Raw genomic sequence first — 260,078 nt, 5'->3', positions numbered from 1 at the left:
AGAATAATTGGGATTCCAGAAGAAGAGGAAACAGAGAGGGGAGCAGAAGGTATATTGGAGAGAATTATTGGAGAGAATTTCCCCAATATGGCAAAGGGAACAAGCATCAAAATCCAGGAGGTTCAGAGAATCCCCCTCAAAATCAATAAGAATAGGTCCATACCCCATCACCTAATAGTAAAATTTACAAGTCTTAGTGACAAAGAGAAGATCCTGAAAGCAGCCCGGGAAAAGAAGTCTGTAACGTACAATGGTAAAAATATTAGATTGGCAGCAGACTTATCCACAGAGACCTGGCAGGCCAGAAAGAGCTGGCATGATATATTCAGAGTACTAAACGAGAAACATATGCAGCCAAGAATACTATATCCAGCTAGGCTATCATTGAAAATAGAAGGAGAGATTAAAAGCTTCCAGGACAAACAAAAACTGAAAGAATTTGCAAACACCAAACCAGCTCTACAGGAAATATTGAAAGGGGTCCTCTAAGCAAAGAGAGACCCTAAAAGGAGTAGATCAGAAAGAAACAGAGACAATATACAATAACAGTCACCTTACAGGCAATACAATGGCACTAAATTCATATCTCTCAATAGTTACCCTGAATGTTAATGGGCTAAATGCCCCAATCAAAAGACACAGGGTATCAGAATGGATAAAAAAACAAAACCCATCTTTATGTTGCCTACAAGAAACTCATCTAAAACCTGAAGACACCTCGAGATTTAAAGTATGAGGGTGGAAAAGAATTTACCATGCTAATGGACATCAGAAGAAAGCAGGAGTGGCAATCCTTATATCAGATCAATTAGATTTTAAGCCAAAGACTATAATAAGAGATGAGGAAGGACACTATATCATACTCAAAGGAACTGTCCAACAAGAAGATCTAACAATTTTAAATATCTATGTCCCTAACGTGGGAGCAGCCAACTATATAAACCAATTAATAACAAAATCAAAGAAATAAATCGACAATAATACAATAATAGTAGGGGACTTTAACACTCCCCTCACTGAAGTGGACAGATCATCCAAGCAAAAGATCAACAAGGAAATAAAGGCCTTAAGTGACACACTGGACCAGATGGACATCACAGATATATTCAGAACATTTCATCTCAAAGCAACAGAATACACATTCTTCTCTAGTGCACATGGAACATTCTCCAGAATAGATCACATTCTCGGTCCTAAATCAGGTCTCAACCGTTATCAAAAGATTGGAATCATTCCCTGCATATTTTCAGACCACAATGCTCTGAAGCTAGAACTCAATCACAAGAGGAAATTCGGAAAGAACCCAAATACATGGAGACTAAACAGCATCCTTCTAATGAATGAATGGGTCAACCAGGAAATTAAAGAAGAATTGAAAAAATTCATGGAAACAAATGATAATGAAAACACAACAGTTCAGAATCTGTGGGACACAACAAAGGCTGTCCTGAGAGGAAAATATATAGCGGTACAAGCCTTTCTCAAGAATCAAGAAAGGTCTCAGGTACAACACCTAACCCTACACCTAAAGGAGCTGGAGAAAGAACAAGAAAGAAACCCTAAACCCAGCAGGAGAAGAGAAATCATAAAGACCAGAGCAGAAATCAATGAAATAGAAACCAAAAAATCAATAGAACAAATCAACGAAACTAGGAGCTGTTTCTTTGAAAGAAATAATAAGATCGATAAACCCCTGGCCAGACTTATCAAAAAGAAAAGAGAAAGGACCCAAATAAATAAAATCATAAATGAAAGAGGAGAGATCACAACTAACACCAAAGAAATACAGACAATTATAAGAACATACTATGAGCAACTCTATGCCCACAAATTTGACAATCTGGAAGAAATGGATGCATTCCTAGAGACATATAAACTACCACAACTGAACCAGGAAGAAATAGAAAGCCTCAACAGACCCATAACCAGTAAGGAGATTGAAACAGTCATCAAAAATCTCCAAACAAACAAAAGCCCAGGGCCAGACGGCTTCCCAGGGGAATTCTACCAAACATTTAAAGAAGAACTAATTCCTATTCTCCTGAAACTGTTCCAAAAAAAATAGAAATGGAAGGAAAACTTCCAACTCATTTTATGAGGTCAGCATCACCTTGATCCCAAAACCAGGCAAGGATCCCATCAAAAAGGAGAACTACAGACCAATATCCTTGATGAACACAGATGCGAAAATTCTCACCAAAATACTAGCCAATAGGATTCAACAGTACATTAAAAGGATTATTCACCACGACCAAGTGGGATTTATTCCAGGGCTGCAAGGTTGGTTCAACATCCACAAATCAATCAATGTGATACAACACATTAATAAAAGAAAGAACAAGAACCATATGATACTCTCCATAGATGCTGAAAAAGCATTTGACAAAGTACAGCATCCCTTCCTGATCAAAACTCTTCAAAGTGTAGGGATAGAGGGCACATACCTCAATATTATCAAAGCCATCTATGAAAAACCCACCGCAAATATCATTCTCAATGGAGAAAAACTGAAAGCTTTTCCGCTAAGGTCAGGAACACGGCAGGGATGTCCGTTATCACCACTGCTATTCAACACAGTACTAGAAGTCCTAGCCTCAGCAATCAGACAACAAAAGGAAATTAAAGGCATCCAAATCAGCAAAGAAGAAGTCAAACTATCACTCTTTGCAGATGATATGATACTATATGTCGAAAACCCAAAAGACTCCACTCCAAAACTGCTAGAACTTGTCCAGGAATTCAGTAAAGTGTCAGGATATAAAATCAATGCACAGAAATCAGCTGCATTTCTCTGCACCAACAACAAGACAGAAGAAAGAGAAATTAAGGAGTCAATCCCATTTACAATTGCAACCAAAACTATAAGATACCTAGGAATAAACCTAACCAAAGAGGCTAAGAATCTATACTCAGAAAACTATAAAGTACTCATGAAAGAAATTGAGGAAGACACAAAGAAATGGAAAAATGTTCCATGCTCCTGGATTGGAAGAATAAGTATTGTGAAAATGTCTATGCTACCTACAGCAATCTACACATTTAATGCACTTCCCATCAAAGTACCATCCATTTTTTTCAAAGAAATGGAACAAATAATCCTAAAATTTATATGGAACCAGAAAAGACCTCGAATAGCCAAAGCAATATTGAAAAAGAAAGCCAAAGTTGGTGGCATCACAATTCCAGACTTCAAGCTTTATTACAAAGCTGTCATCATCAAGACAGCATGGTACTGGCACAAAAACAGACACATAGATCAATGGAACAGAATAGAGGACCCAGAAATAGACCCTCAACTCTATGGTCAACTCATCTTCGACAAAACAGGAAAGAATGTCCAATGGAACAAAGACAGCCTCTTCAATAAATGGTGTTGGAAAAATTGGACAGCCACATGCAGAAAAATGAAATTGGACCATTTCCTTACAACACACACGAAAATAGACTCAAAATGGATGAAGGACCTCAATGTGAGAAAGGAATCCATCAAAATCCTTGAGGAGAACACAGGCAGTGTTCGACCTCTTCGACCTCAGCCGCAGCAACATCTTCCTAGGAACATCGCCAAAGGCAAGGGAAGCAAGGGCAAAAATGAACTATTGGGATTTCCTCAAGATCAAAAGCTTTTGCATAGCAAAGGAAACAGTTAACAAAACCAAAAGACAACTGACAGAATGGGAGAAGATATTTGCAAATGACATATCAGATAAAGGGCTGGTGTCCAAAACCTATAAAGAACTTAGCAAACTCAACACCCAAAGAACAAATAATCCAATCAAGAAATGGGCAGAGGACATGAACAGACATTTCTGCAAAGAAGACATCCAGATGGCCAACAGACACATGAAAAAGTGCTCCATATCACTCGGCATCAGGGAAATACAAATCAAAACCACCACAATGAGATATCACCTCACACCAGTCAGAATGGCTAAAATTAACAAGTCAGGAAATGACAGATGCTGGCGAGGATGCGGAGAAAGGGGAACCCTCCTACACTGTTGGTGGGAATGCAAGCTGGTGCAACCACTCTGGAAAACAGCATGGAGGTTCCTCAAAATGTTGAAAATAGAACTACCCTATGACCCAGCAATTGCACTGCTGGGTATTTACCCTAAAGATACGAACGTAGTGATCCGAAGGGGCACGTGCACCCAAATGTTTATAGCAGCAATGTCTACAATAGCCAAACTATGGAAAGAACCTAGATATCCATCAACAGACGAATGGATAAAGAAGATGTGGTATATATACACAATGGAATACTATGCAGCCATCAAAAGAAATGAAATCTTGCCATTTGCGACAACGTGGATGGAACTAGAGGGTATCATGCTTAGCCAAATCAGTCAATCGGAGAAAGACAACTATCATATGATCTCCCTGATATGAGGGAGAGGAGATGCAACATGGGGGGTTGAGGGGGTAGGAGAAGAGTAAATGAAACAAGATGGGATTGGGAGGGAGACAAACCATAAGTGACTCTTAATCTCACAAAACAAACTGAGGGTTTCTGGGGGGACGGGGGTTGGGAGAAGGGGGGTGGGGTTATGGATATTGGGGAGGGTATGTGCTATGGTGAGTGCTGTGAAGTGTGTAAACCTGGCGATTCGCAGACCTGTACCCCTGGGGATAAAAATATATGTTTATAAAGCTGTAAAAAAAAAAAAAAAGAAAAAAGAAAGGATGAATACCCAAGTTTTGTAGCAACATGGATGGGACTGGAAGAGATTATGCTGAGTGAAATAAGTCAAGCAGAGAGAGTCAATCATCATATGGTTTCACTTATTTGTGGAGCATAACAAATAGCATGGAGGACAAGGGGAGATGGAGAGGAGAAGGGAGTTGAGGGAAATTGGAAGGGGAGGTGAACCATGAGAGACTATGGACTCTGAAAAACGATCTGAGAATTTTGAAGGGGTGGGGGGTGGGAGGTTGGGGGCACCAGGTGGTGGGTATTGTAGAGGGCACGGATTGCATGGAGCACTGGGTGTGGTGCCAAAATAATGAATACTGTTATGCTGAAAAAATAAAAAAATTAAAAAAAAAAAAGCTGCACAGCAGAGGAAACAGTGGACGAAACCAAAAGACAGTTGACAGAATGGGAGAAGATATTTTCAAATGACATATCAGATAAAGGGTTAGTATCCAAAATCTATAAAAAACTTACTGATCTCAGTACCCAAAGAACAAACAATCCAATCAAGAAATGGGTAGAAAATATTTCATATTTTTTATTTAGCTTACCTTTGGTTGCTCCCCTCCCCTTTCTCCCTGCCCTTGTCCTCCCCCTTTCCCCTCAACTTGTTTTAATGTTTGATATTCTCATTATATTCTGTAAAGTTTAAATTTTTTGTTCCTTGTAATTAGTGTATATTTTTCTAACAGTGTCTAAGCTTAATTAGTAACTCTACTGTTCAACTGGATAAGAAAGTGGGTGCATTTAAAAATCTCTCTGCTCTCTTCCTACACCTCCCTATGTACTTTATTATTATCACATGGAAGTTTCTGTTTAGCAAATTAATATATGTTTACAATAAGTTTTAGTAATTTCTTTGGTTATCATTGCTTCTTGAATTCCACACTTTCTCCTAGGAATGATCTTTTCCTCAATGATATACTTAAGAAATTCTTATAATAAAAGTTTTGGTCATAATTATTGTGATTTCTTCCATGTATAAAATATTTTAATTTCATCTTCAATTAATATTTGATTTCAATCTTGGCTAAGATTGGAATTCTAGGCTCAAATTTACCTTCTTGAAACTTTGAAGATTTTTTTCATGATCATATTGCCCCCAGTGTTATTACTTAGAAGACTGATATCAATTAATTTTTGCCTACTTATAAATAATTTTTTGTTTTTTTCTTGTGGAAGCTTTTAGGGTTTTCCACCTAATTTTTAGTGTTCTGGAATTGCACAATAAGTGATGTAGTCTTTTCTCTTTCTTGAGAGGCCTTTGGTAGGACTTTTGATCTTAGGACTCATGTGTTTCTCAGTTTAAATTAATAATCCTCTATCATTTGTTTAAATATCGTCTCTCCTCCATTTGTTCTAGCCTTACTCTTGGGAACTACTATGAAATGGTTATTTAAATTCTGGATCTAGGGGCTCCTGGGTGTCTCAGTGGGTTAAAGCCTCTGCCTTCGGCTCAGGTCATGATCCCAGGGTCCTGGGATCGGTCCCGCATCGGGCTCTCTGCTCAGCGGGGAGCCTACTTCCTCCTCTCTCTCTCTCTGCCTTCCTCTCTGCCTACTTGTGATCTCTGTCTGTCAAATAAATAAATAAAATCTTTTAAAAAAAATTCTGGATCTATTCTTTAGATGTGTGTGCTCTACTCTTCAGACCACCTCTTGAAGCTTTCATTTCAACAACCACATTTTTAATTTTCAAGACTTGTAATTTGCTATTTTTTTTACTGTAATAGCTGTTTTCATCTCTCTTGAGTTTTGTTATTTTTTTCAAAGTTTTATTTAGCTTGCTCTATTAACTATTTCTCCATTGGAGTTTCTTCCATTCATTGAGCTTGCTCTCTCTTTTGTGTTGGCTTCCTCAAATATCTCATTATTCTGGATTATGCACTCTTCTTTGTAGTGGAGATTTTATTTTTGATTATCTGCTTACAAGTGTTTGTGCATCCTGCCAGAACACTGTCACACTGGAAGTGTGGGGAAAGACCAGCATGCTGACAGCATGGCACCTCAGTGCCAAATCTTTGAATGTGGATGCTCGCCACTCCTCCTAGGCACTGCAGTCACATGCACATTGTCCATTGTCCTTTGTCCATTTTCTCTAACCTAATCTCTCTCACTCCTTCCCGTTATAAATAATCCCTCCCATTGTGTGACCAGCCAGCAGGGCAGGGCTGACCAGAACTGTGAGAGTATAAAATAGAAGTTTGTTCCATTGCCCTTTGCTTTACTGGGCCTCATAGATACTGCATTTTTTTATAAGTCTCCCTCCCCTTGGGCCTCCCTATTCTCTGAGACACACCATGTTGAAATTAGGCCTATTAACAATGGCCTCTAAGTGTTCAAGTAAAGGAGTCGCATGTCTCTCACTTTAAGTCAAAAGCTAGAAATGATTAAACTTCATGAGGAAGGCATAATGAAAGCCATGATGGGCTAAAAGCTAAGCTTTTAGTACCAACAGCCACATTGTGAATAAAGAAGATGCATTCTTGAAGGGGACTAGAGTGCTACTACTGTAAAAGCACAAATGTTAAGAAAATGAACCGTCTTGTTGTTGATATGGATAGAAGATCAAACCAGCCATAACATTCCCTTAAGCCACAAACTAATCCAGAGCCTTCTGTGAAGGCTGAGGGGGTGAGGTGGCTGCTGAAGAAAAGTATGAAGTTAGTAGAGGTTCGTTCATGAAGTTTAAGGTAAGAAGGGATTGCCATGACATAAAAGGGCAAGGGGAAGAAGCAGATGCTGGTGAGAAAGCTGCAGCAAGTTATCCAGAAAATCTAGCTCAGATCATTAATAAATATGGCTATACTACAATAGTTTTTCAATGTGGCTGAACCAACCTTCTATGAGAAGATGTCATCTGAGATTTTCATATCTAGAGAGAAGTCAATGCCCAGCTTCAAAATTTCAAAGGACAAACTGACTCTCTTGTTAATGTATCTGGTGACTTGAGTTTGAAACCAGTGCTCATTTACCATTCCGAAAATTCTTTTATTATTATTATTTTTTAAATTTTATTTATTTGAGAAAGAGAGAGATTATGAACTATGGGAGGGGTAGAGGGAGTAACAGACTCCCCGCTGAGGAAAGATTCCAGTTCAGGGCTCAATCCCAGAACCCCAGAATCATGACCTGAGCCACAGGCAGATGCTTAACCGACTGAACCACCCAGGTATCCCCATTCTGAAAACTAGAAGGCCTTTAAGAATTAATGCTAAATCTATTCTGCCTGTGCTCTAGTAGTAGTTGAGACTAACTGCTCACAGAAAAAGTTTCCTTTCAAAATATTAGTACTCACTGACAATGCACCTGATCCTCCAAGAGCTCTGATGGAGACATACAATGAGATTAATATTATTTTCATGCCTGCTAGCACAACACCCATTCTGTAGCCCATGGATCAAGGAGTCATTTTGACTTTCTACTCTCATTACTTAATAAATACATTTCATAAGGCTGTAGCTGCCATAGATAGTGATTCCTCTTATGGAACTGGGCACAGTAAGTTGAAAACCTTCTGGGAATGATTCACCATTCTAGATGCCATTAAGAACATTTGTTATTAATGAGAAAAGGTCAAAATATCAACATTAACAGGAATTTGAAAGTAGTTCGTTCTAACCCTCATAAATGACTTTGAGGGATTCAAGACTCCAGTGGAGAAAGAAACTGTAGATGTGGGGGAAATAACAAGAGAAGGAGAATTAGGAGTGGAGCCTGAAGGTGCAGCTGAATTGCTGTAAACTCGTGATACAGCTTTGATTTGCTTCTTATAAATGAGCAAAGAAAGTGGTTTCTTTAGATAGTATGTACTCCTGGTGAAGATGCTGTGATGATTGTTGAAATGCCAACAAAGGACTTAAAATATTGCATAAACTATTTGCCAAAGTAGTGGCAGGTTTGAGAGGAAGCTCTAAGGTGGGTAAAAGGCTATCAAATAGCATTGCATGCTACAGAGAAATCATTCATGAGAAAAAGAGTCAGTTGATATGGCAAACTTCACTGTCACCCTGTTTTAAGAAGTTGCTACAGCTACCCCAACCTTCAGCAGTCACCACCCTGATCAGTCAGCTGCCATCAACATCAACGCAAGACCCCCACTAGCAAAAGGATTATGGTTAGCATTTCTAAGCAATAAAGTATTTTTTTAAAGATTTAGGAGAGAGAGGGAGAGAGAGCACAAGTGGCAGAGGGAGGGGGAGAGAGAATCTTAAGCAAACTCTGCCCTGAGCTTGGAGCCTGACATGGGGCTCAACGGGGGGCTCAACTGGGGACTAGATCTCATGATTCTGAGATCACAACCTGAGCTGAAACCAAGAGACAGATATTTAACCAACTGCACCACCCACGCACCCCAGCAATGAAGTATTTTTTAATCAAGATATGTACATTGTTTTTAGATATAATGCTATTTCACACTTGGTAGACTACAGTATCATGTCAACAGAACTTTTCTATGCATGTTTATATGACTCAATTTACTGCAGTATTTGCTTTATTGTGGTGGTCTGGAACTGAACACATAATATATCTCAAGATGTGCCTCTGTGTGTGTGTGTGTGTGTGTGTGTGTGTGTGTTTATGAATTTAATGGTCTTTTAGATTCATAGTTGATTTATAATCCCAACTGAAAGCAACTGAGGAAAAAGTGGCTGGTGAAGTTTAGGCCATCAGTGTTTATTTTTCATAATAGAGAAAGAGGGTGAGAGAGGGTTTTATTTTGCTTTGCTATACACCATAACACTCTCAAAGATAAAGAGTGCCCTGTTCTTTGTTTTAGTGATAGTACTTAGCACAGGCTCTGTGAACCCAACAAAGTCAATGAACATTTGTTGGAGGGATAAATCAAGTGAATGAACAAAGCTCCAAGGAGATTCACATGGGGCCCTTTTGGGCAGGAATTGCATCTGTTTTATCTCAGTATTTCTAGTTTCTACCACAGTATATTCTCAAAAGGTGGTCGTAGACATGGATTAAATGTAATTGAGTAGGTCAGTTATTCTTTATCATGGGACATGGGGCTGCTTACAAGAGAGATTCTCTTGTGACAGCTTTCAAGTTGAATCCAATTGTGTGTATGTTTTGTCTTCCCCACAGCTGGACCACACTCATAATGCGTGGAAACCAATATATCTGTAGTGTCTGGCAGTTGTGTTTTTATACATATGGTCTCATTGGATTGTTACATTCACCACGTGAAACAGGAATCCTGGTCTCCATCTTATAGTTGAGTAAGCAGAAGCTCAGAGGAGACTGGTAAGAGAGCATATTCTGGAAAGCAGCCAATGGACATAGTCTTTAGGGATAAGTTGAGTGCCACACCTTTTATAAGAAGCTAGTTCTTAAAACACCAGTCTATAGCAGATAGTCAGCAGTGATTTGTTAAAAATTAAAAGCCAAATATTCTTAATTTTAGAATGAGAGTCAGAGAAAAGGAGAGAAATAAGAAAATAAAAATGAACAAAATCAAGTATGATATATAGAGACAAATTTAGATTTATTTTGTTTTTTTAAAATTTTTATTTATTTATTTATTTTTATTATATTTTGTTAGTCACCATACAGTGCTTCATTAGTTTTTGATGTAGTGTTCCATGATTCATTGTTTGCATGTAACACCTGTGCTCACTGCAATACGTGCCCTCCCTAATACCCATGACTGGGCTAATCCATCCCCCACCCTCTTCCTCTCTGAAACCCTCAGCTTGCTTCTCATAGTCTAGTCTCTCATGGTTCATCTCTCCCTCTGATTTCCCCCCCTTCATTTTTCCTTTCCTTCTTGTAATGTCCTCCATGCTATTCCTTATGTTCCACATATAAGTGAACCCATATGATAATTGTCTTTCTCTGCTTGACTTATTTTTTTTAAGATTTATTTCTCTTAGAGAGAGGGAGAAAGAGAGTGGGGGGAGGGGCAGAGGGAGAGAATCCTCAAGCAGACTCCCTGCTAAACACAGAGTCTGACTTTGACCTCAATCCCCGACCCACGAGCTAATGACCTGAGCCAAAACCAAGAATCAGACGCTCAACAGACTGAGCCACCCTGGCATCCTTATTTTCTTCTGGTTTTATGTATAAATCTGATTACATGTACTTCATGGCAAAATCGCTCCAAAATGTTCCTTTGTTACTGACTAGAAATTTTTTTTTATTTAAAATTTCCTGTGGAAAATGGTTTTATTGTTACTATAATAACTTAATTATGTCCTTGCTTACCAGCCCCAGGTGTCGAGGGAAAATATTACTAAAGGGAGCAAAAGTTCTTCTCAGTTTGGTTGAGTTTCCATGACCATCCAATGTAGTGTTTTCCCTCTTTTAGAAATGGCGTACTGAATATGTTGGAGCCACTTCTAGTCTTAACACTGTATCAGAAGTCGAGGAGGTCATTAGGAGTTGAACTACACATCAGAGTAACTTCTCTCACATATGTTTAAATACTCAAAATTTGTATGCAGTCATTTCATGACCTAGTCTATTCTAACCATGCACTAAGTTTAGCCTGGTTGAATGACTAATTTTCACCTTATGAACTACTAGGTTACAAATAATATTTGTTAACACTCCCTATCCTCTAGTTGTTTTCTTTGCATGTTCATCAGTTAATTCAGCAAAAATTGAGTATTTACTACGTGAGGATACAGTGCTTGAACTAGGGACACAGAAGTGAACAAAACAGAGGCCCTTCTTTTAACGGTTTTGTTGGCTACATGGGAAGAGAGTAGGAATGCCAGATTTAGTAAATAAAAATGCAGGACACCCAGTTAAACTGGAATTTCAAGGAAGTAACTAAACACTTAGTATGAATGTTTGTGTAGTATTTGGAACATACTAAAAACTTTTCTGCTGTTGATTGGAAATTCAAGTTTACCCAACAGTTCTATTTTTATCTGACAACCCTAGAAAAGAGATCTGGAAAAAGATAATCGTGTTACGAAAGAGTATGTGCTAGAACGTGGCTAAGTCCAGAGGGTGATAGAAATATGTAGCTCCCTGTTAATTAGGGGTTTTACTTTTAGGTTTTCCATACGTGTTGGGAGAATATGTGACCCTTTTCTGCAATTCGACCAGATCAGTAGATGAACATCCCGGCAAGAAAGTAGACTTTGAGATAAAAATAATGCATTTATGATATAAATATGTGGGGGAAATTTTGCAACCATATTGAGATTGATTGCATTGCAAAGTATCAAAAACAGTTCACAGCCATAGAAGAAGTGATTTTCGAGGATGAAGCTTGTTACAAATGTTCCCTTACTGTGTTTCTACATGGCAAGCATGGAGAACAGGCTTACCTACCATGCGGGAGCAAACTGCTATGGCAGAAACCTGGCCCTTGACCTTTTAGGGATTGTATTCAGAGAAGAGGTGTTAAAGCAGGAAGACCAAGTGGACTTACCTAGTCAACGCTTCTCATGCTACAGACATGAGAGTGGAGGCCAGCCGGTTAAGAGGCACAGTGACCACAGAAACAGGTACTTCTATATCATTTCCATGCTACCTTTTTTTTTCCCCAGCAGACAATTCATTAATATGACTAAGAATCACAAAGAGACTCTGAATGACTTTTGCAAAGTAGCAAGAGAAATGGATAAAAGAAAATATAGAGGAGGAGAAGGATGAAAAACTGAGAGCAGGAAAATGAACCTCCTCTGTTTCAAATTAATGAACATTTAAAAAGACAAAAATTGTGTAGTAGTTCTTCTTAGCCTATCTCTTGTCTTTATTTTTAGACACTTAAAATTATGAGGGTTTAGTGAAAAAGTTAACCTTAACTGCTTTTCATTTATTGGAAGGTTTGTCAGGGAACAGAAGAGACCAACTTAGGAACATCGGCAAATATTTTCTTTAAAAGGGGGTAATTTAAAATAAGTGTGTTATTTATATTTTAGACTAATATTTAAAAAAATTAGGAATTACTGTTATCAACTCTATGGAAATTTTGTATGGCTTATTTCTGTATTTAATTTTCTTTTTTTCTCATTTCCTTCAGCTGCAACTGCTTATGTTCTGAACTCCAGAACTATCTTGACTTTGAAGTGCTTAAGGAATCCTGGGGATCTATGAGAACTCTGATGCCCTCTGATTTTTGTTCATTCTTAGGAAATTTGGTTTTATTTTTGCCTCTCTCTCTGGTGTTCTGAGCCTCCAGAGATAATGTGGATTTTCATTTCATTTATTGACCTTGGCATTCAGTGGTACTTTCCAGTGTTATCATTCACCTGTGGGAGTTATGTTCTCTCTCTCTATTTTTTATGATTTCCTTCTGTGATAATTTCTGTCAAGTTACCATTTAAAAAATTCCTTTTAGTCTCTTGTTGGACATCCAGAATTGATTCTCTATTTCTTTCATCTTTCCCTCAGACTTTGTCTTTTTTTTTTTTTTTTTACTTCTTCTTTCCATAGATTTCCTAGGTTTTATCTTTCAACCTTTTCACTGATTCTTTAGTTTGTTTTGTTGGTCAGTCATACCTGTGATTTCCAAAAGGTCTTTCAAGATAACTGGTTTTCTGTTTTTGCAGGCTCCTATGCTTGTTTTATATAAATAACCTCTCAAACATCCCTAGACACTAACTTGAATGTTACCTGTTCTTAAGTTTCTTTTTGTTTTGTAAGTCACTTCTCTTTGTTCTAACTTAAATAATTAGGGTTTTAGTTTTGTTTTTAAGTTGATCTATTTTTTCATGATCCAAACTTCCTCAAAGAGCTGGAGATGATTTATGGCTCTTGGTTGCTTCTAGAATGTAGGTGGGGCTTATTAACTGATAGTTTTCATACTGTGAAAACAAGATAGCAGGCCAGTTATGTTTCAGGACCCCCCAATGCCCACATGTAGAGATCTTTGCTCTGGAGGAACTGATATCCAAATACTCTATGTTAGGTAATCTCAGAAAATGTATTTAATTTCCTTGTGGAAGTATCCTTTGTTTTTTGTTTGTTTTTTTTTTGTTTTTGTTTTTAATGAGGTGGAGTGCAAATAACTGGCTTACCAGGTGGCTGCATGTGGTTGGGTAAATTAGAGAATGTAGAATGAGCTCACCTGGCCTGGATTTAGAGTTTTAGTCAGACAACTCTGGGTCTGAATTGTGAGGCTCTCCAGAGTTCTGCCTCAGGCTTCATGTTACTTTCCTCTCTTCTAGATCCTTCTCTGCTCTATGCCACCCTTTCTCCCTACTGCTTCAACATGCACTCCTATCTTTATTTTTCATCTTTCATTATTTTGTTAAAACTCCATGGTTTTTAACATATGCTCACCTTTTCTCCTTTTTTATTGCGTATTTATAATGTTTCAAGCCACTTTATTATCATTTCAGTGGGACTTCCAGAAGGTAGGAGAGATAAGCCTGCATGGTAAGTCTTCCATCTTGATACAGAAATTATAATTAAAGTTCCCTTAGTCTGTAATGTTTGGAAAATACCAGTACTGTAGTACATGAATACTACATGAATCTATCAGTGACGTCAAAAGATGGGTAGGGTATCATGGTTTGAGACACCTGCTTAATGCAAAGATATTTCAGAGGCATTAACTTACCATGAAGATATAAATTTTTGAAACTATAGTATGTCAGTATAAAAAAGGGTTTTCTGTCCTGCTTAGCATTGTGAATCTGCAAGTTGTTTCCCTGCCCAGCTGTGTCATCAGACACTCACTCTGTTTTCTCTGTCTTGTTTGCTATGCCTTAATGTTAGGTAGGAAATTATGTTCATGGGATGGTAGCCTCTAAGTACACTTCCAGGGAAGCTATCCTAGGCCAGAAAGACTTGCAGTGCAGCTTTGTTTGTTTTTTGTTTTTTTTTTTTAAGATTTAATTTATTTGAGAGAGAGAGTGAGAGAGAGCATGAGCGAGGAGAGGGTGAGAGGGAGAAGCAGGCTTCCCGCAGAGCTGGGAGTCCGAGGCGGGACTCGATTCTTGGACTCCAGGATCATGACCAGAGCTGAAGGCAGTTGCTTAACCAAATGAGCCACCCAGGTGCCCTGCAGTGAAGCTTTAAATGCATGAATTAGGGGCGCCTGGGTGGCTCAGTGGGTTAAGCCACTGCCTTCAGCTCAGGTCATGATCCCAGGTCCTGGGTTCAAGCCCCACATCGGGCTTTCTGCTCAGCAGGGAGCCTGCTTCCTCCTCTCTCTCTGCCTGCCTCTCTGCCTACTTGTGATTTCTCTCTGTCAAATAAATAAATAAAATCTTTAAAAAAATAAAAAAAATAAATGCATGAATTACATAGTTTATGAAAGCAAATTTAAAACTTGCAGTGAGCAGCAAGGGGAAATATTGGATCGAGTTAATGTATTTAAACTAGGGAAGTCCAAAAGAATGGTTACAAAAAGAAGTAGGTTATTTCCATGCCATTTAATGTAAGAGAAAATGATGTGAGGTACCATGAGAGAGCCTTAGGATAGCATTATATTATGGCTTAAGCCAATCATTAATATTCACAAGAAGGACCATGAATTAAAATGATTTTAATAATGACAAAATATCTTGTAATATAAACTACCAAAGCTATCTCAGTTGAGTACTGGGAGAGTTTTGGGGGTGTTTATGTTTTACAGAAATTGAAAAGCTGAATTTGAAATTTATGTGGAAACACAAGGGCTTAGAAATGGCCAAGGCAATCCTGAAGAAGAAAAAAATCTGGAGGTAGTAGTAATCAAAATCTGTTCAAAACAATTAATTAATTATATCTTAGTCTACATAATTAACTCTATGTATAATGTATGATATGATCCAATTATATCATATAATTAATTATAACACAAGACATTGTGGTCTTGTCTCAAACATAGGTAAATGAGTAGTGGCACAGAAAAGAGTTCAGAAACAGACTTGCTGGATTTATGAAAAAATGCAGTACTGCAGTGTAGTGAGAAATAATGGGTCACTTGATATTCACACAACTCCTGCACAAAATAAATTTCAGAATTATTAGATATCTTAATGTGAGACGTAAAGCAACAGGCTTTTAGAGATAAATATAGGAGAACATCTCTGTGACCGCGGAATAGAAATTTTTGTATAAAGACTCATACGTAAAGAGCTAGCTATCAAAAGAGGAATTAATAGATTTGGTTATATTAAGATTGGGATTCAAAAGAAACCACTAAAAGAGGAATTAATAGATTTGGTTATACTTAGATTGGGATTGAAAAGAAACCACTAAAAGAGTAAAATGGCAATATGCAAATGGGCAAATTGACAACAATTCAATCTGCTATTAATTGTCAATGTTATGCATGTGAATGTGACTTTTTTTTTTTTCTTGAGAGTAGATTTTGCTAGAAAAAGAGTAGAACACCACCACGCAAATGCTGTGCAGGAAGCTGAAGGGGGAAGTTGTCAGAGATGGGAAACCTGGATGAGCCTTCAGGACAAGGACATGGCAAGGATGAAGGTGATTCTGCGTGTCACAAATGATGGGAGAGAGAATTACTCGTTCTTTTATTCATTCTCTCACATAACAAATGCTGAGTGAAAACTATGTTCCAGGCATTGTTCTAGGCACTGAGGATATAGTACTGAAAAAGACAAAGATCCTCCTTCATGGCTCATTTATGGGGTCAGGTAAGGAGGTGGCAGGAGAGGCATACATTAAAAATAAATAAATAAATGAAAGGAAGAAAAATAACCAGTAGTGAAACTGAGAAGATGAATCAGTACATCGGGCAAAGGGACAGAGAATAACCAGAGAGCTCCTGTAGATGAGGGGACAGGGATAAGCTTTCTGGAGGGATAGGAATTCTAGCTGTCATCTGAATGAAACTCTCTTCAGAGCCGGGGAGGAAGAGCATTTCTAGCAAAGGGATTAGTCTATGCAAAGGCCCAAGGGTGGAAAAGAGCCTAGCAGTCCTGGATCCAGAGAGACCCGTGTGACAAGGAGATGAGTGGTACTAGCTGACATCAAAAAGGTAACTAGGGGCCTGTTCATATAGATTCTTGAATGTGACAGTCAGAAGTTTATATTTTATTATAAAGGCAACAAGAAAGCATTAGAGTGGAACACTATTCTCACTTTTTTTTTTTTCCACAGAAGAAGGAAATTTCCACTTTATTGCCCCAGAGGAAAGAGGATTGGAATAAAAATTCCAGTTTCTCTGACTGAGGCTTATCTAATTGAAGAATTCTAGAGAAGAAATTGAGATCACAATATTGGTTTTCAAAATTCTAGTGGACTTTGTTAAATTTAGGTGCTAAGACACTGATATTCTTTTGGTGTAACACTGAGATTTAAAAAAAAAAAAAAAAAACATAAACCAGGGGCGCCTGGGTGGCTCAGTGGGTTAACCTCTGCATTCGGCTCAGGTCATGATCTCAGAGTCCTGGATCAAGCCTGGCACAGGCATCTGGTCATGATCTCAGAGTCCTGCGATGGGCTCTCTGCTCAGCAGGAAGCCTGCTTTCCCCTCCCCCTCTGCCTGCCTCTCTGCCTACTTGTGATCTCTCTCTCTCTGTGTCAAATAAATGAATAAAATCTTTAAAAAAAAACATAAACCATCAACACCTTTATATACTTATATACTACACTTAAAGTGCTTAAGCAGATGTATTTCATTAATTAAAAAGCATTCTTCTATACTTCCAAAAATTCTCATAAACAAAAGCAACAAAAGTCAATTGACAACACAAACTTTATTGCAGACACAATTCTTATTCTAGTTCACAGATTTTTCAAACAAGTGGAATATAAACATGACAAAATTGAAATTGATACAGATACTGAAGAAGAAAAAACCTGAATACACTTTCTTTCAAAACAACAACAAACACTGTAACTTGTTCTTAATGCCATCCTTAAAAAAAAAAAAAAAAAGATTAAAGCTTTCAAAAAGGTTTCAAATTTGCAAGCAAGAGGTAGAATTATTTAAAGATGAATGAGCCAGAGAAAAATATTTGGGGCTAGCTTATAAATATCACTTCATCATTCCCCCCAAAGTAGTTCAGAAGCAAAAAGAATTTTAATAGTTGGAAACGTTTTCACAAAAAATTGCTGCATGTAGTTGGTATGAGATCATTGACATGGGATCAACCCTTTTTGTAGATGATCAAATAATATTTAAATACGATGTTTCCATAAATAAATTTTTATATAGTGTTTAGTGTTTCAAATAATTGCTTTATTATATTTTATCTGATATTAGTTTATATAGAATTAAATATATTTAACATTTATATTTTTTATAAAAAAATGTAATTTACAGGGGTGCCTGAGCAGCTCAGTTTGTTGAGCATCTGGGTCTTGATTTCAGCTTAAGGTCCTGGTCTCTTGGGTTGTGGGATCAATCCCCTGGGGTCCACGCTCAGTGCAGTCTGCCTGGTGATTCTCTTCCTCTGTCCCTCCTCTCTTTCACTCACTCCCCCTCTCTCTCTTTCTCTCATAAATATGTAAATTTTTTAAAATGTATTTACTTATAACATTGTGTAAGATTACAACCTGTTGACCTGATACATTTGTACATGGCAATGTGACTATCACTTTAGTTTTAGTATCCTCTCTATCAGGTCACACCATTATCATTGTGTGTGTGTGTGTGGTAAGAACTTTTAAGATCTAGTCTCTTAGCAAGTTTGAAGTATATAATACAGTATTGTTGACCATAATCGCTTGGCTGTGCATTAGCTCTCCAGCATTTATTCATCTGCTAGTTGCAAGTTTGTACCCTTAAACAAAATGACCCCAATTCCTCCAGCCCTGAAGCCCCTAGAAACCTCCATTTTCTACTCTGTTTCTATGGATTTGGGTTTTTTGGATACCACATAGAAAAGATACTGTATATTGTTTGTCTTTGTCTGGGTCATCTCACTAAGCATAATGTCTCTCCAGTCCATCAATGTTGTCACAAGTAGCAAGGTTTCCCTTTTTCTCATGGCTGAGTAATATTCCATTGTATGAATATATATATATATAAAACATCTTCTATCCATTCATCCATTGACAGACACTTAGGTTGTTTTCATATCTTGGCTATTGTGAATAATGATATAATAAACATGAGAGTGCAGATGCATTTTCAATATACTGTTTTCATTTCCTTTGGGTATACACCCAGAAGTTGCTGGGTCATATGGTATATATATATATATATATATATACACACATATGTGTGTGTCTGTGTGTGTGTGTGTATACACATTTTTTTAGGAGTCTCTATACTGTTTTCCACAGTGCCTGCACCAATTTACATTCCAACCAGGTGTGCACAATGGGTACCTTTTCTCCACATCCTTTCTAGCACTTGTTAACCTCTTTTCTTTGTGATGATGACCATTCTAACAGGTGCGAGGTAATATCTCATTGTGGTTTTGATATGCCTTGCACTGATAATTAGTGATGTTGAGCATCTTTTCATATATCTGTTGGCCATTTGGGTATCTTCTTTGGATAAATATCTATTCCGTTCCTCTTCCCATTTCACAATTGGATTTTTTGTTTGTTATCAGTTTGCATGAATTAGTTATGTTGGATATTAAACTCTTTTCCAATATGCAAATATTATGCAATATTTGCAAATATTTTTCTCATTCTATAGGTGGCCTTTTCTTTTTGTTGGTTGTTCCTTTTGCTGTGCAGAAGCTCTTTGGCTTGATGCAGTCCCGCTTATTGATCTTTGCTTTTGGTGTTCTATCTAAAAAATCATGGCCAGGACTAATATCAAGGATCTTTTTCCATGTTTTGTTTTGGTTTTATTGTATAAGGCCTTATGTTTAAGTCTTTAATCTGTTTCAGGTTAATTTTTGTGAGTTGTGAAAGATAAAAGGTCCAATTTCACTTTTCTGTATGTGGTTACCCAGTTTTCCCAACATCACTCATCAAAAAGACAATCCTTTCCCCTTGAGTGTTCTTGGCTGCCTTGTCAAATATTAGTTGACCATAGATGCAAGGTTTATTTCTGGGCTCAAGATTCTTTCCATTTGTGTATGTGTCCATTCTTAATGTCAGTATCCAACTGGTTTAATTACTGCAGCTTTGCAGTATAGTTCGAAGTCAGAAAGTGTGATCCTTCTAGATTGTTATTTCTCAAGATTGCTTTGACTATTTGGAGTCTGTTGTGGTCTGTCAGGGTTGCTTTCTATTTCTGTCAAAATTTTCATTGGAATTTTGATAAGGATTGCATTTTATCTCTAGATGGCTTTGGGTAGTGTGCACATCTTATCAATAATAATTCTTTCTACTCAAAATCACAAGCTATCCTTTCAATTGTTTATGTCCTCTTCAATTCCTTTCATCAAAGTCTTATAGTTTTCATTGCACAGATCTTTCACTTCCTTTATTAAATTCATTTCTCTTAAGTATTTTATTGTTTTCGATGCTATTGTGAATATGGAATAGCTTTTTTTCTTTTTCAGGTTTATGTTGTCAGTGTATAGAAACACAACTAATTTCTGTATGTTGATTTTATATCTGCAGCCTTGCTGAATTCATTGATTAGTTCTAGAAGTATTTTGGTTATCTTTAGAATTTTCTCTATATAAGATTATATCACTTGCAGGAGCACCTGGGTGGTTCAGTCTAACCATCTGCCCTAGGCGCAGATTATGATCCCGGGGTCCTGCAACTGAGCCCTGAGTCAAGCTCACTCTCTTTCTGTTCCTCCCTCTGCTCATGCTCTCTCTCTCTCTCACTTGATTTTTCTCTCAAAAAATAAAATGTTTTTTTAAAAGATTATATCAGGCACAAATAACAACAATTTTACTTCTTTCTTTCTGATCTGGACAGCTTTTATTTCTTTGTCTTGCCGAATTGCTCTTACTAGGACTTCTAGTACTATGTTGAATAAGAGTAGTGAGAGTGGGTACTCTTGTTCTTGATCTTAGTGGAAAATTTTCCATCCTTCCCTGTTGAGTATGATATTTGCAATGGGCTTTTGGTATATGGAATTTACTATTTTAAGGTATATTGTTTCTATACCCAATGTGTCTAAGGTTTGTACTATGAAAGGATGTTGTATTTTGTCAAATGTTTTTCCTGCATCTATTGAGATGATCACATGAGTTTTATCTCTCATTTTATTAATTTGATGTATCACATTTATTGATTTGCATATGTTGAATCATCCTTGTATCCCAGGGATAAATTCTATTTGGTCATGGTATATGATTCTTTAAACATGTTGAATTTGGTTTACTAACATTTTGCTGAGAATTTTTGCATCTATATTCATCAAGAATATTGACCTCTTATTTTCTTTTCTTGTGGTATCTTTATTTGGTTTTGTTATCAGAGTAATGTTGGCTCTGTAAATGCTCCCTTCTCTCTAAGTTCTTGGAAGTTTGAGAAAGATTGGCATTAATTCTTCTTTTAATGTTTGGTGGAATTTACCAGAGAAGCCAACTGGCTCTGGGCTTTTCTGTGTTGGGAGGTTTTTAATTACTACTTCAATCTCTTTACTCATTATCAGTCTGTTCAGATTTTCTACCTCTTCATTATTCATCTTGGCAGATATCATTTCTTCTAGGTTGTCCAATTTGTTGACATATAATTGTTCAAAGCAGTTTCTTATGAACCTATGTATTTCTCTAGTATCATTTGTAATGTCTTTTCTTTCATTTCTGATTTCATTTGAGTCTTTTCTCTCTTTTTTATGTCTAGCTAAACATTTTTAATCAATTTTATTATTAATTATAACATTAAGACTTCTTCAATTATGTTTACCATTTTTAAAAAATCTCTTATTTTTGTCAATCATTTCTATTGTGTTTCTGGCTTCTATTTCATTTATTTCCACTCTGATCTTTGTTTTTTTTGTTTGTTTGTTTGTTTGGCTAACTTTCTAGTTTCCTAAGGTGTACAGTTAGGTTATTTATTTAAGATCATTCTATTTTCTCAATCGACGCACTTATTGCTATAAATTTCTCTCTTTTGCAGCATCCCATAGTTTTTGGAGTATTGTGTTTCCATCTTCACTTGTTTCAAGATTTTTTTTTATTCCTCTTTTTATTTCTTCTTTGACTGATTTGTTGTTTAGGAGTGTGTGGTTTATTTTCCACATGCTTATAAATTTTCCAGCTTTCCTATTGTTGTTGATTTCCATTCATTCATTGTTGGGCTGCCTGGGTGGTTCAGTAGGTTAGGCTTCTGCCTTCAGCTTAGGTCGTGATCTCAGGGTCCTGGGATCAAGCCCTGCAATCGGGGGCCTGCTTCCCCCCCACCCTCTCTCTGTCTGCCTCTCTGCCTCCTTGTGATCTCTCTGTCAAGTAAATAAATAAAATCTTAAAAAAAAATTGTTTTGTGACATATCATATGATTCATCCTGGAAGATGTTCCATGTGCACTTGAGAAGAATGTGTATTCTTCTGCTGTTGGATAAAATGTTCATAAATGCCTGTTAGGTTCATTTGGTATAATGTATGTTTCAAGTCTAGATTTTCACTCTGGATGATCTATCCAATGCCAAAAGGGTTATTGAAGTTCTCTACTGTTACTGTGCTGTTGTTTGTTTCTCCCTTAGATCCGTTAGTGTTTGCTTAATACATTTAGGAGATCCAGCATTGGGTGTGTATATATTGATCATTAGATCTTCCTGATGAGTTGACCCCTTTTTGATTACATAATGACCTTCTTTATCTCCTGTTACTGTTTTTGACTTAAAGGTTATTTTGTTTGATTTGTTCTGATTTGTTTGTTATAGTTTTTTATATTTGTTTGATATAAATATAGCTTATAATATAGCTATATAAATACAGCGAACTTATCTTCCTTTTGGTTTTGGTTTTGGTTTCTACTTCCCTGGAATATATTTTTCTATTTCTTCACTTTTACCTTTAGAGTAATTATTGATAGGTAGGGATTTACTAATGCCATCTTGTTGCTCTCCGACTGTTTGATAGTTCCACTGCTTCTTTTTCCTCTCTTTCTGCCTACTTTCTGTAATGATATGCTTTTTTTATCCTTTAAAAATTATTCTGTTAATATCATCAAGTTTTTGCATTGTGATTATCATGAGGTTCACATAAAACATAGATAAAACTGTTGATTTTTAAGCTGATAGCAACTTAACTCTAATGGTACATGAGAGCTCCGCCCTTTTACTCCCACCTTGTTTATATTTTTTATCACAAAATTTACCTCTTTTTATATTGTGTATTTATTAACATAGTATAGTAGCTATGGTTAGTTTTAATACTCTTAACTTTCATACTTTAATTAAGTGGTTAACACACCATCCTGTTACAGAACACAGTTTTCTAAATCTGAGTATACATCTATCTTTACCTGTGTGTTGTATACTTTCTCATGTTTTCATATTACTAGTTAGTATCTTTTCATTTTAGCTTGAAGAACTTCTTTCCGCATTTCTTGCAAGGCAGGTATACGGTGATGAACTCCCTCATCTTTTGTTTGTCTGTGGAAGCTTTTATTTCTCCTTCATACCTGAATGATGACTTTGCAAGATACACTACTCTCGGCTGGTAATTTTCTTCTTTCAGCACTTTGAACGTCTAATTCCACTCCCTTTTGGCCTATGGGTTTCTGCTGAGAAATCTGCTTATAGCCTAAGGGGGTGGTTCATTTGCAGGTTTTTTTCCTCTAGCTGCTTTTAGGATTTTCTCGTTGTCTTTGATTTTTGACAGCTTCATTATAATGGGACATAGAGAAGGTCTTTTTGCATTAAGATAATAGGGTATCTATTAGCTGCATGAATTGAATGTTCATGACTTACCCCAGGTTTGGGAAGTTCTTAGTTTTTATTTCTTTAAATAAACTTTCTACCTACTTCTCCCTCTCTTGTCCTTCTGGGACCCCAATTATTCTAATATTGGATAGAGTCTCAAAGATTTCATAGATTTTCTTTGCTCTTTTTCAGTATTTTTTCTTTGTTCTCCTCCAGTTTTATTTCAAAGTCCTTATCCTCTAGATCATTGATTCTGTCTCCCATTTTGTCTATTCTGCTACAGATGCTACTGCATTTTTCGTTCTGTTCATTGAATTTTTTAACTCCAGAATCTCTGTTTGGTTCTTTTTTATGATTGCTGTCCTTTTGTTAAATTTCTCATTTTATTTATGTATTGTTCTCCTTATTTCATTGAATTGTCTGTATGTCTTATAGCTTGTTGAATTTCCTCAAAAAAGGAAAAACTATTTTGAGTTATCAGCTAAATCATAAAATTTCATACTTTTGAGTTCGTTTATTGGAGGAATATTGTTATCTTTTGGTGACAATATGTTCTCTTGATTCTTCATGTTTCTTGGAATTTTGCATTGCAGCTTTCACAATTGAAGTAGCAGACACCTTCTCCTATCTTTACCAGTTGCCTTCAGTTGGGATGTACTGCTCTTTGGTCCTGTTGTATCTAAACCTGGAGTTTTCCACAATTTTGTATGGATACGCCTGCTCCACATTTCTTGATTTTTCTCATGACAAAATTCTTAAGCTTTTAGGTCTTCTGTGGTTATTACCAAAAACAAAAACAAAATGAAACAAAAACAAAACAAAACAAAACAAAAACCCTCTCTTTTGTTTTCCAGCAGGTGGTGCTACAGTTCAAGTTTGTGGTTCCCCCTTGTCCAAAGACCCCGGTCTGGTTTCCTGAAAGCATTCTGTTTACTGGGGCTCACCACCATATTTGGGAGTGTGCAGAGGAGCTGGTTACAGAGTGGGGAGATATATGGGTTTGACACTTGGAGTGTTGAGTCGACTGCAAGCTGCCAGAGGACCTTTGGGTGAGGTTCTCTCAAAAACTTGGTCCTGGGAGAAGTCCCTTTAATGTGCCCTTTGATATTCTTATATGCTTCTTTCCCAATCTCCTCCCTCCCCCCAGTCACAGAGGTCCTGCATCAGTACTATGAGTGCTGCTGGAGAGAAATGGGTTTCTCCAATGTCCCACACAGCCAGGCACCTACTCTTCTATCTTTTTCCCTTGTGAGAAGTTACCACTGACTAGTGGTTCAGTCCTATCCTGTGTAGCCTTTGTGAGAGGGGTGGCACTGGCAAGAGTTTCTCTTAGTCTCTTTAATGCATCCAAACACATATTTTTCTTTTGCTCCATTGTGCTGTAATCTTTGCTTGGGAAGACTGTACTTCTCCAATCTCTTTCTTGTCCATGGAGTTCAAGAAATATTTAATAAGTAGAACTTTTTAGACTTAACAGATTGGACTGGGGGACCAAGTAAGAAGGAGGTATCAATGGTAATATCCAGGATTTGAATGGCTGCAAAGGAATTCCTTTTATTGAAGATTCTGATGGAGTGGAAGTATTTGGGGTATTACTTCAGGTTTAGACATGTTGAATAAATAAGCACAATACTGGAGAAAAAAATATAAGGTCAGTATTAAGGGATTTGTTCCAGTATTTCCAAATTTCAGAGTTTTATTTCAAAACCTGATCAGAATTCACAAAATTTTTTAAAAAGCTTAATATATAATGCATTTCAAATGCAAAAATGTATACACATTACACAATATCAAATAAAATGTGAACTTGTCTTAAATATGCCTTATCATTCTAATATAAATTATTAGTCTTGAAAGTTCTTCCACTTCCTTCAACACCAATCCTTTAGCCCAGCATTTTTTGAAATTTGCCTCTGATGAAGGGGATCCCCTTGTGCATCAGTATTGTCTTGTGCCTACCTCTTAGAGCTCTTTTCTCTGATCTTATATTGCAAGAATTTTACTTGTCTTCTTTCAGCTCAAAATCTAAAATTCTTCCTTAGGGGAGTGATTCTCCCACATCAGATGACCCTCTCAGTCTTTACTCCGTATTTTTTCTTTAGTGGGGATGGGGTAGGGAGAGCAAAAGGAGGGTAGAGGAGTAAGGGGATATTGGAACTGTGTACTCAAGAGGGCCTGGTAGGATTTGTTGTAGAGATGTTCAAGATAAGGGCAAGAGGAAGGAAGTAGAGGATTTGTCTGAAAAAAATCCACCCTCTTCTTCAGCCTTCTATTAGTTTTCACTGTTTGAGACTTTTGGTATTCCTATTGGGTCTTTGGATCACAGTTTCTAAATTAACATTTCTTTTTTCTGTTTCAATGGAAATCTGAATCTAGTGTCAATGGACTTCTTTCAGTAAAGGAACAAAAATAGGTTCTGAGCAATCTCTCTTAGTAAGAATTCCGGGTCAATATGTGAACTAGAGTGGAACAGAAATAAGTTACCCTTCATTGATATCAATAGCATCATTATTCATTGGGTTTTCCATGAGCCTTTGTAGCATTTTTCTTTTGAGAAGTAATTAAATGAATTAAATGAAAGAACTATACAGAATCAATGAAGACACAGAGATTACAAAATATTTCTTGGATACAGAGATAACATTTTAATGTGAGATCCAAAGGAAGATTGAAAAAAAAAAAGCTGTCCAAACATGGAGAAAACACAGATCAGTGAAAGAGAAAGAGAAAAAAAGAAGAAGACAGGCAGACAGAATGTGACCTTATACTAATCACATGTATTTTCCAGACACCTTACTTGATATCCAGAGATTGCCCTGGCATAAGAATGGATTTTCTTCAAAATGTTCCTTTGTGTTCTTTTGCTTAGGTGTTAGAACAGTGTTGTTAGGCTAGTAGTGACCTCAAGCATCAATAATAACCAGTTTCTCCATGGAAACACCCATGGGGGAATGCTGTCAACACGCATGCTACACCACCCTGCCATGACACCTGAGTTGGCACATCTTTAGTCTTTCACTTAATAAAGCATATTAAAATGCAGGTTAATGAGAATGACATAACACAGAACAGTGGTTCTCAGCCAAGGGTGGATTCATCTTCTGGGGACATTTGTCAATGTCTGAAGACATTTTTGATTGTCACAACTGCAGGGAGTGGGAGTATTACTGACATTTAGTGGGAAGAGGCCAGGGGTATTGCTAAGCATTCTATAATACTGAGGACAGCCCCCACAATAAAGAATTATCCATTCTGAAATGTCAGTGGTGGTGAGGTTGAGAAAGCATGGCACAGAATGTCACCTGGGTATTTGTTAGAGTTAAAAATCACTCAGACTTAATGAAGCAAGAAACTGAAGGTGGGCCCCAGCAATTATGGCTTAAGAAGTCTTCCAGATGATTCTTAGTGATTCTCAAGTCTGAGAACTATTGGTAGAGTGGTAACCTTGAATGGACTCTATTTTTAAGTGAAGTTTGCCAACCTCACTGCTTTGTTATATTCAATTTAACTGTATAATTATTTTTTAAATACTTCACAATTTAAAGGGATCGTGATTGAAAGTAGCTGCTCAGCCTTACTTTTCAGAGAGGAGTGGTCCAGCTCATAGCTTCAGGTAATAGCAATAAACTGAAAAAAATGAGAAGGGGAATTTTCTGATGACTGGACATCCTGTTGATGATGCTATGCTTAGTGTAAGGCAATCAGTCATACTAGGTGTGATGCCAACAATTTCCTAAAGTGCTTAATTTGAATTTTTCAATAATGAAAAATGTCATAAAAGTAAGATTGGTTAATCAGAGTATGTCACATAGACAGACTGATGCGGTGACATCAATATAACCTATAGAGGAAGAATAGAGGATCAGTCTGAAGATTAAACCTTAAGGGACTTTGCAGACCTTTATGTTGGACATTGAGTATATATTAATGATGAAATGGTAAGACTTTCAGTTAAGATAAAGGAAAATATGGGAATCCCTTCCAAAAGTAAACAAAACACACACTACTTGAAATGTGACCTATGGATCAACAGTTTGCACTCATTTGGGAACTGTTAGCAGTGCAGAATCTCAGGCCCCAGTGCAGACTTATTGAATCATAACCTGTAAGCTCCACATTCTGGTAAGTTCTCCAGGTGATTTATGGGCACATTAGTTTGAGAAGCTCCATACTCAAATAACTCAAGAAAAATGTCTGTAAGAAGTAATTCGTCTCCTTACAGTTTTTACTTTCGATATGTGATAGAAATGTCATTATGAGTTCCATTGTTAATAACACTTGAATGGACAAGGAAACTACATTCAGTAACTTCAATCTTTGACTTCCTTGGAAAAAAAGCATCCATTTCTAAAAGACCAGAAAATTTCCCAACCAGGTTTCCCCTGTTGCCAATATTGGGTAACATTTTGTTGCCATTGTCCAGGCAGAAAATAGAATGAAGGCCACATTGGTGACATGATTTTCCTTACTTTCTTTCATTATTCCTCTCAGCCTCCCATCACCAATGCATAGTTCATTCATTCATTCATTCTTTCATTCATTCAACAAACATTTATTAAGTATCGAATATGGGCCAGGCTCTTTTCTTCGTGCTGGGGATCCTAGAATTAAAAATACAGCTTGTGTTCATATTTGAGGGCATAATTTCCAACATTTAAACTATAGAGAAGAGAGAAATGACAAGTCCTTACTTGTTTTCAAGCGTCAAATGAATTTGACACAAGTTTAGACATTAAATAGATGAAGCAAGGGACAGATTTGTAGTCTGATGTTGCTTGATCAGCTTGGGCGCGTGTTATAAAAATAGTTCCTTCTCTATAATTCTTAATTTAGCACTTCTTTTCCTTTTCTTAATCTTTGGAAAGGAAGACAAATAAAAGAGCAAGGACAAAACAATAGAAAGAGGCCTAAAATGAAGGATTTTTCTGTTTGGGTTCCACAATCAAGTCTGTTTGCCCTGGATTAAATCACTTTTTTTTTTTTTTTATCATTCAGTCACTGAGTTAGGATGTCTCTCCCCACACTAAAGTGAAAGAAAAGGTAGTTTAATTTGGTCATCTATCTGATGGTCACACTGGAAAGAGCACTGTCCTGACTTTGCTACTAACTAGTTTTGAGACACTGAGTCAGTCCAGTCTCATCTGTGAACATCTGTGTCTTAATACGTAAAGTGATCATTAATGTAATAAAATTCATGAAAGCACTTTGACATGGAAAAAAATAACTATTGCCTTTCTTGGCCTTGCATTATAACAGAATTAACGCTTGCTCTGGGTTACCATTACGGAATGAGAAAGTGAGCTGTAGGAGAGGGGATTCTAAATCAGAATGGTTTCTGTGAAACACACACACTGCATTTGTGTACAGTAGTCCCACCCTCCAAACACTCAGTCTTACTTCTGCCTAATCCTAGCTAGAATTCCCAACACCGTTTTACCAATCTCTTGAAAATATTTGCTCATCTGACTTTATCATCAGATGACTAACAGGTAGTTGTTACTTGTAAGTCCAGTTTTGAGGTATTGCCAAACAAAGGAGGCTACTTACACTCAACCTGTTAAATTCTCTTGTAAAAATCATCTATTAATATATCAGTGAATGTGGATGATCCACTAGGATGAAAAAGCAAAATTTAGAAGTAGACGTTCTCTTTTAGGTATGCAAAATAAAGCCTCTTTATTTATGATATTTATTGATTAGAACTGCCTCATAATGCATATATAAATAAGCAAAATGAATTATTTTTACAGGGGTGATCAAAAGTGCACATATGAAATAAGACATTCTTCTATCTTTATCACTAAAACTCAAGTTTTTATTTGTTTTTCTCCCTGAATGTGTTTAATGTGGGAAACAAAGGCAAAAGAAAAATGAAATTCCCTTACTACTTACAGCCCTTTGACGAGTCCTTGAAACAGGCAGAGTGACATTCCCCTAAGCAGTCAACTGCCTTGAGGTAGATACTAAGTAAGGGCAAAAGGCAATCTTCGCCCAACCACCAGGATCCTGTAAGTCTACTTGAACACATAAAAATTCCTTTGGAAACTCTTTTTCTCTAGTCCCCAAGATACATGTTGGCAATCATGCCCTAAGCGTATGTTCCCCTGATATATATCTGAAGGCTCTCATGACTAAGGTTTTATTAGACAGTACTAAATGACCTTTTCCTCACAATAGCTAGCTCCCTCAAGGTCCTGCAAAACTTACTTCCAAAATTCCTTAGAGACTTTTGATATTCCTAACCCCCTCCCAACTTGAAAGTATATAATCAGTCACTCTTCATGATCCCAGTATAGCTCTTTCTGCCCACAGTTCCTGTCCCTGGGCTTTATAAAACCATCTTTTTGCACCAAAGACATCTCAAGAATTCTTTCTTGGCCATCAGCTCCGAACACCAACATCTTTCCTAGATCATCCTCTTACTCTTACGCTAAGATTTGATTGATTGGCCCTTTAGGAGAGATTGTTCATAGAATTTACCTCCCGTTTTTGCCCCAATTTTTTTTTCCTATCACAAAAAATATCATACATAACACAGCAGTTTCTGTGTCCTCAACTTCTCTTTCTTCATTCCTGGCCTGTCAGAACTGCTCAGTTACTGATTCTTATCTATGCCTGGAAGAGCTGCCCTCTCCACTATTTTAAAATTCTCTTTCTCTAAAGAAACTCTATTTTAATCCCATTTATTACCTTCTAGAGTAACAAATCTCATTTATTACCTTCTATAGTAACAAATGCAAGTATAATGAGATACATAGCAGTAACAGTAATTAACAAACTTCATTTAAATATTACATATATAATGCTATATATTAAATATTATATATATAATACTTGTTTGTACACATTGGACTTTCCTATTATTTTTCATAATAAAACCAAAAAAACTGTAGTTTGGTACTAAATTTGTTTGTATTTATTCATTCATTCATTTGTTCATTCATCCTATGAATAATAATTAGAAAACCGCTATATACAAGTCACTGGGCTTCAGCAGTTCAAAATGGGGAAAAGCCTGAAGTGGCAAGTCTATATTACTTGCTGAAGTATTCATGGTGCACCATGATATAAAAGAAAATGGAATTGCTTCAAAATGATTTTTCCCCCAAGAAATTTGTGCTTGCTACGTCTCTCAAAATAGTAGTTAGACACAGATCTGTACCCTTGGGGCTAATAATACATTATATGTTAATAAGAAAAATGTAAAAATTAAAAAAAAATAGTGGTTAGAAATAACTCTCTGAGTTAATTTTTAAAATTACTTTCTGAAGTATTGGTTCTTATGTCACTGATTATTCCTATCAGGAATCTTTCATCTTTCTTCATACAGATATGATATTTAACTTATAAATCTCCATCCCTTGTGATTCATTATTTCTGCTCAATAACTTGAGTGACTCTGATACAATTACATTGCTTTAATAATGGCCTCAATCAAGAATGTTACTATTAAACTGTTAGGAACAGAGTCTCATGGATGCGTGTTCTTTATCTCCAAAATATGGCAAGCTCTGGTTTTTTTCTTTTTTAAGAGGTACTAAAACATACTTGAGACGACTCTTAACTGCTGAATTGATGACATCAATTTCCCTACTTTTTTATTTTGTTGTCATTGTATCCTTCACAGTATTTGTTTTTCTTGTAGGTTTTGGCAATTTTCTTACCATGTTACGCTACTAATAAAATAAAAATAAATTTTGAGTTGCTCAAGTAGTATGATTATTTTTTAAAAAGTCAGTTGCTCATCTTGGATATGTCCTTCAATATTATTATTAAAGTTAATAGGTAGAATGACAAAAATAACTACAATTTAGCATATGTATGGTGTTTTATTTCTTTGCAGAATTATAATAATATTTTCTTAGAGTTCAAGAAGATCTAAGTTCAATATTCTCTCCAAAGCAGACTTTTTTTCTGTGTGAAATAAAATAATTTTTTATTTGGAAGCTAGGGAGAAAGCAGGATAAGTTGATTTTTCTTAAATAAAAGAAATGAGGTATCTTTACATCTGAGCTTTTAGTTTGAGATTCATTTCACTATATTCTTAATCACACATGGTATGGTAAGTAAGGTCATGTTTTATTATTCAAATCAAAACCAGAGTAAGCCATCATGTAGATCTGCCCTTCATGATAATAAGCTTCTCTTCTCTTTTGTAGTCATCTTCTTTATGGCAATCCCAAATGCCCAGAGGCATTTACACATATTCATCATATTCACATAAAGAAGCACTTCACCTTTAAGCTGGAGTGTGTCAAACCTGCTTCCATAAACTCCCTCTGTTGGGTCATGCTTTATAGCTTAAAGTGAAGGTCATTTCCAAAGAAAGTATTCTCTCACTCATGCTGCCCCAGCTACAATGCAATGATGGCCTTGTATAGGAGATACTTGGATTGGTTCTCTTTTCCTACTGGTACTGATATTCCTCTGAGAAATTTTTAGATGAAAGATCTATGACTCTGAGGAACACTGGGCTGTTGCTATCACTGCTGTTCTTTAAGCAGTTTGTTTCCATTCATTTCCATGTGGCCACGCTATGCCAAGATCATCTTGAGGCAGAAGTGTGACACTCTACCTACTGCTCCCACAGAGCCAGAAAGTTGCACTCATTGTTTCTTGCCAACCGGTTTGTCCTGCAGTAGTTTCTCAAGGTAGGCATTAGAAGAAAACAAAACAAAACAAAACAAAACAAAACAAAACAACTCACCCTTCCCTGGGAGTTATATCCAGTGACTTTTATATGGCAAGATTGGCCTGGGTTTCAAGGAATTTGTTCTTTCAACACACTTGTGTGAATTAGAAACATGCTAGGTTCTGCCTTCCCAGGCATTCTCCCATGACATTGTGTTTTAAATACTGTAGTACACATTTGTATTTGTTGGGCAAATATGGCATTACTTGAATTTCTCAGCTTACTTTATCATTGATGGAAGCTTAACTATTCATACCACAGACTCACAGATAAGGTATAAATAAACACAAATAAGACAACCAGTTGATCTGATAATAAATTCTTGAAATTGTAGAGCATGTGTTCAGGATGTACAACTTTTTAAGTGTCAGCTCAGGGATAATAAACCTTTAAAATAACAGTGACAGTCAAGGACACATAATTTTCCTATGTAGCCCTGCATCCTTCTTCATAATGACAACTGCATGCTACCAAGTCAATCTAGCAGCACCCAAAACTTGTTTAAAGTAAGTATTAAAGGTTTATGAGAGTACAAATGATACCCAACTACAACCACAATGCAGAAGCTGAATCTGGTACTGTCTGCCATCCATGAAAGATTTATTCTCTCCCTGGCTCCTGGATATTCCCATGCCAGTATCTCTTGCTTGGATCCACTAAGGTAACTTTCCTTTTTTCAGGTTTTAATAAACTTGAGAGACTAGAAGGCTTGTCAAGAAGTAGAAAGAAAAGAGAGTCCAAGATAGCAGAGGAGTAGGAGACCTAAATTTTTTCTGGTCTCAGGAATTGAGCTAAATATCTATCAAACACCTGCAAACTCAACTGGAGATCAAAGAAAAGAATACCTGCAACTCTATGAAGAGAAAAGTGACCACTTTCTGCAAAGTAGGAGGTGCAGAGGGAAGTGAATCTGAGGTGATATATGGAAGAAAGACCGCAGGAGGAGGCAGCCTTTGTCAGTCAGCTATCTACAAGTGATAGAGCAGTGGAACACAAAATCAGAATTTTTAGAAGTCTGCTCCACTGAAGGATGTCCCTCTGGTGGCTATGTGGGGGGTGGAGCCCTCACTGGCACAGTGTGGTCTCAGAATCCTCAGGGTCACAGGAAGACTGGGGGTACCTGAGTGTGGCAGAGTTCCCAGGTATTAGAGCAGAGAAGCCAGCTGCAAAGAGTGAGTGGAGGAGTGGGCTCTCAGCTAGGGGTTGCCATAAACTGTCATCTGTGGCCAGTAGGGCCACTGCTCTTTGAGCAGGGAAAGACAAGCGACAGAGCAGGGGAGACTCCCCTTCCTCCACCAGGAGAAGCAGTGCAGGAGTGCACTGCAGGAATCTGCTGGGTCTGGAGACCCCAAACAGGACTGTGTGCCAGAGATAGAAATGCTCAGTTACAGGCCAGGTGATCATGGAGTGTGGCTGGAGAGGGGGGAGGCAGAAGTGATTGACTGCTTTTCTGTGAGGCTGCACTGAGGAGTGGGACCCTGGCTCTGAGACCAGAGATTGGGAGGCTGCCATTTTCATTCTCATCCTCTAAAGCTGCCTGAAAGCCTTCAGGGAAAAAAAGCTACAGAGCAAACTGGAGCAGATTATTTAGTTTGGCTGCAAGCAAGGTGGGGCACTTCTGCCTCGGGCAAAGACATTTGAGAAACAATTCAACAGACCCTTCCCCCAGAAGATCAGCAAGAACATCCAGCCAAGACCAAGTTTACTGATCAATGAGAACCACGGAACTCCAGAGATAGGGGAATGCAGCACATAGAATTTATGACTTTTTTCCTATGATTCTTTAGTCTGTCAACTTTAATTTTTTAATTTTATTTTCTCTCTTTTTTTAATCTTTTCTTCTTTCCTTTTCAACCAACCCCTTACCTTATCAATTCCCTTTTTAAAATCTTTTTTTAATTTTCATTTTCTCAGTCATATTCTATCACTTCATTGATTTAACTTTATTTTTTGTATGTACATGTTTTTATTCCTTTAAAATTTTGGGATGCAGTTTCTTCTAACAGACCAAAATACACCCAAGAACTAGTGTGTGTCTCTGTTCTATTCACCTGCCTGATCATATTCTCTCTTTTTTTCTTTAATTTTTCTTCTTTCCTTTTTCAACCAACTTCTTATCAATTCCTTTTTAAAACCTTTTTTAATTTTCATTTTTACAGTCATAGTCTATCCCTTCAATTTATTTAACCTCATTTTTGTGTCAACTAATCTTCAACAAAGCCAGAAAGGATGTCCAATGTAAAAAAGACAGTCCCTTGGTGTTGGGAAAATTGGACAGCCTTATGCAGAAAAATGAGACTGGACAATTTCCTTACACTATACACAAAAATAAACTCAAAATGGATGAAAAAATGTGGGACAGGAATCCATCAAAATCCTTGAGGAGAACACAGGCAGCAATCTCCTTCACCTCAGCCACAGCAACTTCTTGCTAGACATGTCACCAAAGGTAAGGGAAACAAAAGCAAAAAATGACTATTGGGACTTCATCAAGATAAAAAACTTTTGCACAACAAGGAAAACAGTCAATGAAACCAAAAACAACTGACAGACTGGGAGAAGATATTTGCAAATGACATATCAGATAAAGAACTAGTATCCAAAATTTATAAAGAACTAATCAAACTCAACACCCAAAGAACAAATAATCCAATCAAGAAATGGGCAGAAGACCTGAACAGACATTTTGGTAAAAAAGACATCCAAATGGCCAACCAACATATAGAAACATGCTCAACATCACTTGGCATCAGGGAAACACAAATGAAAACCACAGTGAGATACCACCTCCTCACACCAGTCAGAATGGCTTAAATTAACAAGTCAGGTAATGACAGATGTTGGTGAGGATGCAGAGAAAGGGAAAACCTCCTACACTCTTGGTGGGAATGCAAACTGGTGCAGTCACTCTGGAAAACAGTATGGCAGTTCCTCAAATTTGAAAAATGAGCTACCCTATGACCCAACAATTGCACTACTGGGTATTTACCCCAAAGATAAAAATGTAGTGATCTGAAGGGGCATGTGCACCCAACTGTTTATAGCAGCAATCTCCACAATAGCCAAACTGTGGAAAGAGCCAGATGTCCACCAACAGATGAATGGATAAAGAAGATGTGGGATATATATACAATGGAATATTTTGCAGCCATCAAAAATTGAAATCTTGCCATTTACAATGACATGGATGGAACTAGAAGGTATTATGTTAAATGAAATAAGTCAGAGAAAGACAATTATATGATCTCAATGATATGTGGAATTTGAGAAACAAGGCAGAGGATCATAGGAGAAGAGAGGAAAAAATGAAACAAGACAAAACCAGAGAGGGAGACAGACCATAAAAGACTCCTAATCTCAGGAAACAAACTGAGGGTTTCCGTAGGGTAGGCGGGTGGAAGGGATGCGGTGGCTGGGTAATGGACATTGGGAGAGGTTATGTGCTATGGTGAGTGCTGTGAATTGTGTAAGACTGATTATTTACAGACATGTACCCTTGAAGAAAATAATATATTATATGTTAATAATTTTAAAAAGTACAAAGAAGGAAAAGAAAGACAACAAACATTATGCTCTGCTATGCTTTCTCATTCAACCCTGGATAACAATGCAAAGAATTATTCACAGATGAGTACATGTGGCTGAAAAGTTATAAACTATGATCATATAGTCTGTTGCAGATCTTGGATTTGCACTGAATCTGACTCCAAAATTCATCATGCTATTATACTACTGCTAGGAGGTCTCTTTTAATACACTTTCTTGGATTAAAAATCCAAATATTATTTTTAACCTGTATCATTTAAATCACAAATAGTATGAATGCCATAAATGCTAAAACACTAGCAAGTCATAATGCAACCTCAAATAAAGTACCCATTAAGGGGTACTTTAGTATTTGAAAGTTCTTTTACATACTTACCTCTTGAATTTATCTTGGCAGTATGAGATGAATATTTTTACATCATCTCTTTTTAAAAAATGGACAAGTCCAGGTTTAGAGAGGAAACAGACTTGTGGGGGGTAGCACAGCATTGTTTGTGCCAGAATGTGAACCTGAGTCTTCTGGGTTCAAGTCCAGAATAGCTGCATTATTCTGCTCTTTTCAGAGTGCTTTACTGAGGAAACATCTGTAGCTTTTTCTTCCTCGGGGCAGACAACAGAGAAGGACAACAAAGAGTGTGCATGATTTTTCAGTTATGTTTGACAGCTGTTTCCCTACCCTAACGATTTAAAGAGTTGCAATGACTTTATTCACTGAGAAGTTCGAACACAGTCGAACTGTTTGCACAGTGGATGCAAGAACCTTGCTACTATCTGGAGAGCCTAACTGTTGGCAAAATCCAGTCTTGCTGACTGCCATCTCTGCCAAAGGAGAGAAGGCTTTCTGTACATATAGCCACACATATGGGAGCTCTTCCTCTGCTTGGGTAACATTTTCTCTTGATTTTCTTACAACATTATTAATGTCCAAATTCCTTTCCTTAGCAAGTAGGGACCTGAGAGCTTTGCTCTTTCTTGGCTGGGGTTCTGGAAGTTTGCACTGGACTTGATAATAACATGAAGCTTCACAGAGAAATGAATTATAGAGCAAAGGGGAAGCTGGAGTCCAGAATCTTGGGGAAAGTGAAGATGGGAGTCAAGTAGTCCAAATACAGAATTTTTTCTAAAGGGCAAAGGAATGAGTCATGGTAGAAAACCAGTTCTAAGGCCAAAATGCCAGGTCCAAGATGAGAAGAAGGCAAGGGCTAGTCTACACAAGCTTACAAGGACAGAGCATGAGGAGTTTTATTAAAGTACCCTAGATAGATGATCTTTTTTTTTTTTTTTTTTTTTTTGGAGTCAAGGAGCATGAACTTTGTTCTAATCTCTTTATTCTTCACTTAAAAATCTCAGTTCCAAGTGAGATGAAGGGAAAGGCAGTCTCAAGAGCTTCAAGGCCTTGAGAAATGGAAATTTATCCTGGTCTCAAAGGGCATTTGGGGACATATAAGAATACTAGCAAGACTTACACTTAAAAATATTGATTTTCACAAACCATGAATTAATATTTCAATGCCACAAGAGCAGTTTCCTGTCTTCCTAGCCATTCTATTTCTTACTACTTGTACTTGAGTTCAAGTTTGACACTGAGCCTATACCTCCTTATTCTTATTAAATCATTTATTTGAATTTACCTCCCCTGAATTTTCCAGGCATCTGAGAATGCAGCTCCCACTCTAGAGGCATAAACAAATTTTATTTCCATTCTTTTCCTCCCTCCCTCTTTCTTTTTAGGAATCTCAATTCCAGAGCCTCAAAAGTTCAATTGATCCAAAAGTAATTCTTCTTCCAGGATTTATGCGGAACCTACTTTGTTCTTGGTACCCTTACCATATTGTTTAATTAAAGAACTATTAAACAATTCTACAGACATTAAATAACATGATATAGGTCATGTAATGAGGCATTACATGATTAATTTTCAAATGTGCATCCGAAGTTAAGAGAGTGAGGTTAGAAATGATTTTTTTTAAAGATTTTGTTTATATTTTGACATGGAGAGAGAGACAGTGAGAGAAGGAACACAAGCAGGGAGAGTGGGAGAGGGACAAGCAGGCTTCCCATGGAGCAAGGAGCCTGATGTGGGGCTGGATCCCAGGACCCTGAGATCATGACCTGAGCCGAAGGCAGGCGTTTAATGACAGAGCCACCCAGGTGCCCTAGAAATGATTTTTTAAAGGACTAATATAGAGAGTGCTTTTCTTTTTGAAACTTGAGCAAACCTAAAATTACATTGTTTGGGGCATGAAAGTCTATTATATAACACATGGTTTGCTTGCATAAATGATATGGTTCATTATATTTAATATATATACTCGTCTTATTGAAAAAATAAAGAGTCCACTTACTCTTATCCCCTTATCTAAAACAAAACAAAAAGGAGAAAACAGGAGTTCAAAAGCTTAGAAAAAAATGATCTGAGTTTTTCTCTTTTTATCCCTAGGTCTTTACATGCTTAGTGACTGGTCAATGGAAGCGTAGAGATGGATCCTGGGGAAATTTCCTTGAGGATTTTGAGGGATGGGAAAGATCCTTCCACTCAGTGGAGGGACAGTTCACCTTAGTCAGAAAAGTGTACACATGAGCACAAACACAGTAATATGAAAGGTTGTAACATAGACTCTTGAGGCAGAGATGGGAAGAAGTACAAGCTTGAGGTGCTAAGGATCTTATTTTCTCCTTAAAAGTACTCTAATCCAGCTGAAAAGTGAGTATGATGTATTTTTTCCTTTTAATAAATTCTGTCTCCAATGGAAACATATCAATTTATTCAACAAATATTTATAAAGTACCTTCCCTCATGTGACAAATATGCAGGCTGTGTTCTCAACAAAGACAAGTACAAGGAAGTCATTTACACATAACTGTAATTAGCATATTTCATAAACTAAAAATTTGAACACAGAACTGCCCCTGAAAATCCAGGGAAGATGGTTAGTAATTGTAACAAATATGTAGGTATAGGCAAGGACAAGGAGGATCCATTTCCCTTGGGGAGGAACAAAGGTGCAAAAGCCTTGCCCATAGGTGAGATGGAAAGAGCCCTAAGACTGACAATATGGCACAAGGAATACGCTATGGGAATCATCTCATCTTAAATTAAGAACACCATCATAGGATGCCAAGTAAAACACAAGCACCTATCATATAATAGAAGAAATGTTTACTGAATAAATGAGTAAATGAATCAAAGACATTGGGACAGGTGTCCTTGTTTGGCAGTAAATATAATGGTTGATGGCACAATAAACAGGCTTGTGGTTCCCACATATTATTTATTATTTCCAAAGGCAATCAAGAAGAAAACAAAATTCTAATAATTTAGAAAAACAAATAAATACTAAGATTGCCCTCCTTTGAGTTTAAACAATGTCAGTAGTTGACAATGATCTATTTCTTAAACTTTGTGGGTTTACATTGCATGTTTATTATATTACCCTATATTCCTTATAAATCCTTTCTTAATAAACACACACACACACACAGACTCACCGTGAGTGAGTTAATAATACTGTGACTGTTATTTTCTATTCAAATTTATAACAGTTTGGAGGCGCCTGCGTGGCTCAGTGGGTTAAAGCCTCTGCCTTCAGCTCAGGTCATGATCCCAGGGTCCTGGGATCGAGCCCCACATCGGGCTCTCTGCTCAGTGGGGAGCCTGCTTCCCCCTCCCTCTCTCTCTGCCTGCCTCTCTGCCTACTTGTGATCTCTGTCTGTCAAATAAAAAAATAATAATATAAAAAATCTTTTAAAAAAATTTATAACAGCTTAAAAAATACTTTTAAAAATAGAATTTACAGGGTGCCTGGGTGACTCAGAGGGTTAAGCCTCTGCCTTCAGCTCGGGTCGTGGGACCGAGTTCCACATCGGGCTCTCTGCTCGACGGGAGTCTGCTTCTTTCTCTCCCTCTGCCTGCCATTTCCTCTGTTTGTGCTCTCTCTCTGTAAAATAAATAAATAAAATCTTAAAAGAAAATAGAATTTACTGGGGTGCCTCAGTGGCTCAGTCTGTTAAACATCTGCCTTTGGCTCAGGGCATCATACTAGGGTTCTGGGATAGAACCCTGCCTGGGTCTCCCTGGTCACTGAGGACTCTGCTTCTCCCTCTCTCTCCCTCTGCCGCTCCCCTTGCTGTTTTCTCTCTCTCTCTCTGTGTCAAATAAATAAATGAAAATAAAATTTACCTAACATGATACTTAATGGTGAAAAACTAGAACTTTCCTGCTAAGATCAAGAACAAAGCAAGAATGTACCCCTCACCACCCCTTTTCAACATTGTACTAAGTAATAAGACAAGTAAAGGAGACAAAATGTATACAGATTGAAAGAGAAGAAACAAAACTATCTTTGTTCACAGATAACACATACCTTGTAGAAAATCTGATAGAATTGACAAAAAAAAAAAAAAACCTGAAAAAAGAAATGATTATAGCAAGATTACAGGGTTCAAGATTAATGTACCAAAGTCAATCACTTTTGTATATACCAGCAATGAACAAGTGAAATTTGAAATTCAGAACACAATAACATTTATGTCATTACCCCCCACAAAATAAAGTACTTAGGTATAAATGTAACAAAATATGTGTAAGATTTATATGAGAAAAACTACAAATGTTTTATAAAAGAGATCAAAGATCTAAATGGGGAGATACCCTATGGCCATGGAAAAGAAGACTCATTATTGTCCAGATGGTAGTTATTCTTGACTCAATCTATAGATTCAATATATTCCAATCAAAATTTCACCAAATTATTTTGCGGGTATCAGTGAACTGATTCCAAAGTTTATATTAATTGGCAAAAGACTGAGAATAGCCAACACAATGTTGAAGGAGAAGAACAAAGTCAGAAGATCAACACTATCCTCTTCACACTTGCTATAAAGTTATAGTAATCAATATAGTGTGGTATTAGTGAAAAAGAAGACAACGAGATCAATGAAACAGAATAGAGAGCCCAGAAATTGATCCCCAAAATATAGTCAACTGATTTCTGACAAAGGAGCAAAGACAAAACAATGGAGCAAAGATAGTCTTTTAGACAACTGATGGTGGAAGAACTTTTATTATGTCCACACGTAACAAAATGAATCTAGAAACAAACCTTACACCCTCCATAAAAATGAACTCAAAATGGATCATAGACCTAAATGTGTGAAGTGCAAAACTGTAAAAGTCCAAGAAGATAACATAGGATAAAAATACAGATGACCTTGAGTACAGTGATGACTTTTTTTTTCATTTTTGACAAGTTTATTTAAACAAGACACTTCCCTTAGAGCAAAAACCATCTAGGATTCATTTCTTTTACAGTAATTTATACCTATTTAAAGAGAGATTGCCTGACAAGTAACAACTATATACAAAAAAAGTTATAAAATTATCCTTGGTTTTACAATGATAAATGAAAAACATTAAAATTCTCCAATTGAACAAGGTGTGCAAGGAACTTTATGTTGTTCTTTTTTCGTGAAACAGTGAGAACAATATAACTTATCAGATATAAAGACAGGAGCTGAATATCACAACTAGAGAAAGGGGGTGTTTTCACGGAACCAGTATTTTTCCCCATTTCCTGTCCGTTTGATGTCAATTAAAACATACCACTGGCCATTTAGAAAAAAAAAATGCAGTATGCTTCTGCACATACACCATTACATTATATGCAATAAAGGAATGAGGAATGGGAAGATGAAAGAATCGAGAAAAACTACTGTAGCATTCAGGATGTGGTGGAAGCAAACTGCAGTTTTCAAATTGACAATGTCCTCTTTGGTCTGGAGGAACAGAGTTTTGAAGTACCGCGTTCCATTTTTAGTAAACACCTCCTGTCTGCTGCTGGAACACATCACATCAATTTTATCTTCATCTTGCATCTCCAACTGTGCAGGAGTGTCTGTTTCATTGATTGTCTGCTCATCAAATCAGAATCAGCCTCATTGACAAGCTGTCATTCACAATACGCTTTCATTAGTTTACTAAGTGTTATGAGCCTGCCTTTTCATCTCAAATGGTAGTTCAGAATCATCCTGCTCCACCACCTTCAAATTAATATGGTCGTTGTCCTCAGTCCTGACTCCTTCTTTGGACTTTTTATTGGCCCTGGTGAGCCCCAGAGACTCCTCAGCTGCCACTCCACAAAAGAGGTGCCAGGTCCACACTGAATGAGCACACAGCAGGACCAGGAGCCGCTGAAGAGAAGCAGCTCATGATGTCTCTTCAGATACAACACCAAAGGCACAATCCACTAAAGAAATAGTTGATAAGCTGGTCTTCATTAGAGTTAAAAACTTCTCCTCTTCATAGGATACAGTCAAGAGAATGAAAGGACAAGCCACAGACTTGGAGAAAATATTTACAAAATACATATATGATAAAGGACTTATCTAAAATACACAATGAATGGGACAGTCACCCACTGGGTGACTCAGTGGGTTAAAGCCTCTGCCTTCTGCTCAGGTCATGATCCCAGGTCCTGGGTTCGAGCCCCACATCGGGCTTTCTGCTCAGCAGGGAGCCTGCTTCCTCCTCTCTCTCTGCCTGCCTCTCTGCCTACTTGTGATTTCTCTCTGTCAAATAAATAAATAAAATCTTTAAAAAAAAAAAAAACAACAGAATTAAACATTTATAGAATCTGAAGTGCCTTAAGAAATCTTCAGTCATCTAAACTAGTTTGAAACCCACCAAGTGACACTTTTCTTCATTTTATAACTAATAACAACATAGTAAAAAATCAAAATATATTTACTATATTGCCAGGGTTCCTGGGTGGTTCAGTGGGTTAAAGCCTCTGCCTTCAGCTCAGGTCATGATCCCAGGGTCCTGGGATCGAACCCCACATCGGGCTCTCTGCTCAGCAGGGAGCCTGCTTCCCCCTGCCTTTCTGCCTACTTGTGATCTCTGTCTGTCAAATAAATAAATAAAATCTTAAAAAAAAAAAGTTTACTATATTGCAATATATACAATATAGACAGGTTAACAATACAGTTCACACTTCTCAAGGAACTTTACTAAATGTTTGCAAACATTATCTTCTTTGTTTTTCACTGTAGCCTTATGAGTCAAGTATTATCTTAACTCACTTTACGTATATGTACAGGAAAGATCAGTGAGTTACTTGAGGTCACAGAACTAGTAAATGGAAGAACCATGTCAACCCAAAAGTGTCCCATGTCAAGCTGGCCCTCTTTTTGAAAACATGTCCCATAGGGTTAATAAGATTGAAACTAGCAGAAAGTTTAAAGCTTGTTTTTCAGAGAACTGTTTCTCCCTAATCATCTATTGTGTCTTTTTAGGCCCTACTAGCAAATCCACTAGCTGGCTCTGCAGAAACCTGGACTCAAGGTCAACTGATATGGTTTCAGCCTATGAACAAGGCCATTTCTGAGATAATGAGCCTAAGACCCTAAGACCCCATCCAGTTTATACTGGCTCTCAGAGCATAGCCCCTTCTACTTGTCCTAAAATAACCTCTTGATTTCAAGGGCTGAATTTTGCCACATTCTGATGATATTAAGTCTCTACCCCAAAGTTAACATGGGATGCGTGTTACATGTGCTCATTCAATGTGCAGGTTCCACTTTCCTCATGAATATTCATAAGTTTCCCTGTCCTTTTCATCAACATGTATGTAATCTCAAGCCCTAAGGATCATTTAAATTTGTTCTCTCCCCGTTCAGGGAGGCAGATTTATGGCTTGTCCCCCTGTCTCTTTTCCTTGTTTTGGCTGCCTCTTTAAATAAGCTGTTTCCTTCTCGCAAACCTGATGTCTCAGTGATGGGATTTGCTGCACATCAGGAGATGGACTTGGATTTGATTACACTTTATTCTAGTCTTTTATTCTGTGGGGTTGAGCAGGACTTAGAACAACCCATATGAGAAGAAGGGGGAAAAAAAAAGACTGAGTACACACAGTCCATCTGTCCCTTTAAAAGACTTTGCTTCATGAATTTTCCAGAAAGCTGTCTGACGGGTGCTGGCTGGGCCTCTTCTGTTTGGAGAGCAGAGAACAAATCTGGTGCTGCCCAAAAGGGCCTATCTACCTCTTGGGTGAACAAAACTAGAAAGTGCTGAAGAGGCCATTGAAAGAATATCCTCGGAGCGCCTGGGTGGCTCAGTGGTTTAAGCCTCTGCCTTCAGCTCAGGTCATGGTCTCGGGGTCCTGGGATCAAGCCCCGCATTGGGCTCCCTTAGCAGGGAGCCTGCTTCCCCCTCTTTCTCTCCCTGCCTCTCTGCCTACTTGTGATCTCTCTCTGTCAAATAAATAAATAAAATCTTAAAAAAAAAAAAAAAAGAAAGAAAGAATATCCTCATATTTCCTTTTCTCCACTCAGGTACCCACACATGTTCTCTGAGATGCTGTTCTGTGAAGACGCTGTTATCGACGCTGGAAGTCTAGGAATGGATAAAACAGGAAAGGGTCATATTCCAGTAGGGGAAACAGCAAATGCCAACGAAGGCCTGGAGTTGAGAATGCAGATGCATGGAAGCAGCCAAAGCTGCCTGTGGTTGAACCCTAGCGAATCTGGGAAAAGGCTCTGTAGGAGTGGTCAGGCAGGAGGAGCAGTCCTGGTAGCCTGGGAGGGCCAGCCACGGGACAGAAGTCTTATTCACATTTTATTCCGCTCACATGTTTCCTCCTGATCTGCTTTCGGCTTCCTCCCATTGATGCCTGTGTGTTGACCTCAAGGCAGATGGAAACCCTGTGGCTACCAGGGGGTGAGGCTTGACTGGTACCATAGCCTGTCAGGAAAGCATATTAGGTTAAAAAGAGAGAGGAGTGGAAGATACAATGGAGCTCTGTTTCCTGAGCCACAGAGCTGGCACCAGGTTCTATTGAAGGAGGCACAATCCAAAGCCTTATTTCCAATTTATGCTGCCCACCAAGGTCTCTTCATGGAAAAGAGTTCTGGAAGAAGACAGATTCATTTTTGCCATATCAAGTATGTGTACAATGCTTTAGAAGTGGGGGGCTTTTTGAAGAGCTGTGTTTAGCTGCTTCTTGGATAGTTTTCCAAATAAGGAGTTTTGGCATCTAACTCCCTAGGGGTTCCTGGTTCATCCTTTATTTCCAATAAGACTGAAATTCTGTGTTCCCTCACACTGTCATTCCTCTCTCTTGCTCAGGCTTTCTCTGTCCTGGCTAACTTTTTCAGATTCCTCATTTCCAGGCTCAGAGTCACTTTCATCAGAGAGATTTCTGATGAAATCTTCCATCAGAAACCATCCCAGGCTGACATCAGTTGGGCTTTTTTTTTTTTTTAATCTCATAGAGGCTTTTGTGTACTGAAAACAATACTTACAGTAGTCTGTGTTATCGCTGACATTCAATAGCCTACAGTTATAATTTGAAAAACATACTTTCTCTAAGCTTTTAAATATAATAACAAAAATCTAGTAAATTTAGAATTTTTAGTTTGAAATTAAATGAAGCTTGTATTTATTGTTAGGTTAGTTTTTACATTTGGCAAACAAAATTTGCATAATCTTTTAGATACTACATGTAAAAGTATTTTATATTTAAATGTATATAATTCAACAAATGTATATATAAATATGATAATTCTAATGTTCTTACATATTTAAACACATCTATAGACCTGATTACTTGCATTCCCATAAACACTCATATAATGGATTTCCTCAAGAATCTCAAGCACTTAAGAAAGCAGATATACAAACCATATAAACATACCTTCTTAAACATATAAACAACTTTAATAAAGCTAAAAATAAAACATATACATTTATATATAATTCTCTTTAGCATTTCAGCATCTTAAAACAAAACTCACCAAAGCAATCTTGAGAAAGAGGAATAAAGCTGGAAGTATCACAGTCCCAGAGCTCAAGATATACAACAAAGTGAGAATAATCAAAACGGTATTATACTGGCACAAAAAATACACATAGATCAATGAAACAGAATAAAAAGCCCATGCTTGTATGGTCAATTAATCTCTGACAAAGGAGACAAGAATGTACAACAGGAAAAAGACAGTCTCTTCAACAAAGTGTTGGGAAAATTAGACAGCGACATGCAAAATAATAAAACTGAATCACTTTCTCATACCAAACACAGAAATAAACTCAAAATGGATTAAACACCTAAATAAGAGACCTGAAACCATAAAATCCCTAAAACAAAACATAAGCAGTAATCTCTTGGACATCAGCCTTAGCAACATATTTATGGATATGTCCCCTGAGGTGAGAGAAATAAAAACACAAATAAACTATTGGGACTACACCAAAATAAAAAGTTTTTGCACAGCAAAGAAAACCAACAGCAAAACAAAAAGGTAGCCTAGAGAATGAGAAAATATATTTGCAAATGATATATCTAGTAAGGGGTTAATATCCAAAACATATATTTTAAAAACTTATAAAACTCAAAACACACACAAAAAAATAGTAAGATTCAAAAATGGGCAGAGGACCTGAACAGACATTTTTCCAAAGAAGACATACAGTTGAACCAATAGACATAGGAAAAGATTCTCAACACCACTCATCATCAGGGAAATGAAAATCAAAACCGCAGAGAGATACCACTTTGCACCAGCCACAATGACTAGCATCAAAAAGATAAAAAACAACAAGTATTGGAGAGGATGTGGAGAAAAGGAAAAACTTGTGCATTGTTGGTGGGAATGTAAACTTGTGCAACCACTATGGGCTGGAGGTTCCTCAAAAACTGAAAAATGAAAATACTGTATGACCCAATAGTTCCACTACTGGGTATTTACCCAAAGAAAGCAAAAACACTAACTTGAAAAGATATATGCACCCCTATGTTAATTGTACCATTGTTTTTAATAGCCAAGATACAGAAGCAACCCAGCTGTCCATCACTATGTGAATGGGTAATGCAGATGTGGTATTTATATACAATGGAATATTACTCAGTCACAAAAAAGAATGAGGTCTTGCCCTTTGCAACAATGTGGATGGACCTAGAGGGTATTATGCTAAGTGGAACAATTCTGACAGAAGAAGACAAATAGCATATGATTTCACTTATCTGTGCAATTTAAGAAACAAAACAAAGGGGGGGGGCAAAAATAAATGGGGGATGGCTCAATCAGTTAAGCATCTGACCCTTGATTTCAGCTCAGGTCATGATTTCAGAGTTGTAGGATGAAGCCCTGCATCAGGCCCTGCACTGGGTGTGGAGCCCGCTTAAAATTCTCCCTCTTCCTCTGCTCTTCCCCTACCCTCCCTGGGGCTATAAACAAACAAACAAACAAACAAATGAACAATAAAAGGCAAACAGAGTCTTAATTACAGAGAATGAACTGGTGGTTGCCAGAGGGGAGGTGTGTGGGGGGATGGAAGAAAGAGAAAGGAAATGAAGAGGTACAAAGTTCCAGTTCTAAAATAAATAAGTCACAGAGATGGAAAAGTACAGCATAGGGAATATAGTCAGTAATACTGTAATAATGTAATAGTGGCAGATAGTGACTATACTTATGATCGTGGTGAGCATTGAGTAATGCACAGACTTGTCAAACCAACATGTTGTACACTTGAAACCAATGCAACATGGTATATCAAGTATACCTCAATAATAATTTTTAAGAAGAATTTAAAAAACCCCTAAACTCATAAATTTAGGAAATCAGATAACACTAAGTACGGAACTGCATGCAAAGGGGTAAAAATGACTAAGCCTGACAAATACTTCAGTTAAAATAATTTGTTTACTATGTTAGTTTCTCTTAAATGTCTTTAATATAAAGAATATACAAAGCAGTAAAATTATTTTTAAACTTTCTATATTTGCATAAACATAAATTTATATGAAAAAAGCATCTTATCTATTTTTTCCTTATCTCTGTGTTTCTGTGTGTGTGTGTGTGTGTGTGTGTGTGTGTGTGTGTAGTCTCAGGTTTACAAAGTTACTTAATTAACAAAGTGGAACAAAACCTTTATTTCAGAAGCAGCACAGTAGCTGAGATTATGCACTTGGAGTTGTTGGTCAGAGATTTGACACCAATGCTATCGATTTGGGGTTCTTTGCCAGTGGTCAAGGAATTATAAAACTTGTAAGATGTGAACCAATACAAAGCACACCCCAAAAAGAGTCAGCTCAGGTGTATAGGGTAAGGCTCTTTTCAGGGGCTCTGCTCTGTCACTGGAGAACCTTCTTGTATGTCAATTCGGTGAATCACTTAATTTGCCTTCTTTCCAGTTTCATTCTTACCCAAATTTTCATCATATTTGCTTGCAACATTTTATCACTTGACTTTATAGACAAATACTGTAACATACACCAGATTTTGAACTCTTTGCCTCCAGTTTGGAATAAATACAACTGTTCAAGATTGTATCTTCTATTGCATTAGCAATCACCATTATTTCAGCTTGGCAATGCAGCAAGACACACACAAATGGACTAAAGTTCACTGAAACCATAAGTATTAGCTTCCTAGAAATTGCCATTACAGAGTCTCACAAATTGGGCTGCTTATTGTATCACAGTTCTAAAGGCTAGAAGTCCCAAATCGAGGTGTCAGCAGAGCCATGCTCTCTCTGACACCTGCAGGAAAGAACCCTTCTTTGCCTCTTCCTAGCTTCCGGTGATTTCCTGGCCATCTCTGGTATTCCCTGACTTGTAGTTGCATCTCTCCATGTTCATGTGGTGTTTTTCCTGTGTCTCTGTCTCTCCACATGGCATCCTTTTTCTAAAGACACCAGTCATTGGATTAGAGGTCCAGCCTGTTCTAGCATGACTGACTACAGCTTAACTAATGATATCTGCAATGACTTCATCTCAAAATAAGTTCATATTCTGAGGAACTGGGTGTAAGACTTTAATGGGGTCTTTTTCAAGGACATGATGGAATCCATAAGCCATGGAAGAATTACTATATTGAGGATTCCGGTCATATTAAGTGGAATTTCTCAACTGTGGCACAATTGAAAGTTGGGACTGGAAAATGCTTTGCTGCAGAGGGCTGTCTTGTGCATTGTAGAATGTTTAGATGCATCTCTAGCTTCTACCCGTTAGGTCCCAATAGCATCTTCTTGGCATCCAGCTGTGACAGCCATACATGTCCCCAGACATTTCCAAGTGTCTCCTGGGGTTGGGGTTGGTAGTAAAAATTGCCTTCTATTGAGAACAACAGATAAAGGAGAGAGAGAGAGAACATGAGCAGGGGCCAGAGGGAGAGGGAGAAGCAGGCTCCCCATGAGCAGGGAGCCTGACACGGAGCTCAATCCCAGGACCCTGGGATCATGACCTGCGCTGAAGGTAGACGCTTAACTGACTGAGCCACTCAGGCGCCCCCAAACTTCCAGTTACACAATCGAAAAGTCACAGCATAAAGTACAGCATAACGAATGCAGTCAATGACATTGTAATAAGGTTATATGGTGACTACGCTTACTGTGTCAGGCATTGAGTAATACAGAGTTGTTGAATCAATATGTTGTATCCCTGAAACTAATATAATATGGTATAAAAAGTATATTTCAATCCATCCATCAATGTAAAAAAAAAGAAAGAATTCCAGGGAACAGAGGTAAAGGGTTTCTGGAGTTGGGACTTGGTGGGAGGCAGAGTCAGTAAAGGGGACCATGGCAAATAGAGTGAGTACTTTTCTAGGAGTCACTCCGGGAATTTTTTCAGGGACTGACATAAAGAGGGATAAAGACATGTCAGGAAATGATGACAAAGATAGTGTATTTGAGAAATGTTGGCAAGGTCTTATGAGGTGTATGCAAAACTTTGGGATTCCCTCTTGATCTCTGAAGGTGGATTTTTCAGTATCATTTCTCCCAAGTCTCTGACTGGCAGCTCTCAGGAAAGCTTCTGCTTCTGCGGAAAGTTGTTTCTATAGCAAGATAGAGAAAAAAGATCTTAGACTTTGGAACCTGCTCTCCTCAGTTTGTACCGCAGCTCTGCTACTAAGGAAGAGGGGTGACTTTTGTCCTTTTCATTAATGTCAGCCACCATGTGTTTGTCTGTTAGCATTAAACAGCACCTCCCTTCCCCCCCGCCCACCGAAGGTGATTGTGCCTATAAATCACCTGTCCATGGGAGAATCTCAACACATTATCTGAAATTTCCTAGGGGGAAGGATATCTGTGTTGGTCAAAAATGGACAGGCACACTAGGATTTTTAACCAAAAAATTACCAAAATATATGCTAAAATATCTGCTGAATTGTGCAGATGTTAATTATGCAGTCATGCTTTAATTCAACATTTGTCACATTTTCAGTTAACCCACAAGAAGTTCATCTTCTGTTGTGACCCAGAATTCAGACTCATGAGCGTTTCATGAATCAATAGTAGTAGCCCTATTACATGTAATACATTCTAACAATTTCCCTTTTCCCCCTATTGTTTCAAGTAGAAATGACGTAAGTTAATTTCATGATCCCAAATTTGAAGCAACTTTAATGTACTCTTCAAACATTTATTGAGCACCTTCTATGTGCCTGGTTCTGATGGCCACAGGGAATACTTAGAAAAATAAGATAAGATTTAGTTCCATAGGACACTGAAAAAAAAAAATGAAGTACTACATTAAGCACTAAAATATAAATCTGTAAAAGTGCCATAGAGTCTTAGCCTAGAAAACCTGAGAACATTCTTCTAGAAGAGAGGTTACTTAAATTCTGCCTTGAAAGGGAAGCAGGATTTGTTTAGACAAGGAAAATAGACTGTGAAGATGTATATTCTATTCCAAATGGTTGTTTCTTGGGCAGAACTGTATTACAGGGCTAGGGTTACGTAAATAACACTTCACCACTCTTCCAAGTCTTGGAATTGTGGGACAAATATTTTGTTTATGTAGAATTATCTTGATTTGGCTACCTAATCATAGTCCCACAAGCAATCTTCCAAACAGAAGCACAGGAGACAGTAGACTTGACCAATGAAATGAAAAATTCAAGAGCATTCTGGAAATATATAGTAGGATATGCCAGGAGAGACACACACTGAGCTGGTGAGATCCAATCTGCCCAGCTAGCATCATTCACCATTTTGACTTTGGTGGAGCCTGTGGCAAAGTCTGTTCCTCTACAGATGTGGAAAACATCAGATGAATCCACTTCAGGGATATGGCTGCACAGATAGAAAGCTCTGCCAGTATTCCCAAACCTATTTGCCAGGCATTGTCAGCATTGTCAACATTGTCTTCTTCCGGCCCTGGAAACAAATCTTCCTGTTTGGATCTAACTCTATTATTTTTAACCCAAACAGGGATAATGGACAATGATGTAAGTAACATATGGGGATTTCTGAGAAATGATTCCAGAAAACTGTCATCAGAAATATGTAAATCTGAGGAAATAAAAACACAACGGAGTTTTAAAAGACACCCAATTCCAGTCACTAAACCCTTTCCTTCCGACTCGTCAAACGCTAAGCCACGATTCCACTTGCCAGAGGCCCATGATTTCATAACTCAACCCCTTGCACTCTTGAACAATGCCAATAATTATTTCAATTTTGTTACTTTCCCGGAACTTGTTCTGGTTCTATTTTCTGGATCAGTGTATTATTTTCCTTGTTACTATACCTTTCCTGGTTACTAACCTCTCTGACCATAACAAATCACCACGAATTTGGTGGCTTTAAACAGCAGAAACTTCTTTCCCAGTTTTGGAAGCTAGAAGTCCAAAATCAAGGTTGTCACATGACTCCCCCCTTCTGAAGGCTCTACAGGCAATCAGTTCTTTCCCTTGTCTAGTTTTTGATGGCTCCAGCATTCCTTGACTTGATGTCACAACACTCCAGTCTCTATTTCCATGGTCACTCTGCTTTTTCCCTCTTCTATGTATGTCTTAGAAAGACACCTTCCATTGGATTTAGGACATCCTATGATAATCCAGGATGATCTTATCTCAAGGTCGTTATTTTACATGACATCTGCATAGACCTATTTTCCAGATAAGATCACATTTGGGGTGCCTGGGTGGCTCAGAGGCTTAAGACGCTGCCTTCGGCTCAGGTCATGACTACAGGGTCCTGGGATCAAGCCCCGCATCAGGCTCTCTGCTCAGCAGGGAGCCTGCCTCCCCCCTCTCTCTGCCTCTCTCTCTGCCTCTCTCTCTGCCTCCTTGTGATCTCTGTCTGTCAAATAAATAAATAAGATCTTTTAAAAAAAAATCACATTCTGAGGTTTTAGGGATTCAGCTGTGGACCTCATTACCCCACAAAAAAATGAAATGAACTGTTTAGAAACACCAAAGGCTGAAATGCTGAAATGGTAGCTTTTCATAGGGTTGTTGTCCCTGGCAAAATAGCGAAGTACTCAACGAGTGTTAGCTGTTTTTATTATCATTACCGTATTGTACTTTGGCATTTTCAATGTGTGACCAGTGACTCATTTGATACAATCCTTATAATCCCACAGTCAGGTAGGTATTAGGTCAGGGGACCCAAATTTGGCAATAGTTGCCTCATATTATCACCATATTATTTTAAAGATTAATTTTTACTTGCCCTTCCTCTTCTCCACACTGATTTGAAACTGTTTCAAAATACATATATTTAACACTATATCAAATACTAATTATGTACTATACAGTGACTAACTGAACATAATAAAAAATACATACACTTAAAAAGTCATAAATTGAGACAATCAGAACCAAATAAAAGGTTGGCATTCATACCAACCATAATGGTAAATTCAGTTCCATTAACTGGGTGTCATAGTTGGGTCTTACAAAAAATCTTAACAGTGGTTTTTCTGGATGATGGGATAATGGGTTAATTTTTGATGTCTCTCTTTCCCTTGTTTTCAGTCCTTGCATACTTTACAACTTTTCTAGGATAACCATGTATTATTTATCATTTTTTAAAAGATTTTATTTATTTATTTGACAGACAGAGATCACAAGTAGGCAGAGAGGCAGGTGGGGCGGCACAGGGGAGAAGCAGGCTCCCGGCTGAGCAGAGAGCCTGATTCGGGACTCAATTCCAGGACCCTGAGATCATGACCTGAGCCAAAGGCAGAGGCTTAACCCACTGAGCCACCCAGGCGCCCCTATCATTTTTATAACTGGAAAGTAACTGCTTAATTGGACCTGGCCTTCTTGATAGTCAAGGCAAGAAGGGAAAATCAGTCATTTAGTTAATAAGAATCAGAGAGGAGGTAGTAGGTCAGTTCCTCCAGGAAAGTACCAGTTTTCCTAGCAGTGGCTTTTACTCGTACTCTGACCTCAGCATATTTCTTAACAAAGGCACTGACTGTGCCCACAAATGCTTCTTGCAGAATTGTTCCAAACCAGCAGAAGTTCTAAGTGATCCTATAATGGGCTAAGATGATGTGGCCCAAGAATAGATGCTCATTAAATGGACCATGTGTCCTTAGTCATTTACTCTGGAAGATTGCTGTGAAATGAGCACTCGAGTGAGTAGAAAGGCATGGGTCCTGGGTCTGGTTCATCGGCACTGGGTTTGAAAGTGTGCCCATAGCTGGCTGTAATAGCTTAGAGTATCTGAGGATGAGAAATAAAATACGTGTTTAAGTTTTACAATATTCATATTGTATTTTCATTGATAAAGATCTAAAGTAAGAAATTCAAAGTTACTGACTGAAGAAAGATTTTATTTGGAAACCACACGAAAAGGCAGCAGAGACAAATAGATCGTGAAAATAGAGGAGAGAATTTTCTCCCTTAGATGAAAGGCCACCCTCAAGCAGCTGGTTAGGAACCAAGTTGGAGCTCAGTTTTTTGTTTCGAATTTCAGATCATGAGATTTTCAAACATACACAAAACGAGACAGGAGAGTGTAATGAACCTCAGTTTCGACACTGATCAACATATCAGTGTCACATTGCCTATCATCCATATCCAAGATAGCCTATCCTTACATATGTAATCAAAGTATAAAATGAATTATAACAACCACATTTCTAAATTTTATTTCATATTCATGACATTACTTCATGATATTTCATGTTTTTAAATACATGCAGATAGGTTAATTTGCCTGTCAAATCTCTCTAGGAAAAGGATTTTATTAATGCCTCCCTCTGTGACTATCTCTCAGGACCCAGGACGGTGGGCAGCTGGAAGAGTACTTGATAAATGCTATCTGCTGTGAGATGTGTGGTGAACACCATAAACCCAACGGCAGAAAGATGCATGTGAGATGGTAAAAAAGAAATGTTGGGGCACCTGGGTGGCTCAGTGGGTTAAAGCTTCTGCCTTTGGCTCAGGTCATAATCCCAGGGTCCTGGGATCGAGCCCTGCATCGCGCTCCTTGCTCAGTGGAGAGCCTGCTTCCCTTCCTCTCTCTGCCGGCTTCTCTGCCTACTTGTGATCTTTCTCTCTGTCAAATAAATAAATAAAATCTTTAAAAACAATAAAAATAAAAAAGTCATGTCACTGTAATAATTGTATGGTCAAAAAATTATTATATACTTAGCCGTTCTAAAAACTAGTCATCAAAGACTTCATCTAATGACCCCATTGCCTCTCATCCACCGCTTTGTTCAATAAACTAAGCCACACATGAGCTCCAAGCTGGTGAAATCATTTGTTTTCTTTCTATTCATCTTTTGCCCCTGTTGAAATGTTCTCTGATGTGTTTAGGTTTTGAAACTTGATGAGAGTGAATGGAAATTCGTTCAAGTCTGGCTTTGTTAAGTGTTCACTTCGTAAGTGATTCTTGGTTTTCTTTGTTTCTGTTTTTAACCTGATATACAGAGAAAAACTTTCCCCTCCCTACCCAAGAATGTGTCCCCTCCACTGTGGTCAAGATCCAAGGCAAAAAATAATCTTGCTGAAACAGTCAAAACTATGCTAGCTGAGGAAAGAATTCTCCAGAATTTCACTGCATGTAGTATGTATACAGGTAAACAGATGTTTACCTGTTCACTCTGAGAGAAGCTGGAACTACATCAAAAACCCAAGATAGGAACAGCTTTGAACCTCATGCAGAGGGAGGAGTTCAGGAAAATTTGGGGTTCCCCTAGAGACCCTCCTCCTGAAGCTATATTTAAACTTAGGAAATGTTTTTTCTTGGCTGAGTCAGTACCCTGAACCAGCTTCTATCAGGCCGCAGAAGGGTCTGTCTGGGCTATGCTGGGAATTTCTATCGCCTCCTTCTTTTGTCTCTCCTGGTAAAGAAATGAGGCCTGTGTAGTTTCAGTGAGTCACCTGACATCTCTGGGCCTCAGTTTCCCCATTTGAAATTACTTCTAATGCTGACTTGCTGTGATTCCTACTCCGTCTCTTGCACAGAGACTCATAGGGTGTTGTGTCCCTTGGCATACAGCAGGAAGTTTTCAACCTCCCCAGAAGCATATGCCCATCAGCTCTTGAGACATCAGGTCTCAAACTGTTGTTGTCTTTGGTTTATACAAGATGGTGGCTTCTGATGACATTTTGGGGATAGAACCTAGTCAAATCAGATATAATCAAAAATACCTTGACAGGCCTGGAGTTCCCTTGGGGAATACGTTCTATCCTTCCAAGGGATTTGTAAATTAAAGTTAGCTCTCAGATGAAGAAGCAAGAAGCATCTTCTCTCCCCGGACAGTTCCAGCCATGTCTAGGCAGCTACAGAACTGGCTTGGCTTCTCAGAAACCCATGGGGACAGACAGAAAGGGGGAATAAAATTCCAGGCTATCTTTAAGCTATATGAGTCCTCTGGAACCTTTCAAGTTCTGGCAAGGCCTTTGGGTCATGACATAGTATGAGATCTGCTGAAGCAACATTAAGTCTAAGGAGAGAATTCAGGGATGTCCATTTTGGTGTCCTCTTTAAGGAGGGCTCTTTGCCATCTCTGATGGCAGGTCATGGCTGTTAATACTATAGAGCAAGATGGCGGAACTCTAGTCAGGAGGCCCATGTTGCCTTCCAACCACCACTGCTGCCACCTCCTCCGGTTTATATTCCAGAAAGTTCTTTTGTTCTCACTGTTTAGCAAAAAAGAACGACATAAAGTTCCCCTGCATACCTTGTTCAATTGGAGAATTTTAATACTTTCCATGTACCATTGTAAAACCAAGGACAATTTTATAACTTTTTGTATATAGTTGTTATGTGTAGGGCAATCTCTGTAAGCAGGGACAAATGATTCCAAAGGAAATGAATCCTAGCCGGTTTTCCCCTTAAGTCAAGAGTCTTGTTGTTTAAATAAACTTCTTGCTAAAAGAAAAAGGGAAAAACAGAAAGCCAATGCTAAGGAGAAAGGACTTTAACCTTTGTGTGTTTTATTCTCTTTCAGGATAAGAGAAGGCCAAGTCGTCCCGGACGGCACACTGGGCCTCTGCTTCTCTTGAAAACAAGCCCAGCCAGATTTTTCTCTGCCCAGCAAGAGGGCAGCCCCCACTGCCAGCAGGCCCCCATCCTCCTCAGCCCCATGTCCATTTCTGGACAAGGGTGGGACTGGCCATGGGGTGAGGAGGGATTGAAGAACAACTGAGGACATGAGGCCCTCGCTGTTATCAGTGGGAATTTTGAGCAAACGGGGCAGACATGTGTCAGCACTTGGGTGCGCTGAGAGACACAGCCCTTCTTATTTGAGCCCTTATAGCCACTCCACGAGACAAAGTACACGCTCAATTAATAACCAAGGAAACGTAAATTCAGAGAGATGAAGTGCCTGACCCAAGATCACATGCTAATGAGTGCCAGGAGTGGAGTTGAAAACCCCTCTTTTGGCTCGACATTATCCTTGTCCCTATGCCTCATGATCACAATTTCTAAAAGCCCTCTTCCTGCAGTCTAGGTCAATCACACTTTCCCACAGTCCAGGAAGGATGTTTCAGTGTAAAGTTATTTGAACTAGTCCTCCTTCCCATGATGTATAACCATAACATGAAATTGTTCAAAAAATATTGCTTGGCCACCTGTACTAGGTGCTAGGAAAAATCAAGCAAGCAACAGATAAAAATCTCTGCTTACCATCTAATGGGAGAAGACACATAACACATGAAAAAAGAAAGCATGGGGTATGCTAGGTGGTGGTGCGTGCAACGGAGAAAAATAAAGCGGGAGAAGGAGAGTATTTGTTGGGGGAAATGGCTTATGTGGCTATCTTCAGAAAGAACATTCCAGGCAGAGAAAAGAGTAGGTGTCAAGACCCTGGGGTGGAAGCATGTCTGAAGATGGAGAAATCCGAGGAGGCTAGAGTGGCTGGCAGAACATGACCAGGAGAAAAGGGAGCAGCTGATTTCAGAAAGGGAACAAGGGGCCCAACCGTGGAGAGCCTTATAGCCCACGTAAAGACTTCAACTTCTACTCTAAATAAAATGGGAGGGGCGCCTGGGTGGCTCAGTTGGTTAAAGCCTCTGCCTTCGGCTCTGGTCATGATCCCAGGGCCCTGGGACCGAGCCCCATATCGGGCGCTCTGCTCGGCAGGGAGACTGCTTCCCCCTCTCTCTCTTTGCCTGCCTCTCTGCCTACTTGTGATCTTTGTCTGTCAAATAAATAAATAAAATCTTTTTTAAAATAAATAAATAAATAAATAAATAAATAAATAAATAAATAACATGGGAAACATTGGGACATTTTGTGTAGAATGACATGATCTGTATTGCCTCACATTTTAAAGCAGTTACGAGAATAGACTGAGCAGGGGAGAAAAAAACAGGGAGACGAAAAAGAAAGCTATGACAATGGTCTCAGAGAAAGACAGTGATGGTTTGGGCCAGATAGTAGGATTGAGGGTAGGAGCTGGATTCCGAAAGTGCGGACAGAACAGTGTGGGCTGAATCACGAGATGAGTGCAGAAGTCAGAGGTCTGAGAGTGCCCTGGGCAGGAAGCCTGGGGTTCTCAGCTGGAGTTTCAGCCCCTCTCAGGTTTACAGTGTTACCTGAGGAAAGTCACTCAAGGGCTTGGGACCTCATTTTTCACACAGAAAAATGGGCCTTGACACATTCCTGATTGCACGATGCTCAAATGAGTGTGATGCCTGTGCAGAAGTTCGCTTGCTTAGGAATGAATCGCAGCTCTGTGTGACCTCGTGAGCTCGTCAGCCTGAGCAACTGAGGCAGGGGGACTGAAGGCGAATCTGGAATACCTTGGGAGCAAATATAAGACCCTCAAACCAGAAAACATTACGATTGTGAGGAATTAATTTAGGGAGTTTGTCAATTAATTAATTAATTAATTAGATTCTTTTTTAAATTAACATATAATGTATTATTTGTTTCAAGGGTACAGGTCTGTGATACATCAGTCTTAACAATTCACAGTGCTCACGATAGCACATACCCCATTTATTTAAAAAACTCAGCAATGGTTTCTTTGTGTGTGTGTGTTGTTTTTTTCTTTTTAATTTTATTTATTTATTTTTAGAGGGAACACTGCTCATGAATGGTTGGGGGGGTGCAGATGGAGAGAGAGAGAAGCAGATTCCCCACTGAGCATGGAGTGCCCCCACCGAGATCTCAACCTGCACCTAAATTAGGAGTCCCACGCTTTACCCACCCTTGAGCCACCCAGGCCGCCCCTAGGGAGCTTTATTTTTAAAGTTAAATCTCTTTCTTAGAAGGCTAAGAATAGCCATAGAAGAAAGTTTGTTTGTATAAAAAGAAAACTGTTTTAACCAAAGCTTTATGATCTCTAGTTGCAATATGGATTTTGTACTCTTTAAACTTATATTTATAAAATGTTACCTAGTTGGTGATTAATAAATTTTTACACACTCCCCCAAATTCTCATCTTCAGTTTTAGTTTTATTTAAGCACAAAAGCTTCTTTTGATTTCCCCTGTCTCTGAGGCAGGTTTATCACCACCTTGGAATTTTTCTAAATTTTTACCAGCAACAGAAATATGTGATTGAATTATTCTAAGTGACTCGAATGTTTACAACTTTCCCAGTCTTACATAAACATGCAAAGCCCAAGCTGCCTCTTTCCAATTCACAAATTTAGAAAAAGCATCCTTCCCTGGAACATTCAGAATAAGCATGGAGGAGTTGATGAGCTCCTCCCAGGGGTGAGGGAGCAGGAGTCACAGGGCAAGAAATGTGTTTCCCATGCATCTGTTTTCTTGGACAGAACCCTGTGATTCGGGTTATTCCTTCCTCCTTCTGCCTTCACTGGCTATGACCCTCCCAGGTCTTGTCCATCACAAACTATTACTCTAAGTCCAACTCTCTCAATATCCTCCAAGGTAACTGATAAGCCATTTCATAAGCCAATTTAATTGAATTACAAGTGTACCTTGCTTTATCACACCTCACAGACACCATGTTTTACAAATTGCAGGTTTGTGGCAACCCTGCCTCAAGCAAGTCTATTGGTGACATTTTTCCAAAAGCATTTGCTCAGTGCACATCTCTGTGTCACATGTTGGTAATTCTTGCAACTTTCCAAACTTTTTCATTACTATTCTATTTTTTAGGTGATCTGTGATCAGTGGCTTTGATTTGCTGAAATTTCAGATGATGGTTAACATTTTTAGCAATGAAGTATTTTTTTAAAAGATTTATTTTTATTTATTTGACAGAGAGGGATCACAAGTAGGCAGAGAAGCGGGCAGAGAGAGAGGGGAAAGCAGGCTCCCTACTGAGCAGAGAGCCCGATTCGGGGCTCAATCCCAGGACCCTGAGATCATGACCTGAGCCGAAGGCAGAGGCTTAACCCACTGAGCCACCCAGGTGCCCCAGCAATAAAGTATTTTTAAAGTAAGGTATGTACATAGGTTTTTTTTAGACAACATTAATGTACCCTTAACAGACTGCGATATACTGTCAACATTAACTTTTATATGCACTAGTAAACCAAGAAATGCATCCGAGTCGTTTTATTGTGATATTTGCTTTTTTGCAGAGGTCTGGAACCAAACCCACAATATCTCCGAGGTATTCCTGCATTAGTGATGAAGAAGGATTAGTCCTAGGGCTCTCTGCATTAAGTTATGATGAAATAATGGAATGCTTAAGCATTATAAATATATCTGTTTAATAAAGAGTTTCTTTGGGAAAGACATGAAATCTTCTCAAAAGGTGGTCTCCTTCTTTGCATACTCTTTAAACAAGCAGTCTTTACTATTGTCCATCAGGCCATTTCAGGGGGTCCACAAAAGCCGAAACCTGGCATCATCACACCGCTACATCATTTGCCTTTTTCACGCTCATTCTCCCATAGTCGTGATGTGGAACTTCCCAGAAACTATGGGATGTGTAATGTTGATGTCATTCTGATGGCTAATAGAATGCATGCATGTATATTTTTGTTTTTAAAATGTATAAGCATGAATTTCAAATGTGGTAAATATCAGCAAACACTTCTCTTTAAAGAAAGCTCTTGAGGATCCTCAATAATGTTTTTAAACACATTCTAAATTTTTGAGAATTGCTGCTTTAGTTATCCTGCCTGATCTGACATGACGTTGAGATAACAGGGCAGGGTGGTAGCTCCGATTAACTTCAGAACTGTAGCAAGCTAATCAGTTTGCAAAGTTGATATCTAGAAACAAAATCAAAAGAGCATATATGAGGAAGTGCTCTCAAATTGACGAGGTCACATCCAAAGGACATAGTTATCAACTTGATGGAGCTTCCACTGGCTAGGTCAGGATTTGTGATCTATCTGATTTGTGACTTTGTGATGAATCAGAAACGTTCCTGGCATCTTCTAGTGGGTGAGAGAGGGAGGGGAGGGATTCACACACAGAGGGAAAATCTAAAGATTATCATTAATGTCCACATTTTCCAAAAGAGTGTCATGAACAAAATACTTAGGTTTGACACTTTTAATCATTCAGTATCTTAATACAAATATAAGAAATAATACAGAATTAAATAACATATGAAAAGCTTACTAAATATACAAATATCCAATTCAACAGTGAAAACAACATGTACTTTAGTTCTTAGGTCACTGAGCAGAGACAAGAAAGCAAAGGGCACTGCAAATGTCACTAATTTGGTCTTGTGATTTTTAAGAGTTCAAAAATGTTCCACTAGTTAGAACAATATATTTAGAACAAAGGTATTTGTAAACCCATACACACCTTCTCTACTGTTGTGAGAAGTTAACACATGGGAAAAGAAGCCAGGAGAGAGAAGCATTTGAATTGACTTTGAATTGAATTTGAAACTTCCTAAATGCCTGTTTTTATTTTATCATATATTTCCTTTTGAATTCACAATGATTGGTATACAACTGGATCCTGTTATAAGTCAAATGGGACAGGAAATTCTTTTTTTTTAAATGTGAGCTGCTGGGCTAACAATACTTACTCTTCTATACAAGTAGATAAGCAAAGTTAAGGTTGCCAATGTTACTTTGCAATGAATTCAGTCTCATATTCATTGTGCTAAATGTCAGTCACAGAAGGACATGAAGGACAGCAGTGAAACCAAGGGTTCTAGAAAGATCACTAACTAACAGAGCAGTGAGCAGGTAGAGGACTACCACCACCACACGAGGAGGAAACACACTTGTGGACCTAAGAACAATATAGAAGAGATCGAACAGCAACAGAAAGGTGAAAGGTCGTCTCAGAAAAGTTCTTTGGTCCTTAACACCTTCCCGTGTTCTCCTTTCTCTTTTCCATTTCTTGATTCCTTTTTTCCCTGGAATTACATCAGTTTTTAGAGCAGATTGGCAAACTATCTCGTCCAGCTTCCTAATTTTCTAGATGCAGGTGTGGATGCTCATTGAGATAAAGTGATGAACAGAGGGTTGCCCTCCGTTGGACCCAGAGTCAGCCTCAGAGTTGTGGCTACTGATTCAAAGTCCAGTCTCCATTCAACAGCACAATACTTCATTGCTTCACAAAATCAAGTCCTACAACAGACTTGAGAGGTAAAACGACTTCCTTTTAGATCTCCCACAACCACTGGGTAGCTTAGATGGCAGTAGAAAATCTTGAAATTCTTAGGTCTTTTACCCCTACCTCTTCTGCTCTTTCTGTCCCTCAGAGAACCATCCTTTTCCTCCTGCCTTCCTCCTGAGTCAGATTCAAGTAGACCAGGGCATAACTTTTCAGGGTTCTGTGTGATTCCTCTATGGCTCTGGATAAAAGAAAGATCAAGATATTAACTTCAAACATTTAGAATGTCTATCCTAACATATTTGAAGAAGATACATAATAGAAGGATCAGTAAGAATAGAATACACCTGTGCATATTTCATTGGCAAAGATAAGGACATTTCTGACCCAATGTGATGTGGGGAGACCGTGACTCTTTCCAAGGGACATAAGCAATTCTAAGAAATAATGTTTTGCAGAATCACTTAGGACTATTAGGACTAAAAGTTAAAAAAAAAAAAAAAGAAAGAAAGAAACTCAACGAATTCCAAATAATCTACATGTATTTTATTTATAAGACCTTGAGCTTTGTTCTCTGGATACTAACTCATGGGACATTGGGCTGGAAATGGTCACAAAGTAGACCTTCCAGGGGCTTTTTCTGGGCTACCAGGTTTCCAGCACCTAAACTGAAAAGGCATGCAAAGATCTGGGATTTTATCTTGGTGCTACCTCTCATTCGTTGTGTAATCTTAAGTAAATAAGTACAGTTTTCCTTACCAGAAACTCGAATATTTAAAACCTGCCAAAAGGGGCACCTGGGTGGCTCAGTGGTTAAGCCTCTGCCTTCAGCTCAGGTCATGATCTCAGGGTCCTGGGATCAAGTCCCACATCGGGATCTCTGCTCTGCAGGGAGCCTGCTTCCTCCTCTCTCTCTCTCTCTCTCCCTGCGTCTCTGCCCACTTGTGATCTCTCTCTGTCAAATAAAATCTTTAAAAAAAAAAAAAAAAAAAAAAAACCTGCCAAAAATTCCAGTATCTGCTGTCTGTGGTAAAAAACAGAACAGCTCGGGCAAGAATGTCGAGACTGAAGGTACTGCTAGCGAGTAACTCTGTCAACTGGTCATGACATTTTGATATGATGGATGGCTTCTGCCCCTTTTCAAGGGTAAACTCTTGTAGAAAAATATGTTGGAATGCAAGATTTCTCCCAGCATTTTTGACCTAAGCAGTTCAATAAAGATTGCCTCACATTTTTCTCATATAAAACACCTCATTTCTTCTGCTTGGAGCTATGAGGAAACTGGGGCGGGATGTTGGCTACCATTCATGCAGCCTGCCTCAGGGAGACAGACATAAGTACAGTTTTTATGCAATGCAAAGATTCTTATTATTTTAGAAGCAAATACTCTTTGTATTGTCCTAACTGGTCACTAATTTCATCATATTGTTCATTGGGCATTTCTGTTATTTGATATAGCACTTGAAGAAAAAGTGAAATTTGGCATACGCACTTCATAAGAATGTCTAAATTTTCTATTGTTTGCTAATTCTGCCTTGGCTCAAACAAACAAAAGAAAACTAGTACTCAAGACAAAAATTTCAAAAACCGAGGTGATTATCTGTCTATTAAGATCTGCCCCAAAGTGAGGTTAGTTTCTGGGAAAGCATGTAATCATTGCTGGGTGGACTAATGAGAAATAAAAGGTTATTCTCAAGCTCAAATTTAATTTCATTGTAGTATATGTGGAAGGGGCAAATTTATGACATCAACACGGCTTTAGTAGCAAGAACTGTTATAGAATGGGAGAAAATTTCCCTAGGAAATTTTATTTTATTTTTTCACTTTCTATTTTAGTAATAAAGTACTGGATTCACAAAAGAGAAAGAAAAGAGGATGTTCTTTGAAAACATATCAACCTATTATCTTACTGCTGTAGTCTCATGGGAAGTAACTGCAGTGATCCCATCAGGAATGCTACAAAGAGAAAAATGCCTCTAAGTCATCATACCTTCCTCCAGAGTGCACCTTCACTGGTGAAAAGAACACCACCATTCTTTTTGGCATTAAAGAGGATCTCAAAAAAAAGAGAGTCTACTTTTTCTACAAAAATAACCTCATCATTAGAGATCATGCCTCTATCCCAAAACTATGCATCTGCTTGTGCTTTGTGTGCAAAGAATAAGTCATTTTGATCTAATATAGACTTTGCTGTTGCCGTCCTTACTTATTTCACAGAGTCGAACCTTACTTAACTAGATTCATCTTATCACTGAGCGGCTTCCTAGAGAGGATTCTTTTCTACTCACATTCAGTGAGTTCAAGAGTTAATTTATCCCTCGTCTCCTCTTTCTCTCTGCATGAACCTTGAACACAAGCCCACACATGCTCACACACATTCAGTTCCCCCTCTTCACTTCCTTATCTTTAAACACATCACAATTGTTCCAATCACTGGGTTCAGGAACTGAGTGTCATCTTTGACTGATCATGTTTCCCTGCCCATCCAAAAGCATTAGGTGTTTAGGAGGATGGAAAGAAAAAGAGAAGAAAAAAAAGAAAACCCAAAGTAAGGGCAAGGAAAGAGAAGCAAATGTAGTAGGTCCATTTGCTTTTGTTACAAATTGATAGTCAGAATTTTTTTTTCAAGATTTTATTTATTTATTTGACAGAGAGAGAGATCACAAGTAGGCAGAGAGGCAGGCAGAGAGAGAGGGAGAAGCAGGCTCCCTGCTGAGCAGAGAGCCCCACACGGGGCTCGATCCCAGGACCCCGGGATCACGACCCGAGCTGAAGGCAGAGGCTGTAACCCACTGAGGCACACAGGTGCCCTGATAATCAGAATTTTTTAAAGAAATTTAAAGTGTCAACATATTCTATGGTTTTCTTCTCTTTCTCCCAACTTTTTGTATAACTTCAGTTTTGGTCTTGAGTGTTTAAGTCTCCAGCATAATCGACACTTAGTTTTACTAGCTATTTAAGTAAATGGGACCAAATGATCTGGCTGTTAAAATATTTGAAACCAGCAAAAAAATTCAGTCACCCAAAATATGACACAGAACATTCAATGTAGTTAACTGATTTGGTCATATGTCATGAAGGCATCATCCGCAAACGGCAATCCCAGTGCTTGCAAGATTCTACAGATGTTCAGGTGTTTATTTTCATAAAGGAGAAAAAGTTCGGAAACAAAGTTAAGTTTACTCCCCTTGCTTCAGGAACTGGAAAAAAACATTGAACAATAATGTTTTCCAGAAAACCCGAGACCTACTTAATGAACAAAGGACAATGATTTTGCAAGTGCCCCATTCTAGTGGAATTTACCTTGGGCTTAAATGATTGTATTATAAGATTCTTGTCCAACAGGGACTTTTTAAGATGAATTTGAACACTTCATACTTCTTTCCTCACACTTTCCAAAAGAATATAGCAGTAACAGCAAACAAGGGCTAAAATACATGCAACCCAATAGTGCCTTTCAAGTCAGGACTCCAGGACATCATAGCTGGAAGAACATTCTGGCAGAGGTCAGCTGACCAAAACCAGGATTCTAGTCCTAAGCCTGTTGTTAACTAGATGTGTGATTTTAGGGAAGGAAGTCAATTTCCCTCTCTGGCTTCAAATCCTAATGGGAAAAATGAAGTTTTGGGGTAAAGTAAAATCAAAGAGCCTTCTGCCTTTGACATTCTGCAGAGCACTAATGAATTCTATGGGCCTATGTTTATATGCATAAAATTATCTGATCTGTAATCTCCTTTTCCCACAGAACAGATTCTTTTATCTACTTTTGCAAAGGGGTCATTGACACTGAAGATGTGTTGCTTTTCTTATAAAATCACAAGAATTAATCTGGTAGTTTACATAAGGCAAAATTAAGTGTCTGAAAAACCTACAACATGAAAGATAGCTTATGATTTAACTTTAAAAAAAAAAAAAAAACACAACAGTTTAAGGCGCCTGGATGGCTCAGTCGTTAAGCGTCTGCCTTCCACTCAGGTTGCGATCCCCGGGTCCTGGGATGGAGCCCCACATCGGGCTCCCAGCTCCGCAGGAAACCTGCTTTTCCTCTCCCACTCCCCCTCCTTGTGTTCCTGCTCTCACTGTTTCTCTCTTGCTGTCAAATAAATAAATAAAATCTTTAAAAAAAAAAAAAAAGAAGTTTCTCAGACCAAAAAATTAAAAAAAAAAAAAAAAAAAAAACAGTGTTTTTCTTCCCTATCTTTCAGTCATCTGAGATGGAAAAAACTACCCTATCAGCCTTTCAACCCTTGGAAATCCCCATCACACACACCATAAACTGAAGCTTTGCATTAACTTTAATAACTTATGCACTGCCTCCCGAAAACAAACAAAAAAATAGTTCTCTCTCTCTAGCCGACTCCTCCTGTTTTATAGCATCTCATTTTATAATATCTCCCAAGATTTTAGACTCAGCTTTTGAGGTACTGAAGTTAAAATAAGAAAAAGAGGGGCGCCTGGGTGGCTCAGTGGGTTAAAGCCTCTGCCTTCGGCTCAGGTCATGATCCCAGTGTCCTGGGATGGAGCCCCGCATCAGGCTCTCTGCTCGGCGGGGAGCCTGCTTCCTCCTCTCTCTCTGCCTGCCTCTCTGCCTACTTGTGATCTCTGTCTGTCAAATAAATAAATAAAATAAGAAAGAGAATTGATAACCTCACTTTGAGAATCTATCCATCCATCCATCCGTCCATCCATCCATCCATCCATCCAACCATCCAATGATTCATTCACTTTCTTAATGAAAGTTTATTGAGCACTTTAATATACATAAGACATTGTGAGAGCTGTTGTAGGGACAGAGAAAAATTTATAGTCTATAAGGATAGAATGACATGACCTAGTTTTAAGTCTAGGTCACCTGTATGCTGCCTCTAGTGTTTCACACATAGTAAGAGCGTAACAGAGAAAATACTACTTAATTAGTGAGTATACTGGAAAATTTCAGAGTCTCTTACAAGAAGTAGCTGGCCTGGGGAGCGCTGAAAAAGGAAAAGAGATTATCCTTCCCATTAACTGACAGAAGAATACAGCATGGGTACTGAGACTTTTTTCCTCTGGTGTTGCTATCAGCTGACTCTACAGTGATCAGACAAATATTTTCCACATTTGCTCTCAACAACCCTTAACTTACAACTCTTAACTTACAAATAATTAGCCATTAAATGATCTTAGCAAACGAAAGCAGAAATATCCAGTTTAATGTCCAACTGCATGAAAATGAGCCCCAAAGTCTTCTAGAACACCAGCAACAACAAGCAGAACACATGGTTGCCAACCTTTATTTACATCTTCCTGTGCCCCCCACAGTGCTATTAAAAAATCATTTGTTTCCTTCTTTGTACTTCCTGTGATAACTTACCTCAGTCTTGGTTCCGATGACGTTTCCAGTATAATAAGATAGAGATTAAAACCAGGAGAATTACCAAGGAAACAATGCTTAACAAGAGCGGAACTGAAAACCAAAAGCCTATAGATGGTGAAGGGAGGGAAAGGAGAAACAAAGTCATAAGCAGAAACTGTTGAGGCAAAAAGTGGTCAAGCAATCGTGAAGTTTTTCCTAGAGTGGAGCTTTCAATGAAAATTATACTCAAATATATACCTAATGAGGTCTCCATTCATGGCTTCATATTATTTCAATAACATTAAGTTAATAATAATCTAACCACATGTTTTCGGTGGTTACTATCCCCTAAGAGCTTTGAATGTATTATTTCATTTAATCCTCAAAACAACCCAAGAGTTAGGTATTATTATCATCATCTCACATATAAAAACAACAACAGAACAAAAACTGCAGCTCAGAGAAGCTAAATAAGCCCCAAATCAGCCGAGTAAGGGGGAGAACCAAAGCTAGGCCAGAGGTCACAGCCCATTAAAATAATGCATTTACTGAAGAAGTTGCAGAAAATACAGAGAAATATAAAGGAAAAAAAAATCATGAATTTCATTATTCCAACCCCTAGAGTGACTCATCTCAATGTTTTTATTGTATCTCTTCTCATCTATGTCTTTGTTATTAATTCTCTTTCCAAAGGCTCCTCAATGTCACTCCACAATACTACAGCAGGGAAAGAGCTTCCTGATTCCATAGTTCCCAGCGTCTTCCCCATCCTTCTGTAGGGGACTTGTCACATCCTAATTCAACTGAACCTGTTCAGAGAGAGATGCATCTAACTTCCATAGTTACGATGCATGATAAATGCTTGAAGCATGGATGACTTTCAGCAAATGTTTGTGGAGTAAACAAATGTTACACAAATGACGTATAAACATTATAAATGACATAAGTCAGTTTTGGCATTCTTGGACAAGACATGTTCCTTTTCAGCTTCTCGCTCTTCAGGGAAATTTACCCTCTGCCTTGGCTGAAAATGAAGATCTCTTTACAAATGTCCAGATCTAAGACCTCAAAACTTTTGCCCAAATTTACTTAAATGTTGACATTTTGATTAGTCTGTTTTTTTCAGGGACCCCAAAAATGACTACAGAAAATGCTCCCTAAAGGCCACCACATCCATAAGGTATACAGGGGAAAGTTTTTCTAAGCTTTAGTGCTTAAAATGCTCCCTGAAAGGGGACCTGAGTGACTCAGATGATTAAGCATCTGACTTCGGCTCAGGTCATGATCCTAGCGTCCTGGGATGGAGCCCCACACCAGGCTCCCTGCTCAGCAGGGAGTCTGCTTCTCCCTTCCCTTCTCCCTCTCCACCTGCTCATGCTCTTTCTGTCTGTATCTCTCTGTCTCAAATGAATATATAAAATCTTAAAAAAAAAAAATTCTCCTTGAAGAAAAAGGCATCGGTACCTTTGTAGGAAGCTTATGACTGGTGCTTCAAAGCCACACAGAGAAAGAAAATTGTGGCTATTCCCAAAGTGCCTAAAACTGCCACTCCCTTTATTCTCCCACCCACAAGCCTCCCTTCTTGTGTCCATGAGGTCCAGAGCGAGAAGCTTAGAGAGAAACACAAGAAAGCAAAAAGGGTCTTGCTCAGGAGGCAGTTTTTCAAAGGGGTGAGGAAAACATTCTCAGATCAACCCCTTTCTTAAAAGATCTGTGGCCCCTCTTCCACAGTGTAAATGATGCAGAGCCTTCCTCCTAGATGTCACCTCTTCCAGGAAATCTTCCTGATCCCTCTAGACTGAGCTGATCCTCTCCTCCCCACTCTCAATCCTCCCAGGGTGAACCCGAGTGCACCGTAGCTTTCCAACTGAAGCATTTCACACAGTTTTATAATTGCCCACTGGATATTCCCAGTAGAATCGAAGCTTTTTGAGCAAAGAGACAAAGTCCTGCTTACTGTCATGTTTCAACAGTCCCAAACCTGGCACCCAACAGACATTAGCGGCATGGGGGGAAAAAATGCACAGATGGATCTCAGCAAATGCATGTGGTATGTGGGCAACATACCACAGTTACCAAAGTAAAACTGGCTTTACTCGTTTCCTCAACTCTCTTTTTCTTTCCCCACTCACTCCGTTCTCTCCCTTATGAACTCCTTGGCTAAGCGGCCAAGAGGTTCTGTAGAACATTCACCACTTGCCAGTTGTGTGGACACAGATCCACCCACAGCCTTCTTTTACCTTTATCCACAGTTTGCGTGATGCTGGTCACATTCCCCAGGTGAAGTACCTGGCAGACCACTTCCTTCCCCACCTGACTCTTGGGGTCTTTGACCTGGAGGACGCTCGTGACAGATGTGGTCCCATTGGGGTGGGAGAGAACCTCAGTACTGTTGTCAATCCCTGACCCAGACACCTTCCAGGAGATCACAGGGGCTGGGCGGGCATTGGCAGAGCAAGTGATATTCAGGTGGTCTTCGAAGAATTTATAGTGAAGGAACACTGTGGGCTGTACTGGGACAAAAAAAAAAAAAAGAAAGAAAGAAAGAAAGATGGTCTGCCATCAGTTAAGCACCACATTCTCTTCAGAGGATGGAGGAAGATCTTTACAGAAAGACACTGGGGGCTCAAGAGGTGAGGTGTGGCACATCTGACCCAAACTGGGGCTCCTCAGTTCGTTCTGTGTCTAATCCTCTGGCCGGCAGGATAGAAACAGGCCTAGGACAAACCTGGAGCAAGAAAAATCCTCTCTGCGGTTTGTCTGTAGGGGAATTAGCTGAAGGGGTAGAGGGGATCCTCTTTCCCACATAGTCCAGAACCTAATTATTCTGTTCTCCTTTTCCATAGACAACACAGCATCTCTGGCTTCTTCTGGGTGTCCCTCTCACAGTCTGACAGAGGTCACCTGTCAGCACCGTCAAAGAGGGAGGCTGACCTCTCAGAAGCCCCAGGGCAGTTTCAGACTGGAGAGCCCACAGAGGGGCTGCTGCTTAGAGATGGCTTTTCTCTGCTTGGAGCTGGAGCAGGGAATGATATGCGTGGAGGAGACTTGGAAAGTCCCTGCTTGGAGTATCTACAGAAAATGTAAATTGGAAATTCACTGCTGATAACAAGAAAATTGCAGAATGACAGTTGAAAGGACCTTGGAGATCACCTGATGGAGTTAAGAGAAAATGACTAGCTTACAAGAAAAGCGTATTATGTTAGTCCAGCTTTTACCCTGTTCCTTTTCAAAAGTCCCTTGACCCATGAATTCATTTTCATTGTGTACTTTCAATATACAATTTATCTCAGCTGAGCAAACACAGGCTGGCTTTCCTGTGGTTGCTCTGGAGCCTACAAGATAATTAAAGGCCAGTAGTTAAAGGAAAGCCTGGTCTGTGTTTAGAGGTTTAAGAGGTGGGGGGGGTGGCAGTGGGCTGGAGGAAATGGGGCCAGAGGACTCTGGCTTCTTCCAAAGAATACTCAGATTACTAAAGTCAATGGGCAGTAGGGGAAGACAGATAAAATTGAAGGAAGAGGAGTGTGGTTGATGTGGTGAGACATGGTGAGACTGGGTGGCAGGGTTCTCTGGTGCATCAAAGGAAGCTCCAGATGGAATCTATAAGGTGTGGCTGGAAAGGATCGGTGTGGAAAAGAACAGGATTACTATCCACAAGACTCAGGGGTGTGTGGTTTTCAGATTAAAAAAAAAAAAAAAAATATATATATATATATATATACACATATATATATATATATATATATAAAAGTTTATGAGTGAAGGAGGATAGAAAAGAGATGATTAAAAAAAAGAAGAAAGAAGAAAAGAAAAAGTAACAGAAATGAGAAAAAATGACAAAAGAAGGAAAAGAGGAAAAGTGAGGAAGGAGGGAGGAAAGGAAGCAGGGAGGGAGGGAAGGAGGAAGGAAGGGAGGAGGAAAAAAGAAGAGGAAAGAAGGAGGGAAGATTGGAGGGAGGGCGAAGAGGAAAAAAGGGAGACAAAGAGACCAAGAGAGAAAGAGAAAAAAAGAAATAGATTCAAGAAGAAAACCCGGCATAAGACCGTGCAGAGAGTACTCAGTATAGGCGAAATAAGTGAAAGAAACCTTTTTTTTTTTTTTTGCTGTTGCCATACCTCCCTTGCATTCGTTTACTTATCCTCCTCTTACTCCGTGTTCAATATTCTTGGTGTGTTCAGACTCTCACTTTAACATTCCTGATAACCCTGTCTGAACTTCTCTTTTCCCTTCTAAAACTACGTCCAAGTGTGCCATGCTCCAAAGTTACCCTTATTCCTACTTCTCAATTCTTGATCTCAACTATGTGTCAGTTAAAAGGAAATGAATTATGTCAAACTAAGCCTTTTGGATTTAAAAGAGTGCTTGTTATCCAGTTAAATACCTAGTCGACATCAGGTATGAAGGGTCTCTGTGGAACGTCCCCTTACCAAACCCGAGAGAATGTGTTGGAACAAAATGAGAGGGACCACAATGACTGGCTCTGGGTAGGCCCAATCTGGCTCTGTCCTTAGATCCAAAACTGTTAAAGCTTTAACGACCCTACAGATGATTGATTACGTACTTACTGAGCAGATAGATAAACTCCGGTTCAGAGAGTGGATGGGACGCTCCCAGGGTCACATGACTGTTAATGGCAAAGCCAGGTCTGAATCATATCACTACTTATGAAGAACCCGTTATTCCCACCATGGTCCTTGATTTACGCTTGCTGACAACACCATTCCTCATAGCAAAGATAACTCCAGCCAGAGATTCAGGGTAGCCCCGTGAGCTTTCCAAATAACAATAACCACAGTTATAGCAGACATGAAAGGCTAAGTGTCTTCTCATGAACCTTTCTGAGGTTAGCATCCTGAAAACCTAGGCACTACCACCATGTTCCAAACATTCTTGAAAATAACATTTCTAGCCAAAGACAATGTATTCTCAGAGATTCTCACCAGAGAGGGTGAGGCAGGCTATTCCTGAGATCTTCCCAGAACCAAAAGTATTGAAGAGGCACTTGTAACACCCTTCATCCTCCAGGGTTGTATTCCAGAACGTGATGGTTGAGTTCTTGAGTTCCAGCTCGGTGATGTTTATCTTGTCCTTATAGGCGGGCTGGACCACAACCCCATGGTTCTTGCTGAAGGTGACCATGTTTTCTGGGCTAACAGGCTTGATTTTCTGCCATGTCACAATCAAGACTTCCTCAGAATTTTGCAGAGAGCATCTTAAGGAAGCAGGTGTGTTCAGTGGCCTTTTTTCATTTTGGGCCACCACTTTTATCATGGAATCATAAAAGAACATTTATATTTTAAAATTTAATACATAAAAATACACATTTTTTTCTGATTAAAAAATGCATGTTCAAAGTTAAACATAGAAAAGATAGAGAAAAATGCAAAGAAAATATTTACCTGCATCCCTAATTGCTAGAGAAATATAAGTTCAAATATGTTTACTCAATCTTTAAGAGTAATAGAGTAAAAAAACAAGAAAGCAAACCCTCGTGACAGAAATGCCTCAATGAATCCCTGTAAGCTGAAAGTATGAAAATGAGGTTGGAGATGAAATTTGCCAGAGAGAATAGAAGCGTCACCAAGAGTGTTCATGCCTAGAGGTGCAAAAGCAAGGAAGGGCCAATAGACAATTGGCAGAGTGATCCGTTTAAGTGAAGAAGATGTAGCTACCCTACACATTCCACACGCACGCCCTACAGAGAAGGGGCAGCAACAGCAGAGTCTGCCTCCAGGAAGCAGTGGTGAATATAGGAACCTAAGGTAGAAAAATATACCAGACAGTGTTTCAGAAGGCTACATAGTACCAGAAGGCTTTGACAACCAAATAACGATCTACGCATTCCCACATTTTTACTTAATGCCATGCAGAATATAAGGCATGACAGTAACTTCTTCCCCTTCCAATGCTGGCTACTAATATTGATATGATAGATGATTCAGCAGGAAATCTTCATATAATAACAACTAGGCAGATATCTGAGAAAGCTGACACCATGAGAGAAGAAGGAACTCTACAAACCCAGGAACTCATGCCAAATGAATAATAAATCAATAAACACTTTGACATGAATAAATGTGATATCTTAAATGTAAAAAGAAGCCAGCATTGTAAATAGTAGAAATCAGAGTTGTAGAAAATGCCAAATGCAAAATCTTAACGATTTGGCTGACTTAGCAGAACAGACATCACTAAAGGGTAAACTAGTTAAGTAGGAAACACAGGTCATGGGATTCTTCCAGAATGTGGCACAGAGGGATAAAGATATGGAAAAAAATTGAGAAAAATTCAAAGACCTGGAATGTTTCGGCATCAGAACTTTGAGACTTACTAGAAGGGAAAAGGAAGAATGGGACACAAAAACACTGTGAGGGACAAAAATGTATTCTCCAAAATGATAAAAGAAGGTTTATGTTGGGGTGCCTGCTTGGCTCAGTCAGTTAAGCATCCCACTTTTGATTTCAGCTCATGTCATGACCTCAGGGTCATGGGACTGAGCTCCACGTCAGGCTCTGCACTCAGCCGGAAGTCTGCTTGATATTCTCTCTCTCCCTCCCCCTCTCACCCCCACATTCTCTCTCTCTCTCTCTCTCTCTCAAATAAATAAAATAAATCCTTAAACAAACACACAAACAAACCTTTCTGTACCTAACAACGTAAATGAAACATATAAAAAGCCATAGAATTGAAAAGAAAAATTTTAAATCCACAAAAATAATGGGAGAATTTTCCATAGCTTGCTCAGAATTTTCACTTCCATAAATTAAAAAATAGAGATAAAACAAAAAAGTCAAATATAAGGATGAAAAGTTTTGAAATGAATATTTATATATAAATCATTACATATAAAAATTGTATGTGTATGGATATGTAAGTATGTATTTATAAACTTTTACCCAAAGAGAACACACAATCTTTACAAACATTCCCTCAAACTGAACTTGAAACAGGATGCAAAAAAAGCTCCTACCCTACGACCTTGCACACTGACCACAATGCAATAAACAAGAAATTTACATACTTCTTTCAACTCTAATTACACCAGAAATCATAGCAAGAATAATCAATTACCATAAATAACAAGGAGACTAGAATGTATTAAAATCCATAGAAATTGATAAAGCCATTTTCGGAAGGAAATATTTAATCCTAACTTCACTAGGAAATAAGAGAGATTGAAAAATGAGTACACACATTTATCCAAACATCCCAGATCAGTGGCCCTTCAAAAATGTTAAGGTAAGGATGACAAGGTAGGTATAGCAACAGAAACAAATTGGAACCCAGGAGTGTTGTAGAAGTATTGTTTTAGGGATGTACACTCTTGGTAGATGTGAAAACTTTTGGAGGCTATACCTGTTGTTGGGGTTTTCTGAAAGTTTGTTGAGATTTTGCAGAGAAGACATTTGAAGAAATTGCTGCTTTTAGAATGGAGAGTAGAAGAGAAACCCAAGTTAGAGTTTCAACCTCTTAGGTGATTTTTGTATTTGACTATGGAAGAAATAATTTAATGGAAAGTTTAGAATTCTTTGATGCTTCTATGGAATGCCATTTAAAGTCCCTCTGGTCCATTGGTAAAGTCTGTGCTATGGATGGTGAGAAGCCTGCCCTGTCTCCAGCTGTGAAGGCTGATTAGAAAGCAACAGCACGTGGAAGGTGATAGAAGGTAAGCGAAGTGAGGGGATGCTTTCCCATGGAACAGAGGAGAAATGCCTGGCACAAGCAGGAAACTCAATGAATAAGTGGACAGCGCAGGCATATGCTTTATATAGACTTTATATAGACTGTGAACCTATGTAATAATTTCATTATTTTCCACAGTCTTCTGCAAAAGAGGGGTATGCCCAATTTAAAGGCTTACTACCAGATTACCTTCTACGAAGGATATATTCATTCAGACTCCCAAAGTGTTTCCATGTCTTTATAAACATAGGAAATTATATTTAAATAACATTTAGAACTCATTTGTTTTGATAGGTGAAAAACATCTTAATTTAGAAAGAATTTCTTCATGTCTGGTTTTACCCTTAGAAACAGTTTCTAAATATTCAGTCTTTTTCTATTTCAAAACCAAAAATGTGGAAAGCAGAAAGAAACACTCCCATTCCTCCAAGCAAATTACATGTTTAAATAATTCATGCAGACAAACGAACTAGCACAGCACAAACAACACTAGCCAGATGTCTCCACTCCAGAAATTGTGCTCCCTGGACCCCATGCAGGGGAACTGGGTATCTTTTTACCTTGCGCCCTGCATGGCATCACTGCTGCAAAGAACCAAATCAATCTGTAGGCAGACAGACGACAGAAGGACCTCCTGAACACCTGAAGACAGAAAGCAAAGCAAAGACATGGGCATTTGCATGTGGACAAAAAGCTAAGGAAGCTTCAATCCCATGGCCACCTCAGGGAATGCTGCAGCTAAAATTTTAACCACCAGATAACATTGGTTTTGTGGATGCAGAACCAGAGACTACAGATGGAAGAAATAAAAGAGTGTGCTCAGCAGCAATATGGCTCCTGCATTATGGCAATCCCTAGTACTTTGAGGCCTTGCTCTCAAAACCAGCACTGTCAAGAGCAAGGTCTCAAAGATGTAGGATGGGCGGGGAAAAAAGACTGCCGGAAATACACACAAAAAACACAGAGACTACAAACGTTGGACAGCAGCCATTTCCCAAATAATCCACATCTGTTAATATCAAAGACGGTAACTCAGGGATTGGAACCACTTTTCAGAAAGATATGACTGCCTTGAAGTTTGCTGAAGAAGATTTCCCTGAAAATACTACAAATTTTAGATGAGTCGTACCTTTTAAAAAAATAGTAATGTCCAGAGGCACCTGAGGGGCACAATTGGTTAAGTGTCCGACTCTTGGTTTTGGCTCAGCTCATGATCTCTGGGTACCTGGATCAAACCTCACCACCAGCTCTGCATTCAGGGCAGAATCTGCTTGAGATGCTCTCTCCCCCTCCCTCTGTTTCTCCCATTTGTGGGCGTGTGCTGTCTCTCAAATAAAAAAATCTTAAAAAACAACAAAAAAATAGTGTCTTTGGTTTTTTTTCTGCATTGTTTTGTTTTCATCTGTCCAGGCAGAAATCCTTGGCATTTTTACATGATATTTAATTGAATGTTATTCTGGGTATCATTTTATTATAAAAGGAGAGGGTGGGATGTAGACAGATGAACTTCTCTCTACAGTAGCCCCATGGATCCATTCACTTGATCTACATGTGTGTGTTCATAAGGGTACAGGCAAGAAATGTCGTTTTTCCCCACATTCTTCTATACTAGAGATGTGTAAGAAATGTAGGTTTCTCTGTATTTATCTTTACCTGAATTTCGTTATTTCATGTTGCCGTTCCAACTAGAGGTAGAGACTTCCTTGCAGTCAATATCACATCATCTCTGTCAATTCATGCCCCTGCCACCCCCGCCCTTCACAACTGTCCCAATCTTTGGCATTGCATCTCCATTCTTGGAGGCTCACACAATGCCAAGTCATGGGACAGGACTACTAGTCCTTGGTCACAATCTATCCACTGTAGCATTCTCTAAGATGGATGGGTTGCCCTCCGGTCATCATGGTCATCAAGATTCGTGCAATTAAACCTTGTGCTTAGAAAGTGCCTTCTCTCATTCTCTTTCATTCTCCAGATTCCATGCCCCTGGGTTCTCCCTGTATGGGGCAAAGGGAAATTCTATAGGCTCTCTGCCTAGACTCCCATGGATCTGTCCATCTCTGTTTTACTCTTGCCTTGTCATGATGAGGAGACTGGTCTCTTTCCACAGTTTCCCCCAGATAAGCAAGGCACAGGTGTTCTCTGTTCTTAGATTTCAGTACCTCCCTGTAAGTTCTAGTTACCATGCTCCTGAACTCCCTCCCCACTCACAGGGATCAGGTACGAGCCTGCGTTTTCAGAACACAAGCTTGTGTCAGGCCCTCTTTGCTCTCCCATCCTAGAAAATACAAACCCTAGGGTCAGGAATGCTGGTTCTCCCATCCTCTGCGTTCTTCCCATCTGGAAAAACGTATGTCCTTGGTTTTCCAATGTTTACGCTTTTAAAACTCAAATGCTTAGGCTCTTGCTGTCTCAACACCTTCGCTTCCAAAACTTAAAAGTTTTCTTTGGCACTCTACTTCCACACCATTTTTTTTTTAACCGTATGCCTCTCCCACACATGAAAACCCAAATTCTAGCAAAGAGGATGAGGAATACAGAATGCATTGGCTCTCAGAGTGAAAATCTATGTTTTAGGATAAGACAAAAAGTAGATACACACCACAGTGTGTGAGATGGGAGCCAAGAATGTTAAAGAAGGAAAAAAAAAACAATGATTGAGGCAAGGGAATTAGAAGGAAAGCCTTGCTGTTAAATATATACATAATTATTCTAGCTGACTGACGAGTTGGGGTTAACACAAATACCAGATGTGTGAGCCAGGACAAATGACTTTACCTCCCCAAAATGCAGTAAAAAATAACAGCACCAACCCTTCTGTTAAAAGGACTAAGCAAGTTAACACATGCAATGTTCCCAGAATAGTGACTGATAGGAGAAAGCACTAAATAAAATCGTTGTCATTACATTGGGTTACTATGAGAATTAAGCATGTAAACGACTAATACGGTGCCTAAGGTAGAGTAAGTCCCAAAACATGTTTGGTAACTTAAAAAAAAAATCCACTAATCAAATCACAGACAGGGAGTACAAAATGAAAATGGACAAATCCACTTCTACCCCTTGCAAAGAGGGCCAGGCTTCCCAGAGATCTGTCCTACCTGACAGCTTCCCTCTGGCAGCCAACTGCTCCTATCCATGCCTCTTTCCCCTGAGTTTCTAGGTGTAGATCTGCTCCCATCACGTGTAGTTGCATGGACTTGTGAAAATTAACCTCTCTGTTTGTTTCCTTATTTGCAAAATCACATAACAATTCCTCTTCTGAAGGATGGTTGTGAAGATTAGCAGTACCCAGTGCGCGAAGTAAACACGCGCTCCCAGGCCACCATTCTCCTTTGTTAAGAAAGATACTGAAATGGCCGTGCGGTCTGGCCAATAAACCATATATGGAAAAAAAAAATACCTTGAGGTATTACTTGTATTTGGATTTTAATTTTGTTTTGTTACTATTCTTTTCAATTATCCCAGTGTAAATAAAAATCAGCTCATTCAGATCCGGAATAAACAAAATGTCAGTCTCTCTTGGATACTCTGGGGTTTAACCCTGATTTATCTGGCCCTTTCTGGCTCATAAGGCAGAGGACCGAAGGATGGAGAAGGAGGCCGGTGCATCCAGGAGGGAGAGAGCTCTCCGGCAGAGAGCGAGCCCTGAATTCTGTAGCGCTCACCCCAGCTTTGTGTGCCAACACGGAGCCAAAGCAGCCATCCCTTTCTTGGGACAGAGTACAGCAGGGTGTGCTTTCCTGCATTCGAGCCGGAGCCTGGGAGCCCAGCCGCCAGCCTGCCCAGAGGACCCGCCGGCCGCCCGCGCGCGCCTCCCGGCCCAGTTCCCCTCGGAGGACCGCCGTGATCTCGAGAGAAGCGTCTCCGTCGCCGAAGCCCCTAACTGGCAGCATCCTTCCTGGACAACTGGCACTGAGTACCGGGACTCCAGGACCAGCCTGGGAACCACCGTCCTCGAGGCGAAATCCTCTTCTCCGCAAGGCTAAGCGTCGCGGGGAGAGCGCCGGCACCGAAGCCAGCGCCGAACCAGTCCCGGGCCAGCCGCAGCCGGACGCGCTGAGCCTGCCGCCGTCCACGGGGCCGGAGCGACATCCCCCGCCCTGCGCCCTCGTTCCACGCCCGGCCCTGCTCACCGGCCTCCGCATCGTCGCTCCCGGCCGCGCGCGATTGCCGGCTTCAGCTGGAAAGCCCGGGGGTTCTCACCGCGGCGCGCGGAGCTTTTCTGGCTCAGAGAGGCGGGCCAGTCCCCGCCCTGGTAGGAGGCCGCGCGCCCCCGAGCACTCCAGGATCATGGCCACCGGGGTTTCCAGTTAAATCCCCCACCTTTAAACGTTTCCAGTTCTCGAGCGGACGGTTGGTGAAAGTGAGAAAGCTCTGTGAGGTGGGGGATACACTTTTTCCATTTTAATTTTAAGGACAGAAGGACAACGGGGGAGGTGAGGAGTCATCCGTTGGGCTTTAGCACTCAGGACCCGCAACCCGCATCGTCAAGCAGGTGTGAAATAACAGGAGGTGGTGAAACCGAAAAAGAACAAAGGCTTTTCTTGGGGGGTCTTGGAGTTACGGTACAGAGAGCACGGGTTGCGGGAAACCAGAAAAGTGCTGTGCTCTGGGAGGAAAGGCAAGCGGTTTTATGAAAAAGAAGAGGTGATTACATGATGCACATAAAGAAAATAAGAGGGAAAGGTGCTAATTTGTCCCTGACCAGTGGAGCCATTCTGATAACTATGGCTTTATTGATGCTGTCAAATTAAACCTTCTTTACTATGGGGACGCCTGGGTGGCTCAGCTGGTTAAGCAGCTGCCTTCGGCTCAGGTCATGATCCCAGCGTCCTGGGATCGAGTCCCACATCGGGCTCCTTGCTTGGCGGGGAGCCTGCTTCTCCCTCTGCCTCTGCCAGCCATTCTGTCTGCCTGTGCTCGCTCTCTCTCCCTCTCTCTCTCTCTCTCTGACAAATAAATAAATTTAAAAAAAAAATCTAAAAAAAAAAAAAACCTTCTCTACTATGTATTTACTACCTTTGCTGTCTTCACATGACCTGAATGCCAGTTGTTGTGTTGAAATTTAACTGTTTGTAAAACTATTGTCCCTTCTGGCTCAGTTCAAGAGTTCATTAGTTGGAAAGGAAAATGGAGCTTCAAGATGGATTCTTCTCACGTCCAGAAATATTATACAATTCCACACAGGCATGTCAGAAATGAAGATTTTGAGAAATGTTACTCAGTTTCTCCAGATGTCACCTATGAAAATTTTTTAAAAAATGTTTTAAGGCCGAATTTAACCAATAGACACTTTTTTAAAAATGCACATTTATTTTTATCCAGAATCAAATTCTGTATTCAAACTTAATGATCTCTTCTTTCAGAGTGACTGGTTGGTTGGTTGGTTGGTTGTCTTCTTACTGGGAGGGATTTCCTTCCACTTGCTTTGATGAGAAGGATTCTTTTTTTATTTTAACAAGTTCCAGAGTTCTTGGCTCTTAGAGAAAGAGAGAGAGAGAGAAACAGATCTATGAATTATTTATTTCCTGAAACCTTCCTGTTTTCCTACCACCACCCTCTAACAAGGTGCTAGGAAAGAGCTTTTATTTAAGGATCCATGGGCCTGTAAATCCGAGGGCTGTAAATTATGAGCTTTCCAGACAAACGTAATCAAAGGATTAAATGATTCGTGGGCAGCCACACAGGATACATAAAAGAAAATCAACTTATAGGCAGAGTATACTCACATTAAGAAGATCAAATTAAGAAAATCAAGGAGATAGACACTGGAGAGGGTATGTGCTATGGTGAGTGCTGTGAATTGTGTAAGACTGATGATTCATAGAACTGTACCCTTGAAATAAGTCATACATTATATGTTATATATGTATATATATATAAAAGAAAATCAAGGAGAAAAGTCTAAAAAAACTTCAACAATGAAGAGAGACACACAAAGGACAGAGGATCAAAGTGACATTAAATGTCATAAGGTGGTGCCTGGTGCAGGAAGACAAGGAGTTAATTTTCATATTGAAGAAAAATAACTTTGAATTCCACGTCATCTTTTATAAACCCTGCTTCACAGGTATATTTTTTTTTTAGACTTTTTTCATCAAAGCTATCATTTGTAGAGGAGCACGCAAATATCACAAGCATGCAACTTCAAGTGTCATAGGGTAAACCTACTCACAAAGCCAGAAGCACATCAAAACCTGCACATTCCCAGCTCTCCAGAGCTTATCACTACCACCCCCCCACTCTCACTAACCTACATTTAACCTCCTAGACTAGGCTTGCCTGCTGGTACACATCCTATAAATGGCATCAGAGACTCAAACTGCTCTGTGGGGAGCCTGCTTCACTCTCTGCCTCTGCCTGCCATTCTGCCTGCTTGTGCTCTCTCTCTTTCTCTCTCTGACAAATAAATAAATAAAATCTTAAAAAAAAAAAAAGTTTTTTTCTAGAAATTAATTGAGCAAACCTGTGGCAAAAAATTACTAAGAAAATCGGGGTACCTGGATGGCTCAGTCTGTGACGTGTCTGACTCTTGATTTTGGCTCTGATCATGATCTGAGGGTTGTGAAATTGAGGTCTTCATGGGGCTCTGCACTGGTAGTGGAGCCTGCTTAAGATTTTCTCTCTCCCTCTCCCTCTAACCCTCCCCCATCACTAAAAAATTACTAAGAAAATTAGAAAAAAAAGAAACAATATAGAATGAAATATGAGAAGTAGAACTGACATAACAAATAGAAAAAATAAGACAATGTTATGAACATTCATATCAAATTTGAAAACACAAAAATGGATAAAATTCTGAAAATGACAAGCTGGTCATAAAAATTTAAAGACTGACACTTTAACAATATTAAGTCTTCAAATATATTACTGGGATATTGTTCCATTTGCTGTGTCTTCTCTAATTTCCTTCATTAATTTTTTTTTAATTTATTTGTCAGAGAGAGAGGGAGAGAGAGCGAGCACAGGTGGACAGAATGGCAGGCAGAGGCAGAGGGAGAAGCAGGCTCCCCGCCAAGCAAGGAGCCCGATGTGGGACTCGATCCCAGGACGCTGGGATCATGACCTGAGCCGAAGGCAGCTGCTTAACCAACTGAGCCACCCAGGCGTCCCTCCTTCATTAATTTTAAGTTATCTATTTTTAGTAATCTCTACACCCACCTTGAGCTCAAACCCAGCTGACCCAGACAGGTGCCCCTCATTAATGCTTCGGATCAGTACGAAGTCTTTCACCTCCTTTGTTAGGTTTGTTCCTAAGCATTTTACTCCTTTTGGTATTATTGTAAATGGAATTGTTTTTCCAAATTCCTTTTCAGACAGTTCATTGTTAGTGTATAGAAACACAACTGATTTTTGTGGGTTGATTTTATATTCTGCAACTTTACTGAAATTGCTTATTTGTTTTAAAAGTTTCTTATGGAGTCTTTGGGATTGTCTACATATAAGATCATGGAATCAGCAAACAGGGACAGTTTAGGTCTTCCTTACTGATTTGTATGCCTTTTTTTTTTCCCCTCCATTAATTACTCTGGCTAAGACTTCCAATATTATGTTAAACAAAAGAGACAAGAGTGAACATTCATGCTGTTTTCCTGATCACTGAGGTCAAGCTTACAGTGTTTTACCATTGAGTGGGTTGTTAGCTATGGGTTTTTAATACATGACATTTATTATGAAGAGATAATTTCCTTCTTTCTATACCTAATTTCTTCAAGGTTTTATCATGAAAGTGTTTAGAATTTTTTCAAATCCTTTTTCTTCATGTGTTGAGATGATCATGTGATTTTTAGTCTTTATTGTGGTTAATACAGTGTAGCATGTTCATTAATTTTCAGATATTGAATTATCCTTGCATCCCAGGGATAAATCCTACTTGGTCATCCTGTATGAGCCTTTTAATATGCTGTTGGATTCAGTCTGCCAGTATTTTATTAAAGATTTTTACATCTATATTTTTCAGAATATTGGCTGGAAGCTGTTTTTCTTGTGACATTTTTGGCTGTGATGTCTAGGTAGTGAAGGGCTTCAAAAAATTAGTCTGGAAGTATTCATCCCCTTCAATTTTTCTGAAGGAGTTTGAGAAGCACTGGCATTAATTCTTGTTTAAATGTTTGGTGGAATTCAGTGGTGAAGCTATACAGTCCTCGCCTTTTCTCTGTTCAAAGTTTTTTGATTTCTGATTTACTCTCCATACTAGTTATAGGTCTATTCAGATTTTCTACTTTATGATTTAATCATGGGAGGTTAGATGTTTCTAGGAATTTATCCATTTCTTATAGGTTACCCAGGTTGTTAGTGTGTAATTTTTCATAATAGGGTCTTATTACCCTTTTTATTTATAGTACATTGGTCTTCTTTCATTTCTGATTTTATTTGAGTCTTCACTCTTTTTCTTAGTTTAGCTAATGGTTTATCAACTTTTTTTATCTTTTCAAAAAACCAACCTTCCGTTTTGTTCATTTTTTCTACTATTTTTCTTTTTTTTCTAATTCATGTATTTCTGCTCAAATCTTTGTTACTTCCTTTTGCTAACTTTGAGATCAGTTTTTTCTTCTTTTTCTAGCTCCTTAAGGAATAGAGTTGGGTTTCTTATGCAATCCCTATCAAAATTCCCATAGCATTTTTTGACAGAAATTTTAAAAGACACACAATTCTATAATTCACATGGGACACAAAAAACCGTGAATAGTTAAATCAATCTTGAGAAAGAAGAACGAAGCTGGAAGCATCATGCTTCCTGATGTCAGAAGTACAAAGGGGCACCTGGGTGGTTCAGTGGGTTAAAGCCTCTGCCTTCAGCTCAGGTCATGATCCCAGGCTCATCTGCTCAGCAGGGAGCCTACTTCCCTTCCTTTCTCTCTGCCTGCCTCTCCACCTACTTGTAATCTCTGTCTGTCAAATAAATAAATAAAATCTTTAAAAAAAAAAGAATATAGTACAAAGCTACAGTAATCAAAACAGTGCAGAACTGGTAGAATGACAGACATATGGACATTGGGAATAGATTAGAGAATTCAGGAATAAATCCACACATTTGTGGTCAACCACTTTTTACAAGGGAGTCAAGAACACACAATAGAGATAGGATCATCTCTTAAATAAATGATGTTGGGAAAACTAAATATCCACATTCCAAAGCATGAAAGTGGGCCCTTCCTTTACAATGTCAGAAAAATCAACTCAAAATAGATTAAAGACTTAAATGTAAAACCTGAAACTATAAAACTCCTAGAAAACATGGAGAAAGGTTTCATTAGGGTGATTTTGGCAATGATTTCATGGCTATGACAAAAGTACAGACAACAAAAACGCAAATAGACAAATGGGACGATATGAAGCTAAAAAGCAACTGCATAGCAAAGGAACAACAGACTGAAAGGGCAGCTATAGAATGGGCAGAAATTCTTTCAGGAGTCCTTAGAAAACAGAAAATTCACCACAAGAATGCAAATATTGGTTTCTCACTGTTATTAATGCATCTAAGACTGTAACCTATTTGCACATATTTGATCCATGAAACAGGAAACAATTACTCAGATACACCGGCAAGTAGTTCCAGGGTAGGCAACAGCTTTTGGTGGCTTTCAGGGTTCACTCTCCACATGAATCTTAAAGGTCTTGACTCAAGCCCAAAATGTTTGTGGTCCTCCAGTCCCTTGCAGACGGTTTATTGCCCTAAGCCTCTGCATCTTAACTTCTTTCAACTTGGAGTTACATCATTTGGCCTAATGAGTTTTTAAAACAAGGTTTCATTTTATTTAGGGCATGTTTCCAGGTATGTTTTTAAATTAATCAGTGAGAGTGATAAAAGATAACTTGACCTCTGGAAAAAGTTTCCAAACCATCTACCTGATAAGAGATTAATCTCCAAGGGGAACCCTCCTACACTGCTGGTGCAGCCACTCTGGAAAACAGTATGGAGTTTCCTCAAAAAGTTGAAAGTAGAGCTACCCCATGACCCAGCAATCGCTCTACTGGATATTTACCCCAAAGATACAAATGTAGCGATCTGAAGGGACACATGCACCCCAATGTTTATAGCAGCAATGTCCACAATAGCCAAACTATGGAAAGAACCTAGATGTCCATCAACAGATGAATGGATAAAGAAGATGTGGTGTATATCCACAATGGAATACTATGCAGCCATCAAAAAAGAAACCTTGCTATTTGCAACAACATGGATGGAACTAGAGGGTATTATGCTAAGAGAAATAAGTCAACCAGGAGAGGACAATTATCATATGATCTCTCTGATATATGGAACTTAAGAAACAAGACAGAGGATCATAGGGGAAGAAAGGGAAAAAAAAAAAAAACGAAACAAGATGAAACCAGAGCGAGAGAGACAAACCATAAGAGACTCTTAATCTCAGGAAACAAACTGAGGGTTGCTGGAGGGGAGAGGGGTGGAGGGATGGGGTAACTGGGTGATAGACATCGGGAAGGGCATGTGTTATAATGAGCACTGGGTATTATATAAGACTAATGAATCACAGACCTGTACCCCTGAAACAAAGAATACATTAAATGTTAATTAATTGAATTTAAAAATTTTTTTTAAAAAGGCTAGTTAGTGGAAGAATTAAGACTCCGTCGAGTGGGTTGGGGGGAAGAAAGGTTAATCTCCAAAGCATATAAAGAACTCCTGAAATTCAACAGCAAGAAAACTGATAACAAACTAAAAAATAGGCTAAAGATTTGAACAGATACTTCTCCAAAGAAGATATAAATGGCTAATAGGTATGTGAAGAAGTACTCAATGTCATTAATCATCAAGGAAATGCAAATCAACACCACAATGAGATATTACCTGACACAGGCCAGGGTGGCTGTTATTAAGAAAACAGGACAGGGGAGTGGGGGAAGATTTCAGAATAGGAGGATTCTGAGTTCACATCCTCCCGCTGACACACCCAGGCAACAGCTACATGTGAAGCAGCTCACTCTGAAAACAACTCGAGACTGGCAGAATAGACTTTTCAACAGATAAGACATAAACAGAAGTCCCATTGAAAAGGGTAGGAAGGGGAGAGATGCAGCCATGAACCAAACTTCCAGCAGGGTGACCTATAAGCAGTAGGGATATCACAGGTGCAGAGGTCCTCCTTGAGGACCAAGGGGATCAAGCCCCACATCAGGCACCCCGGGCTCTGATACAGGGAAGGGAGGATGAAACCTCATAATGATGTGGGAAACAAAGGCAAAAGAAATGCAGCTTAAATTAAAATTGTCTTACAGCTTGCAGCTCACTGATATCTGAAACATGCAAAACGTGACCTTCCTCAAGGAGATCCTGGCTGCCTTAGAGACTTAATGTTTATTTTATTTTATTTTATTTTATTTTAAATTAACATATCATGTTATTTGTGTCAGGGGTACAGGTCTGTGATATCATCAGTCTTACACAACACCCACCATAACACATACCTTCCCCAATGTCCATTCCCCAGCCACCCCTTCTCGCCATCCCCCCTTTCCTCCAACCCTCAGGTTTTGTTTTGTTTTCTTTTTTTTTTTTTTTAAGATTTTATTTATTTATTTGACAGAGAGAGATCACAAGTAGACGGAGAGGAAGGCAGAGAGAGAGGGAAGCAGGCTTCTTGCTGAGCAGAGAGCCCGATGCGGGACTCGATCCCAGGACCCTGAGATCATGACCCGAGCCGAAGGCAGCGGCTTAACCCACTGAGCCACCCAGGCGCCCCCAGGTTTTGTTTTCTAAGATTAAGAGTCTCATGGTTTGTCTCCCTCTCTGGTTTAGTCTTGTTTCATTTTTTCCTCTCTTCCCCCATGATCCTCTACCTTGTTGCTTAAATTCTGCGTATTAGTGAGATCATGTTTAAAAGTAACCATATCTTGGCAGCCACAGGCCCTTCCAGGTCCTGACAGCCTTGCTTCCAGATTCCTTGGAGACTTGCATGCCAAGACAGCGCAAGAATCTCAAGGCCACAAGCTTCCTGGTCAGTCCTTAATAAAAGACCGCCACTAACAGCCGTCATTTGGCAACCCATTCGGGACCCCTCTCACTCTAGAGAGCTTTTTCTTTCCTTTCTGCTCTCACCTTCACTTAGTAAACTTTCACTTCACTTTACCCTTTTGTGTCCACGAGATTTTCTTCCACTCCGTGAGACAGGAGCCCTGTAATCCTGCAACACTAACATCTGGCTTTGAAAATCAGCAGGACTTAACTCCAGGAGCTTTGAAAATTGGTGGGGCTTAATCTGGGGAGAGCCAGAATATAAGATACAGGATACAGGATATAAAAATGGAGACTCTTAAGGGGGCGGCACATCATATCACTCCGAGACCCAGCACAGGAGCAGCAGTTTGAAAAGCACCTGGGTTATCTATGAAGGAGATTCATGGACTAATTTTAGCATGTCTGTGAATTGCTATTGTTAATTGATATATATTCAGATATATATATATAGATAGATATCAATCACATCTTTTTTTTCATATATATCCATATATATATATATATATATTTCTCCCGTGTGTGTGTGTGTGTGTGTGTGTGTATATATATATATATATATATATATATTTGTCCTGTCCTATCTTCTTTATCCATATATATATATATATATATATATATATATCTCCCATATATATATGTATCTCCCATATACATATATATATATAATTTGTCCTGTTTTATTTATAAATATAAGCAAAAAAATATTCCCAGAATGGTTTAACACTAGATATCTCTCAATGTTGTTTATCATATTAATGGACTACTATGGAAAATTCATATGACTATGTTAACAGATACAAAATTACTTAAGTTCAACAATCTATATATGATAAAATGACAGAAAATAGAAATATTTAAATACCTTCTAAACTCAATAATATGCTTAATAGCCAAACACTGCAGCAAATATTATATTTAGTGAAATTTAAAACAGTCTTTAATTGCAGAAAAGCAAGACAAAGGTAACTGGTGTTATTTAACATTAAAAAAGGTATAAAGATTAGAAAGAAAGAAACAAAAATGTCATTGAGTGCACAAGAGATGATTATCTAAATGGAAAACTTTTAGATAAACAGAAAAACTATTAAGTAATGAAGAGTTTACCAAAGTTTCCAAATTAACCTAAAAAATTAACCTAAAAAATCCTAACAAGTTAACCTAAAAAATCCAGAGCTTTTCCTAAATCACTAATAACCAGCTAGGAAATTTCGCTAAAAAATTAAAACATCATTCATCATAGTGAACAAATTAAAAGTACCAAGGAATTAATTTAGCAAGCACAAAACCTACAGAGAGAAAATTTTAAAACTTTCCTAAAAGGCATTCAGAAAGACTTGAATAAATAGATAGCATATTTATGGGTGAACTAAATTATATTGTACAGATAACAATGCTCTCTAAATTAAATTAATCTGTCAATTCAATGTAAGACTAACCAAAACTCCAGCTATATTTTTTAAATGAAATAAACTTATTTCATGATGTGCATGAGTGTGTATGTATCCCTGAATGGGATGTGTCTTTAAAAAACACAAAAAGGGATCTCTCCCTACCACATTTTAACATAACATAAGACCATAATAAAAAACTACATGCAATCATGAAGAAACAAAAAAATTAAACCATGCAACAAAACTCTCTACTTGAGAGAGCTAAAAACAGAGCTCATCAATAAGGAAAAGGACAGATTGTATATAACTGATGTTGGGAAACCTGGCTCATTATATGATGAAAATTAACAATATATGTCATTCCTACATTATGTACAAAAGTTAAAATACTTAAATATGAAATAGAAAAATACGAAGCTAATAAATGTGATTATATTTCTGTGAACTTACACCAATGATGACTTCTTAAATAAGTCCCTAAACTCAAACTGTTAGGTGAAAAATTGATGGATTTAACAACATCAAAGCTTAAAGATTTCTGTTCTTTTGATGATATAACTGAGAAATTTAGTAGAGTGGTACCAAATAAGGAGAAGTAATCACTGCCTAGTACATAAAAAATCTAGAATATTCTGCAAATACAGACAATCAACCAGAAATTACATGAAGATATAGATAAGAACCTCACAGAAAGGGAAACCTGAATGGGAAAGAAGTACACCAAGACATGCTCATATTTATTAACACTCAGGAAAAAAAAAAAAAAAACCCAAAAACAAAATCAAAGCAGTCATTCAACTGGTGGTATTGGTTGGAAGGGTCCTGAATTAGGGGACGAATAGAAATATTGTTCTTCAATTATCATATGCTTTCCCTGATATGAGGAATTTGAGAGGCAAAGTGGTGGGTTTGGGGGGTAGGGAAGGGAAAAAATGAAACAAGATGGGATCGGGAGGGAGACAAACTATAAGAGACTCTTAATTTCACAAAACAAACTGGGGGTTGCCGGGGGTTGGAGGAGTAGGAAGAAGGTGGTTGGGTTTAGATATTGGGGAGGGTATGTGCCACGGTGAGTGCTGGGAAGTGTGTAAGCCTGACAATTCACAGACTTGTACCCCTGGGGCTAATAATACATTATATGTTAATTTTTTAAAAAAGGAAAAAAAAAGAAAAGAAATATTGTCCTTAATACAATTTCACATGAACCCACTAGTTCATGAAACGGGATTATATAAACAAGTCTGTTTCCATTTATTTTTCAAATGATAATTACTTCTACCAAATGGATGATTTAATATGGAAAGTTAAGTCTTAAATTTGAATTATGCACAATGACAGCAAAAGTCACACACCTACCAATTACCTGTATACAGGAAAAACTTGGTTGATTAAAGATTCCACATCAGGCTGGCTCAGCTGGGGTGTGGTTTCAAGAGCATTCTCTGACCTATAGGTAGGATGACATTGATAAATCGGTAAGAGGAAGACAGCCCAAACACTCCCCCTAATGGCAATAGATTGCAAGAGTATTCTATGAATAAAAATTGGGAGATCGAGATCTCTTTAGAGATTGATCAAAATATGTTTTCAGTGTTTAATTCAGCATAAAAATACTGCATTAACAGAATTTGAAGGTTATTTCTAACCTATAATAGTAAGAGTCATAACTTAAGATTTGTCCTGTAGAAGAACATACCCAATACCCACTACACTCCCAAATGTGTACCTCTCATCTGCTCTGTAAATTCCAGGTTCATATATAATTGACATATTCTCTTGGATGTCAAATAAGCATTTAAAAATTAACATGTTCAAAATAGAACTCTTGATCCTCCCTAAAAATTTGTTCTCCCTCTAATTTTTCCCCATTTATAAAAAGGTTTCTTCAATCTTTGTTGAAATGTTTAGAATCATCAAGATAATTTCTCCCTTTTCCCCTTTGCCCACATCTATCCAGGTACAAATCTTGTCATCCTAAACCTCTCCCTAATTCCTCAGTTCCAAGGGCTACCACCCTAGTCCAGACCACTGTTGATTGCCAACTTGACTATGGCAATCACCTCTTTAAAAACCTTCTTTCATTCATTCTGGAGCTCTAAGAGATTTTGTCCATGTTCCAGTGACAGAGATCTTTTTATAGTGTCAATCAGATCCTTCTACCTTCTTGTTTTAAATACTTCAATAGTTTGGTATTGTAAGTAGCAAAAATCCCAAATGCCTTTCAAGGCCTAAGGGCCTTAGCTGTTCTAAAGCCCATCTCTATTTCTAAATCATTGTTCTATGCACACTTACCTCATTTTGTCCTGGGACACACCAAGCTCATTCCCACCTTGGTACCTACAATAACTCCTCCTTTTTTGTCTGGAATACTCTTCTATGAGAATGTCACTCACAACTCTTTTCTTATCCAGGTCCCAATTTTAACGTCAACTCCTCAGAGCAACCACTCAGTATAAACTAGTCCCATAGTCTCTTCCAATTACATCATTTGCCTTATTTTCTAAGTAGTGTTAGAACACCAGCCAGTGTTCCCTTGCTTTCTTTTAACTTTTCATTGACTATCTCTCCCTATTGAGACATATGCTTCTAAAATTTTTGTTTATTTGTGCCTCTATTGCCCTCACTGAGAATAATGCATAGCAGTTCAGACACTCAAGAGGTATCTGTTGAATAAATAAATAGATACGTTATTACGTTAGTCCTATAAAGTGAGACTACTTTCATCTTACTGTGGCTTTGTGAGGTAGATTTATCTCTTGCTTCCAATCTCAGCCTTCTTCACCACTCAGTGGATCCCCTCCCACCAGCTGTCTGAAGTTCATATGCTCTCTCCTTCCAAATCTGTTCTAAAGGAAGAATCTTAGGCTCAATTCACCAGAAATGACTAACAGCATACTTTTATAACAATCCCAGTACGGTGTCATTTGAACAAGAATAAACTCTTGACTGCCGGAATTACTAAGTAAATAGAAAAGAGTTTTGCATCATCATTCTTTCCATGATAACTTTTGCCAAAGCCCTTGATATGTCCTTTCTTCATATTTAAAACTAGCCCCTATTTTACCTATCTTCCCTGACATAGACAGGTAGAATGCAACTTACTTTTTCTTTCTCCAAATAAGATAGATAACAATTGACAAAAAACATAACAGAAGTATGGGTAGACCAACGATACGCAACCAAGTATAAGGAGAATGAGAAGTACCTGAAAGACACAAACCAGAAACATGTTCTTTGGGACTATATTTTCCATACATTACACTGCCATTTTGGCACTTTAAATCTGCCAATGATCTTTTGATTTGCCATTGTTTTGTTGACATTCAAATTGATACTATGAGATGATTGGCCATATTCAATTTTATAAAAGAATATGCTAATGTGTATTCAAATTGAACACAGACAATATTTAATACCATTTGATGACACTCAAGAATAAGCAAAAAAGACAAAACCACCCAAATATTCAACAAAAGAAAATGTTTAAGAAAAATATAATGTAGTCACATTGAAATACTATTCAGTTACTAAAATGGAACTTTCAAAGAATCTGCTAAAGCCCCAGAAAATAAACTTTTTAATGATAATAATTAGTATTTAAGATTAATGTGTTAAGTGATGTGATAAGCATCTTATAAGGGTGATTTACATCAACTGAGTACGGTTATTAGGTATAGATGGGGAAACAAAGGCTCTGAGACGTTAAGAAAATTGTCCAAAGATAGATAGTGATTAAGTGGCAAAATTGGGAAGCAATTCTGTTCTGTCTGATTTTAGAGCTTCCAGTATTATGAAAAGAAATTACGGAATTTTAAATACCGACACTTCATGATAGCTATTTTGACCATGGTGTTCCTAAATTGTATTCCAAGCCACTTCTTTCTATGTAGCCTTCTGAATATAATTTATATTTTCTATTTTAATTAAGTTTAACCAAAGGTCATCATGATTATCATGATTCTTAAAATATAAGAATATCTAAGAATTCTTAGCTAATTCTTAGATATAAAAATGAACCTATGCACTATGTGATGGACCTCAAGGAAATTTGTACTTACATTAAATGGCATGAATTATTGTACATTTTGTATTTGTAGGTCTGCTTCTGGTATATTTCGGGGTCCTTTTTCTGACTGAGATCATTTTTCTGTTCATTGTTACCTCTTATTTCTATTTAATTTGCTGCTTTCAATTTTTCATTACCATTGAAGAGAAATTCTTGCTACTAATTACTTCTTCGTTGATACTATTAGGAAAATCCATGTGAGAAATTTTGTGATTTATTTTTGACTATTCAGACATCACTTTGTTTCGGTTTTTAGTTTTAACTATTTTTTTAATACTTAGCTCATTCAAAATGGGCGACGGAGGCTGAATGGGCCTAAAATATGAACAGAGCCCTGAAGTAGGCAATAATAAACCATGGGAATAAAGTCTCTATAGAAGAACTCAATAGAATCAGGGGTTTATATCCCTAAAATTTGTTACAAAGCTAAGGAAGGAGGAATTCTCTTCTAAATTGATAAGTTACTTCTTTACAGACAATTGAAGCTCAGTGAGAAGTGAAATTAATATAATAATCCAGCTAATATGGGGCGCCTGGGTGGCTCAGTGGGTTAAGCCGCTGCCTTCGGCTCAGGTCATGATCTCAGGGTCCTGGGATCGAGCCCCACATCGGGCTCTTTGCTCTCTCAGGGAGCCTGCTTCCTCCTCTCTCTCTGCCTGCCTCTCTGCCTGCTTGTGATCTCTCTGTCAAATTATATATATATATATATATATATATATATAATAATCGAGCTAATAGATTGATGGGAGGTACATGTGGTATTCAATGGACATACTCCAATCTCATGATTTGGGGAAACTTTCAGGAAAAAAGGAGCTGATTAAACTCAGTTTCAAGAAATACACATGACAAAATATTTACCTCTACTCCTTCCTATGATTTCCTTAAAATTATAGTAACAAAAATAAAATGTTTAAATGAAAAACAACAAACAGAAGAGTGATCTTCATTGGCAAGAGATTTCAACAAACTTACCAAAGGTGTAAAGTGGGTAGAGGAGTGGGTTGAAGGTGTAGGATGCGAGAAGCTACAGCTCCTGTGTGCAAAAAGCAGTTGACGTCGGGCAGAGACAGCCCTGCAGAACCTGGAGAGCGTTTGTACTCAGAGGGCCAAAGAAGGAGGGTGGATCACAGAATGAAACTTAGAGTCGAAAGTACCCATTTACGTATCTGAAAACAGAATTCTGGAGAGGCAGGTGTGCTTAATGTGCAGCCAAAAAAGAAAAAAGAAAAAAAAGAAAGAAAGAAAAGAAAAGAAGGGGCAGTTAAGTAATTTAATGAATATACCGGAAATAAATACAGTACAGAGTCAGAGGCGCAGAGTATAGCCCTCCACATTCTGGCTTCTTGAGTCTCCTGGCTAACTGTCGAGAGCAGCAGCCTGCTTTCTGCAAACAAAAGTCGTTCTTTACAAGATACAATTAGCCAAATAAAGATTCTATAATCCTCCAGTCGGGGCTCACCAGACTTTGAATAAAACCTGTAATCAAAGTAAGAAAGACTGAGAAAAAGAAACGTAAAATTAAAGTGATGGGGAGCACCTGACTGGCTCACTCAGTAGAGCATGTAGACACTTTATCTCAGGATTGTGAGTTCAAGTCCCACATTAGGCATAGATCGTACTTCAAATTTAAATAAATAAATAAATACATACATATGGTAGTGGGTCGGGGGGAGAGTGGAAGAGATAATTTTAAAAACAGAGGATATTACAATACTTCTAAATTATTATTCCCAGATAGATTTGACAAGATATTATTTTCATACAGCAGGAAAAATTGGATATGAAAAATAAGTCAATTATAAAATTAATCTTAAGTTGTAAAAGCAATTCAAAAATATAAACCTGATTGTCAAAAGAAGGAAAAATTAAAGTGTTCAAAGATAATTTTTTAAAATCTCCCTGATACTATGAAGAAAAGAAAAAGAGACATATTTTTTAAAAAAAGAAAATAAAGTTCAATTGAAATGTTTTAATGTCCACTTAATTGAGGTTTATAAAAAGAGAATAAGTTAAGTGAATAGGTGGAAAATTCTCAAAGAAATAAGAAAATATTCAGAGTTGAAGGATTTGAGTCTCCAAATTGTGTGAGCTGATTAAATGCCAATAACATTGAAGTATTAAAAATAAGATAAAATACCCTAAAAATAGCACTAGGACGTTTCAGAACTCTAGATAAAGAGAAGATACTGTATTATCAGAGAGAAGATACAGTAATATTTACTATTATGATTATCTGATTGACATTTGACTTCTCAGCAGTAACAATGGGTGATCAAAGATAATGGAGGACTACTCTATAAGATCTGAGGGCAGAAAGATGTTTAAACTAAATTTATGTAACAAGCAACCTATCAATCACATGAAACAGTAGTCATTTTTTGTGCTTTATTTAGGTTAGTCCACAGTTTATTTAATTCACAGACTAATGAGATATCGTAGGTTTAAATGAGGTTATGGTTAACCCATCTGGACTATGTACTAAGCAACTTATTCCAATATTCCCATAGCTGGTTATGCAGAAAAACTGTTAAACTTCCAAAAGATATGATGTCTCCTTCATTCATTCAAACTTTATGATTCAGTGTCATTGATGACTAGTGATGCTGTTTGGTTCTTGGATGATTATAACAAATTATGGAGAAATCCTCACCATTTTCCTGAGTCTACACATTTTCCAAAAGCTATGAAAAACATTAACCCACAGACTCAAGAAGCTTAAGAAAATACAAGCAAGATAAATACAAAGAATGTGACACCAAAACACTAACAATAAAACTAACCTAAAATAAATACAAGGAAAAAGTCTTAAAAGCAGCCAGGGTGAAGAGGAGATACATTCCTTTCAAAGGACAACCCATAAAACTGATATATACTTTTTCAAAGGAAATAATGAAAGTCAGAAGCTAGTAAAATACCATTGTCAAGGTGATGAAAAAAATAACTATCAAAACTGAAATTTAAAAATCCTATAAAAATGTACCTCAAAAGTTAAACATTTTATGACCAAAAATATTAAAAGAATTGGCCATCTATACATCTTCGCTAAGGAAAAAACTAGAGAGAATTCTTTAGGCAGAAGATAAGTAAAACTTTGGACATAGACAAAGAAATAAAAAACAATAGAAAGGATAAATCTAAAAGAATATTACTATGGATAACAGGAAAAAACAATAATATATTTTGGCATTTAAATATATATATAGAATTAAAATGAATAAGACATACACCTGAAACTAATATAACATTGTGTGTCAACTATATTCAAACAAACAAAAATTTAAATAAATGAATAAGTTAAATGAAATGCACAAAATGACAACATCAGGAGTGGAAATTCGTATAAGCTTATTGTATTACCTGAAAAATAATAAAAATAATAAATTATATTAGGCTCTAATAAGTCAAGAGATGCAAGTTGCAGTCTCCAAGTGAACCACTTAAACTACACGGAACATATAGTTAACAAATTAATGGAGGAGGTAAATGAAACAAAAATAAATAACCCAAAAAAAATTCAGGAAGAGAGAGAAAGGGACATGAAGCAGGTCAAATAATAGAAAACAATAGTAAGATGGTATATGAAAACTCCAATATACCAGTATTTACACTAAATATATAGAGAAAAAATGCTTCAGTGTCAAAAGATTAGGTGAAATATAAAAAAAATTATTTAAATTCTATAGGAAATTATATAAATGCAGAAACATAAGTATATTTAAATTATTACTTAAATTTTTAAGGAAAACCATACTTTGTTTAACAATGGCTTTGAAACAAAGGGTACAATTGACAGAGCTTGGCTGGAAGATAGGCAAGGAAAAATTGGCTGCTAAGAGACTTCCTATGGTGGATGACACAAAAGTAAATTTTATCACACTGTTGAAGGTTGTAGAGGTAATCACCAAAAGAACTATATTGGGAAGAAAAGAACTATATTGGGAGGAGGAAAAGTTGAAGGGGGTGTAAGTGAACCTGATCTTCACTGACTGTGGCAGAAATTCAATGGAAAGCAGTTAAGGTAGATGAATTAAAAATTTGCCATTTAAGAACAGTGACCCTTGGAGGCAGAACTGGAGTAGAGAAAGTTTTCATTACTTCATTCATTTAAGCATGCTCATGTATCACAATGACTTCACATTTCTAAAAATAGACAATTACACATGCACTTCTGATATGAATTTTTAAAACATTTCCCCTTGTTGATTATTACTTCTACTTACATTCTTGTTTGACTGACAAGGGAACAATCTTCTCTTCATTCCTTAGAGGATGATCCATGTGTACAGTCAGATATTGGAGACCTAGGGACCTCACAGCCTCCAAGGAGATGTTGCACATTTTAGTGATAGTCACTGTGCCATTTGGATTCTGAGCAAGGTATTCCTCAGGTGGATTAATCAAGACTTGTGATGGGAAAAGAGATATTTGGGGAACAGGTTTTCCCACAGCTGAGTAAATAAATCTAAGAAAATCTTCAGAGTCAAGATTGGACTGGAGTTCAGTTTTTAATCCAGATAGAGCTGAGACAAAAAAGGAGACAGAAAATTAAATATAAAAAAATGTTAAAGATAGACTTCCCCAAATATTTATATGATGACAAAATGTTGAAACATGTCCCTTTCAGACACCTCTCCTCATATTTTGCAAAACCTCACAATTCCATCTCTTGCACCTACCATCCTCCAATTGAAGAGAAATGCTTCATATCTCCACTTTCATTCAACCTTTAAATTACCTTATATAAACCTCCAATACTTTAAATTTACAGCAAAATAATGAGGAGACACTCTGATACTATCACTATTCTTTCAACATTTTGTTAATTCTTCTTGTCTGTCTTCTTTCCTCTTCCATTTTCTCCACTCTTTTTCTTTTCCTCTCTTTCCCAGCGAAAATTCTTTTTTTTAAAAGGATTATTTATTTTTTATATATTGACACAGAGAGAGAGAGATCACAAGTAGGCAGAGAGTCAGGCAGAGAGAGAGAAGCAGGCTTCCTGATGAGCAGAGAGCCAGATGCAGGGCTTGACCCCAGGACCCTGAGATCATGACCTGTGCAGAAGGTAGAGGGTTAACCCACTAAGCCACCCAGGCGCCCCCCCCCCCCCCCAGTGAAAATTCTGATGCCATCCATGAACTTTACCTACCAGATTAAAATCAGTGCAGTGTAAAAAGTTAGATGCGATGTCAGAAGACCTAAATGTTATGCCTGGTCCTGTACTGTGTGAAAATGGAAAATCATACAACTATCATTGGTTTCCATTTTTTTTTCTTCTGTGTAACAAAAGCATGGGTGGCCTCTATTATAATCTTTCCTTCTCTGACATTCTTTCTCTGGACCTTAACCTTGAAAGACCACATCCTCAAAATTTTGACTCTACACAAAACATTTACATACCTATAATGGTAAGGCAGATTTGTCCCCCATGGCTGCCATGCGGGAACACATTAAATAGACATTTGTAGCAAGCTTCATCTTCAAATGTTACTTCACGGATAGTTATGAATGAGGAATTGGGTTCGATGACCTCACAGTGCAGTCGATCTCTGTATGGTGGAAGAATCGTTTCTCCATATACACTGCTATATGTGCCAATATTTTGTGGCAAAGAACCTTGAATCTTCTGCCAGGTAATTTGCACAATATCTGCTGGAGTTGTTAAGTTGCAGAAGATGGTCACATTTTCTCCAAATACAGCTGTTTCATTATTTTTGTATTTTATTCTGTGTGGGGAACCTGAAAATAAAACTCAGTATGAATTAGGAGAAATGTTCTTTCATACTACCTTGGACTTACCCCTATCATAGCACTTATGTCTCTGTTTTATAATTATCTTTTTATATGTGTCTCTTTCCCACTAGAAAATGAACTTTCTTATCTTCTTCACCGCTGATAAGTGGTTTCTAAAAGTGTCTCTGGCATATACTACTTAATCAATAAATATTTATTGAGTACAAAAATTGAAACATAAATTGACCAACACAAGTAATGGTAATTTTGATGAATTTCTGGAGGTTGAATATGAATTAGCTTGAGGGTAATAAACTCCTCAGGACTCTAATCTTAGAGAGGACCTAAAATTCTGTCAGTTTCGCCAGCATGAACCCCTCCAGGTTCTTACAGTGAAGAGCCAAGAAAAATCACCTCATATCTTTGGCAAAGGAAGGGGGAAGTAACCACATTGAAATAAGCCCAGGCCGTTTTCTATTTAAAAGAAAAAACCCTCCTCTCCAGGGAAAAGACTTTACAGGATCCTTATCTTACGCAGGTAGAAGGACAAGGACCGTACTCTGGTTCCCTTTAGCTTTCCTATCTTACCTAAGGTGGGGAAGGAGGAGTAAAAAAGTAAGAAAACTTGTGATGGCCACGGCCAAGGATCAGAGGCCCAACAAAAGAGTGAAATTTGAACGTAAGATTTTAAAATACTTCCCTCCCCAACTCTTCATCATCACGTCAATAGAGATCTAATATAGTGACAATGGATTACAGCTGATATGGTTGCAAGTCTCAGACTTTTATTAACAAGGAGATCTTAGAAAAATTCAAAATCAGCAGAAGAGACAGAAACAAAAAAAAAAAGTACATGAATTTGAAACCCTTAAGCATAGACTTATTTAAAGAGTAAACACAACCCAACTCCTTGCCAGATTAACATAAAACCCATGCTAAAGCTCTACTTACTTTGGTTCTTTTTTTTTTTTTAAGATTTTATTTATTTATTTGTCAGAAAGAGAGAAAGAGAGAGAGCGCACAAGCAGGCTGAGTGGCAGGCAGAGGCAGAGTGAGAGGCAGACTCCCTGCTGAGCAAGGAGCCGGATGTGGAACTCGATTCCAGGATCTTGGGATCATGACCTGAACCAAAGGCAGTGGCTTAACCAACTGAGCCACCCAGGCATCCCCTTACCTTGGATCTTATTATCTGATATGTCATGTCTGGATTTCAACAAAAAAATTATGTAAGTCATGCTAAAAGCCATAAATAAAAACAATCTGAAGAGACAAAACAATTGTCCAAGCCAGATTCAAATATATTACAGATTTTGAAATTATCAGATGGAATTAAAATCAGCTAAGTATAGACTCTCATGGAAAAGTTGACACATGCAAGAATGCATGGATAATGTAAAAATAAATATTGACACTTTAAAAAGAATTAAAAAGAAAATGCTAAAGATATTACAAGAAAATAAAACTATAGACCAATATCTCTTATGAACATAAATTCAAAAGTCCTAAACAAAATATTAGCAAATTGAATCCAATAAAGTATTAAAAAAATATGCTCCATGGTCAAGTGAGATTCATCCCAGATATGCAAAGCTAGTTCAACATTTGAAAATCAAGTAATGTAATTTATTTAAACCACAGACTAAAACAGAACATATTTAATGATCATATCAATAGATTCAGAAAAAGCATTTGATAAAATCCATCACCAATGCATAATAAAACTTAGTAAAATAGGAAAAGATGGGAACTCCTTTTACTTGACAAAGAATATCTACACAAACTTACACCTAGCAAAACTCGAAACTTCCCCACTAAAAAATAGGAGTAAGGCAAGGATGTCCCTTCTTACTACTCCTTTCCAATATCATACTTTAAGCCTCTTCCTAATGCAAGAAGGCAAGAAAAGGAAATAAAATGTATGCAAATTGAAAAGGAAGGTATTAAACTGTCTTTGTTCACAGATGATATCATCATCTATGTAGAAAATCAGAAAGAATCAACAAAAGAAACTCCTAGAACTAATAAGCAATTATAGGGGGCACCTAGGTGGCTCAGTGGGTTAAAGCCTCTGCCTTCAGCTCAGGTCATGATCCCAGGGTCCTGGGATTGAGCCCCACATCAGGCTCTCTGCTCAGCAGGGAGCCTGCTTCCTCCTCTCTCAGCCTGCCTCTCTGCCTACCTGTGATCTCTGCCTGTCAAATAAATAAATAAAATCTTTTAAAAAAAGCAATTTTAGCAAAGCTGTAATATTACAAGGTGATTTTACAAAAGTCAGTCACTTTCCTGTAAAAACACAATACCATTTACATGATAAGCAACCCAAATGAATTACTTAGGTATAAATCTAACAATGCATAAAAGGTCTATATAAGGGAAATTATAAAACTGTAATGAACAAATCAAGGAAGAATTAACTAAATGAGGAACATTCCATGTCCATGGATAGGAAGACTCAATGTTAAAGTTCGTATAGAGAAGTAAGACCCAGAATAATTAACATAACATGAAAGGAGAAGAACAGAGTTGAAGAACTGATACTACTTAACTTCAAAATTTATTCTAAAACTACAGTAATCAATACAGTGCAGAATTGGCAAAAGAGCAGATAAAGAGATCAATGGAACAGAATAGAGTCCAGATATGGATGCACATACACAATGTTAACTGATCTTTGACAACAGTGCAAAGAAATTCAATGGAGAAAGGATAGTCTTTTTTTTTTTTTTTTGGTATCTTATATATTTTATTTTTTTTATTTTTTTATAAACATATAATATATTTTTATCCCCAGGGGTACAGGTCTGTGAATCGCCAGGTTTACACACTTCACAGCACTCACCATAGCACATACCCTCCCCAATGTCCATAACCCACCCCCCTTCTCCCAACCCCCGTCCCCCCAGAAACCCTCAGTTTGTTTTGTGAGATTAAGAGTCACTTATGGTTTGTCACCCTCCCAATCCCATCTTGTTTCATTTACTCTTCTCCTACCCCCTTAACCCCCCATGTTGCATCTCCTCTCCCTCATATCAGGGAGATCATATGATAGTTGTCTTTCTCCGATTGACTTATTTCGCTAAGCATGATACCCTCTAGTTCCATCCACGTCGTCGCAAATGGCAAGATTTCATTTCTTTTGATGGCTGCATAGTATTCCATTGTGTATATATACCACATCTTCTTTAAGGGATAGTCTTTTTAGCAAAGGATGATGCTGGAACAATTGAGTATCTGATTATTTTCCTAGGGTTGCCATAATAAATTACCACAAACTTCATGGCTTACACAATTTATTTTCTCACAGATCTAGAGGTCAGAAGTCCTAAATCAAGGTGTTTTGGACTCTTTAACCCAACCCAGGGTGATTTCATCCTGAGATCTTTACCTTAATTTTATGTGGAAAGACCGAATTTCTAAATAAGATCACATTCTGAGATTTCAGATAGATAAGTGGAGGGGGGAGGCAGGAAGGCACACTATTCAATCTACTACAATATCCATATGTTAAAAAAATTAATACAGACCCCTAACTAACAAAAATTAATTGAACATGGATTATAGACCTAAATTAAAAATGCAAAAGCCCAAAACTTAGAAGAAAATGTAAGACAAAATTTAAGTGACGTTGAGTTTGGTAATGTGTTATTAGATATAATACCAGAAGTATGATCCATGAATGAAAAAAAATTGCTAAGTTGGACTTTATTATAATTAAAGACTTTTGCTTTTGAAAGACAACATAAGGAGAATATAAAGACAAGCCACAGACTGCAAGGAAGTGTTTGTAAAATACATACCTGATAAAGGACTTCTTCATAGGCCATTCAGACTGCTATAACATGGACTGGATAGTTTATAAACAACAGAAATTTTTTCCACAGTTCTGGAGGCTGGATGTCCAAGATCAGGGTGCCATCATGGTTGTGTAAGGGCTCTTTTCTGGATCATAGAACTCTTATTGTGTCATCATATGGTGTTAAGAACTAGGAAATTCTGTGGATTTTTTTTTTTTAATAATCTAATCCCATTCATGAAGATTCTGCCCTCCTGACCTACTCACTTCCCAAAGGCTCCACCTACTTATAACATAAACTTAGAGGGTAAAAATTTCAGCATATGAATTTTGAGGGGACATAAACATTCAGGCCCTAGCAGACTTACATACAAAATATACATAAAATAAAAAAGAAGAAGAAGAAAGAAATCAAGCAACCTAATTTAAAAAAAATAGGAAAAAATCTAAATGAACACCTCATCAAAGAAGATGTATAAACGGCAAATAAGCACATGAAAAGACATGTGAAATCTCTTGTTGTTAGAAAATTGCAAATTCAAACAATAATGAGATTCCACTATACGTGTATTAGACTGGGAAGGGGAAGAAAAAAAATACTAAATATTGGTGAAGATGTGGAGTGGCAGGAACTCTTATTCATTTCCAATTCTAATGCAAAATTGTACAGCTACTCAGCAAGACAGTTTGGCAGTTTCTTACAAAACTAAACATACTTTTACCATGAGATCCAACAAGTGTACTCTTAGGTATTTACCCAACTGATTTGAAAACTTATATTCACATAAAAACCTACTTGAACATGTTTATAGCCTCCTATTCATAATCACCAAAAATATAAAGCAACAAGATGACTTCAATAGGTGAATGAGTAAACCATGGTACATCTATACAATAGAATATTATTCAGCCATGAAAAGAAATGAGCTATCAAATTACACACACACACACACACACACACACACATACATGCACACCATGGATAAACCTTAAATGCATATTGCTAAGTGAATGAAAATGAACTAAGAAGAAGCCTACACACTGTGTGATTCCAAGAGCAGGTCATCTTGGAAAAGATAAAACTATAGAGACAGTGAAACGATCAGTGGTAACCAGGGGTTTGGAGTAGGGAGAAGAGTTGAATAGGTGAGACACAGGGGATTTTTTAGGACAATGAAACTATCCTGTATGATACTATAATGGTTGATATATGATGTTATGCACTTGTCAAAACATATAGAGACTTATAGCACATAAAGTGAACCTTAATGTATTCAATTAAAAATTATTTAGGAGACTGGGGATGCCAAGGAGTGCAGACTGAAACTTGAAAATCTAACTGTATTATAAATGTATCTTATATGGCTATGAGTTAATAGTATGTACACTTGATACAATGTAATTAAAATGGCCTTTTACCTCTGTGTTCTTCCTCTCCCAAATCCATAACTGGAAGTCTAGTCATGAGAAAAAGATCAGACACATTCTGATAGAGGGTAATTCTACAAAATACTTCACCAGGCCCCTGAAAACAGTCAAGGTCATCAAAAACAAGGAAATTCTGAGGTAACAGTCATAGTTAAGAGGACCCTAAGGGTCATGATGAATAAATGTAATGTGGTGTCGGGTGGGATCCTTAAACAAGAAGTTAAAAGTCAAGGAATACAAATAAACTGTGGACTTTAGTTATGAAAAATATATCAAATTTAATTTATTAATTATAACAAACATACTATACTAATGTAAAACATTAATAATAGGGAAAACTGGGTAAGAGATATAGGGGAACACTGTACTATTTTCTCAGTTTTCCTGTAAGCCTAAAACAGTTTTAAAAAATAAATTTTTTTAAAGAAATCAATTCTATTTCTATATATCTTCAATAAGCAAATGGGAAAAAATTAAAAATGCCATTTACAATAGCCTCCCTATCTAGGTAAAAAGAAAGAAATACATAGGGAATAATCCACTGAATGATATATAAGACCTCTTTACTGAAATCTAAAAAATAAGTCTGGGAAAAAAAATAAAGTAGACTTACATAAGTGGAAAGATATATCATAGTTAAGAAAAAAAATAAAGATGTCAATTCTTTTCAAGCTGATTTTTAGATTCCATGCAAATCTACTAAAATTTCAAGCAGGTTTTTTTTTTTTTTAAATTCTGGATTTGACAAGCAGATTCTAAAAAAGCCAAGGCAATAAACTGGAGACTTACTATCCAGATATAAAGCTAAAGTGATACAATGTCATAATTATTCAAGGATAAGGAAACAGATGAAATACAATTAAATAGAGTCAGAAATGGTCCCACAAATATATGGTCATCTGATATATAAGACAAATGGAACAGACAGTGCATAGGTGTGGGGAAAAAGATTATCTTTCTAAGAAACGATGTAAATTAGATATCAATGTGGAAAAAATTATATATTGACTCCCATCTAAGACTAGAGAAAAAATTCCATTTCAAATGCTTCAAATAGAATACCATCTCAAAAATAAAGTATTATAGAACATCTACTTGGCTGGAGTAGCCAACGATTCCTTAAGAAGGGCACACATCAACAGTTATTTGATATGTTATTCCTTTTTTAGGAATATGACATGATAAAAAAAATCAGAAGTGAAAGATTGGCCTACTTTAATATTTAATAATTGCAGTCTATCAAATGATAATAATGATAAAAAATGATAAATTTTCATAAGTAAAAAGAGAATACATAGAGTAAGAGAAGATGTTTGCGATGCACATATATGACCAAGGACTTGGGTTCTACAAATCAATAAGATGAGGACAGACAACTCAATAGAAAGTTGAGCAAGATACATGAATTGCACATCATTAAAGAGAATGCCTAAATAACCAATAAACATATTTAAGATGCTCAACTTCTGTAGTCATCAAACATATACAAATTAAAATCCAGACTACTCACGCACCAGAATGACTAACATCAAAGGCAAACAATACCAAATTTGGTGAAGATATATAGAAAACACAATTCATACAACTTTGATGGGAGTGTAAACTGAAAAACCCTTTGGCCTGATAGTCGATGGTACTGTAACAGCATTGTTACTTGTACTGCTACTGGTGACAGACAGTAGCTACACTTGTGATGAACATCGTATAACACATAGAATGACTGAATCACCATGTTCTACACATGAAACCAATGTAGGATTGTGTATCAACTATACTTCAATTAAAAAAAAAAAGCTGAACATAGACATATCCTATCATCAGAAAAATCTACTCCTAGATATATATCTAATAGAAATGCATATATATGTTCTTCAAAACATATGTACAAAATGTTCATAGAAATACTATTTGCAATAGTCAAAACCAAAAAATTATCCAAATGCAAATAACAGAATTGATAAATAAATTATGGTATTTATACAATGGATTTTATACAATAATGAAATTTAATAAACTACTTTCATCTATTTTCTACTTTTACATCTACTTTCAACAATATGGATAAAACTCGCCAATATGTTGTTGAGCCAGAGACTAAATAAAAGTGAATAAATGCTAAATGATTACATTTGCAACAGAAAAAAAAGAATCTACGGGGTAAGAAATTTGAATAGTAGCATTCTTAGGAAATGAAAGAAACAGGGCACGAATAAGAGTTTAGGATGCTATTAACATTTTGTTCCTGATCTATAATAGATATGTTGGTATAATCATGAAAATTAATCAGACTGCATACTTATGTTTGTACACTTTCCTATATGCCTGCCTTACTTAAATGCAAAGGTTAAAAAAAATAAGCATATACTTCATCTACTTCATATTGTGAACACTTACCTCATATTGTGTTCTGTTTTTCATCTACTTTCCTTGGTTATTACATTCAAATTATAAACAAAAATTTTTTTCAAATATTTTTTAAAAATTCATTATGTACACAGCATTGGAGAATATTTAAATACATAGAGCATACTTGTTGTACAAATAGTATTTCATTAGGGAACAAAAGACCTATGATGATGTCTTAACCTCTGCTAATTTCAAAAAGTATGGTTCTAAAGCAATCGTTTACTTTTCTAAGCCTCAGGGTTTTCATCTGCAAAATGGCCTTAGTGATACCTGACTTACAGGGTATTGTGAGCATTGAAAAGAATGTGTAGATATAATGACAGTTGTAAATCACCAAGACATTTCAGTGATCATGGGTGTGTAGACCCTGCACCCAAAGAAAGACCCAATACAGGTTTCCCTTGCTCTCTGAAAATAGCGTGTTCCTGTGAAACCTTTCATAAACCCAAAATGTTTCAAGTGAAGAATATTCCCTGCTTTCTGAAAGTTGCAGTTATATCATTTTGCTTTTACAAAGGACCTACATTAGTACAGGAGGGCCTTTTTGTAAAAGTGAAAGTCCTCCTCAATTTTTTTTTTTTTTTTTTTTTTTTTTTTTTTTGGTTAGCAACAACAGGTAGTAATGTAGCTCATTAATAAAAGCAAAATGAGGGGCGCCTGGGTGGCTCAGTGGGTTAAGCCGCTGCCTTCGGCTCAGGTCATGATCTCAGGGTCCTGGGATCGAGTCCCGCATCGGGCTCTCTGCTCAGCGGGGAGCCTGCTTCCCTCTCTCTCTGCCTGCCTCTCCGTCTACTTGTGATCTCTCTCTGTCAAATAAATAAATAACATCTTTAAAAAATAAATAAATAAAATAAATAAAAGCAAAATGATGTAATATGAACCTTCAGAAAGTTGGGTATACCTGTAATACCTAATGAAAGTCTAAATGGTAACAAATAAGCTATCACTATTTCTGTAACAATTTCTAAAATTGTGCTTGCCACATCTCTTTATCATTATTTGTCCACATGCTCATCTCCCCCACTAGATCCTGAGTTACCTGATGTCAGAACCATCCTTCTCCATTTTGTATTTTAAAGGCTCAAGGAAGTTAAGAAGAAGTAAAACTCAGGCATACTGGTTTCCTCTTCCTGTCATGCTTCTTTTGTCCTCAGCATGTGTCACTCCCATTCAACTTTTGATTAAATTATCTAATTGAATTCAATGCTACTTCTCCCTGGAAAAACTCCTTCACTAGAAGAAATCATTTTATTTTCTCAACTAAATTCCTACAAAACATTAGTGACTGCCCTTACCATGAACCCAACAGGTTTTAGATGGAATTGAATCACATATCTTTATTCAAATAATTTTAAATGACTAGAAAATATCAGGACTTGAATATTTATTACATCTGTAATGTAGCAGGAGTACCTTAGTTTGTAATGATAAGCAAACCCACAAAGGAAACAATGACCAGATTTAACAACATAAAATTGAAAAACCTCTTGGGGACCAAAACAAGTCAAATTCAAACTTAACACAAATGGGCTACAAGAATTACTGCAAAATTAATGAACTCACTAATTAGGTACCTAGCTAGTTAACTAGCTAACTGACTTGCAAAAGGGCCCATTTCCTTCCAGCAGGTTTGTGGCTGTTCTAATGTGAGCTACTTGGTTACCAACAACCTGAATAACTACATGATTAACATGCAGACTCAAACATAATGCTCTGCTCCTGTAACTTTACAAAAGTGGAAAGACCACCCTGGTATTTATTTGCCATTGATTTCTGGCCACAATGCATTTGCAAGATAAAGTGAAGAGTTACCTGATCCTTGTACCCAGATGGGAAGCATGAGGAGATGGAGGATGAAATGGAGTGGAAAGCCCATGAAATTTATAAAATCTTCAGTAACACGTGGAGCACTTTATTCTCTAGCTGGACTTTAGTTCTGAAACAGCAGTTACCTTTTCAATTTCTCACTGAAATCTGTTACTAATTAACCATTTATGCAAACACAAAAACCGAAAAGCTCTCTGATCTTGCAGCATTTGTGGACTTCCTTGTCTGCTTAGCCTCCAATTTGCTGGAATCTCAGGTCTATGCTTGCGATTTTCTTCAACATTATGTGCTTGTTGCTCTGTAGCTGTCGTAGATTCATACACAGGTTCTGAAAACTTACCTGCCAACTTGCAAGAAAATTTAATTAGCTCTTCTTTTGACAGTGTTATTAACTGTTCCCAGTCTTTCATGTCCTGTTATGTATGTACATAATAACATGCAAACTAGTTTATCCACAATGAGTGAGATCAAGTGAAAAGACTGCTCTCCCCAGAGGTATGCTGTGCTTCTAAAAATCCTCCTTTTGGCCTCTAAATCCCCATGATCATTGCCTCAAACTGAAATAGGAAATTAAAAATGTAAGTTTTCTGTAAAATCATTACTTTCAAATTAAATACTATTTATGTATTAAAATTTTAAAAAGAACAGGCACAGATTACTTTCATCTTTCTATAAGCTCCTCCCCGGCATGGTACTTTAAATAGAAGGAAAGTACTCTTTGCCTAGTGTTTTTGTTTGTGTTTTTCTCTTTTAAATTTCAACAGTCACTTACTTGCCTATTGATATTTTACTTACACAAGCCCATACAAGATTCCCCAGAATGGCTTCCTCTTCCTGGGATTGTGGAAAAGCAGTGCTCATTCACTATCAGTTCATAGCACACTTTAACAATGAACATTTGAAAGTAAGGATTTTTTCCCTCCTGCACTTCTGTTATTGCTGGTTTCATTCAGTTCAATGTATTTTTAATTTCCTTTGAGACTTCCTTAAAAAAAAAAAAGGATTTATTTATTTATTTGAGCAGGGAGGGGCGGTGGGAGAGGGAGAGAAATCCTCAAACAGACTCCCCACTGAGCATGGAGCTAGACAGGAGGCTGCATCCCAGGACCATGAGATCATGAACTGAGACAAAATCAAGAGTTAGAGGCTTAGCTGACTGAGCCACCCTTGGTCCCCCAGGTCTTCCTTTTGATTCATGGATAATAAAGGGTTTTTTCTTTTAATGTTTTTTGTGTTTGGGGTTTTTTTGTTCTTTTTCTTTTCTTTTTTTAAAGATTGTATTTATTTATTTGACAGAGAGAGTGCGCAAGGGAGTCCAAGGAGAGGAAGCAGCAGGTAAGGGAGAAGGAGAAGCAGACTCCCCGCTGAGCAGGGAGCCAGATGTGGGACTGGATCCCAAGACCCTGGGATCATTACCTGAGCCAAAGGCAGCTGCCCAGCCAACCGAGCCACCCAGGCACCCCTCTGTTATTTTTCTATTACTGCTTTTTGTTTGATTCCATGTGGTCAGGGAATATGCTCTCTCCTGCTGAGGTGTGTTTATGGTCCAGGATATGGTTGATCTTGGTATATATTCCATAGGTGCTTGGGAAAAACCCATGTACTTTGCTCTTGTAAGGTGGCATGTTCTATAAATATTCATTAGATCTTGTTGGTTGATGGCGTTGTTGAATTCTTCTATGTACTTCCTGATTTTCTGTCTAGTTGTTCCATCAATTTTTGAGAGAGAAGAGGTTGAAGTCTCTAACTATAATTGTGGATTTGTCTATTTCTCCTTTCAGTTCTATCTAAAGACACATTTCGGATTGTTATATCTTCTTAGTATATTGACCACCATTTTACCTTTATGTGCTTTCCTTTCTGTCCCTGGTGAGTTTTGTTTGTTTGTTTGTTTAAATATTTTATTTATTTATTTGACAGAGAGAGATCACAAGTAGGCAGAGAGGCAGGCAGAGAGAGAGGGGGAAGCAGGATCCCCACTGAGCAGAGAGCCCGATGCAGGGCTCCATCCCAGGACGCTGGGATCATGACCTGAGTTGAAGGCAGAGGCTTTAACCCACTAAGACACACAGGAGCCCCTAATTTTTATATTTTTAAGGCTTAAGTTTTCCCTTTTTTTTTTAATATTCTGTTTGTTCTCTTCTATTTTGTTTTTCTGCCTTCTTATAGGATACTTGAACACTTTCTATAATTCCATTTTATCTATAGTATTTTAAGTGTGTCTTCTTAAAGCTTTCTTAATAGTTATTCTAAATATTATATTACATATGTACAATGTAATACATAAGCGAAGATTTGTGTATATATGCATGTGTGTATACCTAATCACTGTTTACAGGTATGAACACTTCAGCAGTCCTAGGGAAATACAGAAAGCTTACCATCCTTTACATTTACATTCCTTTACCCTTTACATTTCTTTACCCTTTCTATTTATAATATAATCATTTTACACATTACCTTTATATACTTTGAGAACTACATTTATCAGTGTTACAATTTTGTTTCAACCATCAAACATAATTCAGAAAACTCTAAAGGAGAAGAAAGTCTTTTGTATTTACCCACAAGTTTGCTTACCATATTCTTTCTTACTTGCTGATGTTCCAAGATTCCTTATTTTATTATATTCTTTTCTGCTTAGAGAATTTCCTGTAGCCATTCTTTTAGGGGTAGATCTATTGGTGACAAATTCTCTCAGTTTTCCTTCATCTGCCAATGTCTTGATTTCTCTTTTATTTGTAAAGAATATTTTCCCAGATACAAATAAAGAGTTTGTATGTTCATTTTTCTCGGTACTTGAAAATGTTGTGAACTCCACAGTTTATAATAAGAAATCTGCTATCATTTGACTGATTTTCCTGCTATAAGTAATTTATCACTTCTCTCTAACTGCTTTCAAGACTTTTTTTTTTTTTCATCTTTAGTTTTCTGAAGTTTAACTTCTGTCTTGAGATAGATTTATTTGGGTTTATCTTGTTTGGAGTTAACTGTTCTTCTTGACCCTATAGGTCTGCATTTTTCCAAATTTGTGAAACTTTCAATCATTATTTCTTTGAATACTTTTTCTGTCCCATTCTCTCATTCTGTCTCCTCCTAGAATTCTGAAGACCCAAATGGTAGATCTTTTTGTTTTAGTCCCACATGTTCCTGAAGTTGTGTGTTTTTTTTCAGTCAATTTTTTTGTGTTTTTCAGAATTGGTCATTTCTATTGTTCTCTCCGCAAGTTCAATTATTTTTTTCCCCCATCTTCTCCGTTCTGCTATTGAGCCCATAAGTTGCTTTTTAAGTTTTACATTTATTTTATTTATTTTTATTTTTTAAATTTCCATTTGGCTTTTCTTTATAACAGCTTTTTGTTTTTCTGTAACTTTTTATTTCTTTGCCCAGAGTTTCTATTTTTTTCATCGGTCTCGATTGTGTTATAATTATTCACTGAAGTATTTTTATAATGGTTATGTTAAATTCTTTTCTGGTAATGCTAAAATTTGAATCATGTTGGATTTGGAATCTGTTTATTGTCTGCTTTTTAAGTTGGAATCCATTTTTAGTCTTGGAGCACAATGGATAATTTTTAATTGACATCTGAACATTGTGCATATTTTAAGATTTGGACCATATTTAAATCCAGTGTTTTAGCAGTCCTCCTCTAATACTGCTCTAGCAAAAGTAAGGACACTATCTTGTTACTGGCAGGTCAGGATGAAAGCGAAACTTCTATACTCAGTCTTCATTAACACAGAGCTAGGGGAATTCAGTGTCTCCATTGCTAAGAAGTGGTAATGGGGCACATCTCTTCTTACTGCTTTTGCATGGCCTCCACTTATACTGTGAGAGGTAAAAATCTTTTTATATCTGGATGATGGTGAATGTCCAAACTTTCTATTTGTTGTCCTCTGACATCACCCAAATGAGGAGGGCAAGGGTAATTTGTTCCGGTGGGAGTAGAAGTCCAAGCTCCAATATGGTCTCCACTGAATCCCAGGGCCTGAGGTCCTTCTTTACTGCAAGGTGGGAACAAAAGTCCTAGTTCCCACTAGACCTTTTCTGATGCCACCCTTGTTGGTAGGTATGGGAGTGGGGGCAGGGTTCTGGCACCTTGTAAAGTCTGGCACAGGCCAAGTGTAGGCTTCCCACTCAGCTCTTGCTGATGTGTGTATTTGTTTGTATGTGAGAGAGGGGATGGTTCACTTTTTCCTGTCGAGTTTGGCTGGAGTAAAGCAGTTATTGGTCAACATTTTCTCTCTTTCTAGACTGCCCCACTCCTGGGCATTTGTCTAAAGAGAGCAGGCTTTTTATGAGGTCTTTTAAAAATCTGTACTTACTGGCATTTCCAGGTTTCCAACTTCTCCAATACCCCATCTGAGATAATTAAAGCAAAAAGAAAACCCAAAGAACTCATCTCAGTCAGTTATTCAGCTCTCGGGTACCTATCTGGGACTCCCTTCCCCTCATCTTTAAGAGTCTTCTCATGTTTGTTTTATATATAATGTCCAGGGCTTTTAGCTGTACTTACTGCAAGGGGTAGGAAAAAGTATAGAGACTTCACCTTCCAGAAATGGAAGTCTCACATAATTCAATTTTTAACAACAGGTAACACACTTAAATAGGCACTTCATAAACAATTCAAGTAGTCAACCTATACATGAAAAGATAAGTGCTCAACATTCATTAGTTAGATGAAAATTAAATATATAAATACAATAATACCGAACACCCAACAAGATAACTGACATTTTTTTCTAAAGATTTTATTTATTTGACAGAGATCACAAGTAGGCAAAGAGGCAGGCAGAGGGGGTTGGGGGGGGAAGCAGGCTCCCTGCTGAGCAGAGAGCCCAATGCCGGGCTCGATCCCGGGCCCCTAAGATCATGACCTGAGCTGAAGGCAAAGGCTTAACCCACTGAGCCAACCAGGTGCCCTAACTAACATTTTTTAAAAGATTGTCTCCCATCCAAGTACTAACCAGGCCCGACCCTGCTTAGCTTCCAAGATCTGACGAGATCGGGCGCGTTCAGGGTGGTATGGACGTAGACTTTAAAAGATTGTCAATGCCAAGTTTTGGCAAGATTCATGAGAGATTAAATTGACATAATCATTTTAGCAGTGTCTACTACGGTTGTATTTTGTATGCCCTTTGACTCACTGATTAACTTCTAGATATATACACCCAAGAGAAATGAATTAATATGCCCATCAAAAGAAATATACAAAAAAGGGCACCCTAGGGGCTCAGTCAGTTAAGCATCTACCTCTGGCTCAAGGTCCTGAGATCAAGCCCCAAGTGGGGCTCTCTGTTCAGCAGGGAGTCTGCTTCTCTCTCTGCCTGCCACTCCCCCTGCTTGTGCTCTCTCTCTGTCAAAACAAAATAAATAAAATCTTAAAAAAAAAAAGAAAGGAATATACAAAAATGTAACAGAAGCCTTATTTGTGGTGGCCAAAACTAAAAACAATTCAAATGGTATCAACTCTAGAAAGGGTAAGTAAATTATAGTAATCTTCATAGAATTAGATGCTACACAGCAATAAAAAAAGAAAGAATAAAACTATGTCATGGATGAATCTCACAAATTTATATTGAGTAGAAGTCAGGGACAAAAGAACATATACTATTTGGTACCATTTATAAGAAATGTTAAGACTAGGCAAAATATTCAAGGGTAATAGAAATCCAAATAAGGTAATTCTGGGAGAGGGATATGACTGGAAAGAGGTACAGGAAATATTCTGCATTTTTGAAAATACTCTGTATTTTTCTATGGGCTGTATTTTCACAGGTTGATATATATGAAGATTAATTGAGTTGGAAACCTAGTACATTTATGTGTACATGTGTGTACATGTTTCTGCTAAAACTTAACAAAAAAATGTTTAAAGATTTTCTTCCATTTCACTTTATAACACATTTTAATGGCCATGCACTGGACATCCTTGGAATCCACAATCATTGACCTTTTGAGATCTTTTATCTTTTTTTTAAACCACACCTTCCTCAGCTCCCTGGTCTTTCTACCTTAATTTCCATTGTATTCACTATTTACAATTCAACTTCCTAAAAAAGACAGTCTTCTACCTATCAAGACCCATATTGCTCCAATGCTCACTACATATCACAGTATTTCACAAAACCCTGTTTTTATGTAAGCTTAGTTTATCTATCAAAATCTGCTAAGACATTACCTCATCTATGCCAATCTGTAACTCTCCGAAAAAGTTCATTATTTCCTTGCATGAATAATTGTTGGTTTGCAAATTCAGGAGCTTCCCATGTGAACCCTGAAACTGACCCCTGTGTTTGAAGAGCAAGGAAAGATTGAGGAAAGAGGCCGCCACTCCAGAGTGATAAGTGACAAGTTTAATAAGCAAGGGAACTTACTTACAAGGCTTGTTTTAGGCAGCAGCAAGATGGGTAGATCTCTGCACCCACCCACTAGAGTCCTAAAAATTTATATAGACACCTTACCTGAGTTCTGTTACACATACTGTTCAAATAGTCTCAACCTACATTGCTTTCTTAAGGCTCTGCTCTTGAAAATGGGCTGCCTTGTGGGAACAGTGGGCAGAATATATACTCCAAGGACAGGGAAGGGAGGGAGAAGACTGGGTCCAGCTTAAGGGTCAACCAGTGGCCACATCTTCTCAATGACCTACTCCATCAATGACCAGCTTTTGGTTATAACTGCTTTTATTATGCAAACTGATGGAGGCGGGAGTATGGGGTGGGGGGGGAGGAGTATGGAGGCAGGTGGGAGGGGGGAGTACAGAGGCCAGACTTTGCTTTAGCTCCAGGTCTCCAGACAGAATTCCTGAGGCATATAGATTACAACAGTCCTACAGCTCCCTCAAAGACCTCCTTTAATGTTTTATCACTATTGTTTTACTCTCCTTAGTGCTACTTTCCTCTGATAACTGTAACCATGACCCCTCCCCAAGATATATGTTAGCAATCATCTTTCAAACATATAGTGCACTGATGTACATTTGAAGTGTCTCATAACTAATGTTTTACTAGACAAAAATAAAAGCAACATTATCTTAACAATAGCTAGTTCTCCAAGGTCTTGGAGACCTTGCTTTTAACATGTGCAAATTCCTTAGACTTACGCTCTCCCTAACCCCCATTGACTAAAAAATATACAGTCACATCTTGCAATTCAGTGCAGCTCTTTCTGCCCATGGGTCCTGTCACCCAGCTATAATAAAAGCACCTTTTTTTGCACAAAAAAGTTTCAAAAATTCTTTCTTGACAGTTCACTGGTAGGCCCCATCACATACTACACTATTGATAACTGTCTTCATCATTATCTCTATATCTTGAAGGCTCCCATGTATACAGAAATAACACAGATAAGGTGATTTTTATTTTGCCTGAGACCCACATTTCTTCACTAAACTCAACCATTCAACCAGTTCCCACCTGTCTTATTAAGGCTCAAATCCTGTTTCCTTTAGAGAACCTTCATTAACCTCAGTCAAAATTGATCATGACCTTGCTTCTACTGAATGACGGTAGTACACTGGATATGCCACTCTTGCGGCATTTACTATGCACTGAAATAATTCTGAAGGGACATGGTTGAACATGTTTTTTAAAAAATTCATTAATAATTAAAAGTAAATAGGTTTTATGGGGCTGCCTGGGTGGCTCAGTGGGTTGAGCCTCTGCCTTCGGCTCAGGTCCTGATCTCAGGGTTCTAGGATCAAGTCCCACATCCGGCTCTCTGCTAGGCAGGGAGCCTGCTTCCTCCTCTCTCTCTCTCTCTACTTGTGATCTCTCTCTCTCTGTCAAATGGATAAAATCTTAAAAAAAAAAAAAAGTAAATAGGTTTCAATATTATCGAGGAAGAGGAATTCTCTCTGCCCTTCGAGGACCTTCTAGCCAGACTGAGAATCAGATTGACATGAGACAGATCAGCAGAGAAAATCAAACTTAATTTCCTAGGTATAGGGAATCCTTGAAGACATGGATATTCCAAAGACAGTCAGGCAAAATGAGGTATAAATGTCATCCAGAACTAAGGAGAAAGGGGTAAGGATGTGGGGCTTCAAAGGGAAGGAAAGCAATTCCCAGGAACATGAAAAAGAGTAAATCTTAGATAAACAAATGTTTGCTGGGCCATTTAGAAAAAATGGGACATAGAGGACTTGGATCAAACAGATCTTGGTAGGTTCCTCCCTTTCTACCACACTTAGGTCCTATTATGATGTTAAATATGGTGATTGCTCTTTACTTGGAGGTCTTCTAAATTTTTATATGCCTTTGAGGGAGAGGTAAAGAGCTTTTCCTGAATTACCTGAGTTTTTATTGCCTTTTTTTTTTTTAAGATTTTACTTATTTGAGAGAGAGCAAGAGGGAGAGAGAGAGAGCAAGAGCAGGGGAGAGAGGCAGGGGGGAGGGAGATGTTGACTCCACGCTGAGCAGGGAGCCCCAGGACACAGATGACCCTGGGATCATGACCTGAGTCAAAGGCAGATGCTTAACCAACTGAGCCACCTCAGTGCCCTTTGATTGCTTTTTAACTCAAAATATCTCCATGTCAAAGTGACCCATTTGGGGATGACCTGCCTTTGGTCCCTACAATATTATTAAACTTCTTCACTATAGAAGGTGGACTTCACTCAAAAATGATAGAAGGAATCACAGATAAAAAAGCATCAATAGGTTTTAATATAAAAAATTTAAATTTAATAATGGTGAGTTTTTAAAGAACATAATTAAAATTTAAAAAGGCAAGTAAGAGATAAGAGGAAATCACTCACAGTAGATATTATAGAAAAAGATCATGACCAATTTTTTTATTTTCTGCTGAATTCCACCCAAATAAATCAGAGAAAATAAAGGGGGAAACACAGTTCCTCTTCCCTGTAGTTATTGGAGTAGAATTAAGTGGGCCTGGAGAAAGAGATGAAACACAAAGAATGGAAAATAAATATTTTAAAAATCTTTAAAAATAAATGTTTATATCTTTCTCATGAGAGTATAGATATAGTGATTACTTCATCTGCTAATCTAATCCTAGCTCGAATAGAAGATAACTTGCATGTCTCTCAGAAACAGTCTTGATTTTCATGTCCTTAAAACATTATGTGCACTTTATCACTTTTGAAAGCCTTTCTTAGTTTCCTTGATTGACCATCCCCCAGATGGATTTACAGTGCTAACTTTGTGAAAATAATTTTCTTTGGCGAATTCTATTGCCTAATGGCCACTAGAAGACCACTTACAAAGTCTGTAAAAGGTTCTCTACAGGCCAGGTGGATAATTTAGTCAGCCATTCTCCAGCATTTACTTCTATCTTCGATGGATTTGCCTTTCACTTCCCCACTCTAGCACCTCTCTTCTCTGCACAAACCTTTTCGTAGGCATCAAAATAACTTCACAAAGACTTTGTGTGAGTAAAATTATAAAGAGGTATCACATATACCAAATAAGTATCTAGACTTCAAAATCATTACAAAATGTCTCCTAAAATACTTTATGATGAGACTAGAAATATAAAAATTGACTTTATTGTAATATCACTACATAATTTCAATTAAAATGTCCTTTGTAAGATTTATTTAGGAAAAAGAAATGAGTGTCTCATTATTCTTAACAACTTCTCCACATAAATATTCCAGAAGTGAAAGTCCACCTGGCCTGTTTATTCTTCTACATGTCCCACATAACCATTCTCTCTCTCTTTTTTCTAATCCAGTAACCAGCCTCCTCATATTTCAAAATCTCTACCTCCCTGTCTTACCCAGGAAACCGACTTCTAGAATTCTAGGAAAAGAGTGTCCATCAGCTCTTTACCAGAAATCCATTGTTCCAAAACTTTAAATTAACATAGCAATAAAATTCTTGGGGTTCTTTTTCACCCTTATTTATCTATTTATTATTTTTTAAAAATAAACATGGTCTTAAGTCGTCCACGGTTGCCTTGGAAGTAAAGGGGCAGTGGTGCTGAGCAGCATCTTCTGATGTATTTCATCAGCCAATCAGGTCAGGAGTTATGGACCTGAAGCCAATGGGTGCAGACCAGGGGCGGGGCTTGGAGCAAGTAACTGCCAGAGAGGTTGCAGTTGATTGTGGCGGTTCTGGGGTGAAAAGAAGAGCTAGTCTCCACTTCTCACTACCCCAGGATACTCTTCCTGAGACTCTGGATGGTGAGCCCTCCTGCAGTTTTCCATTCAGGAAGTTGTCCTTCCCCTCTGGTACTTTGCTCCCTCAGCCTTTCCTTGGAGAGGAGGAAATGCTCCCACAGTATTCCAGCTACCCATTCAGCCAGCCATTCCCTCGAAGAGTTTCCACCTTTCCTGTGGCAGCCAAATCAAGGCAAACAAGCCTCTCATTTGGACTTGCTGCGCCTTAACCGCTGTCCCTCCTCCATGACTCTTCCTATATCATCCCTTCCAAACTATCTGGTTTATAGGTTTGTTACCTTTGCCTTGCTGAGGCAGGGAGAGGAAAGCACGCTGATGTCCTGGTCAGTCTCCTCAGGTGCATGGAGCTGAGCCGAGAGGGACGAAGGGTTCCTTGGGAGTGAAGAGGCATTAGGAGGGCGACAGACCGTCCATGTCAGTTAGAGTCGTGAGTAAGGGCTGCTGTGTGGTGTGGCAGGACCCCGGTGGTGGTCTGTCATAAACCTTTAGGCCAGAGTTTGCCCCTTGTGAAGATTACTGGGATGCCACTGTGCCCTCCTCAGGATGCTTTTGTCTGCGAATTCCTGAAAAATGTGGTGATTAGAAGGAAAAAAAGACCTCCCATTTTCAGGGACAGAGAATTAGTCTTACTTCCACTTTTCCATGACAGAGAGAATTTCTTAAGGCCGACTGACTGTTGAGAGGCAAGGCTACATGCCCTTTCTGAGAGAGCAGTCATGAATTTACTCCATGCATAGTGGAAATGGAGGCATATCAAATTTATTGAAAAATTAATGTAGGAAACCTATATGGTAATTTCAAGACAGATGAATACTTTTAATGAGACACAGACTCATAAACTTCTCCAAAGTTGTCAAAAGTCAGCTGAACCTTGAGAAGAGTTTCAATGAACATTGAAAATCTGTTTAGTCTCACTGCTATTCCTTTACCCATACCTTTTAAAATATTAAACTAGACTAATATTAGCATTTACATGCTAACTTAAAATGAGATCATTTCGTTGGGTGAGAGGTTTGCCAGGAGAATTTGGCGTAGAGGTTGGAAAAGCCAGACTGAGTGTTTGCCATGTATTTACAGCCAGATAGTGAAATTCAGTTGAACTTGATCATCTGTATCCCTGAATTTCAAGGATAATGAAGACAGAGTAATTTTTTTCTTTTCTGAAAGGAGTTGATTAGGTTTAAATATATAAACACTTTTTAAAGTTTTCATATAAACAATTTTAGAAATAAGGAAAATGCTTATGGGAACATGTCTCCCTACTTTTAGTTTGGAAAATAAACTCCTTAATTGTAGTAAATTCTGCAAGCATGTAAGAATGTGTAACTATGTTGCAGAAAATACTTTTCCTTTTTTGGTCAAGCCTCTTTGCTCCAGGATGTTTAATTTTGGAATAACAGTGGGCAAGTTAATAGGTGACATTGACATTATTTTTCTAAATAGTTTGGCATTTAACTAAAAGCAAGTATCATTAAACTATCACAGTGTTGTTTCCTAAAGGCATGGACTTCTCTCAGGGCGGGGCTTCGGAATAATGGCTGCTCATTAGAATCACTGGGAAGCTTCTGAAGTTCCCAATACCCAGGTTAGACCTTAGACCTATTAGATTAACCTCTGGGAGTGCCACCCATACATCTGTACTTTTTTTTTAAAGATCCTATTTTTAGGTAATTTCTACACCCAACATGAGGCTCAAATTTACAACCTGAGACCAAGAGTCCCACGCCTTACCCACAGAGCCAGCCAGGCAACCCCACCTCTGTATTTTTAAAACTCTAACTTATTCCAGTGAGGCACCAAGGTTGAGAATCTCTGTCTTAGGGGGATAGCCATACTTGCTCTGTTCCATCAGAGCTATACAGCTATCAAGATATCTGGGTCTATCTCCAGTTCTTGACATGTTAAAGTAAAATTAAGGAATTTAGAAATCGTTCGAGGAAAAACAAAAACTAGGCAAACACAAAAGAAGCCCCTGACATCAGGGAACTGGTCTAACACTCAAAGCTAGGTATCCCTCAGTGTCACGACCAGCTGGACTGCTGCTCATACATGGGCCATATTATTCTCCTGTTGGACACAATCTCACAGAACATCAACATCATGAGATCCCTCTAAACCTTAAAAGTGGAACAGAAAGTCACCGGGCAACCCATAGATACCAAACAACCCCTCTCTTGGCTAAAATGAGTGACTTCTGCTTCTTTACCGGTGACAGCTTTATCCTTGTTCTAGTCTGCCCTCCCTATAGATAAGATACCCAGCCACAGAATTATCCTTTTTTTCCTGACAGCACCGATCTATAGCAAACTCTTATTTTTCTGGACCTTCTCCAGAATCACTGAGCCAGAGCCCAGATGCACAATTATTTCAACATCCTGTTACTGAGACACACCACAGTTCGCCAGGGAACTTACTGCCACAAATGATGAACCCAACTTAAAACTTCAGATGTGTTTCCAGTATTGTTTGAATCATGGAACACTACATCAAAAACTAATGATGTATGGTGACTAACATAAAATAATTTTTTAAAAAAGTTAAAGTTTTAAAAAATAAAAAATAAAACAAAATTGCTGAACACTGAAAAAAGAAAGAAAGAAATGATTTGAGACTAAAAATGGAGGAATTTTGCCTTTGAATTGGGTGAATCCCAGTGGTTGCTGACTTTGACTGCACATTAAAATTGCTGATGAAGCCCAGGCTGCAAGTCAGACTGATTGAAACAGAAATCTCCGGGGATAGGACCCAGGCATCAGTATCATTATAACACCTCAGGTGATGCCAAATAAATAAAATAGACACAGAGAGATAAGTTTCACAGATAGGGACCTATACACATAGGAAGACTGAGGACAACAGCCGTGAAGGAAGCTGCCCAGAGTCTTTCACCCTGTAAGCTGTAGCCCATCAGCCCTTTGCTTACGGGCAGTCTGACCACAGTTGGCACTTTTACATTGGTGCTAATATGATACAACCTTTATAAATGGTGTTTATGAGGCTCTTTGATGCTACTGATAGAACACCGAGTGCAAAGCAGTATAAAGTATATTAGTGTAAAGATGAGCCCAACAGTGTAAATAATACACACAAGAACAATGAGATGGCAGGACTGTGGTTGATTTTTTTCCCCCTGTTTTTGGCAATGTTTGTTTACATATTTTATTTCAGAAGTGTTCAGTAAACATGTATTCATTTAATTTTCTCTTTCAAAATATTATTTTTATAATTAGAAAAGGGTATATAATAACAAAGTATTTAAAATTTAAAAAGACATTGAACTTTGAAATTTAAAAAGACATTTCTGGATTAGAAAAGGAAGTTTGGTAAAAATGAACTAATTTAGCATGGCAGCCAGATAAGATGCTAATAGAGGACACTAGAAAATGTTAAGTCACTGTTAGGAGATAGAATTGGAAGAATTCCCTGCATGAATTTTAAGACCCTGATATAAAACACTCCTTAGCATGGGAAGCAGATGATATTACAGACTGTAATTATCACTTATTTCCTCAAACCAAGACACATCCCAGTGTAAGGTTTTATAGGCGAGATAAACACGACACCAGGCGAAGTGGGCGCAAGGCAAGATTTATTAAAGGCACTCTCCAATGAAGTTTCGGGGCTCGGGAGAAGGGGAGCCAGGAAAGTTGCCCCGGGAGGAGGTGGGCACCCTTGGGCAAGGTTCCTCCCAGAAAGGGGAGTGGGGGAAGTCGCACTGGGAGGGAGTTGGTGGGGGTCTTTTATCAGGCCAAGGTAGGGCATGGGCTCACATACATATATGGTAGGGTATTTGGTGATCGGAGGGTATGGGCTGGGGGGTTCTGATACTTCTGTTTCTTGCATAGGTATCGGGTTACCTATGGAGACGTGACCTGGGCATACATCCTTTTGGTGGAAGAGTCAAGGGTTAAGGAAAGGGGGGGTGGGGAGGCTGGAAGATGACTGCCCCGGGGGTCATTTCTATTGTTCCTCCTGCATTTCCCGGAGCCCAACACCCAGGACACATCGTGGCCCTTCTTGTTCCTCTTCCATGAAGCAACAATGAGATAGAACATGTAACAACTCCCTTGTTTTAAATCCTTTTGGTTTCAACATTTTTCTTATGTTCTTGGTTACTATATAAATATACAAAAGTTAGAGAAAACCTGGCTCATCGCACCTAAATGAGATAAAAGAATGCTAAGATGGAATATCACCATGGTCTATTAACTCCTGTCTGGAGTAAGCAGCAAAAGAGATCAGAATATTCTGACCGTATCCAATTTCCCCATTTGGAACAGCTGCCAGACAGCTTCCAGAGTCTCAGATAAGCTGAGGGCAAACCCTTCAGTTGTCCATCCCCAGAACTAAGTAATCTACACTAGTCTGTGGTCCCAGTAACTGGTTAGATGAAAACTCCTTTCACACCATTGGGTAGATGCACGGTGAATAACAGCAGAGTGCTTGGCATTGTAAGTGATCGCAGGGTGACACTGGCTAGTCTCTATCACTTGGGGTTGTACCTTTTATATCTCAGTCAAATTGTAGGCATCATAGAAGGCAGAGGCTTCCCAAAATTTGGTGGACCCTAAGATATCACCAGTAATAATTAAGGAGAAATGTGAGCTTTTTTCTTCCTCTTCTTCTTCTTCTTCTTCTTCTTCTTTTTTAAGAAATGTACTAGAAGCTCAAGAAGAAGGCAAATTTTACAATCCTGTGATCCTGTGAGAGTTTTGCTGAGTCTTAAGAGTTGAATTCAAATGGTCTGTGAGAAACAGCAGAATGGATTTGAATTCTAGTCTGTCTAATTTCACTCTTCTTACCAGAGGATTTTCTAACACATGGCAGGAATTTTTCACAAGTACGTTTATGACTACTTCTGAAGATCTCCCTGAAATCATTCTAATACTGTCCTTGGTCTGCACAGTTGGAGGTAGGTATAACTCTCTTTATTTGAGTTTATTCTATGGCTATGTCTTGTAAATGTCACCATATAGAACTGGGGAAAGTAGTAGTAATAGAAAATTAGAATTTTGTTCCTAAATTCATACTTTTAACCCAAGATTATCAACCAAATGAATCCAATGATAATCTGCCCCTGAAAAAGAGATATGTAGAGTCTAGTTCATATTATTTATCATCTTTTGGATTCAAAGTATTCACACTTTTTACTTGGTAGGTCATGATTAGATATAAATGATGGGAAGAATCAAAACAGATGAGCCAAATATTAAGAGATGGGGTATTTTGATTGCTCTCTGCGAAATCACAAACTATAGTTTCATTCATATATTAAAACTAGTTGTGTACTACTTTCTTCACTTGAGCAAAGAATTTTCAAAATGAGGGGGAGTCTTCTGAGTGGATCGGTTATCTTTTAACCACTTGGTAGGGTGTCCCATAGGTTTTGTTCAAATAATAAATTATGCCTCCTTCTATGAGAAGAATACTATAAAAATCAAAAGAAAACACTTTTTTTCATTCTTGGATTAAAACTTATATTACAAAGAGGCAGAAAGCATTAAACTGAAGGAAATGCTGTGATATTGCTTATTGTACTTTGATAACAATTCATTATAGGCTTTCTAATGTGTAGTAGGCAACCAGAAATATAGGAAGCTAGCTTTTCTCATTGGGCAAATTATTTTTTTTTATTATTTATTTATTTATTTGACAGACAGAGATCACAAGTAGGCAGAGAGGCAGGCAGATAGAGAGAGAGGTGGAAGCAGGCTCCCCGCAGAGCACCCGATGTGTCGATCCCAGGACACTGGGACCATGACCTGAGCCGAAGGCAAAGGCTTTAACCCACTGAGCCACCCAGGTGCCCCTCATTGGGCAAATTCTTATAGCTGGTTCCTCATTGTTAGTTTGGGAATCAACCAGGAGATTTCATTAAAGTTTAGTTATTTATTAACCTTTTATTGCAAGATTGCTAAAGAAACTAGTACCTGATATATAGCATGTACAAAAAATTGCTATAAATATTTTAATAATAACCCAAGAACCAATGACTGCTAGCAATATTTACTAAAGATACTGAGGAAACGAGATACTTCATAGAAGAGATAAATACAGAATCCAGCAGATTAAGAATTATACCAATTCAATATGCTTAAGTATGAGAGAAGGTTTCAATTACAGGAATTAAGTAAGTGAAAAGTGGAACAGTATTTCATTGTCCTCAGTATTAAGAAAACATATCAAATTAAAGTTCCATAAATGTGATATATCACTGCCTTTCAGTAAACATGTATTTTTTGCAGCATTTTTGAATCTACACCTAAAAGACTTTCCAGTTCCTGTCCCAGTGATATTATTTTTAATTGGATGCAGTTTTGAAATATTAAGTTTTACTTCTGAGCAGGTGTGTATAGTAAATATGAGTATTTTGTAGTATATCTCAAATTCATACAAATACAAAAATGGCTTAAGGAAATTTGCAAAAATACTTACCAACTCACTGCTCTGCTAGTCTATGGATGCTTGTGATATGGATGACGTCAGACCAGATGCATGAAAAAAGGAACCAAGGGTGACAGAGCTGAGATTCAGCTAAACGTAGTCAAACAGAGCCTCCATCTGTAAGGAGTTGGGCACCTCAGAGAATAAGTTCACATACACCTACTGAGAGTATAAGCAGCTAATGACAGTTTAAGCAGAATTCAAAAACTTAGATGAGAATTGCCTCTTCTCTTTAAATATTTTACTTATTCATTTGTCAGAGAGAGATCACAAGCAGGGGGAGCTGCACGCAGAGGGAGAAGCAGACTCCCTGCTGTGCAAGGTGCCTTGATGTGGAACTAGATCCTAGGACCCTGGGGTCATGGTTTGAGCCAAAGGCAAATGCTTAACCAACTGAGCTACTCAGGCATCCCAAGAATTGGCTAATAAGATAGAAGCCCAGAGACCCTGAGCGGCTGGTACAGGACTCTAGTTGCAAGAGAGTTCTGACATTGAACCAATCTATTGCCTCAGTTAGGAACGCTTTACAGGGTTCCCATTAGAATAGAGGCTAAGTCTTTAAGTGTGTGTCTTACAAGATCTCAAGAAACAGAAGCTGAACCTCTTACCTGGAGTTGGAAGTGAGAGGAAGGCAAACCACAGATGTAGTCAAGGCAGCTACGGTGTTATAAATAGTTGAGAACAGCTGGAGTCAGGTAGAGGAGAGAGACTCTCTTTACTATAAGGGATGTAGAATGCATCATTGACACATTAAATAGTTCTCTAGCCCCGGGTTGGCAACAAATTTTTTCTATAAAAGGCCATAGAGTAAATATTTTAGGTTATCCAAGCCACGTGAACTCTGTCACAATTACTCAACAATATGTAAGTGAGAAGCATGGCTGTGTTCTAATAGGAATTTATTTTAAAAAAACAAGCATTGAGTCAGATGTGGCCCGAGGCCATAGTTCTCCACTTACTCTAGTCAATCAGAGTGTGAATGAGAACATGTATGAAAACGATTGGCCTTCCCAAACAATGTAACCAGTGATATTAATGAACATTATGAAAAACATGTATCCATATAAGAACCAGATTATTACTTCATTTGTCATCAATAGGTTTTGTAACCATACAATTTTGACTTATATGCAATTTTAAGTACTTCTATCAACTTTTCTATTTGTCAATAACTTTAAAAGAAGAGAACAGAGATCAAGAACTGTGCAAGGTCTAAGATTTTACTTTATTTGCAAATAATAAGTTAGCCTGCCACAGTTTCATGATCCTGGCAAAAGACATGGGACGCTTGGGCCTAAGAAAAGGACTTTATTGCTCATGGCAAGAGCAGAAGCTGGAGTATCAGCATCTTCTTGTTCCATGAGCCCCAATACCTACAGGGATAAAAAAAAAAAAAGAGAGAGCCCGGTGAAACCTGCATACATGATGGATTGCATTAGAGGAGAAGAAACCTGAGTTTAGAGAACTTGAATATTTCGTGATGGGCAGTAAGCTCTCCTGACCTCTTGCCCTAAACGGAGACACTGTCCTTATTACGATGTACAGCATAGTATGCCAGTTCTTTGCTCTCAAGGAGGGCACTTGGCTCTGTCTTCCAAAGCTGTTAGCCATACAAATACTTTTGAAAGTTAGTCTGGAAGAAAAGCAATCAGTGCCTCCACTCATAAGACATGGAGAAACACAAGAGACTCATGGAGAGTCATCCCTCCCAAAGCAAAGATACCACCTAACACAGCAGGCAATCCGTGTTTCCTTAATGAACAGAATGTTGAGTGGATGCCCATAACAGGATTTACAAATATCAACTAAATAATTTGTGATAAACACCATTAATTTGTTATTTCATTAACAACATTAACTTCCCAGTTTTTATTCCTGCTACTCTCCCACACACATCTTCTGTGTAAGCCATGGTTAATTATTTGTAGTTTCTGAAATTTAATATGATTGCTTGCTCCTTTGTGGATGGTTGTGCATGATAATCAATCCACCTGAAACCTGTCTTCCTCTTGTATGCCTGAAGATCTCCTTCATATTCTCTTGTACCCACTATCAATGTACTTTCTATTCCCATTGTTTAAAAAACAAAATAGGCATGGAGATAATGCGATGGAAAATTATGAAAATCTGGAGTGCCTGGGTGGCACAGTCAGTTAGGTGTCTGACTCTTGGTTTCGATTCAAGTCATGATCTCAGGGTGGTAAGATCGAGCCCTGCATGGGGCTTAAGTCTTAAGACGCTCTCTCCCTCCCCCACTCCACTTTCCCCTCTCTCTAAAATAATAAATTTTTTTTTTAAAAGGAAAATGATGAAAAGCAATACAGTCAAGATTTGAACACCTATTCGTTGTGATATATCTTTTTCTCTTTTTCTAGAGATAGGAGTGCCTGGCATGTAATCTATGCTAATAGGAGGATGGATAAATGAGAAAATGACATATTTTTTATATTATTAGGTCCAAATATATGCAGATGCCATACAATGGATGAGTCCAAAAATCTTTTTTGATCTATTTACCCCAATAATTATCTTTAATGTTGCCTTTGACATGGATGTTTACATACTGCAGAAGTTATTTTGGCAGGTAAGACATTCTCTTTTGCGATAATATCATGCACTCATGACCTACTCTCTGTTGTCTATGTTCAGATTTTTAAAAATTTTGCTCTAAATTAGAAAATAAAGAAGACAAGGAAAAAACATAAGGTGTGGGAGAAGTAAATTCAGCTTTGTATTTTAGTGAATAAACCATATCTGAGCAATTGTCCAGTGTTTTTGAAAGCTCAGGGGAAAAAACCTATGGAGGAAAAAAAGTTATTCTGAAAATCTGTCTGGCAGAGTATAATGCCAGTTATAATTTTAACTCCAAGATGCTATTAGAGAGTTATTACAAAATATATTTGATCCAGTTTTTTATTGTTTTTCATAAAAGCTGTGTTTTAAATATCCACCTTCTGAAACTTCCATACTCACATGAACAAAAATGGAGAATACTCACAGGAACAGCTCTAACTGTAATTCACCAACTATTGTGATTTTTTTCTCATCATGTGATATTTGAAACCCATCAAGGAAGTGTGGGTTCCATCAAGGAAAGACCTTTGGAAAAAAATAACTCCAAATCTTAAGCAGGATATATATTTCTTTCAAAGTAATTAAAATAGCTTTGTAAATATAAGGCCATTACCTAAACTACATTAGAAAACAAACTATTAAAATAACTTACTTTATTTTGAGTCCAAGCAAATGGGAGTTCAGACAAATGACCAAAGGGGAAAAAAAAAAAAGAAAGAAAGAAAATAAAAGAAATTGAACAGAATAGAGATATAAAAGTACTTCGGGCTGGATTTGGGTGATCTCTGCTGAGCTGTCTCCTGCAACTCGGTACAACTCTTGGGTCAGCCGAGGTGGGATGAGCTGGATGGGCCCCATGCATGGTAGTTACCATTAGAGTTGGCTGTAGGCAGTGGGTGTCACTACCATGATCTAGAAGGTTATTCCAGATTTCTTGCCATGACAGTTGCAGAGTCTCAGACATCAACAGAAGAGAGCAAGCTCCAGTTTGCCAATGCTTTTTAGGTTGTACCTTCATCGTGTTTGCTCCTTTTAGCCAAAGCAAAGAATGACATGACTAACCAAGTCAGTGCTGGAGATAGCTTTCCAGTGGTGTGAATTCAGGGAACAGAATTACTGCAAACACTTTTACAAACAATATGCTTTGTGACTTATCGGGGTGTTGACAGCTATTTGGTGGGAGTACAAGGATGAGGGTCTCCTGACCCTCAGTCTTCTTATCTCAGAGCCTCATTTTAATTTTTCCTTTGAACAGGAGTTAGTTATACAACTCTCCAGATGATCAAAACCTTGCCATGAGAACCCAGACACCCTAGAGGTCAATCATGTAGGAGGCGTTGATTTTCTCACATCTTTCTAATGCTGTCACCAAGGTTCATCCACCAAAGACTCCCTCTCAGGAGATCCCAGGCTCGACAGGGCGATATAAACAATCCATCATTTTTCTGCTGCTTCTAAGATTCAGGAAGAGATGTATGATTAGATGACTCAACCAAATCACTTAGCACTAGCTCCCCAGCCTCCTAAGCTAGAGTCTATTCCCCAATTCATCATGCATGACTTCATACAAATGAAGAACAAAATAATCAGAAAGAAGATAGCTTTTAAGATTTTAGTTCTTCTGAATTCTTTTTTTTTTTTTAACCTATCTTTGGTTTTGCCTCTCTAGAGCCTACACAATGCCTCATTGCTAGCAGGTGGTGAATAAACATGTAATAAACAAAAGAATGAGAGCCTGTACTTTTTCATTAGAGAAAGGCATAACTTTCCTGATGTAGCAAAAACTGAGACAGGAACCTGGGGTTGTCATTTGATTTTACTTCTCTGGAGAATTGTCTTAAATGGGATTGATTGGTACACTGTTGGTGGCTATGTTTGTTGGCAAACCTTTCTGGAAGGCAGTTTGGCAATCTCTATGGAAAACCTTAAAATGGTGCATGTCCTTAGTATTACTTATTGAAATTCTGAAGAAATAATTAAGGATGTATGCTAAAGTTTAGTCACAAGACTCGTATAGGTACATCTATATATATATATATATATATATATATATATATATATATGTTTTTTATTTAATATTGGTAGTAAGAGCATTTGTGAATATCATTATGAAATATTTATAATTTTTCATTTTTATTTTTTATTTTATTTTTAAATTGAGATATAATGGACATACGACATTATATTACTTTCAGGTATACAATGCAATGATTCGGTAGTTGTATGGATTTTGAAATGACCATCAAAATAAGTCTAATTAACATCCATCACTGCATAATTACAAATTTTTTAATTTGTTGCTAAATTCTTAGCTTTTAAATATACAGTACAGTATTATTAACTGTAGTGACCATGCTATACATTGCATCTCCATGATTTATTTAGAACTGGAAGTTTGTACATTTTGACCCCCTTCACCTCTCTAGGTCCTGCCTGATCCCTTATTGCCTAGCAGATGGTGAATAAACATCTAATAATGTTTCACCCTTTTCACCAACTTCCTGCCCCTCCCCTACTTCTGGCAATTGCCAATCTATTCTCTGTGTCTATGAGCTCACTTTATTTTTTTTTTTAAGATTCCACATGTAAGTGAGATCATACCGTATTTCCCTTTTTCTATTTGACTTATTTTACGAAGCATAATGCCTTCAAGTTTCATCCATGTTGTCGCAGAAGACAAAAATTCCTTCTCTTTAATGGTTGGATAGTATTCTATTATATATATAATACATATTCTTTATCAACTCCATCTATCAATGAACACTTCGTTGCTTCCATGTCTTATTACTGTATATATTATTGTAAATAAAGTAAATGGAGTAAATTTACATTATTGTATCTAAATAATGCTGCAATGACCATGGGGATGCATTTCTGAATTCTTTTTTTGTGGGTTTTTTTTTTTATTGTATTATGTTAGTCTTATAGGTAGCTTCAGGCACATCACATTTTTCTAAGTCCCTTTGGGAATGAAATCTTGCTAATAGCTGCCACTGGTGTAGTAAGAGGAAGCAGAAGGCAACGGTAGGAAGGCAGAAGACCAGGTTCCAATTGTAGAATAACAGGAATTTTCTTCCCATCTTTCTAGCGTCCTCTGCCATTTCTCTACATTCCTTTTATTATCTTATTTTCTTCTTCTTTTCCTCTTTTGTGACTTCTTTCAAACTTGTGTTCTTTCTATGTTAATAGCCTATGTTTCACTTCTCTGCATAGTTAAGTGTGTATATATGCATGTGTATATATTGTATGTGCGCATACACCTTTACACATATGTATGTATATTCAATGGCCTTGCCAAGAAAATTAAAGTTTCCTTTTAATGACAGTATGATATTTCCTATAACTGGTATGTTATAGGTCCTAAGAATCTCATTGCAATATTTGCCTCTTATTTCCAGAGTTGCAAGCAGATGTTTATTAAATAAAATTGATAATCTACTTTTAAAAATAGGATACAAAGGCAATCTGATTTTTCTATCTGTAAAATTTTTTTGCAGGTACTTTTAATTACAATTCCTGGCTTTGTGATGAATTATATATTAATTCTTTGGTATCTGGCATCTGTGGATAAATTACTTTTGGAAACCACACCATGGTTATTATTTTCAACGATCCTTGTGAGTTCAGATCCCATGCTGACGGCAGTTGCTATAAGAGACCTTGGTAGGTATATTTTTTCTTTTCCTACATTTAAAATATTATGTTCTGTGTTTAATGTATCTAGCTTTAAGATATTTTATTCAATGTAGATTTTCACTATGTGAAATAGGATTCTGAGACACTGGGGATTAAACATGGAGATTCAGTTTAGTGATCCTTAGAACAAAATGAAATGCCAGTAATGGATTTACTTAGCATATATATATATATATATATATATATATATATATATATATATTTCATCCAATTATGGGATAAAATGGGATTATTTGTAATCCTTGACTTTATACATCCTTCTATCTTGAGCCAACATTTCCAGGAACAAACAATTTGCAGCACACTGTGGTAACATTTCTATTGCCTAATACCCCTGTTCCTTTGACAATACTGTCATTAGGATAATGCCATTTGTTTAAAAAAAAAAATTGCTTTTAGAGTCATCATCACCATTAGGACCAAAAAACTTGAAAGTCAAAAACAATAAAATCATTAATGCTACTGTGTTTTCAGTGTGTTCTATTTTAGAATAAATCTATATTTAAAAATAAAATACCAAGTCAACATAACCCCCCCACACACACACAAATCTAAGAACCTCATCCAAGAAAAACAATTACTGAATTTGTTTTCCTCCAGTCACTTTTTAGTAACAAGAATTACAACACTTGTTTTGAAATATAATTTACTTATTTATTTATTTAAGATTTTATTTATTTATTTGACAGAGAGAAAGATCACAAGTAGGCAGAGAGGCAGGTAGAGAGAGAGGGGGAAGCAGGCTCCCTGCTGAGCAGAGGGCTCGATCTATTTCACCCCTGAAATAGAACTTAATATGGCATGTGTGCATGTGCACACACAAATATGCACACACAAACACATGCACACACACTTTTCATTTTATGATCAGTTACAGGGGAAAAAGCTGCTGGAGACAAGTAGAAATAAAATAGAGGAGACACATCAATGTACCTCTACGAATAAAGGCAAGCCAACTCTTCAAAACAGAGATTAAGTTTGTGAAGTAAGACTCTGGGAAAAGGAAGTGTCAACATCTGTCACCCAACCCTGTCTCTATGGGGACTCTATCAGTGCCAGCCCTTTTTCTACTCGAAAGATTTGGCTGGGGTGCCTGGGTGGCTCAGTCCTTAAGCTTCTGTCTTCGGCTCACGTCATGATCCCAGAGTCCTGGGATTAAGCCCTGCATCGGGCTCCCTGCTCTGCGGGAAGCCTGCTTCTCCCTCTCCCACTACCCCTCTCTCACTGACTGGAGTCATGATCTCTCTCTCTCTCTATCTTCCTCTGCCCTTCTCCCTGCCCCTACATGCACGTGTTCTCTCTCTCTCTCTCTCATAAAGAAATAAATCTTTTAAAAAAATAAGTGATTTCTTTGGGTTAACTTGCAAAGTTATGCTCATACATTTTAGTCATCTTGCCATGACTTTTGGAATTTTGTACTTCTCTTCATTTTGTGTATTTAAAAAAAATAAGAATGAACAATAAAATATTTTTCTCTTGGTAACATTTTTTGCCTGAGTTTTCAAAGCCAAATTTTTATATTTGTTTTATTTTACTTTCATACACACACAACGTCTGCCCAGGCTTCTGAGTACATGAATATATTCACGTTGTCTTTTGACGGTCGGTTGACTCCTCTTAGGCCCCCATGTCAGTTGTTCATTTTCAAATATTTACATCTTGTTGTAGTTCATTTTCCAAATTGGAATAGTTATATGACAGTACCAGTTAGGTTTTTCTCAGTAGGGAATAACTCTGAGTTTCAACAATTGAGTAAGAAAAAGCACAGTGGCTTAAAAACAGCAGTTATTATTTCTCATGAGCCTACCAGTTATGAAGGCATGGCTGGGCTCTGCTGATCTTGGCTTGGCTTGCTAATGAACCTTCAGTCCGGTAGAGGGTCATTTGGGGGCTAAGTGATCTAGGATGGCCTCAACTGGGAAGATCCACCGTTCTTCTTCATATCTCTCACAATCTTCCAGTAGTGCAGCCAGTGAACACTAGCATGATGGTGGCAGAGATGCAAGAGATAGGAAGCAAAAATGTGTCTTAAGCCTCTGTTTGCATCATGTCTCATAACAAAACAGGCTGGATATCTTAGGTGAGAGAGACTGCAATTTTACAGCAAAGGGCATGAATGTGTAAAGAGGTGAAGAACTGGACCATCAAGGCACTTGAGCTTCCACAGGAACAGAATGCCTTGACTTCTCTTCTCTTACAAAAGCATACTTACTGTGTTAGGTTGTGATCATAAAGTGGTTGGATGATGTAATAACATTTCCTTCCTCTGGACATCTAAAGAATCATTAAGATGCTCAAAGTTATATTTTTGCCACTACAAGCATATTTAATAGAGAAAAATGATAATTGATAGATATCTAAACTAGCTTCATAAATGGAGGGAAATTAGGATGGGAGTACCTCATATCCAGGTGCTCTCCATTTCATAAAGCTTGGTTTCTAAAATCTTCAAAAGGAATGTATAGGAAAGTCAGACAGTTTCTAATCATAGAAAGATTATCTTGACCATTGCCCTAATACTTTGTTTAGGTACCATGTTTTAAAATTTGGCTTATGAATTTTCTTTATCCCTCCATCATTGTTTTTTGCCTTAAATACATGATATTAGATAAGTCACCAAATTAAAAAAAAAATAGTGAATTTCATGTTCTGATCTGGGCTTTAAAACAAGGAATGACAGCTTTAGCTGATCATCTTTCTTACAAAAACTGCAGTCAACCACAATTAGTTTGGTTCCTAATTACAGAGTCCAGACTTACAGTTGACACATAATTAAATTTGTCCCAAGGGAGTTTTCAAGCATGACCAAAGTTTGTTTAAGTACATGGGCAAAGTATGTGGTATAAATCTATAGCTTAGAATATAGTCCTACTTGATAATAAAATTTTATTCTTTAATATTGATGATATTCCCACCTTAAACAAAATATTTTCTCTTCCATAGGTCTTTCTAGAAGCCTCATCAATTTAATTAATGGAGAAAGTCTGATGACCGCTATAATGTCTTTGATTGTGTTTACTAGTATTGAGGATATTAATGTAAGCCTGAAAACGAAGGTGAACCATTCTTTAGGTAAGGACTTATTTTTCTTCTAAATTTCTTAAAATCAGAATCCTATATTTTCTAGAAGCTGATGTGGGTTTTATAATATAATAAGTTACGCTTATACAAATATAATTGTATTAGTATAGTGATCTACTCTTTACAAAGCACTACCACACCTCCCTTATTTAACATTCATTGTGGTTTTAGTTGAGGCTAGGTTGGGACTTTCATGAGGATGCTTATAAGAGCAACAGTTCACAGACCTAGGCTGAGACAGAATGCTTGACCAGAATGAGAAATGTTGTTTTGTAAGTGTTGAAAAGGAACTCAGAAGATAAGCCAGGTAATGCATCTGCCAGTGGTGAGAGGATGCAGCGGTTGCCCTCCCCTTCACTGGTGCTATCTCCCCACAGGCAACATCAAAAGCTTTCAGCTCAGGGACCAAGTGGAGGGCCATCTTCAGAGCATGAGAGCAGTGCTTGTAAACAGAGATTACGAGGTGTTCATGAGCTCATTTGCCCATTCAGATAGCCCTGAACATAAGTATCTTTTATTACTTTATCATATATCTGTGTGTGTGTGTGTGTGTGTGTGGTGTGTGTATATATATATACTATATGATATATGCACACTATAATGAATTATTATAAAATATACAGATGAGTAATTAGCACTCAAGACAAGAAATATAATGTCACCAGGAGTCCCAGAAGCATTTTAAGTGCCCCTACCTGATTATAGCCCCATACCCTCCTCCTGTCACAGTGGTTCTCAAAGTATAGTCACTGCACTGGACAGGGTGGTGAGAGAGTGTGTCTATAGGACCCTTTAAGGATGTCCATGAAGTTAATATTTTCAAAATAATATTAAGAGTTATTTACCTTTTTTTTTAATTTTTTTTAAAGAGTTTACTTATTTATTTGACAGAGATTGCAAGTAGGCAGAGAGGCAGGCAGAGAAAGAGGAGGAAGCAGGCTCCCCACTGAACAGAGAGTCCGATGCGGGGCTCGATCCCAGGACCCTGGGATCATGACCTGAGCCGAAGGCAGAGGCTTAACCCACTGAGCCACCCAGGCACCCCAACCTTTTTTTTTTTTTTTTTTTTTTACTGTGTTGCCATTTGTACTGATTTTAGAAAAGTAATGATTATAGACTTCTTGAGAAAATTGTTGACATATGCTATTCCACTCTCTGGATGTCTTTTGTGCTCTAAAGCCTTATGAAGCATTATCTCATTTCACCTTCCTATTCTCTTGAAAAAAGAGCATTTAGGAAGACCACATTCTAGTACAGCAAAGTGGTCTATATGATGCCAAATAATAAGTTATATTGAAGTAAGAGCTTTCCACTATCCCCTATCCCCAGCAATTAAGCATATCTCAAATTACTTTTGTAACCACTCAAGAAGAGGAAGCTTTAGCTAGATGTTGCTTTCCCTGTCCTTGGAGAGTACTTCATTGTTGGGCAGCCAGGAATCTTGTTTACGTCTATTCTGACCCATCTATGCCTCACATATTTATAATCAATGCCTAAAACTAAGAATTAAAGACTGTTCTTTCCCAAGAACACCATTATGGGGATCATCACTCCTCTCATGTCTTCCTCAAGGGAGCTGGTCTAAATGCTGGACAGTTACCCTACTTCGACATAAGGAGAGCTCACCTTCAACCTTGCTCTGTATTCAATTAGTTTACCCAGGCCATGGCTGCTTGGAACATCTGTGGTGAACCTAGAACCCTAGTTTACCACAGGAAGGTACACCCTCTTTAAGTGCCTCATATATTTCATCTGTGGTGTGTGAGGAAGTCAAACTACCACATACATTCAACCTCTTCCAAAGTCCATATTATGTCTCTCAGAGGGATTTCACCACAAAACTTCCTGAAGATGATGAAGGTGAACAACATAAAGATGTCTATATTCAGAAGCCTCTTAAAAACTCAAGGACCACTCTCTCAGAAAACCAAAAAATACAAAGAGGTATAGTCATGGGTGCTGGTTGGACAGATTCATGCCCAGCCTCCAAATTTGATCCACTATTCTATTGGCTCCATTTAAGATAGTAATGATTGACTACAGAATTTCAGGGAACCTTATCAGAGTTGATACCTATAATCTAATCAAGAGAACTTTTTTTTTTTAAGGTTTTATTTATTTATTTGACAGACAGAGATTGCAAGTAGGCAGAGAGGCAGGCAGAGAGAGAGGAGGAAGCAGGCTCCCTGCAGAGCAGAGAGCCCAATGCGGGGCTTGATCCCAGGACCCTGGGATCATGACCTGAGCCGAAGGCAGAGGCTTTAACCCACTGAGCCACCCAGGCGCCCCACAAGAGAACTTTCTTGATATTCACTGGCAAGCAACCAATATAAAAGGGGGGGTGGTTACTGATATGGAAATTATTTCTTCATTCATTAATAAACAATTAATTATTGATATATACTCTCTGATAGTTCCTATTCTAGGCCTCATGCTTCAACCATGAACACAGTAGTCCTTGCTTTCACAGAGCTTGCTTCATAATTTTTGATAAAATAATGGAACAGAATTTTGTGTTTAAGTTTCAGAGGAGTAAAAACCATAAATAATCATTCTATCTTAATAATAATAGTAACAACTACAATAATAAAAACTCTGCTGAAGGATGAAGAGAACAGTGAACTTATTTCCCTAGCCATGAGGGATTTCTCTGAATTTTTAATAGATTTGAAAGAAAAATTTCCTTTTAAAAAAAAAGATGTTTAATAAGATTTACTGATATTTCATTTGTAGCAACTGACATAATAGTGAATCAGTAATTTTCATAATAATTATTATTTTTAAAACTCAGGTAATTATTTAAATAATGTTGCTCCATCTTTGAAGTTAGCACATATTCCACAAAGGGGAAAACTAAGAGGAGTTACTGTACTCATATTTCTGTCCTTCCCAGCTTGCATGTTAGGAGTTTAAAACCATTGTAAGAAATAACAGATTTACTTTTTTCTGGCCTAGTAATTCCATTTAATAACTGTTTTACTGATTAGAAACTATTTTTCTTTTTTATAAAAAGAAAGCAACTTTCAAATGGGTCTTCTAACTCCAGTTCCCTACCTCCTTCTGAAATCAGAGTCTACCTCCGATCTGTTTCAGTTGCAGATGGTACTAGACTCCCCAAATTACCATTATGGCTTATCTCCATGCCTAGAACAGGTGTGACCTAGAGAAACCAGTTGGTTTGACCAGCCAAAACGATACAGGAGATTCATTCCACTGGGACCCAGAAAAGGCATCCCTTTTTCTGTATTTCCTGTATGTACCTTGATAGATATAAAGTATAAGTTCCCAGAGCTTGGGGATTTTCTACTTCTTATTCAACCATATCTCCAAAGTTTATTGCATAGTATGGCACTAAATACATGTGTATTTCTTTTCTTTCTTTCTTTCTTTTTTTTTCTTTTTTTTTTTTTTTTTGATGGCTTAAAACAACAGAAATGTATTCTCTCACAGTTCTTTTTTTTTTCATTTTCATTTGATTTTTCAATTTCTTTTCAGTGTTCCAGAATTCATTGTTTATGCACCACACCCAGTGTATTTCTTAAAGGACACTGAAAGAAGCTCTTAAACAAAACTGACTGAATTTTGCTAACTTGTTATAGCTTTCAGCATTTGAATGGAAACTGTTTTAATTTAGGAATAAGAAAATGCATACATACCAATGGCAATGAGCTATTGTTAAAGATAAGGACAAAAAGAAAAGATGACCCAGAGTATGACTTAAATTTAAGATCAAGTAATTTCTAGTAACTCTTTTCTGTTTACTCCCTTTTCTTACAGTCTTTGAGATCCTGCTTGAAATTTGGTCTTATTTTCTAGTAAGTTTCTTGTTTGGAATTCTATGTTCAAAACTGATTCAACTGTGGATATCTACTGTTTTTGGAGATGATGTCTATCACATAAGCCTCAGCGTCTCAATTCTGCACCTCATCTTTTTTATTTGTAAGTCTGAGACCTAAAATGACAGAAAAATGCAAAACAGAGATTTGGGAAAATGCGTACCAGGCAAAGTTTGTAAAAAAAACAACAACAACAAATTCAACTTATCTAGGAGGAATATTTTTGTTAAAATAACCCATCAAAAGAGATAAAAATATTAGTTTCTATACAACAGAAATTAATGTCTCAAAATATGTCAAGCAAATAACATTATAAAAGCCAAAAGAATTTGACAAAATCATAATTACAATGAGATACTTGAGCATGCCTTTCCCAGATAATTTCATAAGCAGTTGGACAAAAAATAATGATGGCTATAAAAAGATATAAATAAAAAAATAATTGCTTGGTTTACAGAATATAAGGTTTTATTTCCTCAAACAGAAGGCATATCCTTTACACATACCCAAAGACAATTTATAGAAATGAACTGGACTTGAAGAGCATTTTAATAAAATCCAAAACACTGTTCAATAACAATGCATTCACAATTACCTTTAGTGTATTTACTATTCTACTATATTTACTATAATTACATTACTTATACTTGCTATAATGCATTTACTAATTACAAAAGGAAGGTCTTTATTAATCATTCTAGTAGCCTGAAATCAAATATACTTTTCTTGATAAGTTTTAGATCAAAAAGGAAATCAAAATAGAAGTTACAGATCAAGACTAAATATTAGAAAAATCTGTTAATGTTAATCCATTTGTCACCCTCTCCTCCTCACGGAAGTATGGCAAATATTAATGATTCACCCTATTATTGTTCTCTGATGCAGCCCCAGAATGTCATTTAACCCAGCTCTTCAAGACAGCCCTGTAAATGACTTGGAGTTAGCATGTGCAGGAAATAATAGCTAGTTACTTATACCAACTTATACAATGTCCTTCCTTTTACAGATAGGAAGGAGCCAATATTGCCTAGTTGCATATCCATGATTTCTCTAGAAGCTTTTGCTAAGGCAATAGAAAGAAAAAGAAAGACAAAAAGAAACAAAGAAAGGGAGAAAGGAAGGAAGGAAGGAAGGAAGGAAGGAAGGAAGGAAGGAAGGAGAGAAATGAATGGATTTATACATAATTTTGAAGGAGAAAATGATTACATTAATGACAGCATTTTTTATTAAATAGAAAATCCAAATGCATTAACTAATAAACCAAGCCCAAAAGGCTTTTTAATAGTTTGATATAAGATAAATATACCAAAAAAGTGTCCTTATAAGCCAGCAGTAGCTTGTTAGAAAATATAATAAAAATTTGATTCTCTTTACATTGGCAAAATATTACAAAATATAAAGGAATAAACTGAACAAGAAGTTTGGGCCTAAACACGGAAAACTATAAAAGCTTATGAGAGGGGTGCCTGGGTGGCTCAGTGGGTTAAGATGCTGCCTTCGGCTCAGGTCATGATCCCAGGTCCTGGGTTCAAGCCCCACATTGGGCTTTCTGCTCAGCGGGGAGCCTGCTTCCTCCTCTCTCTCTGCCTGCCTCTCTGCCTACTTGTGATTTCTCTCTGTCAAATAAATAAATAAAATCTTTAAAAAAAAAAAAGCTTATGAGAAATACGAGATTTGAATAAATTAAGACAGAGAAAATCTTTTTAGAAATGCTAGAGTAACAAGATTCATTATTTTTGTGTCTGATGAAGGAAAGGCAGAATATAGAATCTTGAGGCTTCCTAACTAATCAGTAGATTAAAGCCAGTTATAATCAAGTGAGTTTACATAATCAAGTTAATGAAATAATAGACAACAAGAGAATGGTCAGTACAGATACATTCATTGCATACTACTTTAATTATGGATACCTAAATTTCTACAAAAAATATATTCTAGCAAATAATATTTCCTCTAACATTATTTAGTAAGTGAATATAGCCCCAAGATTCAGGGTTATTCTTCCCAAAATAGTTTTAAAGTTTTAGAGTTAAAATGTTTAAAAGAAAACTTCTGAAACAGAATTTCATGAAAATGAGGTACAGGGTAAATATAAATCTAATGTAAAAGGACTTTCACTCTGACCTGGCTTAATGTTTATTTTATTAGTATCTTCAAGGTACTCACCATAAATATTTTCCAAGTTTCACTACTACCTAATAAATGACTTATGACTTGTCCAGTGCTTGATCTCCTCAAAATGCCTGTGTCCTCTACTTTATAATTCAAAATGCCTCTATTTTATGATTCAAAATGCCTCTATTTTATAATTCAAAATTAACTAAACAAAGTGTTAGTTTCTGGCTTAGGTACCATTCCTAGGCAGGATTAAAATAAAGAATATAAAACTTGTAATTTTCCAACTCTGGAAGGGAAGACTCAGTAGTATAAGGATACTAACTTTATAAAATTAAACTGTATCACAATCTGAATCAAACAATGATAGAAATTGAAGGAAGGGTTAAATTTTACTAAACAATTTAAAATATTATCTGGAAATACTGATTGTGAGAACAGACAAGATAACTTTAAGAAAAGTGAAGAACTTTCTCTATTAGGTAGGTATTAAACCTTTAGCAAGTCACCAGTAATTAAAATACAACTGTTGTAACAAAGTACTATAAAGTAAGCCAAAAAATGGAGGGACAAAGAACTGATCCAAATATGCCTGGTAATTGATAAATATGGCAATATGATAAAATTGGCATACCTTAATATTCTTTATTATTAAAACAAAAATTGTAATGCTTATTAACTAGAAAAATGTCTGCTAAACAATAAGTGAAAAAAGAAGCTCATTACAGAACTCTATTATGTATAATCTCATTATAGTTGTTTTTTTTAATATGTGACTTTGTGTGCATGAATGTCATATATATGCCATCATGAGTATTTGATTGGGTGTTCCACTCCTCTTAAAGATCTTAATCCAATTATCTTAAATTCCCAATTCTATACCAATGAGCACCCAAAGATTTCCTCATGAGTCCTGAAAATTTCTGGAATTTAGTTCCTCATGATTTCTGCTACTTCTTTTTAAATATACAGAAGTTTTTGGTTCTTTGTAAATTTTACTGAAGATGGGGACAAAGGGCCTCACAAAGGAAGTTACATTATGTAATTCATGTATCTATGAGATCTGATAGCTCCCTTTAATTCTTCACTTTTCCATGTTTCCTGCTTAATTCTCACATCTGTGTCCATTATAGAAATTTAGCATGTATCCTTTAATGCTTAAAGCTGCCCTTTGGATGGAACCAGGAAGAAACAGAAAACCTGAACAGACCCATAACCAGTTAGGAGATTGAAACAGTCATCAAAAATCTCCCAACAAACAAGAGCCCAGGGCCGGATGGCTTCCCAGGGAATTCTAGCAAACATTTAAAGAAGAATTAATACCTATTCTTCTGAAATTGTTCCAAAAAATAGAAATGGAAGGAAAACACCCAAACTCATTTTATGAGACCACCATTACCTTGATTCCCAAACCAGACAAAGATCCCTTCAAAAAGGAGAATTACAGACCAATATCCTTGGTGAACACAGATGCAAAAATTCTCACCAAAATACTAGCCGATAGAATCCAACAGTACATTAAAAGGATTATTCACCATGACAAAGTGGGATTTATTCTAGGGTTGCAAGTTTGATTTAACATCCACAAATCAATCAATGTGGTACAATACATTAATAAAAAAAAGAACAAGAACCATATGACATTCTCAATAGATGCAGAAAAAGCATTTAACAAAGTATAGCATCATTTCTTGATCAAAACTCTTCACAGTGCAGGGATAGAGGGTACATACCTCAAAATCATCAAAGCCATCTATGAGAAACCCACAGCGAATATTATTCTCAATGGAGAATAACAGAGCTTTTCCCTTAAGGTCAGGAACACAGCACAGATGTCCACTATCACCACTGCTGTTCAACATAGTACTAGAAGTCCTAGCCTCAGCAATCAGACAATAAAAAGAAATAAAAGATGGCAAAAAAGAAGTCAAACTCTCACTCTTCATAGAAGCCATGATACTTTATGTGGAAAACCCAAAAGACTCCACTCCAAAACTGCTAGAACTCATACAGGAATTCAGTAAAGTGTCAGGATATAAAATCAATGCACAGAAATCAGTTGCATTTCTATACACGAACAGCAAGACAGAAGAAAGAGAAATTAAGGAGTCTACCCCATTTATAATTGCTCCCAAAACTACAAGATACCTATGAATAAACTAACCAAAGAGGGAAAGAATCAGTACTCAGAAAACTATAAAATACTCATGAGGGGCACCTGGGTGGCTCAGTGGTTTAAGCCGCTGCCTTCGGCTCAGGTCATGATCTCAGGGTCCTGGGATCGAGTCCCGCATCGGGCTCTCTGCTCGGCAGGGAGCCTGCTTCCCTCTCTCTCTCTCTCTCTCTCTGCCTGCCTCTCTGTCTACTTGTGATCTCTCTCTGTCAAATAAATAAATAAATAAATCTAAAAAAAAAAATAAAGTACTCATGAAAGAAATTGAGAAAGACACAAAGAAATGGAAAAACGTTCCATGCTCATGGACTGGAAGAACAAATATTGTGAAAATGTCTATGCTGCCTAAAGCAGTGTACACATTTGACACAATCCCTATCAAAATACCATCTATTTTTTTCAAAGAAATGGAACAAATAATCCTAAAATTTATATGGAACCAGAAAAGACCCTGAATACTTAGAGGAATATTGAAAAGGAAACCAAAGTCGGTGGCATCACAATTCCAGACTCCAAGCTCTATTACAAAGCTTTCATCATCAAGACAGCTTGGTAGTGGCACAAAAACAGACACATGGATCAATGGAACAAAATAGAGAGCCCGGAAATGGCCCCTCAACTCTATGGTCAACTAATCTTTGACAAAGCAGGAAACAATGTCCAGTGGAAAAAAGACAGTCTCTTCAACACATGGTGTTGGGAAGATTGGACAGCCACATGCAGAAAAATGAAATTGGACCATTTCCTTACACCACACACAAAAATACGCTCAAAATGGATGAAAGACCTCAATGTGAGACAGGAATCCATCAAAATCCTTGAGGAGAAAACAGGCAGCAACCTCTTTGACCTCAGCTATAGCAACTTCTTCCTAGAAACATCACCAAAGGCAAGGGAAGCAAAGGCAAAAGTGAACTATTGGGACTTCATCAAGATCAAAGGAAAGCACAGCAAAGGAAACAGTCAACAAAACCAAAAGACAACTGACAGAATGGGAGAAGATATTTGCAAATGACATATCAGATAAAGGGCTAGTATCCAAAATCTATAAAGAACTTATCAAACTCAACACTCAAAGAACAAATAATCCAATCAAGAAATGGGTAGAAGACATGAACAGACATTTCTGCCAAGAAGACATCCAGATGGCCAACAGATACATGAAAAAGTGCTCCACATCACTTAGCATCAAGGAAATACAAATGAAAACCACAGTGAGAAACCACCTCACACCAGTCAGAATGGCTAAAATTAATAAGTCAGGTAATGGCAGATGTTGGGAAGGATGTGGAGAGAGAGGAACCCTCCTACACTGCTGGTGGGAATGCAAGCTGGTGCAGCCACTCTGGAAAACAGTATGGAGGTTCCTCAAAAAGTTGAAAATAGAGCTACCCTATGACCCAGCAATTGCACTACTGGGTGTTTGCCCTAAAGATACAAATGTAGCGATCCAAAGAGACATGTGCACCCGAATGTTTATAGCAGTAATGTCCACAGTAGCCAAACTATGGAAAGAACCTAGATGTCCATCAACAGATGAATGGGTAAAGAAGATGTGGTATACATATACAATGGAATACTATGCAGCTATCAAAAGAAACAAAATCTTGCTATTTGCAACAACGTAGATGGAACTAGAGGGTATTATGCAAAGCAAAATAAGTCAATCAGAGAAAGACAATTATATGATCTCTCTTATGAGGAGTTTGAGAGGAAGAATAGAAGGGTCGTGGAGGGAAGGGAGGGAAAAAACGAAACATAATGGGACTAGGGAGAGAGAAAAACCATAAGAGACTCTTAATCTCAGGAAACAAACTAAGGGTTGCTGGGGGGTGGGGGGTTGGGGATAGGGTGGTTAGGTTACGGACATTGGAAAAGGCTGTGGTGAGTGCTATGAAATGCGTATGTCTGATGACTCACAGACCTGTACTCCTGGGGCAAATAATACATTATATGTTAAATAAATAAATAAATAAAATATAACTTTAAAAAAAAGCCCTTTGGATCTCATTCTCTGTTCTCAACTAACTTATTAACTTATTTCTTCTAAACAAAAATAGTCCTCTCCATTTTAGAGATACTAATGCAAATTTTCTTTAAAATTATAATTATCTTCCTTGACTTACAATGGAGTTATATCTCAATACACCACTGTAAGTTGAAAAGATCATTAAGTCAAAAATGCATTTAGTAGGGGCGCCTGGGTGCTCAGTGGGTTAAGCCTCTGCCTTTGGCTCAGGTCATGAACTCAGGGTACTGGAATCGAGGCCCACATTGAGCTATGTGCTCAGTGGGGAGCCTGCTTCTCCCGCTCTCTCTGCCTGCCTCTCTGCCTACTTGTGATCTCTCTCTGTCAAATAAATAAATAAATTTTTTAAAAAATCTTTAAAAAAATGCATTTAGTACACCTCACCTACCAAACATCATAGCTTAGCCCAGTCTACCTTAAACATGCTCAGAATACTTACATTAGCCCGCAGTTGGGCAAATTATGTTACACAAAGCCTATTTTATGAAAAGGTTGGATATCTCATGTAATTTAGTGAGTGCTGTACTGAAAGTGAAAAGCTGAATGGTTGTGTGGATGCAGATTGGCTATAAGTGTACCAGTTGTTGACTCTCATGATGGCCTGGCTGACTGGAACCTGTGGCTCGCTGCCACTGCCCAGCATCATGAGAGAGGCTCTTAGTACAAATTGCTAGCCTGAGAAAAGATCAATACTCAAAATTGGAAGTGTTGTATCTACTGGATGCACACTGCTTTTGCACTATTGTAAAGCTGAAAAGTCACAAGTCGAAACTTTGTAAATTGGGGATGGTCTGTACTTGAAGTCTTGGTAGTTGAATTATAGATCCTCTTTTTTTAATTGCTATGCTGTACCATATGCTGTACCATATTATTTGAATTTTTATAGTGGTAATATACTACATTCATAAGCAAGGGGTAATATAATTCTAATACCACTATTTTTAAGAATATTCCCATTTTTTATGCTTTTCAGTCCAGCACAGTAAATGTGCCAAAACAATATTAAGCTGGGGAAGTATATCCATATGAGGTTTCTACTGGGTCGACTCCCTTAGTCCTACCACAAAATCAAATCATTTCTATCTCCTGTTGTCTCCTAAGAAGAAAGCATATGAAGTGGGCTCGTTCATAAAGAACTCACTGTCTCACTTCCATTTCATTCCTCCAGAGCCCCTCTGAAAAAATTAGACCTGTAGAGGGTGCTCAAGCCAGAGTGGGGCACATGAGAAATTTTGTGAGCTTCATATTGTTGGCAGTGATCTGAAGCCAAAGCAGTGCAAGGAGATTCAGTATAGACGTGACATCACAGTTGGGTGGGAATCTGAGAAGGAAGAGGATGAGGTGGTGGTAACAATCTGTAATATAATCCAGTTGAAACCAAGTAGGTCAGCCTCTCTATAAAGTTATTATACTATCGAGATATCCGATATTTTCATCTTGGACAAAATTTGTGCCACTGTTGATGTTAAATTAATACTTTATATTTATTTCTTTTAAAAATAGGTGAGCTAGTTGGAATGTCTGGAATATTTACCCTGGCCATTATGGGACTTTTTTTGAATTCTACAAGTTTTAAACCAGGAGTTGAAGCGCTTCTTCTCGAGTGAGTAGATGGTATATTTTCATTTTGTTTCATGCATTAGAAGCTATAATATTGTAATAGCAACTCTATCTACATCTACATTAGTCAAAGTAAGATATGGACTCCAAAACTACCTGACTAAAAACCTTTACTAAAAATTCTATTTGCCTGTGTTTTCTAATCCTCTAATTTTGGGCAAAATTTGTAACCTTACCTTGAGCTCATGTTAGCTCTGTTTTCCTACTATTTCTCTCAAGTGTCTGACAGTCTACTCAGTAATTTCTAGTAAAATTTACTAGACAGGGCCAGGATTAAGGTAAGGCATTCCAGCATAAAATTTAAGAAGGTGCCAAAAAACTCAGTAATGAAGATAAATAATATTTTAGTGCAATATTTTTTTTGAAAATTGGAATTAATGCAAAAAATCCATGTTTGTGAAAATACAAAACTTTTAAATTAAGATGGAAGCAATATTACTGATTAATTCCTTTTGCCTCAGGCTCCAACAAGGCTCAGCATGGTATTACTACTAGAACAGAAACCCAATATTTTAAGGACAATGAAGAGATAGCCTGCAAAGCAAATTAAAAGATTAAGCTAGAGCATCTGAAAAGGATTGGCCATGGTATAAAAGAAAATATGGCCAAATGTACAAATGTATCAACTGTGCCCTGCTCAAGGGCATCCAGTTTAGGGGTGATTGGAATTTGCACCAGTGTAGAAGAAGGGTGCTGCTTTTTGTGATGCTCCAACATATAGGCTGAGAACTTGACCTAAATCACACAATGGCAACATATGTTAACAGAGACTCTGAACATAATCAGTGATTTTAGAGTTTTGGAGAACAATATAGAAAATAGAATTAGTTTGAAAGTAAAGAACCTTATAGAATTTTGAAGCACCTACTAACACTTCGTGTCAATTACAATGAAAGCTAATTGTACCAGCAGCTAGGCAGAATTACTTGCCACAATTAATTGCTGGAGGAAGAATTAAAAATATTATGTGTTTCAACTCTGCCTTTGGGAAATGATTCCAAAGACTCCTTTCACCTTTTTGCTCTACCTGCAACCTGGGTCTCCCGTGAAGACATTACTTCACTTGCATTCCTTAAAAGTTGTGTTTTTCTCCCTCACATCCCTGGTACTACTGAGCCTAGAGTTGTGGTAGGTGATCTCTCTGTATCTCAAAGTCATTTCTAGGTTATTCTTTATCATTCTTCCCTAGAAAAACCCAGTTTTGAAGCTCATGCCATCAGATTACACCATCTGCCACCCTCTTGGTTGAGTTATGTCTAGAGCCCCGAATCACACTCTGTATTTCATGAAGATGTTGGCCCCCCTCTCACTGTGGCTGTCTGCAGCACCATTTCTCTATCACTATTCCTAGTGATGTCAATCAGTATCCACACAGTCGATCCTTCTACTCCACCTTTCAGCTCCTGGACTTCCTCTCCTCCTATGGGCATGTTTCCCACCTTGCTTAAGCCACCCACTAAATGACCACTTCATAATCTCAATTTCAAGAATCTTACTGTCTTAAAACATGACATGTGTCAGCTCCTACTCTCCAAGATGGTAGAAATCTAGGATAACAAAAGGTAAATCCACCTGAAGCCTACAGTAATCTGCAGCAGGTCCTTGCTACTCTCTCAGAGAAGAAGTCCATCATCTCCCGTGTTTTAGGCTTACAGCCTCTGGGACCCCGATTCGAACAATTCTGCAGTCACGCGGAGACGACACAGAGTCAAGCCCATGATCTTTTACGGATCCTCACTGGCCTCACTTCCTCCTTACCCAGATCATTTCTTTTGTTTAAAACTGTCTGATAACTTCTATTCTGGCTACAGGTCAAAGCTGTTTTAATGGCAAACAAAGAGAGACCGATGTCCCCCTCATTTCCACCACTCACACCCTCACTGAACTCACCCTAGCCACGCTGATCACTCTGCTGTTCCTCAGACGTGCCCAATGTGCTATTTGTGTTGCTTCTGTCCTTGAGTTTCTGTTCCTGAAATGTGCTTCCCCTGTATGCTGGCAGAGAGGATACCCTACTTCTTTCATGCTTCCATTTATACATCACCTTCCTAGAAAGAAATTCACAAAATAGAAACTACTTCCTTGCCAGGCTGCAGGATCTTTTATTCCTGACAAGTTGACACCCCAACAACATTCTGTCCATAAGGTCATGTCATTTCTCTAGGCTAGTGGCTGTCCAATGTCAGGCAATAAACATAATACAGTTGTCTGGATCTGTTGAACCAAAATCATGACTGCATCAGACATCTGGTTTTTAAAAAATTTTTCTAAAATTCTCCCCTTATGACACTTAGATACAGACAGGGTTGTGACCCTTTGCTACATAAAAGATACAAAAACACTACACATGTAAAAATACACAACAGTATTAGGATACTCATATCATCAAATAAAAGAGAAGTTCTTTTCTTTTTTTTTAAGTCAGAAACACTTTTTCAATGTGCCTGAATTGTTACAAACACACACGTGCACACACCCATGCACAAGGTCATGCACAAGTCCATGAGATGGGTTGGAGCTTGGTTGTTCGGTTCAAACCTACTTTGAATTTGATAGACTGGTTCCTTAAAGAATCTGGTTTCCTCCTCATCAGGTTTCTCCCATTAGTTTCTACCACATATGAAAGGGTCTTGACAGCTGCTCTATATTTGTTGCTTAGTTGATTTGATTGCATTTTATGCTCACCTAATGAGACCGTTATATTCGGTATTCAGCAGCATTTTTTCCACAATGTTAGGAAAATTTTTCAATTATGCACTTGTTAAATGAAAAGAAAAGTATGATAGTAGTTCATATTCACCACTCACTTGACTGAATTATCCTACTCAATTAATGTTCACAAAGGATTTCATTAATTGTATGGGTAGGGGGGTATAATGCTTTGAGGGATTTTATTTCATTTTATTTTATTTTCTTGGTGCCTATGCACATGGTGCAACAATTGGATTTGCTTTTGATGGTGAAGTCAAAAGAAGGATAAAAAAACACAAAAATTACAGAATCATCATAAAATATATCTTCATGTGTTTCCCTCTGAGTTAACATTGGATGCAGCATTTAAATCCAGAAGCTAACAGAATTAAAAGCACGGCCATGCATATATAAGAAAGGGATGACGATTCATAGCCTACAGTAATTAGCCTTAGTGTGGTCACATAAACACTATTTTGAAGTATTTGACTTAATATTTCTTAGGCTAGAATGTTTTATATACAGTGTTTGCCTGATAAGGCCTAGGTATTTGTGACTCTTAAATACTGCCTGGAAGTGAAATTTTGTATTACTGCAATAGAGAGTTATTTTTAGTATTGGATCTGGTATTTGGCAAGTCCATTTTTCTGGAGACGGGACAATCATTCTTTTTAAGGGTTTCAGGGACTGAAAACCCTTCAGCATATGGTTAAACCAAGCCACCATCATCTCATGAAAGTGGTATTTGTGTACCCTTTTAATCTTTTCAATTTATTTTGTTATTAATATAATATGGTGACATTTGCAGGAAATATATAGGAAGAAAATAAAAAGTAAATTTTAAAAATAGCCTCCTATGGTCCCAACACCAAAACATGACAAATACTGGTAACTGAGTGTCCTTTACCAAATTGCTTTGCCTGTAGCAGATGAGAACATGCACTTCAGAGTGATGTAGAGTTTTCCTGGGCTCTTAGGCACTTTAAAACATACATACGCTCACAAATCCCAAAAGGAGAAATATACAGAGGGCATTCATTTGAATAAAGGATTAATTCACATCTTCTAAGTGCTCACTAGATTTTAGGGTAAGCCTTAATTCTATCACTATATAAAGCAGATTAGCAGTTTTCAGTATTCCTTTCAAAGATAATTTTAGCTCTTCCTAATGATACAAGGAGTTCACAACCGGGATTTTCAAGCCACATGAACCACGATGCCTGAATGAACCAAAACATGTTTTCAGAATCAATCCCAAAAGAAAGACACTAATTTACATGTAGTTGCTTTAGAATTATGTGTTTACTTGCCTTACTGCTCCTTTCTCCCAGTTAAATTATAAGCCCTTTAAGTATAGGTAAATGCCTTATTCATCTTTATTTTCTTGATTAGGCCTAGCACAATGTTTCACATGAATAAGCCTGTGATAAATGTGTTAGATTACTTACCTGTAATTAACTACATTCAGCTTTTTTCTGAAAATGCAGATTCTGGAATTGTCTATCATTTGTTGCTTCGCTTATGGTGTTTACCTTCATTGGACTTCTAATTCCTGCACATACGTATTTATACATATCATTTTCTGACATATATTATTCCTTAAATATCTATTTCACACTTATTGTTTTAAGGTAAGAATGTCATTTGAATTTTTCTATTTAGAGGACACTGAGTAAGCCCAAAGATATTTTTTTAAATAAAAATGTGTCATTCCTTAGAATGAAAATGAAGTATTCCCTGTTAAACTTGCCAAAGAATCATTAGCAAATTACTGTTTTAGTGGGGCTTTTTCATTCAACTTCTAACTGCATGTCAAAGTAATCCAAGAACTCTATAATTTTTTTTTAATTAGAAGAAAAAAAAATCTTTCATAATTTTACTACCCAGGGGAAACTGCTGTTAACATTTGGTATGTTTTGTCACCAGTGTTATTTTTTCCTATGAGGTTTCATAAAGTTCAGCATCAATCATAAATAAAAATTTTATGTTGCTTTTGTTTGCCTAATATTGTACAACAAATAATTTCCTTCTGATTAATTTATAGTTACAAATGGATTTTTAAAAATCATTAGAAAGTCCTCTTTGTAAATGTCCTTTTTGCTTAAACAATTTTTGTAGTCCCCTTTTCAGTGGTAAAAGGCAGGAAAGAGTCTGCCCATGTTAGTGAAAAGGATGTAATATAGAGGAGGAAAAACCACCATGACTACACTCTCCAGGTTGTATCCCTTGTGTTGCTAGCATTCTGCCTCCATCTAGGAAAACTAATTAGGAGTCGACAGCAGTTGGCTAGTGCCAACTGAATGGAAATTACTACCAAATTATCAGATACAATTAGTGTGAAATGTAGGAGATATGTGATTAAAAGAAAAGCTAGAAAGAAATCTGCCAGTATTGGATAAATTCAGCAAGGTTAAAAATCTACAAAGAACAAAGAAAGGGAAGACATTTTCCCCCTTCAGTTCTTATTCATTAGACTTTTTTTATTTTGGGGGGAGTGGGGAAGATCCAGGATAGAATAGATCCACAAAATATCTCTAACTTTTTCTTTTCTACCCCAAGAAATGTGGAATTACCCTACTACAGACTTCATAGAAAGAAGCAAAAAAAATAATGCCATCCTCTTGTCCTCTCTCTCAATGAAATGCCCTTCTGCCTTTTTTCAGTGCCATGGTGTGTGAAAAGATGGTTCCTTTGTCTGAGAGTTGGCCATTCCACAGGGAATAGATTGGAATAGAGTAGAATGAAATGAAAAAAAATGTCTATGGCAAGAATAACTTTTTAAAATCTCTTTTGTGTTTTAGACTTCTGATTTTTCTAATAATGAGCCCTGTTTTGTCTCGACTTGGTCATGGGTTCAGCTGGCGCTGGGCATTCATAATGGTCTGGAGTGAAATGAAAGGAATGCCTAATATAAACATGGCTCTTCTGCTTGCCTACTCTGACCTTTCTCTTGGCTCTGAGAGGGAACAATCTCAAGTAAAGATAAATGAATTTTTTTATTTGATCATTTTACAAATACTGTTTCTGTGTACTAAAATACATTTTTGTGGATTGGTAGCTCAATCCCACTTGGATGACGGGAGTGGTTTAGCTGTGCTGGCAAGATTGGGGAGAGGAAAAACAACTGGCAACTTTCCTCTTCCTGGGGAACATTCTGGCTTAGGGATTCCCTAAACACTTTCCTTAACATTACAATCATGTTTTTCATTACAAGAGCAATAAAATCTATAAAATAAGAGAGGTAAACACACCTGTCCCTACTCTTACCTTTCTAACACCTGATTGGATGATTTGGGTTTATCTTCTCATTCAATTTTTTTTCTTTAAGATTTTATGTATTTATTTAAAAGAGAAAGAAAGAGCATGAGTGAGAGAGCACAAGCAAGGGGAGCAAAAGCAGGGGGAGTGGCAGAGGGAAAGTGAGAAGCAAACTCCCCACTGAGCAAGGAGCCTGTTGTGGGACTCCATTCCAGGACCCTGGGATCATGACCTGAGCCAAAGGCAGACACTTAGCCATCTGAGCCACCCAGGCACCCCTTTTCATTACACTTTTAAAATGAGTTTATTATGGGGACACCTGGGTGGCTCAGATGGTTAAGCATCTGCCTTCGGCTCAGGGCATGATCCCAGGGTCCTGGAATGGAGCCCCACGTCTCTGTCAGGCTCCTTGCTCAGCTGGGAGCCTGCTTCTCCTTCTGCCTGTGCTTCTGCTCTCCGTGCTTGTGTGTGCTTGCTTTCTCTGTTTCTCCCCCTGCCAAATAAATAAATACAATATTAAAAAAAAAAAAAGTTAAGGAGTTAAAACTTATAAATAATTTTAAAATAGTACCTGATAAGGGTGCCTGAGTGGCTTGATCAGTTATGCCTCCAAATCTAAATGGTTTTGGCTCATGTCATGATCATGAGATAGAACACTGCATTGCACTCCAGATTCTCTCTCTCCCTCTCCCTCCGTCCTTTCCCCCGTCAAATAAATAAATGAATAAATATTTTATTTTTTTTTAATTTTATTTATTTATTTATTTGACAGACAGATCACAAGTAGGCAGAGAGGTAGGCAGAGAGAGATAGGAGGAGGAGGTAGGCTCCCCGCAGAGCAGCAAGCCCAACTCGGGACTCGATCCCAGGACCCTGAGATCATGACCTGAGCCGAAGGCAGAGGCTTTAACCACTGAGCCACCCAGGTGCCCCATGAATAAATATTTTAAAAAATAGTACCTGATACAGAATATATACTCAATAAGTGTTTTTATTTTTACTTACTGCTAATAGCCACTCGAGAAAAATAGAAACCTGCTTATGATTGACTTCATTGACTTTCACATTACTAAATGTGAGGCCACATTTAGTAATGCTAGGAACCAGAATATTTTAATGGTCTAGTGAAGTTACCTCTTCATTAATTACTAGCCCCAAATTCTGCCCAACAGAACATAAAAAGCATGATTCTCCCTCTACCTCGTTTCCAGGTAAGAACATTACAAGGACCTCTATAAGAAATTTCCTGTGAAGATATCAAGATGCATCTAACACTTACGTTGCAGGTTTTTTTTTTTAAACACATAAATTCCAAATGTAAAGGGAAAAGCAGCAAGGGAATTATTGCCTGTCTAATTAGATAATATCCCAACATTAAAATATTAAACATTCAAACACTGCTTTTGAAAGCGAGATTATCTGGGGCTTCTGGGTGTCTCAGTCATTAAGCATCTGCCTTCCTCTCTGGTCACAATCCCAGAGTCCTGAGATTGACCCGCATATCCGGCTCCCTGCTCTACCAGAAGCCTGCTTCTCTCTTTCCTACTCCCCCTGCTTGTATTCCCTCTCTCACTGTCACTCTCTCTTTCTCTATCAAATAAATAAAATCTTTTTTAAAAACCCACAGAATTATCTAATATTACATGATCTCCCCCCTCTTTTTAACTATCTCCACATGCCTGAATAATCAAGGTCAATTCGGCACCACACATCCTGACCCGTGTAATGGTAAACATCGCACATGGATCTGGATTCTGAAGTTTCTAGTTGGCTGCTATCTACGGGGTGGCCATCAGTGAGTTAATTAATACCCACCTCAAGGCACATGTCAGTTTCCTCATCCAAAAGGGACTTAATAATACCGATGGTGTGTTAGCAAATGTTAACAAGTAACTCTCTTAGGGGTCAGAGGGAGCCTTAAATAAGAATATTTGCCACTTTCCATTGCGTAATCACTCTAACAGAACAACAATCAACTCCATAACTTCCTGAAAATTTAACATCAGCTCTCACGAACTGGAAAAGTCAGCTCCAGCACACCACTATCTCAAAGGGTTATTTGAGAAATTGAAAATATACATAAAATGCTCAACACATGGTTTAACATATTGTAAATGTACAACAAATATGAGCTGTAATGACATGATAGTGATGCCATGTAGACCCAATATGAGATAAAACCCTACTAAACAAAATCCTGTAGTAAGATGCTCTCACTAGTAGCAACTAGTTGAGAAGAAAGTCACACTTCTTTCTTAATTTAATTTAGCTGAACCCTCCAGCTAACTTTTTAATACTCATGAAGCAGCACTCCAGGAAAGGGTTAAAAATAACTTAGTCTTGAGTCTTGTCCCTATTAGGACTCACAAAGGCCAACGACCTTGTGTAACAGTGCCTGAGTTTGTCTCCTATGTAATTGGACAATACTGGTATATACTTCATAGAATGGTAGTGAGGATTAAATAAGTTTGATATATTGTGCCCTACGCTTACTATATAGACATTAGCTCATATTTCTATTGAAATAAATAAGGAGGAATATTTTATTTCTATTGAAATAAAATAAGTTGAGGACCTTAGAGGTCCTCAACTTTGAATGTGTGTTAGAATGCTTCCAGAAGCTTTAGCAAATTACTGATGCCTGTGGAATTCTGGCTCTGGCCATAATGAATAATGGATGTCAGATCTTTTTCCTATACTAAACTGGATATATATAGCTATTAAACTGGTTAAATATATGAAGCACCCAATATATGAAGGCCCAAGAAGTACAGCAATGGAATTTAGGAACAAGCATTTTTTTCCCCCAATGTCTCTGTAAGTACATGTTTACTTGTCAAACCATGTGTCCTGCCTGAGTCTTGATTTGGTTCCAAAAACATGGATAAAATACATGCAGGGAGACTGAGAATCCCCAGAGTACTTTCATCATGCCTGACATTCAAATTCTTTCCCTACTATGAGCATTTATTGACCTAGTACAATCTAGTTTAATTTTCATTGGTAAATATAGAATACGTTACAAGAAATTATCATGAATATTTACTTTGTATTTTTCTTTCTATTCTAGGTATTATTTCATGGAGTGTCAGTATGCTTAATTACCTTGATTGTCAATAGATTTATTTTGCCAATGGCAGTCAGTAAACTAGGTAAGCCCTAGTAATTGCTAATTACTAGGTAAAATCTACTAATTACTAAGTAACCCCTTGTAATTACTATTAGTGAAGAGATAAACATTCTAAAAATGCTAAAGAATAGCTATTAATGAGGAAAGAAGCCACATAAATGAAAATCAGGTGTCTAATTGAAGAAGAAATTGGCTCTCTATATAAAAGCATATGAACAGGGGGTCCTGGGTAGCTCTGTTGGTTAAGCATCTGCCTTTGGCTCAGGTCATGATCCCAGGGTCCTGGGACAGAGTTCTGCATTGGGATCCATGCTCAGTGGGGAGTGAGATTCTCCCCCTCCTCCCCGCTTGTGCTCTCTCTCACTATCTCTGTCTCTCTCAAATAAACAAATTAAAAAAAAATTTTTTTTAAACATATAAACAGATTAGGCCAATAAGCTAATAAACTTTAAAAAGATTACTTATTTGCATTAGTCTAGTTTAAATAAAATAATACAATAAGTTTATTCAATTATTCAACAAACTTTTATTGAAAACTTCCTATATGCCAGGCACTATTCTAACTGATAATGATGCATTATGAAGACAGACAGGATTTCTGTGTCAGTGGAGCTTACACTGGAGAAAAAAGAAACAGACAGCAAGACAAATGAGGCAGGACCAGAGAGTCACATGCACAACAATGTAAACAAATTACACATACATAAGATAGAAAATACAATGGGTGCTAGGTTCCTGAGGAAGCTGAGTATATTCAAGGAAAGAGGGTTTGACCCTTTGAGAACAAGCAGATAGTGGAGAATGTCCAGATGGGAGAGATAGGAAGGGGTTAAGTAATGAAGGGCCTCGGATTTTAAGATTTTATTCTAAGGGCAAGAGGAATTTCTTGTCCAGTTTTAAGCAAGTGTAATTGTATGTTAACTCTAGTTCTGTGGATAAATGATTGAAGAGCAGAGAAGCAAAAATAGCAGTTGTAGGAGACAATTGCATTAAGTGGTTATGCCTGTTTTCATCTTCTATTTTTTAATTAGTTATTTTTTTAAATTTTATTAACATATAATGTATTGTTTGCTTCAGGGGTACAGGTCTGTGAATCACCAGTCCTGCACAATTCACAGTGCTCACCATAGCACATACCCTCCCCAGTGTCCATAACCCAGCCGCCCCATTTCTCTTACCAGCCTCCCCTCCAACAACCCTCATCGTCTATTTTTTAACAAGGGAAGAGTGGAGATCTAGAGAGGTAAATGTTCCTGCCCGAGGTCATGCAACAAGAGAACAGCAACTGAGGAACTAGAAACAAGCAGCCCTGATGCTTTCAACCCATTATACTCCCAACTGCTCTAATCGCCCTTTCCATTACACAGACCTTTCACCTTAACGCCATTTGTAATCAATCTGAGACTCCATCTTTACTGATGGCACCGCATTACCTAATCTGCCTGCCTGCCTTGTATTTGCAACCAAAACCTTTTTTCTTGTTAAAATTCTCTGAGCCTGGAGCTCCTGGGTGGCTCAGTGGGTTAAGCCTCTGCCTTCGGCCCAGGTCATGATCTCAGGGTCCTGGAATCGAGCCCCGCATCAGGCTCTCTGCTTGGCAGGGAGCCTGCTTCCCCCCCTCTCTCTGCCTGCCTCCCTGCCTACTTGTGGTCTCTCTCTCTCTCTGTCCAATAAAAGTAAATCTTTAAAAAAATAAAATAAAATTCTCTGAGCCTTAACATAGTAAATTGGGAAAACAAGATCAAAGAGGGGAAGTTTTGGCAAAGAGTATCACATGTTCTACTTAATAGCTAAATAAACTTAAAATTCTTACTGAGGAGCACCTATTTATTTGCACTGAGAGCAGTGAACATTTGCTCATGGAACATTATTGCTTTCCAAGGAAGCTTCTGTGGCTCATTAAAAGGACTTTGTATCTGATAGGAAGAGTCCTTCAAACCTTAATGAGGTCTGAAGACAAACATATATCATATACACTTATCATATACATATATATGATATTACATTTAGGTAGTATATATGTATATATCTATATTATATGTATATGTACATGTATATATGTACATATCTATATTGATGCCTCCTACATATGTATCTCCTGCATATTTGTATATCTACCTATATTCTGTGTTTTTGTAAATATGTACATATATATGGGATACGTATGTACATATATATGGGATACATATATGGGATATGGATGTATATGTAGGTAGTATAGATATACATATACACAGATACATATCTCCCACATGTATATCTCCTACATATATATCCCCTATATATGTACGTGTCATCTATTCTGTGTGCATATATATATGATATTACTATAGGAAATTGTAATTGGTCATGGTCATTGGACCATAAATTGCATGGTCATGGAAGCTGAGAAGTCCCAATATCTGTAGTCCAAAGGTCTGAGAACCAGGAAGGCCAATTAGTTTAAGTTCCTGTCCAAATGCAAAGGCAGGAGAGGACTGCTGTCCCAAATCAAAGACCGTGAGGCAGAGTGAATTTTCTTTTGTTCTATTCAGGACTCCAATGGTTTAGATGAGGCTTGCCGGCAGTGAGGAGGGCAATCTGCTTTACCCTTTCTACAATTTAAATGCTATTCTATCCAGAAACACCTTCACAGACACACCTAGAATAATATTACCAAATATCTGAGTATCCTTATCCCAGTCAAGATGACACATAAAAATAATCATGACACCTCTGTTCTTCTGTCTTCTCATCTAAAAACTGGGAAAAGGGACTTTTAAAAGATAGGTAAGGTAATCAAAGACTTAATACATTCAATGAACTATGAAGTGTTTTCTTAGCATATAGTAAGCTCTCGATAAATATTAACTATTACTGTTATTATTATGTACCTCAGCTTTTTTGAGGAGTGTGAAAGTCAAAAAGCTTGAAATTGTTAATGTTTCCATCATTAAACAATTTATGTTGAGTTTAACTTAAATAAAAAATAGTTGGTGGCAGTAGAAACAAAAGGAAACTACACAATCCATATCAAAATGGTGGTATCCCTATTATTGATAAAACATACTCTTCATACCAAAGGTCTTCGTGATGTCACATCAACAAAATATAAATCACTTTATTGTACATTTCAACACTTTCAAGAACTAACCAAATCTGCAGCCTCTGCACTCAAATTTGACAAAGATCTTGCTAATGCGGATTGGAATATGGTTGAAAAGGCAATTATACTTCAAAACCCATATGCGGTAAGCAAGTCATACCTTTTGTTTACTCCTTCAAAGTAGATATCATTACCTTAAGTCTTAGTTTTATTGTTACCTGTAATTGACAAGAGAGGTTGTATTGGTAACCCACTGTCATAATAGAAAGAAGGGAATCAGTGTTGTAAATTCAAAAGAAGTAACAGTGCTTTGGAGCTCCCTAGGAAAGATGCCATAAAGGCGGAGAGTGAGCCAGAGAAAATGGCTAGTGTTTTATTAGATGGACAGTGGACAGGTGCCCTTGTTCAGCATTTATTTAATATTTGTTTACACTACTATATATGCCAATTACTTGCTAGCCCTCATGATTAATATTGTTTTTTTATATCAAATAGCATTCAAAGCCAGTATCATTAGGCTTTAGGTGTGGGTAAGATGTCACCTCCTGCTTCTGAGATAGGCTTTAGAATCTCTGTGGTCAGACTTCTTAATCATTGAAGGGTATGTAACTCCCCAGTCAGTCATGGTTGCCATAAGGAGAAATAATAAAAGTTGTTCTGGAATCTTCTCGGTGCTACTGCTGCTGCTTTGCTATCTCCTATGTTACATCCAGTTTTCAATGCAGTGTTTCAATGCATACTGTATGATGCAGTTGTTGCAGTGTTTTGCTGAGTCTTACAATATGAGGAGCCAACTTCTAGGATTGTAGACATAAGATAATTGGTTTCTATAAAGTAGGATTCCACAAAATCCATTTCATATCCACTAACCAGTGCTGGAAGCGCCCCCTAGGGACCAAGCCCTCTGCCTGTAGGAATACTGCCGGGATTTCTGGATAATACAAGTACCAAGTCAAATCCAATTATTTCTATAGTAGCTCCCAATTTCTGGTTGTGGACTTTTACTAATCTGATTGCATGAGACTCTTCTAAAAAGCTTATTAAAATACGGCTTTATGGGGGGAGGAGTCAAGATGGCGGAGAAGTAGCAGGCTGAGACTACTTTGGGAGGCAGGAGATCAGCTAAATAGCTTATCTAAAGATTGCAAACACCTACAAATCCAACGGGAGATTGAAGAGAAGAAGAACAGCAATTCTAGAAACAGAAAATCAACCACTATCTGAAAGGTAGGACTGGCGGAAAAGTGAATCCAAAGCGACGGGAAGATAGACCGCGGGGGGAGGGGCCGGCTCCCGGCAAGCGGCGGAGCAACGGAGCAAAATCAGGACTTTTAAAAGTCTGTTCCGCTGAGGGACATCGCTCCAGAGGCTTAACTGGGGTGAAGCCCAGGCGGGGTCAGCGCGGCCTCAGGTCCCGCAGGGTCGCAGAAGGATCGGGGGTGTCAGAGTGTCGCAGAGCTTACCGGTATTAGAACGGGGAAGCCGGCTACAGAGACAGAGCCGAGGAGTGACTCTCAGCTCGGAGTCGCCTTGAACCGGTCGCAGGCTTGGTCAGCTCGGAGCGCGGCCGGAGGCCAGGGTGACAGGAGTCATTGGGCGCTGTTCTCTGAGGGTGCACTGAGGAGTGGGGCCCCGGGCTCTCGGCTCCTCCGGGCCGGAGACCGGGAGGCTGCCATCTTCATTCCTGTCCTCCGGAACTCTATGGAAAGCGCTCAGGGAACAAAAGCTCCCGAAAGCAAACCCGAGCTGATTACTCAGCTCGGCCCCGGGTAAGGGCGGTACAACTCCACCTGGGGCAAAGACGCTTGAGAATCACTACAACAGGCCCCTCCCCCAGAAGATCAATGGGAAACCCAGCCAGGACCAAGTTCACCTACCGAGGAGTGCAGTTTCAATACCAAGGAGAGCAGCGAAATTCCAGAGGAGAAGAAAGCAAAGCACGGAACTCATGGCTTTCTCCCCATGATTTTTTAGCCTTGCAGTTAATTTAATTTTTTTTTCTTTTTCAATTTTCTTTTCTTTTTCTCTTCTTCTGCTAAATTTTTTAACTTTTACCGTTTTCTTTTTTAACGTTTTTTAAATAGTTTATCTAATATATATATATTTTTCCTCTTTTTATATTTTTTATCGGCTTTCTTTTTTTAAATAGTTTCTTTTTTTTTTTTTCTTTTTGAACCCCTTTTTATCCCCTTTCTCCCCCCTCACGATTTGGGATCTCTTCTGATTTGGCTAAAGCATATTTTCCTGGGGTTGTTGCCACGTTTTAGTATTTTACTTGCTCCTTCATAAACTCTTATCTGGACAAAATGACAAGGTGGAAAAATTCACAACAAAAAAAAGAACAAGAGGCAGTACCAAAGGCTAGGGACCTAATCAATACAGACATTGGTAATATGTCAGATCTAGAGTTCAGAATGACGATTCTCAAGGTTCTAGCCGGGCTTGAAAAAGGCATGGAAGATATTAAAGCAACCCTCTCAGGAGATATAAAAGCCCTTTCTAGAGAAAGAAAAGAACTAAAATCTAACCAAGTGGAAATCAAAAAAGCTATTAATGAGGTGCAATCAAAAATGGAGGCTCTCACTGCTAGGATAAATGAGGCAGAAGAAAGAATTAGCGATATAGAAGACCAAATGACAGAATGAAGAAGCTGAGCAAAAGAGGGACAAACAGCTACTGGACCACGAGGGGAGAATTCGAGAGATAAGTGACACCATAAGACGAAACAACATTAGAGTAATTGGGATTCCAGAAGAAGAGGAAACAGAGAGGGGAGCAGAAGGTATATTGGAGAGAATTATTGGAGAGAATTTCCCCAATATGGCAAAGGGAACAAGCATCAAAATTCAAGAGGTTCAGAGAACCCCCCTCAAAATCAATAAGAATAGGTCCACACCCCGTCACCTAATAGTAAAATTTACAAGTCTTAGTGACAAAGAAAAGATCCTGAAAGCAGCCCGGGAAAAGAAGTCTGTAACATACAATGGTAAAAATATTAGATTGGCAGCAGACTTATCCACAGAGACCTGGCAAGCCAGAAAGAGCTGGCATGATATATTCAGAGTACTAAATGAGAAAAACATGCAGTCAAGAATACTATATCCAGCTAGGCTATCATTGAAAATAGAAGGAGAGATTAAAAGCTTCCAGGACAAACAAAAACTGAAAGAATTTGCAAATACCAAACCAGCTCTACAGGAAATATTGAAAGGGGTCCTCTAAGCAAAGAGAGACCCTAAAAGGAGTAGATCAGAAAGAAACAGAGACAATATACAATAACAGTCACCTTACAGGCAATACAATGGCACCAAATTCATATCTCTCAATACTTACCCTGAATGTTAATGGGCTAAATGCCCCAATTAAAAGACACAGGGTATCAGAATGGATCAAAAAACAAAACCCATCTATATGTTCCTACAAGAAACTCATCTTAAACCCGAAGACACCTCCAGGTTTAAAGTGAGGGGGTGGAAAAGAATTTACCATGCTAATGGACATCAGAAGAAAGCAGGAGTGGCAATCCTTATATCAGATCAATTAGATTTTAAGCCAAAGACTATAATAAGAGATGAGGAAGGACACTATATCATACTCAAAGGAACTGTCCAACAAGAAGATCTAACAATTTTAAATATCTATGCCCCTAACGTGGGAACAGCCAACTATATAAACTAATTAATAACAAAATCAAAGAAACACATCGACAAGAATACAATAATAGTAGGGGATTTTAACACTCCCCTCACTGAAATGGACAGATCATCCAAGCAAAAGATCAACAAGGAAATAAAGGCCTTAAATGACACACTGGACCAGATGGACATCACAGATATATTCAGAACATTTCATCCCAAAGCAACAGAATACACATTCTTCTCTAGTGCACATGGAACATTCTCCAGAATAGATCACATTCTTGGTCCTAAATCAAGTCTCAACCGGTATCAAAAGATTGGGATCATTCCCTGCATATTTTCAGACCACAATGCTCTAAAGCTAGAACTCAATAACAAGAGGAAATTTGGAAAGAACCCAAATACATGGAGACTAAACAGCATCCTTCTAAAGAATGAATGGGTCAACCAGGAAATTAAAGAAGAATTGAAAAAATTTATGGAGGGGCGCCTGGGTGGCTCAGTGGGTTGAGCCGCTGCCTTCGGCTCAGGTCATGATCCCAGGTCCTGGGTTCGGGCCCCACATCGGGCTTTCTGCTCAGCAGGGAGCCTGCTTCCTCCTCTCTCTCTGCCTGCCTCTCTGCCTACTTGTGATTTCTCTCTGTCAAATAAATAAATAAAATCTTTAAAAAAAAAAAAAAAGAAAAGAAAAGAAAAAATTTATGGAAACAAATGATAATGAAAACACAACGGTTCAGAATCTGTGGGACACAACAAAGGCAGTCCTGAGAGGAAAATATATAGCGGTACAAGCCTTTCTCAAGAAACAAGAAAGGTCTCAGGTACACAACCTAACCCTACACCTAAAGGAGCTGGAGAAAGAACAAGAAAGAAACCCTAAACCCAGCAGGAGAAGAGAAATCATAAAGATTAGAGCAGAAATCAATGAAATAGAAACCAAAAAAACAATAGAACAAATCAACGAAACTAGGAGCTGGTTCTTTGAAAGAATTAATAAGATTGATAAACCCCTGGCCAGACTTATCAAAAAGAAAAGAGAAAGGACCCAAATAAATAAAATCATGAATGAAAGAGGAGAGATCACAACGAACACCAAAGAAATACAGACAATTATAAGAACATACTATGAGCAACTCTACGCCCACAAATTTGACAATCTGGAAGAAATGGATGCATTCCTAGAGACATATAAACTACCACAACTGAACCAGGAAGAAATAGAAAGCCTGAACAGACCCATAACCAATAAGGAGATTGAAACAGTCATCAAAAACCTCCAAACAAACAAAAGCCCTGGGCCAGACAGCTTCCCGGGGAATTCTACCAAACATTTAAAGAAGAACTAATTCCTATTCTCCTGAAACTGTTCCAAAAAATAGAAATAAAAGGAATACTTCCAAACTCATTTTATGAGGCCAGCATCACCTTGATCCCAAAACCAGACAAGGATCCCAACAAAAAAGAGAACTACAGACCAATATCCTTGATGAACACAGATGCAAAAATTCTCGCCAAAATACTAGCCAATAGGATTCAACAGTACATTAAAAGGATTATTCACCACGACCAAGTGGGATTTATTCCAGGGCTGCAAGGTTGGTTCAACATCCGCAAATCAATCAATGTGATACAACACATTAATAAAAGAAAGAACAAGAACCATATGATACTCTCTATAGATGCTGAAAAAGCATTTGACAAAGTACAGCATTCCTTCCTGATCAAAATTCTTCAAAGTGTAGGGATAGACGGCACATACCTCAATATTATCAAAGCCATCTATGAAAAACCCACCGCAAATATCATTCTCAATGGAGAAAAACTGAAAGCTTTTCTGCTAAGGTCAGGAACATGGCAGGGATGTCCGTTATCACCACTGCTATTCAACATAGTACTAGAAGTCCTAGCCTCAGCAATCAGACAACAAAAGGAAATTAAAGGCATCCAAATCAGCAAAGAAGAAGTCAAACTATCACTCTTCGTAGATGATATGATACTATATGTCGAAAACCCAAAAGACTCCACTCCAAAACTGCTAGAACTTGTACAGGAATTCAGTAAAGTGTCAGGATATAAAATCAATGCACAGAAATCAGTTGCATTTCTCTACACCAACAACAAGACAGAAGAAAGAGAAATCCCATTTACAATTGCACCCAAAACTATAAGATACCTAGGAATAAACCTAACCAAAGAGACTAAGAATCTATACTCAGAAAACTATAAAGTACGCATGAAAGAAATTGAGGAAGACACAAAGAAAAGGAAAAATGTTCCATGCTCCTGGATTGGAAGAATAAATATTGTGAAAATGTCTATGCTACCTAAAGCAATCTACACATTTAATGCAATTCCTATCAAATACTATCCATTTTTTTCAAAGAAATGGAACAAATAATCCTAAAATTTATATGGAACCAGAAAAGACCTCGAATAGCCAAAGGAATATTGAAAAAGAAAGCCAAAGTTGGTGGCATCACAATTCTGGACTTCAAGCTCTATTACAAAGCTGTCATCATCAAGACAGCATGGTACTGGCACAAAAACAGACACATAGATCAATGGAACAGAATAGAGAGCCCAGAAATGGACCCTCAACTCTATGGTCAACTCATCTTCGACAAAGCAGGAAAGAATGTCCAATGGAACAAAGACAGCCTCTTCAATAAATGGTGTTGGGAAAATTGGACAGCCACATGCAGAAAAATGAAATTGGATCATTTCCTTACACCACACACGAAAATAGACTCAAAATGGATGAAGGATCTCAATGTGAGAAAGGAATCCATCAAAATCCTCGAGGAGAACACAGGCAGCAACCTCTTCGACCTCAGCCGCAGCAACATCTTCCTAGGAACATCACCAAAGGCAAGGGAAGCAAGGGCAAAAATGAACTTTTGGGATTTCCTCAAGATCAAAAGCTTTTGCATAGCAAAGGAAACAGTTAACAAAACCAAAAGACAACTGACAGAATGGGAGAAGATATTTGCAAATGACATATCAGATAAAGGGCTAGTGTCCAAAATCTATAACGAACTTAGCAAACTCAACACCCAAAGAACAAATAATCCAATCAAGAAATGGGCAGAAGACATGAACAGACATTTCTGCAAAGAAGACATCCAGATGGCCAACAGACACATGAAAAAGTGCTCCATATCACTCGGCATCAGGGAAATACAAGTCAAAACCACCATGAGATATCACCTCACACCAGTCAGAATGGCTAAAATTAACAAGTCAGGAAATGACAGATGCTGGCGAGGATGCGGAGAAAGGGGAACTCTCCTACACTGTTGGTGGGAATGCAAGCTGGTGCAACCACTCTGGAAAACAGCATGGAGGTTCCTCAAAATGTTGAAAATAGAACTACCCTATGACCCTGCAATTGCACTGCTGGGTATTTACCCTAAAGATACAAACGTAGTGATCCGAAGGGGCACGTGCACCCGAATGTTTATAGCAGCAATGTCTACAATAGCCAAACTATGGAAAGAACCTAGATGTCCATCTACAGACGAATGGATAAGGAAGATGTGGTATATATACACAATGGAATACTATGCAGCCATCAAAAGAAATGAAATCTTGCCATTTGCGACGACGTGGATGGAACTAGAGGGTATCATGCTTAGCGAAATAAGTCAATCGGAGAAAGACAACTATCATATGATCTCCCTGATATGAGGGAGAGGAGATGCAACATGGGGGGTTGAGGGGGTAGGAGAAGAGTAAATGAAACAAGATGGGATTGGGAGGGAGACAAACCATAAGTGACTCTTAATCTCACAAAACAAACTTGAGGGTTGATGGGGGGAGGGGGTTGGGAGAGGGGGGTGGGGTTATGGATATTGGGGAGGGTATGTGCTATGGTGAGTGCTGTGAAGTGTGTAAACCTGGCGATTCGCAGACCTGTACCCCTGGGGATAAAAATATATGTTTATAAAGCTGTAAAAAAAAAAAAAAAGAAAAAAGAAAGGATGAATACCCAAGTTTTGTAGCAACATGGACGGGACTGGAAGAGATTATGCTGAGTGAAATAAGTCAAGCAGAGAGAGTCAATTATCATATGGTTTCACTTATTTGTGGAGCATAACAAATAGCATGGAGGACAAGGGGAGATGGAGAGGAGAAGGGAGTTGAGGGAAATTGGAAGGGGAGGTGAACCATGAGAGACTATGGACTCTGAAAAACGATCTGAGAATTTTGAAGGGGTCGGGGGTGGGAGGTTGGGGGCACCAGGTGGTGGGTATTGTAGAGGGCACGGATTGCATGGAGCACTGGGTGTGGTGCAAAAATAATGAATACTGTTATGCTGAAAAAATAAAAAATTTAAAAAAAAAATTAAAAAAAAAAAACGGCTTTATTTCCCAGCCCCACTCAGGAGATTCTAATAATCCAGATGGTCTGCGGTGAGTTGCAGGAATATGTGTTTTTATTCCATTTACCCAGCTGAATCTAGTGCAAAGTCAAGGCTGAGGCCCCCACTCTGATACTTGGTCTGTTTCAGAAGGCAGAGGATCAAACATGGGGGATATTATGGTGTTATGGATAGAGCACTGGCCTTGGACTCAGAAAATCTGGGCTCATAACCTGGCTTTCTCACTTAATAAATAGCTTTGTGATCTTGAGCAATTCTTCTATTTTCTCTGAGCTTCAGCTTTTCTCTGCTGTAAAATGAAGTTATCCATAATCCCCATCTCCCAATGCTAAGTTCATTTTCTACTCTACCTTAAGTGATTAGGTTAAGGCAGTGATTGTCAAACTTCAGCAGCAGCAGGAATCATGGAATGCTTTGTAAAAACACAGATTGCTGCCCTTTTCCCCAGACTTCCTGATTTAGCAGGTCTGCAGTGGGGTCTGGGAATGTGCATTTCTAACAATTTCCACGTGACGCTGAGGCTGCTCAGAGTCCACACTTTCAGAACCATTGGTTTAAAATGGGATCATATATACGGTAGCTTTTATAAAATGTCAACAATGCCATGTAAATGTAAAAACAGGATATAACGTCTTTCCTCCAAAAGTGGCAATTATTTTACTTTCTAGATAACTGTGAAATGATGAGGAAACTCATCTGAACTCTTCTTCTATATTTAACAGGTTTTCTATAATTTTTCGAACCAAATTTTTAGGTGAATTGTTTGAGGGTTATGCTAAATAATATCTTAATATTCATGTATTTGGGGTTTTTTGTTTTTGTTTCTGTTTCACTTAGTTGAACCAAGGAGAACAAACAGAACATCAAAAGGTGACGTGTCTAAACTGTAACAAGGAGATAGACGAGACCCTTAACATTGAAGCAACGGAGCTGGCCAACAGGCGTCTCTTGTCGGCACAAATAGTACTTGATCATACACTTTCAAAATGATATTTGGGCCTAAAATTATCCTGAAAACTTTGTCCTTCGCTAAAGACATCTGTTTTTGTTTTGTTTTGTTTTGTTTGTCTTGTTTTTTAAGCCATCTTGATTTATGCTTACCTGCATAGCTTAAGAGATTGTTACAAAGGCAAAGGAAAGTTTGGAGCTATCTTAGGAATCCATTTGACTGCCAAAAGAAAGAAAAGGGAAATAGATCCATCCAAATTAGCATAAGTAAAAGGTGATTTATTAAGAGGATTTGGGAATTTCACAGACCCCCAAGGCAGGAATTACAGGGGAACTGAATATTCAGGTGTGTTATGCAACCATTTCCACACCACACATCTCTGGCTCTACGCCAGTTTTTTAGGAACGATACCAATTCTGCTAATAGCTTTAGGTACAGAGTAGTTTTCAGATCAAATCTTGGATAAAGGTTAGAGAAATTCGTGGCACAGCAGCATCCTAGACTCTGTGGAAAACTGCTAATAGGCAGGGGCGCCTGGGTGGCTTAGTGGGTTAGGCCACTGCCTTTGGCTCAGTTCATGGTCCCGGCGTCCTGGGGTCGAGCCCCACATCGGGCTCTGTGCTCTCTCGGCAGGGAGCTTGCTTCCCTTCCACTCTCTCTGCCTGCCTCTCTGCCTACTTGTGATCTCTGTCAAATAAGTAAATAAATAAATCTTAAAAAAAAAAAAAAACTGCTAATAGGCTGTTTACCATTTACTATCCAGGTCAGGATCTTAACTCCTTGCCATGACTCATGCTCTCAAAATGTTCATGGTGGGCCTTCCTCACTGCCTATGGACTCTCATGCATGTCTCAGCTATTCCAGCCATACAGAATTCCAAGCATTCTACCTGTTCATTCTCACTTGGGAAATGGAAGGCCTATAGGGTACAATTGTTCTCTCTTCGGCATTAGTCCTAGCAGGGAGGTTGACTCTCAAAGGCAGCTTTTCCAAGGACCTAAATAATTTCTTTAAGCAACTGAGGCAGTGCCATGAAGAATGAACTTATGCCCATATAGTGCTTTGCTCCACCAGCAGATTTTATATCATATCATATCTTAGAGTCATCTCCAGATTTTTTATTTATTTCAGGAAAATACAGTATTCAAGAACCCTCCAAATCAATACAGGAGAATCCGTTTTAAGTCTTGCTTTCATTAATAATGTGACTCAGAACTTATTCTTTTTAGTCTCTTTTCTCCCCATCTGTAAAATAGGAAAATGCTAACTGCAAGACCTCTTTGATTTTTTTCCACTTTGGATATCCTATGTTTTCAGGAATATACATTCCATGTACTTTTTTTTATTTCTTGCCCTACATGTTAGTTTTCTACCATTATATTTTTGTTGATTTTTTGCTATGTATTGGGTCTTAACCAGGAAATCCTATTTTTTTAAAGTAGGTAGGATCTTTCTGTTCTGTTCTCCAGCTCTTTATCTCATCTCACATCTTTTTTGCACTTCTTTGTTCTGGCCTATCTTCATGTTTACCTTGGTTTGTTAATTTGGTTTCTGCAATCTCAATTCTAATGCTCACTGTTCCAACCATCATATTAATCAGTCTATTACAATTTTCAAAGCTGTGAGAGCTTTTATTTAAATCTCAGCCAGTTATTATTAACCGGAGCAATACCCTCACTACTGTTGTACATTAGAAGAGGAAGCACAGTATGATGAAACAGTGTGGTAAAGGAGAGGCAACATTCCCAACCATAAAGTGAAGGGGAGACAGGCTTTAAATTCAGAGAAAACTGAGTTTCTAATGTGATCTTGGGAAAAACTCTTAATCCTCTGAGTCTCAGCTTTCTCATCTGTGAAATACAGATTAGAATATTTTCCCCATAAATTTCTTGCAAGAATTAAATAATTCTATGCAAAATATATATAAATCAGTTAATTTCATAGTATGGTAGGTCACCCAATAAATGGCAGTTACTTTAAGGTATCAACCATTCTCTAAATTCTTCTTACATTTTGGTATGGATGATCAATTAAGAATTAACATTTTTCTAGAGTCTGTTTTGTCATTTGTGCTGCTAAGCTTTCATGAGTTCTACACTACTTTCAGCTTCCTTATTTTTCAACAGACTATGGTGTTTCCCTTCAAGGATATTGATAACATGTTAATCTCACATTATTTTATAAGTATTTTAACTAAGTTTAAGAAGAAGAACGTTACTCTGTTGAGTTCCTGTGTTACAGACAAATGACCTTTGTTACCTCATTCTTTTTTTTCAAGATTTTATTTATTTATTTGATATAAAGAGAGATCACAAGTAGACAGAAAGGCAGGCAGAGAGAGAGGGCAAAGCAGGCTCCCTGCTAAGCAGAGAGCCCAATACAGGGCTTGATCCCAGGACTCTAAGATCATGACCCAAACCAAAGGCAGAGGCTTAACCCACTGAGCCACCCAGACACTCTTGTTGCCTCATTCTTAAACCTAGTTTTATTCTGGGGCACCTGGGTGGCTCAGTCAGTCATCAGCTAAAGTCATGATCCCAGAGTCCTGGGATCGAGTCCTACATCAGGCTCCCTGCTCAGTGGGGAGTCTGCTTCTCCCTGCCTCTGCCCCTCCCCACTGCTTATTCATTCTCTCTCTCTCTCTCTCTAATAAATAAATAAGATCTTTTTAAAATATTAGTTATATCCCATTCTGGTATCGCTCAAGAGCAAAACTGCATTTTAATATCCATAAATGATGGTGCAGATGTGTTCTATGGAAGCAAAAGTCTTTACTTATATCATACATTCCAATTCAGGAAGCTGGTCTGTGCAATGATTTTGGACAGTGTTCAGCACACTGCGGCCGGGCCAGTGTCGGACGGGGTGCTCCTCCAGCATCAGAGTTAGTGCCGGAAGCAAAGTGGATCTCAGTATATGGACCAAGTGAACAAATGACTGCTCTCTGCACCACAGCAGCAGTCCATTTAATGCTGAAATAGACTAGAGAAAACAGAGTTGTGTTGTCAAAATATTTGCAAAAATGAAATCAAAGTTATAAAGCAGGGTTCCCCACAATAGCAGTTCTCAGAGTCTCTAATTTTCTAAGGTGCGTCATAAACTGTTAAGATGGGGATACACTCGCAGCAGAAGGTTCCCAAAGCTATTTGGCCACAGAATGCCACTTATTTTTGAAAGTCTAATTAACATCTAGGGGGAACCTAATTTCCTGCAGAACCAGTTTGGTTTTACCCAAAGCTCGGACGGGCCTTCCGCACTGATGGCAAGGTCTGGACTGCCTAGAAACGTTCTTTTTATAGAGATAGTAGATTATTTAGGGATTTTTTACTTCTTTCTCACAGACTACCTTTCCATAAAGGAAACACTAAGTTATTGTTATTGTCATTGTCGTTATTATTGTCATCCATGCTCTATCATAATCTTCCCCTTTCTTTTAGGCGAGCTACCAGAGACAATACAGGAATGAGACTCTGTCCCAGAGTGCAGTCCAGGTGCTGGTCGGTGCCGCGGGAAGCTTTGGAGAGAAGAAGGGAGAGTAAGTACACTGGCAAGAGAAAGCTTCCATCCTAAGCCCCTGCATTTAAGAAATGGTGCAAGTGAGTTTGCTTTTGCTCTTTCTGGTAACCTGGGATCATCTGGTAACACGTGTGCAAGCCACAGCCTGCTCTGCACCCCCAAATCAGGCCAAATCACTTCCTTTCAGTTTCCCAGCTTGCTCTCCTTATTCAGACTCCTGCAAATTTGAATGTGTTGCTGTTGCTAGCTGAGACGCTCTTCCCTTCCTCATTTTGCCCCCAAAGCTGAGCTGTGGTAGAACACTCTTCCTTTTAGACTGCTTGAATGCCTCACTAAGTTCAAAGACTCCGTTAATTCCTCCAAACACATCAGTGCATATTCTCTCTTAATACCCAGCATAGTTTTGTAATAGCTTCTTTTGCTGTAAGCCTCTGTACTACATGGCAAGTTCCTTGAAACCCACGTGTTAGCTTCAGATCCCCACGGAAGGATGAAGGGTATATGATGGGGCTAAGAGGAGAGTTAAACTGCCCTGCAGTTAACAACGATGTTCCCCCAAAGCCCGGACATAATATAACTTCTTCTTCTAAACCACACTCCTTGGTCCCCTGGGTGGCTCAGTTGGTTAAGTATCTGCCTTCAGCTCAGGTCATGGTTCCTCGGTCCTGGGATGGAGCCCACATCAGGGTCCCCACTCAGCAGGGACTCTGCTTCTCCCTCTGCCTGCTGCTCACCCTTCTTGTGCTTTCTCTGTCTCTCTGTCTCTCTGTCTCTCTCTTGTGTGCGCACGCACACTCTGGCAAATAAATAAAATCTTTAAAAAATAAAAATAAAATAGGGATGCCTGGGTGGCTCAGTCAGTTAGGCTGCTGCCTTTGGCTCAGGTCGTGATCCCAGGGTCCTGGGATCGAGTCCTTCATCAGGCTCCTTGCTCGGCAGGGAGCCTGCTTCTCTCTCTGCCTCTGCCTGCCTCTCTGCCTGCTTGTGTGCTCTCTCTCTCTCTGACAAACAAATAAATAAATAAAATCTTTAAAAAGAAAAATAAAAAATAAAATAAAATAAACCACACTCCTAGCATTGAAGACACCAAAATTCCCTGCTCGAATGGTCCCAAAGCTCGCTCGTCAGGTCTTCTTGGGCCTTTCCCCCGGGCCGTTATCTCAAGGGCAGACGGGGCCTTTGGTGTGTCTATGCTGAAAGCTAAGAGCAGCATCAGGCCGGTGTCCACTCCCCAGCGCTGGCTTGTGACACAGAGAGCGATAAAGCCCTGTGTGGGAAGGGAAGCAGCCGGACGCCGGAGCGCAGTCTCATTAAAGTTGGGAGTACGGATTTCAAAGAGTGAAAGATATTGCATTTCAAGCCTAGCCATACAAATCCTTATGACATACTTGTCAAGGAAGTAAGATAAAATACATCTGGCTTAAGATTTCGTTTTCTTGATGAATGAGTTGTAAGGACAAGGGCGTCCGTTTGCCCCTCACTCTAGGCCATTCAGATGCTTACAGGAAGGAGACGGGGATGGAGGGCTGGCCAAATGTGAACACTTAGAAACAGTGTGACGCACACTTTAAAGAAGTGGACAGCAAAAGTTTTTTAAATGGATGAATAAATAACATGCTGAAAAGCATTATCACTGCATTGTTCAGGAGAAGTTAAAATTAAAAAAAAAAAAAAAAGCAGTATAGAGCAAGTCAACCCATTGCCTTGATTTTTCCTCTTTAACTCCTCCAGGAAGGCAGAAGCAATGTATGCCTAGGAAGACCCAGAACAAGGAGGTCAACACTGGGGAGAAGAGAGTTAAAGGGTTGAAAGGATTTCTAGTGGACAACAAAGGCACATTTTAGAATGTATTATTTTTTAGCGATTCATAAATGAGATAAATATTATATACTAATATGTGCAAAGGTACATGGCAGGCACTGTGGGGAGTATCAACATTAGTGGAATGGTGGTCCAATCTCCAGAGAAGTAACTCTTAATTACACTTAGAGTCAGTACTTGCCTTGCAGTTGACTTTGCCATTTGCTGCTCATTCCAGCAACGCCCCATGCGTCGGAGTGTCCTGTGGCAAGAAAACAAGTCTAAGGAGAGAAAGAATTGGGGGATTTAAACAGGGGCACCTGTGGTGTGTCCTGTGGCAACGCCCATGCGTTGGTGTGTCCTGTGGCAAGAAAACAAGTCTAAGGAGAGAAAGAATTGGGGGATTTAAACAGGGGCACCAGGACCTGTGATAACTGCCTGTGTAATTGCCTGAGAAAGAATAATTCTTTGAATAGAGAGCTTATATTTATTAAGTACTGTGCCAAGCACAGTTTTAAACACGTTGCATGTATTACCAATCTAAAGTTATAAAAATCCTGTGAGATAAGTGTTAGTATTATCTTCATTTTGCTAATGAGAAAGGTGAGGAGAAAAGAGTTGAAACGATTTACCCACGGCCACTTGACTGATAATTACGGAGCTCGCCTTCAAAGCTTCAGCTACCTCACTATCCAATTAAAGAGATCACAGCCATCTTCCTAAAAAAGCAAGGAATGTGATGACAAAAGATAGGAATTCAGGAGCCTGAATTGCTCATACCACAGAATTTTAGGATTTATAGAAACTTAAGAAATGACCAGATCTTAGTTGAGACATTAATTCCTTCAAGAAGGTTTCCTGATTCCCCAACACTAAATACCAGTCCCGCACTTGATGGATTCAGACTGCCTTATTGTTTATGATCTCCACAGCAACACCCACTACAATTTAATGCAATTGTTTTTTGCCTGTTTCGTTCCTCTAGTCTGCTGGATCCTTAAGAGCAGAGATCTGTTTCTGTTTATGGCTTCTCTCCAGCTTTTAGGAAGAATAATACATTCAATAAATATTTTTAAAATTAGGAATGATTCAAGCACTATATACATTTGTGATTTTCCATGTGGTTACCATATCATTCATTCTATCGAGTCACAGAGAATTGAATGACTTCCTTCTTTTCAATTACGTCTGTATTCCCATAGCAGAGAAATTGTTCAAATTTCAGAGTAAGAACAGTATAGTCAATAGGAAGGACAAGGTCCACCTTTGAATTTAAGTCACCAATACCCTTCCATTAAACCATATTTTAAAGTAAGGCCTCAGACCCAAGGACAAAGCCCTATCACCCTTCTGATGAAAATAACAAAAACCAAGGTATTTCGCTAAACAAGACCAAATCATAGCACGTAGATATGAGCTACCTTGTTAGAAAAGTCAGCAGAAACCTAGAGATAGTGGGATATGTGCTACCAAACTGTCTTTGGGGTTTTAGGACCACTGACTTCTCCAAGTAATCATTAACTCTTTACTTACCACTTGTATTTTCTCCATTAATTCCCCTAACTACCTGTCCAGAAGTTGAAATCAATCAAAGAGGTAAGAGGATATATGAGATGAGTTGGATGCCTCAAATATACTTTCTTATTTAATTATCCCCAACTGGCATGGATACTTTCATGCCTATTTTGTAGAGCAAACATTTTAATGAGGTAATTTGTTCACTGTCTCACAAGATAATAGGGGCTCCATCATGAAAACTGGATCTATTTGAATCACGTTATTCTTTTCCTCCCTGAAACTTGACGTCTCTATTTTAAACCATGTATTTCTCTTTAATGAGTGAACCCCAGAATCTAAATTCATAATTATATATGTACTTGTATCTACAACTTTGTGACTTGGACCTATGCTCATGAAAGTGTCCTCTTCCTAGTTATCAATGGACAAAATCATCTTCTTGCTTTCTGACATTACTGTATTAAACCTAGTCCCCAAATTTTAAAGCAGGTTTAGTGATTACTTCTTTTTTTCCCCCAGATATATGAGTCCTGAGACAATAAAGAATTATTCTGAAAGCAAAAAACTTCTTGCCTTTATTAGAAAAGTATTGCTCAATTGGGTGTATAACACTAAAAAGGAAAAAGGGATCCCATCAAGGTAAGCGATTTTGAACCTTACTAGAACTCTTATTATACTGACCTTAAATTCCCTTTCTACTTTTTAAATTTATATCCTGGGAGCTCCTGGATGGCTCAGTTGATAAGGCATTTGACTCTAGATCTCAGGGTTGTATGTTGAAGCCCCACAGAAAATTTAAGAAACAAATTCATATCCTGAATATATTGGAAAATATTTGGGGTAGTTTATAATTAAATTACTCATATACAGATGAAAAGTTACTTGAAGAAAAAAAGATAGTATAATAACTTTTCTCTTATTATTGAAGTAAATTTCATATACCAAGATGAACAATTTTTAAGTTATCATTCCATGTTATTTAGTACATTCACAATGTTGGGCAAACGTCATCTCTGTCAAAATCCAAAACATTTTTATTGCCTCCAATATAAATCCAGCACTCATTAAGCAGTCACTCCCCACTCCCCCTGCTCTCCCCAGCTGCTACATCGCACTAGTCTGCTTTGTCTCTGTGAATTTACATGTTCTGAATGTTTCATATAACTATATATATATGAGTATATATTCATATAACTAGAATCATCCAACACATAGTCTTTTGTTTCTGGCTTCTTTCACTCCCCATAATGTTTTCATCCACATGGTAGAATGTATCAGTAACGTAAGTTTCATCCACTTTGTAGCATGTATCAAGACTTTATTCCTTCTTATGGCTGAATAATATTGTTCATTGTACAGATACATCCTATGTTGTTTACCCATTCATCAGCTGATGGACATTGGGGTTGTTTTCACCTTTTGGCTACTGAGAACAGTGCTGTTAAGAACATTTATGTAAAAGTATTTGAATACCTGCTTTCCACTTTTCGGGTATGCACCAAAGAGTAAAATTGTTGGATCATAAGATAACTTTATGTTTAACTTATCCCAAGGAACCACCAAATTGTTTTCCACAGCTGTTAGATAATTTTGAAATCAGGAAATATCAGTTTATCAACTTTCTTTTTCAAGATTGGTGTAACAATGTGGGTAATTCCATATAAATGTAATTCCATATAAATTTTAGGATTTTCTTAATTTTGCAAAAAAAAAATGCCATTGAGTCTTTCATGGGGATTACATTGAATCTATAGTATTGTCTTCCTTATAATATTAAGCTTTCCAATTCATGAACATGAGGTGACTTTTCCTTTACTTAGATCTTCTTTTATTTCTTTCAGGAATGTCTTGTAGTTCTTAGCATACAAGTCTTTGATTAAAGTTAATCCTATTCTTTCCTTTCTTTTTAAGATTTTTATTTATTTATTTGACAGAGAGATAGAGAACACAAGTAGACAGAGCAGCAAGCAGAGGGAGAGGGAGAAGCAGGCTCTCCCCAGAGCAGGGAGCCTGATGCGGGACTCAATCCCAGGACCTTGGGATCATGACCTGAGTAGAAGGCAGTTGCTTAACCAACTGAGCCACACAGGAATCACTTTTTTTGCTTTTTTGATGCTATTGTAAATGACACTGTTTTCTTGATTTCATTTTAAGATTGTTCATTCCTAGTGTATGATTTCTATATATTGACTTTGTATTCTGTGAAGCTTTGCTGAATTCATTGATTAGCTCTCCTGTTTTTTGTGAATTTGCTGAGATTCTCTCTGTAGAAAATCATGTCATCTATGAATAGAGATAATTTTACTTGCTTCTTTCCAATTTGGATGCCTATTGTTTCTTCTCGTAGATTCAAGAGGAGGAAATATAGACCACTCTTCTCAATAAAAGTATTAAAGATTATGTAGCATCTTTAATCTACCACACTCAATAAATACAAGAAAGGTGTTATCATATTATAGGGTTTTTTAAAGCCTTCAATACTGACTAAAGCTACAACTTTTTAAGTAATTCTTTTTGTTGATGTAACTTAATGAAAGGGAGATTTTAAAAACTCCCCATAAGCTATCTCTGAATATCACTCATCTCAAAGTGAGTAGTGCAGATCCTGGTGCCATATGGCTTGGTTTAGAATCTCAGTCTCTGTCATTTATTATCTGAATGAGCGTTTCAGTCCTCAGTCTGATATATATATATATAGATCTATATCTAGATCTATATAGATCTATATCTATATATATATGACCTGTGACAAAGTAACTGACACATAATGGGCACCAAAATATGCGAGTTGGGTTCTCCTCTGTTTCCTCATGGAACTGTGGGAAAGAATACATGAATAGTATGTGTAGAAGCACCTAGGCCAGGGACTAGCACTGAGTAAGCACTTAACAAATGTGAGCACTTATTACTAAGTACCGAATTCCAATAATATAAGTATTACTGAAATGTTGAAATTAAGAAGTGACAGAATCAGGGGCGCCTGGGTGGCTCAGCGGGTTAAGCCGCTGCCTTCGGCTCAGGTCATGATCTCAGGGTCCTGGGATCGAGCCCCGCATCGGGCTCTCTGCTCAGAAGCCTGCTTCTTCCTCTCTCTCTGCCTGCCTCTCTGCCTACTTGTGATCTCTCTCTGTCAAATGAATAAATAAAATCTTTAAAAAAAAAAAAAAAAAAAAAAAAAAAAAGAAGTGACAGAATCATAAACAGGAACAAGTCCAGTCACCAAAAGAAACTGAATAGGAAATTCTTAAATTCACATAATTCTTAAAACTAAAAATTCAGGGCGCCTGGGTGGCTCAGTGGGTTAAGCCGCTGCCTTCGGCTCAGGTCATGATCTCAGGGTCCTGGGATCAAGTCCCGCATCGGGCTCTCTGCTCAGCAGGAAGCCTGCTTCCCTCTCTCTCTCTCTGCCTGCCTCTCCGTCTACTTGTGATCTCTCTCTGTCAAATAAATAAATAAAATCTTTAAAAAAAAAAAAAAACTAAAAATTCAACTTAAATTATTCATAACTAAATAAGTCAATAATAGTATATCTATTTTGAGGGGATACAGCTAGAGCTACAGAAAGAAGAATAAATACCTAGCATTAATAGGGTTTCCATATCAGGGTCAGGGGTCTGAAAGAAAAAGATCAGGAGCCTGAGATCTAAAGTGTAACACTTGGTGGATAAATCTGAAGATCTTGGACCCTCACATTTCCCATGAATACTGTAGCCTGGTAGAAAGCAGCCACCTCTTTCTTGCTATAGGATAATAGCCTCCTATCCGCTTCAGATGGGTGGATAAATCTGAAGATCTTGAACCCTCACATTTCCCATGAATACTGTAGCCTGGTAGAAGGCAGCCACCTCTTTCTTGCTAGAGGATAAGAGCCTCCTATCCCCTTCAGATGCTACAAAGACATCACAAGATAACATCACATCACAAGATTCTCTACCACCTCTCACTGTTTCCAAGATAATTACCTATATCAGATCTCAACACAGCTAGAGGAGGAAATACAGTGCTTACTTTAGGAGACTACAATTTATCTACTGAGGGAATAACATAAATTCCCTAATTACATAAATTACATAAATTCTGGACCTGAGTAATACAAGCAAATACTGGTAGACATATAATGGAATGGATCTTGAGGGTACTGGGCAAGAGGGTTACAACATAAGGCCAGATTAGGGAGAATTTATTGGCATGATGGTCTTATCCAGGATTCGAGGTTCAACATTCTGTTAAGGACACTTGGAACCAGTACAGTTAATCTCTTGGGATTGTTCTTTGAAGCTTGACCAGGCCAATAACCTACAATAAGTGAAGTATGGATGATAAAAACTGGAATGTTTACCAAAATTATTATAAGAGAATGAAGGACCCATCACTTTGCCCCCCTGGGAAGGACAAGAGGATGTTTACTTTCACAAGGCAACACTGAGAAACTCGGTGATAGATGCCCTCGGCAAGACATGGTTGACAGTAGTTGAGGTTGCCAGGGAACTAGTCTTACTAGTATCGAAATGATTTGGGAATGGCAGAAGACAGATGGCAGCACTCAAATGTCAAAAGCAAGGTGGGCATACTTTATTTTGTGAACGGCAAACCTGGAATAGCAGTCAGAGTACCTTGGCCTGGGTATGGGTAAGATAATTTGTGTCAAATGACAATGTAGACAAATAGTTAACTACATTTTATTTGACTTTTCTAAAAATAGAGAACTGGTCAGCAAAGGGATGAGGTCGACTACTGCAAAGGAAGATCATGATTCCCCACCCTTTCCTTATATCTAAGTCAGTTCTCAGAACCAGAGCCTTTGGGAAAGGTCTACAATAACACCACAAACACATAGGATAAATATTCCCTCAATCTTTTCTCAGATGGACCTTTAGTCACTTTACTAAAAAAGTTAATTTTAAGTGGGAAAAAAGAGAATACTAAGAGTTTTAAAAAGACTTTGGGGGGAATATAAATAAGCAAACAAACAAACAAACAAAAGACCGGAGGCTTGAAATGCTATCACAGTTCTCAAATTAGAGAGGAAGCTTTTAGGTTAAGTCTCTGACCCAGTCTGCTTCATAATAATCCAGCAAGTCCACTGTGTGGTTATTTCTCTAAATCTCCAAGTATATACATGGGATGAATATAGTCAGTGTGTAGCTGAACATTCACATTGTCTTGCTGACCTATAGAATAAGAATTATTATGGCAGGAAGGTCCAAGTGACCATGTGGAACCCTGGCCAAAATAGTCATAAGAAGTAATACAGTATTCCAGGCATAAAGAAATTAACACCAAACTTAAAGATTTAAAGGAATTGAGAGTAATCGCCACCATATCTCTTTCAATTCATCTATCTGGCATAAACAAGTCAAATTACAGTCACTTATAAATTTAAGCAAAAGGTAACATCAACTTTATCCATTCATCTGTTGAAGGGCATCTTGGCTCTTTCCACGTTTTGGCTATTGTGGACATTGCTGCTAGGAACACTGAGGTGCATATGGCCCTTCTTTTCACTGCATCTGCATCTTTGGGGTAAAAATCATGGAACACTACATCAAAAACTAATGATGTACTGTATGGTGACTAACATAATACAATTTTTAAAAAGTCAAAAAAAAAAAAAAAAAGAAATGTATAAATAAATAAATAAATGTCTGGTAGGAAAGAAAAAGGTAACATCAAGTGCAATGCTGTGCCAGATACGACTTTATTGCAGAAAGAAATCAGGAAAAGCAGTCTGTATTCTAGTTTAAGATAGTGACATAGGAGGCCCCTGAACCTTACTCCTCTCATCAACATACCAAATCCACAGCCACATATGGACCACTTCCCTCTCAAAAAAAGCCAGAAAGTAGCTGAGTGATTCTTACACATCAGGATAATGAGAAAATACCTACACTGAAATAGGTAGTAAAAGCTGAGACACACTCTCAGCATAAAACTAACCCTCTGGCATTGAGGCATGCGATCAGAAGGGAACTCATGGTTCCCAGCTTCTCCATGAGAAGTAAAGGGTTTGGACCCAACATCTAGTGCCCCAACTTTTGAGACTTCCACTTGAGAGATGGGCCCCCAAAACATCTGCTCTGAGAAATAACTGGGCTTATGTCCACAAGATCCAGACTAGAATAGACAATGAAACAGTTCTTAATGAGCTTACAAGGACAGTGTCTCCCGGAAATGAACTTGTGCAAGATTTTGGCACCCTGGCTTTTGTGGTTGCCATCCAGAGGACACCCCCCTATTAGTAATAGAAAAACATATGAAAGTATAAATCTCACTGGTAAAGATAAATATATGATAAAATTCAGACCACTCTAATATTGTAACAATGGTGGATAAATCGCATAAAAATCTAGCATAAAGGTTAAAAGTCAAAAGTATTAAAAAAATATATAGCTACAATAATGGATACACAAGACAAAAAGGGGTAAATATAAATTATGACTGTCAACAAACTGGGTAATGACGTGGTATACCTCAACAAAGGCTGTAGTTGACAATCACACAGCTAACATCATATTCAACAGTGAAAAGGTGAAGGCTGAAAGCTTTTTCTCTAAGATCAGGAGCAAGATAAGGAGGCCCACTCTCATCACTTTTATTAAATTTAGTATTGGAAGTTCTAGCCAGAGTAATTAGGCAAGAAAAAAAAGTCATCCAAATCAGAAAGAAATGAGTAAAACTGACATCTTTTGCAGATGTCATGATATATACAGAAAACCCTAAGAACTCCACAAAAAAAAAAAAAGTTAGAACTAATAAACAAATTCAGTAAAGTTACAGCATGCAAAATCAATATATATAAATATCAGTAGCATTTCTATACACTAATAACAAAAAGGAATTAAGAAAATCCCATTCATAACTGTATTAAAATGAATAAAATACTTAGGAGTAAATTTAACCAAGGAGGCAAAAGACCTGTACACTGATTACTATAAGACATTGATGAAAGAAACTAAAGAAGATACAAATAAATGGAAAGATATCTTATGCTCATGAATTGGAAGAATTAATCTTGTTAAGATGGCCATACTACTCAAAACAATCTATAGATTCAATGTAATCCTTACCAAAATTCCAATTAACATTTTTTACAAAAGTTTCAAAAAATCCTAATGTTTGTATGGAATCACAAAAGATCCTAAATAGCCAAAACGATCTTGAGGGGGAAAAAAAGAATAAAACTGGAGGTATCACAATTCTTGATTTTAAACTATATTAAAAAGCCGTAGGGACGCCTGGGTGGCTCAGTTGGTTAAGCCTCTGCCTTCGGCTCAGGTCATGATCCCAGCGTACTGGGATCGAGTCCCACTTCAGGCTCCTTGCTTGTCAGGGAGCCTGCTTCTCCCTCTGCCTCTGCCTGCTACTCTGTCTGCCTGTGCTTGCTCTCTCTCTGACAAATAAATAAATAAAATCTTATCTCTCTTTCTCTCTCTGACAAATAAATAAATAAAATCTTCTAAAAATAAATAAATAATTAATTAAAAAAATTTTTGAAACTGTAATAAACAAATAGTATGGTATTGACGTAAAAACAGACACATAGATCAATGGGACAGAATAGAGAGCCCAAGAATAAACCCATGAGTATATAATCAATTAATTTATGACAAAGGAGCTAATGATATACAGTGGGTAAATGATGTTGAGAAACCTGGACAGCCACATGCAAAATAATGAAACTAGATCACTATCTTACATCATAAACAAAAATCAATTTGAAATGGAGTAAAGTAAGACCTGAAACCGTAAAACCCACAGAAGAAAACATGGGGGATGAACTCCATGATAGCGTTCTTGCGATTCCATATTGAGTGAAATCATATGGCATTTCTCTTTCTCTGACCGACTTATTTTGCTTAGCATAATACACTCTAGCTCCATCCATGTCATTGCAAATGGCAAAATTTCATTCCTTTTTATGGCTGAGTAATATTCCATGATTTCCATGATTTTGTGTGTGTGTGTGAATACACACGTACCACATCTTCTTTAACAGCTAATGGACATTTGGGCTTATTTCATAGTTTGGCTATTGTTGATAATGGTGTTACAAACATTGGTGTGGATATGTCCCTTCAAATCTCTATTTGTGTATCTTTTGGGAAAGTTTCTAGTACTGCAATTGCTGGATGATAGGGTAGTTTAATGTTTAACTTTCTGAGGAAATTCCTTACTGTTTTAGAGTGGCTACACCAGTTTGCATTTCCATCAACAGTTTAAGAGGCTTCTCCTTTCTCCGAATCCTGCATCCTTGCCAATTTCTATTGTTTCCTGAGTTGTTAGTTTTAGCCATTCTGACCATTATGAGGTGTATCTTATTGTGGTTTTGATTTGTATTTCCCTGACGATGAGTGATGTTAAGCATCTTTTCATATGTCTGTTAGCCGTTTGATATCTTCTTTGAAAAAATATCTTTTCATATCTTCTGCCCATTTCTTTTTTTTAATGTGTATGTGATCAATTTTTTAATTTAATTTTATTTTTTCAGTGTTCCAAGATTCATTGTTTATGCACCACACCCAGTGCTCCATGCAGTATGTGCCCTCCTTAATACCCACTACCAGGCCCACCCATCCTCCCACTCCCCTCCCCTCCAAAACCCTCAGTTTGTTTCTCAGAGTCCACAGTTTCTCATATTTCATCTCCCCCTCCAATTTACCCAATTCACTTTTCCTTTCCTTCTCCTCATGTCCTCCATGTTATTCCTTATGCTCCACAAGTAAGTGAAACCATATGATAATTGACTCTCTCTGCTTGACTTATTTCATTCAGCATAATCTCCTCCAGTCCTGCCCACATTGGTACAAAAGTTGGATATTCTGCCATTTCTTAACTGGATTATTAATTTTGGGGGTGTTGAGTTTGAAAAGATCTTTATAGATTTTGGATATTAACCCTTCAACAGATATGTCATTTGCAAATGACATAGCTCCCATTCTGTAGGCTGCCTTTTAGTTTTATTGACTCTTTCCTTTGCTGTGCAGAATTTTTATCATGATGAAGTACCAGTAGTTCATTTTTGCTTTTGTTCCCTTGCCTCCAGAGATGTGTCTGCAGCCTAGGTCGCAGAAGTTGCTGCCTATGTTCTCCTCTAGGATTTTGATTATTTCCTGTCTTACATTTAGGAGTTCCATTGATTTGACTTAATATTTGATTTAAATATTTTGATAAATACATTTTGATAAAATGTGGATTCATACTGTTTCATTACCACACATCCTGGGACTTTTATTTTTTTACAGATTTTATGCCTCAACAAGGAAAGATGCTCATGATACATTGTTAAGAAAAAGAAAAAAAGTTTAGAATGATATGTATGATAAAATTTTTGTGTTTAAAGATAATGATTACCTAAAAAAATGATTGGACTAATATTCAAACTGTTCATAGTAATCATGTCTGGCAGGTGGAAGGAATTCCCTTTGTTTATTATTATTTTTTAATATTTCTAATTTGAATTATTCCCATCTCCTGACCAAAGTATTAAACTATTAAAACTAAAAATGGATGAGAGTTGAGGAAGATGGGGGAAAAAGAGGCGAAACAAGCCTCAAGACATCTAGCAGAGGTGGAAATTAAAAGGACAATATCTGAAGGGAGATGCCAGAAAGTGTTAGGTAGTGATTGCTCCTACCCAGAACTAAGCTGGGCTATGTACTATAGATGATTAGAACAGAACTGAATATATAATGAAAGTCACTCAGTGTAATTATTTTATTAGATAAAACTCTTTTTTTTTGTAGACATTGCATTCTTCGTTTATGCCATAAAATTGTATTTACGGATGAATTTGAGTATATTGGATATCTTGTGATACTAATGAATATGTTTCCTATTATAATTTCTTGGATACCTAACTTAAGTGATATCTATGACCATGAATTAAGATACTCTAACTACTCTTTTCTTGCATTTTATATCGTGGAGTCCCTATTTAAGGTAATCCAAAATTGTGGTGTGTGTGTATCTGTGTATGTGTGAATATGTTATATGTTTCACAGAGAGATTCTGTAACTTCATTTTCCAACACTAACTACACACAATTTTCTAAAGGAGTGTATGAAATTCTTTTTCACTTCCCAAACTTTAATTTTTAAAGGTAAATTTTTAAGGAAACTCAATAGAAAACATCCATACTTTAAGAACTGATTTGTATTTGTAAACATAAATTTTAAAATGGTGTGTGTCAAAGGGAGTTTCAAAGGTATTGACAGTGTTCATAAATTTAGCAGGATAGTGTTCATTTTAATTTTTTTAATACTAGATAGAGATAGGTAGAGTGATAGATACCCCTTCATGCCTGAAAAACACTCATGATTTGATTTTTAAATCGAATATAAAGGTAGTTGTAAAATGAAGAAAGGGTCAACAAATTGATAATAGTATTGATAATAGCATTGTGTTATATAGACCAAAAAGTGAAGACTGAGAATATGAGTATATAACATGATGGACAAAAAACAAGGGAAAAGCTAGAAGCAAAACCATTGCATACACAAGGGACATCACTCCCAGTGACTGGAGCTTGGGATGGATTGGTCAGCATGGATATTAGAGAGATGTTAGATTTGTGTGGAGGGTATGGAAAACGAGACATGGACATAAAGAATAAAGAGCTTCATAGGCCATGCTATCTCTTTCACTTCTGGTATCATCTGGCATCATCTACCATTTATAGTCTAATAACTTCCAAATTCACATTCCCAGCTCAGATCTTACCAAGAACCTCAGATCATATAGAAACTGATGACTGGATCTCTCCAACAAAATGCTATACAAACATCTCAAACAGCATATTCTAAAAAATTTATCTTCTCTAAACCTACTTTTCTTTCAGAATTCCACTGAAAACCCAATTTCCCAGACTAGCATCCACAATCATCTTTAATAGTTCCCACTCCCTTAGCTATGCTTTAATATTTCAGCCATTTGAATTTTAAATTAATATGCTTCCTTACTAGTATTTCAGACAAGTAATCTTAAGGTACATCAGAAAAGAATCTAACTAGTGATGTTTCAGTTATTGTGGAAAATGTTACAGTAAAAGCAAAAACAAGATAATGTATTTTTTTTTAATCAACAGATGGCTGCAATGAGGAAAGAATATTTTTTACAGGCCTGGAACCTATTTGAGTTAGCGATTACATCAGTTGGCATCATAGATATAATTCTTATTGAGACAAATTCTATTACTTATACTCTTGATTTTATTCTAACAGTAATCTTTATAAAAATTGTTCGATTTCTTCGCTTACTACGTATTTTGAAGGTAAAGAACTATTAAATCATTCAATTTCAAATTTCTACTGACTGCTTCATGAAATATGGACTAAGATCAGTTTAGTAGTTTTATGATTTCCACTTTTTATTGAGATGATGTTTATATTTTAAATTTCATAATCCTTCTACAAATTAAATTTTATAACTTATTTTATGAATATCCAAATTGCATGTGCAATTTATTTAGTACATGAAAGTATAGAAATACTCAGTATAGCTTTTTCTTTGAATAGAGAGCACATAAAAAATTCCATAGTAATTTAAGTATAAATTAAGCCTAAAGTAATGTTAATTTTTTTTTAATTTATTTGACAGACAGAGATCACAAGTAGGCAGAGAGGCAGGCAGAGAGAGAGGGGAGGAAGCAGGCTCCCTGCTGAGCAGAGAGCCCGATGCAGGGCTCAATCCCAGGACTCTGGGATCATGACCCGAGCCGAAGGCAGAGGCCTCAATCCACTGAGTCACCCAGGCGCCCCAGTAATGTTAATTTTTATAGATACCTGGTATAAAACCTGGAAATCAACAAAACAACCATGCACACCATTCATAATGACAAAGCAAATAGTATAAATTCATACATATTAAGAATCCAAAAATTATGCATTTCTTGTTTCATAAATTCATAGTAACATAAAATCACAGCATCAAAAATAACCTTATTTGTCTAATCATCTTTCTATAACAAGCATGATATTCTTTATTATCTATACAGTTATTTCAATGACATGGGACTCACTCCATCACAAGGCATGTGAAATATATATATGGAACAGGTGTACATCCCCTCTCTCTCACTGGCTCGCTCTATTCATACAGAAACAAGACACATGCACATTTAAGCACTGTGAGAGGTACAAAACTAAGTGAGACACGGTTCATCTAGAGATAAAACTAACAGATTAGAATCTGTACATTTAGAGCTTTCTTACATATGCTTAAAATTACTTTTGCTAAGGTCTAAAAGGATGCAACTAGTAGCTTTTCCCATTTTAGTGTTAAATAAGACTGCAAGTAATGCTAGTGTGCAATTTGACCTAAGGAAGATAAGCAAAGCATATTCCAAGGACTAGTTAATTCTTTCTGATTGGAGGATATACGGGGTCTACCAAATATTTTAAGTAAAGAAACTGGTAAACCACCTAAGGAAATTTTGTTTAGGTATTCAGGAAATTCTGAACCCTTAATTTATGTCAAATGGTAGGCCCTGGAACATGAAGACAAATTAGATACACTCTAGAGAACTTGTAGAAGGAAAATGACGTATCATCTAGATGTTCCAATGTTACACTGTAAGGTAAGTGCAAAACAGAGTATGTACAAAATGCTAACGAGATTTTTAAAAAAGATGTCTTTTATTAGGTGATGCTTAAACTGAATCTTGAAGGATGAGCATAAATTAGTGCTTTGAGGATTAATGGCAGTTGGTCGGAGGGGAGAGTAGAAGTAGAAGTAGAAGTAGAAGTAGAAGAAGATTATGGAGCATAGATAGGAAAACATGGGAAACAGCCAGCTCTGGGGAAGTTAAAGGACTGCAGAGTGGTAACAGATAATCTAGAAAGTTAAACCTCAGCTAAGAAACAATGAGAAATTAATGGTGGGGTCAAACAAGAAGTATAGTTGTGGTGGATTCTAACTCCCAAATAAACCTTCTGATAAGAAGGTTAGTAGAAGATTTCACAGGTAAAAGTGGCAGTACTTTATATACATTTATGACAAGCCCAGAAGATTAATTGCATTGTTTTCCAAGAATTTAAACCAGTTGGAAGTAGTATTCAATGCCCTATAGGGGACATAAGTAAAGAGTAAATTCATAACTTCACATAGGTGTCCAGCATTATTAATTATAGGGAAATCACTCTGGTCATGAAGTTATAAAAGTACCATGAATAAAATAACCTTGACAGGTTACTATAGTTACTGTTGAAAACATGTTATTTCTTAATATTATCTACTTTAGTTAAACTAATCAATATATAACCAACTAAATGTATACAATTTATAGTAAATGGTAGTTCCATTTTTTTCCAGCTTATAACCCCAAAGTTGCTGCAAATAATAGATCAAAAGATGAGTCACCAGCTGTCCTTGAAATATGCTATACTAAAAGGATATGTCCAAGGTGAAGAAGATATAATGACTATAATTGATCAGATTTCAAGTTCTAAGCAGGTTAGACAGGTGAGAAAAACTTTCATTAGTAAGATAAGGGTTTATTCCTCCAATCTTTCAGTTGCCCCCACCCATTATGTCCTCTGTCTATATATGTAGATGTGGTCTTTGACACAATTTGCTAAGTAATTTCTGTAAAAACTTAAACTAGTCTACATATGTATTATTCAGAAGCTGAATATGTCTGTTACTGAATTGTCTGTGTCACAGTAGCAAATCACGAGGCTTTTGCAAGCCACCTTTTGGGGCACATGAAACATATGTGCGGTGGTCATCAGCTCCCTCCTGATGCAAATTCCACAATCTGTCAACAACAGGTGCACTAAATAGGAAATATTGGAAGATGAGATGTAATGGTAATGTTAAGCAAAGGGAGACTCCTCATAATTCCCGAAGGCTCCCTTCCTCTCTCCCTGCCTGATTTTCCCACAGTAAAAGAAGCAAATGAAGGGGATCTGCCAAATGGAAAAAGTAAAAATAGCTAATCTAGAAGGAAACCTTAATTTCTTCATTACACAGAAAAAGAACAAAAAAAAAAAAAAATAAAAGCCAAGAGAGGTTGAATGATTATGCTCAGTCACATGGCTAGTAAACAGCATAGAGAATTCTAGGGCTTAAGTTCTGGATTTTCACTTTTTTGACTGAGGTGGTTGTTCTCACAAGTTTGTCAACTATGTGAAATACTTACCTTTCAAGGCAATGTGGAACATGTGAATGTCAAGTAATATACCCAAAGCTCTGTAGTTGAGAAAATCGAACATGTGTTATGTAGTAGAACACAAAAAGCAGTATCTTTCCTTTCTTCACCACCTGTAATTTTAAAACTCTTTTCCTAAATTTTGTTACCTGTTCTTACCTGGAAACAGATATTTAGCACTGGAATTTGAGGATACACAGTAGGAAAAACAAGAGGAACTGAATCCCTGAGATGTCCAGCTTTAGTGCTCATTTTTGTTCTAACACAGTTCGGCCAAACCTTCTACCTCGTTTAAGATTGAAAGCTTTCCCTGTGGCCCCAAAGTTGAAGAGGAAAGCATCAACCGTGCTTGTGTTTTTCAGAATCAATAGTACCCTAAAACAGGTTACTTTAAGGAAAAAGAAAAAAATATGACTTGCCTTTGGGGTTCTCAAAATCAACCTGGTAATGCCACTTTTTATTCTCTTCACCAACTTGCTGGAGAAACATAAAATTGATTGCACAAAATTGAATTCTAATCCCTGAAAATTTCCCCATCACATGTTTTCTTTAAAGTTATTAGTTGTTAAAAAAAAAATTCATCAGTTGCAAATGTAAAGATATTTTATAAAAGCTTGTTCTCCAGGGGGATAAATCTTCTTTTATTTTGTAGATGTTGTTAAGGAGGATAATGAAAAATACAGGACATGCTATGAAAGAGCTGGGTATGTACCCTTCACCCTAAAGATTAAGCACAACCATCCCTTATTATCACTACTTCAGAGAGGCAATTATTTTGATAACTAAACTGATATTTGAGGAAACTTATTTATTACTAATAATAAATTATATAACTTCAACAATATCATATCTTTGGTTTGGATGGGTTTCGTGTAATATTACTTCGTTTTTCCTGCCTTATACCTCAATAAAGACCTTTCAAATTCTTATTAAACACATTAACATTGCATGTTTATACATACTATTATCACCTTATAAATTCTATTTTCCTCCAAACCAAAAGTACACACACCATCCTGAGCAATACAAGGAAAAAAAGTTATTTTTTCCCCTTCACTTGCCACAGAGCTACCATCTGAGGATTTGGGATTTATAAACTGAAATCAGAAAAGAGTCTCACTACCATCTGAGGATTTAGGATTTATAAGCTGAAATCAGAAAAGAGTCTCACAGATCTCTGATATGACTGCTGGGAGCCTCTATGCCTAAATATGGCAATAGCTTCTTCTCTGAGTCATGCCATGTCATCCTCCTAGTACAGAGTAAATCCTGGGAGTGGGACAGACACACTCCTATAGCATAGAGTTCATGTGGGAGGAGAAGGAGGTTTGGTACCAGGTAGTGGGCAAGAAAATGACACAGCAAATCTGAGAATTGACCAAGACTTGAGAGACTTTGCATGGCAGATAGTTGTCAAGTGAGACAAGAAGCCATCACAAAGGAAAAGCCAAAATAGAATCTAAGTGAAAGCAACTCTCATGGGCATTCAGGAATCTTCTGCCTGATAAGACAGGCAGAAGAGCATAGATGAGTCCTCTAGATGCTCAGGAATGCTGGGTGGACAATAACCAAAGATGGATAGAAGACTGAATCAGAAGCCATACCTAAGGCACTGTTTGAAGTCCAAAATCGTAATTCAAACAGAATAGAAAAGTAGAACATAAACTCCAGACCTAGGGTCCAGAGGAGCCTTTCAATATCCTATACAGGTATATCAGTATAATTGTTAATCCTAGGGCTAGGGTTGTCTGTCCTTCCTTATGGGCTTAGCTATAAGCTGACAAGAAAATAGCAAGCAGAACTCTGTAGCCACTGGTGAATTATGATTGATTGCAGACACCTCATCAGGAAGATATACATTTATCTGTGTTGAGGGTTGTATTCCATGGATTTAGAGTGGAAACACTAGCTTATTGTCCACATAAAATATTTAAATAATATTCTTATTTTATCTGAAAATGTTATTTTTCAGGCTACTTAGAGTATGATCACCCAGAAATCGCTGTTACTATGAAAACAAAGGAGGAGATTAATGTCATGCTCAATTTGGCTAGAGAAATTGTTAAGGTTTTTAGGTCAAAAGGTATTATTCATAAAATTGAAGGCTCTGAAATTAATAAGGTAAGGTAGCATATTTTTAAAGCAAATATACTTACTTGATATATAGTTGTTCATGATCTTCAAACCTACTTCTGATTTTCTAATATAGGCCATCTCTGAGATAGGAATATCTCTAACTTAAAATAATTGTCTAACTTAAAATAATTGTCTAAAGAAAAGCACCTACCATAGAGCATTTCCTTCCTGATCTCCAATGCTCAGTTTCTCATTCCCTTTCTTGGCACAGTGAGAGACCATCTCTTTCTATGCTTTTCTCCCAAACCATTAGTATGATTAAACTATTTCTCATCCTCGACTACAGTGGAAATCAGTATCTAGGAACTATCTACACTACTGAAATAACTTTTCCAATAGACTCCCATAATTTATAAGAGCATTCAGTTATATGGCAAAAATTCACTACATTTTCTTTAAGTTATTTAAATGGTACCATGACATATAAAAAAATAGAGGGTCACAACTAATTCTGTAAGTACAAAATTTACTCTCCAGATTGGGAATGGTATGAGAAAAAAAACCAAAAGCTATTATGCTTGTGAACATATATACAAAACTTTTAAACATAATGGTAGCTAATTAAATCTGGTGGTATATTAAAAGTTTAGTATACTATGACTAAGAATGTTTTAGCTCTCAAAATAGCTATATAACTTATTAAGAGTTTAAAAAATTGAAGAAAAAGAAAAAAAATTGACAAAATTTATTAACTCAAAATATTTTTTAAAATTCTCATGAGGCTAATAAGAGAAGTAGAATCCTTCACTGAATAAAGAGTTTCTATTTAAAATTTAAAAGAAACATTGTATTAAATGGTAAAACATAAGTATTCCAACTAAAGTCAGGACCAAAAGGAAAATGAACAGTGCCTCTCCAAATATTGAATGCCTTGCTGGAAGTCTTAGCCAGGTGAAGAAAAGAAAGAAAGGAAATTGAGAGATAAAATTTTTGGAAAGATGAAAAAGGTTATCATATATTGATTCTTTAAAATCCTAGGAAAATAAACTAAAATATGTAGGATTAATAAGGTAAATCATAGGGTATTCAGAAATAATATTGACATTCAAAATTCTTCCTCAACTAAAGAAAAATATTCTATTCACAGTATTGATTAAAAACTCTAAATCCTTAAGTGTGAACCTAACAGAAAATCTATAACATCTATGTGGTAAGAACTGAAAGGTGTATTTGAGCAGGCAGAAAGATCAGTCACCTTAAAGATAAAACAATGGAAATTATCATATTTGTGGAACAGAAATAAAAAGATTGGTGAAAAGTGACAAAGTCTAAGGGACCCGTGAGATCCAATCAAGAGGACCAACATGTGCACTGTGGAAATTCCACAAGGTGAGAGACAGAGAGAGAATATTTGAAGAAATAATGCTGAAAACTTCCCAACTTAGATGAAATACATAAATATTAATATCCAAGAAGTTCAATAAATTCCAAGTAGGATGACCTGAAAGAGACCCACACAAAGATGCATTATAATCAAACTGTCAAAAGACAAAAGAAAATTTTGAAATCATCAATAAAGAAGTAATTCATCCCATATAAGCAATCCTTAATAAGATTATTATCAGATTTCTTATCAGATACTTTGGAGACCAGAAGTTAACTGATATATTCGAAATGCTAAAAGAGAAAAAAAATCTATCAACCAAAAATCCTATATCCAACAAAATCTGTCCTGCAGAAATGAAAAAGAAATTAAGACAGTCCCAGATAAACAAAAGTGAAGGGAGTTTATTACCATAGAACTGAAAGAAATGATAAAAGGAGTCATGCACATTGAGTAGACACCTCACAACAGAGGATATTCAAATAACTGATACATAACAAAAGGTACTAAATTTTATTGTCATAAACTTAACACAAATTAAAACCAAATGAAATACCAATACACAACCATCAGAATACTTAATTTTTTTTAACTGACAATATTAGCTATAGGCAATGATGTGGAACTGGAATATTAGAGTAAGAGTATAATTTAACGTAATCATTTTGGAATAGCTAGGCAGAATCTACTCAATGTGAAAATACACATATGACCTAGCAATTAGATTACAGAACCATATATCCACAGAAATGTATACATATGTACAGCAAACAAATACAGCAGCATTACAAAAGGCCAAAGCTGGCACACTCCAAATGTTGATCAAAAGTAGACAAAACTGTGGTATATTCATATAACATAATCCTCTACAACATTGAAAATGACAGGAATAAACTTCTGCTCCCTCTAATATTAAAGATGAATCTCATAAACATACTACTGAACAAATGAAACCAGACACAAACAAGTACATACTTGTTGATTTCATGCAGATAAATCTCAAAACCAAACCAAGTTAAACTCTGATAAAAGAGGTTATCTTTAGATAAACGAAATGACTAGAAGAGAATATAAGGATTTTAGGTGTAGTAAATGTTTTATTTCTTAATCTGGGTGCTGGTTACCAAGATCTTTTCACATTGTAAGTGTTCTTTGAGTGGACATTTATAATCTATGCACTTTTTGTTTATGTGTAATAATTCAGTTAAAAAAAAGTTTACTTTAAATATTTAATCTATGACTTCAGAATGATGATAACAGAAAAATGCTGTCAGTGGGGAGAAGTTGAAGGTTTCCATAGAAGAACAAAAATCTCAGAAGAGCAAGTAAAAGAAAGAGTACCAAGTCATAATTTCATAAGCATTCTGTGAACACCAGTTTTGTTCATCTTCTTTCTTAAATTTTGTGGTTTTAGTTAATAATGGCCAAAAAAAGAGAGCTACTTGATTTTCTACCTGTTATCAAGCCCCTTACTATTGAAGAAGCACTCTACCATATTCCATGGCTAGACAAAGACAAAGACGATATACGCTTCATTCAGGTAATATTTTCATTTTCTGGTAATACCATCTATAATGTACCAACAAATGATTTTTTTATTTAAAGATTTTATTTATTTATTTGACAGAGATCACAAGTAGGCAAAGAGGCAGGCAGAGAGAGAGGAGGAAGCAGGCTCTCCACGGAGCAGAGAGCCCGATGCGGGGCTTGATCCCAGGACCCTGGGATCATAACCCAAGCCAAAGGCAGAGGCTTTAACCTACTGAGCCACCCAGGCTCCCCAAATGATTTTTTTTTAACAAATGATTTTTTTAATAAAGACTATGATAATCTCCAGCTTAAAACTCCACGCATAAACATTGCATCTGAAGTTATAAAGATCTATGGATATCCACCTTCATCTCTTTGATATTCATAATTCCTATTTTCTCTTATAAATTTATCACTAACACAATAAGTTGGATCTTACTGACTGATATTTTAAAATGTAAGAACTTTTATTAAGATGTAAACCTCAACATCCCCAACCACTGCTAATATAGTGTTTATGTCCTATATATTTGGTGATATTTTTAAGGAAAGAGCCAGAGTTGTAACATTTGACTGTGGAAATGATATATTTGAAGAAGGTGATGAGCCCAAAGGAATTTATATAATAATATCAGGTATGATAAAGGTAAGTCAGATTTATTCAAAAATGCACTTGTGAACATTAGTTAAAAATTCGATAAAATTGAGAATTCATAGTTTTCCATGTTAAGAACTGCATTGTTCCTCTTTTAGGACAACAGCCACCATTAACTTTTCTTGTTCAAACGCAATGGTTAACATTACCTATCACCTTTTATTTTATTTTATTTATTTGAGAGAGAGAGAGAAAATGAGAGAGAGCATGAGAGGGGAGAGGTCAGAGGGAGAAGCAGACTCCCTGCTGAGCAGAGAGCCCAACATGGTATTGGATCCTGGGACTCCAAGATCATGACCTGAACCGAAAGCAGTCACTTAACCAACTGAGCCACCCAAGTGCCCCTACTTATCACCTTTTAAGTGTTACTTTCCCGTAGATAACAAGAAACCATCCAAAGGATCATCTTTAAGATGCAATATTTTAAGTTGTTTTCATCTTGTGTTTATCTGAACTGGGCATTTAGCCATTTTAAGGCAGGTATAAGTTGGCTGAGTAGAAGGAATCAGAAAGATTGCAGTATCTAAGAATACTTTTGCTAATTTAATAAATTCACTTTAAAAGGCACAAGTAAGAAGCATCCTCAAAATCATATTTACATATTAAAATTGTTAAAACCAAAGAAAAAAATAAAAAATTAGAGAGTTTTGGTAATTAACTGGTATTTTTTTTTCCTTCTTTCTTCATTCCTTAACAGCTTCAAAGATCAAAACCTGGTTTCGGAATTGACCAAATGTTCTGGGAGTCAGAGGGGAAAGATTATCAGCTAATGTACACAGACTTTGTGATCAGTGGGGAAATAATAGGAGAGCTAAACTGTTTAACTAATAAGCCCATGATGTATTCTGCTACCTGCAAAACCGTAGTGGAGGTCAGAAAACATTATCTTTTTGCCTATTGCTGTAACTTATTAAATATCTAGTATCAAATACCAAGGTTATTTCTGTACTTAGCATATATTTACAGTCTAGTAACTTTTTTTTTAAAATAGGAATAGTAAAGGAATAAAACTTGCTACCAAATTATACTTATCCAGTATACTGTCCTGGCAAAATGGCTTGCAAAATTAACCTACCATATTGAAAGTTTTAACCAGAAAAACTGATTAAATGAGGACTCTCATGGGGAAATTAGAGGACATATTTAGCTATCAATACCATAATTTGGGAGGTAAGGAAGGGAAAAAAGTCAGAGAACTAACATTTATTAATAAAGAAGTTGAGCAAAGTGGATGGAAGTTTTCCCAGGCACAATGAGGACAAAATTCTCAAAGCAACAGGGGCTATCACTGGCCTAATTTAAACTCAAAAAGAAAAATGATTGCAAACAACTGAACCCCATGATATACAAAAATCCATAAGTTGATGATGATACCAAAGTTTGTTTAATTTCCAATAAGATTGTTGGGATACGAACTTACTATCCTAAAAATGGATTTTTTTTTTTAATCGAAGGCATTCAACATTTATCCTGCCTTTCCTCTATGAATTCTTTCAAGGTAACCCAAAAAGAAGAAGAAGAAGAAGAAGAAGGAGAAGGAGAAGGAGAAGGAGAAGGAGAAGGAGAAGGAGAAGAAGAAGAAGAAGAAGAAGAAGAAGAAGAAGAAGAAGAAGAGGAAATTTTCTTCTGTACAGAATTCCAGCTAACAAATGTAGAAACAGAGAATTAGAGTACCTTCATTTTGCCATCTCAATGAAGTAATGGATCTAGGCAACAGCCATCAACTGATGCTAGAACTACTGTGTGGAATGTTAATGGGAAACTTTATAATGAAAGGACCAGGCTAGGCTGGCATCACCTAAAAAACAATCATAGCGTTACTAAAAGTGGGACAGCTGGGCCTCGTCCACCTCTGGAGATGATGCTGCAAAGCTGGCTCTTTGAAAAAAATCAACAAAATTGATAAACCTTCAGCCAAATTCATAAAAATAGGAAAGAGAGAGAGATGATTCAAATCAACAAAATCAAAAATGAAAGAGGAGAAATAACTGACATCAGAGAAATACAAAGGATTGTAAGAGAATATTATGAAAAACTATATGCCAACAATTTGGACAACCTAGAAGAAATGAATAAATTCCTAGAAACATGTAACTTCCCAAAACTGAATCAAGAAGAAATAGAAAATTTGAACAGATCAATTACCAGCAATGAAATTGAACAAGAAATCAAAAAACTCCAACAAACAGAAGTCCAGGACCAGATGGCCTCACAGGTGAATTCAACCAGACATTTAAAGAAGAGTTAGTACTTATTCTTCTCAAAATATTCCAAAATCAAAGAGGAAGGAAAGCTTCCAAATTCATTCTATGAGGTCAGCATTACCCTGATACCAAAACCAGATAAAGACACTACAAAAGAGACAACTATAGGCCAATATCTCTGATGAACATCAAGTTACCTACTCATAGATGCAAAAATCCTCAACAATATATTAGCAAACTGAATCCAACAATACATTAAAAAAAAAAAAAAAACTGTTCACCACTATTGAATGACTTTTATTCCCAAGATGCAAGGGTAGTTCAATATTTACAAATGAATCAACATGACACATCACATCAATAAGAGAAAGAATAAGAACCATATGAGCATTTCAGTTGATGCAGAAAAAGCATTTGACAAAGTACAAGACCCATTCATAATAAGAGACCTCAACAAAGTAGGTGTAGAGGGCACATGTCTCAACAAAATAAAGGCCGTATATTAAAAACCCACAGCTAACATCAGACTCAAAGGTGAAAAACTGAGAGCTTTCCCCCTAAGGTCAGGAACAAAACAAGGATGTCCACTCTTACTGCTTTTATTCAACATATATTGCAAGCCCTACCCACAGCAATCAGACAAGAAAAAGAAATAAAACTCATCTAAATTGGTAAGGAAGAAGTAAAACTTTCACTCTTTGACATGATACTATATATAAAAAACCCTAAAGTCCGTCAAAAAGAAAAATTCTAGAACTGATAAATGAATTTAGTAAGGTTGCAGGATACAAGACCAATGTATAGAAACCCATTGCATCTCTATACACTAATAATGAAACAGCAGAAGGAAATTAAGAAAGTAATCCCATTTCCAGCTGCACCACAAATAATAAAATACCTAGGAATAAATTTAACCAAGGAGGTGAAAGATCTGTACTCTGAAAACTATAAAACCTTGATGAAAGATGTCTCATGCTCATAGGTTGGAAAAACAAATATTGTTAAAAGTGTCTGTATTATCCAAAGTAGTCTACAGATTTAATGTAATCCCTATCAAAATACTAACAGCATTTTTCACAGAACTAGACCAAACAATCCTAAAATATGTATGGAACCATAAAAGAAAGTGAAAGCAATCTTGAAAAACAAAGCTGTGGGTATCGTAATTAAAGATTTCACATTATATTACAAAGCTATACTAATCAAAACAGTATGGGACAAAAATAGAAACATAAATCAATGGAACAGAATAGAAAATCCAGAAATAAACCCACAATAATGTGGCCAATTAATCTTTGACAAAGTAGGCAAGAATTTGCAATGGGAAAAAGTCTCTTCAACAAATGATGTTGGGAAAACAGGGTGGTTAAATGCAAAGAAGTGAAAGTGGATTACTTTTTTACACCACACACAAAAATAAATTCAAAATGGATTAAGGACCTAAATGGGAGACCTGAAGCTATAAAAATCTTAGAATAGGGGGTGCCTGGCTGGCTGTCTTAGTCAGTAGCATGTGACTCTTGGGACCATAATTTAAGCCCCACATTGTGCATAGAGTTTGCCTAAAAAATAAATGAATAAGAAATGAAAATCCTGGAATGGAGAACAGGTGATCATTTCTCTGAAACTGGCCATAACAACTTTTCTAATTATGTCTCCTGAGGCAAGGAAAACAAAAACAAATATAAACTATTGGAACTACATCAAAATAAAAAGCTTCTGCACAACAAAGGAAACAACCAAAAGAACTAAAAAATAACCTACTGAATGGGAGAAGATATTAGCAAATGGTATATTTGATAAAAGGTTAGTATCCAAAATATATATAAGAACTTATACAACTCAACACCAAAAAATAATAACAATAATAATCCAGTTTAAAAATGGGCAGAAGACATTAGGGAAATACAAATCAAAACCACAATGAGATATCACCTCACACCAGTCAGAATGGCTAAAATTAACAAGTCAGGAAACAACAGATGCTGGCGAGGATGCAAAGAAATGGGAACCCTCCTACACTGTTGGTGGGAATCTAAGCTAGTGCAACCACTCTGGAAAACAGCATGGAGGTTCCTCAAAAAGTTGAAAATAGAGCTACCCTATGACCCAGCAATTGCACTACTGGGTATTTACCCTAAAGATACAAATGTAGTGATCCGAAGAGGCACGTCCGCCCGAATGTTTATAGCAGTGACGTCCACAATAGCCAAACTATGGAAAGAGCCTAGATGTCCATCAACATATGAATAGATACAGAAGATGTGGTATATATATACAATGGAATATGATGCAGCCATTAAAAGAAACTAAATCTTGCCATTTGCAATGACGTGGATGGAATTTGAAGGTATTATGCTAAGCAAAATAAGTTAATCAGAGAAAGACAATTATGTGATCTCTCTGATATGAGGAGTTTGAGAGGCAGAATAGAGGGGTCGTGGGGGGAAGGGAGGGAAAAAATGAAACAATATGGGACTGGGGAAGGAGACAAACCATAAGAGACTCTTAATCTCACCAAAAAACTGAGGGTTGCTGGGGAGTGGGAGTGGGAAGGGATACAGTGGCTGGGTTACAGACATTGGAGAGGGTACGTGCTATGGTGAGTGCTGTGAATTGTGTAAACCTGGCGATTCACAGACCTGTACCCCTGGGGATAAAATACATTATATGTTTATTTAAAAAAAATAAATTAATTAATTTTTCAAAAATGGGCAGAAGACATAAACAGACATTTCTCCAAAGAAGACTTGCAAATGACCACAATAAGATGTCACCTCACACCCATCAGAATGGCTAAAATAAAAAACTCAATAAACAATTGTTGGCAAGGATGTGAAGGAAAAGGGACCCTCATGCACTATTGATAGGAATGTAAACTGGTGCGTCACTACAGAAGACAGAATGGAGGTTCTTTAAAAAATTAATAGAACTCTGGGGCGCCTGGGTGGCTCACTGGGTTAAAGCCGCTGCCTTCGGCTCAGGTCATGGTCCCAGGGTCCTGGGATCGAGTCCCACATCGGGCTCTCTGCTCAACGGGAGCCCACTTCTTTCTCTCCGTCTGCCTGTCATTTCCTCTGTTTGTGCTCTCTCTCTCTCTCTCTGGCAAATAAATAAGTAAAATCTTTAAAAAAAAAATTAATAGAACTCCCCTAAGATCCAGTGATCACTCTAATGGGTATTTACTCAAAGAATTTGAAGGGATATATGCACCTCTATGTTTATGGCATCATTATTTAAAATAGCCAAATTACCGAAGCAGCCTAAGTGTCCATCAATAGATGGATGGATAAAGAAAATATTATGCATGTAGATATATAATGGAATCTTATCTGGCCATAAAAAGAATGAAATCTTGCCATTTGCAACAACATGGATGGAACTAGAGAGTATAATGCTAAGCAAAATAAGTCACGGAAAGACAAATACCATATGATTTCACTTATGTGTGGAATTTAAGAAGCAAAACAGGGACACCTGGGTGGCTCAGTGGGCTAAGCTGCTGCCTTCGGCTCAGGTCATGATCCCAGGGTCCTGGAATCGAGTCCCACATCGGGCTCCTTGCTCGCCAGGGACCCTGCTTCTCTCTCCGCCTCTGCCTGCCTCTCTGCCTGCTTGTGAGCGCTCTCTCTCTCTCTCTCTCTCTCTCTGACAAATAAATAAATAAATAAATAAAATCTTTAAAAAAAAAAAAAAAGAAAACAAATGAACAAAGGAAAAAAGAGACAAACCAAAAACAAACTCTTAACTATAGAGAATAAACAGATGGTTACCAGAGGGAAGGGGGGCGGTCAGGGGATAGGTGAAATAGGTGAAGAGAATTAAGAGTACACTTATCTTGATGAGCCCTGGAGTAATATATGGAATTATTGAATCACTATATCGTACACCTGAAATTAATGTAACACTATGAGTCAACTACACTGGAATTAAAATTTTAAAAAGAATAATGTTAGATGACCTTTACTGTCTGACTTGAAGTCTTATTATAAATCTATTATAACCAACACCAAATGGTATTAGCTTAAGATAATATAGATCAGTAGAACAGGGAAGAGAATCCAGAAATAGATTCATATTTACACAATCAATTGATCTTTAACGATAATGGTATTCTCAACAAGTGATCCTGAAAATCCCAAATATCTGAGTGGAAGCTCTGAGCCTCAGCCCCATATATTTGCACAAAAATTGACTTGGAATGATGATAGACCTAAACATAAAAATTAGAGCTATAAACACAGATCTTGAGATAGGCAAAGATTTCTAAGCCAGGTCAGAAGAAGTACTAACCGTGAAAGGAAATATTGATAAATTGAATGTAACTAGAATTAAAATCTTCTGCTTTTTGAAAAGACACTGCAAAGAACATGGAAAAAGCAAGCCACAGACCATGGGGTGGGAGCTTTTCACAATACCTTTATCTGAAAAATTACTTGACAATGGAATCTACAAAGAATTCTCAGAGCTCAAATATTATTATTCTTACAGTTTCTGAAAAAGTAGAAAACAACATATCAAAAATCATGGAAACTTTTAAACTAAAGAGATAATGTTTCATTGGAGCATGTAACCTTTTACTATTTAATTTATGAAAAGATACACAAATATTTACTACTACACACATTTTATTAGGTGTCCAGGGAACAACATGAATCTTACATAATTTAAATTCTTAGCTTTAATGTTATATGTAAATAAGAAAACCTTATATCCTTAAACTATAGGTGTACAGAATGAAATATTACATTTATATCCTCCATTTTTCAGTTGTGTTTTATTCCTATACAACACTTGTATGAAGCTTTTGAACAATGTTGTCCTCACATCGAGTATAAAATGTGGCTAAAACTTGGACTTTCAATTGCTGCAAAAAAAATGAGGGAACATTTATCTTATGAGGTAAGAGGTGTTTATATATAAACTCATCCTTCTGTCTGAATAGAATTGTATTAAAATGCTGTTATCAATTAACTCTTTAGGAATTGGTATTAAACATAAACAGTAGACTACGAAATCGTGTTTTCCTTGTAGGACTGGAACTACAAGATGCAGTTAAAACTCCGTAATGTTTCTGTAAAAGATATACCAAAGAACACCAAAACTGGTATCTATGATGAAACTGTGACTTATGTCATTCTCATCCATGGAGCTGTAGAAGATTGTCAATTACGAAAAGCTTATAAGGCACCTTCCTTAATTCCTATAACATGCTGTCAGGTATAGAAATGTTGATTCCTGCCTTCCAGTCAATATGACGTATGTCCAGACAATGTATGAACATTAGAAAAATTGTCACTTTTCCACCTTCCCATCCTCTGTGTTTCCTCTATCACTCCATAAACACACACACCACACACACCCAGTTCACTGATTGCTTTGGCCCTTGGTAGCCCAAACACCAAGGTATCCTGTTCTGTGTCAATGAAGCAGACTGAGCTGTACATTTTGGCCGTGGTTAGATTTTGGTGCTATAGTACGTAACAAAAGAGGGCCTGTTAAGTTCATTTACACGTTGCAGAAAGACCACTTTCTCTGGACTGTGTCAACAGTACTCTAGGAAAATTCTAAAGGCCCATGCTGAACTGAGTATCAGTGGTATTTGCTCAGCTACTTTGAAAGTGAATGTAAGATGAAGGACTTGCCATGTTTAAGGGGCTGAGTTTTCCTGGCAATCAGAATGAGAAGTTGTGCATATGCAGAAAGAAAGAAGGCAGACTGTGTTGTGTGTGCGTGTGTGTGTAGGGATAGAGAAAGAAAGGCACTTGTCAGGAGGAATCAGGGGATATACAAAATGTATCTAGAGAAAATAAATTGAAAGACCTCAAGTCAATTAAATTAGGCATATATTTTTAAAGCAATGAATATATGGCAGAAACCGTGCTAGATGCTAAAGTGATCAAGACAAATGAAATTTTCAACTTACGCTCAGAAGAGCTCTCAACCAAGTGAAAAGAAACATATATATGTTAATGAAACATGTACAGCTATGATAGAAGTACTTTAGAGGTAGGTTTGGATCAGGAGAAAAACATGAGGTGGGGATAAAGGATAAGAGGAATCCAAAGATGAGAAAGAGACATAAGAAAAATTTTCTGAACAGATGCCACCAGTTCCAATGTGATAGACCCACTGAGAGGAAGGGAGACATTACTATTAACTATGGTGTGGCCTACCACTCTATTCCTGAATACATAATAGCAAAGTTCCCCTGTGGGTGCTGACCGGAAATGTAGATGACCAAGCAAGATATCCTCAAGGCAACCTAAAACCTACGAAACTCTAGTCTACCCTCCTAGGCAGAAAGCCCTGCTACTCTAGATGTGGGTACCAATGTGATTCAAAACATATAAAAAATAACCACAGGTTGAAGGATTTCTTGAAGTCTACTGTTTTTTAAACTTTCTTTTGCCACATAGATAATCTCTCTAGGTGATATTTTAAAGCATCCTTAATAATTAACTCATAATGATTTTTCTCATTTGTAAAACAAATGAGCAGAGCATTTAAAAATCAATGAAAGTACATGGGATGTTGACTTTGAAAAAACCAACATAGTCCGGTATTTTAAGATATCTCATAGAGACATGTTTACTTCTTATCCCGGATACTTAGAGAGGTCCTGAGAGAGTTTACCAGAGAAACATTTAATTGTATGATATGTACTCAGAAATTAACTTATAGTCTGTCAAACTTCAGGTACAAGGCACTGAAGATTTTACAAAGGTAATGATTGTTCAAACTTTGGTTGATTTGAAAAAATTCAGATGGAACACCAGAAAGTATGTACCTTCACATAAAGCATCTCTTCCAGTATCATGTGAGTTAGATTTCTGAGTAATTGAGACCTTAATTTCCATTTATAAAATTGTATATATTTATAAAATAGCCATATATGTATTTGGAAACTATTGAATACATTCTACCTAGAGTATTGGAAAATTAATTAATTTTTCCAATTAATTAATTGGAAAATTAATTGCCATATTTGATATCTGATGGGGGAATCCAGATTGACAATATCCATGTTATAGTAGGAATTATTCTATACTTCATCTATAAGAATAAACATACATAATTATCAAAATACTATGGAAAAATTGTTAATGAGGGAATTTTTATTTTTTAAGATTTTATTTATTTATTTTAGAGAGAGCACAGTGGGTGGGGTGGGGAGAGGAGCAGGAGAGGTGAGAGAGAGAGAATCTCAGACTCCCCACTGAGGGCAGAGCCCACCTCAAGGCTCAATCTTACCACCCTGAGACCATGACCTGAGCTGAAACAAAGATTCAGACGTTCAATTGACTGAGCCACCCAGGCCCCCAATGAGACAATTTTTAGCTCTTCCCTCAAATTAACATATTTTATATAGCAGTAATAATGGAAATACTGTGGTACTGTCTGACTCTTCCAATTACCCACAGCCTGGCATTCATTCTCAACACAACTTAACATTAATGTATTTGGGGATGATGGGACAATAGATCATTTTTTTTATCTCTTTACAAACTTCCTGCACATTTGTTACATAATCTTTACAATAAAAGACTTTTAAGCCTTTTTTTAAAATATGACCCTTCTTCCCACCAATTGAGACTACCACCAATTTCAGATCATAGGCCCTGAGTGTGAATGACTTGAACCTGGTCTAATGTGACAGTTGAACTAATAGAAACAGTGCTTTGTTCCAGTGCTTGAACTAACACAGTCTTTCTTGAACTAGCAAGCAAACTCTATAAAGAAGACCTTCAATTTGATACAAATATTGAGGTAAATTTAAAACAGTCTTTTTAAAAGTTTTATTTTGGGGAAAAGAGAGTCTGGAATGTATGAAAATTATCAGTGTGTTTCTCTTAATCTGAAGGAATTTACCTGCTAATCATTTTGTAAATATCGATATGAACACTGTCTGTCTTAGTCCAGGGTAAGTAGAAATTGTATTTATATTTTTGGGTAAATATCAGATAAATGACAAAGAAAAACAAAGGTCAGAAGATACCAGAATATTTATTTTGAATCACATGAGCCACCACGCACTATTGAGTACCTAGTTGAGTAGCTAGTCACTAGGGTTGTCATGTACATGATCCCCTCCCACTTCTCTGCCTTGGGATGAAATTTTGACTGGTCTGAAGCCTTCATTGCTACCTCAACTATGCATCTGGGATCTTCCAAATGGAGGCAGTTTGCTCAACTATTCACAAAGCCTGTCACAAAGCAGGAGCTCAGTGATGACCGTACTAATCTAATCTGCCCCAGGCTAACCCAGAAAAACCCATAAATATTGGTTCATTTCATAGTCCCCTATGAACTTGGACAGTTCACGTAGGGATCTTGGGATCCTCAAAACCCTGGGCCAACTTGGCAACAAGATCCCAAGTTCTGAAACATTACAGAGCCCTGGAATTGAAAGTGGGGCACAGAGAAATAGGATGGAAATACCTCACTACCTCTACACCAGCTTGCTTGTAGACTGAATCCTGGGGAGATCCAGACGAGGTAGAGAATTTATTTGTAATTCTAGTTTGTGCCAAGCTGGTCATATTACTCCAGGGAATGTTAATTATAATACCCAGAATCTGAGAGATATCTTGTACAAATACACAATCCAGAAAATTGTGTATTTGGTTGTTAAAAAATATGTTTCACATCAAGTCCATTTGCTCTATTAGCACTAGGCATAAAATTCTAAGAACACATGTTCCTTCTCCCCTGAATCTCTCAACAAGAGTATGTTGCAGGGAAGGTGGTTACAGGTTCTGGGGAGAAAGTTGAAGGCTGATTCTCTCATGTCTGTCTGGTCTTCAAGAGGCTAACACTTTTCTTTAATATCCAATTCCCATCCAGCATAAAAGCAAGAGGTTCACCTCCTCCCTAAACATTTTGGAGTCTTTCTGGGGAAGCTGTTCCTCAAACTTCCCTGATTATTCCTTGTTGCCTGGAACTACTGACCCAATAACATACAGGCTGAGAGTATTTGCTCTGACATGAGACTCCTGGTTTCCTTACTGGTTCCAACACTTCTCAGCCATGTGATCTTGGACAGATTTTTTAACCTCTTTAAGCATCCACAAAACAGAGACAATAACCATACTTACCTTGTATAGTGCTGCCGTGCAGATTAAAGAAATGGAAAGTAGACTGCAAAGTGTTTGGCACATAACAAGCAATCCATACACATAATTTCCATTATTTTCTGCTAACCCCTTCCTCACCTTGTAAACTACTTCTCCAGACTTCTTGTGCTCTCCAGATAACTTATTTTCTAAAAAATACAGATATAGGGTACCTCCTCTAATTCTCCCAAACACAGTTGCTATTGAAGACTAGGAAGTAACAAAAGTAAATTACAATTTAAAAAATGAAGAAGATGAGAACATTTAAGATAAAATATTAGATGGTTCCTAGGGGCCACTGGGTAGCCTATCTTTCTCCTTAGCCTGGGCAGGCTGCCAAGCTTATGAGAGTAAGCTTAATAGTGTATTTTAAATAATGAGGGAGCAGGGAAACCAATGCTCTCCTGTACATATTCCCCGAAGTGCTGCTTTTTCAAAATTATTCCCCGAAGTGCTGCTTTTTCAAAATTAAAGAAAACCTGATGGCATGAGGTTGTTAAGATAGAGAAACTAGTGTGGAAGTAAAGGTCCATTAAATGGTAGAAACGTCAACTACTGAGCCTATATAATATATAATAACTGTCAAATTGTGTTATTTAGTAAATGCTTTTTCTTCTTGATTAGATCCTGGCTCTGTTTCCGGGCCAGCTCCCTTCATGCTCCCCCAAACCCTCCTCCCACCAATACCCCAGAACTGTAACTTTACCTTCACATAGCAAAAAGGCCTGTTGCCACATCCATCAGCTCTTTACAAAGTGTTTTGGTCCCCAGGATGGGAATAAAAACAGTGCTGCTGTTGTAGAAGTCCTCATCCTCAGTCCCTTGATCCATAGACCAGATTTGACACCAGCCCTGCTTTATAACTCTAACCCATTATAATAGTCTTAGAATTTGACTCCTATCTGCTATCTCAACTTCTAGATTCAACAGCCTACAGGATTCCTTGATAATATTAAGGAGGAAATGGACATCTATCCGGTCACCTAGAATGAGACTCAGTGAAAATCTGGTAAGCTGCCTCAGTTTCCTCAACATGATCTGGATCACACCTGTTCCTGGAGATACAGGCTGAAGCCAAAAGTTCAGGTCCCCTTTGGTGTGACAGTGTGAATTATACCCCTTTCCACTAGCCATTATTTGCTATATAATCACTTCCACTAACCCGTTGATTCTTCTAATGACACTATCTCTGAATTCTAATTTGGAAAATTAACTCTAAAATAAGATTCCTTTATCGAGATTTCTGAAATAGACTCCTGGCTTCCTCTCTTTATTCTGCTACTTAATCCCACGTGCAGCATGCTCATTTTTTAGGCTGCCCTGCACCGTGGAAGATATAAACAAGTAACAAAGATATAAACAGGTGATAAGTGATGACTTCAATTTTCAAGAGCTTCTGTTCTAGTTAAGGAGGCAAAACAGATCAGAAGGCAGTCCAATAGCCATTTGAGATATACTGTGGATCATGCCAACTGAAACTAAAGGAATTCAAAACAGAAACAACTGCTGGTGAACATAAAGTCTTTGTGGAGAAGGGAAGAGGATGTTTGGAGTAGGGGACACAAGAGACCAAGACTTTTGGGAAACAATGAGTTGACCAGTCTACCTTTGGTTGCTCAAAATACAGTGTCAATGAAGAAGTGCATGTGGGAGGGGAGGTGCACACTTTATATGACTGTGTTACATAAAGCATATCGCTGGGTTTAAAAATGACCTTCTAGGGGCGCCTGGGTGGCTCAGTAGGTTAAGCTGCTGCCTTCGGCTCAGGTCATGATCCCAGGTCCTGGGTTCGAGCCCCACATCGGGCTTTCTGCTCAGCAGGGAGCCTGCTTCCTCCTCTCTCTCTGCCTGCCTCTCTGCCTACTTGTGATTTCTCTCTGTCAAATAAATAAATAAAATTTAAAAAAAAAAATAAAAAATAAAAAAATAAAAAAATAAAAATGACCTTCTAATAAATCTTTGTGTCTCCATTTAAAAAATGTTAACTCTTACATGCTACTTTCTATGACAAAGACCAAATTTAAAAATAGAGCCAAAAGGTAACAATACACTATGAAAAAGTATTTTTAGGAATTACTTGTAATATGATCAGTATCTTCATTTGGGGATAAAGATGTATACAAAATGATAAGGAAAACACTGACTCCAATAGGCAAATTTAAAAACAGCCAGTTCAGGAGAAAGACAATACCCAGAATAGGGAGAAAATAAGAAGCACCAAGTTAAACAACAATGATGTATTAACACTGACTTTTTAAAATTAACAATATTTACTCCATGGTAAGATCTATTTCCTTTGAAATAGCTGAAAATAGCATGATACTTGTTTTCTTATATTTTGCTGGTAGTTGAGTAAAAGGAATTTGAAGTAAAAGTTATAAAAATGTTCATATACTTTGACTCCATGAATTTGCTTCTGAGAATTAACCCAAAAAGAGTAATCCAAAGTAATAAAGTAGACATATGCACAAACTGCCCAGTGCACCACCATTTCTAATGGTAAAACATTAAAAAGAGTCCAGGTATGTGCTATGGTGCTGTGAATTGTGTAAGACTGATGAATCACAGAACTGTACCCCTGAAACAAATGATACATTTAATGTTAATAATAAAAAAAGGTAGCAAGAAAAAAAAAGAGTCCAAGTGTCCAATAGTAAGAAAGTATATAATTTCACTACAGACCGTCCTTTAGAGGAAATCCACAACCATTAAAAAGATTGGTTGTATAGTCCAATGTAAAATATAAAAATGAATGCAAACCCATACATACAACTTTCTTAACATGAAAAGAGGTCAGGGGCGCCTGGGTGGCTCAGTCAGTTAAGCATCTGCCTTTGGCTCAGTCCTGGGATCAGATCGAGCCCCACACCAGTCTCTCTGTTCATCAGGGAGTCTGCTTCTCCCTCTTCCTCGGCCCCTCCCTCTGCTTGTGCTCTCTCCCTCTCTCTCAAATAAATAAATGAAATCTTTGAAAAAAAAAAAAAAGAGAGAGAGAGAGGCCAGAAAAGATAAACCCAAATGATTCAACCAGATGTTAGAAAGGTAAGAGTAGGGACAGGTGTGTTCACCTCTTATCATATTTTCCATGGTTTTATTGCTCTTGTAATAAAAAAAAATGATTGTAAGCATTATTCAAATAGAAATACTCTGGAAGTTGTCTGTTCCTTTCTGCCCCTCTTTACACTCAGCAATCCCTGTGTGGTGAAAAGGAGAGGTAGCTACCAGAGCTGAGACCTCATTGGTGCTTCCCATAGTGGAACATACTTCTCCTCTAGTCCCTAAACTACCCCTGTCCCATTCAGCAGGCCCCAGGGGCTCTCAAACTCTGACCTCCAGTTTAAATCACACCACAACTACTTTGGGAAAAATGAGTGACTCACACTTACCCACTCGATGTCCTTCCTTGTCCTTAGCAATAATGACCAGGAGGTATTTCCTGTGGGAATTAAACTGATACTCTAGTGCATCCTGTTTGGGGTTGTAAGTCAATGTTGAAAGATTCCAAAGCTCTTTTGCATTTGTTTTTTTTTCCCCCTCCCTACTTCTGTTAGGAATGGTTGACAACACTGTTTTGAAGACTGACGCCCATATAGGATCTGCTGTCAGGGGACACCTGTTTCTGAAACACATTCCCCTGCATCCAAAGGGAACAACCTCAAGCCGGACCCCGTATGGTTGATCCTGGTGCCACAATGAAAGATGTTTGGACATTGCAACCATTCCATCTAAAATATATTTTTTGGAACATTTTCTTGATCGAAAATATCTTTTATGTTAATATCTGAAGCATCTCAGAAAAATCAAAGAGTAAGTTTTCATTTTAGAGCCAGAAAATAAGCTTAGGCCACCTAGGATAGTTTGCATACTGCTCTTAGAGCAAAAATGGTTTGATTCACTTTATGAAAATGTATTAAAATGTAGTTTAAATGTTGATCTTAAACCAAGTATTGATTTTTGTCCTTCATTGTACTTCATGCATCTTGGAAGCACTCAGTGAATAAAACAGTAAAGAATGGAAACTAATTTACACTTAAACAATGTAACTTAGTGTCCATTTTAGTAATTATCCCATTACAACAATAAGCCCAATGCCTGGCACATCATTTTTCTTTTTAGGGAGAGAGGGAGAGAAAGAGAGAGAGTGAGCTGGGGCAGGGGGAGAGAGAGAGAATCCCAAGCAGGCTCCACACTCAGCATGAAGCCCAACATGGTGCTTGATTTCACAACCCTGAGAGGATGACCTGAGCTGAAATCAAAGGTCAGCTGCTCAGCCCCACAGGTGACCCTGGCACATCATTTTTTAAAATGGTCTTAACCAGAGGCACCTGAGTGGCTCAGTCGGTTAAACATCCAACTCTTTTTTTTTTTTTAAGATTTTATTTATTTATTAGAGACAGAGTGCACAGAGAGAGAAAGAGAGCATGGTGGGGGGAGGAGGAGGAAGAGGCAGACTCCCCACTGAGCAGGGCAGACACTTCACCAACTGAGCCACCCAGGTGCTCCACGCATCCAACTCTTGACTTCAGCTCAGGTCATGATCTTGTGGTTATGGGATTGAGACCCACACTGGGCTTAGCGCTCAGCAGGGAGCCTGCTTGAGATTTTTCTCTCTCCTCTCTCCCTCTGCCCCTCCCCCTACTCTCTCTCTCTCTCTCTCTCTATCTCAAATAAATAGATAAATCTTTAAAAAAAAAAAAACAGAACCAGTTAAGAGTTACTGCATGCTTCTTATATGCTATGTGTCTGACAAATGCTATGTACTTACAGACTTACTTAATCTTCACAACAACCATATAAGGCAGGTACTATTATTTCCATTTTACAAATGTGTAAACTCAAAGAGTGTGAGTAATTTGCCAAATATCTCACCACTGGTAATAGGCAGAGCAGAGATTTGGAAACAAGCCTGTGACTAGCTATTATACCATACATCTCTCCAGTATGGTAAGTCCTAAATAAATATCTGAATAATTAATAAAAATTTAAATATCTGTCTTCAGGTACACACTTCCATCCGGAGATTAGAAATCTGAATACTAAATCTTACCCTCTATAACTGTTGTAAGCCTATTTTCAGAAGCCAGGTGTAGAGCTTCCATTCACAAAAGGTCCTTGCAGAGAAGACAATTTGGTTTGTTTATATTGGGAAAGTCAAATCAAACTACTATCACCTCTCTCCAAAACTGAACTCAACGGTTTTTTATTCCAATGATAATTGACTAGCAGATATTTTAGTGTTTGAGGGAACCCCATTAATGAGTACCCTTTTTCTCCTGAGGGCTGAACCAAATGAAAATTAAAATAAATGCTTGAGGCAGTTAGAGATTAAACCCCACCCCCAACACACACACACTCATGCACACGCCTTTATTAGTGACTGAACTGACGTAAAGAACATGGTTGCCTTCTGACCCACAGAACTGGATGTACTGATCATCCAATGTATTGACCATTGTAGGCGTTTATCACTAAGCTTATTGCATAGCTGAGAACAACAGACAATGCAAGATTTGTAAAGTCAAATTCACTCTCTCAAGAAATCAGGAGCAAAGGGCTGAACAAAGACTGTCCAGATTCTGCTTCCAAATTCATCAACCTGATAAGCCACTCTACCTCGGCAGAATGAATGAGGTGGACAAGCCATGAGCGTTGGGGTAAGAGAGAGTAAAGCCCTCAATCCCAAACAAGACACCAGGTGGGGAAAGGCCTCTCCACCAATAGCTTGTCATTGACAGTGAGTTTGGTAGGCACCGGACTCTCTTCTGAGGGTTTTGCCCTCTTTAGCCCAGGCAATCATCACAGGAATTTTAGGAAGTGAGTGCTATCACTGCCTCATTTTACAGAGGAAGTAGTGAGACTTAGGGAATTCAGATAAATTACCCAAAGTCACATCTAGATAAAATAACATTGGGACTCAAATCCTCTGAGCACATTCAATATAATTTGTGAAATAAAGTCCCTAGGCTTTATTTTGGAAATCTAAAGCATCAGAGAAGAGGATAAACTCCACAAATGCTGACCATGATCAGTGTCTTGCCAGGTTTGTGTTCTGGAGTATAATCATTTTCAAGTGGGGAAAGAACCCCGAACAAGGTACTGAGATAAGAAGTAATCCCAGCACCAGGCATGGTATATACCCACACACCCATCAGCAGGAGCTGGGTGGTTGTGTGCCCAGGACTCTTCTCTCATCTGAAAGAATGTAATACACGGACATTGACCTGAGGAGAATGCTTAGAGCTCACTCCCATTTGACTCCTCAGAGGAAACCCACTTATTTGCTTAGAGAGCCCAGAACGTCTGCTTTTAAAATTTTTAGCTAGAAGGTTTCCTTGGTCCTTTGATTCTCAGATTTCTTTTTAATTTAGCTTTTAGCTTTTATGATGCTTAAACCCAGTTTGTATTGTTGCCCTAAATGCTTAACTTAATCATCTAGGTTCTACATTAGTTTTACTCATGAGAAACCAGAAACACTGCAAATGAAGGAACATTCTTCCCAAGGTCATTCATGGCTCAAACAGTGACAAGGAGTGCTATATCCTTCACCTGCCATTAGATTCATAAGAGCCCTCTCAGTGAGCTGAACAAATCTCCATTTTGTTGCCAAAGAGTGCTCTTACCATTAAAAATAACTCCCTGTGTTATTATGGTTCCTGGAAAGTCAGCAGAGCTATATGCGAAAATCCCTCCACCAGAAAGCAAAATCCCATCCCTCTGCTGCTACCTCCTGTTTCAAAACAAATACATATTAGTGGGGAATATCAGCAATGAATAGCCACAGTTTCAAACACATAACTGACTCCCTGATATTAGCCAGCACTCCTAATCAGCTCATACTCTGCACCACAAAGTAAGCAGTTGGAAAATTACCCTCAACAAGGCATCTCAATAATATCACGCCATGAAGTCTTCATCCTCTCCGTAAGACCTCTGGGAAGGAAGCGGAATAGGGAAATCTTAACTAAGCTATTAGTTTCATGACTGTACAAGAACTCTTAAATAAACCAGTTTTTTTCCTACCATAAAATGATCCATGAGGATTTTCCTTTCACATAAACATCTCTCCCAGTTCCCTTTACTAGCCACAGGAGTCTACAAAAGAGTAAGCTAAAGCCATATCTATCCCATCCAATTCTTTGAGACTGAAGAAGCTCAAAGAATCACTTATTTGAAAGGTCTCTAACCTGCCTTAGCAGCTGAAGTCAGCCAGGTGTTGCACAGGACGTGAGGTGGCTCAGTCTGTTAAGTGTCTGCCTTCAGCTCAAGTCATAATCCCAGGGTCCTGGGATCAAGCCCATATCGGGCTCCTTACTCAGTGGAGAGTCTGCTTCTCTCCCTTCCTCTTCCCTGCTCCTGTGCTCTCTCTCTCTCTCTCTCTCTCAGAAAACAAACAAACAAACAAACAAAATACAGAATTGGGAAGCACTCTAAACATGCAAGTATGTTTCAGTCTTTCCAGACACACTGGAGTGATAACAGACCAGAGTTCAAAGCTAAGTATTTATCAAATAGGGCAACGAACAGACAGAAAAGGTCCACATTCTTTTTAAACTCAGATTCTAGCTCTCTTGCTTATTATGGTGTGTCCTTGAGCAAGTCACTTGTCTTGTATGAGCCTGGATGTCCTTATCTCTAAAATAGAGGAAATAGTATTTATCCCATAGAATTTTTGCATAAACAAATGAGAAATTATATCTAAAACACTTAAACGGTGCTTGGGTTATATAGGAAGCTCTCAACAAATAGTTATTTTGATATTAGCCTATGATCTTGAGATACAGCAAAACAGTCTTTACATTCGTCATCAATTCTCTGCAGTAATGCCAAAAGGAAAGTAAATTTGAAGATTTCAACTCAACCTTCCACTGATTTCACCATCATCTGTTTACAAAGATCCAGGCTTCTATTTCCACTTCAATTCCTATAGTTTCTCATGTATTAGGCACTGGGGTCAGCACTAAGGATAAAAAGGATGGTCTGATTCAAAGATTTGTTATTTTGGCTTCTTTTTGTGGAGATGTGTGCTGCTCTACTTCCATTTGTGAAGTGGAGGTAGATTATTGAGTCCAGAGTCGTTTGCACAGCAATAAACGTGTGTATTATCCATTCCTGCTCTTCCCAGCTACCTCACACAATCATAGGAAATTTTCATGATGGGGAGCTAACACTTCCGCTCAGCTCAGCTTCTCCATCTAGTGGCCTGAGGAAAGGTGACATTTGAAGGTCAAGGAGTGATCTATCCCCAGCAATGGTAAATTGATTTCTAACCTTCACCCCTGTGGCATTGACCCTTTGGCTTTGCTCAACATTGGAACTAATTAAGCCACCCATGGGGCAGTGTCCAGACTGTTTGCACAAACTATTCCATCCAGAGTCTGGAATATCTTAATTCATACAGATGAGGAGTCAGCAATAGTCCTACTCACTGGCTAAATGTCCTTGACCATTTTGTTTTCCCCATGACTCAAAGAAATTATGGTTCCCTTCTGCTGACCCATAGGCTGTGTGAAAGGTACAGAAGCCATTGAGGAGGGGCGCCTGGGTGGCTCGGTGGATTAAGCCTCTGCCTTCGGCTCAGGTCATGATCTCGGGGTCCTGAGATCAAGCCCCACATCGGGCTCTCTGCTCAGCGGGAGCCTGCTTCCCCCCTCTCTGCCTGCCTCTTTGCCTACTTGTGATCTCTCGCTATGTCAAATAAATAAAATCTTAAAAAAAAAAATAGCCATTGAGGAGAGGGACTTTCAGATTGAATTTTTTTCCCCAATTTTTCCTGAAGGTAATGGGAAAGAGAAAGGTTAGTTAAAAGTTATAACAATTTGTCAAGACTAATTCATTTTCTCTCTCTCCCTCTCTAACACACACACATACACAACTACTTTCTTCATACACAAAATGGCAGACCATTGGCTGTTACCACAGATTTCTGACACACAGAAAAGAAGGCTTTGGATAACTTGGAGACGTTCCCTAAAATGTACAGTAGTTGGCCAGCCTAGAAAAGAAAGTGGTTTTGTCAGAGGAGAATGGGAGAAACAGATTAGTGCAGCCCTGGATCTCTTAGACCTGTATTCAGTGGACACCCCTAATTTTAAATATATGCTTTGTTAAGAATTTTCTTTCTTACTTCACTGCTTCACCTAATTGGCTGAGGAAAGGGTTTCCTGAACTTTATGTATTCCACAGGTAAGAAAATCTGCCACCCTATTTTTCCTAGAGTTAATTACCTGAAGGATTAATGAAAACATTGAACGGAGGTAACTTTGGAGAAATATAATAAAAAACAAAATCTCTGGCCATCCCAGAAAAATATTTCTGTAAAAGTAGAATAAAAAGAAAACAGTTTTATTATTCAATAAGCATTGAACCAGAATGTGCAGTGAGCCACAAGTGATTGAGTGGAATCTTGCCTTTTTATATAACCAAGCAGATACAACTCATTGTATACATTTTCTCAAGACAAACAGTGACTAGTCCTCAAATAAGATTTGACTGTCCCACTTGCCACACGTAATTCATCCTAAATGCATCTGGTAACGTATTTGCTGATTGTTCGTAAAAGAGAACATTTCCTCTTTTTAGCTGGAAGTAGGCTTGCCATCTGGAGTCAGTTTCCTGCTGAATTTCTGCAGCTATTCCCCAAGGTGGAGGTGGAGGGACTGGGAGGTCAGCCACTTTCTTAATTGATGGTTACATTTCCAAGAGATAGCTCCCAGATCCTGGAGGAAACATTCCTGGGCTGCTGATTCAAACTTTACCAAGATTTCCTTGCCTTTCAAAGACAGAACTTACAAGTTTTCTTGAATAAAAGAGAGGGGAGAAGGCCTCCGCCCTCATTTTCAGCAGAGAAAATAAAACTTCTTATCTTTTAATTTGTATTTGCCCTTAGAGTACCAAAATGTTAGAATCACTCATGTATTTTGCCTTGAGCATCCAGTGCCCCTAGATTGGCACTGCCCCCCTTCCTTTATAGTTCCTCCTCACGTCCGAATGTGTTCTCCACCTCCCCAGGGACTGTGGTCTCTCTGCCCATTGGTAGTAAAGCCCTCCTGGAAACGCTCCAAGCTTGGGGAACAGCTTCAAGGGCGGCCGCAGAATTTGTACCCTCCCATGCTGCTCCTGACTTTGGCAAGTGTGGCCTCTGCATTACTCAAGGAAAAGCAAGAAATCAGCTTGCATTTGGTTTTATCTCATTTCAAGGAGCTCCATGAGGACAAGCATGGATCTGCTTTGCTCCACGTTGAACCCGCAATGCCTAGCATACAGTAGAGGTGCTCAATATATACTTGTTAAAGAAATGAAGAAACAAATGAGAGACCAAACTGGAACTGGCCCTGAAATAAAAGGATAATACCAAAAATCCATGGTTCCTGTCCCCAAGTTCATTTCTTTGTTTTTTTAATTCTTTTTTTTTTCTCCCACTGAGACATAATTTACATACAGTAAAATGCACCCTTTTTGGTATATGCTATTCAGATTGTGAGATACACATGCAGTCATGTTGCCACAACCACAGGACACAAAAGAACAGAAAAATTCCCTCCTGCCCCTTGAAGGTCAATCCTTCCCCTGCCCCTCGCTCCTGGCCACTGCTGATTATTTTCTGTCCCTGCTATTTTGCCTTGTGTTGAATGTCATAAAAGGTAGCCTTTAAGTTTGGCTTTTTTCCCTTAGTGTGACCATTTGAGATTCATCTGAGTTGTTGCATAGATCTGTAGTCCACTCCTTTTTATTATTGGTCAGTCTTGTAGGGATGTGTCACAGTTTGTCTAGCTGTTCAGCGCTTGAAAATCATGTGGGTTATTTCCAGGGTTTGAGGAATGATTCTGAGTAAAGCCGCTGTTGCATGCAAGTTCCTAGAGATCTTGGTTTTATTTCACTTGGGTTAATGTCTAAGAGTGGGACTGCTAGGTTGTATGATGAGGCTTTGGTTACCTTTATGAGAAACTACCATGAGGTATTTCAAAGGGGCTGAACCACTTTGGATTCCCATCAGCAGCGCGTGCAGCAAGCCCTGCGTTCCTCACTGGCACTTGGTATCTTCAGTTTTTCTGTGGTTTTCAATGTTAGCCATTCTAATAGGTGTAAATAAGAAAACCACAGACCCACAATGGCTTTTTTAGGCTAAGTCACCAAGTGGGGACTTAAGACCCCACTAACTGCAGTTTCAGTCTCCTCTAGAAATGTAAGTCTTAACTGGTGAGTCAGGAATTTTCTCATCAACATCGGTGATCTCATGGGTCCTCTCCATTTTCAAAAAGAAGAAGAGATAATCCACCTAATAAGATCCCCTGTCCTTGTCCCTCTAAGGGAAAGTGACCTTGTCTGGAACAATTCTTTCTTTTCTTTTGCTAATAACATTCCTGCCCCACCCTCCTACAAAAACCTTCCATTTCCTACACTGCTCAGAGCGTTTCTCTACTTGCTAGATGGGATGGCTGCCCAATTCATGAATCGCTTATAAAGCCAATTAACTCTTCAAATTTACTTGATTGACCTGTTTTTTAGCAAAAATGTAAAAGTGCTGCATTGTGGTTTGATTTACGTTTCCTAATGACTATGGTATTGAGCATTGTTTTTATGTGTGTATTTGCCATCTGTATATTTTCTCTGGTGAAACGTATGTTCAAATATTTTGGCCATTCTGTTATTGGCTGTTTTCTTACTGAGTTTTGAGAGTTCTTTATATGTTCCGGATTAAATCTTTTTATCAGTTATATGTTTTGTTGATAATTTCTACTGGTCATTGGGTTGACTTAACTTATTTGAATCTTTTCTTTAAAAGAAAATTCCCCCTCCAAACTCTTCCAAGACTAGAAAGTGGTTTAATAAATTTAGGAATCCTGGGGCGCCTGGGTGGCTCAGTGGGTTAAGCCGCTGCCTTGGGCTCAGGTCATGATCTCACTGTCCTGGGATCGAGCCCCGCATCGGGCTCTCTGCTCAGCAGGGGGCCTGCTTCCCTTTCTCTCTCTCTGCCTGCCTCTCTGCCTACTTGTGATCTCTGTCAAATTAATAAATAAAATCTTTAAAAAATAAATAAATAAATTTAGGAATCCTAAGTGAAAAACTCCCATGGTCTGCCTGTAATTGCAGATGGGGCTTCCCCAGAAACTCAACGCTCTCCTCGACCAGCTGCTTCTGGGTAGTAAGGCCAGTAGCCTGGTTCCCTCAGAAGTTAGGAAGGAAATTTTTTCCTCTGTTCCAGCTGACCTAAAAATTAAATTGACATGAAACACATTAACAGGAGAAAAACAAAAGCTTAATAACATGTATACCTCCTCAGTATAAAGGGGAGACTCAGGGAAACTGAGCAACTCCCCCAAAGGGCTGAAGCCATCACTTTAAATATCATCTTCAGTTAAAGACAAAAGAAGATGTTGGGGCTGGAGGGTCTGTTGTGGGAGGAAAAAGCAGAGTAAACAAGGGTCATGCTATTAGGCCACTTTAATTGCCTTCTGCCTTACAACCTTTTCTGGAGACTTAGAGCTCCCTCTTCCTGATACCCTTACACGTGGAGATTTCCCTTGTCAACGAAAAAGTCTCTTAAAGTAAGGTAATTTCTACTTGATTTTCAGACCTTGTTTTATGTCTGAAGTTTCTTTAAAGTAATCAACTTAAAATAATCAATATGCCAAAGAGGCATATCTCGGGGCGGCAATAATTGCTCCCCTTTAGGGGCTCTGACATTTTAGGAAGTTGTGCACGCATGAGTGCTTGCGTGCACCTCTGACTCTCCTCCCCCTGGGGTCCTCCTCCTGCTGCAGGGAGGTACTCTTCTTCTTTAGGCTCTCGGCACCAGTGGCCAGAGCAACACGCGGTAAGTCAAGAGCTGACCCCATTAGAGCACCAGGCTGGCGGAGGGGAAGTCACCCAGGAGAACAGAGAGAATGGGGAACGCTCCACCAAGGGAAAACAGGTGAGTCCAGACTCTCCAGAGGAAGGCAGGGGAGATGGGACAGAGCATTGCAGCCAGAAAAAGAAAAAGAAGTCCTTGGGTGAGGGGAGGGAACTGGGTAAAGAACTGAAAAAAAAATTAAGTTCCTACTGATGGTCATACACTAAGTTCAACTCCTTATAGAACTGGCCTTCTCCCCAGAATCAGAGTGAGCCAGCAGCTGGTGGAGAACTCCTAAAAGGCAGAAGGACTTTCTCAAGGGAGGTCAATCCAGTAAACTATGACTTCAGAAATGGAACACTTTCGGAGGGCTGGCGGGGCCCTGGGGCTGGGTGCAGGGAGGTCTCCTGAGTTCCTAATGTCTGCAGAGAGCTGAAAGACATCACCACTCTTTTAATTACTATTTTAGTTCAAAATAAATAACAAGCTTCTGCCCACAGTGAGGCCTTTTCCTGTATACATCCCTGCAAAGGGTAAGCAAAGTTCATTAAAATCGGTCAAGAATTTGACTTTTTCTAGAACTCAGTTTCCAAATTTTAAGAGGAAATGCTAAGACAATGCCTATCTTCTAGTGTGTGTGATGCTAGCACAGTGCCTTACAGTAAGGTTCAATAATAATAAGCTATCGTTTTGGGGGACCATCATCATTAACATCAAAGCAGTCATTATAAAAATTAGTACCATCCAAAACAAGAGAATCCCTGGTGAGCTGGTCTAGAGAGGATGAACTCAATGGGACAGGGAGAGAGAAGGATTTTTAAGGATTACATTCGGCATTCCAAGGCTCAGTTCCTGCCACTGGGAGCAAAGACACAGCACTCAAAATGCCACCTGCCGGGACGCCTGGGTGGCTCAGTTGGTTGGACGGCTGCCTTCGGCTCAGGTCATGATCCTGGAGTCCTGGGATCAAGTCCCACATCGGGCTCCCAGCTCCACGGGGAGTCTGCTTTTCTCTCTGACCTTCTCTTCGCTCGTGCTCTCTCTCACTGTCTCTCTCTCTCTCTCTCTCTCTCTCAAATAAATAAATAAAATCTTAAAAAAAAAATGCCACCTGCCAAAAGGAGGCTTGGTGAGCCCATGGGATGTGTCCTGCCCCTCCCTGAAACCCAGTGTTTTCTAAAACTCCTCCCTGGTTCCTCACAGGCCTTGAGCCATCTGCAGCTAGGGCATGCCATCAGCTTATAAATCCTTATTCTCATAACTATGTGTGACTTCCTTAAACGTAGAGACTGTTTCTTAGTCATCTTTGAATTCCTGTTTCCTGGCATTATTTCTAACAAACAGTAGGCCCTCAAAAATGAGTTTGGTGAATGATTGGAAATGTGCAGAAATCACTGTCTTGAAAAGAAAAATTAAACAAAATACAGGTATAACGTGACTGAGAAAGTCATGATTTTTATGACATTTGTAGGGTTTTTTTTTCTTTTTTAGAATTTTGGTGTGCAGGTGAAGGATTAGGATATCAATACATGTTAGTTGTAGAAACATTGAAAAATACATAAAGTATAAATAAAATAAAATGGTAAATCACAGTTATAACTATTGACAACATTAGATACATTTTCCTTATTTTTTTAAGATTTTATTTATTAGAGAGAGACACAGCAAGAGAGGGAACACAAGCAGGGGGAGTGGGAGAGGGAGAGGGAGAAGCAGGCTTTCCAGCGGAGCAGGGAGCCTGATGCAGGGCTCGATCCCAGGACCCTGGGATCATGACCTGAGCCAAAGGCAGACACCCAACGGACTGAGTCACCCAGGTGCCCCAGTAATATTTAATGTTTAGTTCCTTTTTCTCTATATTCTCAAATCCCCACAAGTGAGAAAAATGGTTATCAGAAACCCAACCTGAGCAAGGAACAGATTTATTTTCTTTATCTAGTCCTTTCTTCTCCTCTTATCCCATGTTCTCTGTCTTAGTGCTGTGAAAAATGATGACTTACATGAGACAGGTCAGTACCCTTCCCCATCCCTGTGCAGCGTCCCAAAGACTGCACCAAGTGGCTATGCCTCTCCATTCACTGATAGTCTCGTGGTCATCATGAGCAATCCCAGCCATGTGGAAACAAGTGACTTAGGACCAGTTGTGTGTGGAGGTTGTCGGAGAATGTTGGTGGACTGTTGCCATGGCAATGGAGGAACCATCAGATAAAAGGTTGCCATGTTTATTAAAGAGAAGATGTGGACAGATCTGAGAGGAACAGGTGGAAGCTGAGGTGACACACAAATGGCAGAAATGACAAAAGTTGGAAAAATTGGGAACTGAGGAAGGAAGCCCGAAAAGGAAGAACTTAGCTTATTCCTGATTATGTTGGATTTTAGGTGGCAGCAGAACACTCAAGAAATACCCTGGGCTCCAAAAAATCAAAGCTTCAGGGGCGCCTGGGTGGCTCAGAGGGTTAAAGCCTCTGCCTTTGGCTCAGGTCATAATCCCAGAATCGTGGGATCGAGACCCACATCAGGCTCTCCTGCTCAGAGGGGAGCCTTCTTCTTCCTCTCTCTCTCTCTCTCTACCTACCTACTTGTGATCTGTATCTGTCAAATAAATAAAATCTTTAAAAAAAAAAAATCAAAGCTTCAGCGAGAGGACACCCAGGTGAGAACAATCCCAACAAAACTTCTCCCAGCCTTTGCCCATTAAGAGTAAAGTCTGTCAGGTCCTAGAGTTCACATACGCCACAATGGAGCATGCTGCTTTGCCCAGCATTACAGTAAATGTGAAGACAAAACAAAAGACAAAAACACTTTGAACCTTGGGACAGGAGAGGTGCCATTTTGCTAGGAGCCTAGTGTAACCCCCAGCAACCAGAAATGAGACTGCTAGTTCCTGCTATCTCTGTTCATTTAGTTCAAGTATCTTTGTGCTCCAGCTCCATCCTGACCATTCCATTGTAAACTCTCTGTTTCTATTTCTGAGGTGACCACATCTCCCACATCATCATGATCATTGAAAGGTTTGTGGAGAGAGACTCTTGCAATTACCCTGATGCTGTTAAACCAAGACTTCCTCATTAATCCTTTCTGACTAGTCCCTTTGAGTGCCAGGGAGTCAGTAGACTATGGAACTAGGGTCTTAGGGTCCAAGAATTCCCAAGAGTGGCAAAGCTGGGTGTTCTGTGGCCTATAGAAGTATTTTCCTTTTTCCCATGGTTTCAGGAGAATCTCTTGAAAGAATATCAATTAAATTAAAAAGCAACCACTGAGCCAAAGTTTGTGTCAGGAGTTGGGGACCCAGAGATCCCCCAACAGGGTACATGTCTTCAGGGCAAGCGAAGGGTCATATATTTGGGGGACATCCTTAGACATGTATGAATGCATACAATGCAAAAGATGAAAGAGACCAGAGGGGTCATGGGCCTTATAACAAGGGAGAGACTGGGTGGACTACAGGGCCAGGAAAGCTTTGCATTAAGAGACAAGAACCTGGAATTGCTGTCACAGAGATGCATCTGGTATCCCGCAGAATGCACCCAAAACCAAAACATCTGAGTTGAATGCAAGAATACAGGGCAAAAGAATTGCATGGAACAAATAACCAGCTTAAAAACAGGTTTTGCCCGAATTTAACTTTACACGACCTTTACAACTCCATGTGGGTAAGACGTGTAAGCATCCTTATTTTACGACAAAGAAACTGTGGCTCAAGTTTTTCAGAGATCCTGGTCCAATCAGTAACTCAAAATCGGCTGTCTGTTTTCGTCACCTGACTCTCCTCAGAGAATCCAGTTTCTTAACACTAACGAGGTTCAGTGGTTTCCTTGTGTTTCTTTAGCCACAGAAACAGAAGATAGAAACAATGGCTGAAAGTAGCATGAAGAGGAGCCATGCCTTTCAGTCCTCAAACTCTGGGGGTACAGGGAGCCCCTGTAGCTATCAGAACACTCCATCATGCCAGGGTCTATGACCTCTCCTTCAGAGCTCTTTGCAAGGGAACTCCCTGGGAAGCTCATTGGGAGGGATATTTCTGGGTCGTATTTTCACAGATGCTTTTACATAGTGTTATAGGAACATGGAGGGCTTTCACATTCAACTATGACTCAAGTTCAGAAAGATGCCTGGCATGATAGACCTCAGCTTGGATGCCTGACCGCAGAAAGATCCAGACCTTTTCTGCCTGCCACAAAAGAGATCCCAAGTCCTGTTAATTTACCTGCCCCTTGGGTCAAAGAGGCAGATATGATGACCTGAGTCAGAGTTGCTCTGTCCTCGGCTACTTGTTCATTTATCAAGGATTTATTGAAAATAGATTTACCAGACACTCTGGCACAAGCTGGTGATCTTTACCGGAGATGAACAAGATAAGTCTATAGGGTTCCCAACTTTATGAAGCTCTAGTGTAGGATGTGAACAAATGAATTCCATCCTACACTAGAGCAGAAAGTTCCTTCCCCCATTAGGAGTTGATAAGCAACGTCTTCACATTTCCTAAGGGTCAGTTAATGTCCTGGGAGGAAGGAGTCATTGTAGCATGATAGATGTATCCAAGTCCTCTAGAATAAATGCCGTCTTTGGGGTTGTGGGGAGAAAAAAGGTTTTTCACAGAACCGGCAAAAGGAAGGGAGTCACCCTACTCAAGCTGTAGAAACCAGCATGGTGATTTGTGTCATCTCTCAGTTATTTCAGATGCTGGGACAGCTGCGTTGCCCAAGGGTGTTTCTGCCTTCCATGGTGAGTGAGAATTGTTTTCAAGAGTTATTTCCCCAAGTGTGGTTTCAATGTGGTATTTACTGTAAATCACCTGTAACTGCCCACTGTCTGTGGCCACAGGGGAAGCCTGTGACTCCCCAGACGCTCATCTGAGAGTCAGTCAAGGAAGTGATAATTCGAGCCTGGTGAGAAACGGGAACAATAGTCTTGATGGTGGTCCTTGAACCGGAAAGCCTCAGAAGCAAGGATGAAAGTGGCTCCAGTAGAGAGAAGGGACCGCTTCCTCACAGGGCAAGGGCCAGACTCCATGTATGGAAGCACACGTTTCTGTCCCTTGCACAGAGAACTCACAGCCGGGGTGATCATTCAAGTCATCCACCACAGTGGGAAAGCGTTGAGAGTGAAAGACATGCTAAAAATAGCTCAGGGTCCCGAAGTGACTGGTAAGGACATTAACTAGACTCCCTAAGCCAAGCCAGACCTATGGTCATGCTGCTTGGCGCACATGTCATTGTCTCCTGAGGTGATAATGAGCTTCCTTTATATCTAGACTGTGTTCCTCTGGGGGACTCATCTCTACAGAATAGTTACCCCTGTGCTCACATGGGCTGTGTTTGCTTGCTTGCTTGCTTGCTTGCTTGGAGATCAGAGATGGGGCTTGGGATTGGAATTGGAAATAACCTTGGCTCCTTATGTCACATGATATAAAAGAAATTGATATTTTGTTAGAAAAAAATCCCCCCAAATAGTTACCAATGACGTCACCGTTGGTTCTCCATTTATAAATCAATTCCACCTCAACCCAGAAAGGGGAGAAGAGAGGACACACACACACACACACACACACACACACAGGTGGAGATTTCTACCTGTCTTATCTTTCATATTTCCTTTTATCCATCTTCGTTTTCCTTGATGCTAAAGGAGGTATAACTTTAACAAATGGAAGAGTTAAAGATAAGGTTTTAGAGTTCAATGTCATTTTCTCGGAGAGTTTCAGAATATTGAAACCACCAATTTTCCTTCCTTTTCTTTTTTCAGGAAAAAAGGACGCATTTGTAAAGCAAAGCCAGATTCCTCAGAGGAGAGTAAGTCATTGCTTTCTCATCTTTTCTACCTTGGACAGACTTACATTTCCACACTGTCCCTTCTCTGGGCTTCCCAAGCTCCTTCGGCATCTCTTCCAGTGTCATACTTACACATGAATCTGTGTCACTCGTCCAGTTGCTTTTATCTCTCTCCACGGGACTGTGAGCTCATCAAAGCAGGAACTGGCTACTGATCTCCGTGTCCCTCCCTAACGTCTGGAGGACAGAGGAGTGAACTGGAAACAATAACTGGAAAGGTGGAGGGGCTCAGAGAGCAATGGGGAGGGGCAGGCTCTTGTGGGCAAGCTTAAGATTGGTGTTTTTGTCTTGAGAACTGCAGAAGTATTGAGGACCTTTAAACAAGGGGCCGGTATGATGCCCTTTGCATGAAAAGATGCTATGTGGGTTGCTGTGTAGAGAACACGCTGGACTCGTGCGTGGCAAGAGTGGATGCTGGAAGATCACTTAGGAGGTGAGGCAGTGGTCTCTGGAGACGGAAGAGAACTGCAGCTAGGAAGGACTTCGAGAAAGAGAGGGTGCTGAATAGCAACACATGTAAGAAAGAGAGAAAGGAAGTATAGGCAAGGACAGCCCACTGTGTTTGTAAAGAAGAAAAGGGATAGAGTTTTGCCTCCGCCTTCCTGGGTCCAAAGAGCAGAGCCTAACTTATTCACTCTGAGTCTGGCAAACTAGCTCTGTCAAGTGTGTGAGTGAATAATCCGGCCCTCCCACCCCTAACGTCACCTCCAGGAATCGGGAATCGTGGATTCCAGGAAACCCCAATCTCCATCAGAGCAAAACATGGTTGAAACAAAACCTTTAGGGATGCCTGGCTGGCTCAGTCTGTTAAGTGTCTGCCTTCAGCTCAGGTCATGATCCCAGAGTCCTGGGATGGAGCCCCACATCGGCTGCCCAGTGCGGAGTCTGCTTCTCCCTCTCCCTCTGCCTCTCTCTCCAGCTTGTACTACTATCTCTCAAAAAAAGAAGGAAAGGAAGGAAGGAAGGAAGGAAGGAAGGAAGGAAGGAAGGAAGAAAGAAAAGAAAAGAAAAGAAAGAGAGGAATGAAGGAAGGAAGGAAGGAAAAGAAGGAAGAAAGACATCTAATGGTAAACCTCACAGACGTTCCTTATAGTGATACTCAGGGACGTCATAGATGGCCATGGGAATTTATGGAGATGTGAGAATCTGGGATGTCAATCCTTGGGGAAGGTAAATCCATAATATAATAAACCAGAGGGCCTGCAGGGGCACACCCACCTCCTGTGTAGGAGGGCATCCTGGGACTTCCATATGAAAGCTTACGTTGGCTTATTGAGTTGGTGTGTTTGCAAGGGGTTAGCGAGTGTGTCCCTTTGTGTCTTTGCTGAGAGACTAGAGCCAGTTGCTTTTAAATAAACTGGCTTTTGAAAAACTGGCCTGCTTTTGTGTGTCTCTGCTATCAAATTCAGGAATGGGATTGCTCAATTTAAGAATTTCATTCCCTTGAGCTTTTCCTGATCACTGGCCCCCCACTCCTACCATCCCCTGTCGCCTGCAGTAGACATGACAGTCCTGTTTTGCAGTATGGATCCTTGGGGGTTCTTGTGTACTGCCTATGCTAGCCTGTGAGCCCCTCGAGGAGAAGAACTGTTTCTGATTTTTCTTTGTCTCCACAGTGCCTGGTAGAGGGTAGATGTGCAATGAATTTTGCAAGAGGGAGGGAGGGGTGAGGGGACGGAGAGAAGTGTGGTTTCTCTTCCAAAACCCCACCAAATGTGTCTCCCTCCACTCAGACTCTTAGCCTGCACAGCTCTGCTGTTTCTTTAGATGGTCCTGTCACTCCCCAGGGATGTGTCGCAGGTCATGATAACCTGCTCGGCTGCTGTTTGGGTCTCCGACTGCTCCTATCCTAGAGTCCAACCCTCCCCCCGACTCTCCACCCTCTCTCCTCAAATCTCCCCATGACCTGAAATTGATTGTATTTTCTTTCTCCAGATAAAAGAATGTCATCTGCTCCCATGCAGGTAATGCAAACATCTCTGAGCCTTTTTCTGAGATGCCGGTGGCAATGCAGATACCCCAGATGGCAGAAGTTGGGCTCCAAGACTCCTTCAAACCTCGATATGAAAGAAGGACTTTAGATGCCAGTGCTTGTTAGCCCAGGGCCCTGTATGGGGCCTGGTGGCAGTGGCATCAGCCACCTCTGTTGTACATCTAACTGAAAGGAGCTAATATATATGGAGTCTTTTGTTAATGCTAGGCAGTGTGCTGGGAGCTTTGCCTGTAGGGCTAATGTCACTGTTATAGCAACCCTGTCAGACTGGAACTATTATTTCTCCTGTAGTACAAATGAGAAAACCGAAAGATTAAGTGATATTCTCCCCAAGTCAGACAGCTGACAAGAAGTCAGGGACATGATTCAAAACCAAGTCTCAGTTCCAGATCCAGACTCTCCCTCTTGTACTTTGCTTCTTTGCTTTTTATCTTCTGAGATTCCACTGCCTGGGAGCTTCTCTTGAGGGTTTCCTTTTTGAATAATGCCAAAATCTCTAGAATAAGTGGTTAAATATCATAAGAAGCCATCTTAAGGTGGCCTCAGATTATTCTCTTATATAAGAATGGGCTGCCCTCAGGACCTGAGACTTGGGAATTATATGTATAACTTGGGATCGTCAGGGGTCACTCTGGAACATGGACCAGAGAGGACATGTCTGGGTAGGCTGAATACTCTGGACAGCATGAGCTCTCTGGATGTCTGGGCTAGAGGTTGGGGTAGGGGCAGTCATTTAGGAAAAACAGCCAGGGGGTGGAGGAGAGATGGTCATGGAAGACAAACTTTGGCCGGGGTTGGGTCTGTGTTGAGCCTGGAGCATATAAAGGGAATGGCACGAGGCCCACACTTGATCAAGTTCTTCTTTGACCAGCAGGACAGTGCTGACCAGAGCTCCTCGGAGGATCTCTGCTACACCCTCATTAGTCACAGCGTCCTTGGGAGAAGGCCATCAGGGATCTCTGCCGAGAGGTGCTATGAGAATGTTTCCCCTAAGACCGAGAAACCCAGGAATTACTTGAGAGAAACTGAGACTTCATATGCACTTCTCCGGGTGCATTCCTCTCCAAGCAATTTGTCTTCCCCAGAAGATGAATATGAACTTACCTAGTAGAATCTCCTTCCATGCCCTGCAACAGCCACATCTACCTCTGCTACCTTCGAAGGCTCAGGTTTCCTATTTATAATGAAATAGTTGGACCAGCACTTGTCTAATAGCAGTAAATAAAAACCGGGGGTGCAGGGCTCTGGTTGAGGCAGATGTAGGGTCTAGAGTCTTTTAGGCTTACCCCCATTCCACACACACAACAGCCTTTGCTACAGGGGTCTCTGCAGAATCTGATTTGCCAACCACAGGACCTCTTAGATGCAGCTCAATATTCATCATCCAAAGACCAACCATCTATCCTGAACACCACTCTTTGAGAACAGAGTGGCCATCTTTGATTCCAAATGGCTTTGGAAATGGGTTTTTTTGCTCAGTGGTGGATGGGGGGAGGGGCGGTGGGGGGATTGGGGGGTTCTTGGTGCTCTACAACTATGAGCATCACAAAGGCAGACCCTTCTCCATAAAATGTCCACATGATTGTCTCCTAGAATCACAAGGAAGCTTTATCTATTATACTAAGTGTGCCAAGAGGGGGATCCACTGGTTCTACCATGTTTGAAGGCCCAACCCCTCACTCTGAGCCTTCCAGGTGGGCACCTGTGTGTTCCTCTCACCCTGTGCCACTTTGCCATGTCCTTTGCATCATGTTCTTTGACTTGTTGACCCTTGTGGCTTTGTTGGTTATGTGAGTGGAATCAGTAAGTTCTACATCAGGTTTTTATATAATTTTTAATATAATTTTAATCTATATTTTTTAACTTTGTATTTTTCTCTAGAAATCTTAACAAGAAAATCATAGCATTAGAGAATGGTAGAGTAGAAAGACCTGTGGAGACACTCTAATCCCACTATCCTTTTTGCTCAGAGAGAAGCAGCACAATGTACATTGCAAGTTAGTGACAGAACGTTATTCGAAGCCTGATTTCCTGGCTTCCAATTCAGCACTCTTCCAACATACTACATAGAAGAGGCTCTATTCAACTGTATGGTGTATGTCTGGTTGAACTAACATGTCATGTATAAAATTTGGGGGAAAAAATGTCCACATGGGGAAAGTAACACCCCCACACCTCCACACCATACCCCTTCTCAAATGAGCCTTTCTCCATATGTTCTGATTATTTTTCCTAATTTTTTCTTCATTGTTCCTAGAATTCCATCTATCCCCTAAAACAGGGGTCAGCAAACTGTGACCCACAGGCTAAATCTGACCTACTGTCTTTCTTTGTATAAATAAAATGTTATTGGAACACAGCCAGTCTTATTCACTTACACTGCATACATGTTCATACTGACGATGGCTGCTCAGCCACAGAAGAGTTAAGTAGTTGTGACACGCACTGGAGGTCCTGCAAAGCCAAAAATATATATATATTTTTTGCCTTCTTCAGAAAAAAAAAAAAAAATTAGGCCCCCAGGCCTAAACGATGATACTTGGAGTAACGGTAACAGAAATGTGTTTGAGTATTGCAACTCTTAAGAGCTGGTACCAATAAACCGGCATGAAAATATTAAACCACAAATGATATGAACGAGACCAAGAATAATTAGCAAATTAGACTATTTCTATCCTATATTTACACCTGTGTTCTCCACTTCCTGTTTTATTTAACCCATGGCGATTGTCTTAATTTTAAGGATGTTAAAATAGTAGAGGTTTGTTGACGAAATAGTAGATAACATTATGTGGTTAATTACTGATTTGTCCCCAAAGGCACCTAAAGTTAAATAACTTATTTAAAATGCACTAAATGCCAGCGAGGAGAAATGTGGTGACAAGAGGTTGGATGAGTCCACACGCGTTTGCTGAGACTTCAGGCAGTTGATGGTCTTCAGCTAAGAGCCAGTCACATCTGGGTATCTTGTCTTCTGCCAACTTCCCATTTTCAGCCATGGAACCCTGTGGAACCCTAACCTTCACCCTTGGCCAGGATTCACTTAGGGGAAAGAGTGTGGACACTAGACTCAGCCAGTGAGTGATTCCAGTCCTGGCTCTATCCCTTCCTCCCTCTGTGACCTTGAGCATATAAATTGAAGGTTAGGCTTTATCACCGGCAAACGGGAGGGTGGCATCTAGTGTATGTAATTCCTTTACCGCAGACCTTGAATAAATGATATCAAGGAGCAAAGAGGAACAAACACCTTTGCAACGTGTGGAGGAAAACGTGTTGACGGGCGTGATGGCCAGAGTCATCCAGCGATCTTCCAGTGAGTTAGAAATGGCACCACTGGGTTTTAGACTGGAATTTTTCATTTAGACATTGAACCATTGCTGGAATTGACTGGTTTAAATACTTTTAGTACAATATAAGTTATACTAGGGTCTTCTCCTGTGAAAATATTACTTGTCCCAAATAGTATATGCCTCTTTCCTGCAATGTATTAAATATAAATGCTTAGCTAGGGAAATTTGTTCTTATAATGAAAGCCAGAGAGCTGAGGGAAGGGAATGATTTTCGAGCAAGAGAGCCCTTCGGGAGTGCTCTGTCTGCATATAATGCTAATCCTGTTTTCCAAACACTTCAGGATTTTGGTGAAAGCCCTGTAACCCTCTTCACAAAAAATGCACATTCACACACACTCATACACACAGTATTTTACACAATTTCTAGTGGTCGGGGATGCCACCCATCCCTGGAAGAATTCCTGGGTTCTTTTTTTTTTGTCTTTAAAGACTTTATTTGTTTGTTTGTTTGTTTAACAGAGATCACAAGTAGGCAGAGAGGCAGACAGGGGGCGGGAGGGAGCAGGCTCCTTGCTGAGCAGAGATCCAGATGTGGGGGCTCCATCCTAGGACCTTGAGATCATGATCTGAGCTGAAAGCAGAGGCTTTAACCCACTGAGCCACCCAGGCGCCCCATAATTCCTGGGTTCTTGATAAGAAATGGAGGCTGAGGATTTAAACTGCTCCCTTGGGTCATAGATACAATCAGGAAACTCCCCTCCCCCATGCGCCCCTTACACCTGTACACAGCCAGTTCAGAGGCCCACTTCATGCGGCAACGGCAGGCTTTGTGGTTTCCGTTTTACCTTCATAGTAGCATCTATAAATAATCCTTTAGCCTATGCATAAATTCCTATTCAGAACAGAAGAGAGATACAAGAAAAGGGCAAAGCTAGGTCAGAACAATCTACCATTGATAACAAATAATTTCAAATGCTGACATTTTTAGGACAACCTTGGGTGACAGTTGCTTTGAATATTCTCAGGAATGGAATGGAAGGGCATAGGCAGAACAGGGCAGAGGAGTCCCCAAGATATCACAGGAGCCTTCAGACAAAAGGAGATTCTGTTTACATGTATCTGACTCTGTCCTATTACCAGCCAGCCTCTTGTGTTCAGAAAGCAACTGGAAAGTCCCCGGATCTGAGCGTACCTCAGTTCTGCCATCTGTTAAATGGCCCAGTGTAAGTTCTTCCCACTTTCCTACAGAGGGTGCTTTTGTAAGGCACTCGGGGGGAGCCCTGGGTGATCATTATCATCCCAGGGAGCCTTCTACAGTCTGATGATGACATCTCTTAACTCATCCCTTCCCCTCTCACCACCTGTGCTCTTTGTGGATGGAGTCAAGCCTGATCTGAACATGACCCGAGGATGCCTGCCAAAGGCCATTGCGGTATGAGTTTGCCTAGTGGGCCTAGAGTTTTGCTCTCCAAAACTGTGGAACTCTAGACTCATCGTTTCACTTCTCCAGACCTCAGTTTCCTAAGTATGAGATGAGGGGACTGCTTGTGGACACCACTGCCAGTGACACAGGGACAATGTGAAGGAGCCTTTTATAAGGCAAGGAACCATAGTGGGAGCAGGGAAGGGAAGACTTCCAGAGACTTCTCTCATATTTCTCAGTACTGATGAGACTCTGAATGGGGCAGGGATCCATGCAGAGCCCACAGAACTAAAAGGGAAAAGAGGGGTCCCTGGGTGGGCTCAGTCAGTTAAGCATCCAACTCTTGATATCAGCTCAGACCTTGATTTCAGGTCATGAAATCAAGCTCCACATTGGGCTCCAAATTGGGCTCCACACTGGGCATGGAGCCTACTTAAAAATAAAAATAAATAAATGAATGTAATTAAAATGTATTAAATGAATTTAAATGAATGTATTAAAATGTTCTAAAAGAAAGAACGTGACCTTATCCTAATCAGACACAAACAAGTGTAAAGGAAAGCAAATCTGTTTATTCCAACCCCACCAAAGCTTCAGGCTCAGCTGTGTCGTCCTTCCTAGGCAAGGCCTTCTCCAATGAAAGGACACTGACCACTTTCTTCTCTGACTACCCACACCCCCACAGTCTGTCTCCAGGTTCACGCCAGTCTGTTTTTTCCTGCTGTTTCCTATCTGGTCTACACAGAGTCTCATTGCCTAATGAGACCAGCAGCTTCTTTTCTTATTATTATCCTCCCCTTCGCCATTTTTCCTGGACTCGTTGCAAATACATCATTAAAATGATCTACAGAGCTAAGTTAAATTGAAAAGTAGAAAAGAATTGGATGCATGGACAGAATTTTCTCTAGGGATGGGAGAAGTGGCACATTCCACTATTCTGAGTGTACTCCTTCTGCCCGCATCTTACAGACCTCCAGAAAAGACCAGTGTCTCTTCTCAAATCCTTCAGTGACGTCAGAGAGAGCTGCTGAGACCTCATGATGCACCAGGCATTATGCTCATCATGAAAACGTATGACAACCAGTAAACTCATCTCCTACAGCAGAACAGTGTAGACGTGAACACCATTTTTTTTTTCAGACAGCTCAAAAGGCTTTAGGCACAAAGTTACAAAGTTCAGCGCTTCCCACACCACCAGCCAGAGTCAAACCTATGGAAAGTCTTCCATATGACTTGCAAGGGGTCAAGATAGTTGCGTTTTAGTGCTTTCCAAAGGAGAAGGGAAAAGCCCACTGTCCTGGCACTTCCTACCAGCCCTGGCCCTTCGGACACTTGGGCCTGCCAGGGAAGTGCCCTGGAAGGAAGCAGAGGGGAGGAAGGAAAGAGAGGGGTGGGAGGGCGCTCCCTGCTCTCCCTGTAGCAGAGGAGGACCTAGTCCACTCCAGCCCCTCCAGCTCAGTCTTACTCAGAAGGGGAAACTGCCCTCTGGGAAATGAAAAATCAGTTCCAGCACCATTCCCTGCAAGAAAATGCCAGCCCCCATCACGCCGCAGAGACTCCACACCATGAAATCAATGTGACTGTGACCATGCCCGCACAAAAAATAATTTATTGTAAATAGTTTTAAATCCCTCCCTGTGAAAGTTATTCATTACATTCTAAAAAGTACACACACACTATGATTTATATTGGACACATAAAAAATAAAAAGGAAGACAGGAAATGCACCTATTTGGCTAGTTTGAGGAACCGGCCTCAAAATGAGACACCAGGTTACAATAAACATATCCTCTAGTTAAATAAGAAAGCAAATTCACATTATCCAGAGTCCTAGTTCACAAAAAGACTGGGGCAAATCTAGCCTGAGACTCACGTTTGGACACGTCCCCATCCACGGCAGCCCCTCATACTGCCGTCCACCTACGACCCATTTAACTGAGACCCTGGGGCTAAGAATCTCTTGTGATAGGACCACCACACTTTCCCCTGGAAAATTCCCAGCAAAACAATTTTCCCAGTGAAACAAATCCTCGGTTTCTTCATGCTAGGCCATGCTATGTCTGCAGATGATCAATACAGTTGCTAACACTGTACCCCCTCCTGTTAACAAATTGCCATCAAGCCTCCAACAGGTTATTTCAAACAGAGAGCGGCTCTTCCTGTTTCAAACCCTCTTCAATAGGATACACATTCAATGCCTGAAGACACTGAGTTTTAGAAGAAGGCGAGTCACATGAGACAAGAAAAAGCCAGGCGTCAGCATGCACATGGTTAGCAGCCTTAACAATCCTCTGATGAAGTCTAGAAACTCTTAAAGGTCAAACCATCCCAAGGATAGCAGTGTGTCCAAAACTCAAAACACACAGGGGCCCAGGTTTCCAAAGGCAGTGTTCAAGAGTCACCAGAGCAATGAGGCGATGAGAAGTAAGAAACACACACCATATTTCTGTAGCCACACATGACCCAGTAATATTGGATGATGTGCCCGAGGCTGGCTTGCTAAGACAGGCAGCTCCAGGTTATGGAATTAGACACAGAATTTCGCTGCTTTGTTGGGTAAAGTGCCTTCCTCACAGTCTTGCTCAGAGGTAGATCAAATACCACAATGGGAGTGGGAGGAGGACTTCAGTGAGAGATTGGCTCAGTTGTCCCTCACCTCCTGCCGGCCCACTCTTTCCACCAGCACAGGTGGGGGGAATCCTGCCTGAAAGGTCACCTTCGCCCTAAAGAGAAAGTGTGCACCTGTGGGTGGAGGCAACTGGCAGTGACCCTGCACTGCAAGGCCCACCCACCTTCCCCGTCACCCCCAACCAAACCGGCTTCCTGCCTTTGCCAAGACTAGACCCCTCGAGGGGAGCTCACAGAGCTGGACACAGAGCCCAGACTTCAGAAATGCAGAGTCAGGGGGAAAAAGGACGGTCTCCACCCCTCCAGGCATTGCCAGGCCTTCTGTGGTAATTTGCAGGATCTTCTCTGAAAAACAATGTGAATTCTCTCTTCCCCAAACTCAGTGGAGCACTGCCTTCAGACACACACCAACATCCTCCCTTCATTCTGAAAAGAGAAGACAGACAAACGGAAGTCACTAATTTTTTAAAATCATGATTATTTTAAAGACTTATGCTTTCATTTTATTTCATTGGGTTTCAATATAAACTGTTCTGCAAAACTGAAATGCCTGTAAATTCCTAACAGAGTTAATTTCCTTTTCAGTCAATATATACACATACATACACACCTCTGAACATTTTTCAGAAAGCAAATAACACAATGCTCATATGTTTTGGCATAATTCATGATAAATAACATTTTGATGGGGTCTGTTGGGTGCCGAGGACATTAAATATTCAGTCCTTCTTCATAATCTCACTGCTAACCTCTAAATTTTCAGTTTGTTAAAACATATACAGCAGCTTCCGAGAAAGTCTGCTGAGGGAAATGGTGTGGACCTGGCCTGACTGAGGAGGAGACATCTGTGCAAGGATCTAGGGACACCACACAGACAGCCCACGCTCTACCACAGGGTCCTCGTGGTTGACATTATGGGCTGGATAATTCTGCGTAATAGAGAGCTGTCCTGTGCTTCGTATGATGTGCAGAAGCCTCCTTGCTCTCCACCCACGAGATGCTAGCATTTCACGTATACACCCAGTCTTGAGGACTACAAATGTCTCCAGATGTTGCCAAATACCCCAGGGGTGCGGTAGGGGTGCAAAACTGCCCCACTTGGAAAGTAGTGGTCCTTGGCTAAATGTTCCAAGGAGAATCTATAAACAACCCAAATGATTTTCCTTGATACCAAGTAGTCCTTTCAAGGACAGAACTCACACATGGGTTCCTCTACCAGCAGGCAGCTCATCGGTTCACCACAAAAATGTGCAAGCAAGATTCACTGTTCTCTCCACCTACAAGTTCTTCTCCTCTTTTCTCTCACACAAATCTGGTGTTTGCCTTAGTTTCTCATTTGGTCTACTAGCTGACTCCTTCCCATATAAGAACACAGCACAAAATAACAAACTCAGGTCAATATGTTTAAAATAACTCATGCTGTCATTTTAAATTTGTAAAACAGAGCTCCCCTCCTCATTCCTGGGCCTCCAAACATCCATAAGGTGAAGTAGCCCCAAAAAACAGGGGAAGAGGGAGATGACATCTAGTCCAACAATTCCCTGAACATTGAGGGCTTCGTGCTGCATGAAATTAGTCAGACAGAGGAAGACAAGTGTTGCATCATCTCATGAGAAAAAACAAACTCATAGAAAAAGAGATTGGACTGGTTGTGGGGCAGGGGGTGGGGGAGCTGGGTGAAGGTGGTCAAAAGGCACAAACTTCCAGTTATAACATAAATAAGTTCTGTGGATGTAGTGTACAACATGATGGCTGGTGTTGCCATTGCTGTTTGGTACAGCTGAAAGTTGCTAAGAGTCAATCCTAAAAGTTCTCAGTATGTGGAAAATTTTTTAATTTCTTAAGTCATTGCTCTTCCATTATCAACAACAGCCAAACTATGGAGAGAGTCTAAATGTCTATCGATGGATGAATGGACAAAAATGATGTGCTATATACAATGGAATATTATGTAGCCATGAAAAAGAATGCAAACTTGCCATTTGTAATGACATGGATGGAGCTAGAGGGTATTAGGCCAAGTGAAATAAGTCAGTCAGAGAAGGACAAATATCATATGATCTCACTCATATGTGGAATTTAAGAAAAAAAAACAGATGAACATATGGGAAGGAGAAAAAAGAGAGGGAAGCAAACCATAAGAGACTCTTAATGACAGAGAACAAACTGAGGGTTGATGGAGGGAGGTAGAGGGATGGGCTAGATGGGTGATGGGTCTTCAGGAGGGCACTTGTGATAAGCACTGGGTATTGTATGTCAGTGATGAGTCACTGATTCTACTCCTAAAACAAAGATTGACTGGTTAACTAACTAAAACTTAAATTAAAAAAAAAGAATCATTGTTCTTTGCAAAACTGGAATATTATCTCTGTAGAAAACTATCTTCCAGGCTCACCACTAATTGCCCAGATGACCACGGCGTGGGGTAGGGGTGGTTATGGGAGGGGGAGGTTAACCCTCAGGCCCACACTTTATATGAACATGGAAGACTGGCCTAAGAACACACAGGGTCTCACTGGGCCCCTCCCAGGGGCCTCTACCTCTCCTGCCTATCCCTGCCTGAGTGTATCCCCTCCCTTGGCCTGCCTGCCTTTTCTAGGTCTCTCTTCTTCCTTCTACATTTCCCAAATGGTGACAGTGTCCTCTTCCATTTGACTGATACTCATAGTCCTGAAAATACCAAATGGCTCAAATATTTCACAAGCATGTTCTAGAAATTGGACATCGGGTCATAGAAACACTCTCTCCCCCGAAGCAGAAATGTCTCAGAGGAACAGTAAAACCTCCTATTTAGCTCTCGGATACATTCATGGGGCCCGATGCCGAGTCAGGGCCTGGGCAAATGTCTCCAGGGCCATCTGCTCAAGGTCTTCTCAAAGTCTTCTTGAGCTCTCCCTGGGCTTATAGGCCACCTGCCCTTCCCAACCCCATAATCTTCTCAACTTTTTCTCACCATCCTCCTCTACCTTCCTCACCTACATTTGGAAAAAGCTGGTAACCACCGTAGGACAGAGGGGGCTCAGAAAATCAAGACCAGTCACAACACAGCAGCTGCACCACACCCAGCTCAGACAGAAGCACCTCCCCTCTCTCTCCTCTTTACACAGGAGGGGGTCGAAGGGCTTGCTTGCTTTCTTTTCTTCTTTCTCTCTCTGGCCTGCCTTCCTTCCTTCTTTCCTTCCTTCCTGCCTCCGCCCCTCCCTCTTTCCTTCCTTCTTTTCTTTTCTTTCTTCTTAAAATTCCTGTAAGGGGAGGTATAACCTCTTCACTCTACAGATATATGCCCTCCATCAGACCCACAGGCGTGATTTATTTAATTGATCTGTGAGGAAAAAATTCATTCCCAGCAAACTAAGATTTGGCCTTCTGAACATCATCCTTTCTATTTATTTGGGAAAAAGAAAGGTTTCAGAACTGCTTTATATAATTCTTTGCCTTCTTAGACAAGGATTAGCCTACTTTCACTTCCCATCATAAATAAGTGTCACTATAACAAACTCCTTCTTCACATGATGTGATAACAGGGGTGTTTTCCAATCTCTCAGGTCTATCTTCCGATGTGAGGCCAGCTGGCATTGTGCCTATTGCTAACCCATCCCCTGATTGGTCTTTTTCATTCATTCAACTAGCATTTACTACTACTAGTGTAAGGAGAGTATTTCTGATGGATCATGGATGACGGAATATCAGAGACAGATGGCATCAGTGGCGGCTGACATGCCTCTCCCAGCGAGGAATCAGGGTGAGGCACAAGGCCAGACACCCGGCCAAAGTTCTTGTGCAGACGCAAGGGAGGCACCTGTCTGAAGCTTGTCACCAGGTTTTGCGTGAAGTCTTAAAAGTTCTCAGATTCTAACAAGCGGGGTGTCCTCCAGGCTTATTATATGATGTGCCAATTTTCTCATTGCTTTCTTGGTTTCAAAAGTAGGTGGGTAACTTTATTATACCTTTCTAAAGAAAGATGCTGCTTTGCCTTGTTCTGCCCTCTACTAATGTAATAGACTCAGTGGCCTTCAACATAAAAAAAGATGGGTTCCCCACGTTGGGATCATTATTTGTTTCAAATTCAATACTTACTTCTCTTGTGAAACCAAGACATTTCCATGGAGCTTACAAATGATACTGCCAAGCTTCAAATGTGGGTGAACAGCAACAAGGAAACATTTAGTCATCCTCATCTTTACAATTTTTTTTCCCCCCAAAACACTCTGTCGGCTTGTGGAGGGCAGGGGCCATGTGACCTCCACAGAGCGCAAATCTCACCAGCGCAGGCAGCAAACCCCACCCAGCTGCCCTCAGTCTGGCTCACGTGCTGACACCACAACCCACTGTCCTGACTTCCTCCACTTACCATAGAGCAAGAGGGATGCTGGGTCCAGTCCCAAAGTCTCACAGCCAGACACTCCCTGATCATGCAGATTCTGTAGTAAAACGCCCTGCACCAACTCCTTATTCATCCTGTACTTCATAAAACCGTCATCTTCCGAAGGAACCCCAAATTGCAGATGGAAGGCTACCGTGGCATTTTCACCGCTGAAAGGCACGCCAAACAGAGAAGCCACAAAGATCAACAGAATCCCACGGCAACTCAGGAAAAGGACTTATGCGGGACCATATTTGTAGTTCCTCGTGTTCTTTCAGGACAAAATAACAAAGCGTACCCTGTTCTAGGAGAAGCTTCTTCTGTAGTTTCCTCACAGAAAGTTGAGGTGACCCTAACTTCTTCCTTCCACCTAAAGGAGTCCACCAGAAGAGGCCACTGAAGGGAGAGTCACGACCCCGCTATTGTCAAGGAAGATCCAAGGCTGGCCCACCACTGGCCCCAATGTCAGCCTTTTACTCTCCCCCACTCCCCTTCCCCAGGGCAGGAAAGCCTATTGTCCTCTGTATTCCCTGCTCCTCTCCCTGCCCAGACAAGCTACCGTCAGAGCTGTTGGGTTCAACCCGTTCACTCCTTAACCTATAAAATGTTTAAGGCAGGACGGAGCCCTCCCTGCAACCCGCTCCTTGGAGAACTCCTGAACTCCCACAGACCTTCCTGTGTAGCAGCAGCAAATCAGATCCCCCTGGTTTGTCTCTAGAGTGAGAAACTTGTTCTGTCCCATTTCCACCTTCCGAGACTCTCAGTTTTGCAACTCTCAATAAAGGGACCTAAGGAAAAGGAGTTTTCATCTTCCCAGAAGATATTTTTCATTTCCAAAATAAAAATAATCATAGGGCTATCCTCAGTTAATTAGCAGCTTATACTGTTCTTTAAATGCTAGCTCAGCATTTAGTTGTTTCAAAGCTATCCTGTTACTTTGGTTCAAGGAGGCCCAGATCAAAAGCCAGCAATAAAATAATTAAGAAGTGACCACATCTGACAATCCCCCTGAAGTGGTTTTTTAAAGACTGGACACACTCCCAGAAGCCAGAAATCAGGCCGCTGTTCCTGCTAAGGACAGGGAACGAGCTCCCTCTTGTGGCCAGAAGTCACATAGGCCAATATTCTGGTCAATGGGGGGCCGACAATCCCTTTATGAGCTTTGCGACAGCCAAGCCCTTTGTCAAACCCTGCCGTTTCAATGAACAATATACCACCAAGACTCTGGAGAGACTCTCGGATTACGGATGCATCCACAAGGAGGCTGGAAATGTAGGTTCACACTATTAGCCGTCTACCCAAGTTTTCAGGTGTCCTCATTTGTTCCCTGTGCTCCACCTTCCATTTATGGCTGCCCATGGTCGCCATCTAGACGCGCAGCCACCCTGTACTTCCACAGGTGAGTGGCCAAGGGCTCAGGCTGCCTTATGGAAATGACCGGAGGCTGACTTCCAGAAGACAGGCCAGAAGGTGAAAGACAGGGCTGCCCTGCCTAACCCAGTCCCGCTAGCCCAACCTAATCCCACTGTGTCTGGTCACCCACCGACGGAGTTCACATTACGGCTAGATTTTGAGGGGAAAGGAGGGATTTTCAAGAAAACAGAGAACCCAGCAGGCTTTGTCTGGGCCGCCCACCATTAGAGTGAGCCCGGCAGCTGGCGAACCAATGGGCATTTTGACAGGTTCCTGCAGTGGGATGGCTGAGGCAGAACGGAGGTCCATATGCCCCGGGGACCCGAACCCAGCTGCCAGGGGTCTGGCTGTCTCCTGCCCTCTAGAGGCAGCACATTTTGCGGGAGCAATGGCTTTTGCTTCTCCAATCAACATTGTTAAAACTCTGCCTGCACCTCTTAACATGAAACAAAATCCTTCCCGGACAGAGCTTCCTCTATCCCAAATTCTAAAACCCTTGGCTTTTTCTTTCAAATAACTTTTAAAAACAAATTCTCTAACATTAAGTCCTCAGCTTTCTAGCTATGTTTGACTCAATTTTTGGATGTTTTCTCCCCCAATGTCAATCCCAACCCATTATGCAATCCCACCTCCCCTGGACCCATATTATGCGGCTGGATTCTTGGAAAGACCCTTCCGGTTGAACGTCTTCCCTTTCTCAGCTCTGTCTTGAAATTGCAAATCGGGGCAAGTATACTGAGGAAACTGTGTTGGGCTTTTTTTTTTTTTATTGGCAATTTAATACCAGTAATTTGTGATTAAAATGAGCAATGTCAGAGACATTACCATAAGGGAACATGCACAGTGGGGGGTCCATAAAGAGGATGAAGAGTGTTGTTGCCAAGGCAACCCGCCATTGTAGGCAGTTTTAGACTTCAGGGCCCTTTCAGTCCCATCCCACTGTGCTACTGCCTGCTTTCCATGCTTCCTCTCTCAGATATATAAAGATCATGGTCTGGGAAATGTATAGTTTGAGAGGAGGGATTTCAATCCAATACTATCTTTGATGGACACAGTTAAAAGATATTTTAGGAATAACGGATAATAAAGCTTTATCATGTAAACCTTGTCCTAACAGTACAAAAAGATAATCAAATTACTCCTCAACACGTATACACCTTTGATCTAAGTTCTGTAGACAGAGACAAAAACATTTAAGATTAAGAGATGTAAAAAGAAAAATCATATGCACATGTATAAGCTACACATATTTACTGTATAAAGTCCGTGTGGTAAATACGCATATAAAAAATCACACCAAACCACTGATGGCAGTCCATTCATTCAGTAGAAGGGAGTGAAACATATTATGTGTATGGAATTGACTGGAACATCCAGTATCCAGGGGTAGTAGGCTGGGGCAGAAGGGAGAAGGTAGACTTTTCCTATATGCATGTCTTTACATTTTTAATATTATACAAGGAGCAGGGACTCCTATATTATGTTCCTCAAAAGCAAAAGCTAGTGTATGAATTATATCATTTACAGCACATCACGATCTGAGGACTGGTTTTTTTTTTTTTTTTTTTCCAAGCAAGCTCCATGTCCAGCATAGAGTCCAATGTGGGGCTTGAACTCATGATGTAGAAATCAAGATAATGGAGACCTAAGCTGAGATGAAGAGTCAGATGCCCAACTGACAGAGCCACGCAGCCACTCTCTGAGATCTCTTTCTAGTCCTACCCCTAGCTTATCTGAGCATCTGCTGTGAAACAGGAATGGTTTACCCGGGACTGGCTTTTCCTCTCTTCCCTGTGACCTTGTTGCGGTATTTGATTAATCTGGGCTTCACTCTGCTCCTTTGTAAAACCAGGGAGTGGAGCTGGTGGGTGTCCAAAGACCCTTCCAAAGCCAACGATCTGTGATTCTATCATCAGATCCTTCTGTGCTCTGAGACTCAAAAGTCCTAGATCAACGGTTATTGGGGTCGCTTCCCAGGGAAAGAGACCAACACAGAAGGCTCCACACTTACCTGAAGTCCGTCATTTCCACTGAAGTAAAATAATGGCTCAGCGATGGGGATGACGTGTACACATGGGTCAGCTAAAACAAACAGCAACACGTTAAACAACCACACGCATCACAGATGGATTATCTTGCATATCACGTGACAAAGCAAACCCACTCATAGAGATTCCACGCTAGCTCGGAATTCACTTATTCAGAAGCTCTGAATGGAGAAATGGGAAGGTGTGGGCCTTACCTATCCCAACAAAAACTCAACATTCATTTAAAAGAACCTCATTTCTAAGGAGCAGGTGAGCAGGCTGAGAGTTTCGACATCTCTCACATGTCGTGTGGACACCTGCAGCCTTCGTGGTGAGCGTGGTCACCATGGACCCTGGAGCCCCCACAGACTCCAAGGACCCTGGGAAGGAGACAACACTGAAGTAGCTGGGAAGGCGGCACAACAGGCCCCTCAGGACCCGGCCCTTCACCAGACAAGGGCTTGTTCTCTCCTTTCCGTGGAGCTTCGTTGTAGGGAGACATGGCCATGGAAGCCCCGGGTTGGCACTTTCCCCAATGAAGGGACCGAGGGAGGCTGGCCTGTAATCGCAGTTCTTATTTTATGCATCAGATTCTGCAGCCACACACCAAAAATGACACCTGTGTACCCAGGTTTCACACCCACATGTTCTACCGAAGTTAGTTCAGCCTTCCACTCCAAGAAACAAAGCAAAACTAAAGCTACTCCTACTACACACCATTTTTCCTAATTTTCTCCCTCCCGAACCCCCCCCAGCACTAGCCATGGTCCTGAAGTTGGCACGTATCCTTTTCATGCAGGTTTTTATAAATGTAATACCCCCTCGTGTAATCATAACAATTCGTAGTTTGTGTTTTTATTCAAATAAAAGGTGCCATATTCTGCATTCTTCTGTGACTTTTTTTTTTCACCCAAAATTACATTTGATAGTTGCTCACAACAGTATGTTGAGAAGGAGGTCATTCACGCTGACTCCTAACTACTGCAGAGATCCCATGAAATGATTACACCAACTTTTCCATTCCCCTACTCTGGTGATGTGCAGCATTTGCAATTTTCTATTATCACATACTATGCCCAAGTCATCTTCCAGGAACATTTCTGTGCCTCTCTTCTGATACTGTGACAGTTTCTCTTGAGTATGTGCAGACAAATGGGATCGCTGGGTCCAAGAGTGGGTGCATCTCCAACCCACCTAAATCTTGCCAAATTGTTATCTCAGCACTGGGCAGTGTTCCATTTCCCACAGCCTTGCTGGCACTTCATGTTGCCAGATTTTTTAAAAAATTATTGCCAATTTAAGGAGTATAAAATTGTTTTACATTGTTTCAATTTGCATTATTACAAGTGGGGTTGAGTATCTTTTCAGGTGTGTTGATGAACTCCTTTGGGATTTTTCACCTTTGATTTGCCTCTTGGTTTCCTGTCTTTCTCTCGGGTTGTCTGTTCCTTGGTATCCGTATTTTCTGTATCTGAAGTGTTTGGTGTTATATTCTGGACACTAGCTGCTCTTCTGTTACCAGTCTCTTCTTGTCTTTGATTAGCCTTTTCATCACCTTTCGGAGGTGGGAATCCTAGCCTGGTAGGACTTGAGGACAGGTAGTTGAATGTACTTACATTGCACTTTTGTGAAACTGGCATTTGAAGGTTAAATGCCTTGGTCTTCTGCAGACAGCTTCCAGCATAAATAAGGAGGATTTAGCTACACTCTCTACCAGGAACCCAGCTCTGGGGCTGGAGTGAGCCCACTGCCAGGCTGACTCCTGCCTCGGCTGAAGTCAGTCAGCCTTAAAGGTGTTTTGGAAGGTTCAGCGGCCTCCAATGGCACCCTGGTGCTGAGGTGAGTGGCCCAGCTGCACCCATGACGGCTCAGTGCCCTCTCACCCCAATGAGTAGCAAGCAGCAGACACACCCCAAAAAGCAGTGCCTGAGGGCACCTCTGCTCATTTTGTTTCCCACCCAATTCCAAACAGAATCTCAAGGAGCTTACATTCCCACAGTACACTCCCACTGAATTCACCTGGTGACAATTCAGTCCCTTCAAGGTGGAGCAGAGGGGCTCAGAGGACCTACAGTAAGTACGCTTCCAATCTTGTATTTTTGCTGTGATCTTTATAAGAACATGACCTAAGAGGCATTACCACCCCTTCCCTTCTTACTAACAAAGAAAACAGCATGAGGAAAGTGTATGAAACCTGCTCAAGGTCACTCTGCGCATAAGGAATTCAGTCCTAGAGGTTATAGACACTAAAACCCACTTTCTTTACATTGGAGGATGAAGGAGAAGGAAAGTGCCCTGAATATCAAAGAGGAAAGAAGCAGAAAGTGGTAAGAACTTTAGGGGAAAAAATGACTGAGTCATCTTATAGTTTTTGAGCCTCCGAGAAAGAATCCTGCCAGAGGCAATGGAGGAATAAGAAAGTGGCTCTCACAGGGCTGCTGAGAACATTGGGGAGGAAGAGGAGGAGGACGTTATAGATGGGATTTATTTTTCCAAGCCCTTCCCTACATACACACACATACACACATATACATACACACACGCACACATACACACGTGCACACATACATACGTACACGTGTGTACATGCACACAGATATACACATATAAACATTTGCAGACATAAACAAATGTGTTATGGCAGGGGTGATGTCCTTCCAACCTTTTCTATTCCCACTCTCCCCTCCTTCTTCTTTAACCTTTAGGGCCTAGTATTGTTTTGCACATAGTCCTAGTCTCTCAGAAAAAAAAAAAATTAAGCTAAAATTTTACATTAAGAGCTGGAATGACAAACCAGATCACTTTCAGTGTCTACTCTGATTCTTTTCAGTGACACGGTCCCCTGCTGTCATTGAGACATGTCCACATACCTGAGAACAGTTAACCACACTACGATGGGTCCAAAGACATGAAAAGGGGGTCTTCTCACCCCTGGCTCTGGAGTCCTATGCCGTGCCTACAAGGCTGGATGCACACTGAGCTAGGCACCCGTTGAGTTGACTACCGGAGTTGGGCAGAGTGGCTAATTTGAGACCAGGGACATATCTTCCCGGCGTTAGCAAAGGAGTGATTGTTAACGCCTCCATCAAGCACACGGGCCAGGGTAACACAATCCGTAGCTAACCTAACCGACTGGTTTAGCAGAGCAAGCACCCCAGTGGGAAGAGAAGAAAACTGGCAGTGGAATAAGGGAAGGGCTAGGAAAACTGTTTAGAAGGGAGGTGGGGTGGAGGTGGGGTAAGCCTGGTGGTGGGTATTAAGGAGGGCACGTATTGCATGGAGCACTGGGTGTAGTGCATAAACAATGAATTTTGGAACACTGGAAAAGAAATAAAATAAAATAAAATTTAAAAACAAAACAAAATACAATGGGAAGGGTATGTGCTATGGTGAGTGCTATGAAGTGTGTAAACCTGGCGATTCACAGACCTGTACCCCTGGGGCTAATAATACATTATATGTTAATAAAAATTTTAAAAATTTAAAACAAAACAAAACAAAAAAGATTTCACACTTAACTATTAAAAAAAAAAAAAGGCAAGACAATAATGCAAAAGCGAGGACATGTGTTCCACCATCCACTCCCATTTACCTTCCATATCCAGAAACTTCTGTAAGTTGGCCTGAGTGAATGAAAGAAAGGGGCTCTTGTCCCGACAGTAAGACTAATATCCCTAAGTTCTCACTTCTGTTTCTGAACATATTTGGTTGAGATCCCAGGGGGCAGAAGCTTTGTCACCTCTCTGGGCCTTAACTTTTATCATCTGTAAACTAGACCATTCTTTAAAAAAAAAAAAAATGTTGTACAGAGTTCTTTATATGCATCCCATAGGCACCTGTGGATATACAGGGGAAGTATAGCAATTTCCATTTATCAGAGAAGGAAGCAGCCCGAACTTGCTCGAACTTGCTCGAACTTGCCTCAGGGATCATGCCAGACCTTGTTCCTTTGCCACTACACACCAATGAGCTAAAAATACCTACAGGATCTGCTCCTGTCAGGTTCTGTGCAAGAGATATGGCTCTACAGTGAATGATTAACCTCCACTCCCCTTTGACATAAAGAATTCAGTCCGGAACACGTGACATGTGTGGATGTTGAATCATCTCATTTCTGCTCAGCAAATGCAAAACCCCGGGATGAAAAAAGCAATCAAGAGGGAAAAGGCAAGAGGCTATTCACTCAGCAACTTGCTCTGGAAGCAGGTGAAAGAAAAAGAGGAAAGGGGGCTCACAGGTAAGATTTAAACACGGAAAAGAAGGAGGAAGAAATGCCCAATAATCATCTCAGAACACAAGCCCCTGTGACCAAAGCAGCAATCAAATAACACGCCCCTGGGTGTCCAGAAACTAACTCCGGGGTGACCAAGATGGACTTGCCTCCTGGCGAAGCTTTCATAGGAATCAGATGGAAACCAGAAGGTGACTCACACCAGTCTACCTGTCAGCTGCAGAGAAGGCTATAAGAGATGACAGGCTGGTCTTGCTTAGACCCTTACCAAATACTTTTCTGGGTCTGGCTGTGAACCCAACCAGCCCTCATGCAGAGGCTGCATGCCCTCATCTTGCACCAAGGGCATTGTCCTGCATTTCCTGCTCTAAGAATAAAGCCACCATCTACCCATTCACCTACCAGGAGCCTGGAGTCATATTCTCCTGCATACCCACATGCAATCAGCCATAAAGTCCCCTTGAGTGAGAAGACCTCTTTAACCTCGCTGGAATATTCCTTATCCACCCTGCCACTGCCCTGGGTCAAAGCCCCCACATCTGTCACTGGGACTACTGCTGTACCTTCTAACTAAGCTCTCAGCCTCCAGTGTTTCTCCACGACCACCAGGAAGGGCTAACATGAACAGCTGACCATGTCAACAAGATGAAAATGTTTCAGTGCCTTACCAAAGAGTAGGAAAACCTTCACACCTCATCCCTGAAAGGCCCCACCGCACAGTAGGCACTGCAGGACAGATCCCCTAGTATTACCAAGAACACGCCTACCTCATATTTTAAGACTCATCCTGAGTATCACCTCCTGCAAGATGCCCTCCAAGCTTCCAGCCACACCTCAGGTAGTGTAGATGACCCTCCTTTGAGCTTGCAAAATATTCTGTACGCTTCTCCTCTGTAGAACATATCCCACTGTCTAGAACTGTCTGTCTAACCACGTCCTCTCCCTCCACTGAGCCCCACTGATGGCCCAGACTCTGTGACTGTGGCTTTCTGGCACATCACCAGTCCCCCATGACATGACAGGTCGAATCAAACTTAAGACCAGAGTGAGGAGACCGAGCACTGTCCTCCAGGACGCATTTTGCTGGAGGGCAGGGCTCCTTTCTGAGGCTTGGCACCACAGAAAATCCATTTCTAAGCATCAGTTTCTGCCAAAATGCAGACAAAGAATCCAAGCCTGAAGCTACTTACGTAATCATTCGAAGAGCCCACATTCTACTGTTAAGAACTCTGTAAACAATGCTTATGATATAATTACCCTCTCCATGAGCAGGTGAGGCCATTCCTCCTCAGCAGCGCACTCCTCTGGAATCTTGAGCACGACCAAGAAGGTTTTATTCGATGATAACTCAAGTATTTCATTTGCATCTTCATCAATGTAAGTTACTAAAGGGCGGAGGGAGAGAAAAAGTAAAAGTAAAGTAAACACATGCTTAAAATAACAATTTGTTCCACTGGCTGCTAGAAATGACACTGAACATTCATCAAGGATAAAGGCTAGTCACAGGAAGCAAGGACAGGCAGAAATGTTCTGTCTTCTTGGAGATACCACATAAAGACAGGAGCCTCCATTTATGATAAAACTTGTTCGTTTTATACCATAAGAGCTCCCAGATTCCACTGAATACAAACTGGGGGGAAAGCCAGTGGGAGGGAGTGGGAAGAACGCGAATTTCTTGGTTGAACGAAACCTGCAGGCTTAGCTACGTCCACAGGTATCTGTCAAGGCAGGCGCTGGGATAGGCTCCGGGAGCGAACAATGGGTGACGGGAGCCAGGGACTGGGAGCAAGGAACTTCAGTGAATCACCCCAGTTCCAGGCTATCAAAGACCCTGAGGAGGAAGAGACATCATGGACAGAACCGAATGGGGACGTGGGGACTAGACATAAGCACGTGAGCCATGTCCAGACATCTCCTAGAAGACGGAAGATGGGCAGGGAAGCCACCACTCTGCAGTCTGTCCCACAGGAGAGAAATGTTGACACACTCTTTTTTTTTTTTTTTTTTTTTTTTACACTCTCTGTTTATAAAAGGGAAACCAAGCTGCACTCAGAGCCCAAGGGCCGGAGGGCCTTGCATTCCTGGCACAGTGAGTTCTGCGTGGCTGCTGGTGCTCTAATGATGGTGAGCTAATTGATTTTTAAGCAGTTAAAGCTAAAGGAAAAACACACAAGGCCAGGAGCCAGGAGCTAGAAGCTGGCACTCGTGGTAGCAGCTCTGCTCCCCTGGCTCTCCAGTGGCCTCCCCGCCAGGCCCGCACAGGAACGCACAGGAACCACCTCTCCAGCCCTGAGAAAGGCGTGGGTGGCCGAACCAGGAGCTCACCTTGCCCATAGCCTTGACTCTCAGATCTCATGCTTCAGACAGAACACAAGCAGCCTCTCTGGCTGGACTTAGAAAAGGCCCTCGGTGTTTGATAGAAAGGCAGATGAAAAGCACTAAGAATCCTAATACTTATTCCCTGGGAAGTATGAGGAGAAAGGGAACGTGCAGAACAGAGTTCCCAGAGACTGAGATGACCAGTTCAGAGTGGCCGGCTCAAGGCTGGACCCCAGCGAGCCTGGATCTGGGGAGGGTTCCCTCCATGCCCTCCCAGTTGGTACCTCCTGTTAGTACAAACAATGTAGCTTATGCTGATCACCATGCCTTCTGGGGATCTGGAATTTTAGTATGGGTCGGGCAAAGGCTGCCTCCTTGACCAACCCAGGAAAACCCTGGGCCCTTAGCCTCTGATCAGCTTCCCCAGTAGACAACACTTCTCACGTGTTGTTAAATCTCATTGCTGTGGCAGTTACGGGGGTCCTCAAGTTTGTGCCTGGTTTCCTCTGGATTTTGCTTTATTTCATTTTGCTATGATAAATCACAAGTGATGGGATTTGACGTGGGGTCTGGGAGCAATTGGTCAAGAAAGAATTCTTGATAAGTTTTTCAGTGTAAAAAGGTTGGTTTTATTAAAGCAGGGGGACAGGACCCAGGTGCCCTGGGGTTGTGAGGAGCAATTCACGAGATACTTTTAAGTTAGCAGAGGTAGAGACAAAGGAAGTTTCCAAAAGAATTTTCATACATCAAAGAGGACTTCAGGGATCCCGGAGGCCTATCAAGCTTAGGTGTTTTTTTGTTTGTTTGTTTGTTTTGTTTTGTTTTGTTTTGTTTTGTTTCCTCTAGAAAGGCATTAACTTAAAGACACTTGGGAGTTCCTGGAGGGGTGTCTTGCTCTGCCTTGAGTCAAATATTTGTCAACAGGCTGCAAGTTTGAAGGAATTTAATTTTATCTACATTTCCTTTTGCCTTTGTTCCCCACATCAGTAATCATCTCTATGACAATATGCTGAGTCCCATGAATTCTCCCAGCAATTCACTGCATCTCGGAGGGATACTGAGGACCCCAAACCCAGGGAATTATCCCCTGCAGACTTATGTGTTGTAAGTCGTGATATTATTTCCTCTGACAATAAAGTTATGTCTTCATAGCTGAAACCTTGCCAAGTACAGGAAATTGTAGCAAAACAAGAAAAAAAAATACTAATAATCCTTTAATCAACAAGTTTCCCTCACATTTTATGTTATATATTTTAAGTCTTGGGGTGCCTGGGTGGCTCAATCGGTTAAGTGTCTGCTTTCTGCTCGGGCAGTGATCCCAGGGTCCTGGAACCAATGGGTAAGGAGTGAGCAGGAGGCAAGATCCAAATGCAGACCTCAATTTCTAGAAGTCTGCCAATGAAAAAAGAGAAAGAGAATAAACATTTCTAAAATGTCGTAGCAAGATTCTGATGGAAGAAGGTTTTGAAGGACAAACAATGCTAGCACATTTCAAGAGGCCCAAGTTGAGAAAAGCCTGAGGATGCTTAATGAGATGTGGACAGATTTGATGGTCCATGGGTCAGGAGAAGCTGGGGAGGCTCCTGTGGAGAGCACAGGTGAAGACATTGGTCCTGGGGAGGTGGAGAAACCTATGAGAGGGGAGGGCAAGAGAAACAGGGGACAACACAATGAAATTTCAAGGACCAGGGCCTACAGATTTGCTACTAAGTTCCTGTCCCCAGGGAATGGGCTAGTTTACAACTTGCTAATGCTGTCTGCTGAGGATTTTCCCATGAGTCACCCTACACCAGGAGCATTGCCTTGTGCAACACGTCTGCCTGCCAACATGCCTTGACAATATGGCTCTTCCACCTAAGGCAAAGACAAAACAACCTATTCAACACATGGCACTTCTAACGTCCCTGCTTACATCTCAGGACCATAGCGCTCCTACTCATGGAAACACCTGTATGGAAAGACAGTAAAGAAGTCAGGCAGAAAGCTGTAATGTTGAAGAATATCACATAATGGTCCTTAGAGTGCTAAATCTGATCACCTTTAAGTTACATCTCTAAGCATCCACCTACTTGTCACCCTTTGGCTTGCATAATACTTAAAATTCTTTGCCCCGTCCAACAAGACTTTCATTAGTAGCATGTTACTTGGGTCTCTCTCCTCCCTGGCTGGGGTAACTCAGTGAGAAAAGCAGAACTCCTGAAGATGCTTAATGGATCTTTTAAATTGTCCAGGAAGAAGATGACTTTGAGAGAGAATGAAAGAGAGGGGAAAGCTCTTTTACCATTTATTTACATCAAGGAATTTATGCTTCTTTAGGGAAAAGAAGAGATTCCATCATTATCTTTTCCCTGAAGTATGGAGACAAAACCAAGCCCCCAGACCCAACAGGACTCCCTGGGCTCTGTTCCCCAGATTGGCCACTTTAAAAAGATTTCATTGTCTGCCATGTGTGTAAACAGCCCCGGCTCCATGCCTGGAGCTCAGCCACGATCCTCAAGTTGCCATCACCTGAACAGCATGTCAAGGGCAAAGTGATGGGAGACCCGCCCCAGATGCAGGCAATAAAGTCTGTACAGTCTGTAGAAAATTAACAGTAATAAAACAGACCACAGGTGACAGTAGTTCTTAACAATGTCAGTGACAAGATACACCTCCGTGCTGAACACCCCACCCTGGGTACCCCAATGTCCCCTCCTCAACGCATTACCCCTTCTACGCTGGGACCTGTTGATTGTCCACATCTGTGTGCATGCCAGCTCCACAGTTATTAACATCTCTGCCTCTGAGCCTCGATCTGCTTCTTACAGAGCCTGGCGACAGGAGACTGAAGAGATGGCGGGGTGGCGGGCGGGGTGGGACGACAGAGGGAAAATGGCGAAGCCAGCTCCTGAGGAACCTCGCTTCTTAACGAAGCCAGCCCTACATGCAGCCTTTGACTCTGTCAACACTGCGCTTTTCCAGACAGCAGTGTTTTCCCCACGGTGCCCAGAAGTTCTGTGAATTCGATTCCTATCACCAGCTTGGCCATGAGGCAATGCCCAATTACTGCACATGCTCATCCCACAGTCACTTACAGAGCCACTCTGGGTGAGGCTGGGACCATAAAGGAGGGGAGCCCTGTCCCTGCCCCTTTCACCCATGGCATTTCCTCCATCCCATACTGCCTCCTGTGACTCTCCCCAAAGGCCCAGACTCCTGAGGGCTGAGATGCCAAGTGAAATCAAAGTATTTCTCAGATTTAAAAAATATGAAAGTGTGCAAATCTCTGTACAGAATTAACATTTGAAAATATAATTTTTTAGTTATTTATTTGAGAGAGACAATGAATGAGAGAGAGAGAGAGTGGGGGTGTGGGGAGAGGGAGAGGGCAAAGCAGACTCCCCACTGAGCAGGGAGTCCAACATGGGGCTCCATCTCCGGCCCCTGGAATCATGACTGGGACTGAAGGCAGATGCCTAACTGACTGAGCCACCCAGGTGCCCCTGAAAATACAATTTTACAATAACATTGAAAGTGAAGTTTGCACTACAAGCATTACAGATTTCTTCCCTGGATATTATTCAATGAACTCTCATGTCCCTTGAGAAACGATGGAAGGAGAGCGAATCCCTTCCTCTGCAGATTGCTGTTGGGCAGGTGAAGAGGTCCACTGATTTTTAAGAATGGAAGATAGCTCTTGGGTCTTGGGCTTTAGAATCCCTAACATTAAACCAACTGGATCTGCTGCATGCTCCATTGTTCTAGGCTCCAGAGGCCAACAGACAAATCAGCCAATGCTCAGGAGAGCACCACCTAATTGTGATGGGACAAGTTTGCATGGCTCAACTTTGGTTTCAACATCCACATGTGGGAGTTGATGGGAAGAGAGAGTATGAAAGCTCACACTAAAACTCCTACCCTCAGCATGTTGGAGGAGGTGCAGCACCTCTTATCAACTTCTTCCTAACTCGAAACCAGCCTGTGGCCTCAATGGATCACCGTCCCACCTCAACTATACCTATAAGTAATTAAGCAAACAAGGCGCCTGCCTGAGAAACCCACATGCTGGAGGTTGGCATATACCACCAAATTTCCCTGTTCTTTGAGGGACTTGAGACAGGAGAGGAAGAGGCTGGGAGAAGAATAGGAAGTGAAGGGCAAATGTAGTTTCTGAAGAAAACTCCCAAGACCCCTTCTGGAGAGACTCTGGGACTCCTCATCCAAGACTGGGTTTATTAAGAAGAATCTGACTCAACCCAAATCCATGTGGAGACCAGGTCACCCTCAAGAGTATCCCAACTCCAGAAAAAAACCCTACCCCTGCAATAACCCTAATTACAAATAAAAACAATTTTCTTTTTTCTTGTTTTAAAACTGAAATGACTGCCCACTGGAGGGTGCTCTATTTATGTATCATGAAAACCTTCATATCAATAATCATAGAAAATTTAAAAAGCTTTAAAATGGCATGGAAGACTGTATCATGCAGTCATTTAAAAAAAAGTGCCACAAATAACTTTTAGTGGATTAGCAAATGGTCTCAATATAGCATTAAAAATCCTAAAGGTAGGGGCGCCTGGGTGGCTCAGTGGGTTAAAGCCTCTGCCTTCCGCTCAGGTCATGATCCCAGGGTCCTGGGATCAAGTCCCACATCCGGCTCTCTGCTCAGCAGGGAGCCTGTTTCCCCAGCTCTCTCTCTGCCTGCCTCTCTGCCTACTTGTGATCTGTCTGTCAAATAAATAAATAAAATCTTTAAAAATCCTAAAGGTAGGCCCCAAAATAATTAAAAAACAATGATCAGGGTGCCTGCGTAGCTCAGTCGGTTAAGCATCCGACTTGATTTCAGCTCAGGTCATGATGGCAGGGTGGTGAGATCGAGCACCACAAAGGGTTCCACACTGGGCGTGGAGCCTGCTTAGAATTCTCGCTCCCTCTCCCTCTGCTTCTCCACCCACCCACCTTGGCACATGGTCATGCTCTCTCTCTCTAAAAAAAAAATAATAATAAAATTATATATATATATATATATATATATATATATATATATATAAAATAAAATACAATCACATCTCAAATTATTTTTAAAATGCAAGTAAGAAAAAGAAGAAAGTATAGTGAAATTTTAATAATTTGGATGTGTTTTATGGGTAATTGAACACATATTATTTTTAAATTCATAATAAATAATAAAAATGAGCGCACCTGGGTGGCTCAGTCAGTTAAGTGTCTGCCTTTGGCTCAGGTCACCTTCCTAGGGTCCTGGGATCGAGCCCAGCATTGGGCTCCCTGATCTGCGGAGAACTTGCTTCTCCCTCTACCTCTGCTGCTCCCTTTGCTTGTGCTCATTCTTACTCTCTCCCTCAAATAAATAAGATTTTTTAAAAAACTTTTTTTATTTTAAAAAATAAATAAGTGGTAAATAATATATGTAAATTACATAGTTAGCACCATGTATGGTTTTAGTCTGTAAACACATACAACACAAATATAATAGTTATTTCCAAAATAAGTTAAAGTAATGACAGCATATAGAGACATGATTCTACAAAGTTTTTTTTTTTTAAAGATTTTATTCATTTATTTGACAGAGAGAAATCACAAGTAGGCAGAGAGAGAGAGAGAGAGAGAGAGGAAGAGAAGCAGGCCTCCTGCTGAGCAGAGAGCCCGACGTGGGGCTCGATCCCAGGACCCTGGGATCATGACCTGAGCCGAAAGCAGAGGCTTTAACCCACTGAGCCACCCAGGCGCCCCTGATTCTACAAAGTTTTTAAGACGCTTTCAAATGAGCTATTCATTATTCATCATTATAATAATGTACTGGGTATATCAGATGAAGTACAATAATTATTTTGCCAGAAAAATGATAAAAAATTTCAACTAAACAGTGTAGAGAAACAATAAAATATAAATTAGTGTCTAAGTAAGTTAAAAGTTAAGAAATTTTCAGGATCTGGTGGGCAGAGTTTGAAGTAAAACATTGGTCTCCATACTTCAGTCAGAACTTACTAAATAAAGAAATGAAATAAAACAAAGAACCACAGGATAGCTACCATCCCAAGCCCATTTTCAATTCATATTATAAATAATGAAATAGCAATGAGCACATCTTCCATATCAATGGAAGTCCTACACAAGCATTAAACAAGTTCTTAAAATGCATCAACTTAGTCCTGTTTAAATCCTCTTACCTCCAATAAGACATAAGCTTATTATGATGACTATAATGAGACCTAGGAAAACAGAGGCGATGACCATCCACAGTTTGCACTTTCCAATCAATTTCTTATTACAGGAACTCCAAGGGTTCTCCTCCTTCTCCTGGAAAGCAGAGGGACACTGTGAGGCAGTCACTGGTTTCCAGAAGCACTTCTGTACTCTTGCGAAGGCAGCAGGATCCTGCCCTCTCCAGGCCACACTTCACAGAGTCAGGTTTACAAAGAGGCAGAATGGAACCTCACAAGAAGTGGAGTCGGGGGGGGGGGGGGGCACCTGGGTGGCTCAGTGGGTTAAAGCCTCTGCCTTCGCCTCGGGTCATGATCTCGGGGTCCTGGGATCGAGCCCTGCATCGAGCTCTCTGCTCAGCAGGGAACCTGCTTCCTCCCTCCTCTCTCTCTGCCTGCCTCTCTGCCTACTTGTGATCTCTCTCTGTCAAATAAATAAATAAAATCTTTAAAAAAAGAAGAAGAAGAAGTTGGCGGGGAGGGGGGGTCCTGGGTGGCTCAGGTGGTCGACTCAGGTAATGGTCTCAGGGTCCTGGGATCAAGCCCCGCATTGGGCTCTCTCTCTCATAAATAAATTTTAAAAAAAAATTTTTTTTAAGTGAGGGGGAAAATACCCTAGGGGCTCTGAGGTGGGGAGGTGGGGGCAAAGCAAGACTTTGGAGGATGGACAGAGAAAGGCAGATGGACAGAGCAACCTCAATGCTGAGTCATAACCAGGCTGGCCAAGAGAATCCTCTGCCCGCGTGGGTTCCAGAAGGAAGTCATGGTCGTTAAGATTAGAGATAGTGAAAGGTCCGAGCATCCTTGGGAAGGTTTTCAGTGCCGCCAGAGCAGTCTGGACTTAACTGGGTGTGTGCTGGGGAATTGTGAAAGGTTTTGGAGCACAAGAGCTGAGTTGAAGATGAAGAGAAAAACGATGTGTAGTTTAGAGTGAGCATGCCAAGGACAAGCAAAGAGACTACTGCTGTGCCCTGTGCTACGTAATTAGGGCCTGGGAAGGGAAATGAAAGGAAGGATGGGAGCGACACCAGGAAGCAGGCTGCAGTGGGTGTAGTGAGGTCACAACTTGGTCACTTGGTTGGTCGCTGACACCATTTCCTTTCAGTCAAATGGTACTGCAAGGGAGGCACTAGCCCGTCTCCAAGATGCTGTCAGAGAGAGCAGGCGGGACGGATGCCTGCTGCGGGATCACGGCAAAGCTGGCACCTGCTGTCCACAGCTCCCCCCACCCCCACCCCGCATCACAGCGCAGAGCTCCAGGCTATGAGCGTGCCTGGCTGTCATGGGGTCAGTCTCCACTGGGGGCCACCCCCTGTCCCCTGCCCCTACCAGCTTCTGGGACTCTGTCCTTGCTTCCCACAGAGCCGTCAGGGAATTCTCACACAGAGACCATGGATTCCGGTGGGGGGACAAGTGTGGTTCTGTACCTGCATTCCACGCCTATGCCTGAGGGCAATGACTGCCTCATTCAGCAAGTTCCAGAAGCTCCCTAGCCCCAACATCTTCAGCTGTAAAAGTAATAGATCCAGCTCCCAGGGCTGTTGTAAAGACCAGAGATTGTGGGCATGAAGCACTTGCTACACAAATGTTAGGCACCCCACACATGGGAGCTGTCATTCTCCAGTCCCACAGAGCAGCACCTGGTCGACTTTTTCTCCCTCATGCCTGTGGTGATGGCCACCAGAGAAGGAAATCGTTCACTTCAGGACGACAGTTCAGATGCGCTCAGTGAGAGGTTCCCAAGCCTGGCAGCATGTCCAAATCAGCTAAGGAGGAATTTAAACCGCGCACACCTAGGCCCTCCCTAGACATGGGAGACCAGATTGTAGTGGAGGTGGGGGTAGGTCCCAGCCTGTAATTTTTTTTTTATTCATTTGAGAGACAGAGAGAGAGCATGAGTTGGGGGGAAGGAGGGCAGGGACAGAGGGAGAGGGAGAAACCGACTGGACATGGGGCTCCATCCCAGAACCCCGAGATCATGACCTGAGCTGAAGGCAGATGCCTAACTGACTAAGCCACCCAGGTGTTCCCCCACTCCACTAAACCCCCCTCCCCAGTGTGTAATTTTGAGCCACCCAGAGTGAATCAGTTGCTTTATCAGGGTTGAGACCTGTTCTGAAACCTTGTCACTCTCTCCAGGAGCCAGATCAGATCTCTCCTCTTGCTGAGACCTCCCTGCCATGTCAATCATGGAGAGATCCTCCAGAACATGAGCTGTCCACACAGCTCATTGGTCCCTGCTTTGTCTGGTTTCAAATATAAACAGATACCAGCCTATCTTCCAAGGTAAACTGAAACCAGAGAGAAGGAGGGGTGTCTCTTAAACTTCCTCATTCCTTTATCCCACTTTTGTGCCTCAGTCAGGTATTAGGCTCTTAATACACTGTAGAAGGTTCTAGAACTTTTAAGAAGGTACTTGGGAAAATTCTAGAGTAGAGGTCACACTCTGGAGACCCTGAATATATACTTTACACTGGCTCTTCTGGTCGGGTGTGAGGGGAGCAGTAAAAGAAACGTCTGGACAGAAGAAAATGCTTTTGAGCTAAGTGTGTTTCTGGAGTCCAAGGACAGAGCCATCTCTCACCCCAACTGAAGACTGAAAACTCCAAAGCCACCAAAACCAAGGGCTCAATAAGGCACATGGAAAGTCCCAGGACAAGGAATCTTCAACTTCCCAGGGGACAGAAAGAGATCTTCCCACTTACAGAGCTCCTGAGGACAAAATGACTTCATGCCATTTTCAAACCTGATACCAGAAGCAGCCGGGACCATAAGATCGGTACAAAATGAAAGGGGCTGGAGTCTCAGATGAGCCGCAAAACAAGGGTCAGTGAATTTGGCCTCTTGTGCTTTCACTTATGATTTCCCTTAGAAATAATAAATTAGGACCCTGGTGCTATGAGGAGACCATTACTCTGACTTCCTAGGGAGAGTTACCTCACAAGCACACAGCCCTCGCCTGTAGGAAAAGTCTCTTCCTGTCCAGCCCAAAGCTGCCAACATACAGCCTGGCCCCTTCATTGTCTCCCATCAGACCTAGGGGAGAGACACTATCCTGTGCCAAATTAACCTTCACAGACTTTAAGTCATTGTGAAATAGTCCACCAGCTTACTCTCAACCCAAGAATAAATTAACAGTGCTTCTTGGCTCCTTGCACACTAGAATCAACCAAGAAATTTGTATTTTTTAGAAGTTTCCCCAGGAGATTCCACTGTACCCTGAGGGGGAAGAGCCTCTGATATAGTAGGTATATGCCACCTGTGCTGAGACTCCCCTAAAAACCCAGGTCAAAGGACACACTGCCTCCTTCACCAACATCTTCTTTCTCTCAGGCCCAAATTCCAGGTCACGGGGAGCAGCCACAGACAGGTTTTTCTATGGGGTGCTTTCCAGAGATTTTTGCAAACTGCATCTTATAGTCTACGATTGCATTATATGGCTGGAGAATTTTTGTGGCTTTCCTCTGAACAGGCCCCCAGATAGTCGCAACCCCTTTCAGATAAGGATCCAAATACAGGACCTAAGGCCCTGTACAATGGCAGGACTCTCTCTCTCTCTTTCTCGTAGATACAGAAAGCTTTTCTTCCCTTTGGCTTTCCTAGGAGCAGATATTATATACATCTGGAAAATTTTTCTTAGCACGTAGGAAAATCTGTACTTTGTCATCTCATTGTGGGATTTAATCCACTTGTCCACCCACAGAAAATCCAGCTGCTGCTTGTTCTAAATTCTGAATAATGCATAGCAATGGGGCTAATTTCCCTCAAGCTCCAAGCCTAGAACAAGCAAGGGAAAGAAGCTTTTTCTACTGCCTTTGTAGACTCGCCCAGATCCGCACGTCCAACTAGGAAGTTAGCCATGAGGTGGGGTGTCTTCTTCCCAACAGTCTCAAACTGAGCCTGGAGACAGCTTGAGATTCTCTCTCTCCTTCTCTCTCTGCCCTTCCCCCTGCCGCTTGCAGGTGCCTGTGTTCTCTCTCGCTCTCAAGAAATCAATCAATCAATCAATCAATCTTTTAAAAAATAAAATACACCTCAACTTATTCTATGTAACCAAAGAGAATGATTAATACGTTTAGATGAAAATGCTCTTAGCATATGTTTTGTTTTGTTTTGTTTATGTTCTTAGCATTTAGATGAGGGTTTGTTTGTTTTTCTCTCTCTCTCTTTTTAAATGTTTCCTGTTCAAATATTTGAATGCCCTCCAAGTGCTCACATACCCTTCACCTTCAGGCCATTCTGTCATTCCCCATAGTTTTTCTATTTGGTGACCTACAAAGCTAATTTATGAGGAAGTCCAGGCTATCAGTGTAGAGCTGGCTGATGAGGAAATAATTAGAACATGAAAGAGCCGTCTCTCCTGGGCAGGTACTAAACAATTATAAAATACTGATGCCCTACATGCGTGTGGCATGTTTTTCTACTCATCTATTTTCAGAAAGGCATTCCCAGGCCTCCCAGAGAAGCTTGGTTAACCACATTAACGACCATTTGACTGCAGACCTTAGCACCTTGCCACAAGGCACACCTTCTAGTGGTGAAACTGTCACCAAAACTCCTATGTCTAGATTCAGTCCCAGAAGTCACTGGTATGTTCTATCTAATATGAAGCAAGTATTCTCCAATCCACTCGGAGATCCTGCCTTGGAGGACTGACACAGCCAGCCCACAGAGAACAGACCATCTTCCTCCAGCCTTCATTCTTCTGTGGTGCTCATCTCTCACTCAAACATGAAGTCCCAAATCACTCTCCAAAGTACCTATAGGTCCTTAGAAGAGCAAACTTTACAGTGTTTCCAGGAATTGATCCCGAAGCAAAAGCAGTGCTTTCCCCTTTTGTTGTCCTTGCTTATCCCTGAAATCAACAGGCCAAGAGTCAAAGGGGTGGAAGTGGAGAAGTGGGACCTAGAAAGGTCAGGTTGGAGCCATATATGTATAGGGAGAGCTCCAAGCACCCTGTAAACCTCAAGCCAGCAGTAGGGGTTAATCAGAAGGTAGATGGCTGTGAATTCAAAGTCTCTGCTGTTTTACAAGCATTTGATGAGAATGAATAATGTTCCCATCTCTGCCAGGGCTGGACCAGAAAAGAGCTCAGCCTAAGCACCACCATGACTTCCTTTAGAGAATGAGAGGAGGGAAAGTGAAGGAGGCAGAGTCTAGTTCTTTGGGACAAAAACTTTGAAATTACTTCCCATCAACTGAGCAGAGCAAATTCACTCGCCTCTCCCGGTCTCTTTTCCTGCCAAATCAAAAGGCCTGATCAGTAAAGGACAGAAAGTGTGTGTGTGTCTGAGAATGTGAAGCGGGACAGGGGATGATGGGCATTGGGTGAGGGTTAGCGGGGGACGGTGGCAGGTGGCTGGAAGTGGCAAGGCAGCAAAGCTAAGGCAAGGAGATTCTGAAGTAAGAGCGACGACTCCATCTATCACTCTAGTTCTTCCATCCTTCTTGAAACAGAAAAAAAACTTCACTTAAAGTTACAGAACTTATGAAAACCACCTCTATCCCCGGGGATTTGCTCTGAAGAGGGGAGCCGCACACCTCCACGCCAGGGTTCCTCCAGTTCCTTGGAGGTCAAAGGGATGGAGGGGTCTCAGGGGCTCTGGCGGGCTCAGGCGGACGCGCACTCCCACGTCTGCTCCCTTCCGAAGATTCCAGGACGCACCAAGCTCTGCGTCCGCGACGCCTGGAGAGTTGGCTGGAACCCCGCAACTCTCAGGGTGCCAGGCCCGGGCCCTGGCCCGCAGCCCGGCTCGGAGTCCGCTCTCCGACACCGCCCGCCGCGGGGCAAGCAGGCCTTACCTGGGCTGGGCAGGGCTCCTCCACCGAAAGAGGGATGACCTGGACGGTTCCATTGAGAGGCTTCTGCTCCTCCGGCTGCCCTCCGAGCGCCTGGAGCTCCAGGTCTTCCCCCGGCGACGGGGATCTGGCCCCTTCCATGGACTGAGCGCTGAGCGGCCCGTGGGCAGCAGGGCGCACACACGCAAGGGTGCAGAGTCCAGAATGGACTCCCGAGCGGCTCGCTCTCCGCCCCCCGCGGGCGCGGCGGGCCGACCTCGGGCGGCGGGCGGGGCGCGGTGGGGCGGCGCTGGCGCTGGGGAGGCGCCCCAGGCCCCTGAGAGCCGCCGCGCCTACTGTGGGCTCGCGAGCGGAGCAGAGGAGGGCTGTTTTTCTGGTTTGTTCAGGGCGCTGCCGGCTCGGCCTTTCCCACTTCGCGCAGATCCGGAGCAGAAGCGGAGCCGAGGGCCCGGCCGGGTGGCGGCTGTGGCTGGGATGGGCCCGGCAGCGCGGTGCCGCGGAGGAAAGTGGACGTGGAGGCGTCCGGGAGCCATCTGCTGCCAGGGCTCGCCCGGCTTTCTCTGCCTAGCAGAAGTTCATTCATTTCATCAGCAAGGAACTCCGAGGCATCTCCTACGTGCCAGGCATCGTGCGAGGTTCCGAGCGGGTGAGAAATAAATGACGCCTTCCCTGTATGAGCCCAGAGTCAGGCAAAGAGACGGGATGGGGTGGTGGAGGGGAGGGCAGGCTCTGGACCCAGGCTGCCCAGGCGAATCCCCTTTCACACGGAGCCTACAGGGAGACCTTGGCTTCATCCTTCCTGCCAGCTTTCTTGTCTGTAAAGTTGCCAGCGTGTTAGTGTCTGCGTAATGGAGCTGTTGCCAGGATTAAAAGAGTTGATGTCAGTGAAGTCCTCAGAACAGTACCTACCAACATGTAGAAAACATTCACAAATGTTTATCATCTGCCTTTGAGAAGACGAGTCACAGACACCCCTCACTCCCAACAACACACATACACACACAACCTGAGGGACAGGCATAGGCACTCACACACAATGCGTAGTTCAGAACTTCTGCTCTGGGGAGCCTGGAATAAGGTTTGCTAAGCACTGTTTGCTTTGATCCTCTCAAGGTTCTGTTCTGAGCTGGCTTGCCCGCAACACAGGGATTGAGACCCATGTGAGGCCCCAACAGGATGCATATAAATACGTTTCACTTCAGAAGATGCTGACTTGTGTCCCAAGTCTGGCACCCTTGATGCCTACTGTTCAGCTGCTTCGTAAATATTGGATATCTAGTTGTCTCTTGCCTGGTACAGGATCATCTGGGCTCTATCTGGCAGCCTTCAGGGCGCCTGGGCGGTTAGGTTCATTGAGCCTCTGACTCTTGGTTTTAGCTCAGGTCATGATCTCCGGGTGCTGGTATCCAGCCATCCCTGGGCTCTGTGCTCAGCACGGAGTCTGCTGGAGATTCTCTTCCTCTGCCTCTCCTCCTCCCTCCCCCTCTACCCCCTGTACCTCCCCGGGGCTCGTGCTCTCTAATAACTAAATAAAATCTTTTTTTTTTAAAGATTTTATTTATTTATTTGACAGAGAGAGATCACAAGTAGGTAGAGAGGCAGGCAGAGAGAGAGAGAGAGGAAAGCAGGCTCCCCACTGAGCAGAGAGCCTGACGTGGGACTCGATCCCAGGACCCTGAGATCATGACCTGAGCCGAAGGCAGCGGCTTAACCCACTGAGCCACCCAGGCGCCCCAAATAAAATCTTTTTTTAAAAAAAGAACTGGAGCCTTCAAAGGGGGCCCTCCTAGTAGTATCTAGGGCGAGAGGACAGCAGCCCAGCAAGGAGGAAACAGACGGGAATAAATACTCTGACCTTGCTCTCCACCTGCCACTCTCCTTTCCGTGACTCCCTTTAGGAACTGGTGATAGAAATTGGGGGTTGGCCTCTTGGAGCTCACAGAAGAAAATGAATATAGGGTGCAAAGAGAAAGGAAGCCTGCACCTTTTTGCACCTTTCCCTACTGACATCTTGTCTTCTTTCCCAGACACTCATAGTCAGGACA

General features: G+C 39.1%; 5 protein-coding genes and 1 pseudogene across 19 annotated transcripts; 2 read left to right on the top strand and 4 right to left on the bottom strand.

Moving 5' to 3' along the window:
- Window positions 1–40,733: 40,733 nt before the first annotated feature.
- Window positions 40,734–42,689, bottom strand: LOC125096892 (small ubiquitin-related modifier 2-like; annotated as a pseudogene).
- A 17,516-nt stretch (window positions 42,690–60,205) lies between these two features.
- CD200 (CD200 molecule) lies at window positions 60,206–78,768 on the bottom strand. 5 transcript variants are annotated; one of them, XR_007126513.1, is made up of 7 exons: window positions 77,367–77,767; window positions 74,826–74,907; window positions 71,523–71,843; window positions 68,822–69,094; window positions 66,600–66,707; window positions 61,370–61,487; window positions 60,206–61,270 (listed from the first exon to the last, which is right to left on the bottom strand). XR_007126513.1 is itself a non-coding variant. In XM_047724714.1 (6 exons), exons 1-5 carry the CDS (start codon window positions 78,411–78,413, stop codon window positions 66,601–66,603), a joined length of 795 nt encoding a protein of 264 aa, XP_047580670.1. In that variant the 5' UTR covers window positions 78,414–78,768; the 3' UTR covers window positions 60,206–61,487; window position 66,600. The 5 variants fall into 5 exon arrangements, 4 of the variants coding, with proteins under 4 accessions (XP_047580670.1, XP_047580655.1, XP_047580689.1 ...); XM_047724714.1 differs by lacking the exon at window positions 77,367–77,767 and adding an exon at window positions 78,402–78,768 and having other exon boundaries at window positions 60,206–61,487; XM_047724699.1 differs by having other exon boundaries at window positions 60,206–61,487.
- A 793-nt stretch (window positions 78,769–79,561) lies between these two features.
- Window positions 79,562–107,007, bottom strand: LOC125097159 (OX-2 membrane glycoprotein-like). 3 transcript variants are annotated; one of them, XM_047724674.1, is made up of 6 exons: window positions 106,878–107,007; window positions 97,106–97,444; window positions 95,929–96,228; window positions 90,742–90,844; window positions 88,992–89,086; window positions 79,562–79,747 (listed from the first exon to the last, which is right to left on the bottom strand). In XM_047724674.1, exons 1-5 carry the CDS (start codon window positions 106,939–106,941, stop codon window positions 88,999–89,001), a joined length of 894 nt encoding a protein of 297 aa, XP_047580630.1. In that variant the 5' UTR covers window positions 106,942–107,007; the 3' UTR covers window positions 79,562–79,747; window positions 88,992–88,998. The 3 variants fall into 3 exon arrangements, with proteins under 3 accessions (XP_047580630.1, XP_047580640.1, XP_047580621.1); XM_047724684.1 differs by having other exon boundaries at window positions 88,996–89,086; XM_047724665.1 differs by having other exon boundaries at window positions 89,003–89,086.
- A 9,950-nt stretch (window positions 107,008–116,957) lies between these two features.
- SLC9C1 (solute carrier family 9 member C1) lies at window positions 116,958–213,883 on the top strand. 6 transcript variants are annotated; one of them, XM_047724622.1, is made up of 30 exons: window positions 116,958–117,042; window positions 117,309–117,466; window positions 121,692–121,951; window positions 123,285–123,385; window positions 125,939–126,067; window positions 129,555–129,720; window positions 132,697–132,825; window positions 136,612–136,773; window positions 144,491–144,590; window positions 148,786–148,929; window positions 150,100–150,274; window positions 153,627–153,708; window positions 156,750–156,916; window positions 165,628–165,753; window positions 169,177–169,274; window positions 173,093–173,212; window positions 182,317–182,512; window positions 183,657–183,842; window positions 185,882–186,031; window positions 187,372–187,423; window positions 188,692–188,840; window positions 191,594–191,719; window positions 192,257–192,355; window positions 193,062–193,235; window positions 199,339–199,470; window positions 199,603–199,788; window positions 201,268–201,388; window positions 202,292–202,338; window positions 204,606–204,693; window positions 213,693–213,883. In XM_047724622.1, the coding sequence occupies exons 3-29, from the start codon at window positions 121,801–121,803 to the stop codon at window positions 204,669–204,671; spliced, it is 3,534 nt and encodes a 1,177-aa protein (XP_047580578.1). In that variant the 5' UTR covers window positions 116,958–117,042; window positions 117,309–117,466; window positions 121,692–121,800; the 3' UTR covers window positions 204,672–204,693; window positions 213,693–213,883. The 6 variants fall into 6 exon arrangements, with proteins under 6 accessions (XP_047580578.1, XP_047580571.1, XP_047580602.1 ...); XM_047724615.1 differs by lacking the exon at window positions 213,693–213,883 and adding an exon at window positions 207,236–207,726; XM_047724646.1 differs by lacking the exons at window positions 165,628–165,753; window positions 213,693–213,883 and adding an exon at window positions 207,236–207,726.
- A 2,458-nt stretch (window positions 213,884–216,341) lies between these two features.
- On the top strand, window positions 216,342–227,068 carry GCSAM (germinal center associated signaling and motility). 4 transcript variants are annotated; one of them, XM_047724594.1, is made up of 7 exons: window positions 216,342–216,597; window positions 218,896–218,936; window positions 219,142–219,169; window positions 221,197–221,241; window positions 222,262–222,308; window positions 224,283–224,311; window positions 225,212–227,068. In XM_047724594.1, exons 1-7 carry the CDS (start codon window positions 216,569–216,571, stop codon window positions 225,446–225,448), a joined length of 456 nt encoding a protein of 151 aa, XP_047580550.1. In that variant the 5' UTR covers window positions 216,342–216,568; the 3' UTR covers window positions 225,449–227,068. The 4 variants fall into 4 exon arrangements, with proteins under 4 accessions (XP_047580550.1, XP_047580563.1, XP_047580544.1 ...); XM_047724588.1 differs by having other exon boundaries at window positions 216,344–216,597; window positions 218,896–218,931; window positions 219,137–219,169; XM_047724602.1 differs by having other exon boundaries at window positions 216,350–216,597; window positions 218,896–218,931; window positions 219,137–219,169; window positions 225,215–227,067.
- Window positions 227,069–229,543: 2,475 nt separating this feature from the next.
- Window positions 229,544–258,278, bottom strand: C1H3orf52 (chromosome 1 C3orf52 homolog). Its single transcript, XM_047724575.1, has 6 exons — window positions 258,037–258,278; window positions 252,202–252,331; window positions 244,973–245,100; window positions 239,469–239,539; window positions 236,033–236,214; window positions 229,544–232,107 (listed from the first exon to the last, which is right to left on the bottom strand). Exons 1-6 carry the CDS (start codon window positions 258,172–258,174, stop codon window positions 232,103–232,105), a joined length of 654 nt encoding a protein of 217 aa, XP_047580531.1. The 5' UTR covers window positions 258,175–258,278; the 3' UTR covers window positions 229,544–232,102.
- Between the last annotated feature and the right edge of the window lie 1,800 nt (window positions 258,279–260,078).

The sequence above is a fragment of the Lutra lutra genome, chromosome 1 (assembly GCF_902655055.1).
Source record: "Lutra lutra chromosome 1, mLutLut1.2, whole genome shotgun sequence".
NCBI classification, from domain to species: Eukaryota; Metazoa; Chordata; class Mammalia; order Carnivora; family Mustelidae; genus Lutra; species Lutra lutra.
The sequence above is the reverse complement of the archived record's forward strand: the minus strand, read 5'-3'. Positions and strand labels throughout refer to the sequence as shown.

What these genes read in the sequence shown, in the direction of transcription:
- CD200 (XM_047724699.1), bottom strand. Translation starts at nt 77,405, where the DNA reads ATGGATAGGAGCAGTTGGCTGCCAGAGGGAAGCTGTCAG. An exon ending in TGCCAGAGGGAAGCTGTCAG is followed by an intron (nt 74,908 to 77,366) that starts GTAGGACAGATC and finishes TTCTGTCTTCAG; the next exon opens with GTGTTCAGGAGGTCCTTCTG. An exon ending in AGCCTGCCTCACCCTCTCTG is followed by an intron (nt 69,095 to 71,522) that starts GTGAGAATCTCT and finishes TTTTTGTCCCAG; the next exon opens with TACAGCCCACAGTGTTCCTT.
- LOC125097159 (XM_047724665.1), bottom strand. Translation starts at nt 106,941, where the DNA reads ATGGGCTTTCCACTCCATTTCATCCTCCATCTCCTCATGCTTCCCATC. An exon ending in CATCTGGGTACAAGGATCAG is followed by an intron (nt 97,445 to 106,877) that starts GTAACTCTTCAC and finishes TTTTATTTTCAG; the next exon opens with GTTCCCCACACAGAATAAAA. An exon ending in AATCTGCCTTACCATTATAG is followed by an intron (nt 96,229 to 97,105) that starts GTATGTAAATGT and finishes TTTTTGTCTCAG; the next exon opens with CTCTATCTGGATTAAAAACT.
- C1H3orf52 (XM_047724575.1), bottom strand. Translation starts at nt 258,174, where the DNA reads ATGGAAGGGGCCAGATCCCCGTCGCCGGGGGAAGACCTGGAGCTCCAG. An exon ending in AGGAGCCCTGCCCAGCCCAG is followed by an intron (nt 252,332 to 258,036) that starts GTAAGGCCTGCT and finishes TCTGCTTTCCAG; the next exon opens with GAGAAGGAGGAGAACCCTTG. An exon ending in CTCACCTGCTCATGGAGAGG is followed by an intron (nt 239,540 to 244,972) that starts GTAATTATATCA and finishes TGTTTGTTTTAG; the next exon opens with CTGACCCATGTGTACACGTC.
- SLC9C1 (XM_047724622.1), top strand. Translation starts at nt 121,801, where the DNA reads ATGGATTTGAATTCTAGTCTGTCTAATTTCACTCTTCTTACCAGAGGA. An exon ending in GCACCTCATCTTTTTTATTT is followed by an intron (nt 136,774 to 144,490) that starts GTAAGTCTGAGA and finishes TTTTAAAAATAG; the next exon opens with GTGAGCTAGTTGGAATGTCT. An exon ending in GAAAAAGGGATCCCATCAAG is followed by an intron (nt 173,213 to 182,316) that starts GTAAGCGATTTT and finishes TTTTTTTTGTAG; the next exon opens with ACATTGCATTCTTCGTTTAT.
- GCSAM (XM_047724594.1), top strand. Translation starts at nt 216,569, where the DNA reads ATGGGGAACGCTCCACCAAGGGAAAACAG. An exon ending in GCCAGATTCCTCAGAGGAGA is followed by an intron (nt 222,309 to 224,282) that starts GTAAGTCATTGC and finishes TTCTTTCTCCAG; the next exon opens with ATAAAAGAATGTCATCTGCT. An exon ending in TGTCATCTGCTCCCATGCAG is followed by an intron (nt 224,312 to 225,211) that starts GTAATGCAAACA and finishes TTCTTTGACCAG; the next exon opens with CAGGACAGTGCTGACCAGAG.